Source organism: Paralichthys olivaceus, chromosome 24 (assembly GCF_024713975.1).
Source record: "Paralichthys olivaceus isolate ysfri-2021 chromosome 24, ASM2471397v2, whole genome shotgun sequence".
NCBI classification, from domain to species: domain Eukaryota; kingdom Metazoa; phylum Chordata; class Actinopteri; order Pleuronectiformes; family Paralichthyidae; genus Paralichthys; species Paralichthys olivaceus.
In genome coordinates this window covers 2,965,148-3,253,505 of record NC_091116.1, presented here as the reverse complement: position 1 = coordinate 3,253,505, position 288,358 = coordinate 2,965,148, and the positions used below count along the sequence as shown (strand labels likewise).

General features: G+C 43.1%; 6 protein-coding genes, 4 long non-coding RNA genes, 10 other non-coding genes and 13 pseudogenes across 29 annotated transcripts in view; 22 read left to right on the top strand and 11 right to left on the bottom strand.

The window, feature by feature from the left end:
* Positions 1–2,940: 2,940 nt before the first annotated feature.
* LOC138407125 (uncharacterized) lies at positions 2,941–17,920 on the bottom strand (annotated as a pseudogene).
* Positions 10,444–10,515, bottom strand: trnad-guc (transfer RNA aspartic acid (anticodon GUC)). The gene has a single exon. It is a non-coding gene; the product is annotated as a tRNA-Asp (tRNA).
* On the bottom strand, positions 12,771–12,890 carry LOC138407132 (5S ribosomal RNA). Its single transcript, XR_011240567.1, has one exon. It is a non-coding gene; the product is annotated as a 5S ribosomal RNA (ribosomal RNA).
* Positions 17,921–20,194: 2,274 nt separating the features above from the next.
* Positions 20,195–22,243, top strand: LOC138407029 (uncharacterized). Of its 2 annotated transcripts, XR_011240445.1 has the most exons (4): positions 20,195–20,336; positions 20,717–20,992; positions 21,463–21,530; positions 21,626–22,243. It is a non-coding gene; the product is annotated as an uncharacterized lncRNA (long non-coding RNA). The 2 variants fall into 2 exon arrangements; XR_011240444.1 differs by lacking the exons at positions 21,463–21,530; positions 21,626–22,243 and having other exon boundaries at positions 20,717–21,173.
* A 3,807-nt stretch (positions 22,244–26,050) lies between these two features.
* Positions 26,051–38,320, top strand: LOC138407080 (major histocompatibility complex class I-related gene protein-like; annotated as a pseudogene).
* A 45,424-nt stretch (positions 38,321–83,744) lies between these two features.
* On the top strand, positions 83,745–87,967 carry LOC138407061 (uncharacterized). 3 transcript variants are annotated; one of them, XM_069521408.1, is made up of 9 exons: positions 83,745–84,184; positions 85,548–86,265; positions 86,357–86,428; positions 86,529–86,793; positions 87,034–87,114; positions 87,219–87,305; positions 87,414–87,485; positions 87,576–87,635; positions 87,728–87,967. In XM_069521408.1, exons 2-5 carry the CDS (start codon positions 85,554–85,556, stop codon positions 87,086–87,088), a joined length of 1,104 nt encoding a protein of 367 aa, XP_069377509.1. In that variant the 5' UTR covers positions 83,745–84,184; positions 85,548–85,553; the 3' UTR covers positions 87,089–87,114; positions 87,219–87,305; positions 87,414–87,485; positions 87,576–87,635; positions 87,728–87,967. The 3 variants fall into 3 exon arrangements, with proteins under 3 accessions (XP_069377509.1, XP_069377510.1, XP_069377508.1); XM_069521409.1 differs by lacking the exon at positions 83,745–84,184 and having other exon boundaries at positions 84,686–86,265; positions 86,529–86,576; positions 86,771–86,793; XM_069521407.1 differs by lacking the exon at positions 83,745–84,184 and having other exon boundaries at positions 84,687–86,265.
* Positions 87,968–96,615: 8,648 nt separating this feature from the next.
* LOC138407124 (uncharacterized) lies at positions 96,616–99,380 on the bottom strand (annotated as a pseudogene).
* trnad-guc (transfer RNA aspartic acid (anticodon GUC)) lies at positions 98,885–98,956 on the bottom strand. Its single transcript has one exon. It is a non-coding gene; the product is annotated as a tRNA-Asp (tRNA).
* A 3,975-nt stretch (positions 99,381–103,355) lies between the features above and the next one.
* Positions 103,356–222,554, top strand: LOC138407078 (uncharacterized). Its single transcript, XM_069521422.1, has 7 exons — positions 103,356–103,498; positions 217,771–217,838; positions 217,931–218,020; positions 218,126–218,194; positions 218,357–219,464; positions 219,978–221,188; positions 221,287–222,554. The coding sequence occupies exons 5-7, from the start codon at positions 218,461–218,463 to the stop codon at positions 222,351–222,353; spliced, it is 3,282 nt and encodes a 1,093-aa protein (XP_069377523.1). The 5' UTR covers positions 103,356–103,498; positions 217,771–217,838; positions 217,931–218,020; positions 218,126–218,194; positions 218,357–218,460; the 3' UTR covers positions 222,354–222,554.
* Positions 107,088–108,570, top strand: LOC138407019 (uncharacterized). Its single transcript, XM_069521331.1, has 2 exons — positions 107,088–107,181; positions 107,280–108,570. The coding sequence occupies exons 1-2, from the start codon at positions 107,139–107,141 to the stop codon at positions 108,359–108,361; spliced, it is 1,125 nt and encodes a 374-aa protein (XP_069377432.1). The 5' UTR covers positions 107,088–107,138; the 3' UTR covers positions 108,362–108,570.
* Positions 112,008–113,229, bottom strand: LOC138407123 (uncharacterized; annotated as a pseudogene).
* On the top strand, positions 122,823–129,979 carry LOC138407122 (uncharacterized; annotated as a pseudogene).
* LOC138407082 (uncharacterized) lies at positions 142,034–146,434 on the bottom strand. Of its 6 annotated transcripts, XR_011240512.1 has the most exons (8): positions 145,354–145,971; positions 144,808–144,875; positions 144,644–144,712; positions 144,366–144,501; positions 143,696–143,765; positions 143,154–143,264; positions 142,702–142,769; positions 142,034–142,597 (listed from the first exon to the last, which is right to left on the bottom strand). XR_011240512.1 is itself a non-coding variant. In XM_069521431.1 (4 exons), the coding sequence occupies exons 2-4, from the start codon at positions 145,612–145,614 to the stop codon at positions 142,261–142,263; spliced, it is 666 nt and encodes a 221-aa protein (XP_069377532.1). In that variant the 5' UTR covers positions 145,615–145,616; positions 145,996–146,434; the 3' UTR covers positions 142,034–142,260. The 6 variants fall into 6 exon arrangements, 4 of the variants coding, with proteins under 4 accessions (XP_069377532.1, XP_069377533.1, XP_069377531.1 ...); XR_011240511.1 differs by lacking the exons at positions 142,034–142,597; positions 142,702–142,769 and having other exon boundaries at positions 142,778–143,264; XM_069521431.1 differs by lacking the exons at positions 143,154–143,264; positions 143,696–143,765; positions 144,366–144,501; positions 144,644–144,712; positions 144,808–144,875 and adding an exon at positions 145,996–146,434 and having other exon boundaries at positions 145,354–145,616.
* On the top strand, positions 147,561–150,414 carry LOC138407121 (uncharacterized; annotated as a pseudogene).
* On the top strand, positions 153,055–155,972 carry LOC138407120 (uncharacterized; annotated as a pseudogene).
* trnad-guc (transfer RNA aspartic acid (anticodon GUC)) lies at positions 153,616–153,687 on the top strand. Its single transcript has one exon. It is a non-coding gene; the product is annotated as a tRNA-Asp (tRNA).
* trnad-guc (transfer RNA aspartic acid (anticodon GUC)) lies at positions 161,990–162,061 on the top strand. Its single transcript has one exon. It is a non-coding gene; the product is annotated as a tRNA-Asp (tRNA).
* LOC138407119 (uncharacterized) lies at positions 162,561–163,725 on the top strand (annotated as a pseudogene).
* LOC138407118 (uncharacterized) lies at positions 167,676–173,298 on the top strand (annotated as a pseudogene).
* On the top strand, positions 170,942–171,013 carry trnad-guc (transfer RNA aspartic acid (anticodon GUC)). Its single transcript has one exon. It is a non-coding gene; the product is annotated as a tRNA-Asp (tRNA).
* trnad-guc (transfer RNA aspartic acid (anticodon GUC)) lies at positions 179,316–179,387 on the top strand. Its single transcript has one exon. It is a non-coding gene; the product is annotated as a tRNA-Asp (tRNA).
* On the top strand, positions 179,887–181,051 carry LOC138407117 (uncharacterized; annotated as a pseudogene).
* On the top strand, positions 181,071–185,199 carry LOC138407116 (uncharacterized; annotated as a pseudogene).
* On the top strand, positions 181,888–182,006 carry LOC138407139 (5S ribosomal RNA). Its single transcript, XR_011240573.1, has one exon. It is a non-coding gene; the product is annotated as a 5S ribosomal RNA (ribosomal RNA).
* Positions 182,696–182,767, top strand: trnad-guc (transfer RNA aspartic acid (anticodon GUC)). The gene has a single exon. It is a non-coding gene; the product is annotated as a tRNA-Asp (tRNA).
* Positions 189,127–189,969, top strand: LOC138407014 (uncharacterized). Its single transcript, XR_011240414.1, has 2 exons — positions 189,127–189,300; positions 189,385–189,969. It is a non-coding gene; the product is annotated as an uncharacterized lncRNA (long non-coding RNA).
* LOC138407115 (uncharacterized) lies at positions 196,975–200,873 on the top strand. Its single transcript, XM_069521553.1, has 4 exons — positions 196,975–197,008; positions 197,406–197,656; positions 198,161–198,515; positions 200,809–200,873. Exons 2-4 carry the CDS (start codon positions 197,408–197,410, stop codon positions 200,871–200,873), a joined length of 669 nt encoding a protein of 222 aa, XP_069377654.1. The 5' UTR covers positions 196,975–197,008; positions 197,406–197,407.
* On the bottom strand, positions 217,397–217,468 carry trnad-guc (transfer RNA aspartic acid (anticodon GUC)). Its single transcript has one exon. It is a non-coding gene; the product is annotated as a tRNA-Asp (tRNA).
* A 1,352-nt stretch (positions 222,555–223,906) lies between the features above and the next one.
* On the bottom strand, positions 223,907–224,760 carry LOC138407114 (uncharacterized; annotated as a pseudogene).
* Positions 224,761–237,517: 12,757 nt separating this feature from the next.
* Positions 237,518–240,098, top strand: LOC138407053 (uncharacterized; annotated as a pseudogene).
* Positions 240,099–252,950: 12,852 nt separating this feature from the next.
* Positions 252,951–253,735, bottom strand: LOC138407102 (uncharacterized). Its single transcript, XR_011240540.1, has 2 exons — positions 253,577–253,735; positions 252,951–253,164 (listed from the first exon to the last, which is right to left on the bottom strand). It is a non-coding gene; the product is annotated as an uncharacterized lncRNA (long non-coding RNA).
* Positions 253,736–254,037: 302 nt separating this feature from the next.
* On the top strand, positions 254,038–255,876 carry LOC138407023 (golgin subfamily A member 6-like protein 25). Of its 2 annotated transcripts, XM_069521332.1 has the most exons (4): positions 254,038–254,086; positions 254,165–254,440; positions 254,567–254,818; positions 255,062–255,876. In XM_069521332.1, the coding sequence occupies exons 1-4, from the start codon at positions 254,075–254,077 to the stop codon at positions 255,683–255,685; spliced, it is 1,164 nt and encodes a 387-aa protein (XP_069377433.1). In that variant the 5' UTR covers positions 254,038–254,074; the 3' UTR covers positions 255,686–255,876. The 2 variants fall into 2 exon arrangements, with proteins under 2 accessions (XP_069377433.1, XP_069377434.1); XM_069521333.1 differs by lacking the exon at positions 254,567–254,818.
* A 31,851-nt stretch (positions 255,877–287,727) lies between these two features.
* LOC138407064 (uncharacterized) overlaps positions 287,728–288,358 on the bottom strand; it is a 2,543-nt gene continuing 1,912 nt past the window's right edge. Inside the window, exon 4 of the long non-coding RNA XR_011240497.1 lies at positions 287,728–288,337. This is a non-coding gene — a long non-coding RNA (uncharacterized lncRNA). The remainder of the gene's footprint in view (positions 288,338–288,358) is intronic.

Here is a 288,358-nt window from a genome sequence, read left to right as displayed (position 1 = left end):
ATGCTACTCACGTTTCGGTCTCGGAGGTCGCCGCTCCAGTTCCTGCCCCACGGTCGGGGGTTCAAGCAGTCGTCTCGCCAGCTCCTGCCCCTTGTCTGGGGGTTACGGCGAGTGGCTCTCCACTTCCTGTTCCTGCCCCTCGGTTGCGGGTCCCGTCTGGCTCCACTCCGGTTCCAGTCCCTGCCCCACGGTCGGGGGTTCAAGCAGTCGTCTCGCCAGTTCCTGCCCCTCGGCTGAGGGTTACGGCGAGTGGATCTCCAGTTCCTGTTCCTGCCCCACGGTCGGGGGTTTTATATAATTCTCAGTTGATGTAGTGAAATACATCTACACTGCCACATACACACATGAAAGATATTGACTGTATTGGAACATTTATTTTTACTTGATTTCATCAGTCTGATATCTGTCATTAATATCTCCAGACACCTAAAGAAACATCTATGGAGGAGCAACAGGATGAAGTATCATCCATATCGGAGCCCTCTACAGGTACTCAAAAGGCATCAACAAGTCGGCGGCAAAAACTGCATCAACTGGTCAAGTTAGATTTTCATGCATTATAAACAGGTGAGGGAGGGGATCCCAGAGCTCCACGTCAGCTTTCCCCCTCTGTCTGCAGTGGATGGGCCAGCAAGGATATATACTGGATATATTTGACAGCACTTGCACATTAAACACATTGGCCCATGCGACAGACTGGCTACCTCCACTAGGTCCATCCCTCATCAGGACCCGAACCAGGACGGGCTCCGGAGAGCCGCACAGCATGGACCAAGGAGGGGAGGAGAAGACCCAAGGAATTAGAGATATGTAATAAGATATAACAAAATAAACCAGGCAGAGAGTGAAGAAGAGAGAGGAAGATAGAAAGGTGCTGGTGCCTGATGGATGATCCCCCAGCAGTGTAGACCTATAGCAGCATAGCTATGGATGACTATGGTTCAGGGTAGAGCTAAAAGCTTTATCAAAAAGGAAGGTTTTAAGTCTAGCCTTAAATGTAGGGACATTACCTAACCCTAACCCTAAACCCTAACCCTACCATACTAGGCCCAAACCCTACTTTTTCTAATACACTATATAAGTAACTGTGATCTTCTCTATCAAATGCTTTGTTTATATCTAAATTTAAGATTATCCCTCCTTTCATGTGTGCTATTGTGTCCCTTATGCTACTTATTGTGTCTGCTATGTCCCTTCCTGGTATGCTGTAAGCCTGTGTGTATTCCTGTGTATATTTCTTGGCTTAGACTAATAAACTCAACAAAAAAAAAGATTAAATCTATCCATGTGAATGTGTACAAATAAAGTATATTGTTGTATTAAGGCCTCAGCCCCCTCCACTGTCCCCAGCAAAGTGGGAGCACTGTCAAAGGTTTTATTTCACAATTTCTACACTGTGGCCCAAATGTGTTTTTCAGCATGTAAATGGAATACAAAGTAAATTGAGGAAGTAAATAGTATATGGGCCTAGGCTGATAATCAATAAATCAATTAATCGCACGATAAATTAAAATGAACTCAATAATTTTTCCGGCCTCGATATATTGCCATGTGCATGCATGTTTGTTTTCCTCTTCTCTCGCCTCCAAGCTGGCTGGATGACAAGAGGGTTCACTCCGTGCTCAGTCTCAGCACCTAAGCTCGTTTGTTCCATAGCGGAATGAACGGAGTGAACCCTCTTGTCAGTCATCCAGTCTCTTTGTCTCTGTGGGGGAGGCTGGACTGCTAGCATTGGCTACACACACAGAGTGCAGCAAGTCAGCCTCGTGCGGAGCAACGCGAGGCAAAAAGATGATTGCAAAGCCAAATGCCACAGCCCTGGTGTGGGAATATTTCGGCTTCAAACTATTTAGAGAAATGCTGCAAACGTTTGACAGACAGTATGAATTGCCTGCGTGAAAATACATGTCACAAACGGCAATTCCAGAACTTTACAAAAGAGTCTATTTTATTGTTTTTTGTTTGTTTTATTTATTTAGGATATTTAAATGTTCTTGAAATTACAATTACAATGGTAAAAAAAGAAGGATCCATTTATTACCTCTGTTTGTTTATTGGTTTATTTGTTTGCCAGATTACTAAAAAAAAGAATTAACCTTTTTCTACCAAACTTGATGGAGGGGAGGAACCCAGTTAATGTGGATGCATGTGTGGATTCAGGTTTTTTATTTTTTTCACTTTCACAGGAAATTCTCAACATTTTATGTAAAGAAATAGGTTCCCCGCCGTCAGGGAATCGAACCCTGGTCTCCCGCGCGGCAGCCGTTGATTGTTTAGCTAAACGGCCCTGAACACTTTCCCATTCATTGTCTATGGTAGTGCTAAACTACTATGGATGTAATGCTCCTCGTGGCCACTGAACATGTTGGGGCTGTTTTTAGCTTCATCTCCAGTTCTCTTCCTCGATTTCTCTTTTAACTTCAAGGACTGACTGAAGAAGAAGCATCAGGAGTATTGATCTCAACAACAACTTTGTGTGTCTGTTTTCACCAACAAAGGTAAGCGATTCCGCTGTCCTGACATTGTTCGGGAGTTTGTTCATCCACTGAGGTGCCAAAACAGAGAAGAGTCGCAACTTCGCTGAGCGGGCTTTGTTTGCTCTCAGCGATGGGGGTACCAGTCGGCCAGCTGATGAACGAAGTGCTCTCGCTGGGGCATGTGGTCTGACCAGTGTTTGGAGGTCGACGGGTGCAGTTCCATTGACGGCCTTGAAGGCCAGCACCATCATCTTGAATAGGATGCAGGCCCCAAAAGGAAGCCAGTGGAGGTCATGGAGGAGGGGGTCACATGGGAGAATTTGGGAGAGGCTGGGAGTCCAGCCAAGAGGGAGTTGCAATAGTCCAGGTGGGAGATGACCAGCACTTGGACCAGGAGTTGTGTTGTGTCTTTTATGAGGAAAGACCGGATCCTGCAGAAATTGTAGAGGGCAAACCTGCAGGATCAGGCCACATCAGTGATGTTGGGGGTGCAGGACAGTCCATCGTCGAGGATTACGCTGAGGTTCCTTGCCGTCGACGAAAGTGATACCGTGACATCCTCGACAGTGACTGACAGGTCCATATGAGGGCAGCCTTCCCCGGGATGAAGAGGAGTTCAGTTTTTACTAAGGTTGAGTTTGAGGTGATGCACAGCTGTCCAAGCGGAGATGTTTTAGAGAGGAATGAAAGAAGAGATACAGGTCTGTAGTTACGGATGTCAGCTGTGTCGTGAGAGATGTCTTGGAGAAGGGAGGAGGGAATCGGGTCAAGGGAACAGGTGGTGGCACGATTAGACGTCACTAGCGTGAGAACATCTTCAGAGGAGAGAGGGCTGAAGCAGGTAAGGCCATCAGAGGTGAGGTTTGGGGGAGGTGCTTTCTGGATGGGCATAGGAGTAAAGCCTAGTTTATGCTTCTGCGTCACGTCGACGCCGTACCTACGCCGTAGGTCGTTGAGCATTCGAAGTTCTGCGTCGAGGGAACGCGTTGCTCTGCAATTCACCGCCATGCCGCTAGGGGGTGTAGCGGTGTGGTTGTGTGGTTTTAGCCGAATCCTCGCTTTTTCTTCCGTAAAGTAAACAACAGTAAACAATGGCGACCGAGGTGGAGCAGCTGTTTTTGTTGTTGGAGCTCATCAATATTGAAGAACAAATGCTTATATTGCAAATGTTGAAGCGCAAGCTACAAAGAAAACGTTTGCGGAGCTGGTTTTTACGACGAGGAAGAAAGACCGGAAAAGCAACTGCCGGAACTTACGTTCTGAGCGGACCAATCACAGCGCTTACGGTCCCCGTCGACGTCCGCGTAGTTAGGATTTTTGGGAGGCGCACGTCAGGCTACGGCGTAGGGGTCTGGCGTAGCTACGGCGTCGACGTGACGCAGAAGCATAAACTAGGCTTAAATGAGGAGCTGATGTCTTTTACTTTCTTGGTAAAGTAAGTTGGAAAGTCATCAGCAGTGAGGAAGGAAGGAGGGGGAGGAGTAGGAGGGGTGAGAAGAGAAGAGAAGAGAAGAGAAGAGAATAAGGAAAATAGTTTCCTGGGGTTGGAGGCAGAGGAATTGATCGTTGACAGGTAGAAGGCAGATTTAGCTGCTGATACTGTTGAGGTGAAGTCAGAGAGGAGGTGGTGGTAATGGGCAAGGTCATCAGGATGATGTGATTTTCTCCATTTTCTCTCTGCTGCTCGTAGCACCGATCTATTGGTTCGCAGAGATTCAGACAGCCAGGGAGGGGGGAGATGATCCTGCTCTGCTATCATCCCTCTCGAGTAGAGAGGGATGATAGCAGAGTGGAGGAGGCTTCCTCAGTAGATATTAGTGAAAATTGGTCTGTAGATGGTAGTGAGGAAAGAACAGTAGAGGCGAGAGCAGAGGGAGAGAGGGATTTCAGATTGCAGCGGGTGTTGCCCATGTGAGGTCTGGGGGCGAGGGAGGTGGTGAATTTTAAGGGGAGAGAGAAAGTGACAGTGTGGTGGTCAGACACAGTGAGTGGGGTAACAGAGAGTGCCGAGGTACTACAGGACCTTGTGAAGACAAGATCGAGTTGATTCCTGGACCGGTGGGTCAATGAATTCAGAGGAGCGCAGCTTCTCTGGGGGGATGTTGAAGAGTGTCAAGAAGAATGCTTCTCCCCGTCGGGGAATCGAACCCCGGTCTCCCGCGCGGCCCTCGAGAAAAGTTTAGCTAAACCGACCTAAACGCTTTTTAACATGCATTTCAATGATAGTGCTGAACCACAGTGTGGATGTAATATTCTTTTGGCCACTCTTCCGGCTGTGGCGCTGTTCCGACTTTTTCTATAGACTCTCGGTCCTCCGATATTTGGCCACTCTTCCGGCTGTGGCGCTGTTCCGACTTTTTCTATAGACTCGCGCTCCTCTGATATTTCTTTTCTTACTTCAGGCAAACCTCTAACGGCAGACGGTCATAAAAGCGTGCATATTCACTGTCTATTGTTGATGTCATTACGTGTTCTTACAGGGGCTGTGCATCATTCAAACATTCAAGTCATTTTCATTCGTCAAAGGTAAGACACGTTGTTTTATTTTCATAAAAGTTAGCCTGCTTTCTGATAACATTAGTTCGCTGCTGCTGCTTATTCGCTTGGTTGATGCGATAGAACTGCCCGGAATTAAGTTTGGGGTAATTATGGACTAAATAATGAATGAACATCATGCTATTTGTTGAGATTGTGTGTGGTTTTTAGGTTGTTGCTTAATATTATATATTCGTCAGCGCGGTATTGACAGTAATGTCGTGTCAGCAGTTGCCTAGCACCACTCGCAGGGTAACGCAGAAGATTTGTGGTGAAATAACACGTCAAAGTATGAATGGATATGATCGTTTTATATAGCTATATGCATAGTTTTCATGACGTGGCGTTAAATAGTCTTGTCAGTCCGTTTATATCAATCTTTTGTTGATAAGTTAACTATAGCCTACCTCAGCATTGCTCACTTGCTAAGAGACTGACGCTACAAACGTGTGTTGAAATTACGTGATAACATGATTGTATTTCATATTTTTGTGTATCTGGTTTTGATGTCGTGATGTTAACTCATCTTAACACCATGGATCTGTTACTCCTAAGATGTCTGACTAGTTAGGCTACATATTGCATCAACTAAAACAGCTGTACTACTAAGGGATTGATACCATCTCTTTTTTTAAAATACAAATGTGATATTAATATGTTCAAATTCATTTGGCAGAACTAGTAGTGCCAGAGTAGACTTTCAGACAAGCAGTAGAGGTCTGCCTACTGTATTAATCAAGTGTAATAAGACTTTGATCTAGGCATTCACTTCTCCTACCCCCCCCTCTCTCTCACACACACATAACTGCTCTCCAACTCCTGCTGCAAAGACCGTCCCACCCCCCCTGTTGTTTTCGCGCCCACACACACACTGTGAGTAGATAAGGATCAGAGAGGTGTGATAAACTATTGTCTTGACCCTATGAACTATTTCACTGCAAGCCCCCACACACACACACTGTACTTCCTCCCAGACTCAGAGGTGTGAGAAACTATTGTCTTTACCCTCTGAACTATTTGACTGAAGTTCATAGAAGATAACCCAAACTTATGTTTTTACTTTATGGTAGGTCAAGATGCAGAGGGCGGTGTTCTTCCCAGGTAAACTCAGTGTTGTGTTCTGCAAGGGACCAGGTGGATTTCTCTTACAGGAACCCTCTGCAGAAGCCAGACGGATCAAGGATGACCCCACTCGTCAGGACAGGTCTGCCCTGAGAGAGGACCTCGTGCGGCAGAATGCCCTGGCTGCAGTTCGTCAGAGAGGGGGTGATGCCTCAGACAGGACGGAGGTGCTAGGAGACTACATCCTGCAGTTTGGCAAGTATAAAGGGAAGGCTTTCAGGTGGCTTTTGGAGAATGATGTTGGCTCTACATGTTACCTTGTCAAGGATATGCGTAAGGAGGAGGCTGCAGGTCGTTTCAGGCCCGAGGGGCATAGCAAGGATAGTCTACTGTCCTTTGTGAATTATGCTCTGAGTTTTGCAGAGATCCAGTCTCTCCTCGCCTACGAGGCCAGGGGAGAGGGTGTGGTGACAGCCACATCAGAGGACGACCAGCTGGTTGGCTTTGGCGACAGGGCCAAGAGCACCTGGAAGGAGGAAGAGACAAGACCCACAACCAGGCCCACAACCACAACCACACCCACAACCAACAGTCCGCCTCTGCAGATTCTGCCGCTTGGAACTGAAACAGGGACCAAACAGCCCTCACATTCACACGGGCTTCCCTGGAGTGGCAGGGAAATACATTTATTGCCCATCAAAGGTGTACTCTTTGTACAGAGATAAGGGCATGGCCAAGGAGATGAGCTGGCCCGAGTTTCAGCAGTCTCCTTTCTATGAGGCTGAGAGACAAAGAACTGTGGAAGAAAGGAAGAAATGATTTCCCTGTATACCCATTGTTTGTACCCATTTTATTTCAGTATTTTATTTCATTATTGTTTATTTAATTATTGTTCTTAATGTTTCTTATTTGACTTGTGTATATGTCTCTAGACGTACAGGTTCTTTGTCTGTGTATATGTAAATAGACTACAAATTAATAGTTGTAAAACAAAGTGTACATATATTGTTTTTCTTTTCTTTTTTTCTTTTATTTATGTGTGCATGAAAATGTACACACCAGAAACTAGTTTGGTTTGTTTGTTGTGTTCTTTTTTTTTTATTTATTTATTTATTTTACAAATGTCTGAATGTATGAATGTGTGAAAGGTATATATGCCAGTATGTAGAAACTTGATCTTTTGTGCATAGTTTGGACTGTTTTGTTGTACAGATGTACTTAGTGCTCTGTTGTTAACAATTGTTTGGATGTAAATAAGTCAATGCTTCCGTCTAGTCTTCTGTATGAAAGTAAATAGATTGTAAACATGAAAAGGTTCATATGTTATTAGGTTATTATGTTAATTGTTCTGCATGGTTATATGTCTATAGATCATAGGTTCTTTAGACTTCTGTTGAGCTGAATATAGCTGTATAGTTTTTTCTTTCTTTTTTTTTTCTTTTACTTAATTTTTTTACTTACTTTAACATTATTGCATGACCAGAAACACCAGTTTTCTACTTGTCATATTAACCAGCACTGTATCTATCACTATATACTCCCCCTCCCTATGTATGTACTGTGTCATTGTCATATCTAATTGTTGTCTTAAATTATCTATATTATTTCTAAAACTTTACTTACAGTCCAATTATTTCATTTGTCATATATACATTATTTCACATGTTCATAAATAAAACTGGAACTTTCTTGGAAATATTGCACACTGCCTTTTTGTCCTGCTTAAATAAAAACAATATAGTAGTCATAGTAGTCATGAGTCCTAAGAATTAATTGTTAATCTCCACGTATTTTCAATGCTTTTTACTCAGAAATATCACGTTCAATAACACCGCGATCGGGATGCGAACCCCGTCTTTTGGGGAATCGGAAATAAATAAATAAATGAACGGACCCAGAGAGAATGCTTCGATCCTATTGGCTTGCTGGACTGGTCCAGTATTCTCGACTGGCCCCCGCGCGGCAGCCGTGGTTAGTTTAGCTAAACGGCCCTGAACACTTTCCCATTCATTGTCTATGGTAGGACTAAACTACTATGGACGTAATGCTCCTCGTGGCCACTGAACATGTTGGGGCTGTTTTTAGCTTCATCTCCAGTTCTCTTCCTCGATTTCTCTTTTAACTTCAAGGACTGACTGAAGAAGAAGCATCAGGAGTATTGATCTCAACAACAACTTTGTGTGTCTGTTTTCACCAACAATGGTAAGCGATTCCGCTGTCCTGACATTGTTCGGGAGTTTGTTCATCCACTGAGGTGCCAAAACAGAGAAGAGTCGCAACTTCGCTGAGCGGGCTTTGTTTGCTCTCAGCGATGGGGGTACCAGTCGGCCAGCTGATGAACGAAGTGCTCTCGCTGGGGCATGTGGTCTGACCAGTGTTTGGAGGTAGATGGGTGCAGTTCCATTGACGGCCTTGAAGGCCAGCACCATCATCTTGAATCGGATGCAGGCCCCAACAGGAAGCCAGTGGAGGTCACGGAGGAGGGGGTCACATGGGAGAATTTGGGAGAGGCTGGGAGTACAGCCAAGAGGGAGTTGCAATAGTCCAGGTGGGAGATGACCAGCACTTGGACCAGGAGTTGTGTTGTGTCTTTTGTGAGGAAAGACTGGATCCTGCAGATATTGTAGAGGGCAAACCTGCAGGATCGGGCCACATCAGTGATGTTGGGGGTGCAGGACAGTCCATTGTCAAGGATTACGCCCAGGTTCCCTGCCGTCGACGAAAGTGATACCGTGACATCCTCGACAGTGACTGACAGGTCCATATGAGGGCAGTCTTTCCCCGGGATGAAGAGCAGTTCAGTTTTCTAAGGTTGAGTTTGAGGTGATGCGCAGCTGTCCAAGCGGAGATGTCTGCCAGACATTCCGAGATGCACGTCACAACGTGAGTGCTGGAGGAGTATGTGGGAAAAGAGAGGAACAGTTGGGTGTCGTCGGCATAACAGTGGTAAGAGAATCCATGCGATGTGATTGCAGAGCCTAGTGATCTAGTGTATAGTGAAAACAGAAGTGGTCCTAATACTGAGCTTTGAGGGACACCAGTTTCCAGAAGGCAGGGATTGGACAAGGTGCCGTTTCATGTGACCTGAAAGGTGCGATTTGTCAGGTATGATGTGAACCAGGTCAGAGCAGAGTCAGCAATGCCAAGTTCAGCCAGAGTGGAGAGGAGGATTTGGTGGTTGACTTTGTCAAACGCAGAGGATAAGCCGAGGAGAATGAGGACTGACGAGATGGACGAGGCTCTGGCGGCACAGAACGACTCAGTCGCCGTGAGGAGGGCCGTCTCAGTGGAGTGACCAGTCCTAAAGCCTGACTGATTAGGGTCAAGGAGGTCATTTTCTGTAAGATAGGAGGACAGTTGGTTGTAGACTGCACGTTCCAGTGTTTTAGAGAGGAATGAAAGAAGAGATACAGGTCTGTAGTTACGGATGTCAGCTGTGTCGTGAGAGATGTCTTGGAGAAGGGAGGAGGGAATCGGATCAAGGGAACAGGTGGTGGCACGGTTAGACGTCACTAGCGTGAGAACATCTTCAGAGGAGAGAGGGCTGAAGCAGGTAAGGCCATCAGAGGTGAGGTTTGGGGGAGGTGCTTTCTGGATGGGCATAGGAGTAAATGAGGAGCTGATGTCTTTTACTTTCTTGGTAAAGTAAGTTGGAAAGTCATCAGCAGTGAGGAAGGAAGGAGGGGGAGGAGTAGGAGGGGTGAGAAGAGAAGAGAAGAGAATAAGGAAAATAGTTTCCTGGGGTTGGAGGCAGAGGAATTGATCGTTGACAGGTAGAAGGCAGATTTAGCTGCTGATACTGTTGAGGTGAAGTCAGAGAGGAGGTGGTGGTAATGGGCAAGGTCATCAGGATGATGTGATTTTCTCCATTTTCTCTCTGCTGCTCGTAGCACCGATCTATTGGTTCGCAGAGATTCAGACAGCCAAGGAGGGGGGAGATGATCCTGCCGGTAGGGAGGTGAGAGGACAGAGAGCATCTAAAGAGGACACCTCTTTAGATGCTCTCTGTCCTCGCGAGGGATGATAGCAGAGTGGAGGAGGCTTCCTCAGTAGATATTAGTGAAAATTGGTCTGTAGATGGTAGTGAGGAAAGAACAGTAGAGGCGAGAGCAGAGGGAGAGAGGGATTTCAGATTGCGGCGGGTGTTGACCGTGTGAGCTCTGGGGGCGAGGGAGGTGGTGAATTTTAAGGGGAGAGAGAAAGTGACAGTGTGGTGGTCAGACACAGTGATTGGGGTAACAGAGAGTGCCGAGGTACTACAGGACCTTGTGAAGACAAGATCGAGTTGATTCCCGGACCGGTGGGTCAATGAATTCAGAGGAGCGCAGCTTCTCTGGGGGGATGTTGAAGAGTGTCAAGAAGAATGCTTCTCCCCGTCGGGGAATCGAACCCCGGTCTTCCGCGTGACAGGCGGAGATACTGTCCACTATACTAACGAGGATTGGTGCAATAACCACATCGACAGGACGGTGGCGCTGTTCTCTTAAGGATAAGTCATTGTGTGTTGTGGCCTTGTACAGTGATCTGGAATTTGAAAAGTAATTTCCACTGAGGCCTAACATTGATAAGTTTGTGTTCCCTGTATTTATCTTTTTAATTTCCAACAGCCCCATCAATGAACAACAACATGAGCCACATCTCAATGAGAGATCTGTAGAACACTCCTCCAGAGAAACCTTGTGTGGAGCCGGGCCTGGAGGAGCTGAGGAGGCTGCAGGTGGACAAACACTTCCATAGCAGCAACACGTCAGAGGAATGGCAGATGATGTAATTCGTATACGGCGTGATTCACATCAGGACGACAAGAAGAGAGTTTTAATCACTGTGGGTGTACCAGGAGCTCACACACTGGATTCTGAGACTAGCTACTGCTTGATTTACTGTGTCTGAGTGATAGAACAGGATTTTCTGTATTTTTATAAACTTTTTAGTAAGTTTGGACTAAAACTTTGGAGAAGAAAATGGAAAAGGTTTTTCAGTCCACCTCAGTGACTGTGTCCATGCTGTGTTTCACTTACATTATTACTATATGATCAACTCGCTGATTTATACAAACAGTGTGAGAACCAGTAAACAGAAACGTGTAAATCACTCTACCATCTCTCTCCAAATTTGCATGTCTTTGAGCCCTTTGTGTGTGTGGGGGATTGTGGGTTAAACTGCGTGTATAAACAAATGAAAATGAGTGTAAAAAGAATTCCCCCTTGAGAGATCCATAAAGTTTCAATTATTAATTATTAAATCTCTTTTTAAAAAGTCAAACAAAAACCTGAGCCGTGACTTGAACCTTGAAATAAACTTAAAGTTATTGTGTGTTTTGCTCATTAAATGAAATTAAGCATTTTCTCTTGTTTAAATTTCAAATCAAAATGTTTACTACAGCCTGTTTACACTAATTTATTAACTGGTTTGATGCTACTGTTGTTGATGATTATCATTAAAAACTAAATTGATCTATGTTGGATTATATCCACTGGATGGCATCATTGGTCAACTGGTGCGTGCATGAAGTAGAAAGTAATGCTGCCGGTATCCACCTCTCAAGGGTAGGCTTTGCTCCAGATTGGGAGCCTATAATAACTGTTGTCAACCATGAATGTTGTCAAAGTGGTTCCTCGATAACAACAATTTCCTCACACGCAGTTTTGAATCTCTCTTCTGAAATCTCAAAGGACTCCTAGTAGCAAATTCTTTGCAAATAGATTTGGCTCCTCTCAGAAAACGGCTTATGGGACTCTGGTTGGGTTGGTTATGGTGTATTTACCAGTGTCAGGCCCTGGGGATTCACTGTTCGTCAGTTTCTGTAGTGTAGTGGTTATCACCTTTGCTTAACACGTGAAAGGTCCTCAGCGTGAAACTGGAAAAATAAAATGAAACAAAAAAAGGTCTATTGCATTAGCCGGGAATCGAACCCGGGCGAGAATTCTACCACTGAACCACCAATGCATGACTTTTTATAAAGGGCACCCCTTTTTTTTTTTTTTTTTTCTGAAACTTTTCCAACTCAGATGGAAAGAAAGGTTGTTGCCATTCCTGTAATGTTCAACAGATACTGACACCCGCTTCTTGGCAGGTGTTTTATTGTGCTCTGGTGAGGTGCCAGGTAAGATAGGAGAAGGGTTTGTATTTCTTACTCAAGCCTGACATGGCAAGATTCATGCCTCTGCTTCAAAGCTACACCATAGCCCTGCGCCTTACGCATAGCCCTGCGCCTTACGCATAGCCCTGCGCCTTACGCATAGCCCTGCGCCTTACGCATAGCCCTGCGCCTTACGCATAGCCCTGCGCCTTACGCATAGCCCTGCGCCTTACGCATAGCCCTGCGTTCTGAAAAACAAGCTCAAGGTGCAACTTTGTTGTATCGTTGCAAGAAAAAAATCATTACAATTTTCAAAAATTTCCTTCAGCAATATTGTCAGTGTTTCGTATCCAGTTGCTTCCTTGATGCAGAGTAAACTCCCTGCTCTTTCATCTCTCTCTGCAAATATGACATTTTGAAAATGATGTGTTAATAAAATATGAATAAAGTAGTGTTTTGACTACATATGGTCTTTTGAATGCTCACTTTCTTCCTTCAGTGATGATGCGAGGGTTCCATATCCTTTTTTTCTTTGATGAATAGTCTTTCCTGCTCTTTCCAAGATGTGTCTCCTCTGAAGCAGCAGCAACAGCGCCCTCTGCTCTTTGCAATGTAAAGTCTAAAAAGCACCTGGTATTCCCAGGCGGTCTCCCATCCAAGTACTAACCAGGCCCAACCCTGCTTAGCTTCCGAGATCGGACGAGATCAGGCGTGTTCAGGGTGGTATGGCCGTAAGCGATAGACTCCAGCCACAATACCTCCTTTATACATGTGAATCATCACTCACTCGCAGTTTTGAATCTCTCTTCTGAAATCTCAAAGGACCCCTAGTAGCAAATTCTTTGCAAATAGATTTGGCTCCTCTCAGAAAATGGCTTATGGGACTCTGGTTGGTTATGGTGTATTTACCAGTGTCAGGCCCTGGGGATTCACTGTTCGTCAGTGTCTGTAGTGTAGTGGTTATCACCTTTTCTTAACACGTGAAAGGTCCTCAGCCTGAAACTGGGCAGAAACAACTTCTGTCTCAAAAAAATGTCTATTGCATTAGCCGGGAATCGAACCCGGGCCTCCCGCGCGGCCTTCGAGAAAAGTTTAGCTAAACCGACCTAAACGCCTTTTAACATGCATTTCAATGATAGTGCTGAACCACAGTGTGGATGTAATATTCTTTTGGCCACTCTTCCGGCTGTGGCGCTGTTCCGACTTTTTCTATAGACTCTCGGTCCTCCGATATTTGGCCACTCTTCCGGCTGTGGCGCTGTTCCGACTTTTTCTATAGACTCGCGCTCCTCTGATATTTCTTTTCTTACTTCAGGCAAACCTCTAACGGCAGACGGTCATAAAAGCGTGCATATTCACTGTCTATTGTTGATGTCATTACGTGTTCTTACAGGGGCTGTGCATCATTCAAACATTCAAGTCATTTTCATTCGTCAAAGGTAAGACACGTTGTTTTATTTTCATAAAAGTTAGCCTGCTTTCTGATAACATTAGTTCGCTGCTGCTGCTAATTCGCTTGGTTGATGTGATAGAACTGCCTGGAATTAAGTTTGGGGTAATTATGGACTAAATAATGAATGAACATCATGCTATTTGTTGAGATTGTGTGTGGTTTTTAGGTTGTTGCTTAATATCATATATTCGTCAGCGCGGTATTGACAGTAATGTCGTGTCAGCAGTTGCCTAGCACCACTCGCAGGGTAACGCAGAAGATTTGTGGTGAAATAACACGTCAAAGTATGAATGGACATGATCGTTTTATATAGTTATATGCATAGTTTTCATGACGTGACGTTAAATAGTCTTGTCAGTCCGTTTATATCAATCTTTTGTTGATAAGTTAACTATAGCCTACCTCAGCATTGCTCACTTGCTAAGAGACTGACGCTACAAACGTGTGTTGAAATTACGTGATAACATGATTGTATTTCATATTTTTGTGTATCTGGTTTTGATGTCGTGATGTTAACTCATCTTTACACCATGGATCTGTTACTCCTAAGATGTCTGACTAGTTAGGCTACATATTGCATCAACTAAAACAGCTGTACTACTAAGGGATTGATACCATCTCTTTTTTTAAAATACAAATGTGATATTAATATGTTCAAATTCATTTGGCAGAACTAGTAGTGCCAGAGTAGACTTTCAGACAAGCAGTAGAGGTCTGCCTACTGTATTAATCAAGTGTAATAAGACTTTGATCTAGGCATTCACTTCTCCTACCCCCCCCCCCCCCCCCCTCTCTCACACACACATAACTGCTCTCCAACTCCTGCTGCAAAGACCGTCCCACCCCCCTGTTGTTTTCGCGCCCACACACACACACACACACACACACACACACTGTGAGTAGATAAGGATCAGAGAGGTGTGATAAACTATTGTCTTGACCCTATGAACTATTTCACTGCAAGCCCCCACACTCACACACGCACACACTGTACTTCCTCCCAGACTCAGAGGTGTGAGAAACTATTGTCTTTACCCTCTGAACTATTTGACTGAAGTTCATAGAAGATAACCCAAACTTATGTTTTTACTTTATGGTAGGTCAAGATGCAGAGGGCGGTGTTCTTCCCAGGTAAGCTCAGTGTTGTGTTCCGCAAGGGACCAGGTGGATTTCTCTTACAGGAACCCTCTGCAGAAGCCAGACGGATCAAGGATGACCCCACTCGTCAGGACAGGTCTGCCCTGAGAGAGGACCTCGTGCGGCAGAATGCCCTGGCTGCGGTTCGTCAGAGAGGGGGTGATGCCTCAGACAGGACGGAGGTGCTAGGAGACTACATCCTGCAGTTTGGCAAGTATAAAGGGAAGGCTTTCAGGTGGCTTTTGGAGAATGATGTTGGCTCTACATGTTACCTTGTCAAGGATATGCGTAAGGAGGAGGCTGCAGGTCGTTTCAGGCCCGAGGGGCATAGCAAGGATAGTCTACTGTCCTTTGTGAATTATGCTCTGAGTTTTGCAGAGATCCAGTCTCTCCTCGCCTACGAGGCCAGGGGAGAGGGTGTGGTGACAGCCACATCAGAGGACGACCAGCTGGTTGGCTTTGGCGACAGGGCCAAGAGCACCTGGAAGGAGGAAGAGACAAGACCCACAACCAGACCCACAACCACACCCACAACCAACAGTCCGCCTCTGCAGATTCTGCCGCTTGGAACTGAAACAGGGACCAAACAGCCCTCACATTCACACGGGCTTCCCTGGAGTGGCAGGGAAATACATTCAAGGATATGTGTTCCTCCCAACCGCAATAAGACTCTACAACTCATCTCCCTCTGTCAGAGCCACCATCACAGAACTGCACTAACATACCTGTCACCTTTGCACCATGTACCCTGCACTACACTACGTGTGTTAATTTAAACCACTTTAATATTACAGACCTTTTTATAGAATAATATTGTCTTTTGCACATCCAGTCCATGTATTCTTACACTGCCAGTATATTGTATAGTCAAGTACTGATATTTATACCCTATTATATATTATATATCATATCATATTATATCATACTCTGCATATTCTCTGTATATTCTTCGGATTTACAAGTCTATATACACATATTTATACATGTGTACATGCTATTATTATATTATTATTATCACTACTACTACTACTATTATTATTATTATATATACTATTGCTGCCATTATTACTATATACTGCTATTATATTGGTATAATTACTGTCTATATAAATATATATTATGTTATATTGTATACTATATATATATATATATTAATATATACTGTACTAATATTCTTATATACTGTCTAACAATAACATTACCATCATATCATTATTACTATTATCATCATATTGCCACTGCACTACTTGTCTGCCTATTCATCTTGTGTTTCTGTTTTTGTTCTTTTTACCTAAATGTTTTGTTTTGTTTTGTTCTATTGCATTGTGTTTTGTTGTGTTCCGATACACAAGCTGCTATGACACCTTAATTTCCCTCCGGGGATGAATAAAGTACTCTATCTATCTATCTATCTATCTTATTGCCCATCAAAGGTGTACTCTTTGTACAGAGATAAGGGCATGGCCAAGGAGATGAGCTGGCCCGAGTTTCAGCAGTCTCCTTTCTATGAGGCTGAGAGACAAAGAACTGTGGAAGAAAGGAAGAAATGATTTCCCTGTATACCCATTGTTTAGACCCATTTTATTTGATTTTATTTCATTATTTTATTTCATTATTGTTTATTTAATTATTGTTCTTAATGTTTCTTATTTGACTTGTGTATATGTCTCTAGACGTACAGGTTCTTTGTCTGTGTATATGTAAATAGACTACAAATTAATAGTTGTAAAACAAAGTGTACATATATTGTTTTTCTTTTCTTTTTTTCTTTTATTTATGTGTGAATGCGTGAAAATGTACACACCAGAAACTAGTTTGGTTTGTTTGTTGTGTTCTTTTTTTTAAAATTTCTTTCTTTATTTTACAAATGTCTGAATGTATGAATGTGTGAAAGGTATATATGCCAGTATGTAGAAACTTGATCTTTTGTGCATAGTTTGGACTGTTTGTTGTACAGATGTACTTAGTGCTCTGTTGTTAACAATCGTTTGGATGTAAATAAGTCAATGCTTCTGTCTAGTCTTCTGTATGAAAGTAAATAGATTGTAAACATGAAAAGGTTCATATGTTATTAGGTTATTATGTTAATTGTTCTGCATGGTTATATGTCTATAGATCATAGGTTCTTTAGACTTCTGTTGAGCTGAATATAGCTGTATAGTTTTTTCTTTCTTTTTTTTTTCTTTTACTTAATTTTTTTACTTACTTTAACATTATTGCATGACCAGAAACACCAGTTTTCTACTTGTCATATTAACCAGCACTGTATCTATCACTGTATACTCCCCCTCCCTATGTATGTACTGTGTCATTGTCATATCTAATTGTTGTCTTAAATTATCTATATTATTTCTAAAACTTCACTTACAGTCCAATTATTTCATTTGTCATATATACATTATTTCACATGTTCATAAATAAAACTGGAACTTTCTTTGAAATATTGCACACTGCCTTTTTGTCCTGCTTAAATAAAAACAATATAGTGGTCATAGTAGTCATGAGTCATAAGAATTAATTGTTAATCTCCACGTATTTTCAATGCTTTTTACTCAGAAATATCACGTTCAATAACACCGCGATCGGGATGTGAACCCCGTCTTTTGGGGAATCGGAAATAAATAAATAAATGAACGGACCCAGAGAGAATGCTTCGATCCTATTGGCTTGCTGGACTGGTCCAGTATTCTCGACTGGCCCCCGTGCGGCAGCCATGGATAGTTTAGCTAAACGGCCCTCAACACTTTCCCATTCATTGTCTATGGTAGTACTAAACTACTATGGACGTAATGCTTCTCGTGGCCACTGAACATGTTGGGGCTGTTTTTAGCTTCATCTCCAGTTCTCTTCCTCGATTTCTCTTTTAACTTCAAGGACTGACTGAAGAAGAAGCATCAGGAGTATTGATCTCAACAACAACTTTGTGTGTCTGTTTTCACCAACAAAGGTAAGCGATTCCGCTGTCCTGACATTGTTCGGGAGTTTGTTCTACCACTGAGGTGCCAAAACAGAGAAGAGTCGCAACTTCGCTGAGCGGGCTTTGTTTGCTCTCAGCGATGGGGGTACCAGTCGGCCAGCTGATGAGCGAAGTGCTCTCGCTGGGGCATGTGGTCTGACCAGTGTTTGGAGGTAGACGGGTGCAGTTCCATTGACGGCCTTGAAGGCCAGCACCATCATCTTGAATCGGATTGAATTTCGATTTGGGAAGATTATAAACGAGGCACGCGGTTTAGCCGCAGAGGCTGGGAGTCCAGCCAAGAGGGAGTTGCAATAGTCCAGGTGGGAGATGACCAGCCCTTGGACCAGGAGTTGTGTTGTGTCTTTTGTGAGGAAAGACCGGATCCTGCAGATATTGTAGAGGGCAAACCTGCAGGATCAGGCCACATCACTGATGTTGGGGGTGCAGGACAGTCCATCGTCGAGGATTACACCGAGGTTCCTTGCCGTCGACGAAAGTGATACCGTGACATCCTCAACAGTGACTGACAGGTCCATATGAGGGCAGTCATATGAAGAGGAGTTGAGTTTTACTAAGGTTGAGTTTGAGGTGATGCACAGCTGTCCAAGCGGAGATGTCTGCCAGACATTCCGAGATGCACGTCACAACGTGAGTGCTGGACGAGGATGTAGGAAAAGAGAGGAACAGTTGGGTGTCATCAGCATAACAGTGGTAAGAGAATCCATGCGATGTGATTGCAGAGCCTAGTGATCTAGTGTATATTGAAAACAGAAGTGTCCCATTTCCAGATTTTGGCGTTAGAGTATGTTTATTTAATTTCAACTATGTAGCCTAAATGGTCTCCAGTTTTCTGAAGTTATTGTTGAGAATGTTTCTTGTCGTGGAGAATGTTATTGATGTTATGGTCTATTTATTTACATCTTTGTCATAGTTAATTAAAGGATTGCAGTTGTTAAACCCTTTCAATTCATCGTACTGTTGCTTTTTTCCGTGATGATTTCTTTTCTCTGCGGTGATGGCTGAGGTGAAGGCCCAGCTGTAGTGCTCACGGTTCGCCAATTGGGACATGATGTTGCAACTTATCCCCTAACTAATACTATTTCCAATAATGTGACGGACCATCCAGAAATGAATAAGCAGTTGGTCACACATAGCACATTATATTTTAATTTTGGCTGATGTGTTACTTTTTTAATCCATTTAAAACAACCGGTTTATAACCAGTTTTCATAGTCAATGTTCAAATGCTTACCTTATGAGTGAATAACCAACATGGACAACTCATGATGCCAGATACTACAGAGAAAGCCTCACTTATATGATACATCAGAAAAAGGGGTTTAGAATGGTTGGTTTATTCATCCATCCAATATCTATTTTGCTAAACCTTCAAGGTTGCCATTCCCAGTTGACATTAGAGGCAGGGTACATCCTGAACAGTTTGCCTGTAGGGTAACAAACAATAAGTGTCTCCAATTAACCTCTACTCTCCATGTCTCCCACACAGACATGAGGAGGACATGTTGCCTCCACACAGAATGGCCAAGGCCAAACTGGGATTAGAACTGGGAACCTTCGTGCTGTCACAGTGCTAACTGCTGCTTGACCGTGCTGCCCGCTGAGTTACATATGTAAAGACAAATATATTGCTGTTCTTCTGAATTTGATAAGAGATTGTAGAAATGCTCCGGTGCTCAGTCAAATGGAGAAGAGTCAAAATACACAACTGCCTCCAAATGTAATGTATTTGTTAAATAAAAATAAAAAATACCTGTGGATAAACTCATGTCCCGGTATTGTCTTGCTTCAAAAACAATTATTGAAACAAACTGATTTTTGAACAGTTTTTGTTTGCTTCCCAAAAGTCATAAAAGTGAAGAAAGACACAGATTGAAATTTTTATGTGTTTTATACGTGATGCAGCAGCAGTGCTTGAGCAAACAAAAAATGTTCCCATCATCATTTGTTTGGGTTGAAATCTCTCCAACAAAGAGGTCGTCTATGTGCTACCTATGGTCAGGTGATTGCAGTTATTGCAATTAGTCTCTATGATAAAACCATATGGATAAAATAACAAAACAATTATCCAACCAAACTCCGTGCAGATTATAAAAGTTATGTGGAGCAATCCAACATTTACACTGTAATAATATATAAGTAGTATTTAAAACTATCTTAAAGGACTTAAACAGAAAGAAAAAAAATATTGATTTTAGAGTCACCTGAAGTCAAATTCAAAGCTCAGAGAGAGGATTTAAAGGAGAATATGTTTAATATATTGAATGCTGCAAGAAAGCTTAAACATGAACAGTAAATACTCAGTGGTTTATGTTCAACAAATTTAATTGCAGAATATAACATATTCTATTGAGGGGCTTCAAGAATTATTTAAAAGAGGAGTTTTAACTCTCCTTTGTTGCAATGACAACAACAAAGGATTAAAGGAGTTTTAAACTTTAATGTAAGGATATATGATCAGAGCAATTTGTGACTTTGATCATTTCACTAGTGGACCACAGAGAGAGACGCCTGGAGAGAAAATCTACATTTTCAGTCTAAAATACTGACTTCCTTTAACGTCAGTTATTGATATTATTATTCATCAGCCAACTGATTAACCAGTGAACCCAACAGGTAATACTCACATCGACATTTTTTTTAAAACTAAGATGCAGTCATCTGTAAACACAAGCTTCTGTGGACTGATTGTTAATAAAACAAATATATATAATAATATATAATATAAATGATAATATTTGATCAATATTATGCATCTATCAGCATGTTATATGTATTTATCAGAATGTTATATGTATTTATCAGTATGTAAGCTATGTAAGTAGCATGCTGAGGTAAAAATAGTGATTATCATTTATCTTGTCGTGTAAATGTAGAGCATTGAAATGTAGAGGATTTCCCTCTGGATTGTAGTGAAGTAGTAGATATAGTTTACACTTGGTGTTTTTAGCTCTGATACTTTACCCTTTAAAAGTGTCTCAAACCCAATTTCTCAGCAATGTCACAGGAGAACAACAGTGAAAGAGACAGGTGCACAACTGCCAGGATGAGGAGCCAGTGGTCAGCATGTTGGGCGGAGAAAAGGGAGGTGCTGGAGCGGGATGCATTTCAGGACCTGTTTCAGCGCATCACCAACAATCCATCTCAGGAGCAGTATCCTGCTGAACCCCATGCTGAACTGAACGACCAGCAGCAAAATGTCCTGCAGTCAGGCCCAGAGTTCAGCCAGACAGGGCCTCACAACCAGACACAACCAGAGATACTTACTATAGGTTAGAGAGAGATTCAGAGGAACTTTATCAATACCTGTATCAAGAAATATACTTATTAATGGAGGAGTATTCATGAGTACTCAGAGAAGTGAACCTGACCGAGTATAGAGACGTTTACTTTGGTAGAAACCTCCCGTTTGGCATGAAGAAATTCTTCTTTCATTAAATTGTAAAAACTGCATGATTGATTTCTTCTGTGGTTGATTAAAGAATCAGTGGTGTCAGTGATAGTGCTGTGCTTTAGAGTTCTGGGAAACACCACAGAGCAGGTTAACAGGTTACAGATATTATTCATCTTTGGTTCATCATGTTCAGGAGGACAATATTAAGATCAGGACAGAGATTATACAAGGCTGGGTTAGGTATAAATATGTGTGGTGGTGGTTTTAACTCTCTGACACCAAGGGGACAGATGACACAGAGGATGCAGGTTGTCTTATCTCTTATTTTGTGTCGGTTCTTGTCTCCAGTTCAACAATGTGCCATCAGGGAAGCTGACCAAACACCTGGAGGTGAGGCTGGCTCCTGTTGGATTATTGTAAGTATCACAGACAGTAATGCAAACACACACAAACACACCTCTGCGCTACTGTTTCTATTTGTCTTCTTATGTGTCTGATTGTGTTTATGTAGCAAAGGAAAGGGTGTTTACGGGGCTCCAGGAGACAGAGTTCCTTCTCCCTGTCCAGACACAGGAGGCTCTGGAAGAGATGGCAGCTGCCGCTGCAGTTGAGACACAGGGGGCTCAGGAGAAGATGGCAATGGAATTGAATGCTGCAAGAAACAGCTCTCTGTCAGCTCTCCTGTTTTCTACCATGGATTATCCATTGCATCTAGTTGAGGTCAATTTTCTTCTCCAAAATTCAGTTAAAATTTAAAAAAAGGATTAAAATGGTACTTCGAGCTCCTGAAGTTTGTTACATTCTCCCATTTGTTTTAACCTGTAATAGAAATTTTACATTTGTGTATGTTTAATTGCATGAGCAGACATGTATGTGGAGGACTGACCAAATTGTTAATCTAAAAGGGTAACCTTAAGGTTTATGATGGTGGCTTAAGAGACTTGAGTTTTATGGCCTCGAGAAACCACAACTTTATGGTATCTTTTGGTATCTCTGATTGGGATCAAACACCTGGGGTCTCACAGGGGGGTCATCCACAGAACATGTAAACAAAAGGACAGGATATCTCCTCCACTGAGAGAAACTACAGGAGGGTAATAAAAACCTTTGCATGCTTGGTGGGAGGGGGCTGCGAGTTATAGGAACACTGATTCTCCTATGTTCTTTGCTCATTTGTGCATGTCATTCAGGTGATGTGTACTGATGAGTCCATCTGCAGATGCTGAATTAAACTTTCAGAAAGAAGTGTTTGACTTTGTGCTAGCTTCACAGAAATTGCCACCACAATATCCAACCAGATGTTTTTTCATTTATCCGACTGTGGGATTACTCGGCCCACCCCTGATAAACACGGGAGGAGAGAATGTTGTTTCAACAGTGTCCTTTTATTTATAATTGTCCGCCTCGTCAGGCCACCACAAACATATACACAGGCTTGTTGATCTACACACGTTCACACACAAAAATCTGGTTGGATATACAGCATGTGATTGGATAAATGAGAAACCTTGGTGAGACAAACAAGGGGTGTTGGGATAAATTTATGGATCATTCTGTGCTTGGTTTCTCCTCAGAAACAGATCTCTGTCTGCTCGACAAGCTTTAAAATGATGGAGTACATGACAGTGGTTGTCCAATGGTGTCGTGTGCCACAGCCTCACATCAATTTCCCCACATCAGGTCTTGGTGGTACATGAGCAGGTGGAACTGTACAGAAAATGAGACCCACACTTATTTGCGCTCACCTATCCAGCGCTGGTGTTTGGAGCTATATAGCCAAACTGTCCTCTACAATGAAGAAGCTACGGGCAGACCCGACGTTTAATCTATTGGGCTCTGGAGCTTTTGAGTTATTGTTGACAGACAACCATTGACTGAAATTGTCAACCAATCTAGTGTCACATACACTGAGATTCAGCCAGGAGTTAGCTTGTACGAACATGTCATGAAGACAGTAGCATTGGTGAAAGAGTGCAATTGGACCCTTAGAAAAGAGCTGACCATTGCGGACTATAGGATGATGTTTAAGCTATCCTGCAGACATGTAAGTACTGAGCACATCCTCTCTAAAAAAATTTTTTCTCAAAAAAAAAAAAAGAAGAAGTTTATATACTCCTTTTCCACAAATCGTTTGTTTGTTTCATGTCACCCTGACAGGAACCTCACAGCCTGGTAGTGTTGCCACCTGGGTCTGCCACCAACATAATCACAGTGCGATGCACTGAGCCCCGGACGATATACAACCTTATGCTGAAGCATGGCTTACATTGCTCCACTGTCTGAAATTCTGCAATGAGCCTGTCAGCGAGGTCTCCTTGCATAGCACTGAGAGACCACAAGATGAATACAGTTTTAGTGAACAGGATCACAGAGTCAGAGAGATCCTCCTTTGTTTCTACATCTCAGATCACCACTTTCTACCACAACATGAAACACATCAAAATACATGCTAAGCGAGAGGCGCTGAGATACAAGCCATACATAAGAGGACCTTTCCCCAGCTGTCCAACGACGCAGTCACTCAAAGGGGATGAATCGATGGAGGACCTAATACCAGTTGTCCTTTACTACCAGGATCCCATGATCAGACTGAGCGATGTGGTCAAGGCTGACGGTCGATTTGTTCCATCTTGTTTTGACACAGCAGAAAAAAGGAATTACAATAGATACGTCGTAGAGGTGGAACAGAGCAACGTCATCCTTCCAGGTAACTTGTATTGCAAACGGTAATGTCACAGACATCAGTGTAGAATTGTAAAAGTCATTTTGTTTTATAATGTTTTCTCATAAGTCCAACGCGTGACGAAGATTAGACGGACGATGAAACTGAGGAAGCTGTCCACCCCTTCGCCTGTTTCTGCTGCTACCAGATTTCTGACTGTTGCCTGTTGTGTGGACATTTGTGTTGTCTGTCTTGTGTGAACAGCCTGGAAGACCCAGGTTCAGTCATGTGCAGTGTTTGCAGAACCAAAAAGCTCAAGTGGTTTGACATCAAGGGGTCCCAAGAATTGAATCCTGAATGTCAGGCGTGCGGCAAGGTAAACGTTTGGCTCATCAAGTGTGGACATGTAACATGCACATGCAACAGCAGCAGATGTGTTGTCTGTGATCAGCCAATCACAGAACTTCGAAAGCTGTTTCCATCAACATCAGCATGAAGAGTCAGAGGTGAAATCCTTGAGGTTATGGAAGCGCTTTATTCTATTTCTTTGTACATTTTGTGAGAATAGCACATTCATTGTACATAACACAATGGTATAAATGACCAGAATAGATAAATAAACCGTTATAACAATGAGGCACTGTACATCTGTGAGAATGACACCATTCATTGTACATGACACAATAGTATAAATGACCTGTAATAAATAAACCATTATAACAATGAGACACGCGTGTTGGATTCTATGTCGTTGTATGTAATATGATGCGTTGGGGCCTGCTGAGTCATCCGTGGTCTGCAACTTCTCAAAAGAGCTCCCCTCAGGCACTTCTCAGCTTCTGTCTTGCTTTTGTGTAACAAAAACAATTGTATGGGAGATAAACTATCTTGGTTATTGGCAGAATGCCAGGTTTTCTTTTTGGTTGGATAAAGTGTGTGTGATTGGACAAAAGATGTGGTACTAAAGAAAAGGAAGGATGAATGAAAGAATCTGGTCAGACCAACGACTTCTGATCGGGTAAATGAGAAACCTGGTCGGAGCAATGACGTCCAGTTGGATAAACCCGGTTCTGATCCAGCGGTCCTTAACCATTACCGGCCCATCGCTAATCTCCCCTTCATCTCCAAACACTTGAAAGGGTGGTTGCCAAACAATTACAGTCCCACCTCGACACAAACAACCTCCATGAACCGTTCCAATCCGCCTTCCGTCCGAAACATAGAATTGAAACAGCCCTGGTCAGAATCACCAACGACTCCCTCTGTGCAGCTGACTCTGGACTACTCACCATTCTCATCCTCCTCGACCTCAGCGCAGCGTTCGATACCATCTCCCACCCTCTGCTCCTGGACCGCCTGGCTTGCATCGGGATCACTGGTGCTGCACTGTAGAAGCAGTAAAATATGTGAGTGTCTGTCACAGGAGAAGAGAAAAGCTGCACAACAACCTGCTCACTGATGAACATACTGATCATTAGATAGATATTGTTCGGTAATAATTACCTCTGTATGGTACACACCTTTTTTTAAATTGATGTATAGTATAGTTTTAATGTTGTATAATATAGTTTTATTGATGTATAGTATAGTTTTATTGATGTATAGTATAGTTTTCATTGATGTTTAGTATAGTTATAATTGATGTATAGTATAGTTTTAATGATGTATAGTATAGTTTTAATGATATATAGTATAGTTTTAATTGATGTAAAGTATAGTCTTATTGATGTTTAATTTATTATTTTGTTAAAATAATACATTGTTTTAAATAATTTATTATATAATAATAATGCTTTGGCAATATTGTAATACACAGTCATGCCAATAAAGCTTATTGAATTGAATTGAATTGAATTGAGAGAGAGAGAGAGAGAGAGAGAGAGAGAGAGAGAGAGAGAGAGAGAGAGACTGAACCACAGCGGGTAATAAATAATAAATACGACTGAGGGAAATGCAATATATATATATATATATATATATATATACTGTAAACAACCATCCGGTTACACATGGATTTAATTATTTTACTTGTGAAGCACTTTGTAACTTTGTTTAGATAAGTGCTATACAAATACAGTTTATTACAGTTTTATTATGTATTATCCAGGGTTGACTTGGGCTGGGTTAGGTTGACTGGGCTGACGACCAGATCTTTACTTTCACTTTCGTTCACAACCTAGTTTGGTGAGTTTCACCCGGATTTAAGTGACGTAGAGGCTGATCCTGAATTCTCATTGGCTCAGATGATGTCACCTCCTCTCTGTGTGTCCTCATCTCGTTGTTTTTGTCTCTGGAGCCACAGTCCGTCTCTCTGTGGACTAAAGACCTCATCTACCTTCAGTCCAGCAAAGAGAAATATACCACCGCTCACAATGCACACTTTACTTTTCCTGCTTCTACTGGCAGGAACACACAGCGCGACGGCAAGTGAGTTCTAGTTTCTACTTGATTTGACTTGATTTGGTGGATTTTAAATGAAAGACAAATGCTCCGTGTATTTAAAAGACATTTCAATGATTTGAAGGTCTGTTGTAATGTTTGATGTTTGGTTCCTTCAGATTTTAGAAGTTGAATAAAGTTTCAAAGACCTGATTTAAAAGTTCATGTTAGTAAATGTCGTGGATCTCATGTAAGAAGGAAAGCTTCTGTTCTCTTTCTGAAAGGTCAACTGAAAAGTGACTTTTCTTTTTCTTTCTTCTGATCCGGACCATTAGTTGATTTCGTCCTTTGATCAGAACCATTAAGGTTGACACAGTCCGAGCTGGTTCTGGACAAAATGACACAACGATTCTGCAGCGAAAAAGTCCAACAGACAAACAGAAAAACGAAGCAATATTTCAACTCAGCGATAAAACAAAGAGTTTCCTGTCTGTTCTAAACATTATGAACTTGATTATTTCACACTTAGTTCTTCATGACGTGTCTCGTGTTTCATGTTGAAGAAATAACAGGTTCAGTCTGTTGATATGAATTAAGACTGTTATTGATGGAAATACATATATTTGAACATCTTTTTAATGATTGATCGCCTCAAACACCTCAATTATTCATCTAAACTGTGTCAACTGACAAATAAGGCGATGACTCAGTTTTGGTTTTTATTGTAGTCAGTTGGTGGCGCTGTTTCCATAGATACAGAGAGTGCTGAGGACAAACAGCTTCCTGCTTTGTTGGTTCAATATTCAACCTCATTTAGGCTGATAAAGACCGTGAGTAACATGACTGACATGACATATTACTAATGAATGATCTGTTCTAACACACAACACAAATTCATCTAGAATGTAAATGATAAAAGTGAAAAGAAGCAGGGAGACAAAGACTCATCAAATCAAATCAAATCAAATTTTATTTGTATAGCCCAAATTCACAAAACACATTTTGCCTCAGAGGGCTTTACAATCTGTACAGGTAGTGACACCCTCTGTCCGTAGACACTCTGTTCGAGTGAGGTAAAACTTGCCCACAAAAACCCTTTTAACAGGGAAAAGAAGGTGGAAGAAACCTCAGGGAGAGCCACAGAGGAGGGATCCCTCTCCCAGGACGGACAGACGTGCAATGGATGTCACATGTACAGAACAAAGCAACAGAAACATATTGTACAATTACAATGAAAAACAATGATTACAGTAGCAGTGGTGGTAATGTGTAACAATGCTACAATAATAAACAAGTTAATATTAATGTCATGGAATTATGACTAATAGTAATAACAAGAGTGGATGTCAGGCAGGGCCATGGCAGTAGTGGGAACCACGATCCAATACAGGGAGCAGCCATGATCCATGAGAACCTCCTGGACGAGAGAGCACAGAAACTCCAGGGAAGAAGTTTAGTTAGTAACATGCATTAATGAGACATGTATGTTTAGAGATGGGGACGATAATAGAGAGAGAGAGAGGGGGGGGGGGGTCCCCCGGCAGTCTTATCCTATAGCAGCATAACTAAGCGCTGACCTGAGCCAGCCCTAACTATAAGCTCTATCAAAGAGGAAAGTCTTAAGTCTACTCTTAAAAGTGTTGACCGTGTCTGCCTCCCGAACCCAAAATGGTAGTTTGTTCCACAGAATATGAGCTCAAAGGTTATTAAAAAATGGTCAGACAGAAGAGGATTCTGTGGAAAGACTGTTAGGTGATCAATTTCAATGCCATATGAGATAACAAGATCAAGAGTGTGGTTCAGACAATGAGTCGGTTCCTTGACACTCTGACAGAAGCCAATTGAATCTATACTGAACAAAAATATAAATGCCCCATGTAAAATATTGTTGCCATGTGGGGTAACAACTGTAAATGAGCATTTGCTGACATTTTATTGTACAAAAGTGATATTTCTCTTGATTTGTGTATAATTTTTAATCCAATACGCTGTCAGTGAGCATTACTCAGTGAGTTGTTTTTTTACTCAGTGCATGGGTGGGGCGTGTCCAGTGAGTGATCAGACAAAATGAGCAACAGCTGGACAATCCTTTGACTGGGGACAATAAAAGGCCACCCCAAAATGTCAAATTTTGTCACAAGTCATAATGCCTCAGATGTCGCAAGTTATGCGGGAACGTGGCATTGGCATGTTGGATGCAGGGATGTCCACCAGAGTAGTAGCTGCGCGGCCCAATGTCCATTATCGGACCATAAGCCGTTTGAGAGTTCGTTTCTGACAGACATGTCCTCGATAGAGCATCTTTGGGATTCCACAGGCCACCATAGGCAATTTGATCAACTCCATCCGAAGAAGATGTGTTGCTCTGAGAGACGCAGCTCGTGGACACACAAGATATTGAACAATCAAATTCCTCAACCTGACCCCTATCATGTTCAAAGGACTGTCAATACATTACAAATGGCCATACCACGATGTTATCAACGCCGATATGAAGATTAGTAATTACTGAAAATAAATTTTGAATTTTTCTATATATTGCGTAACCCAAATGTTAATAACTCTTATATAACTCTTATATTCGACATGGGGCATTTATATTTTTGTTTAGTTGTAATAGAGGGATAAACGCAGCACTAAGACTATCATTGTGGTTGTCCACATGAATATTAAAATCACCTACAATAATGACTTTATCTGTTTTAAGGATCAAGCCTGATGCAAACTCTGCAAATGTGAGTAACCAGGAGCTCGATATACTATAACAAATAGAATTGGCTGTAATGTTTTCCAGGTTGGATGAGTAAGGCTAAGAACAAGACTTTCAAATGAATCATAATTTAGTTTAGGCTTAGGATTTATTAATAGACCTGAGTCAAATATGGCTCCAACTCCACCACCTCGACCAGTGCTTCGAGGAATATGAGTATTACAGTGACTGGGAGGAGTGAATTCATTTAAGCTAACATAGTCATCCTCCTGCAGCCAGGTATCATTAAGACTAAATAAATCAATATCATAATCAGATATTGATTCATTGACTAAAACAGCTTTGGAGGATAAGGACCTGATGATCAAGAGTCCACATTTAATTCTCTTATTTTGGACTGCTGGAGATGTTGATTTAATTTTTAAGTTGTTATGATGAACTCCTCTTCTGTTTATTTTATCTTTAAATCATGTAGGTGGACGGGGGACAGACACCGTCTCTTTACGAAAGGTTTGGGTGGGCAGCTGCTCTAATGGAGGCGCAGAGGAGCGTGTAAGACTGCAGTTCTGCTTCCTGGTCTCAACTCTGGGTTGTCATGGTTTTGGTCGACTAATAAACTTGGCCATATTTCTAGATATGAGAGCTGCTCCATCCAAAGTGGGATGGATGCCGTCTCTCCTAATCAGACTAGGTTTTCCCCAGAAAGGTGTCCAGTTATCTATGAAGCCCACGTCGTTTGCTGGACACCACCTCGACAGCCAGCGGTCAATGACTACATGCGGCTATACATGTCATCACATTGGGTTGGGCAGGGGTCCAGAGAAAACTATGGCCCCCGGTGTCGCTAACTTCACGTTTTGTAAAATGGAGCTGCCTATAACCAGAGTTGGCCTCTCAGCGGGTGTGTCGCTGAGCGGGGAAAATCTGTTAGAAACGTGGAGTGGTTGGTGGTGTACCGTGGGCTTCAGTTTGGGGCTATGCCTTTTTCGAACAGTCACCCAGCCTCCCAGCTGCTCGGAGGTTGCTGGGGGACAGCTAGCTGAAGCTACCTTCGGTGGTACCGCACCGGCTACAGGTGACTTGCTAACTATAGCAGCTACTGACTGTTCAGTGGTGCGATACCGTGCCTCAAAATCACTGAGCCTCGCCTCCAAGGCAACAAATAAACTACATTTATTACAAGTACCATTATCGCTAAAGGAGGACGAGGAGTAGCTAAACATGTGGCACAGTGGGCAGGAGAGAGCAGGAGAGGAGAGAGCAGGAGAGCAGAGAGAAGCCATTTCTATAGCTAGGCTAGCTAGTGTAACTAACACACTAGTAAAACTATCAGATTTAAAGTGTTGCTAAAGTTAAGAGACCTGTTAGTCCGCAAACAGAACAAGTCTAAGGATAGTCTAAAAATATGCAGATAATCGCTGATGTGAGAAATATACGAAAATCTGTTTAGGTGAGCAGCAGAGAGCACCGTGGCAGTGACACCGACAACCGGAAGTGGCAGAATACGCTTACCGTAAAGCAGCGAGTAGACGGGCACCTCATGATGATGAGGCTGCCTCCATAATGAAGAAATGACAGATGTCTGTTAATACTTTCTAATGTGATAACATCTGCACTAAAGCCTGACTGCTTGATATGAGTCTGTCACAGATATAAAGTTATCAGTGTTTGTGTTTGTCCATATGCACCAATTTTATTTGTGCACAATAAACAAAGAAGATGTGCATTTATCTTTACAATTTAAAACATGGATAAAAAACATACATGTTTATTTTCTTCATTCAAGTTCTGTTTGGTCATATTTGTGTTTTCTTTGTATTATTATTACAGTTCTAGTTATTTATAATTAATCTTATGGTTTAACTTTGGAATCAGTGCCAAACATACATATTAACGTCACACTTTGTTTTGTTAGCTGGGTTCAGTATAAATTTATATGTGTATATACGGAGGAATATATATATATATTTATATATAGACTGAGAGAAAGCACTAACAGCTCATATGTTGTGTTCAAAATGTTCATGATTTCACAATTTGAATTGTTAATATGATAATGAGGACTTTCAGAATCAATGTCTCATGTAGTAACTGGAAATTGAAGTTGTTTTCACTTTACATTAAATACTCTGCAGTAGAAAATATTATTTTCTAATATTAAATATTTGAGTCATTAGATTGAATAAATGTTTAAGACGTAGAATTCAAAGTAAAGAGTGTCTGGACTCTGGAGCAGACGTTTTATCTCTCAATGTATTTTTGTGTTTGTTTACCACACAACAGAGATGCTGAAGTTGTGTTGAATGTACTTCATGTCTTCTTGACTCTGAGTGCAGTGATTTATTAAACATTCTGAAACCAAAGTCACTTTAACTTTTTCTTGCAGGGACTCATTCTCTGAAGTATTTCCACACTGGGTCCTCTCAAGTCCCAAACTTTCCAGAGTTTGTGTCTGTTGGTTATGTTGATGAAGTTCAGATCGATCACTATGACAGCAACACAATGAAAGTAGAACCCAAACAGGACTGGATGTTGAAGACAACAGATTCACAGGAACACTAAATACTTTTTGAGTGAACAGCAGATCTTCAAGGTCAACATTGAAATCGCAAAGGAACGCTTCAACCAGACTGAAGGTTTGTTTATGTTTCACTCTCTAATAATAACAACACACACACACACAAAACATATCTACAAACATACACAATCACACTAACAGAAACACATACATACACTCTCACACACACAGACACAAACTCACATTTTCATTTATTTGATTTGATCTCAAATATTTACTAATTAATCAAACATGTGATCAATATATTTTAATTTTTTAATTTTTTTAACAAGTAAAAATCTCAAATGTTTTGTGAAGTTTCTTCAATATTAGAGTTTGTTGCTTCTCTTACTTTTTGATGAATTAAATACAGTGACAGACATTTTAACTACTTTCTTTATTTGCTTCAGTTTAAACAAGTGATTGATTCATTAACAAAATACAGTTGAGCTCATAGGACTTGATAGTACAATCCCTTGTTTAATCAGCAACTGGTGATGGGTGGGTTAGGGATAATGGTAATTGCTTCACTGGGGTCTTCAGGTGGGCACCCTGCTTCACTGGTGTTTCGTTGAAAGGCCCAACACACCTCCACAGGGATCAACGGCTACACCTGGCGTCCCAGAATTCGACAGGAAGCACCTGGGCACGCCAGCCACGTTGTTCTGCCTCTGCTGCTATGTCGGAGTACTTCAGGTGTTTGCGTTCATATCCTTCACTGAATGCAGCCTCCCATGGTATTGTCAGTTCCACAATGAAGAGCGATTTCTGCATGGTTGACCACAAGACCAGGTCCAGTCTGAGATTAGTTGTAATGATCTCCGGTGGAAAAACAAGCTTCTGGTCTAGATCCACCTGCATTTTACTCTAGCAGATGTTGTTGCTGGGAGTTGACCTGCTCTTATGAAAGGGGTGGTGTTTGGATGTCTGGAAGTCAGGGGAGGAAGGGCATTGTTGGTAGTCCTCCTTCCTTCCAGGGTGCTCGCCAATTGTTGTAGGACCTGGTTGTGTCTCCAGGTGTAGCGGCCTTGGGACAAACTGGTTTTACAGTTGGTGAGGATGTGCCTGAATGTTGCAGGGGTTTGGCAGAGAGGACATGATGGATCCTCTCCTAGCCACTGGTTTAGGTTCTTGGGTGATGGAAGAACATCATACGTGGCTCTGATGATGAAGCTGAGTCGGCTTCCTTCCATCTCCCAAAGATCCGTTCATGTGAGTTTACGATGCTCCATGTTTTCCCAGCTAGTCCATTGGCCCTGTTTGGACTGTGAGACTGCCTTTGTGCATTTTTTGCCTCTTCCTGCAGTCGAACCTCTGCAACCACTAGTTTTCTCCTCTGGGTTGATGTTGCCTTGTGCCATGTGGGTCGACTTGTTCCAAGTCCAAACCCACATCTTCCATGCTACACCTGTCCTACAATGTCTCCATGTCTGAGAGGAGATTTTGTTTGCTGTATGGCCTCAGATGGGGTCCATTTCCTCCCAGTTGCCAGTCTGGGAGCAGCCGCTCGGATCACCTCGTCCTGAGACTCGGTCAGGGTCATGTTCAGCCTCACTTTGGTGCATTTATACTCAGGCTAGAGACAGGCAGTTCCAGGGCCCCATGGCCAGACAGGCTGATATTGCTGAGGCAACGAGGAAGAACAAGCCACCTCTTGATGTAAGAGCTGACTGTTCTCTCCAGCTTCTCAACTTTGGTCATGGGGATCTCGTAGACATCAGGCGGGGGGAGTAATCCAAACTGCAGGCACCACAGTTTCAATTTACCTGGGAGCAAGGTCTTGTCTATGCTAGCAGGGCCATAACAAAATACAGAATCGACAACAAGCAGAATGATTAGTTTGAACCTTAAATATATCAAATCAACAGTAGAGCAACAGATTCATGTCACTGTGCTGACCACAGTGTGTGTGTGTGAGCGTGTGTGTCTGTGAGTGTGTGTGAGTGAGTGTGTGTGTGAGAGAGTGTGTGTGTGTGTGTGTGTGTGTGTTTGTGTTTGTGAGTGATGAAGATGTGATAATAACGGTTCAGATCTCTGTCTCTCTCTCAGGTGTCCACATTGTCCAGCGGATGTATGGTTGTGAATGGGACGATGAGACTGGAAAAGTTAAAGGTTATCGTCAGTTTGGTTATGATGGAGAAGACTTCATATCATTGGACCTGGAGACAGAGACGTGGATCGCTCCAACACCACAGGCTGTTATCACCAAACTGAAGTGGGATAATGATAAAGCTGATCTTGCATATCTTAAGAACTACTACACCCAGGAGTGTCCTTACTGGCTGAAAGAGTTCATAGAGCATGGGAAAAGCTCTCTGCAGAGAACAGGTGAAATCACATAACCTCCATGTACATGATGTTCCTCTTTCATTTCTTACTCTGTGGCATCAAAGTGAAGGAGAGCAGATACACAGACACCTGCTGTGACTCAGTTTGTTCACTTTCTATCATCATCGCTCTCGCTCCCTCTCCTTCTCTTTCCCTCCTTTCTCTCTCTCTCACTCTCTCTCTCTCTCCCTCTCCTTTCTCTCTCTCTCTCTGCTCTTTTTATGCCTCTGCTCTGGCGACACCTAGTGGCCGCTGGCATTATGTTCTGGGGTCGTCTGTCCGTCCCATCACTGTGAACATGATATCTCCAGAATGTCTTTAGAGAATTTCCTCACATTTGGTGCAAACATTCACTTTGACTCAAGGATTAACTCACTCGATTTTTGTAGCCAAAGGTCAAAGGTCAAGGTCACAGTGGACTAAACAAATATGTTTTTCTTGAACATGATATCTTAACATCAACTTGAGGGAACTTCTTCAGATTTAGTAAAAACATTCACTTTGAGTCAAAGATGAACTGATTAAATTTTTGTGGTCAAAGGTCAAAGGTCAAGGTCACTGTGGCCTCACAAAGTATGTTTATGTTTTTCTTGAACATGATGTCATCAGATCAACTTCAGATTTGGTACAAACTTTCACTTGGACTCAGAGATCGATTCGTTATTGATTAGATTTTGGAGCCTGGAGGTCAAAGGTCAAGGTCACAGTGACCTCATGTTACTGTGAATGTGTTAGATCGCCCCTGAATTGAGACACAGCTGGAGTGTCCTCCCTCCTCACCCCCCGACTGACCTGCGCTCACTTTGCACTTTAACAAAAAATACCAACATGAACCAGAAGTTATCAGACCTGTTCAGTTCATGAGATTTACTTTGTTTGTATAAAGAAAATAAATATCCTGATATAAAACTGTCACCTTTCAAAAAATACTGTGATATTACTCTGACGTTATATAGTCCCCCCCAGTGTCTTTGCATCACTTCAGCCTCTGTCTCGCTCACATCTCACAGTTCTTCACTTGTCTCGTATATTAACAGACATGACTAATGCTAAATCGATGGAATCAAACAGGAATGGTATTATTAGTATACAATACATTAGAATAACCCATAAACTGTCTTTCTTCTTTCTCCCCAGAGCTTCCCTCGATGTCTCTCCTCCAGAAGTCTCCCTCCTCTCCAGTCAGCTGCCACGCTACAGGTTTCTACCCCGACGCAGCCATGTTGTTCTGGAGGAAAGACGGAGAGGAGCTTCATGAGGACGTGTACGTCGGAGAGGTCCTCCCCAACCATGACTGGACCTTCCAGATGAGCACTGACCTGCAGGTTTCATCAATCCCACCTGAAGACTGGAGGAGGTACGACTGTGTGTTCCAGATCTCTGGTGTGAAGGAGGACATCGTCATAAGACTGGACAAAGACTCAGTGGAGTCCAACAGAGGTGAGACTTGAATCAGTGATGGTGTGGGAAACACACATTTCATTTCCACTAACAGTCCTGCAGGTCATGTATGCTGACGTGTAGCAGGAGAAGTTTACTCTCTGTTGGTTTTCGGTCATTTTCTTTCATCAGTCTTTATCAATAAATTTAGATCAGTGTTAAAAACAACAGCCGGACAAAGAAACAGGTTGATTGTCTGTGTGTGTTTGTTGTGTCTATTGTACAGGATTCTGGTTCAGGGAGATTATTGTCATCTAACCTGCTTCATCTGTTCAGGTTGTGATGCTTTGTTTTTTTATTCCACTCAACAGAGAAGCCCACTGACGTGACCACCATCATCATCATCGCTGCAGTGGTCGCTCTCGCTGTCGTCCTCGCTGTCATTGGATACATCGTGTACAGGAAGAAGTATGGTGAGAGACCAACACAGAAGCTTTGTCCAATATTTTTCTGGTGTTTTTATTTCAGACTTTTTTAACGAATGCTTTGTCCGATCAAACTTCAGTTCCTCACACACCAACATCTGTTTCAAGAGCTGCACACAAAGGGTTCACACAAAGTTTTCTAACTTCATTCTGCACCATAGACTGTTGTAGAGTGACTATCTAATTCACAACAGTATAGTCGCCAAGAGGCTAAGCAGGGGAAAAAGCTTTACCTGCCGGACGCGCTGTTTTTTTAACTGTAATAACTGAAATTATTTGTATTTTCTTTTTATTTCAGCCAAAAGTCCCCCATCTCGTAAGTAAAACTTCTATTTCTACTCTGTTTTCAGAGCAGCTGAAAGTACGAACATGTCCAGTTTAATAAAACACCACCAACTCCTATTTGCTCCACTTTTTATTGGTCCACACCGGCGCCAGTCAGGGAGGCGTTATTTTTTCAGGCCGTTCATCTGTTCGTCCCCATCTTGTGAACACGATATCTCAAGAATGCTTTGAGGGAATTTCTTCAAATTTGCCACAAATGTTCACTTAGGCCTTGTCCACACTACTGCCATTATTTATTTCAATGGATTTGAGGCTCCCCGTAGGAAACTGACCCAGTGCAGGACTCTAGAAAAAGCTCCGTAGATTAAATAGGCTTCATTTTTTGCTGAAGAGAGTTTTCAGGAATGTTCCCTGCAGTGTTGGTTGTTTGTAATAAAAGTGTCTGTTCAGAGGAGGATAGTCTCATGATGTGTTTCTGACCTCACAGCTGGAAATGATCCAAACGTCTTAAACCCTCTGAACCCAGATGGACAAGTTTCTAATCCTCCAAGTGAGACGTCCTCCTGAACACAGTGAGTTGCTCCATATGTTCAACAAAACTTAAAGTAAGTGCAAAGTAACACGTGTGATCATGTGTAAAACCTCTGTTTTAATTAGAAAGAAAACAATCATTTGAGATTTCACGTTAACAGATTCAATGTTGAAATTAAAACTCAAATATACGCAGTGACACAACAATTCAAATGTTGATAAAACAATTTTTTTTCTGAGTAAAATTTGGTTTCACTGTTAAATGAGGGAGTCGTGGAAATATTAGGTCTCAATACTGTAAATACATAAAATACGTGGCTTTGTGGAACTGAACATTTAATCTTTCATTTTCTTTTTTTTCACTTTAGGTTTATGGACGTTTGCACTGGAACAAGAAGCAGTGTCACCACATTCTCCCCCTTACACTGGGAGTTCCCTGATTATTCATCACTCAAATCAAAACTACTGACAAATATGAAATATAAATGGTGGCATTGGTTAAATATGATCTTTTAGTTAAAAATAAGAAATGTGATCCTTCCTCTGATGAAATATTTGTTAAAATATTGGTAAATCAAATGAGGATTGTTACTTTTTCTTGACCTGGAGTGAAGTAAAACACGTTTTAAAAAACAATGAAAGTATCACAACACTGTTCACATACAGTTCATTTAAAGATCATCTTCAACAAAATCCAAAATAGTTACAGTTTTATATTCCTGGTGTTGGGGCATCCTTGTAAAATCTTCTAAATAATACAAATCTAAATATACATATACAGACACCCACACATCCACATCTTAGGGTCTGGAAATACAACCTGTCTAATGATTCCAGAAATCTGTTTGTATGTGACTCACGCATCTGGAGAACCGTTCATTTGATCTGCTTCACACTCAACGTGCGTTGTTAAGGGCCCAAGGAAGTACAGTGTTGAATCTGGTGTTCATACAATTGAAAAACGTGCTGCAAACTTGCGGCCAGCGGGCCAATTGATATTTTGTGGCCCCCTACTTGACATCAAAGTTTAGTGCTAGTGCGGCCCACGCGTTTTTCTCAAACGCACCTTTTTGTCGTTGCGCGGGCCGTGCTTGCCCTGACAGCTTCCGGTGGCGTTTGTTGTCAAGTTAGCCAAAGCGAATTAGCAGCGTTAGTCACTTGATTGAAACTTGATTCCGGAGTGACACCAAGTGGAAGAAAAATATATCCTGTCACCACTGGTGTAGTCCAGGGTATACGGGGGTATACGCGCTTATTTTTCAATAAGCATTGCGTATACCCACTTCTAAATCCCCCCTGATGCGCACCATTCAGTAGTATCTGCAGCCAAATTACCCATTTTTTTCTGCCTCTAATGTGTTTTTTTAACTCGCTTACTATTGCACACGCGAGATACATATATAATCTATATGTCATTCATGCCCCAACCTCCTGACAACCGGCCAATGGGGACCCAGCCATGCCATCCCACCCCTACCATTGGTCCAAACGGCCGGGTGCCCACCTGTGACACGTTCAATGATGTGGGAAAACACAGAGCTTCAGCAATAACGACACTTAACAGCTGAACACAACAGTCACAGATAACAGTGACAGAGTATATCACTGTTAATGTGTTGTAAATGCATATTTTTCATTGTTAACTAAATATTGTTGTTTTGTTACATATTGTTTTGTTGAATAATTTGAATGATGATGTTCAATCATCATATTATATATATTTAATGATTTATGCTAAAATAGTGTTTACTTCAATTTTATGACAGTGAACTTTTGAGTATATCTGATTGGTTTTGATGTGTGGAAGAGAATGATTTGCATTTATTTTTATCTAAGGTGAAATAAAAACAAGTATTTTATTTAAATAAATGTTCAAAAAATAACTGAAACATCATGTTTGCCTCATCTTTATTTTACATTCATGCAGGCTGCCTGTGTGACCAGTAATACCTACAAACAGCTCCTGATCAAGTCATGTTAATTTTATAATAGTGGCACACTCTGGCCCACACTATCTGTTGCAAATGTCAGAAAGACCAAGGAGATTGTTGTCATCTTCCAGAGAGGCCACACCAAACACCTGCCACTGACCATCGATGGTGCTGCTGTGGAGAGAGTGAGCAGCACCAAATTCCTGGGGGTGCACATCAGTGAGGACCTCTCCTGGACCACCAACACCGCATCACTGGCGAAGAAAGCCCAGCGGCACCTCTACTTCCTGCGCAAACTGAAGCGAGCAAGTGCACCACAACCCATCATGTGCACATTCTACCGGGGCACCATTGAGAGCATCCTTTCCAGTTGCTTCACGGTGTGGGGCAGGAGCTGCACTGACTACAACAAAAAAAGCCCTGCAGCTCATAGTAAACACAGCTGGAAGGATCATTGGTGCCCCACTCTCCTCCCTACAAGACATATACACCACCCGCCTGACCCGCAAAGCGAACACAATTGTGAGCGATGCAAGCCACCCCACACACAACCTGTTCAGCCTCCTGCCCTCTGGGAGAAGGTATAGGAGCCTCCGTTCCCGCACCACCAGACTCACCAACAGCTTTATCCACCAGGCTGTCAGGAAGCTAACCCCCCCACAAACACACACACTCTGGACTCTGAAGCCTACGATCCACATACTGACTGTCTTTGCACTACTATGCCATTTGCTCACTTATATCACACAGAAACAATCTTCTGCTGCTACTACGGACTGTCTTTGCACAACTCATTGTAGATCACCATATTAAGTGTCCCCGTGTTGTTATTAAGTTGTTATTAATTATTTCATTCATTTGTTTATTACATTCGTTCTTTCATTCACATCCCATGGAAATAACATTAACTGTATAACCTTTCCGTAAAGTTTTTTCGTGGTGTTGCTAAGTTAAACTCACGCTACTTTATACTGTATATGCAGCAGGAACAGAAAAACACAGATATCGATGTTATTCTATATAAAATGCAAAGACTTTCCCTAAGACAACGTGACATACATATCTGTCAATTATGTTACTATGCCTCCCTGCAGACTCTCCACTTCCTGGCCCTTACTGAGACCTGGATCACTCCAGAAAACACTGCCACTCCAGCTGCCTTCTCATCTGCCTACTCCTTTTCACACCCCCTGAGACAAACCGATCGAGGAGGAGGAACTGGTTTCCTTTTCTCCCCCATGTAGTCCTACCAGGTCCTTCCCCTGGACCACCTTCCCAGATCTGCTGTCTCTGCCACGCTGTCTCTGTCACACTTCCCACTTTCAAACTGAACATTGTGGTGATCTATCGCCCTCCTTGTCCTCTCTGTGACTTCTTTGATGAGATGGATGCCCTCCTGAGATGCTCCCCTGACGATCTTGTCTTCACAAGGTCCTGTAGTACCTCGGCACTCTCTGTTACCCCACTCACTGTGTCTGACCACCACTCTGTCACTTTCAGGCAGGAACTGGCGAGACAACTGCTTGAACCCCCGACCGTGGGGCAGGAACAGGAACTGGATAGACGTCTGCCGAAACCCCCAGCCGAGGGGCAGGAACTTGTGAGACGACTGCTTGAACCCCCGACCGTGGGGCAGGGACTGGAACTGGAGCGGAGCCAGACGGGACCCGCAACCGAGGGGCAGGAACAGGAACTGGAGAGCCACTCGCCATAACCCCCAGACGAGGGGCAGGAGCTGGTGAGACGACTGCTTGAACCCCTGACCGTGGGGCAGGAACTGGAGCGGCGACCTCCGAGACCGAAACGTGAGTAGCATCTGCCGGGATCTCCGACGCTGGAACATGAGTGACGTCAGCCGGGACCCCCGACGTTGAAACGTGAGTAGCATCTGCCGGGATCCCTGACGACGGAACGTGAGTGACGTCAGCCTGGACACCCGACGCTGGAACGTGAGCAGCATCTGCCGGGATCCCTGACGCCGGAACGTGAGTGACGTCAGCCGGGACCTACGATACTGGAACTTGAGTAGCGTCTGCTGAGACCCCCGACGCCGGAACGTGAGTGACATCAGCCGGGACCCCGGCACTGGAACGTGGGGTGCTTCTGCGAGAATCCATGATATCCTGACTTGAGGTTGCCGCTTGTGAGCTGGTGGAGATGGATGGAAACAGAGTGAGGGGGCTCCCCTCCGGTGTCCGCCCCGCACCGTAGCGATTCTACACAGAATCCAAAAGCCAGGCGGGTGCCGAGGTAGTGATCAGCGGGGGGAGTTGGGGGTGAGAGGATGTCCTTGAGTCTCTTCTCTAAGGTCACCAGGTGCGGGACAAAGTGGCTGACCCAGGGTCTGTCCTCAAGCCAATCCCGCACAGGTGCCATCCTCTCCAGGAGCTTTGAACGCTGCTTTGTGCCTGCGGTGCTCAGCTCGTCAACTAAGGAGTCTAAATAAAAAACCTTGCTACAAAAAAGATAAAGCTCTGCTTGGTCCATATCTGGTTGGTACTGTCAAGGCTGGAGGGTGTGGGGAGGGAACGAACGTGGTAGGAAAAAGGGAAGGGAAGGACCAAAACGCAGAAACTAAATATTGTTTAACATAAAGTGTCTTTTATTTAAAAAAGGTAAAAGTAACGAAAGAAATCTTCAACAAACAAAAGTCGCACTCAAAAAAACAGGAGTGGAACAAGTAAGGACAGGAAACTACTTACGGGGAACGTGACGAGAGGTGACGGGACACATGAACATGACAAGAAAAGACGACGTACCAACAATCACATGGGGGAACACAAAGACTTAAATACACACTTGAACTAATGAGTAACGGGGGACAGGTGGCACAAGACAAACAGGTGAACCTGATGAGGGAAGGAAGTCAAAAGGTAAAAACACACAGGGAGCAAGGACTACAAAATAAAACAGGAAACACTGAACAAACTTAACAACGCGAACAAAATACAATAACCAAGACAGGGATGAACACGGGATAGGCACAGGGTGAAACACACACACACACACACAAAGTGTCCTTGGGCAAGATACTGAACCCCAAAACTGCCCAATAGAACATCAAAAAAAGTGCTAGCTATAGAAGCACTGTATGAATGTGTGTGTGAATGGGTGAATGGAAAACTGTAGTGTAAAGTGCTTTGAGTGGTCTTCAAGACTAGAAAAGCGCTATATAAATACAACCATTTACCATTTACAAGGAGGGGAACACAGGAGAGGGACACAGAGAAACACAGGAGAATCACAGGGTGGAGCACAGAGGAAGGCAGAAGGGAACATGAGAGGAACACAGGAGGGAGCATGAGAGGAAACGTGGCGAGGGACATTGAGGGGAACGCAGGAGAGGGACACAGAGAGGGACGCAAAATACATAACCGTGACAAAATACACCATAACGTGACAGAATACAATACCAGTGACAGAAAACACCATAACCATGACCAAATAAAACCATAACCGTGACAATAATGTGCATAACAAAGACATAAATATTACATAAACCAATCCTTTTAGCCCAGTATTAAGTGGAACATAGTAAATGAAATGAAATGGAAACAGTCAAACACATCTGTAGATGCACTGACAATTGTAGAGACCGTATTTGACCAACACTGTCGCACATGTCGGTGCCTGTGTTATCAACTCAGTGCATCGATAGCTCTCACAGACTAAAATCACATAGATCAACATGTAAATACACATCCCCTCAATTATTTCACATCACTTTTAGAATCCAGCCAGCATCAAGGTCCTCACACACACACACACAGACATTTTTTACAAACATGAATCCAAACTTGCTACACAAACACACTCTCAGTGACACACAATGCAACAATTAGTTTGCAAAAATGTACCCACTTCCTGCTGATGGTAAAGTAGTTGACTACAGTTGCTCTACAGTGTTTTCCATTTTCATGATTTTATTTTCATCCAACTACATTTATTTTATAGTGCTTGTGCTGTTAAGATTTCACACTATGTACTTACTGACACATAGACTTATATTTTGTTGATGCTTATGTACTTTTACTAATTTAAAGGCTCTACATACTTAATTCAACACTTCATAGCATATTTCATTAATTCCCTCAAGCATATCACATATCACTGTAGCTATCAGTGCAACATGTGTATAGTAGCTGCCTAGCTCAGGATTTGTGTATGCTCCGCAATGATGTGCATCATATAGAAGTCAACCTGATAAACCCCCAGGTTGTGCAGTTATAAAAAATCGCTATGGAAACGGTTGCTTCTTAAAATCTTCTTTGATGATTGATGTGGGGGCAACCATCAAAGGGATTGCTGGCCTGCAAATCCTTATCAAATCCAATCAAAGAACCAAAAACTCTAGACATTAAAGGATATTTCTTTGGTCCTCTGAATTACCAAACGTATAAATAACAAGTTCCCTTGCTTCAAGTTATTAGTTTGTGAAAATAACAGACTGTCAACTGAGAAGACCACAGTCCTCATTAGTGAAGACAACAATCCTGCCTACTGAGACAACCGCTGATTTGTTCAGTAAAAATTAATCAAGAAGACACTGCTCTCTTAACTACAAATCCCCCTTTACCAAAATGAACATTCTGGTAAGAATAATTTTTTTTTAGAAATGTATGTTCGGGTTGTGTTGAGTGGACTTTTAATAATGAATTCCATGTTTCTATTTTTCAGACATGTGGAACAATGCAGTCTGAGTTTAAGGCTCTGAAAGAGAAGCTCAAACAGAACGATGAGCTTCTGATGAGAATAACGCTCCAGGAAGAGCTGATGAAGCTCAGAGCTTCTTATCATGAGGTCTGTCAAAATCAGACTACCAACCAGGAGAAGTTCAACACTGAGCTCCAGGAGAAGAAGGTTCTCCAAGAAGAGCTGATGAAGCTCAAAGCTTCTTACAATGTGGTCTGCCACTGTCATGAAGCTGATGTTTCCAGTAGGGAGCTCAATGGAGAGAGTAAGGATGATGTCACTGAGAAGAAGTCTCTCTCCAGTGTTCTCCCTGAGAAACCAAAGAAGACTTCACTCTGGAAGAGAATCCGCCACGCTCTGGGGTTGAGAAAGCCACAGCGTTGGAAGTAGTCAGCAGCGCCCATCCAACAGCACCTGAGCTGACCTTACCCAGTGTTGTAATGTAACCAAGTACAAATACTTCTTTACATTTCTACTTGAGTAGAAATTTCACTTTACTTTGTTATTTTTTATTTCAGACAACTTTCACTTTTACTCCACTACATTTCCTAAATAAAATGTGTACTTTTACTCCGATACTACCACGGTTATGGTATTATTTTGTCATGGTTACGGAGTTTTTGTCACTGGTAGTGTATTCTGTCACGTTTTGGTGTTTTCTGTCACGGTATGGTGTTTTCTGTCACTGGTATTGTTTTCTGTCACGGGCTATCGTATTTTGTCCTCTTTTAGAAAGAGTGTTTTCAATTCTAGTTTAAATTGCATTATTGTTACATTTGGAATTCATGTTTGTTCTATGTCCCCTCTGTGTCCCTCGCTCATGTTCCCTTCTGCTCTCCTCTGTGCTCCATCCTGTGTTGTTCTCTGTGTCCCTCTCCTGTGTTCCTCTCCTTGTCCCTCGCTGTGTTCATCCTGTGTTCTCTCATGTTCCCTTCTGTGTTCCTGTATGTTTCACCCTGTGCTCCTCCTGTGTTCATCCCTGTCTTGTTATTGTATTTTGTTCTCGTTTATGAAGAGAGTTTTCAGTTCATGTCTCAACAGTGTTTTTGTTACGTTTTGTACTCATGTTTTAAGTTTGTTCAGTGTTCCTCTGTTTCCTGTTTTATTTTGTAGTCCCTGCTCCCGGTGTGTTTTCCCCCTTCGACTTCCTGCCCTCATCATGTTCACCTGTTTGTCTTGTGCCACCTGTCCCCCGTTACTCATTAGTTCAAGTGTGTATTTAAGTCTTTGTGTTCCCCCCATGTGATTGTTAGTACGTCGTCAATTCTTGTCATGTCCTGTTCGTCATCGGATACCTTAGTCGTGTTCATGTGTCCCGTCACCTCTCGCCACGGTTCCCTGTAAGTTGTTTCCTGTCCTTCCTTGTTCCACTCCTGTTTTTGAGTGCGACTTTTGTTAAGTGAAGATTTCTTTTGTTACTTTTACCTTTTTAAATAAGACATTTTATGTTAAACAATATTTAGTTTCTGCGTTTTGGTCCTTCCTTTCCCTTTTACCTACCACGTTCGTTCCCTCCTCTCACCTCCAAATTTGAGAGATACATTTCTCCTAACCATCTTCGTTACTCATTACTACAAATTAAAATCAGAAGAAATTTGAGTTGGTGACGTAATGCCGTAAACATTTGTTGTCATGTCAACCGCCAAGCACGAAGAAGAACAAGTCCCGCATGTCACATTATTGATGCCATCATGGAAGCACTTGCTGCCGGCTCTGCTGCTAACGTTAATGCTCCGGTAGCAGATGACGAGCATCTCGACTAAAGTGGCGAACTTGGTGAACTCCGTGGTGGTGATGAAGATAACGTTACACACACCGTGGCTGTATTTGCAAGAAATATTTTCGTACGTTGGAGTGAAAGATTCTTCCTACCGGATTAAGTGCCTGTTCTGCCTTCCGAGAGTGACTGAAATATTGGCATTCAAAAACTCCCCGTCCAACCTGAAGAAGCACATCGACGTAGGTTAAATTAATTTTCATTCAATGAAGCCATAATGTCAACGTTATTTAAGTGATCGCTGCTGATGACGGGCTCTCCATCTCCTCTTTAGTCACATCCATTTTTTTCGCCTAAATATGGATTTATCCTCACCCAAAAGGCAGAGCATATTCTCCAGTCCTTGAAAAGGCTTTCACGTGAACTGGTCCACGCACCCCTCCAGCCGGCCACATCAGATGAAGATTCAGAGAGACTGCATCGAGAGGACACTGTGATTGGAGAATCTCCAAGAGAGTAGTTTCACCACTGGGGCTGTGAGGTGGCCACCTTTTGTGTTTTCCTCCTGTGGACGACTGCTCTTCAGGGTAGGACAATGTCTCTTCCAGGAGTCTTTGGAGCTATTATATATGGATTGTTGGACAGAGCTGGAATTAGTGATACTGTGGCTTAATTGTTCATTTCTTCTTTGTTCCACAGGCACAGCAACAGTGCAGCATGGCTGATCTCCAATTGGGACATGATGTTGCAACTTATCACCTAACTAATACTATTTCCAATAATTTGACTATGCCACGGAAATAATTCAGAAAAGAAAGTACTACGCAGGAATTAAAAAAGTTTTAAAAGAGAGAGGAATCCGTTTCCAGACACTCATGGCCAGAATTACGAAACACTGGGACAGCGGCCCATGGCAACAGGTAGGAAACAAAGAGGACACCGCAACACAAGCAAAACATAAACTACAGAAATACCGAGGAATGGACAAATAAAGTATGTGAGTGCATCTAAATGAATAAGTAAGTGAAAGATAACACATGTTAGACAATGAAGACAAATAGTCTAAGAGTTTGTATATAGGTGGACCTGGGTGATTGGACTTAATAGTCTTCACTGTAGGACTGATCGGACGCTGTATGTGTGAGCTATAATGAGACAGATGTTCAAGAGAATCTGGTAACAAGAATGGACCTCACTAAGGAGGGGCACCCATATTTCATGGGAATACCCCCTCAACCCACGGGGGAAACGTGGGGGGCAAGTGCCTACTGTTGTATTCTTAGTTTGATATTTTTTTTATTGCTGAGTTGCTCAATGTTCTTTGGGCTGTTGTTTGTTCTCATGGCTGCAATAAGGGTCCGAAGGAAGAGTATAACGCCATTTTCCAAAGCTAGAAATGAACAGCATATTGTTAGTGTTAAATGTTAATGGGTTGAATAATCCAATGAAAAGGACTAAGATAATTTTGAAAATGAGAAAACTTAAGGCCCAAGTTATCTTCATGCAGGAAACACACCTTTCCCAGGAAGAGCATGAAAATTACAGTACTTGTAAACAAAGCAACAAAAGAGGTGTGGCAATACAAGAAATCAAAGATCCAGAAGGATGATATATTATAGTGAAGGGGAAACTAGAGGAAGAGATGGTTACATTAATTAATGTATATGCCCCTCCAGAGAGTACTAAACAATTCTTTAAATCATTATTCCCAGTCATGGCCTTAGAATCTGAAGGTATAGTGATATGTGCTGGTGATTTTAATACGATAATGGATCATAGGGTAGAAACAACACACAACACAGCCTCGCCTCCAAGGCAACAAATAAACTACATTTATTACAAGTACCATTATCGCTAAAGGAGGACGAGGAGTAGCTAAACATGTGGCACAGTGGGCAGGAGAGAGCAGGAGAGCAGAGAGAAGCCATTGCTATAGCTAGGCTAGCTAGTGTAACTAACAGAAACTGGTAAAACTATCAGATTTAAAGTGTTGCTAAAGTTAAGAGATCTGTTAGTGCACAAACAGAACAAGTCTAAGGATAGTCTAAAAATATGCAGATAATCGCTGATGTGAGAAATATACGAAAATCTGTTTAGGTGAGCAGCAGAGAGCACCGTGGCAGTGACACCGACAACCGGAAGTGACAGAATACGCTTACCGTAAAGCAGCGAGTAGGATATATGTCGTCCGGAAGGCCAACTTGCCGAGCACAGATGGATGTAGTTGGATCGTAGGAATATAAATCAATTCATCGATGTAGTCGATGAATCGATACACTCCTAATAAAAAGTCTGGGGGAAAAAAATTTAAAAACACAGACTGAGCTGGTGCCTTGCCGAAAATAAATGTCTTCATTTTCTTTCCGCATGTATTTATTTCTGTATTTCTGCGTCATATGCAAATGTGTAAGGGCGGTCCTAACCTCAGTCTTGAGCACGATTGGTCACAGGAGTGTGATGATCCAGTTCTACTACTTCTGCCTGTCAGTGCTGACTGTTGTGCAGTAGCTGCTGTTTGCGGTGTTGAGTCAGTTCACACTTAAAACAACGAGTTCATAGTTCATCTTTTATTGAAATGATTTAGTAACAAACTTAAGATCATGTGTTGAGTTATTAATCCATGGTGTCTGATCATGTCTGCGTGTCGCTTCGGTCATTTTATCACTGAGTCCTGACTGTGAGTGTCTCCTCTCATGTTGTACCGAGCACAACATGTTGATGAGTCATTTTTCACGATGTTTAAATGAGTTTAATAAACTCTGGAATCAAACAAACACTAAGTTACTTCATTTGCTGATCAGGTCCTGATAACTAGTGATGAGAGTTTATTAGTTACAGTGAGAGCAGCTCAAAGGAGGAGGAATCAGAATGAACTAGTGATGAGAGTTTATTAGTTACAGTGAGAGCAGCTCAGAGAGGAAGAGGAAACAGAATGAACTAGTGATGAGAGTTTATTAGTTACAGTGAGAGCAGCTCAGAGAGCAGGAGGAAACAGAAACTCCAGCTCGATACAATCCAACTGCAGCTTCAGCTCTGATCATGAAGCAGCTGATCACTGAGCAGCTTTGACGAGAGAAACTCTGTGTTTCACTGTTTCTACTGTTCTTCAACTTGTGTTTCACTGTTTCTACTGTTCTTCAACTAAGTCTCTGACCTGCTGCTTCATGAACGAGCCCTGATCTCACTGTGTGTCGCTGTGAGCGAGTGAGTGGGGGGGCACACACACACACACACACAGAAGATTCGCTAGGAACAGATTGCTTCTGTCTGGATTGCTCAATTAAATAAATGTGGAAATAAAATTAAGACATTTATTTATTTATTTCCACATTTATTTATTTCTTTCTACATTTATTTATTTATACTTAAGTCATTTCTCATCCACCATAAAAGAAAGAACATTCATAAGATTTTTATTAATCAAAACACTACTTCATTCATGTTTTATGAACCCCCGCCCACCCACACCTCAAGATTCCATGGTCGCAAAGCAACAGAACAATTGATGATGGTGATGATTCACATGTATAAAGGAGGTATTGTGGGTGGAGTCAATCGCTTACCGCCATACCACCCTGAACAGAGTGCATGCGTTACGTGTCAGGTGATTTTTTTCAAACTAAAAATCTGTTCAGCACCTTGGGCGACTCCCACACTCTTCTCTTTTTTTCTTTCAATCTGAGCTCTTATGAGAAGCCTTGACTTTATTTTTGTTTTGTTTCATCTCCCCCAACAGTGTTACACTGTCTGGGGGATTTCTTTCCCCTCTCTTCATCCGCCATTCGGGGCGCTTTTTGTTAAACATGACGGACCCACACGGAGAACAGATGCAGAAAGGAAACATGACTAAAGAAACAGCCAGCGGACTTAAAACAAACCAGACAACAGCGGTGATGGTGTGGCAGCGGAGAGGAGTGGCAGGGTACTGGCAGCGGAGGTGGAGATGGCGGGAGCATACAGAAAAAGCTCAATGGAAACGACCATTGTTCCAGGTTAACTGGAGATCATGGCTTCTGGTGATTTGTTGTCTTTATTCCAGATGTTGCTGGTCGGTTGCAGTCTCGGTCTCAGATTCGTCATTTTCCCCAGAGCGCCTGTGTGTGAAGTGCAGTGATACACTGAAGCTCTCGTTAAAATAAACATCAAAGAAAACCCCATTATGAGTTTGTGGCGGTGGGGTATGGTTAGGGCGCCAACTGCTGGACAACAGGGAGGAGTGGCTCAGCTGGTGATCCGACAGCTGGGCAGAATCAGGTAATCAGGGCAATCAATAAAAGCATGCTTGTAACCTGGTTCTGTCTCTTGTAGTAGGCTGGCGTCCTGAGACCTGGAGAGCGGCGGACGTGTGCGTGCGTGTGAGCGGGATTAAAGACCCACCCAGATAAAGAGAAATAGCGAGAGACAAATATATGTGTGTGTGTGGGTTGCCAAGGAAGGCAACCTAAATAAAAGACTTTACGCCAGCCATTCTCTCCTCCCGTCATTCCCCGGAGTGGGCCGAGTATTCCCACAAGTGGCACCTGAACAGGGACCTCACACAGCCAGAGACAGGGAGTGGGCCAAGACGATGGAGATCCTGAGGCAGACGCAGAGGCAGACGGAGGAGATCCTGAGGCAGACGGAGAGGATGAGGCTTGAGCGGCTCACCTGCGACCCCGAGCTGGAGAGGGCGGGGAGCGCTGGTCCCCGATCGGCGGTGAAGCCGATGGGTCCGGCTCCAGGGTCAGCGGGGAAGCTGACGCCTCCGGTTCCAGCGCTGAGGTCGGCGGGGAAGCCGAGACCTCCGGTTCCGGTGCCTAGGTTGGCGGGGAAGCCGACACCTCCGGGTCCTGCTCCTCTTCCTGCGCCCCGATCAGACACACTGGAGAAGAACACTCAAAGAAGCCAGAGGTCCAGCAGATAGTGCCAGCCGCCCCTTCTCCTACGCGCAGCAGCTCCTCAATGCGGCGGGGAGATGGCTCCAGCCAGGACACAACTCGGCGGAGGACGTCGTGGGGCAGGTGGCGCTGGAGCAATTAATCGCCGGCTTGCCCACCTCCACGGCCAACTGGGTCCAGTGCCACCGCCCCTCTGACATGCAACAGGCCATCATCCTGGCAGAGGACCACCTCTCCCTTCCCCGGAGGAGTCAGAAAGAGGAAGCCCGGCAGCAGGGCGTCCCGGCGGGGCGCCCCATACCGGCCCCAAGGAAACGAGTTCCCCCACCCCTACCCGGCGGGACGGCTCCGCCCGCGGGACCGGGGAATGCGAGAGCAGAGACTGCTCCTCGGGGCCCAGCCTACGCGCCGGGTCAACCGGCACCATGGGGGGCTCCTCAAACGCCGGGGCAGGAGTGCTGGCGGTGCGGCCAGTCGGGCCACTTCAGGCGGGAGTGCCCGCTGATGGAGGTGGGGCAGCTGGTCAGGGTGGCCGGGCCGCCAGCCTCTTCCCACGGCCCGGGAGAGACGTACCATATACCGGTATGTATACAGGGGGGTACACACCAAGCTCTGCTGGACACGGGCTGTAATCAGACGATGATCCACCAGCGCTTGGTTCGAACGGGGGCATTGATGGAGGCATCGTGGGTGAAGGTGAGGTGTGTGCATGGGGATATTCACGAATACCCAGTGGTGACTCTGCTAGTTTCATATAAGGGAAAAAAACATAGAGTCGAGGCAGGGGTTAGTCCCCGTCTCACGCACCCCCTGATTTTGGGCACAGATTGGCCGGGGTTCCGGGGACAGGCGAGAGCGGCGGTGGGGGTGCGTTCACGTGCGGTAGGGAAATGTGAGTTGTGTGCGGTGCTCACCGGGGAAACAGAGCCCGAGTCTGTCGGGGGGGCGGCGGGAGTAGCGGAGCCTCACCGGGAGGCTCCTCTAATCCAACCGGTGAGCCCCATGGACGATTTTCCACTCGAACAGTCTCGGGACGAGACCCTCCGCCACGCTTTCGATCAGGTGGTGAGTATTGACGGCTCCGCTGTTTCTCCGAACGCAGCACACACTCACCCACACTTTTCGGTCATTAGGGACAGGTTGTATCGTGTGAGCCGTGACACACAGACAGGAGAAGAGATCACCCAGTTGTTGGTGCAGAAAAGCCGTCGGGAAATGGTTTTCCAGGCGGCTCACTATAACCCCATGTCCGGGCACCTAGGGTATGAGAAGTCACTGAACCGGATAATGGCCCGCTTTTATTGGCCGGGCATTCGCGCGGACGTGAGTCAGTGGTGCGCGTCTTGTCGCGAATGTCAGCTGGTTAACCCGCCGTTGCGCCCTCTTCCATTGATTGAGGTACCTTTCGAGAGAATTGGCATGGACCTCATCGGGCCATTAGACCGGAGCGCACGGGGACATGCTTTGTGTTGGTTCTAGTGGATTACGCAACGCGATATCCCGAGGCAGTGCCGCTGCGGACCATCTCCGCGAAGAGCGTGGCGCAGGCACTGTTTCATGTCATCTCCCGTGTCGGGATTCCGAAAGAAATCCTGACGGATCAGGGCACCTCCTTTATGTCACGTACACTACGCGAGCTGTATGAATTGCTGGGCATCCATTCAATCCGGACTAGTGTTTACCACCCACAGACCGACGGGCTGGTGGAGCGGTTTAACAAGACACTAAAGAACATGATTCGTAAGTTCGTGCACGAGGATAGCCGTAATTGGGATAAATGGTTAGACCCTCTGTTATTTGCAGTGCGGGAGGTTCCCCAGTCCTCCACAGGATTTTCCCCATTTGAACTGTTGTTTGGCCGGAAACCTCGGGGCGTCTTGGACCTGGTAAAAGAAGACTGGGAGACGGGTCTGAGCGCTTCTAAAAACGAGATTCAGTACGTGCTGGACCTGCGAGCAAAACTCCATTCACTTGGGGTATTATCACGAGAGAATTTGCTCCAGGCCCAGCAACGTCAGCAGCGCCTGTATAACAGAGGGACGAAACTAAGAACATTTGATCCGGGAGATAAAGTCCTTGTATTGCTCCCCTCCTCTAGCTCCGAATTACTCGCCAAGTGGCAAGGGCCCTTCGGGTCGCACGACGAGTGGGGGAGGTAGACTATGAAGTAGTGCGGTCTGACAGGGGTGGGGCAACACAGATCTACCACCTCAACCTCCTTAAAAAGTGGAGAGAGGTGGCCTCTGTTTCTCTGGCGACCACGGTGATCGAGAGAGATGAGTTGGGACCGGAGGTATCAAAACCGGATTATTCTGCCCCGGTCTGTTACGACGACCATCTCTCGCCAAGCCAGAGAGCAGAGGTTGCGAGGGTGCAGCGGCGGTTTGCCGATGTGTTCTCCCCCTTGCCAGGACGCACTACGCTCATACACCACCACATAGAGACCCTCCCGGGCGTGACGGTGCGTTCACGGCCCTATCGTTTGCCGGAGCACAAGCGGAAAATTGTGCAGACGGAGCTTCAGGCCATGTTGGAGATGGGGGTAATAGAAGAATCCCACAGTGACTGGTGTTGCCCCGTGGTGCTTGCGCGCAAGACCGATGGGTCAATACGGTTCTGTGTGGATTATCGTAGGGTGAATGCGGTGTCCAAATTTGATGCCTATCCAATGCCCCGGGTCGACGAACTCCTGGACCGGCTAGGCACGGCTCGCTTTTTCACGACACTGGATTTGACCAAGGGCTACTGGCAGATCCCCTTGTCTCCAGAGTCCAGGGAAAAAACGGCCTTCTCCACTCCGTACGGTTTGTACCAGTTTGTCACACTTCCGTTCCGGTTGTTCGGGGCCCCAGCAACATTTCAACGCCTCATGGACCGGGTTCTGCGGCCACACTTCGCATATGCTGCGGCCTACTTAGATGATGTGATCATTTATAGTGAGACCTGGGAGCAGCATATGCGGCAGGTGGGGGCGGTGCTCGAGTCCCTGAGGCGGGCGGGGCTCACGGCCAACCCGAAGAAGTGTGCGGTGGGACGGAGGGAGGTACGGTATCTGGGGTACCACTTGGGGGGCGGACAGGTGCGGCCGCAGGTAGAGAAGACCGCAGCGGTTGCGGCCTGCCCGGCACCCAAGACGAAAAAAGAGGTCAGGAGGTTTTTGGGTCTGGCCGGTTACTACAGGCGCTTTATTCCAGCCTTTTCGGAGCTGACCAGCCCCCTGACCGACCTGACCCGAAAGGGTGCCTCAGATCCGGTCCAGTGGATGGAGCAGTGTCAGCTGGCGTTTGAGAGGGTTAAGCTAGCCCTCTGTGGTAAGCCACTGCTGTATACTCCTAACTTTTCTCTCCCTTTCGTCCTGCAGACGGACGCCTCGAACAGTGGGCTGGGGGCTGTTTTGTCCCAGGAGGTGGAGGGGACCGACCGCCCCGTACTGTATATAAGCAGGAAGCTGGTCCAGCGGGAGAAAAATTACAGTACGGTGGAAAAGGAGTGCCTCGCCATTCGGTGGGCGGTCGGGGCCCTCCGCTATTACCTCCTGGGGCACCCTTTCACCCTCAGCCTCGCTCCAGTGGCTCCACCGCATGAAGGATGCCAACGCGCGGATCACTCGCTGGTATCTGGCTTTGCAGCCATTCAACTTCAAGGTGATCCACAGGCCGGGTACCCGGATGGTCGTGGCCGACTTCCTCTCCCGCTCGGCGGAGGGGGGGGGTGGGCTTGCGGCCGGCGGGATCCCGGCCTGAGTCGGGCGGTGGGGGTATGTGGCGGTGGGGTATGGTTAGGGCGCCAACTGCTGGACAACAGGGAGGAGTGGCTCAGCTGGTGATCCTACAGCTGGGCAGAATCAGGTAATCAGGGCAATCAATAAAAGCATGCTTGTAACCTGGTTCTGTCTCTTGTAGTAGGCTGGCGTCCTGAGACCTGGAGAGCGGCGGACGTGTGCGTGCGTGTGAGCGGGATTAAAGACCCACCCAGATAAAGAGAAATAGCGAGAGACAAATATATGTGTGTGTGTGGGTTGCCAAGGAAGGCAACCTAAATAAAAGACTTTACGCCAGCCATTCTCTCCTCCCGTCATTCCCCGGAGTGGGCCGAGTATTCCCACAGAGTTAATACATGTCTGTCCGTGTCAACATCAGATTAAACAACAATATAAATCATATGGGTAAAAAAATAAAGATAGTCCAAAAATCTTGGACGAGATTCGAAATAACGAGCTGAAGCAGTTTGAGCTTCTGGCCTGATGACAATCTCATTACACCACGGAGCCGCTGAGATGGTCGGTGCGCTTCTCCTCAATCAAGCGCTTTTTTACTCTGTCAGCTGTATCAGACCAGATGTGGTTTGAGGAAACACCCATGTCATCTGGTGATAGTCAGAACACAGAATAAACGCTGCATACTTATTGACAGGCTTCACAAACTGATGACCATCGTTCATAGGAGACACATGGAGTTATGAAGAATACACACGCCTGGCCAGCTCCACGCAAAGTGCCTTTGTGTGACGCTGGTGATCATTACAATGCGCACACACCAAACACCTGTCACATGAAAACATGCCTCACATGGACAACAACGTGGAAGCTCGCGTGGTGTTTTTGTGAGTAAAGTTGATGATCGTGCTTTTGTTGGATGTGTTTAGCTTCATGTGTCCTCCGACTCTCGCGGCTGGTTAAAGTCAGCAGATGTGATCTTAAAAGATGTGCTCCATGTTCTCGACCATGAGGTTCAGTCCTTAGAGAATGCAACAACCCAAACGCTCATGAGAACACGGGTGTGTTTGTTTTTCGTAGTTTCTGCATTGCCAGTGTTGTTTATCTGTGTGTGATCCATCGATGATCTGTCTGAACTGAGTCGGGTGTGTTGTGAACGTGACACGTGTGACGAAGCAAATCTGGAAAACTAACTAAACGTCTTCATTGTCGAACAACGTGTTGTGTATTTCTTCTCTTCTGTCAGATGACTATGTGCTTTGTTGGAGCTGTGTCACTCGAAGGAGTAAATAAAGTACCCTGTGTAACTATGACAACTCTGGCAAATTATAATAAAAATAATAATAATTATTATTATTATTGGGGCTAAATATAAATGTGAGTAAAATCCCACCAAGGGAGTAGATACGCTGTGCTCCACATAAAAATGTCACACGTAAAGGTGGTGACGCTACCAACTATGCCACTGATCTGGCTGAGGAGCATTATCACCTTCACGTTCTGATGACTGTTCTGATGACTGTGGAGACTGCAAACCACTTACCATGTGTTACTGTTTCAGTGAATACGCCCAGGTTAACTTGTGACAGTCACAACTCAACTGTACACTCTGCTTTATCGTTCATACATCACACATTTGGACCCTGCTGCGCCGGTGTGTTTAACACAGTACGACATCATGAAAAATTGCTATACAGAAAAGCCACCAATATTATGAGTCTTTACTATTAGTGCACGTTTCATGTGCTTTTTGATACCTTGGTTGGTGTGAAACAAGAATACAAACACAAGTAGCGAGAGGCTTGTAACAGACATAACACCAATGCAGTCCTGCACACTCATCTTCATTAGCAGGATTGTGTTTGCCAATCACTTACTTGTCATCATATTTAAACCATTCACACCTGGCGGTGGCAAAACCTATATATATTCCTTGTTCTGCTCTCTTAATTTGTAGAGAGTAAGGAGATTGAAAGAGACAGAGAGAGACACAGAGAGATAGAGAGAGATAAAGAGATAGAGAGATAAATAGATATAAATAGTTATACATAGATATAAATAGATATACATAGTATATATTTAGATATAATTAAAATGGACCCTGAACTGGTCAGAGAAATTAAAGACTTCCTGAAGCATAATGTATTTCCCTTAGGTTTAACCTCCAAACAAAGATACGTCATAAAGAGGAGATGTGAAAATTATACCTTTAAGGGTAAGTAGAAGGCGTTCCACACAATAAGGCAATAATGTGGAGTTACTAATATCATCATGGCCCTAAGATGGGCAGCTTCATTACACATGCTGTTGAAGGAAGCAGGGTCACTACCAGGCCAAAGTAGTTACCTCCCCAGACGAGGCAAATGGCATTTTTGTGGCCTTCCATGCAAGTGAGCATGGAGGCCATTGTGGAATGGAAAAAACTGTGGATGCCATTTCCTTGAGGTACTACTGGCCTGGGATGGAAAAGGACATACGGAAATGGGTGAGCTTGATCTAATTTTGTTAGTAATCTCTGTACATGGTAGTTTAAGTTAAACACACTCTTTCATATTCAATTTGTTCATCTTCTCATTTACTGATTTCTGAAATTTGTTTAGGTATTGGAGTGTCCGCAGTGCCAGGCAAAACGGAATGTCCTCAAGATAAAGAAGGCTTACGTCCCAATTGAGGTGACTGCACTGAAATAACTCCCTAATCCAGAATACGATTTCATTTCCATAACATGCTTTCTTTCCTCAGGTAACGGAGCCACTTGAGCTTGTGGGGATGGATCTGGTAGGAAAATTGACGCCAACCAGACATGGGCACCATTACATTTGTGTGATGACTGATTATTTTACTAAATGGACTGAGGCCTATCCTCTAAAGACAAAGTGTGCTGCTGAGGTCACAGAGTGCATCCTCAACTTCTTTTATAAGTTTGGTGCTCCAAAAGGCTTCTCACAGACCAAGGAAGAGAGTTTGTTAATGAGGTAAGAACTCCTAATGCCATCTGAATCTTAAATTATATGGTGTCAATTTGAATGTTTCAACCTCTCTTACAGCTCAACTACAATGTCTGTGAGAAGCTGGGAATAAAAAGAAGTCTCTGCTCTCCCTACCACCCCCAGACCAATGGCTTAGTGGAAAAAATGAATGGGACTCTGCAAAGGTATTGTAAATGTCTATTTCCATCTTCATTAACACTGCAATGTTAAGGTCACAGTGTTGGGTGTATGATATTGCAGGACCTTGACTAAGTTGGGATGGGCACCTCCAAGCAACACTGTTTGCGCTTAGAACCAAGAAGCAGCTCACCACCAGATACTCCCCATATTTCCTCATGTTTGGCCGTGAGGCCAGGTACCCAACTGAGGTTCCAGAAGAGTATGTGGTATGTAGTAAAGTACACATGTAATGTGTGTATTGGGGTAAAAATGGAAATTATGATTCTTTACTTCACGGTTGCTATTACTGAACATTCTGAAGTGTTTCTTGACACAGGTGACCGATGTTGGTGTGGAGGCCCTCATTGCCCAGGAAACACAATATCTGGGTACACAGAACCTCCCAGCGCACTACACCATGGCACAAGCCAACATGGTGAAGAATAGGGAGAAGATCAAGAGAAAAAGAGAGGAGATGGGCCAAGATGATAGATTCGAAGTTGGAAACAAGGTGATGAGGGCAAATAAACGTCAGGAGCAAAGGAAGGGGGGGGGAATGGGGACCTCCATGCTCGGCCCCTTCACCATAATCAAATTAGAGGGGAAAAGTGCTGATCTAGTGACAGAGAAAAGCAAAATGATTCACAAGGTCAACATTGACCAACTCAATCGATATATTGAGCCCACCCCACATATCCCCCACAAATGGGTTACTGACTCACGATCAGCCATTTACGTCTCACCCTCATCTCCTGCCGTCTCACCCTCACCTCCTGCCGTCTCAACCTCATCTCCAACCGTCTCACCCTCACCTCCTACCATCTCAGTGTCATCTCCAGCCATCTCACCAGAGTTTGTCCCTGCAAAACTTGGCAAAAAAGTCAATTTAGACACTTTGGAAGCAGGTAATAGCAAATAATGAGTAACATTATTTTGATAATGTTTATTGCAAGTAATCTGTCAACTTTTGCATAGTAGTAGAGACAATCTGGGCCAGGCAAGAACCAGAGGTGTTGTGGAGCAAAATTGGTCCATATCGTCTATTCACACACAACCTCCGGGAACACCTTTCTCCAGGGACAATTCTGGAAAGTGAGGTAAGCAAAGGTTTCAGCATTTTATTTTGCATTTTGATTTCATTACAGATCATAAACACGTACCTCACACTTTGTCTGAGGCAATTCAGTGGGGGAGGCAAAGGCCAGGGTTTTTTAGTTGATTCTTTCCAGATGACTGACATTTGGAAAGGGAAAACCAAAGGACAGAGGAAGGTAAGTGATGAATGTGATTACACTGAAAATTAGGGAGGATTGTTTTATTCCTTCACTTGTAGGCCTATATGTTTGTATTCTTTGTTCTATGTTTATTTATTATACATCTCAATATTAGAGCAGATTGCTCATGTGAAAATTTTTTTCTGTGTACTATATTGCACAAATGCAGGTGGATCCCCTGGACTACGACGTTGTGTTTGAAGCTGTCTGCGAGAACCAACACTGGACACTAACAGTAAGGGGCTGTGGCTATAATCACAACATACAGCCCCTGTTGTTTGAATAATTCCTTATATGCCTTTTCTAATTTGTCCAGGTGATGTATCCAAAGGAGAGGTGCTCTGTTTATGTGGATTTGGGGCACAGAAAGAGGCATTAGCCAAATGCAGTGCAGTGACCAGGTAGAGGGGGGCAGTTTTATACATTTTTATTATGCTACACTGGGCTTTCATGAGGCCTCAACTGCTCCTGCTGGTCTTGTGAGACTATTACACACGCTCATCAAGAGGATGCCACATCATGTGGTGTTATTGTGTGTAAAGTAAGTGAATGTGCTTTGAATCAATCATTTCAAAAATAAATGTGTGGTGGTGGGGTATGGTTAGGGCGCCAACTGCTGGACAACAGGGAGGAGTGGCTCAGCTGGTGATCCGACAGCTGGGCAGAATCAGGTAATCAGGGCAATCAATAAAAGCATGCTTGTAACCTGGTTCTGTCTCTTGTAGTAGGCTGGCGTCCTGAGACCTGGAGAGTGGCGGACGTGTGCGTGCGTGTGAGCGGGATTAAAGACCCATCCAGATAAAGAGAGATAGCGAGAGACATATATATGTGTGTGTGTGGGTTGCCAAGGAAGGCACTTAAATAAAAGACTTTACGCAAGCCATTCTCTCCTCCCGTCATTCCCCGGAGTGGGCCGAGTATTCCCACAAAATGGTTGGACCGTTTCTGCATCTGTGTTTTCCACTTGTTTCTTGTTCCAGTTAGCAGACATGATTTTAAATGGAGACATGTTGGATGTCATTTTTAATAAGCCTACTATCCTGTATCAAAGAATGCAGATAGGTCAACGGCTGATCCAAGGAACAGGTTGGTGTTTTATTTGTTTTTATTAGTTATTGTAAAACAAGAGCTATTTATTTGAGAAAATAACATAACTATGTTTAATGAACAGATGATTTGTCTGGCCTTTGTTGAGTGTTTGGTGTGTATGACACAGATGTGCAGTGGGTAAGGCAGATTTTAAGCACTTTCAGTTGATGCATGTCTTACTTATGGTACTGTCATACGTGTTAATTTTTTTTCTCTACTTCCAGATTGCTTGTACACTGTGTGAGAGCTGGTTTCATTCAAGCTGTGTTGGGCAACCACCAGTGGATGGTGACCTTTATTGCTCACTGTGCATCTAATAAATTATGTATGTACTGCAACTCCCTCCTAGCTGGTCTACCTGCTAGTGTTATCCAACTACTGCAGCTCATCCAGAATTCAGCAGCTGGAGTGGTCTTTAATTTACCTAAATTCACTCACACCACTCTGCTCTTCATATTACATTGAATTCATATCATATCATATTCAGCTGGCTACGTACCACATGCTTTTCAGGTACCTTGATTGATTTATATAAATGTCAAAAAAATAATAGTTCCTTAATCCTCTTATAACTGTTTTGTGTAGTTATTCAGAGGTTGTGTATTCTGTGTATTGTGTGTGTGTGCGTGGGTGGAAGCATAGCTTTTGATATTTTTACACAAATAAATACCTTCACATTCAGACCAGGTTAGATCTTTGAAATGACATTGGAATCGAGAAAAACCATCATGGGGTCTATTAAGTTAAAGTTAAATGTAGTTGACATCTCACAAATTTAGGCAACTAACTATGCAGTTCAACAAACGCAAACACAATCCTGTTAGTGAAGATGCGTGCGCAGGTGTGCATTTGTGTTGTGTCTGTTACAAGCCTCTCACTACTTGTGTTTGTATTCTTGCATCACACCAACCAAGGTATCAACGAGCACACGAAACGCGCACTAATAGTAAACACGCACAATATTGGTGGCTTTTGCTTCTGTCTATAAACCGCAGTTTCCTGCCCATTCCTGTGTTGCGTCACTCCTTTTAAACAGTGATCCTGCTATATGTTACTCCCCTCTTCCCCTAGCCTTTCAGGGGACGTAACAACATGTATATTTTATATAAAATATGTGAGTTACTTGAAGATGAAAAGAGTGAACTAGTTTTGATGGCTATTGTCTTTATGTATGTGGGACTATATTTCTATTCAAGTCAAAGACAATACAAATGTCATAGCTGCGCCGGTTAAAACCAAATCACGTCATACTTTATACCAACGTAACTTGTAATCCTCATACAAATAGAATTGGACGACACCTGTCAAAAGGGTTCTTATATGGTTTTGTTAAAATAAATCAAAGTAAAACTGTTTTAAAAACTAGATTTTGACTGACCACCAGGGATCTCCTGGTGTTTGAGGAGAATTTGGGACCATTACACTGTATCTTACAATTAATACAATTAAAAAGGAAGAAAGTGTTGTAGTGTAATCTGTAGGACACCAATGAAGTGTGTAGTGAGTTTGGTGACACTACACTGTATCATAGTGAAGCTTTTGATTAATATTCCTATAAAAATTCCCAGAAATTAAGAAAAATGCCTTTCTTTGAAAACAAGTGTTGTAGTATAATCTGTAGGACACCAATGAAGTGTGTAGTGAGTTTGGTGACACTACACTGTATCATTGTGAGTTTATTGAATATTCTTTGTAACGTCTCTTTTCGGTGTTGCACTTTTTAGACGGTCCCTGCGCGCTGCTGTCACAGCCGGCTGCACGAAAACACTATTGAATTGGTGTGGCTCCGAGGATGGCTCGTTTTGATGAATATCAGGTTGTAGCTCGTTGTCTATCTTACTATGGTTGAAAATAATATAAAGGGACTTTTGTGCTCTTGAGCAAGGCCCCCTCCCCCCAACATCTGCTCACCGGGCGCTGACAACGGCAGCCCAACGCTCCAGTATGTGTGTGCATGGCATCTGTCTATGTGTGTTCCCATGCATGTGCGTGTTTCGACAGGTGCCAACTGGATGGGTTAAATGCGGAGAATGAATTTCATGTATGCATGTAACAGTGTGTAAAAAAAAACATGACAATAAAAGTTAATCTTCTTCTTCTTCTAAATGCAAATGGGCTGAGGACAAAAAACAGAAGACAGCAAACATTGAAAATATGTGACTCAGATATCATATGTATTCAAGAGACATATTGGGATGATGAGTGTGTGAGGGAAGCGGAGAGAGAATGGATGGGTGAGGTGTATGTGAACAATGGGGGAACAAATTCAAGAGCTGCAGCAATATTAGTTGAAAGAGGTGCAATAAAAAATGTTAAGAAAAGTGTAGATGATGGGGATGGGAGGGTGATAGGGATTACTTTTGAGCACATGGGTAGGGAATTTCAATTGTTAAATGTGTATGCACCAAATGTGGAGGAGGAGGGTTTTCTTTGAAAGCTTTATATACATTTAACATATTTTTATTTTTTACATATAACATTTCACAATTATAGTCTGGATTTTTTTTCACATTTTAAACTCTCTTTTTGTAGGAGAACATTTTTTTCTCTCTCTTCTTTCTTTTCCTCCTTTCATGCCTAGACTTGAAAGGGACTCAGATGCAGAGGAATGACAGTTACCTCAGACTTTTTCTTTATATTCTTCAACCCCTCAAACAGAGTAACCAAAATAAAAGCCTATTAAAAATTTGCTATCCAGTCCATGGAGAAATATCCAAAAATAAACAGGAAGATAATTCTTCCAATAACACAAACCCAGTCTGTGAGGGAGGGAAATAACACACAAAAAAGCCAAAGAGAAATGTATGAACAGAAAATCACTCCATTAGGAGGTATACAAAAGGGCTAAGAACTACAAACACAAAACACTCCCTAAGGAGGAAAACCAAACTCAGTAAAAAAAAAAGCCCAAATGAAAACACACTCCTAAAAATCAGGGGCTCCACTACACACTATAAAATTGTTAAATTAAAGAAATAATCACGTGCGACGAGCAAAGCTGAGATATAACAGGACTGTGGCGACTGGCTGGGGTGCATGGCAGAAACGATACACTCAGGCACAAGACAAAGAGAGACGCAGACTATAAAACAAATGAAGGTAATGAGGAACAGGTGGACACAATCAGACAATCAGAGCGGTGACACATGAGGAAGGGCAAGTGACCTGAAACGAGAGGAGAGTTCATTTTCAAAATAAAACAGGAAGTCACGAGACAAAAACCCAGAACAAGACAAATCTCACCGCGGTGTGACACCTCCCAGTGTTTGGTTTTGCTGTAATTAATACATGCTATTTAAATTCTATTTTTCACATCTTCCCAATATTCAAACACATCATCTACAAACATTAGGTCATTTTTAATGTTCTTTAGGAATTTTTCTATTTTCTTTTTAAATACTGTGTCATCTAAGAGGCTGGAGTTGAGGCACCAAACCCCTCCTCCTTTCTTATCGACTGAACCTCCGACACACAGGTGCATATATGCATGATCACTCCATGCGTTGAATTCATATTTGAAAAATGTTATTTCTTTGAAAGTGTTAGACGCGATTAGGCATAAGTCTACTCTGGATTGTTTTAACTTTCCTTCTACTGATTGTCTTTTTAAGAAAATGTTGATACCTTTGTTAAACACATTAGAAATTAAATTAGTTTAGGTCATGACATTTTTCAGAATCCTTCAGCTGACATAATTTCTGAACACATTATTTTTTGATATGTCTGTTTTGGTCAGTGCTACATTTAAATCACCCATCAGAACAGTTCTTTCAGTTCACATGGAAAGTCATAATGAGATATTTCCGGACACCACAAATAACCGCAACGTGGGTCCTGACCACCTCAGACAAATGTTGGACAAACTGTGGGCCACAGAGTGGAAACCACACTCACATTTTCTGGTCTTGTCCGAAGTTGAGTATTTTTTGGAAGGAAGTGTTAGACGCCCTGAGAGAAGTATTTCACCAAAATATCCCTAATGACCCGAGGGTAGTCCTCCTTGGTACAATCCCAGAAGGTTTTGAAAATCTATCTCTTACAAATACTATTGGGGGCTGCTATTAAGTGCATCACAATAAGATGGCTGAATCCGGAACCACCAACATATAATATATGGCTTAAAAAAGTATGGGAACTGTATGAGATGGAACAAATTACGTATGCAATAAGACTACAAAGACCCACATTTATAAAGAGATGTAGCCCTGTAATGAGTCTGTTATTGCAATAAGAATGGTGCACTTTTGTCTTATTTAGTATTACTTTTTTCATTTATTCTGTTTATTATTTTATTCATCTATGTATTTATCCCTTCTTTTCGTGTTTTTTTTTCTTTTGTTTTGGTTTTTTTACCTATTACATTTTGTCCCACTTATATGTGTAAGCATATATTGATATGGATACCAAAGCAGCTGTAAATGTGTAAAGTGTAAGTAAAAATGTAAAATTGTACTGTATGTATGGAATGGAAGATTTTGGTGAAAATAAAATATGAGTTCCAAAAAAAAAAAAAAGAACAGTTCTTTCATTGCACCATTTTTCAAGTTATTTAAAAATATCTTTCTTTCACATTCTGCATTTAAAACATACACATTTATTAATCTATACATCAACTACCTTCCACTTACACCTACTCACCATCCAAACTACCAAAAGCCGAAGACAGCGACTATGAGGACATCAGACGAGAGATGGAACTACTCATTGTAAGTCTTGCTATTATGCCTCAACTGTATAAGACATTCACCTGCAATTATATGCACATGACATACATCACTAACCTACCTAACTTTGTGTTTTTTCTATCCACAGTACAAAACTGATACACTCCTCTCACCCCCTTACAAAAAACCTCACAAGCCATGGCCTGTCTCTCCTACAGAGTCATGTCCACACTTAACACACTAACCCGACAAAATCGCACACAACAAAAAAGTCTCAACTATATGCGTAAAAAAAGCCACTGAACAAACCGCGTCGACGCGCAGAAAAACAAGCTGATTGCCAGTTTACACAAGGAGATAGACGACATACGTCAGAACTTCCAAAATAATGTTCACGACAACGCAGACGCTCTCGTGGCTTTTCAGAAAGACGGTAAGTCACACTACAACCTCATCACAGCTATTAACACTGCAAACATCCTTTACATTTATACTGCTTTTCCTGTCATTACAGAACTACAGAACAGCCCTGACGACACCTTGACCAATAGCGACTCCACTTGATCTAGCCTTTACACCTAACTTCCAGCACAGCCAACATCTGTACTACATTGCGCTGCTTTTAACTTTTTTTTGTACTTTTAATAAAAATTTAACTTGCTTTACTGACGTCACCTTTTTTATGTCACCACTTCAGACACCGCCGTCACGCGCACGACCACAGTTGGTACAACACAACTGCCTTCAACTACATGAGAAACACTCTGCTCATTCACCAAAAAACAAATAAGTTCCATGCATCAACAACGAGCATCTCAAAAAATAACACATATCAACATAAATGTATTGTGTACCCATTTTTCAATACAATACTGTGCCTGCTCACATTTTTGGTTCACATTCAGATAAAGCCTCTTGATGCTAATTCATAAGATACAATTACTAACCATTACATTATCTCTCACACAATGTTTGTCTCAGGTAAGGCTTCAGGCCTTGGTTATGCTTCCTGGTGAAAACAATGAAACAAAGTCTGAAGGTGTAGGCATAGCCAGGCAGCAAGTCGTGTGATGGCATTTGTGGTTTGAGGTAGTGAAACCCTCTGTCCTTAGACCCTCGGTTTGAGTGAGGAAAAACTTGCCCACAAAAAACCCTTTTAACAGGGAAAAGAACAACTCCGAAGTGACTGATGTCTGTCTGGTTCAGCAGTGCGCCGACACAAATGTGAAGAAAAAGTCACGACAACAGACCTGTTAGCAGAAAGCTAACGCAGATGTGAAGAAACAATCACGATAACAGACCTGTTACCAGTAAGCTGCAGCAAATGTGAAGAAACAATCATGACACCAGACCTTTTAACGGTACGCTGACGCAGATATGAAAAACCAATCACAACAACACACCTGTTAACTGAGCAATTATGCTCAAGCACACAGACTCAGCGACCAATCACAGCCATAGACTATATAAAGATGTACATAGTGTCCGTGACGTCACCCGTTGGTTTCTGAAGAGTGAAAATGAGACTCGCAGTGGACGTTTCACCAAGCGCCATTTTGCCGGTGCCTGACCTCCTAGTTCCTGGCTAATCCATAAAAGAGCAAAGAGCAGGACAGCGAGTGGATGTTAGATGAACTGAGTGAAGACTGACAACTGAGGCACGCCCACAGAGCTGATCGTTACCTGGTTAGCTCAGGCTACAGAGCTATGCTACATGCTACACGCTACTGCTAACCGGCTAGCGCTGCGGTGTTGTTGCTCCAAAATAGTCACAGTCGTAACAACGAACCAAACACAGGTAAGTTACCCTAAAACTATGGAACAACAAAACCTATTGATTTGTCTATTATCATAATCGTACTACATATACTTACATGCCTCAAGTGGTTTTTAATGTTATTGTGGTAATTTACCGTTTATTTAACATATATAATGAACAGTTTGAAGAAAGTTCACAATCAGAATCAGTAAAACTTAATTAATCCCTGTAGGGAAATTCAAACTTTGACTTTAACTTTAGTAAAGAGATCTGTTGTTATTTGTTTGTAATTTTAATAAGTTAATATTAATCAGCTGCATGTCTACATTGCATGTGATACAGACTTGTATAACCACCATTACAGCCACATTTTTTAGCCTGTTATGGAATTCACAGCGATTTACACTCAGTGCAGATGTGTAATTATATGACAGTTTAGATGTGATTATAATCTCCACACACCACTGTTGTAAACAGTACTCATATTTATTATATATTTATCTGTTTTAACACTGAGAGAAGTTGAGGGACTTGATGTGGACTGTTATCAACAGCACTGTGACAGATTATCACCTTGATGATAACAGATGTGGTAGAAAGACATTTTATACATTTGTACAATGTTAATTTCTGTTAGTACATCACTTTGGCTGAAATCTGTGGTGCTTCCACCTGCTGAACACAGAATAAACTGTGAGTACCAATCTTGGCTCTTTAACACAGCTGATATTACAAAAGTATTGTAATTATTGTATTGTACAGTATCTGTAAATAATCGTGCTTCTCCTATGTTCCTTAATATCTACATATGTGATAATTATTTCAGCATAAAATATCCTTTATTGTGACTTTTTCCATTTCATTTCATCAAGCAGTGCAACACCTCATGTCCTCAGAATCCACTGTGGCAGCAGCAACATATTGGAGATCAGCAGCTTCAGACTGGTCAACATGAGGACAACCTTTACAAGCTTCATCTGCACAACACTTCATGTGTTCCTCCCTCAACTATTGATAACCTGCAACTGCTTACAGTTGGCAGTCATTGCAAAGTGTCATGGATAATATTGAATATTGAGTCAATTTCTATATCCATTATGGTTGGTGAAATTAACACTGTTATCACAACAATATTCATCTTTTACTTTCTGATTTGATAAACTTTAGATAAAAACTGTGTTTTCATTTCTTTTTTGCCATAACAGACTCAGCACAGCTGTGTCCCTCAGGTTTGTCCGTCCCTAATAAAATGACTGGAAACATACAAGTATGGCATTATTGCAAATATAAATTACTTTCAAACAAAGTTTGTGTGCTTATATTCTGTGGATATTCTACTATGTATTTGAATATGGTTTGTGATTACACTGAAAACTACCAAGACAATGAATGTGCAATATGGAGTTCTTCCACATCGAAACTTTTGCATATATAATGTAATGCATTTTGTGCAATTCTTTGCTTTAATTGTTAGTAAGTTATGAAAACAAGTCTATACCTGGAATCAGTGCTGAAGTGATGAAAAATGCCCTGTTGTGAAGCTGACAATGACAGAAGGAGAAAGCTGGTACACAAGTTGCTGGCAATTTTCTGAACATTTTTTGGTGACTCCCCTTTTTCACTTTACAGTTTTGTGTAACCACATTTTTCTTCACTCCTATGTTTTCTATAAAACCTTTTTGGTCTAACCAAGTACACACTATTGGGCATAATAAATAGCACTGTACTCTTTAGTCAACTTTGTCATTATACACATTTTAAAATGTAGCTCTTCTGCTTGTTCAAATGCTAAGCCATACTTGTACATACACAGAAGTAGACTTCATTCCTGTAATATCCCCCCTTCTATTTACAGTTTTTTGTGAGCATCTTCTGTATCACTACAATGTCACTTCTCTGCTGTGCTTGTGTTGCACTGACCTGTTGCTGACAAATACAAAACTAACCACAACATGTGGCTGTATCTGCAAATATTTATCAATCATTTATCAGCGATCAACATGGCACACGAACACCAACAAACACAACTTCTTACCAAATTACACGCCTGCACTGCCCAACACATGCTGTAATTGTAACATTGCATTAGCCTTCTGCAGCGATGTGATGGTAAAACATACTTTCATTTCACTATAAAACTTGTCTGCACACTTTAACCCAAGTTTATCAACCACACATGTCATGGTTGTAATAGTGAACATGATAAAAAGCTAAGGTTAACCAAGAGCTTATGACTGAGTAGAATAATAATAATTAATGGCAAAATGTGTTTAAAAAGACTGTCATGATTATAATACCGGATAATAAAATGTTTCATGTGTTTAAAATAGGATAAAATGAATGAAAATAATAATAATTCATGTTCATGATTTTCATATGCTAAGATAGCAGTTCATTAGAAAGAGTGAGTTAAAAAAAGAATAATAATTAATTGTTTTCAAGTGTCTTGAGTTAAAAGAGGTAAAAATGATGATCGATCATCTATTCAGTGTTCAATTGCTTTTGCCTCGCAGGTATTGAAACAACAACAGAGACAGGACAGCACTTATAGATAAAATACTTTATTTTATATAATTTTTGTTTACAACTTTGTACTTACCTTTGATCAAATTTGACTTGCATAAGTATTTCTGTAACTGCAATTGTGTTTTTATTTTCTTTTATTAAGTCCGTGGCGAATGTGCTGCACGGCGATTGATTGTTGATGTCTGTTCCCGTGTTGAAGGAGAAGCAGTATGGCTGACTGACGAATACACACTGGCTGCTAACTCGTCGTGCTTGTGTAGTTTCTTTCCACCTTTTTTACTTTATATTTTCCCCGGCAACGGGGCGTAACATTTGGAGGCACCGCTGGGATTGTGTGCAGCGTGGTTAAACATCTATGAGAGGTGTCCCCAGCCGTCACACATCCCTTTTAAAAACAAAACAAAATAAAACGACCGGGACTAGCGGAGCATGTGAGGAGTCGGCCGCCGTGGAACCCCGACCGCGTCTTCGCCTGCAAGTTATCTGAGGTATTGCTACATACCAGGAGAGCTAATGCTAAGAAGATAAATCGGTACCACTCGCCGATAGCACCCACATTTTGCTAGAAGAATGGCGTCGACGGAGATAGAGAAACTACAACTTGGAGTTATAAGAGAACTGTGTTTGCTGCCGAAAGAAAGTTTATTGGAGCTGTGTGACTATCTAATCCAAGCCGGAGCGGAGCTCGAGCGTGTTAGCAGCAAAGGACGAGCGGCCCTCATCACGATAATCTCATGCTACATCCAGAGAGAAGAGCTAGAGGATCTTGAGGATCAAGGTATGGCTGAATTACTCCACCTGCAAGACAAAGTCACCGAGTTACTGGCCACGTGTGATGCTAGTGCAGCAAAACAAGCGGAGGAGCAGCAGAAAAAGAAAGATGAAGAGGAGGAAAAATTATCAACGGAAATCAAAGTTTTGCAGCTCCAGCTAGCAAGCAAACAGAACAGGAGAGACAACAAGGAAAAAAGAGACACCAAAAACAACGGTTACAACAGACAGGTAACAAAACGCAGCCCACAATTCTCCCCCTCATCACTGGCACAAAGACTTTAAAATTGCTGGACAAATCGGTGAGCCTGGCCAGAAAGATAAATTGACTTTTTCAAGTTTAGCACGCCAGATTGAACATGGTTTGAGCAAGGGGTTTCCAGAACTAGAGATTGTGGATGCAGTGATTAGAGCCATAGCGCCTGGCATGCAAAGTGAACTTAACCTTACCAACATTGAGACGAATCCTCCGTTCACACTATCAAGAGAAAAGTGCAACTGATCTCTACACACAGCTGACTTCTGAGGTGCAAGGATTAAAAGAAACCCCCCAGAACTTCCTCATCCGCACTCTCGACTTGAGACAGAAGATCTTGTTTGCCTCGCAGGAATCTGAGTCAGGTCTCCAATATGATCCTGGGCTGGTGCAAAGAATGTTTCTTCACACTGTGTTAACTGGACTTCAGAACGACAACATTAAGCGGGATCTTCAACCTTACTTGGAGCAAGCTGACATCTCAGATGAACTGTTGCTTGAGAGAATGAACACTGCATCCGCCTATGAGACAGAGAGACAGATGAAAAAGAAAATGGCAGGGCAACAAAGACCTGTTACTGTACACTCAGCACAGTCAAGTGATGTTCCTGTTGTAAAGTGAAGTTACAGGTTTGGAACAGCCCGGTACCAGCAAAGATTTGCCCCACAACGCAGTTTCCCTCCACCCAATCGCGGATGAATGAGGAGATGTTTTTGCTGTCAACAGAGTGGAACTGAAGATTATTGCACACACTGTTACAGGTGTGGCAGCAGCGAGCATTTCCTTGCTGGATGTCGAGCAAGAGGACAGAGACAATTTGGAGGTGAGCCTTTAAACGGAGGGGGGTCATTCGCACGGGACAGGGAGTGACCAATCATACAGCAAGGTCCCAGAAATGGGCACACTGTGGACAGAAAGGAGAAGGGGTAATGCTGAAACAGTGCACATCCTGTAAAAATGTACTTTATTGTTCCAGACCATGTCAAGTTGATAACTGGGCCGAACACAAAAGACATTGTAAACCTCTCTCATGTATGACTGCTAACGCCACCTCAAGAAGAGAAAGACAAGCTAAAAGAGCTCCATTAGTAGGAGAAAAACACATGGTTGACTGCTTCATTCAAGGCCAAAGGGTTCAAGCTTTGTGGGACTCAGGTTCCCAAGTGACAATAATTGACGAGTTATGGAACTTACCAGACACAAGACTAAGAGACATTTCTGACATTTTGGATGTGACACCGGCCCTAGACATAAAGGCAGCAATGGGGAGAGCATGCCATATACAGGGTGGGTTGAGATAGCTTTCAGGTTAGCTTCCGGGGCTGCAGCTAAGACAGAAGTCATTGTTCTCACACTTTTAATGAAGGGTGGTAAACTTGCTCAACCAATCATGGGCTCAAATGTAATCAAAATCATTATTGACAGTGAAATGAAACAATCAGATACTACTCACAGAGAACAACTAAGCCAAACAGTGAGGGCAGTATTCCCAGGCCACACAGACACTTTTGTAAGACAAGTAACTGCCGTTGTTGAGCAAGTCAGTGTCAGGCAAGCAAATGAGTATCTTGTCAAGACAAAAAGGGAGAGAGTCAACATACCCAAACACCTGTCAGTCCAAGTTGAATGCCACGTCCACATGGACTCCCCACAGGAGGATGCGACACTAATCTTCGAGCCGGATGTGAATCCACGCTGGACAGAGGGACTTGAACTGTGTGACATGCTTGTAGAGGTAAAGAGAGGCACAAAAAAACCCTCTATCACTGTAATTGTGCAAAATCCAACAGATCACGACATAGTGTTAGCAGGAGGAACTGTTATTGGCACTGTCCAGCACGTCCAGGCTTTCTACCCCGCCTCTATGCTAGAGAGATCCCGCCCTCCTCTGTCAGTCACAACAAATCACATCACGGCTGAAGAGGATCAAACTAACAGTAATGTTTGGGACCCACCTGTAAATCTGAGTCACCTCAGCGGGCCAGAGCAGGAAGTAGTCCGCCAGATGTTAAGAGATGAGTCCGCCTCCTTTTCGAAAACAGATGATGATATTGGCTGCATAGACAAATTACAACTTAGCATATCTTTAAAAGACACTGAGCCTGTAGCAAAAACATATCTCTCTGTGCCCAAGCCCCTGTATCAGGAAATGAAGGACTACCTGAGTGACCTCATTGCCCAGGGTTGGGTAGAGAAATCTAACTCCCCTTATGCTTCACCAGTCGTATGTGTCCGAAAAAAAGACGGCAGTCTACGGCTGTGCATTGACTACCGTGAAGTGAACAGGAAGACGCTCCCTGACCGTCAGCCTATCCCCAGGGTGCAAGATATAATGGATGGCCTAGGAGGCAACTCTTGGTTCTCTCTCCTCGACCAAGGAAAGGCGTACCATCAGGGATTTATGGCGAGGGAGAGCAGACCACTAACCGCTTTTGTGACACCATGGGGTCTCTATGAGTGGATCAGGATCCCCTTCGGTCTTATGAATGCTCCAGCTGCCTTTCAGCGCTGTATGGAGGATTGTTTGGAAGGGCTGAGAGATGACATCTGTATCCCTTATTTAGATGACACCTTGGTCTTCAGCAGAAGCTTCGAGGATCACGTCGAACATGTGAGGACAGTGCTACAGCGGCTACGTCAGCATGATATAAAGTTAAAACCTAGAAAATGTGAAGTGTTCAGACGTGAGGTCCGCTACTTGGGGCGCATCGTGTCTGCAGAAGGCAGTAAAATGGACCCGGCCGACACAGCAGCAGTGAGAGCTTTAAAGGAAAAGAGGCCACAGACTGTGGGAGAGTTGAGAGCAGTCATGGGGCTCCTGAGCTACTACCGGCAGTACATCAGAGACTTTTCCCGCATTGCCGGCCCTCTTTATGCTCTCACAGAATCAGACCCCAAATCGGACAACTACAAGGACAGAGACACGAGGACAAGAGAAGTGAAAGGAAAGTTTAAAGGGGCACCTTCACACAAGCCGATCACATGGACCGATGAACATCAACTGATATTGGAGAGACTGATTGATTGCCTGGTTGAGCCACCGATTCTTGGATTCCCAGACTTCAACAAGTCATTCATCTTACACACAGACGCGTCACACCAAGGTTTGGGTGCTGTATTATATCAAGAACAGGACGGTAAGCTACGTGTAATAGCCTATGCATCACGCACTTTGACTAAAGCAGAAAAGAACTATCATCTTCATTCAGGGAAACTTGAATTTTTAGCTTTAAAGTCGGCTGTTACTGAGCGTTTCCGAGACTATTTAATTGGCTCCTCCTGTACTGTATATACAGACAACAATCCACTTACCTATGTGTTGTCAACCGCCAAACTCAATGCAACGGAGCATAGGTGGGTTGCAGAATTAGCTGATTTTGACCTAATTATCAAGTATCGTCCAGGAAAAGAAAATTGTGATGCTGATGGACTTTCAAGAATGCCCTGTGAGATAGACACCATGATGGAGGAATGCACAGAAGAAATGTCCTCCCCTTCAGTGCAAGCTACAGTGCAAGCTGTTGAGAGTGATGTTTCACACACAGTGTGGTCCATGATGTCTTTTGAGTGTGCAGAAATGTGTGAAGACACGCCCACGTCATTTTCAAAGACTGAGATCTGTCGAGCTCAGAGAGACGATCAAACCATTGGTCCAGTCATTGCCTGTAAACAATCAAATGAAAAGCCTACAAGAGAGCAGTTGAAGTCATTAAGTGTACAGACAAAGTGTTTGCTTCGTGACTGGGAGAAACTTACCTTTGATGGAGATGGAATTCTTCAACGAAAGACTGCAACCAGAACTCAACTTGTTCTTTCTGAAAAATACAAATCAACAGTTTTGAGACAGCTCCACAACGAAATGGGACATCAAGGCGTGGAACGCACAACATCGCTCATTCGGGATCGCTTCTTTTGGCCACACATGCAGCGAGAAATAGAGCACTATGTCACACAAAGCTGTACATGCCTGAAACAGAAAAAGCCCTGCAGAGAATCCAGAGCTCCACTCGTACCGATTGTCATCACTCAGCCATTCGAGCTTGTATCCATTGACTTCCTGCATCTGGATAAGTGTCGAGGTGGATATGAATACATATTGTTAATAGTCGATCATTACACACGCTTTGCACAAGCCTACCCTACAACATCAAAATCTGCCAAGACTGTTGCTGATAAAATATTTAATGATTACGCACTGAAGTTTGGGTTCCCTCTAAGAATTCACCACGACCAGGGAGGTGAATTTGAGAATCAATTGTTTGTGCAGCTGAAGAAAAATTGTGGAGTGATGGGCTCTCGAACCACACCGTATCACCCGCAAGGCAACGGGCAAGTGGAACGGCTAAACAGAACACTGCTGCAAATGCTGAGAATGCTCACAGAGAAACAAAAGTCAGACTGGAGAGAGTCATTGCCAAAGCTCATCTATGCATATAACAGCACCAGAAGTGAAGTTACAGGTTTCTCACCTTTTTACCTCCTGTTCGGCAGATCTCCAAGATTACCTGTTGACTTGTTATTTGGTTTGACCCCAGAGACTGGAACTGCTGATCATCGAGAGTACATGAAGAAGTGGAAACACAGATGCAAGAGGCTTATGGCAAAAGCAAATACAAAGAAATGTGCTGAGAGGAGCAAGAGGAATCATGATAACAAAGTCAGGAGTTCTGTTTTGAATGAGGGCGACCGTGTTCTCATTAGGAATATGACACCTAGAGGAGGAACAGGAAAGCTCAGAAATCACTGGGAAGATTACGTCCACAAAGTCATCCGTCAAGTGGGAAAAGACATGCCCATATATGAAGCGATACCTGAGCAAGGCAAAGCAAGAGGACGTAGGATCCTGCACCGTAACCTCCTGTTGCCATGTGATCATTTGCCTCTAGACATTCAGTTGAAACCAGCTAAAGTGAAAAGACAAACCACAGCTCAGGCTCATCAAGACAAAGATCAAGAAGACCAAGAGACAAACAATGACGATAGTGATGATGATGATGACTATGGATACTATCCACTCAGACATCAGCCTGTGCCACAGTCCCAAGTCCACACAGAAAGAGAGGATGCTGAAGGTGTCACACAGCTCAGGCAGGACGTTGAGCCTGAGCATCAGGATATGCACCAGCTGGAGCGGGGCACAGGAGATCCACTGTTAGTAGAGGACGTGTCAGTTCAAGAGGAGACTGCACTGGAGGAGAGAATATCAGCACCACAGTCACCTGCTCAAAGTGAAGATCACAGCGAGAATGAACAACAGTATCAACGACCAGTGAGAGAGAGACGGCCCCCGAGAGTTTTCACATATGATCAGCTTGGCCATCCCAGTTGCTGTGGCACCGGTCTCCCAGGTAACATGATATACTACTATCCTCCAGCAAGTACATGGACAGGACAGTACTGGAATTATCAGCCTGCTGTTGCACCTGGCTATTGAAAGAAGAACTTACACACGCACATCATACACAAATCATACATTCATTGATGGACTCTTTCACAAACTGAGTGTTGATGAACACGTGCACATATTGTACACTCATTTATGGACTGTTTCACGAACTGAGTGCTGACATACTGACAGATACACATACTGTGCCTTATACAGTCATGAATGGACTAATCAACAAGCAGAGTATTGATACACATGTGCCACGCACATCTGGACTTTGAATAAGCTGAGTGATTGTGTACACTGTTGAATGAAGGGTTAATTTGATGACACTTATGTACAGTAGCTAAATGCTTTGAACATTACTTACCTACCTTCCTCACCTGTTGGTTGAGATGTCGGGGACGACATCTGTGTTGTAGGGGAGTGTGTCATGGTTGTAATAGTGAACACGATAAAAAGCTAAGGTTAACCAAGAGCTTATGACTGAGTAGAATAATAATAATTAATGGCAAAATGTGTTTAAAAAGACTGTCATGATTATAATACCGGATAATAAAATGTTTCATGTGTTTAAAATAGGATAAAATGAATGAAAATAATAATAATTCATGTTCATGATTTTCATATGCTAAGATAGCAGTTCATTAGAAAGAGTGAGTTAAAAAAAGAATAATAATTAATTGTTTTCAAGTGTCTTGAGTTAAAAGAGGTTAAAATGATGATCGATCATCTATTCAGTGTTCAATTGCTTTTGCCTCGCAGGTATTGAAACAACAACAGAGACAGGACAGCACTTATAGATAAAATACTTTATTTTATATCATTTTTGTTTACAACTTTGTACTTACCTTTGATCAAATTTGACTTGCATAAGTATTTCTGTAACTGCAATTGTGTTTTTATTTTCTTTTATTAAGTCCGTGGCGAATGTGCTGCACGGCGATTGATTGTTGATGTCTGTTCCCGTGTTGAAGGAGAAGCAGTATGGCTGACTGACGAATACACACTGGCTGCTAACTCGTCGTGCTTGTGTAGTTTCTTTCCACCTTTTTTACTTTATATTTTCCCCGGCAACGGGGCGTAACACACACACTGTGCTGACTCTACATCCTATGCATGTCGCACTCTTTCTGATAATGCGCTCACCTGCTGCTGCTGCCGAACTCCGGCGCTCTTGGCAACACGCCAAGAACACTTAAAATTTTCCTCCACATTTCCAATTTTGTTCTCACCTATTAAACAAACTTCCATGACTTTGCACGTCTCCATCTGAACTGCCGTACCACAACATACAGTCGTACTGCAACATGCACATAACACCTGAACTCCACTGTTATCCACAGCTATCCAATTATATCATGCCTTTACCTCACGCTACAATTATTAGCACTACTCAGAAAACCTACGTCTGTCAATGCAAACTCTAACTGCCCATTTCCCTTCTCCTCCCCAACAGCAACTACCTCCACTTCCACTTACCCTTTCTCCCCATCTAAAATACCCAAAGCCGAACACAGCGACAATGACGAAATCCGTCGTGAGATGGAGCTACTCACTGTAAGCACTGCAATTACGCCTCAGCTGCATAATACATTACGCCTGCAATTATATACACATGACATACATCACTAACCTACCTAACTTTGTGTTTTTTCTATCCACAGTACAAAAGTGCTGCACTCCTTTCACCCCCTCACGAAACCTCACAAGGCATGGCCCATGTCTCCTACAAAGTCATGTCATCACTGAATAAACAGACACAACAAATCCGCCAACTCCAGAAAACCATTAAATATCTACGCAAAAAATGCACATAACACGAACGCGCCACAGCAGTTGTAATATCATTTTTTTGTCACTATACTATGTCACATACGGTGTGGGCGTGGCATGCAGCAAAGGTCGTGTGATGGCGTTTGTGGTTTGAAAGCTTTATCATCATCACAAGATCCTGATCCTTGGCACACATGTCCACGCTGACGACCTGTTACGTATGTAAATGTTAACGTGTGTGGGCGGAGCAAAATGGCTCTGTAACGCCCCTACAATTCTTCAAAGCCCCCCTGCCATTGAGGTTAGTTTTGCGTAGGTGGACGAAATTCTATACACGCCTTCGTCATGCCCAGACACACAAAATAGCCTCTTGACATCATGCCACCAGGTCCACAGAAAGTCAGCCATTTTGATTGGAAAATGCATTTTGGCGCCATTTTTGCCTGTTTCCACACCTCGCATATGATCAAACTCCTTCTAGAGATTTAATGGTAAAGCCTTCAAACTTGGTCAGGTTACTCTTCAGCCATGGGGGATTAAAAGGTAGTATAATCTTTTCCAAAGTCTGAAGGGTGTGGCTGTGGTGACGCCTGAAAATTCAGGGATTTTCTGTGATTTGCTGTACAACACAAACTTGCTTATAACTTGTGCTTACATTGTCTGATCTTGACCAAACTTCTTAGGGGGGATGCTGGACTTGGCCTGAATGCGTACATATGCCCATAGTGACATCTATCACAGCGCCACCTGCTGGTGGTTGCAAATGTCTCTTTTATGGAGAGGTGCTAGTTCACCTCCTGGGCACTGCCGAGGTGCCCTTGAGCAAGCCACCAAACCCCCCAATTGCTCCCCGGGCACTTTCATGGCTCACCACTTCCTCAGGAAAGGCAGGATGCAACATGTCATTAAGGACTATCAGTACAATTATTAGTTTTGGCCAAAACGGCTGCCCATTTGCCAAACATTTCCTCTAGCCCCCCTTTCGAAATCCCCCCTTTCGGTAAAGGGGGATTTGTAGTTATGAGAGCAGTGTCTTCTTGATGAATTTTTACTGAACAAATCACCGGTTGTCTCAGTAGGCAGGATTGTTGTCTTCACTAATGAGGACTGTGGTCTTCTCAGTTGACAGTCTGTTATTTTCACAAGCTAATAACTTGAAGCAAGGGAACTTGTTATTTATACGTTTGGTAGTTCAGAGGACCAAAGAAATATCCTTTGATGTCTAGAGTTTTTGGTTCTTTGATTGGATTTGATAAGGATTTGGAGGCCAGCAATCCCTTTGATGGTTGTCCCCACATCAATCATCAAAGAAGATTTTTAAGAAGCAACCGTGGCGATTTTTATAACTGCACAACATGGCGGCCCCTCTGGGTTTATCAGGTTGACTTCTATATGATGCACATCATTGCGGAGCATACACAAATCCTGAGCTAGGCGGCTACTATACACATGTTGCACTGATAGCTAAGTGATCCCTGTCTGAGACTGAGGTTAGTCTCTTGACCAAATGAAGAAAATCAATCAAGGATTTCCGATACATTAGATAATGTGTGATATGCTTGAGGGAATTAATGAAATATGCTATGAAGTGTTGAATTAAGTATGTAGATCCTTTAAATTAGTAAAAGTACATAAGCATCAACAAAATATAAGTCTATGTGTCAGTAAGTACATAGTGTGAAATCTTAACAGCACAAGCATTATAAAATAAATGTAGTAGGATGAAAATAAAATAATGAAAATGGAAAACACTGTAGAGCAGCTGTAGTCAACTACTTTACCATCAGCAGGAAGTGGGAGCATTATGCAAACTAATTGTTGCATTGTGTGTCACTGAGAGCATGGGGAATTGTGTGTTTGTGCAGCAAGTTTGGATTCATGTTTGTAAAAAATGTCTGTGTGTGTGTGTGTGTGTGTGAGGACCTTGATGCTGGATGGTTTCTAAAAGTGATGTGAAATAATTGAGGGGATGTGTATTTACATGTTGATCTATGTGATTTTAGTCTGTGAGAGCTATCGATGCACTGAGTTGATAACACAGGCACCGACATTCTGTGATTAAGCATTGTATTGTTGTGTGTTGTTCATGTGTTCAATGTGATTTTACACTGCAAATAAAGGTTTCATATTTTAATTTCACTCACAGATTCATGGCTATTGAGCAGTGCTTTGTGAGTGTTGGTCAAATACGGTCTCTACAATTGTCAATGCTTCTACAGATGTGTTTGACTGTTTCCATTTCATTTCATTTAATATATTCCACTTAATACTGGGCTAAAAGGATTAGTTTATGTATGAATTATGAAGATTTCTTTCGTTACTTTTACTTTTTTAAATAAAAGACACTTTATGTTAAACAATATTTAGTTTCTGCGTTTTGGTCCTTCCCTTCCCTTTTTCCTACCACGTTCGTTCCCTCCCCACACCCTCCAGCCTTGACAGTACCAACCAGATATGGACCAAGCAGAGCTTTATCTTTTTTGTAGCAAGGTTTTTTATTTAGACTCCTTAGTTGACGAGCTGAGCACCGCAGGCACCAAGCAGCATGCAAAGCTCCTGGAGAGGATGGCACCGATGCGGGATTGGCTTGAGGACAGACCCTGGGTCAGCCACTTTGTCCCGCACCTGGTGACCGTAGAGAAGAGACTCAAGGACATCCTCTCATCCCCAACTCCCCCTGCTGATCACTACCTCGGCACCCGCCTGGCTTTTGGATTCTGTGTAGAATCGCTACGGTGCGGGGCGGACACCGGAGGGGAGCCCCCCACTCTGTTTCCATCCATCACCACCAGCTCACAAGCGGCAACCTCAAGTCAGGATATCATGGATTCTAGCAGAAGCCCCCCACATTCCAGCGCCGGCAGATGCTACTCACGTTTCAGTCTCGGAGGTCGCCGCTCCAGTTCCTGCCCCACGGTCGGGGGTTCAAGCAGTCGTCTCGCCAGCTCCTGCCCCTCGTCTGGGGGTTACGGCGAGTGGCTCTCCACTTCCTGTTCCTGCCCCTCGGTTGCGGGTCCCGTCTGGCTCCGCTCCGGTTCCAGTCCCTGCCCCACGGTCGGGGGTTCAAGCAGTCGTCTCGCCAGTTCCTGCCCCTCGGCTGAGGGTTACGGCGAGTGGATCTCCAGTTCCTGTTCCTGCCCCGCGGTCGGGGGTTCAAGCAGTCGTCTCGCCAGTTCCTGCCCCTCGGCTGGGGGTTACAGCGAGCGGCCCCCCAGTTCCTGTTCCTGCCCCACGGTCGGGGGTTTTACATAATTCTCAGTTGATGTAGTGAAATACATCTACACTGCCACATACACACATGAAAGATATTGACTGTATTGGAACATTTATTTTTACTTGATTTTATCAGTCTGATATCTGTCATTAATATCTCCAGACACCTAAAGAAACATCTATGGAGGGGCAACAGGATGAGGTATCATCCATATCGGAGCCCTCTACAGGTACTCAAAAGGCATCAACAAGTCGGCGGCAAAAAAAGGCATCTACAACTGCATCAACTGGTCAAGTTAGATTTTCATGCATTATAAACAGGAGAGGGAGGGGATCCCGGAGCTCCACGTCAGCTTTCCCCCTCTGTCTGCAGTGGATGGGCCAGCAAGGATATATACTGGATATATTTGACAGCACTTGCACATTAAACACATTGGCTCCTGCGACAGACTGGCTACCTCCACTAGGTCCAGCCCTCATCAGGACCCGAACCAGGACGGGCTCCGGAGAGCCGCACAGCATGGACCAGGGAGGGGAGGAGAAGACCCAAGGAATTAGAGATATGTAATAAGATATAACAAAATAAACCAGGCAGAGAGTGAAGAAGAGAGAGGAAGATAGAAAGGTGCTGGTGCCTGATGGATGATCCCCCAGCAGTGTAGACCTATAGCAGCATAGCTATGGATGACTATAGTTCAGGGTAGAGCTAAAAGCTTTATCAAAAAGGAAGGTTTTAAGTCTAGCCTTAAATGTAGAGACATTACCTAACCCTAACCCTAAACCCTAACCCCTAACCCTACCATACTAGGCCCAAACCCTACTTTTTCTAATACACTATATAAGTAACTGTGATCTTCTCTATCAAATGCTTTGTTTATATCTAAATTTAAGATTATCACTCCTTTCATGTGTGCTATTGTGTCCCTTATGCTACTTATTGTGTCTGCTATGTCCCTTCCTGGTATGCTGTAAGCCTGTGTGTATTCCTGTGTATATTTCTTGGCTTAGACTAATAAACTCAACAAAAAAAACATTAAATCTTTCCATGTGAATGTGTACAAATAAAGTTTATTTTTGTATTAAGGCCTCAGCCCCCTCCACTGTCCCCAGCAAAGTGGGAGCACTGTCAAAGGTTTTATTTCACAATTTCTACACTGTGGCCCAAATGTGTTTTTCAGCATGTAAATGGAATACAAAGTAAATTGAGGAAGTAAATAGTATATAGGCCTAGGCTGATAATCAATAAATCAATTAATCGCACAATAAATTAAAATGAACTCAATAATTTTTCCGGCCTCGATATATTGCCATGTGCATGCATGTTTGTTTTCCTCGTCTCTTGCCTCCAAGCTGGCTGGATGACAAGAGGGTTCACTCCGTGCTCAGTCTCAGCACCTAAGCGTGTTTGTTCCATAGCGGAATGAACGGAGTGAACCCTCTTGTCAGTCATCCAGTCTCTTTGTCTCTGTGGGGGAAGCTGGACTGCTAGCATTGGCTACACACACAGAGTGCAGCAAGTCAGCCTCGTGCGGAGCAACACAAGGCAAAAAGATGATTGCAAAGCCAAATGCCACAGCCCTGGTGTGGGAATATTTCGGCTTCAAACTATTGAGAGAAATGCTGCAAACGTTTGACAGACAGTACGAATTGCCTGCGTGAAAATACATGTCATAAACGGCAATTCCAGAACTTTACAACAGAGTCTATTTTATTGTTTTTTGTTTGTTTTATTTATTTAGGATATTTAAATGTTCTTGAAATTACAATTACAATGGTAAAAAAAGAAAGATCCATTTATTACCTCTGTTTGTTTATTGGTTTATTTGTTTGCCAGATTACTAAAAAAAAGAATTAACCTTTTTCTACCAAACTTGATGAAGGGGAGGAACCCAGTTAATGTGGATGCATGTGTGGATTCAGGTTTTTTATTTTTTTCACTTTCACAGGAAATTCTCAACATTTTATGTAAAGAAATAGGTTCCCCGCCATCAGGGAATCGAACCCTGGTCTCCCGCGCGGCAGCCGTTGATTGTTTAGCTAAACGGCCCTGAACACTTTCCCATTCATTGTCTATGGTAGTGCTAAACTACTATGGACGTAATGCTCCTCCTGGCCACTGAACATGTTGGCGCTGTTTTTAGCTTCATCTCCAGTTCTCTTCCTCGATTTTAGGAACTTCAAGGACTGACTGAAGAAGAAGTATCAGGAGTATTGATCTCAACAACAACTTTGTGTGTCTGTTTTCACCAACAAAGGTAAGCGATCCCGCTGTCCTGACATTGTTCGGGAGTTTGTTCATCCACTGAGGTGCCAAAAAAGAGAAGAGTCGCAACTTCGCTGAGCGGGCTTTGTTTGCTCTCAGCGATGGGGGTACCAGTCGGCCAGCTGATGAACGAAGTGCTCTCGCTGGGGCATGTGGTCTGACCAGTGTTTGGAGGTAGATGGGTGCAGTTCCATTGACGGCCTTGAAGGCAAGCACCATCATCTTGAATCGGATGCAGGCCCCAACAGGAAGCCAGTGGAGGTCACGGAGGAGGGGGTCACATGGGAGAATTTGGGAGAGGCTGGGAGTACAGCCAAGAGGGAGTTGCAATAGTCCAGGTGGGAGATGACCAGCACTTGGACCAGGAGTTGTGTTGTGTCTTTTGTGAGGGAAAGACCGGATCCTGCAGATATTGTAGAGGGCAAACCTGCAGGATCGGGCCACATCAGTGATGTTGGGGGATGCAGGACAGTCCATTGTCGAGGATTACGCCCAGGTTCCTTGCCGTCGACGAAAGTGATACCGTGACATCCTCGACAGTGACTGACAGGTCCATATGAGGGCAGTCTTTCCCCGGGATGAAGAGCAGTTCAGTTTTCTAAGGTTGAGTTTGAGGTGATGCGCAGCTGTCCAAGCGGAGATGTCTGCCAGACATTCCGAGATGCACGTCACAACGTGAGTGCTGGAGGAGTATGTGGGAAAAGAGAGGAACAGTTGGGTGTCGTCGGCATAACAGTGGTAAGAGAATCCATGCGATGTGATTGCAGAGCCTAGTGATCTAGTGTATAGTGAAAACAGAAGTGGTCCTAATACTGAGCTTTGAGGGACACCAGTTTCCAGAAGGCAGGGATTGGACAAGGTGCCGTTTCATGTGACCTGAAAGGTGCGATTTGTCAGGTATGATGTGAACCAGGTCAGAGCAGAGTCAGCAATGCCAAGTTCAGCCAGAGTGGAGAGGAGGATTTGGTGGTTGACTTTGTCAAACGCAGAGGATAAGCCGAGGAGAATGAGGACTGACGAGATGGACGAGGCTCTGGCGGCACAGAACGACTCAGTCGCCGTGAGAAGGGCCGTCTCAGTGGAGTGACCAGTCCTAAAGCCTGACTGATTAGGGTCAAGGAGGTCATTTTCTGTAAGATAGGAGGACAGTTGGTTGTAGACTGCACGTTCCAGTGTTTTAGAGAGGAATGAAAGAAGAGATACAGGTCTGTAGTGACGGATGTCAGCTGTGTCGTGAGAGATGTCTTGGAGAAGGGAGGAGGGAATCGGGTCAAGGGAACAGGTGGTGGCACGGTTAGACGTCACTAGCGTGAGAACATCTTCAGAGGAGAGAGGGCTGAAGCAGGTAAGGCCATCAGAGGTGAGGTTTGGGGGAGGTGCTTTCTGGATGGGCATAGGAGTAAATGAGGAGCTGATGTCTTTTACTTTCTTGGTAAAGTAAGTTGGAAAGTCATCAGCAGTGAGGAAGGAAGGAGGGGGAGGAGTAGGAGGGGTGAGAAGAGAAGAGAAGAGAATAAGGAAAATAGTTTCCTGGGGTTGGAGGCAGAGGAATTGATCGTTGACAGGTAGAAGGCAGATTTAGCTGCTGATACTGTTGAGGTGAAGTCAGAGAGGAGGTGGTGGTAATGGGCAAGGTCATCAGGGTGATGTGATTTTCTCCATTTTCTCTCTGCTGCTCGTAGCACCGATCTATTGGTTCGCAGAGATTCAGACAGCCAGGGAGGGGGGAGATGATCCTGCCGGTAGGGAGGTGAGAGGACAGAGAGCATCTAAAGAGGACACCTCTTTAGATGCTCTCTGTCCTCGAGAGGGAGGATAGCAGAGTGGAGGAGGCTTCCTCAGTAGATATTAGTGAAAATTGGTCTGTAGATGGTAGTGAGGAAAGAACAGTAGAGGCGAGAGCAGAGGGAGAGAGGGATTTCAGATTGCGGCGGGTGTTGACCGCGTGAGGTCTGGGGGCGAGGGAGGTGGTGAATTTTAAGGGGAGAGAGAAAGTGACAGTGTGGTGGTCAGACACAGTGAGTGGGGTAACAGAGAGTGCCGAGGTACTACAGGACCTTGTGAAGACAAGATCGAGTTGATTCCTGGACCGGTGGGTCAATGAATTCAGAGGAGCGCAGCTTCTCTGGGGGGATGTTGAAGAGTGTCAAGAAGAATGCTTCTCCCCGTCGGGGAATCGAACCCCGGTCTCCCGCGCCCGGGCCGCGTATAGTAAGCCTTAACTCTCTTAACTTTCCCCATTCATTCTCTATGGTAGTGCTTAACACTACGGATGTAATATATTTTTGGCCACTGAGTGTAATTTGGGGGCGCTGTTTCCCCGTTTTCGACAGCGGAACCGGAAATCCCTGCTCCTTAACTTTTCTCATTCATTCTCTATGGTAGTCTCTTAACGCTACGGATGTAATATATTTTTGGCCACTGAGTGTAATTTGGGGGCGCTGTTTCCCCGTTTCGACAGCGGAACCGGAAATCCCTGCTCCTTAACTTTTCTCATTCATTCTCTATGGTAGTCTCTTAACGCTACGGATGTAATATATTTTTGGCCACTTGTGAACCAAGTGTATTTTATTGGCGCTGTTTCCCCGTTTTCACATCTCTGTATTCAAAGAAGAGCATTGGCGGCAACAGTAAAGTACAGTATCAAGTTTTTTTTTAGACGTTATCATCAAGTTTGATCAACACAACTCAATTGTAAGTCAAGCTATTTTCTTCAAGTTGTCATTCCATGTTTCTCAGTGGTATTGGTGGAGGTGTCTTAGTACAGTGGTGTTACATACTGTATGTGGGTTTTTACATCCTGACCTCTTACAGTCTGTACATATCTGGAGGCCTTTTTAGTCTCTCACTGACACTTATCCAGAACCTTTCACTCTTTTCTCTAGATTCACAACTTTTCTTACTGTGTTTTACTGAAGCTGTTAATTGTTTATACCATCATTGCGTGAATTCTTTGCATGAAAGATTTAGGTGGAAATATTTCTGTTTCTTTTGGAAGTGATAGAATATAAGTTCTTAAACTGTAATGACTTATATTGCTGATAGATGGATGGATGTTTACCCAAGTATAAGAATTATTATTTAAAATACCTCAGAATGTATCCTTTAAATTTACATCAGGAGTCTCCTCTCTCGATGCCGGCTACATTTTACACGCACATGTTTTTACAGTAGCCCAAAATGGGAAAAAAAAATCATATTTTGAGTTTTTTAAAGCAAACATAGGTTCTTCTACATGTTTAGAAGAGGAGGCTGAGGTGATGGGTATCCAGCTGCACTTTCTGTGCATGAAAATATTTCTTTCAGATTATTCTCAGATTTCAGATTTTGTCATTACAAAAGTTCACTTTGTGACTCTGTTATGGAAAAATTTCCACTACTGACCTTTCTGAGACACTATCCTCTGTACTGCGGGAATTGTCTTCTCAAGTCTTTCACTCGTGTATCAGATTACTTTGATGCTTGATCAACTGTTCCTGTCTGTTAGAAGTTAAACCTATCTGGTCAGGTGAGAAAACAGCTAAGCATACAGTCTACTGAGGGGATGTAACACCAAATGTCCTTGGGGGGGTTTATTGCTTTTCCTGTTGCCTGTTGACCAGCAATCCTTAAGTGTAATCTTCAATGGGTTTTTCATTACTTTAACACCCTCAACTACTTCGGGAATACAGAGAGGGGGCTTCCTCTTCTGCATAATAAAGCACACTTTGATCTATTGTTTAGGAAAACTGTTTTAAGTGTCATATGTCTGTCCCCTCACTTGTCATGTGACCAAAGTCATCCCCTTTCCTCACTCCTCCCATCCTAAATGTATAAAACCTCAGTCACTCACTTTGTTTAGTCAGGGCAACATTGAGTCTTATACTTTCTGTATCTGTTAATTGTTTTCCTTCCTTGCGCAAAGACATCAAGCTACGGTCTGTGGTTCTTTTTTTACTCTCTCATTAAGATATTAGAACAAAATATTCACAACACTGTGTGGATGTGCAAATTGTGTAAATATTCCTATTATATATTTGTAAATATTACTCTAAAATCTGTATTGTACTTTGGACAGGTGATAATGAAGAAGACATTGAATATCTTCCCTGGACAACAGACAGTATCCTTCAGGAAGGGTCCATCTGGACATCTGCGACAGGATCCCAGTGATGAGGCCATGAGGATCAAAAACAATCCCTCCCTTCAGGACAAGTCTGCCCCTCAGAGTCACCAGCTCGTGAGGACCAACGCCCTCACTCTTGTCTTTCAGCGAGGAGGGGATGTATCAGACCGCGTGGAGGTGATGGGGGAGTATTTGCTCCAGTTTGGCAAATACAAGGGAAAATCCTTCAAGTGGCTCCTGGAGAATGACGTCGGCTACACCATCTTCCTGATGAAAAAGGTTGAAGAGGAGGAGAGAGAGGGGACCTTCAATCCCCAGGGACATGCCAAGGAGAGCCTCCTGTCATTTCTGGACTATGCAAGTAGCTTCCAGGACATCATGGACCTGCGGGCGTACCTGTCCTCCAGGAAGCCTTCCTCACCAGTGGCATCTGAGGGGGACAACATCGTGGGCTTTGGAGCCAGGGCCAGAGACACTTGGAGGAAGATCTGGGAGACAAGAGCTGACGGCTATGCTGCATTTATCCTGGGTGTAAAGTGCGTCAAGAACAATAAAATGTACAACTTGCAGCAGTACCTTCTGAGCCAACAAAGGGCTGAGACCTGTCCACCCCCTGCAGAAGTCCCCACAACATTAGCCTCCTCCACCTCGCTGGCATCTACCACACTTGGTGAATATGCACACTAGAAATGGATATATATTTTTTATGTCTGCATTAAATGTACCTAACAATTGATTAATGTGACCGTTCAATCTCCTAGTGATGGAAGAGGACGTTGAGCTGGAGAGAGAAATGCGACATCTATCACCATCTAAATATAACATTGAACCAAGTAGGTGGATCGAGTGTATTAAACAGTTTGACATTTAAAATGACTTGAATCAAAAGTTTATTTATTGATGATAACAGTCTCACATCCTTTGTGCTTTCAGGGCCTTCAGCAGTACTTCCCAAAGTCACAGATGAATCTCAAACAACAGGTTTTTCTCCCCCTGAGTGGAATAAGAGTGCTGTGTTGTCCGCACACTTGACCATCCATGAATTTCCCATTGGTCAACGCGTGTGTTGTTTCGGCCATGTTCTGGCCTGTTCTGATGTGTGCCTTTTTATCTCGTTCGTTGTTCTGGCCATGTTCCGGCCTGTTCTGATGCCTGTGTTCTCCCATGAATTTAAGGAACACATGTGTCAGCAACGGTGGTAAGTGTTTTTTGATTTCTGCATGCTTTTTTTTTGACTGTTATTCAAGCATTTGGCATGTGTGAAACAGTAGATTTGATATTCAATCTTAGATATAGCTTGGCATGCAACATCTTTGATAAACAGATGGTTTGTTTTCTATTATATTGTATTGTAGCTCAGTGTTGTAATGCCGCTCCCGCCGTGCATGTAAAGACAGATTGACGGTGTCAGAAAAATGACGCAAAGGTTTCTTTACAGCACCAAGAGCTATGGCAACAACTGCCACTGTGTCCAGATGTGGCGAGACGGTTGAACCCACTCGGATTGCTTCAGAAAAAGGTGATGGTATTTATTTACCTCTTACTTAAAAGAACCCTGAATGTGTACAAATTGTGAGATTGTTTTATTTTATTTTATTTTTTCATTTGATTCCATCGCCACAGCCAAAACCACCTTGCCAGTCCCTCCTCAGCTCCTTGCTATTGCTGCTCAACTTGGAATAGAACAAACACCTAATGTGCAGAGCCAAAGTAAGAAACAAATTAACATTGTCAGACCTAGTATTAATAGTGTCCTGTAATGTTATCTAATAATGACATCGGGTAACTGTTAAATTGAATTATCTTTTGATTTCAAAGCACATGGACAGCTTGTGCCGCAGGGATCATCTGTAGAGCTCGAGAATAAAGCGGATCCATCTCTGTCGGAAGGTAAATATTCAATTAATATTATGAAAGAGAAGAGCTCAATCGTGTGTTCATTTTTTTTATGTGTTCATTTTTTTGTATTCCTTGTCCTAGATGCGTCATCGCAGAATGTGGATCCTGTGGAGGCACAAGGGGACATCGTCCTTGATGAAGGTAGGATTTTGTTGTCACATTAATTGCATTACATTTAAAATTTGCTCTCCGTCTGTGTTTTTACTGTAGTTTTTTGTGCTTGTGTTTTTTAGCACCTCTGCAAACTCCTGCGCCCCAGCCCAGGCAGCCATCAGCCTCTGTCCCAGGCTACGATCAGGATGTTGCGCGGTGGAACTGCTCCCACCAGCAGAAAGTATGGATGAAGTGTGAGATGGAGGCGTTAGGTCTATGGCCAGGATCGCGTCCAGTACGTCACCTGATGAACATGCTGTCCCTGTGGCGTTATCCACCTCAGCCTGAGCTCATAGACACCATCTCTGAACTGCCCTCACCATATTTTCAGCGGGAACTTGATGCTGCCAAGAAGAGGGCTGCAGAGTGCAAAAGGGTCAGAGAGGAGAGGAAAAAAAGAAGCGCCACAGAGCCTCTGCCATCCGGTCGCCTGTGCAGGTTTTGTCACCAGCCTCTAAAGCAGGGCCCTAACAGCCCTCACGTCCACACCTGCTTCCCTGGAGTACAAGGGAAATATATCTACTGCCCCTGCAGAGTTTTCTCTTTCTTCAAGGCACAGGGCATGGTCAAGGAGATGACCTGGAGCGAGTTCCAAGCTTCCCAATGGTTTGAGGCTGAACGAAATAGATGGATGGTGCAAAAAAGATGACAATGACAGTTGTTTATGTTTATGTTTATTTTAATTGTCAATTCTGTATAAAGAATAAAAACTATAAAAGCCAGAACACATTTGACTTTGTGTTTTATTTCAATTTCATTCCAAACTGAGCAATTGATAACTGTTATGTTTAACATTACGCTGCCATTTATATATATTTAGTTTGTGTTTTATTTGTGTTATTATTTTTGTGAGCATGTTAGCCTTGCTTCAGAACTGTATTAAGTATTTAATGAATTAAAAACAAGTGTACCATAGAATGGAAATGAGCCCAACAAACAGATGAAATAGAATTAAATACCATTTTAATTGTATAAAGTTCAAAACATTTGATCAAATCAAGAAAACATAAACTATATTTGCTTCTAGTGGGAATAAAACCCACTCCCCTGTCTTACAAGGCTTCTGCAGCGCGTTCAGCAGCACCGGAGAGACGGGACACAGCATGCTGCAATCTGATTGGCTGTCAGTCCTCTACGGCTATACGCGACTGGCCCATGTGATACAGACTTGTATAACCACCATTACAGCCACATTTTTTAGCCTGTTATGGAATTCACAGCGATTTACACTCAGTGCAGATGTGTAATTATATGACAGTTTAGATGTGATTATAATCTCCACACACCACTGTTGTAAACAGTACTCATATTTATTATATATTTATCTGTTTTAACACTGAGAGAAGTTGAGGGACTTGATGTGGACTGTTATCAACAGCACTGTGACAGATTATCACCTTGATGATAACAGATGTGGTAGAAAGACATTTTATACATTTGTACAATGTTAATTTCTGTTAGTACATCACTTTGGCTGAAATCTGTGGTGCTTCCACCTGCTGAACACAGAATAAACTGTGAGTACCAATCTTGGCTCTTTAACACAGCTGATATTACAAAAGTATTGTAATTATTGTATTGTACAGTATCTGTAAATAATCGTGCTTTTCCTATGTTCCTTAATATCTACATATGTGATAATTATTTCAGCATAAAATATCCTTTATTGTGACTTTTTCCATTTCATTTCATCAAGCAGTGCAACACCTCATGTCCTCAGAATCCACTGTGGCAGCAGCAACATATTGGAGATCAGCAGCTTCAGACTGGTCAACATGAGGACAACCTTTACAAGCTTCATCTGCACAACACTTCATGTGTTCCTCCCTCAACTATTGATAACCTGCAACTGCTTACAGTTGGCAGTCATTGCAAAGTGTCATGGATAATATTGAATATTGAGTCAATTTCTATATCCATTATGGTTGGTGAAATTAACACTGTTATCACAACAATATTCATCTTTTACTTTCTGATTTGATAAACTTTAGATAAAAACTGTGTTTTCATTTCTTTTTTGCCATAACAGACTCAGCACAGCTGTGTCCCTCAGGTTTGTCCGTCCCTAATAAAATGACTGGAAACATACAAGTATGGCATTATTGCAAATATAAATTACTTTCAAACAAAGTTTGTGTGCTTATATTCTGTGGATATTCTACTATGTATTTGAATATGGTTTGTGATTACACTGAAAACTACCAAGACAATGAATGTGCAATATGGAGTTCTTCCACATCGAAACTTTTGCATATATAATGTAATGCATTTTGTGCAATTCTTTGCTTTAATTGTTAGTAAGTTATGAAAACAAGTCTATACCTGGAATCAGTGCTGAAGTGATGAAAAATGCCCTGTTGTGAAGCTGACAATGACAGAAGGAGAAAGCTGGTACACAAGTTGCTGGCAATTTTCTGAACATTTTTTGGTGACTTCCCTTTTTCACTTTACAGTTTTGTGTAACCACATTTTTCTTCACTCCTATGTTTTCTATAAAACCTTTTTGGTCTAACCAAGTACACACTATTGGGCATAATAAAAAGCACTGTACTCTTTAGTCAACTTTGTCATCATACACATTTTAAAATGTAGTTCTTCTGCTTGTTCAAATGCTAAGCCATACTTGTACATACACAGAAGTAGACTTCATTCCTGTAATATCCCCCCTTCTATTTACAGTTTTGTGTGAGCATCTTCTGTATCACTACAATGTCACTTCTCTGCTGTGCTTGTGTTGCACTGACCTGTTGCTGACAAATACAAAACTAACCACAACATGTGGCTGTATCTGCAAATATTTATCAATCATTTATCAGCGATCAACATGGCACACGAACACCAACAAACACAACTTCTTACCAAATTACACGCCTGCACTGCCCAACACATGCTGTACTTGTAACATTGCATTAGCCTTCTGCAGCGATGTGATGGTAAAACATACTTTCATTTCACTATAAAACTTGTCTGCACACTTTAACCCAAGTTTATCAACCACACACACTGTGCTGACTCTACATCCTATGCATGTCGCACTCTTTCTGATAATGCGCTCACCTGCTGCTGCTGCCGAACTCCGGCGCTCTTGGCAACACGCCAAGAACACTCTTAAAATTTTCCTCCACATTTCCAATTTTGTTTTCACCTATTAAACAAACTTCCATGACTTTGCACGTCTCCATCTGAACTGCCGTACTACAACATACAGTCATACTGCAACATGCACATAACACCTGAACTCCACTGTTATCCACAGCTATCCAATTATATCATGCCTTTACCTAACGCTACAATTATTAGCACTACTCAGAAAACCTACGTCTGTCAATGCAAACTCTAACTGCCCATTTCCCTTCTCCTCCCCAACAGCAACTACCTCCACTTCCACTTACCCTTTCTCCCCATCTAAAATACCCAAAGCCGAACACAGCGACAATGACGAAATCCGTCGTGAGATGGAGCTACTCACTGTAAGCACTGCAATTACGCCTCAGCTGCATAATACATTACGCCTGCAATTATATACACATGACATACATCACTAACCTACCTAACTTTGTGTTTTTTCTATCCACAGTACAAAAGTGCTGCACTCCTTTCACCCCCTCACGAAACCTCACAAGGCATGGCCCATGTCTCCTACAAAGTCATGTCATCACTGAATAAACAGACACAACAAATCCGCCAACTCCAGAAAACCATTAAATATCTACGCAAAAAATGCACATAACACGAACGCGCCACAGCAGTTGTAATATCATTTTTTTGTCACTATACTATGTCACATACGGTGTGGGCGTGGCATGCAGCAAAGGTCGTGTGATGGCGTTTGTGGTTTGAAAGCTTTATCATCATCACAAGATCCTGATCCTTGGCACACATGTCCACGCTGACGACCTGTTACGTATGTAAATGTTATCGTGTGTGGGCGGAGCAAAATGGCTCTGTAACGCCCCTACAAATCTTCAAAGCCCCCCTGCCATTGAGGTTAGTTTTGCGTAGGTGGACAAAATTCTATACACGCCTTCGTCATGCCCAGACACACAAAATAGCCTCTTGACATCATGCCACCAGGTCCACAGAAAGTCAGCCATTTTGATTGGAAAATACATTTTGGCGCCATTTTTGCCTGTTTCCACACCTCGCATATGATCAAACTCCTTCTAGAGATTTAATGGTAAAGCCTTCAAACTCGGTCAGGTTACTCTTCAGCCATGGGGGATTAAAAGGTAGTATAATCTTTTCCAAAGTCTGAAGGGTGTGGCTGTGGTGACACTGAAAATTCAGGGATTTTCTGTGATTTGCTGTACAACACAAACTTGCTTATAACTTGTGCTTACATTGTCTGATCTTGACCAAACTTCTTAGGGGGGATGCTGGACTTGGCCTGAATGCGTACATATGCCCATAGTGACATCTATCACAGCGCCACCTGCTGGTGGTTGCAAATGTCTCTTTTATGGAGAGGTGCTAGTTCACCTCCTGGGCACTGCCGAGGTGCCCTTGAGCAAGCCACCAAACCCCCCAAACCCCCCAATTGCTCCCCGGGCACTTTCATGGCTCACCACTTCCTCAGGAAAGGCAGGATGCAACATGTCATTAAGGACTATCAGTACAATTATTAGTTTTGGCCAAAACGGCTCCCCATTTGCCAAACATTTCCTCTAGCCCCCCTTTCGAAATCCCCCCTTTCGGTAAAGGGGGATTTGTAGTTATGAGAGCAGTGTCTTCTTGATGAATTTTTACTGAACAAATCACCGGTTGTCTCAGTAGGCAGGATTGTTGTCTTCACTAACGAGGACTGTGGTCTTCTCAGTTGACAGTCTGTTATTTTCACAAGCTAATAACTTGAAGCAAGGGAACTTGTTATTTATACGTTTGGTAATTCAGTGGACCAAAGAAATATCCTTTGATGTCTAGAGTTTTTGGTTCTTTGATTGGATTTGGTAAGGATTTGGAGGCCAGCCATCCCTTTGATGGTTGCCCCCACATCAATCATCAAAGAAGATTTTTAAGAAGCAACCGTGGCGATTTTTATAACTGCACAACATGGCGGCCCCTCAGGGTTTATCAGGTTTACTTCTATATGATGCACATCATTGCGGAGCATACACAAATCCTGAGCTAGGCGGCTACTATACACATGTTGCACTGATAGCTACAGTGATCCCTGTCGGAGACGGAGGTTAGTCTCTTGACCAAATGAAGAAAATGAATCAAGGATTTCCGATACATTAGATAATGTGTGATATGCTTGAGGGAATTAATGAAATATGCTATGAAGTGTTGAATTAAGTATGTAGATCCTTTAAATTAGTAAAAGTACATAAGCATCAACAAAATATAAGTCTATGTGTCAGTAAGTACATAGTGTGAAATCTTAACAGTACAAGCATTATAAAATAAATGTAGTAGGATGAAAATAAAATAATGAAAATGGAAAACACTGTAGAGCAGCTGTAGTCAACTACTTTACCATCAGCAGGAAGTGGGTGCATTATGCAAACTAATTGTTGCATTGTGTGTCACTGAGAGCATGGGGAATTGTGTGTTTGTGCAGCAAGTTTGGATTCATGTTTGTAAAAAATGTCTGTGTGTGTGTGTGTGTGAGTGTGAGGACCTTGATGCTGGCTGGTTTCTAAAAGTGATGTGAAATAATTGAGAGGATGTGTATTTACATGTTGATCTATGTGATTTTAGTCTGTGAGAGCTATCGATGCAGTTGATAACACAGGCACCGACATTCTGTGATTAAGCATTGTATTGTTGTGTGTTGTTCATGTGTTCAATGTGATTTTACACTGCAAATAGAGGTTTCATATTTTAATTTCACTCAAGGATTCATGGCTATTGAGCAGTGCTTTGTGAGAGTTGGTCAAATACGGTCTCTACAATTGTCAATGCTTCTACAGATGTGTTTGACTGTTTCCATTTCATTTCATTTAATATATTCCAGTTAATACTGGGCTAAAAGGATTAGTTTATGTATGAATTATGAAGATTTCTTTTGTTACTTTTACCTTTTTTAAATAAAAGACACTTTATGTTAAACAATATTTAGTTTCTGCGTTTTGGTCCTTCCCTTCCCTTTTTCCTACCACGTTCGTTCCCTCCCCACACCCTCCAGCCTTGACAGTACCAACCAGATATGGACCAAGCAGAGATTTATCTTTTTTGTAGCAAGGTTTTTTATTTAGACTCGTTAGTTGACGAGCTGAGCACCGCAGGCACCAAGCAGCGTGCAAAGCTCCTGGAGAGGATGGCACCTGTGCGGGATTGGCTTGAGGACAGACCCTGGGTCAGCCACTTTGTCCCGCACCTGGTGACCGTAGAGAAGAGACTCAAGGACATCCTCTCACCCCCAACTCCCCCTGCTGATCACTACCTCGGCACCCGCCTGGCTTTTGGATTCTGTGTAGAATCGCTACGGTGCAGGGCGGACACCGGAGGGGAGCCCCCCACTCTGTTTCCATCCATCTCCACCAGCTCACAAGTGGCAACCTCAAGTCAGGATATCATGGATTCTAGCAGAAGCCCCCCACGTTCCAGCGCCGGGGGTCCCGGCAGATGCTACTCACGTTTCAGTCTCGGAGGTCGCCGCTCCAGTTCCTGCCCCACGGTCGGGGGTTCAAGCAGTCGTCTCGCCAGCTCCTGCCCCTCGTCTGGGGGTTACGGCGAGTGGCTCTCCACTTCCTGTTCCTGCCCCTCGGTTGCGGGTCCCGTCTGGCTCCGCTCCGGTTCCAGTCCCTGCCCCACGGTCGGGGGTTCAAGCAGTCGTCTCGCCAGTTCCTGCCCCTCGGCTGAGGGGTTACAGCGAGAGGCCCCCCAGTTCCTGTTCCTGCCCCACGGTCGGGGGTTTTACATAATTCTCAGTTGATGTAGTGAAATACATCTACACTGCCACATACACACATGAAAGATATTGACTGTATTGGAACATTTATTTTTACTTGATTTTATCAGTCTGATATCTGTCATTAATATCTCCAGACACCTAAAGAAACATCTATGGAGGGGCAACAGGATGAAGTATCATCCATATCGGAGCCCTCTACAGGTACTCAAAAGGCATCAACAAGTCGGCGGCAAAAAAAGGCATCTACAACTGCATCAACTGGTCAAGTTAGATTTTCATGCATTATAAACAGGAGAGGGAGGGGATCCCGGAGCTCCACGTCAGCTTTCCCCCTCTGTCTGCAGTGGATGGGCCAGCAAGGATATATACTGGATATATTTGACAGCACTTGCACATTAAACACATTGGCCCCTGCGACAGACTGGCTACCTCCACTAGGTCCATCCCTCATCAGGACCCGAACCAGGACGGGCTCCGGAGAGCCGCACAGCATGGACCAGGGAGGGGAGGAGAAGACCCAAGGAATGAGAGATATGTAATAAGATATAACAAAATAAACCAGGCAGAGAGAGAAGAAGAGAGAGGAAGATAGAAAGGTGCTGGTGCCTGATGGATGATCCCCCAGCAGTGTAGACCTATAGCAGCATAGCTATGGATGACTATGGTTCAGGGTAGAGCTAAAAGCTTTATCAAAAAGGAAGGTTTTAAGTCTAGCCTTAAATGTAGAGACATTACCTAACCCTAACCCTAAACCCTAACCCCTAACCCTACCATACTAGGCCCAAACCCTACTTTTTCTAATACACTATATAAGTAACTGTGATCTTCTCTATCAAATGCTTTGTTTATATCTATATTTAAGATTATCCCTCCTTTCATGTGTGCTATTGTGTCCCTTATGCTACTTATTGTGTCTGCTATGTCCCTTCCTGGTATGCTGTAAGCCTGTGTGTATTCCTGTGTATATTTCTTGGCTTAGACTAATAAACTCAACAAAAAAAACACTAAATCTATCCATGTGAATGTGTACAAATAAAGTTTATTTTTGTATTAAGGCTTCAGCCCCCTCCACTGTCCCCAGCAAAGTGGGAGCACTGTCAAAGGTTTTATTTGACAATTTCTACACTGTGGCCCAAATGTGTTTTTCAGCATGTAAATGGAATACAAAGTAAATTGAGGAAGTAAATAGTATATAGGCCTAGGCTGATAATCAATAAATCAATTAATCGCACAATAAATTAAAATGAACTCAATAATTTTTCCGGCCTCGATATATTGCCATGTGCATGCATGTTTGTTTTCCTCGTCTCTTGCCTCCAAGCTGGCTGGATGACAAGAGGGTTCACTCCGTGCTCAGTCTCAGCACCTAAGCTCGTTTGTTCCATAGCAGAATGAACGGAGTGAACCCTCTTGTCAGTCATCCAGTCTCTTTGTCTCTGTGGGGGAGGCTGGACTGCTAGCATTGGCTACACACACAGAGTGCAGCAAGTCAGCCTCGTGCGGAGCAACGCGAGGCAAAAAGATGATTGCAAAGCCAAATGCCACAGCCCTGGTGTGGGAATATTTCGGCTTCAAACTATTTAGAGAATTGCTGCAAACGTTTGACAGACAGTACGAATTGCCTGCGTGAAAATACATGTCACAAACGGCAATTCCAGAACTTTACAACAGAGTCTATTTTATTGTTTTTTGTTTGTTTTATTTATTTAGGATATTTAAATGTTCTTGAAATTACAATTACAATGGTAAAAAAGAAAGATCCATTTATTACCTCTGTTTGTTTATTGGTTTATTTGTTTGCCAGATTACAAAAAAAAAGAATTAACCTTTTTCTACCAAACTTGATGAAGGGGAGGAACCCAGTTAATGTGGATGCATGTGTGGATTCAGGTTTTTTTTTTTTTCACTTTCACAGGAAATTCTCGACATTTTATGTAAAGAAATAGGTTCCCCCCCGTCGGGGAATCAAACCCTGGTCTCCCGCGCAGCAGCCGTTGATTGTTTAGCTAAACGGCCCTGAACACTTTCCCATTCATTGTCTATGGTAGTACTAAACTACTATGGACGTAATGCTCCTCATGGCCACTGAACATGTTGGGGCTGTTTTTAGCTTCATCTCCAGTTCTCTTCCTCGATTTCTCTTTTAACTTCAAGGACTGACTGAAGAAGAAGCATCAGGAGTATTGATCTCAACAACAACTTTGTGTGTCTGTTTTCACCAACAAAGGTAAGCGATTCCGCTGTCCTGACATTGTTCGGGAGTTTGTTCATCCACTGAGGTGCCAAAACAGAGAAGAGTCGCAACTTCGCTGAGCGGGCTTTGTTTGCTCTCAGCGATGGGGGTACCAGTCGGCCAGCTGATGAACGAAGTACTCTTGCTGGGGCATGTGGTCTGACCAGTGTTTGGAGGTCGACAGGTGCAGTTCCATTGACGGCCTTGAAGGCCAGCACCATCATCTTGAATAGGATGCAGGCCCCAACAGGAAGCCAGTGGAGGTCATGGAGGAGGGGGTCACATGGGAGAATTTGGGAGAGGCTGGGAGTACAGCCAAGAGGGAGTTGCAATAGTCCAGGTGGGAGATGACCAGCACTTGGACCAGGAGTTGTGTTGTGTCTTTTGTGAGGAAAGACCGGATCCTGCAGAAATTGTAGAGGGCAAACCTGCAGGATCAGGCCACATCAGTGATGTTGGGGGTGCAGGACAGTCCATCGTCGAGGATTACGCCGAGGTTCCTTGCCGTCGACGAAAGTGATACCGTGACATCCTCGACAGTGACTGACAGGTCCATATGAGGGCAGTCTTTCCCCAGGATGAAGAGGAGTTCAGTTTTTACTAAGGTTGAGTTTGAGGTGATGCACAGCTGTCCAAGCGGAGATGTCTGCCAGACATTCCGAGATGCACGTCACAATGTGAGTGCTGGAGGAGTATGTGGGAAAAGAGAGGAACAGTTGGGTGTCGTCAGCATAACAGTGGTAAGAGAATCCATGCGATGTGATTGCACAGCCTAGTGATCTAGTGTATAGTGAAAACAGAAGTGGTCCTAATACTGAGCTTTGAGGGACACCAGTTTCCAGAAGGCAGGGATTGGACAAGGTGCTGTTTCATGTGACCTGAAAGGTGCGATTTGTCAGGTATGATGTGAACCAGGTCAGAGCAGAGTCAGCAATGCCAAGTTCAGCCAGAGTGGAGAGGAGGATTTGGTGGTTGACTTTGTCAAACGCAGAGGATAAGTCAAGGAGAATGAGGACTGACGAGATGGACGAGGCTCTGGCGGCACAGAACGACTCAGTCGCCGTGAGGAGGGCCGTCTCAGTGGAGTGACCAGTCCTAAAGCCTGACTGATTAGGGTCAAGGAGGTCATTTTCTGAAAGATAGGAGGACAGTGGGTTGTAGACTGTACGTTCCAGTGTTTTAGAGAGGAATGAAAGAAGAGATACAGGTCTGGAGTTTTGGATGTCAGCTGTGTCGTGAGAGATGTCTTGGAGAAGGGAGGAGGGAATCGGGTCAAGGGAACAGGTAGTGGCACGGTTAGACGTCACTAGCGTGAGAACATCTTCAGAGGAGAGAGGGCTGAAGCAGGTATGGCCATCAGAGGTGAGGTTTGGGGGAGGTGCTTTCTGGATGGGCATAGGAGTAAATGAGGAGCTGATGTCTTTTACTTTCTTGGTAAAGTAAGTTGGAAAGTCATCAGCAGTGAGGAAGGAAGGAGGGGGAGGAGTTGGAGGGGTGAGAAGAGAAGAGAAGAGAATAAGGAAAATAGTTTCCTGGGGTTGGAGGCAGAGGAATTGATCGTTGACAGGTAGAAGGCAGATTTAGCTGCTGATACTGTTGAGGTGAAGTCAGAGAGGAGGTGGTGGTAATGGGCAAGGTCATCAGGATGATGTGATTTTCTCCATTTTCTCTCTGCTGCTCGTAGCACCGATCTATTGGTTCGCAGAGATTCAGACAGCCAGGGAGGGGGGAGATGATCCTGCCGGTAGGTAGGTGAGAGGACAGAGAGCATCTAAAGAGGTGTCCTCTTTAGATGCTCGAGAGGGAGGATAGCAGAGTGGAGGAGGCTTCCTCAGTAGATATTAGTGAAAATTGGTCTGTAGATGGTAGCGAGGAAAGAACAGTAGAGGCGAGAGCAGAGAGGGATTTCAGATTGCGGCGGGTGTTGACCGTGTGAGGTCTGGGGGCGAGGGAGGTGGTGAATTTTAAGGGGAGAGAGAAAGTGACAGTGTGGTGGTCAGACACAGTGATTGGGGTAACAGAGAGTGCCGAGGTACTACAGGACCTTGTGAAGACAAGATCGAGTTGATTCCCGGACCGGTGGGTCAATGAATTCAGAGGAGCGCAGCTTCTCTGGGGGGATGTTGAAGAGTGTCAAGAAGAATGCTTCTCCCCGTCGGGGAATCGAACCCCGGTCTTCCGCGTGACAGGCGGAGATACTGTCCACTATACTAACGAGGATTGGTGCAATAACCTCATCGACAGGACGGTGGTGCTGCTCTCTTAAGGATAAGTCATTGTGTGTTGTGGCCTTGTACAGTGATCTGGAATTTGAAAAGTAATTTCCACTGAGGCCTAACATTGATAAGTTTGTGTTCCCTGTATTTACAAAGACTGATCTGTAGGATATCTGGGATTCCAACCACATCTTTCAAGTTTCCTGGTAATCCATCCAGCGGTATTTTGCATAATCCTGCAAAATAACAGGTAAACAAATGAGACAAATAAATCTACTTTTATCTTTTTAATTTCCAACAGCCCCATCAATGAACAACAACATGAGCCACATCTCAATGAGAGATCTTTAGAACACTCCTCCAGAGAAACCTTGTGTGGAGCCGGGCCTGGAGGAGCTGAGGAGGCTGAGCAGAGACCTCATGGCCATCCGTCTGCAGGTGGACAAACACTTCCAGAGCAGCAACACGTCAGAGGAATGGCAGATGATGTCATTCGTATACGGCGTGATTCACATCAGGACGACAAGAAGAGAGTTTTAATCACTGTGGGTGTACCAGGAGCTCACACACTGGATTCTGAGACTAGCTACTGCTTGATTTACTGTGTCTGAGTGATAGAACAGGATTTTCTGTATTTTTATAAACTTTTTAGTAAGTTTGGACTAAAACTTTGGAGAAGAAAATGGAAAAGGTTTTTCAGTCCACCTCAGTGACTGTGTCCATGCTGTGTTTCACTTACATCATTATTATATGATCAACTCGCTGATTTATACAAACAGTGTGAGAACCAGTAAACAGAAACGTGTAAATCACTCTACCATCTCTCTCCAAATTTGCATGTCTTTGAGCCCTTTGTGTGTGTGGGGGATTGTGGGTTAAACTGCGTGTATAAACAAATGAAAATGAGTGTAAAAAGAATTCCCCCTTGAGGGATCCATAAAGTTTCAATTATTAATTATTAAATCTCTTTTTAAAAAGTCAAACAAAAACCTGAGCCGTGACTTGAACCTTGAAATAAACTTAAAGTTATTGTGTGTTTTGCTCTTTAAATGAAATTAAGCATTTTCTCTTGTTTAAATTTCAAATCAAAATGTTTACTACAGCCTGTTTACACTAATTTATTAACTGGCTTGATGCTACTGTTGTTGATGATTATCATTAAAAACTAAATTGATCTATGTTGGATTATATCCACTGGATGGCATCATTGGTCAACTGGTGCGTGCATGAAGTAGAAAGTAATGCTGCCGGTATCCACCTCTCAAGGGTAGGCTTTGCTCCAGATTGGGAGCCTATAATAACTGTTGTCAACCATGAATGTTGTCAAAGTGGTTCCTCGATAACAACAATTTCCTCACACGCAGTTTTGAATCTCTCTTCTGAAATCTCAAAGGACTCCTAGTAGCAAATTCTTTGCAAATAGATTTGGCTCCTCTCAGAAAACGGCTTATGGGACTCTGGTTGGGTTGGTTATGGTGTATTTACCAGTGTCAGGCCCTGGGGATTCACTGTTCATCAGTTTCTGTAGTGTAGTGGTTATCACCTTTGCTTAACACGTGAAAGGTCCTCAGCGTGAAACTGGAAAAATAAAATGAAACAAAAATAGGTCTATTGCATTAGCCGGGAATCGAACCCGGGCCTCCCGCGCGGCCCTCGAGAAAAGTTTAGCTAAACCGACCTAAACGCTTTTTAACATGCATTTCAATGATAGTGCTGAACCACAGTGTGGATGTAATATTCTTTTGGCCACTCTTCCGGCTGTGGCGCTGTTCCGACTTTTTCTATAGACTCGCGCTCCTCCGATATTTCTTTTCTTACTTCAGGCAAACCTCTAACGGCAGACGGTCATAAAAGCGTGCATATTCACTGTCTATTGTTGATGTCATTACGTGTTCTTACAGGGGCTGTGCATCATTCAAACATTCAAGTCATTTTCATTCGTCAAAGGTAAGACACGTTGTTTTATTTTCATAAAAGTTAGCCTGCTTTCTGATAACATTAGTTCGCTGCTGCTGCTAATTCGCTTGGTTGATGCGATAGAACTGCCCGGAATTAAGTTTGGGGTAATTATGGACTAAATAATGAATGAACATCATGCTATTTGTTGAGATTGTGTGTGGTTTTTAGGTTGTTGCTTAATATTATATATTCGTCAGCGCGGTATTGACAGTAATGTCGTGTCAGCAGTTGCCTAGCACCACTCGCAGGGTAACGCAGAAGGTTTGTGGTGAAATAACACGTCAAAGTATGAATGGACATGATCGTTTTATATAGTTATATGCATAGTTTTCATGACGTGACGTTAAATAGTCTTGTCAGTCCATTTATATCAATCTTTTGTTGATAAGTTAACTATAGCCTACCTCAGCATTGCTCACTTGCTAAGAGACTGACGCTACAAACGTGTGTTGAAATTACGTGATAACATGATTGTATTTCATATTTTTGTGTATCTGGTTTTGATGTTGTGATGTTAACTCATCTTAACACCATGGATCTGTTACTCCTAAGATGTCTGACTAGTTAGGCTACATATTGCATCAACTAAAACAGCTGTACTACTAAGGGATTGATACCATCTCTTTTTTTAAAATACAAATGTGATATTAATATGTTCAAATTCATTTGGCAGAACTAGTAGTGCCAGAGTAGACTTTCAGACAAGCAGTAGAGGTCTGCCTACTGTATTTATCAAGTGTAATAAGACTTTGATCTAGGCATTCACTTCTCCTACCCCCCCCTCTCTCTCACACACACATAACTGCTCTCCAACTCCTGCTGCAAAGACCGTCCCACCCCCCTGTTGTTTTCGCGCCCACACACGCACACACACTGTGAGTAGATAAGGATCAGAGAGGTGTGATAAACTATTGTCTTGACCCTATGAACTATTTGACTGCAAGCCCCCCCCCACACACACACACACACTGTGAGTAGATAAGGATCAGAGAGGTGTGATAAACTATTGTCTTGACCCTATGAACTATTTGACTGCAAGCCCCCCCACACACACACGCACACACTGTACTTCCTCCCAGACTCAGAGGTGTGAGAAACTATTGTCTTTACCCTCTGAACTATTTGACTGAAGTTCATAGAAGATAACCCAAACTTATGTTTTTACTTTATGGTAGGTCAAGATGCAGAGGTCGGTGTTCTTCCCAGGTAAGCTCAGTGTTGTGTTCCGCAAGGGACCAGGTGGATTTCTCTTACAGGAACCCTCTGCAGAAGCCAGACGGATCAAGGATGACCCCACTCGTCAGGACAGGTCTGCCCTGAGAGAGGACCTCGTGCGGCAGAATGCCCTGGCTGCGGTTCGTCAGAGAGGGGGTGATGCCTCAGACAGGACGGAGGTGCTAGGAGACTACATCCTGCAGTTTGGCAAGTATAAAGGGAAGGCTTTCAGGTGGCTTTTGGAGAATGATGTTGGCTATACATGTTACCTTGTCAAGGATCTGCGTAAGGAGGAGGCTGCAGGTCGTTTCAGGCCCGAGGGGCATAGCAAGGATAGTCTACTGTCCTTTGTGAATTATGCTCTGAGTTTTGCAGAGATCCAGTCTCTCCTCGCCTACGAGGCCAGGGGAGAGGGTGTGGTGACAGCCACATCAGAGGACGACCAGCTGGTTGGCTTTGGCGACAGGGCCAAGAGCACCTGGAAGGAGATCTGGGACAGCAGAGCTGATGGCTACGCAGGATTCATCATCCGGAAGAAGGGCTGCCTCCCAGGGACACGGATGGACAAGCTGCAGCAGTACCTACGGAAGAGGCAGAAATCCACACCTGCTGAGCCTGCCTCAAGAGCCCCTACCAACCCCCTGAGTAAGTCACTTTTTGACAATGACATTTGACAAATGTTGTTGATTCCAGTTCATTTTAGTCCTACAGACAAATTGATTGATGTTTTCATTCACTCTTTTCCTTGTCTGTGCCACCAGCGATGGATGAGGATGAAGAGCTGGAGAAGGCGATGCTGAGCCTCACACCATCTAAGCTACAACTGCAGAGCTGTAAGTACACTATTATTACACGTCTCAAATGTCAGAACTAATGATAGCAGTCAATTTTGTATCTTATGTTTTCCCATTGTATTTCTCTGTGTCTGTGTGTAACCAGTTGCGGTGCCAGCAGCAGCAGCAGCAGCTGCCATACCAGGAGTGTCTCCAAGAGCAAAGACAGGTTTTTACATAAAAGGTTTCAGGGCTGGAGTCTTTTACATGATGAATTGCCCTCCAAAACTGAACCTTCATTTAAATTCTTACCATGTTTGTGTTCTGGCCATGTTCCGGCCATGTTTCTTTATGTTCCTCCACTGTGTCTGTGCGTGTGTGTGTATGTGTGTGTGAGACAGAAAGAGAAAGGTGTGTGTGTGTGAAGGGACATGAATCCCTGCCATGATGAATTGATAACCGCCGTAAGGGACATGAATCCCTGCCATGATGAATTGATAACCGCCGTAAGGGACATGAATCCCTGCCATGATGAATTGATAACCGCCGTAAGGGACATGAATCCCTGCTATGATGAATTGATTCCATCCACGATGAGGGTAAGTAGTCATTTTTGTTCTCCTTGCATGTGTTAGTTAAAAAAAAAAAAAAAATTAAACAGTGTTGGATACTACTAAGACTTGAATGCATGCTTGTTCATTGAGTCATATTACTTCTCCTGCTTAGACTACTGAGTAGCAATTAGGAAAATTGGAGTGTGGGAATTAGACATTTTACATTTGTGAAGCTATGAGAAGCAGGAGAAGTATACGTATGGCTGTTTTAGTTCCTACTAACACTGAAACTTTTGTACATTGTGAATTCTCAAATGACAAATTATGTTCTCTGTTGTAGTCCCATTGGAGACGCTGTCCAAACCCCCCCCTGATACAACTGGTCAACCGCGGGCATCACCAGTTGATGGTAAAAACACTCTTATCCTGTTTGTGTTATCAAATGTTGTGTTCATTTAGAAAATATTAATTGTTTCATTTTGACTGTATACTTTCCCACAGCTCCAGCCTCTCAGAGTGTGAAGAAGAGGACACCCGTTGCCCTTCCACCACAGCTGGCATTCCTGGTGCAGGAGACAGAGTCAACTCAAGGTATGCTTTCTGCTTAATGCATGGCTGATTTAACTCAGTGTCATTTTCTTTTTCATGCTTATAGCCTGTACAAATGCATAACAGAAAGACTTCACTCTTTTTTAGGTCCCAGCACAAGCGCTGCTCACACCGCTGCACGCAGAGTGCTTACTTTCGAGGACAGTGCTGAAGATGGTAAGAGCATGCAGACAAACTCTATTTTACGAACTCCTGACACTAAGATGTTGTCTTAACACTGTTTTATTATCTATCTAATATCTAACTATTAAATCAATAATGAATAACAGGGCAGTAATAACCTTTTTGTTCTATCTGTTTTCCTTCTAAAAATCTTAGTTCCCTCAGCTCAGGCGCCTGTTCCTGTCCCTCGACCTGTTCGTGTGCCTCTGCTGAGGCAGGACCAAGATGTCCTCCACTGGAACTGTTCACACCAGCAGAAGATGTGGATGAAGACAGAGCTAAAGGATCTCGGGCTGTGGCCTGGGTCTCGGCCAGTGCGTAACCCCGGCAACACAATTTCCCTGTGGCGTCTACCCCCACAACCTGAGCTAATTGAGACGACGGCTGAGCTCCCATCCCCCAACTTCTTTCGGCTCCATCCTTTCTTCATTTGGAAGCCTGAGGCTGACATCATGGCCAGGATGAGAAACTGTTACGTCCTGCCATGTCATCACGGCTGTCCTCATCCGCAGGTGGTCTCAGCTGGTGTGGGCAGGCCTCGTGTGATTGTTGGCACCAGTGGTCAATACTACATGTTGTCTTCGCGACTCTCCTGCAAGGCTTGTGGCAAGTACTGGTATGCTGACAGTCCGCCATGGCTTGAGATGTTGCCCAAGCGCTTCTTGAACCTTCTGCCCGCGCTTGTGACTTACAAGAAGGCCATCTGCAAGTCAGTGATGCACGAGCTGAGGCGCACTGGGAAGTCGCCGAACGACATGGCAAACCAAGTGAACGAGCTCCTGCATCTCAGGTATGAGCGAGCTCACCTGGCCTACCTACAAGCCATAGAGGGTGTCTGGGATGCTGAGGCTGGCGTGCACGGACAGAGGACCATCGGGCAGTTCCTGAGGAGGGAAAACCAGCCTCGTGCTTTCGGATCATACGACGATCCTGATGGCTGGTGTGGAGTCTCTGTGTCTGGTTTTTACCTGACTGACTGCCTTCTGAACGAGTACAGACGTCAGGAGCCGGCCATTTCCAAACTCCTCCAGGGCACCTTCGGGCAGACCTTTAGGTCTGATCACACCAGGAAGGTTGCGCGCAAAGTGACGTTGGCATGTGGAGTCATGTCCAGTTATGCAGCAATGACGAGAACTGGCTGATTGTTTCCTGGGTGATGGTTCAGGCTGAGACTGAGAGGTCCTTGGAGCCGATGTACCGAGGAATGGCCAAGAGGTACAGTGACGCGGGAGTGGAAAAGGCAGGCTACCACTGGATGGACAGGTGAGAACAGCAATATTCTTTTTTCACTGTCACTCAAATTGCCAATGCCATGTCTAATTAACAAAATAACTTTGTTGAAAAAAGAATAGCCAGGGTTTTCTTCTGTGCAGTACCCAAAATGCACATTTAATCAAACTTAAGACTTACAAAAAAGGACAGGACTATGAAACCAACCGCGATAGTAACATATAACATGAAACACACGAAACAATGACCAACAGAGACTGAGGGGAAGACAAGGGTTTACATGCACAAGGGCAAACTAGATAACAAGACACAGGTGAACTAAACAAGGGAATTGACAAGACTACTAATTGGGAACAGGTGAGGGGTGGAGACACAGGAACACATGACAAGGGTAAACAGAGGCACACATGGCAGGAATAAGGAAGTACAAAAGACAGGAAGTAAACAATGGGAAACAGGAAGAGATATAAGGGTACAGAGGGACTACACAAATAAAAGGTCAAGACAGTCCTGACAGTAATGCTTATGTATCTTTGTTATCTTTGTGCCTTGCAGGGACTGCTGTGCTCCGTTCAAAATCCCAGACTGCCTTCCTGATGAGCATTTGCACTGGGAAGCGTGGAAGACGACCCCTTCCATTATTGCTGAAGCCACCGCTGGACCGCTGGCAAACACCTGTGCCTCACGCTCTCATTTCAATGGCAGCATTGTTGTAAAACTGGACCTGTTCCATTGTATGAGGCGTTTTGCACGCGAGTGCGTCTCCGAACACCACAGCCTGTATAGCACGTTCTGCCAGCTCCTCTCTGCTGCCTTCTCTGTGGTGGATCAGGAGGACTTGAAGCGACTCCGAGACGCCTACGAGTTCTGCCGGATCCGTCCGGCCAATCCCACGAAGCAACACACTAGAGAGCACGGCAGAACCAGAATCCCACACCCCGCAGAGCTGCTGGACAGAGTCGAGAAAGTGATGAAACACTTTCACCTCGCCACGGACCCCAACAGCGTCCGACTCTTTAAGCGGTCCATGCTTAAGAGATGGCGCATCCAGAGAGTCCACATTCTCCGTGGTTGCCTCAGCGACCCTGAACTCACAGAGGGCATTATGTACAGGTACGGAGGAACGCCAAAGTTCCGATATGGATCCCTGTCAGAGGTACGTCGCAGCAGGAGGGGTACCACTTCCACCAGGCCCAGTGGGTCACGGGGACTCATGTCTCCACCAAACTGTTCCAGGCCCAGGGCATGACCGGAGTGGCGCGGTGGAACTTTCAACGGCTGGTGGACCTGAAGCAGCCAGGCGTCATCCTCCCTGCTGTCTTCGATCCAGCTTTGACAGCGGAGTTGAACTCTGCCTCAAGGAGAGTGACTGGAGAAGAGAAGTATCCTGCACTCCACCTCTCTGACAGGGACACCGGCGAGAAGTTTGGCTTGGAGTACCATGAGCCAGGCTGCCGTCCAGTCCCTCTGGATTGGGCCAAACACAGAGCACAAAAGACTGCCGAACCTGCTGCTCTTGTGCCTCCGTCACCCAGTCCTGCCCAAGCACCAGAGGTGACACCCGCCACCAGCTGGACGCCGCACACGACCTCCCGGACCAGCACCCTCCTCCAGCTGGACACAGCACCCTGACGCACCATCCCCTGGACCAGCACCATTTGTTGGCCATCGTCTAAAGCGCGAGATGCCGATGACAGACGAAAGCCAGGAACCTCCCGCAGCAATGGGTAAGTTAACATAGAGTTTGGGGCATACATATTTGTATTACATTGTAATGATTTTAAATGATTAACTAAGGAACTAATTTTTCTTTATTGTGTTTCAGAACTTTCATATGCCCTGCCACAGCGGTCCTCGCCGAGGAGTGCCCGCACTGGACCCGTCAAGACAGGTGGACGGGTTTATGTGTTTGACCACACAAGGTGGACGGCACCCATGAGAGCCACCATCGACGGCTTGCTGCAGAGGTACCACGGGGAGAAGGACATGCTTAATCTTGTGGATCAAGATTATGCAAGCATGGTCCATCAAGCCGCAACAGATCCGAACAGCCTGCTTCATCCCACAACCAAGCTACACATCTCCCGCTATGTGAAGCACCTGGCCAAACTGCTGAACATCAGTTCATCTTTGAACACGGGCCAGGAATCACTTGAGGAGACTCAACATCTGTGGCACTCTTTGACAAAGGGGAGTGAGACAACCACCGTTCCTGTGGTCACCATGGAGCCCGCCTCCATGAATCCACCTGCACCACCCACACATCTGTCACAAGAGTCGATAGACAAAATAGTGGAGGATGTTTTGAAGAAGCAGCAGCAGTACCAGCAGCAACAGCAACAACAACAGCAACAGCAGAAGAGAAGACAGACAAAAACCTGTCTTGCCTGTGGACAGCCCAAGTCTGAATTTGAAACTGATGGATCCACTGTCCACCACTTTTACCAGCAAGGGGCTGTGCGCTATTTCTTTTGCTCTAGAAAGGTGCATCAGACTTATGCTGCTGAGGGACTCTCAGACCCCAAAATGTCCTTTGAGGAGTTTGCGCGGACAGAGTTCTTTCAGAGGGAGCTGGAGGCGACCAGAAAACGGGTGGATGATAAGAGGGAGAAAAAGAGGAAGAGACAAGACCCACAACCAGACCCACAACCACAACCACAACCACACCCACAACCAACAGTCCGCCTCTGCAGGTTCTGCCGCTTGGAACTGAAACAGGGACCAAACAGCCCTCACATTCACACGGGCTTCCCTGGAGTGGCAGGGAAATACATTTATTGCCCATCAAAGGTGTACTCTTTGTACAGAGATAAGGGCATGGCCAAGGAGATGAGCTGGCCCGAGTTTCAGCAGTCTCCTTTCTATGAGGCTGAGAGACAAAGAACTGTGGAAGAAAGGAAGAAATGATTTCCCTGTATACCCATTGTTTGTACCCATTTTATTTGATTTTATTTCATTATTTTATTTCATTATTGTTTATTTCATTATTGTTCTTAATGTTTCTTATTTGACTTGTGTATATGTCTCTAGACGTACAGGTTCTTTGTCTGTGTATATGTAAATAGACTACAAATTAATAGTTGTAAAACAAAGTGTACATATATTGTTTTTCTTTCCTTTTTTTCTTTTATTTATGTGTGAATGCATGAAAATGGACACACCAGAAACTAGTTTGGTTTGTTTGTTGTGTTCTTTTTTTTTTATTTCTTTATTTGTTTTACAAATGTCTGAATGTATGAATGTGTGAAAGGTATATATGCCAGTATGTAGAAACTTGATCTTTTGTGCATAGTTTGGACTGTTTTGTTGTACAGATGTACTTAGTGCTCTGTTGTTAACAATCGTTTGGATGTAAATAAGTCAATGCTTCCGTCTAGTCTTCTGTATGAAAGTAAATAGATTGTAAACATGAAAAGGTTAATATGTTATTGGGTTATTATGTTAATGTTCTGCATGGTTATATGTCTATAGATCAAAGGTTCTTTAGACTTCTGTTGAGCTGAATATAGCTGTATAGTTTTTTCTTTCTTTTTTTTTTTCTTTTACTTAATTTTTTTACTTACTTTAACATTATTGCATGACCAGAAACACCAGTTTTCTACTTGTCATATTAACCAGCACTGTATCTATCACTATATACTCCCCCTCCCTATGTATGTACTGTGTCATTGTCATATCTAATTGTTGTCTTAAATTATCTATATTATTTCAAAAACTTTACTTACAGTCCAATTATTTCATTTGTCATATATACATTATTTCACATGTTCATAAATAAAACTGGAACTTTCTTTGAAATATTGCACACTGCCTTTTTGTCCTGCTTAAATAAAAACAATATAGTAGTCATAGTAGTCATGAGTCATAAGAATGGAGGATTTTAATGATAATTAAACACACTGTTACAATCACGTGAAGACATAAAAAAACATTATAAGATCTCCACAAAGACACTGGAAATAGGTTGAAGTAGTATTTCACCATTTTCAATGTAGTAGCATTTACATTCTACTACTGAAAGAGGTCCGTCTACTACTGAAGGCACGAGACACCGCTTTCAGGTCAGGTGATGCTCAGGCCTACAGTTCATCCAGGGCTGACCTGAAGAGGGGCATCAAGCAGGCCAAGCACTGCCACAAGCTTAGGATCGAGGAGCACTTCAAGAACAACTCTGACCCCCGACGCATGTGGCAAGGCATCCAGGCCATAACAGACTATAAACCCACTAGCACCACCCCCCAAAACAGTGCTGCCTCCTTTCCTGACGAGCTAAACAGCTTTTATGCACGCTTCGACAGGGACAACCAGGAGGCTGCCATCAAGGCTGTGGTCACTTCAGACCACCAACCCCTAACACTCTCCTCCACCGACGTGTGTGCTGCACTGAGCAGGATAAATGCACGCAAGGCCGCTGGCCCTGATGGCATCCCACGACGCGTGCTCAGGGCCTGTGCTGGGCAGCTAGCTGAGGTCTTTACTGACATTTTCAACCTGTCTTTGGCCCAAGCTACTGTCCCCGCCTGCTTTAAAAATACCTCCATCGTGCCGGTGCCAAAACACTCCACTGCAGTGAGCCTCAATGACTTCTGCCCTGTTGCACTGACCCCCACCATCATGAAGTGCTTCGAGAGGATGGTCATGGCTCACCTCAAACGCTGCTTACCACCCACACTGGACCCCTTCCAATTCGCCTACCGTAAGAATAGGAGCACGGAGGATGCCATCTCCACGGCATTACACTCCGCCCTTTCTCACCTGGACAATAAAAACAGCTATGTGAGGATGCTGTTCATTGACTTCAGTTCAGCCTTCAACACTGTCATCCCCTCCAAACTGATCATGAAACTCAGTCACCTGGGTATCAACCCTTCCCTCTGTAACTGGCTACTGGACTTTCTAACCAACAGACCCCAGACCGTTAGGTTAGAGAACCACACCTCTTCAACCCTCACCCTGAACACAGGTGTGCCACAGGGCTGCGTGCTAAGTCCTCTTCTCTATTCCCTCTTCACCCACGACTGCATACCTGTACACGGTTCCAACACGATTGTCAAGTTTGCAGACGATACAACGGTGATTGGCCTCATCAGCGACAACGATGAGTCGGCCTACAGAGAAGAGGTCCAGCATCTGGCGCTGTGGTGCGCTGACAACAACCTGGCCCTCAACACCATGAAGACCAAAGAGCTTATTGTGGACTTCAGGAAGAAAGATGACGAACACACCCCCATCCATATCAACGGGATGGAGGTGGAGCGTGTTGCCAGCTTCAAGTTCCTGGGTGTCCACATCTCTGAGGATCTCTCTTGGACCCTTAACACCTCATCAATAGTCAAGAAGGCACACCAGCGTCTCTTTTTCCTGAGGAGACTGAAGAAGGCCCATCTGTCTCCTCAGATTCTGGAGAATTTCTACCGCTGTACCATTGAGAGCATTCTCACCAACTGCATCTCAACATGGTATAGCAGCTGCTCTGTCGCCGACCGCAAAAGACTGCAGAGGGTGGTGAAAACTGCCCAACGCATCACCGGTTCCACTCTTCCCACCATTGAGGCTGTCCAGAGCAAGAGATGTCTGCGGAGGGCACGCAGCATCACCAAGGACAGCTCACACCCCAGCCACAGACTGTTTGCTCTCCTCCCATCTGGGAGGCGCTACAGGGTCCTCCGTTCCCGTACCAGCAGGCTCAAGAACAGCTTCATCCCTGTGGCTGTCACCCTACTGAACTCTGCCCCACGGAGATAGCCCCCCCCCCACCCCTGAGACTATATCTCCCACTCCCCCCCTTGCTGACTGCCGCACACCTCTCCAGCCACTAATTATTTGCACTGTACCCCCCCCACCCTCACCCCCACACAAGTGACAACCACTGAACATTTGCACATTGCACATTTGCACAAAAATGTCTTTTTTTACCTGTACTTAAAATACTATTTTGCTGTTTACTGTTTTACTGTATTAACCGTACTTACCTACCTCAATTGCTGCTAGTCCCAATTATGTTCTTTTTTTTCACACCCAACTCTTACTGTATATATCTTATTTATTCAATTATTCCACTTTACATATGCACAGACTCTGCACTTTTATTGCTATTTTGCACTCTGGTTAGATGCTAAACTGCATTTCGTTGTCTCAGTACCTGTACTCTGTACAATGACAATAAAGTTGAATCTAATCTAATCTAAAATTCTATAAACTGCAAAAATATATATTTTTACTTACAAAAACGTAATTAATTGTTAATCTCCACGTATTTTCAATGCTTTTTACTCAGAAATATCACATTCAATAACACCTCGATCGGGATGCGAACCCCGTCTTTTGGGGAATCGGAAATAAATAAATAAATGAACGGACCCAGAGAGAATGCTTCGATCCTATTGGCTTGCTGGACTGGTCCAGTATTCTCGACTGGCCCCCGCGCGGCAGCCGTGGTTAGTTTAGCTAAACGGCCCTGAACACTTTCCCATTCATTGTCTATGGTAGGACTAAACTACTATGGACGTAATGCTCCTCGTGGCCACTGAACATGTTGGGGCTGTTTTTAGCTTCATCTCCAGTTCTCTTCCTCGATTTCTCTTTTAACTTCAAGGACTGACTGAAGAAGAAGCATCAGGAGTATTGATCTCAACAACAACTTTGTGTGTCTGTTTTCACCAACAAAGGTAAGCGATCCCGCTGTCCTGACATTGTTCGGGAGTTTGTTCATCCACTGAGGTGCCAAAACAGAGAAGAGTCGCAACTTCGCTGAGCGGGCTTTGTTTGCTCTCAGCGATGGGGGTACCAGTCGGCCAGCTGATGAACGAAGTGCTCTGCTGGGGCATGTGGTCTGACCAGTGTTTGGAGGTAGATGGGTGCAGTTCCATTGACGGCCTTGAAGGCCAGCACCATCATCTTGAATCGGATGCAGGCCCCAACAGGAAGCCAGTGGAGGTCACGGAGGAGGGGGTCACATGGGAGAATTTGGGAGAGGCTGGGAGTACAGCCAAGAGGGAGTTGCAATAGTCCAGGTGGGAGATGACCAGCACTTGGACCAGGAGTTGTGTTGTGTCTTTTGTGAGGAAAGACCGGATCCTGCAGATATTGTAGAGGGCAGACCTGCAGGATCGGGCCACATCAGTGATGTTGGGGGTGCAGGACAGTCCATTGTCGAGGATTACGCCAAGGTTCCTTGCCGTCGACGAAAGTGATACCGTGACATCCTCGACAGTGACTGACAGGTCCATATGAGGGCAGTCTTTCCCCGGGATGAAGAGGAGTTGAGTTTTACTAAGGTTGAGTTTGAGGTGATGCACAGCTGTCCAAGCGGAGATGTCTGCCAGACATTCCGAGATGCACGTCACAACGTGAGTGCTGGACGAGGATGTAGGAAAAGAGAGGAACAGTTGGGTGTCGTCAGCATAACAGTGGTAAGAGAATCCATGCGATGTGATTGCAGAGCCTAGTGATCTAGTGTATAGTGAAAACAGAAGTGTCCCATTTCCAGATTTTGGCGTTAGAGTATGTTTATTTAATTTCAACTATGTAGCCTAAATGGTCTCCAGTTTTCTGAAGTTAATGTTGAGAATGTTTCTTGTCGTGGAGAGTGTTATTGATGTTATGGTCTATTTATTTACATCTTTGTCATAGTTAATTAAAGGATTGCAGTTGTTAAACCCTTTCAATTCATCGTACTGTTGCTTTTTTCCGTGATGATTTCTTTTCTCTGCGGTGATGGCTGAGGTTAAGGCCCAGCTGTAGTGCTCACGGTTCGCAACTGCCAATTGGGACATGATGTTGCAACTTATCACCTAACTAATACTATTTCCAATAATGTGACGGACCATCCAGAAATGAATAAGCAGTTGGTCACACATAGCACATTATATTTTAATTTTGGCTGATGTGTTACTTTTTTAATCCATTTAAAACAACCGGTTTATAACCAGTTTTCATAGTCAATGTTCAAATGCTTACCTTATGAGTGAATAACCAACATGGACAACTCATGATGCCAGATACTACAGAGAAAGCCTCACTTATATGATACATCAGAAAAAGGGGTTTAGAATGGTTGGTTTATTTATCCATCCAATATCTATTTTGCTAAACCTTCAAGGTTGCCATTCCCAGTTGACATTAGAGGCAGGGTACATCCTGAACGGTTTGCCAGCAGGGTAACAAACAATAAGTGTCTCCAATTAACCTCTACTCTCCATGTCTCCCACACAGACATGAGGAGGACATGTTGCCTCCACACAGAATGGCCAAGGCCAAACTGGGATTAGAACTGGGAACCTTCGTGCTGTCACAGTGCTAACTGCTGCTTGACCATGCTGCCCGCTGAGTTACATATGTAAAGACAAATATATTGCTGTTCTTCTGAATTTGATAAGAGATTGTAGAAATGCTCCGGTGCTCAGTCAAATGGAGAAGAGTCAAAATACACAACTGTCTCCAAATGTAATGTATTTGTTAAATAAAAATAAAAATACCTGTGGATAAACTCATGTCCCGGTATTGTCTTGCTTCAAAAACAATTATTGAAACAAACTGATTTTTGAACAGTTTTTGTTTGCTTCCCAAAAGTCATAAAAGTGAAGAAAGACACAGATTGAAGTTTTTATGTGTTTTATACGTGATGCAGCAGCAGTGCTTGAGCAAACACAAAATGTTCCCATCATCATTTGTTTGGGTTGAAATCTCTCCAACAAAGAGGTCGTCTATGTGCTACCTATGGTCAGGTGATTGCAGTGATTGCAATTAGTCTCTATGATAAAACCATATGGATAAAATAACAAAACAATTATCCAACCAAACTCCGTGCAGATTATAAAAGTTATGTGGAGCAATCCAACATTTACACTGTAATAATATATAAGTAGTATTTAAAACTATCTTAAAGGACTTAAACAGAAAGAAGAAAAATATTGATTTTAGAGTCACCTGAAGTCAAATTCAAAGCTCAGAGAGAGGATTTAAAGGAGAATATGTTTAATATATTGAATGCTGCAAGAAAGCTTAAACATGAACAGTAAATACTTAGTGGTTTATGTTCAACAAATTTAATTGCAGAATATAACATATTCTATTGAGGGGCTTCAAGAATTATTTAAAAGAGGAGTTTTAACTCTCCTTTGTTGCAATGACAACAACAAAGGATTAAAGGAGTTTTAAACTTTAATGTAAGGATATATGATCAGAGCAATTTGTGACTTTGATCATTTCACCTGTGGACCACAGAGAGAGACGCCTGGAGAGAAAATCTACATTTTCAGTCTAAAATACTGACTTTCTTTAACGTCAGTTATTGATATTATTATTCATCAGCCAACTGATTAACCAGTGAACCCAACAGGTAATACTCACATCGACATTTTTTTTAAAACTAAGATGCAGTTATCTGTAAACACAAGCTTCTGTGGACTGATTGTTAATAAAACAAATATATATAATAATATATAATATAAATGATAATATTTGATCAATAATATGCATCTATCAGCATGTTATATGTATTTATCAGAATGTTATATGTATTTATCAGTATGTAAGCTATGTAAGTAGCATGCTGAGGTAAAAATAGTGATTATCATTTATCTTGTCGTGTAAATGTAGAGCATTGAAATGTAGAGGATTTCCCTCTGGATTGTAGTGAAGTAGTAGATATAGTTTACACTTGGTGTTTTTATCTCTGATACTTTACCCTTTAAAAGTGTCTCAAACCCAGTTTCTCAGCAATGTCACAGGAGAACAACAGTGAAAGAGACAGGTGCACAACTGCCAGGATGAGGAGCCAGTGGTCAGCATGTTGGGCGGAGAAAAGGGAGGTGCTGGAGCGGGATGCATTTCGGGACCTGTTTGAGCGCATCACCAACAATCCATCCCAGGAGCAGTATCCTGCTGAACCCCATGCTGAACTGAACGACCAGCAGCAAAATGTCCTGCAGTCAGGCCCAGAGTTCAGCCAGACAGGGCCTCACAACCAGACACAACCAGAGGTACTTACTATTGGTTAGAGAGAGATTCAGAGGAACTTTATCAATACCTCTATCAAGAAATATACTTATTAATGGAGGAGTATTCATGAGTACTCAGAGAAGTTAACCTGACTGAGTATAGAGACGTTTACTTTGTTAGAAACCTCTCGTTTGGCACGAAGAAATTTATTAAATTGTAAAAACTGTGCATGATTGATTTCTTCTGTGGTTGATTAAAGAATCAGTGGTGTCAGTGATAGTGCTGTGCTTTAGAGTTCTGGGAAACACCACAGAGCAGGTTAACAGGTTACAGATATTATTCATCTTTGGTTCATCATGTTCAGGAGGACAATATTAAGATCAGGACAGAGATTATACAAGGCTGGGTTAGGTATAAATGTGTGTGGGGGTGGCTCTAACTCTCTGACACCAAGGGGACAGATGACACAGAGGATGCAGGTTGTCTTATCTCTTATTTTGTGTCTGTTCTTGTCTCCAGTTCAACAATGTGCCATCAGGGAAGCTGACCAAACACCTGGAGGTGAGGCTGGCTCCTGTTGGATTATTGTAAGTATCGCACACATTAATGCAAACACACACAAACACACCTCTGAGCTACTGTTTCTATTTGTCTTCTTATGTGTCTGATTGTGTTTATGTAGCAAAGGAAAGGGGGTTTACGGGGCTCCAGGAGACAGACTTCCTTCTCCCGTGAACAACCGCCACTCACAGTAAGTCTGCCTGACTAGTTCACAGTCACCTTGTCTGTCATGAATTTATATTTCTTTGATTGAGATGCTTTCATGTTCTTTTCTTTCCTCACAGTTTTAAACATTGGTAATTCATGCTTTCTGTGTTTTTTCTGTTTTTCCACAGAAAGAGAAAATGTGAGAGCTAGCAGGATGATGACATGCCGTATGTCAAGCTTTCGAAGACGGAATAGACACTAAACGCTGTTGCTGAGCTCGAAACTCCTGACTGTGCAGTCGTTGAGCCCAACGTTGAAAAGAGAGTATGTGTCTTTGCTTTGTAGGTTTGAGACTCTGTGTCACACAAACCTCATCCAGCTGTGTCTATGACCACACTTCTAAAACTGTTCTCTAACTATAATTCTTGACATCATGACACATCTATATACCCAGATTTAACTTGTGCAAAACAAGAAAGACACCAGTTCATTGTTGATATGCATTATGATATATACCAAATAGATATTAGAAATATAATAAAACAAATGATCTACAAAATAAAATTAAAATCGCATTTATAAAAATACTATATATATATATATATATATATATATGCAGATATACATGCATTTATACTTCTGACCAAATGTATTTATGCAAATATTTTAATGACCTATTTTTCTTATAGTAGAGCAGGTTTTAATAATGTGACTTTACTTTTACTTTTGTTAATATAAAGTATTCTGTTACATTTCATTACTGGATGAATAAGAAGTATTTAAGTGGGCAGAGAAGAGACAGGGACTTTGATACTGATTATAAAGGCTCAGTATAGTGTATGACTTGCTTATGGATGAGGCACTGATACAATCCTGGATGAAAACTATTATAACTAACAGGTTGTGGTTTTAACTCTCTGACACCAAGGGGACAGATGACACAGAGGATGCAGGTTGTCTTATCTCTTATTTTGTGTCTGTTCTTGTCTCCAGTTCAACAATGTGCCAGCAGTGAAGCTGACCAAACACCTGGAGGTGAGGCTGGCTCCACACACACCTAGCTCTGAGCCTCCGTTTGTATCTGTCTTCTAATGTGTCTGATTGTGTTCATGTAGCAAAGGAAAGGTGATTTGCGGGGCTTCAGGAGACAGAGTTCCTTCTCCCTGTCCAGACACAGGAGGCTCTGGAAGAGATGGCAGCTGACACTGTCGCTGTTGTCCAGACACAGGAGGCTCTGGAAGAGATGGCAGCTGACACTGTCGCTGCTGTCCAGACACAGGAGGCTCTGGAAGAGATGGCAGCTGCCGTTGCTGTCGAGGCACAGGGGGCTCAGGAGAAGATGGCAATGGAATTGAATGCTGCAAGAAAAAGCTCTCTGTCAGCTCTCCTGTTTTCTACTATGGATTATCCAATGCATCTAGTTGAGGACAATCTTCTTCTCCAAAATTCAGTTAAAATTAAAAAAAAAAGATTACAATGGTACTTCAAGCTCCTGAAGTTTGTTACATTCTCCTATTTGTTTTAACCTGTAATGGAAATTACATTTAATTGCATGAGCGGACAATGGTTGACGAAATTGTTAATCTAAAAAGGGTAACCTTAAGGTTTATGATGGTGGCTTAAGAGACACAGAAATTGCCACCACAATATCCAACCAGATATTTTGTCATTTATCTGACCACCTCTCGTTTATCCAACCGGACATTGTTGCTCCGACCAGGTTTCTCATTTATCCAATCACATGTTGTATATCCAACCAGATATTTTGTAATTTATCCAACCACCTTTCGTTTAAAAAAATGAGAAACCTTGGTGAGACAAACAAGGGGTGTTTGGATAAATTTATGAAGTGGGATGATTCAGATCCGTACGGACATTTTAAGGTCCTCATCAGTGCATAAAAGCAGAAGAGATCATTCTGTGCTTGGTTTCTCCTCAGAAACAGATCTCTGTCTGCTCGACAAGCTTTAAAATGATGGAGTACATGACAGTGGTTGTCCGATGGTGCCGTGTGCCACAGCCTCACATCAATTAACCCACATTAGGTCTTGGTGGTACATGAGCAGGTGGAACTGTACAGAAAATGAGACCCAGCATTTGAGAGTTATTTGCGCTCACCTATCCAGCGCTGGTGTTTGGAGCTATATAGCCAAACTGTTCTCTACAATGAAGAAGCTATGGTCAGACCCGACGTTTAATCTATTGGGCTCTGGAGCTTTTGAGTCATTGTTGACAGATAAACAACCATTGACTGAAATTGTCAACCAATCTAGTGTCACATACACTGAGATTCAGCCAGGAGTTAGCTTCTACGAAAATGTCATGAAGACAGTAGCATTGGTGAAAGCGTGCAGTCGGACCCTAAGAAAAGAGCTGACCATTGCAGACCATAGGATGATGTTTAAGCTATCCTGCAGACATGTAAGTACTGAGCACATCCTCTCTTAAACTTTTTTTTTCTCAAAAAAACCCCGAAAAGTTTATATACTCCTTTTCCACAAATCGTTTGTTTGTTTGTTTCATGTCACCCTGACAGGAACCCCACAGCCTGGTAGTGTTGCCACCTGGGTCTGCCACCAACATGATCACAGTGCGATGCACTAAGCCCCAGACGATATATGACCTTATGCCGAAGCATGGCTTACATTGCTCCTGTAATGGAAATTTTTACATTTGTGTATGTTTAATTGCATGATGTATGTATGTGAATGACTGACCAAAGAGTTGACCAAATTGTTAATCTAAAAGGGTAACCTTAAGGCTTATGATGGTGGCTTAAGAGACTTGAGCTTTATGGCCTCGAGAAACCACAACTTTATGGTCTCTCTTGGTATCTCTGATTGGGATCTCACACTGAACACTGATTCTCCTATGTTCTTTGCTCATTTCTGCATGTCATTCAGGTGATGTGTACTGATGAGTCCATCTGCAGATGCTGAATTAAACTTTCAGAAAGAAGTGTTTGACTTTGTGCTTGTTTCACAGAAATTGCCACCACAATTTTGGTGTTGTCGGCAGGATCACTCTTGTGAGAAGACACTCTGGATCTCAGGGCTGAAAGGTAAAACTGCGCAGGGAGTCTGGGACTCTGACCTCAACCTCCCTGAGAAAAGAAGGTAGAGACGTGAGGGCCTGATGCCTGAAAACCAAAGAGTGCTCTCACTGCTGTGATCCAGCGGACCACTTAGCACAAAGACACTGTCTTTCTGGGAAGACAAATTCAGAAGGGAAACGGTTCTCTCACAGGGTGAGTGACAGACGTGTTGGCATGGCAAGGTTTGGAACCGATGTAGAATCAAGGAAGCTTCAGGTGGTCTTGGAGACCACAGAGTTAATATAGAATAAGCCTGTTGGTGATCTTAGAGAAGGTCACATAGTTAATTGGGAACTAATGAGTATGGTATTGGAATAAGCAGGTTGGTGATCCGAGAGGAGGTCACAGAGTTAAGGAGTATTGATATATACAAGATATAATAATAGGAATATACGGAGTGTTTGTTGATTTTAATACACTTGTTATATTGTGTTCTGACGTCGAGTTCATGATTTAACAAACTATGATATAATATAGTAAATAGAGTTTTGCACTGGAGATGTGACTGGGACTGAAGGACTGAGACCTGAGCCAGGATCATCTCGACACTGCCATGAATCTGCTTTAAGAGAAGTTCTCAACCCCCAAAGGTAAGTACATTTAAGTAAACTTAAGTATATTATGGGTCTAATTGGCTTTTTGAGGTTATTAAGAAAGACTTAAATCCTAAAATTAAAATCCTAACAACAAATTTTTAACAAAAGTAAATTAAAAAGAACGGATTAAAATAAATTAGGGAATTTCTAAATGTCTTTTCCCATATCAGCATAACTTTGGTCCTCCAAATTTTGTATTTTGTTGAAAAATGGGGAGTTTAAATTGATAAATAAGAGTTATGTTAAAACTGCTGAGACAACCTATTAAAGAAATGGGTTTAAACATTGGTAAAGGAAAGAAAGATGAGGATAATGCTAATCCACTTTCTTTTCTTAATGTTCAGTATATGTTAATAAGTGATGGTAAGCGTAGAGTTAGAGAGGAACGAGTTAGTGAGGACAAATTAGAAGGGAAAAAGAAATGTAGGGATATTTGTACTGGAGCGTGTGAATTTTGGTTAACTGAAGTGAATATCAGGGACAGTTTACAGAAGGTAGGGATTGAACTAATCTCCAAGTCTCAGTGTGTCCGACTTGACCCTGATCTGGACTCAGCTCCACCGAGAGGACAACTACAGCCAGCAGCGGTGCAGTGTCCCTAACCTCCATCCAGACCTCGACCTTGTTGCAGCAGAGGAGGTGGATAGGCCTCCATCATGCACCACTCACATACTCCACGGCGAACCGGGAAGGAAGCAATTTATGATTTGAATGCAACCCTGCAAGCACCGATGGTGGAGGTGGCTGCAGGAGATGGAAACACTCAGCTGATCTCCAGACCATGGACATTCACCAATATGAAAGAACCTACCATTTCATCTCTCCCACAAGTGTTAAGTGGGGGAGCGGTATGCAGTGCAACTGGAACCAGCACTGAACAGCAGAGACTGCTGATGACTGAGATGGGGACTCAGTATTCGAAAGTGGCAAGATCCGTCTCTGCACAGGAGCGGTGAATGGTGAATCTAGCATGGGGTCATGCTGATCATGCAGAAAAATTCTTGAACAGCAAGACAAAGAAAAAGGACAGCTGGCAGCATATCAAAACCAAGTCTGCGGGCACAAGAAAGGTCATGGACGGAGAGGAAGGGGACGTGGAAGAACTGACGCTTGTTTAAAATGTGGCAAAATTGGACTTTAGATCAGGGATTGTCCTGAGAACCAATACACAGAGTAGCGGTGGAGCTGGGGACAGTGAAGGATTCATCTGGTGCAGACGCGGAGACAGAGAGAAAGTTTCAGCCTACTCACCAAATTCGTAAGAGCACTGTAACACGCAAACCATGTGAATTACTGTTAGAACTGATGCACATATGCAAAAACACACGATCACAGTAAACGGTAAAGACATCACATTTTTGGTAGATTCAGGTGAAACAGAATCAGTCATTTAATGTGAAGAGTTTAATATAACTCCAAAAATGAATGTTAGAGATGTTTTAAAACAATTGAAGCAACAGGTACGACAGTGATAGAGAGATACACTGTACCATTGTTTTGTTAAAATGAGGTTAAGGAAATTTTAAACACTAATTTTTGTTGTCACCACGCTGGCTGATAGATTTTATTGGTAGAGATTTGGTGTGTTCATTGAGTAATATGCTAATTTTAACATCACAAGGCGTAGATGTAACTAGAGGATTTGATATATGCATATCAATGGAAGATTCTGAACTCTTCCCTCACCTCTGTAAGTAACACTTTCTTGTGTGTTCAATCACTGTGTTGTCTCAGTAGCTTAGATTGACTCACTGGAAAGGTATCAAATTCTCATCTCCATGTTCTATTAGGCAAAGGAGAACAAAAACAATTAGTATTGAAAGTTTTGGAACTTTGGACCAAAAGGGGTTATGGGAAGGGAAAAAACATCTGATCCCAATAATAATAATAATTTGATCAGTGGTTTAGAGGTAAATCACAAAAGATTTCTGCAGTGATAAATGCAATTATCTTAAAACAGTTCTTAAAACAGATCAGATCATTATAGCAGGTGATTTCAATATTCATGTAGATGTTGCCAATGACAGCCTTAGTTCAGCATTTAAATCAATAATAGACTCGATTGGTTTCACTCAACATGTGAATCAACCGACCCAGTGCCTGAATCACACTCTTGATCTTGTCCTGACATATGGCATTGACATAGAAAATATAACTATTCCAACAGAACGCTCTTCTGTCTGACCATTTTTTACTTACATTTGAATTCAGAATTGTTAATTACGTCAATTCTGGACGGAAATTCTATTATAGTCAATGTCTATCCGACAAAACTGTTCACAAATTTAAAGAACTGCTCCCCTCTTCCCTTCCCTCTCAGCCATGTGTCAGTACAATACAAGAAGATTATCAAAACCTTACTCCCACTGTCACAGTTTTGTATTTTCAGTGTTCCTCTCCTGAGTTCCCCTCCTTATCCCTCTGTGCTCCACCCTGTGATTCTCCTGTGTTGTTCTCTGTGTCCCTCTCCTGTGTTCCCCTCGTCCCTCGCTATGTTCCACCCGGTGATTCTCCTGTGTTGCTCTGTGTCCCTCTCCTGTGTTCATCCCTGTCTTGGTTATTGTATTTTGTTCTCGTTGACAAGTTTGTTCAGTGCTTCCTGTTTTATTTTGTAGTCCTTGCTCCCTGTGTGTTTTCACCTGTTTACTTCCTGCCCTCATCAGGTTCACCTGTTTGTCTTGTGCCACCTGTCCCCAGTTACTCATTAGTTCCAGTCTGTATATAAGTCTTTGTGTTTCCCCCATGTGGTTGTTGGTTCGTCATCGTCATTTCTGGTCTGGTCCTGTCCGTCATCGTCGTCATGGTTCTGTCTGTTCATGTGTCTCGTCAGCTCTCGTCACGTTACCCAGTAAGTTTGTATCCTGCCCTGTTCTGTGTTCCACTCTTCTTTTTGAGTGCGACTTTTGTTTTCCTGTAGACTTCCTGTTTAATAAATACACTTTTTGTTAAACTTTAATTAGTTTCTGCGTTTTGGTCCTCCTCATCTCACGTCCCCCACCCTAACCCTGACAGTACGAACCAACCAGTAATGGACCAAGCAGAGCTTTATGTTTTTTATAGGAAGGTTTTTTATTTTGACTCACTGGTGGAGGAGCTGAGCACCGCAGGCACCAAGGAGCGTGAAGAGCTCCTGGAGAAAATGGCATCGGTGCGGGATTGGCTTAAGGACAGACCCTGGGTCAGCCACTTTGTCCCGCACCTGGTGACCGTAGAGAGGAGACTACAGGACATCCTCTCATCCCCAACTCCCCCTGCAGATCCCTACCTCGGCACCCGCCTGGCTTTTGGTGGCCCCCGTAGTCTGCGTAGAAACGCTACGGCGCGGGGCGGGCGCCGGAGGGGAGCCCCCTCACTCAGTTTCCATCCATCTCCACCAGTTAACAGGCGGCAACCTCAATTCGGAATATCGTGGATTCTGGCAGAAGCAACCCACGTTCCAGCGTCGGGGGTCCCGGCTGACGTTACTCATGTTCCGGCGTCGGGGATCCCGGCAGATGCTACCCACGTTCCAGCGTCGGGGGTCCCGGCTGACGTCACTCATGTTCCGGCGTCGGGGATCCCGGCAGATGCTACCCACGTTCCAGCGTCGGGGGTCCCGGCTGACGTCACTCATGTTCCGGCGTCGGGGATCCCGGCAGATGCTACCCACGTTCCAGCGTCGGGGGTCCCGGCTGACGTCACTCATGTTCCGGCGTCGGGGATCCCGGCAGATGCTACCCACGTTCCAGCGTCGGGGGTCCCGGCTGACGTCACTCATGTTCCGGCGTCGGGGATCCCGGCAGATGCTACCCACGTTCCGGTTTCGGAGGTCGCCGTTCCTGTTCCTGCCCCACGGTCGGGGGTTCAAGCAGTCGTCTCGCCAGTTCCTGTCCCTCGGCTGAGGGTTACGGCGAGCGGCTCTCCAGTTCCTGTTCCTGCCCCACGGTGGGGGGTTCAAGCAGTCGTCTCGCCAGTTCCTGTCCCTCGGCTGAAGGTTACGGCGAGCGGCTCTCCTGTTCCTGTTCCACGGTTGCGGGTCTCGCCGGGCTCCGCTTCAGTTCCTGTTCCTGTTCCACGGTTGCAGGTCTCGCCTGGCTCCGCTTCAGTTCCTGTTCCTGCCCCACGGTCGGGGGTTCAAGCAGTCGTCTCGCCAGTTCCTGTCCCTCGGCTGAGGGTTGCGGCTGTCCAGTTCCTGTTCCTGCCCCACGGTCGGGGGTTCAAGCAGTCGTCTCGCCAGTTCCTGCCCCTCGGCTGAGGGTTACGGCGAGCGGCTCTCCAGTTCCTGTTCCTGCCCCACGGTCGGGGGTTCAAGCAGTCGTCTCGCCAGTTCCTGTCCCTCGGCTGAGGGTTACGGCGAGCGGCTCTCCAGTTCCTGTTCCTGCCCCACGTTTGGGGGTTCAAGCAGTCGTCTCGCCAGTTCCTGTCCCTCGGCTGAGGGTTGCGGCGAGCAGCTCTCCAGTTCCTGTTCCTGTCCCTCGGCTAAGGGTTACGGCGAGCGGCTCTCCAGTTCCTGCCCCACGGTCGGGGGTTCAAGCAGTCGTCTCGCCAGTTCCTGTCCCTCGGCTGAGGGTTACGGCGAGCGGCTCTCCTGTTCCTGTCCCACGGATGCGGGTCTCGCCTGGCTCCGCTTCAGTTCCTGTTCCTGTTCCTGTCCCACGGATGCGGGTCTCGCCTGGCTCCGCTTCAGTTCCTGTTCCTGTTCCACGGTTGCGGGTCTCGCCGGGCTCCGCTTCAGTTCCTGTTCCTGTTCCACGGATGCGGGTCTCGCCTGGCTCCGCTTCAGTTCCGGTTCCGGTCCCACGGATGCGGGTCTCGCCTGGCTCCGCTTCAGTTCCTGTTCCTGTTCCTGTCCCACGGATGCGGGTCTCGCCTGGCTCCGCTTCAGTTCCTGTTCCTGTTCCACGGTTGCGGGTCTCGCCGGGCTCCGTTTCAGTTCCTGTTCCTGTCCCACGGTCGAGCGTTAGGCTGGCGCCGGCACAGCTGGGGCGGCGGTCGCTGTCGTCTCCTCCGGTGCAGCGACGGCAGCTGTCGTCTTCTCCGGGACAGCGACAGCAGCGTCATCAGTCATCTCCTCCTGAGTGTCGACCTCAGCGTCAGCTGCTATCTTCTCCCGAGCCTCCTGTGTCACAGCAGCAGCCTCAGCTGCTATCTTCTCCCGAGCCTCCTGTGTCACAGCAGCAGCCTCAGCTGCTATCTTCTCCCGAGCCTCCTGTGTCACAGCAGCAGCCTCAGCTGCTATCTTCTCCAGAACCTCCTGTGTCACAGCAGCAGCCTCAGCTGCTATCTTCTCCAGAGCCTCCTGTGTCACAGCAGCAGCCTCAGCTGCTATCTTCTCCAGTGCCTCCTGTGTCACAGCAGCAGCCTCAGCTGCTATCTTCTCCAGAGCCTTCTGTGTCACAGCAGCAGCCCCAGCTGCTATCTTCCCCAGAACTTCCTTTGACTGGACTGCAGAAGCAGCTGATTTTCCCTGAGCCCCTGGGCTCTGTTTCTGATCGGCCTCCGGGCCGCCCGCCCGAGCCCCCGGGCTCAGTTTCTGACCGGCCTCCGGGCCGCCCGCCCGAGCCCCCGGGGTCAGTTTCTGACCGGCCTCCGGGTCGCCCGCCCGAGCCCCGTGCTCTGACTTTGACTGGCCTCCGGGTCGAGCCCCGTGCTCTGTTCCAGATTCCCACCCCTCTCAGTTTCATGTTTAGTCCTCGTTTAAATTCAGTTTTGGACCGTCTGGAATCCGGTCCTTCAGGGGGAGGTTCTGTCACAGTTTTGTATTTTCAGTGTTCCTCTCCTGAGTTCCCCTCCTTATCCCTCTGTGCTCCACCCTGTGATTCTCCTGTGTTGTTCTCTGTGTCCCTCTCCTGTGTTCCCCTCGTCCCTCGCTATGTTCCACCCGGTGATTCTCCTGTGTTGCTCTGTGTCCCTCTCCTGTGTTCATCCCTGTCTTGGTTATTGTATTTTGTTCTCGTTGACAAGTTTGTTCAGTGCTTCCTGTTTTATTTTGTAGTCCTTGCTCCCTGTGTGTTTTCACCTGTTTACTTCCTGCCCTCATCAGGTTCACCTGTTTGTCTTGTGCCACCTGTCCCCAGTTACTCATTAGTTCCAGTCTGTATATAAGTCTTTGTGTTTCCCCCATGTGGTTGTTGGTTCGTCATCGTCATTTCTGGTCTGGTCCTGTCCGTCATCGTCGTCATGGTTCTGTCTGTTCATGTGTCTCGTCAGCTCTCGTCACGTTACCCAGTAAGTTTGTATCCTGCCCTGTTCTGTGTTCCACTCTTCTTTTTGAGTGCGAATTTTGTTTTCCTGTAGACTTCCTGTTCAATAAATACACTTTTTGTTAAACTTTAATTAGTTTCTGCATTTTGGTCCTCCTCATCTCACGTCCCCCACCCTAACCCTGACACCCACACTAGTTGATAACTTTGTAAATAGTACTGCAGCCTCACTAAAAACAGCACTTGAAGCTGTCGCCCCATTAAAAAAGAGGAAACTAAGTCAGAGGAGATTAGCTCCATGGTATAATTCCCAAACGTGCGTTCTAAAACAGACATCGCGGAAGCTAGAAAGTAAGTGGCGTTCCACCAATCGCCAAGACTTCCACCTAGCCTGGAAGAATAGCCTTATAAATTACAAAAAAGCACTTAGAAATGCCCGAACCTCTTAATATTCATTACTAATAGAAGAAAATAGGAACAACCCCAGGTTCCTCTTCAGCACTTAACTTTGTTAACGTTAACAATGACTCCTCCATGCACATCCATACAAGGTTCTGTCCTTGGACCAATACTCTTCAACCTTATATATGCTCCCCTTAGGCAACATTATTAGACAGCACCACAGCAGACAGCTGGGGGAACTCTCATCATGCACTGAGCACTTCATCACTTCCCTCTGTCTCTCTGCCCCCCCACACCTGTTTATTTATTTATTTATTTATTTTAACATGTCATCATGTCAAAGTGTCACTTTGTCCTCCCATAGTCCCTCTGGCTCTTCTCTCTCGTTTCAGATAACTCTGGCTGCAGGACAAAAACGACTACCATCACCATTGTTATCATTAATTACAATAACTCAGTGATTCATTAATATATATAATCCTGTTGTAGATCACTACATTGTTATTGTTATAGTCAGCCTTGATACTGATGGTGCCCAATTGTTCCCGGTCTCTCTCTCTCCACCTCATTTCTCTCTTGGCTCCCCCGCTTTCCACCCATCTCTCCTTTCCTCCCCCTTCCTTTTCTTTCCTCACCCCAACCGGTCGAGGCAGATGACCGCCCACATTGAGCCTAGTTCTGCCAGAGGTTTCTCCCTGTTAATGAGGGAGTTTTTCCTCTCCACAGTCGCCTGTGCTTGCTCATTGTGGGAACTGTTGGGTTTCTCTACGTTAATATTGTTTTAAGGCCTTGACCTTTAAATGTAAAGTGCCTTGAGATAATGTAAATTATGAATTGGCGCTATATAAATAAAATTGAATTGAATTGAATTGAATTCATGTCCCACGGAAAGAACATTAACTTTATAACCTTACAGTAAAGTTTTTTCGCGGTGTTGCTAAGTTAAGCTCACTCTACTTTATACTGTATATGCAGTAGGAACAGAAAAGCACAGATATCAATGTTATTCTATATAAAATGCAAAGACTTTCCCTAAGACAACGTGACATACATATTTGTCAATTATGTTACTATGCTTCCCTGCAGACTCTTCACTTCCTGGCCCTTACCGAGACCTGGATCACTCCAGAAAACACTGCCACTCCAGCTGCCCTCTAATCTGCCTACTCCTTTTCACACTCCCCGAGACAAACAGGTCGAGAAGGAGGAACTGGTCTCCTCCTCTCCCCCATGTGGTCCTGCCAGGTCCTTCCCCTGGACCACCTTCTTGCTTTTGAATTCCAGGCTGTCTCTGTCACACTTCCTTTCAAACTCAACATTGTGGTGATCTATCGCCCTCCTGGTCCTTTCCGTGACTTCTTTGATGAGATGGATGCCCTCCTGAGCTGCTCCCCTGACGATGGCACACCGCTCGTTGTCCTGCGCTCCTCTGAATTCATTGACTTGTTCTCCACATTTGACCTCACCCTCTTCCCCTCTCCACCGACCCACCGGGCTGGGAACCAACTCGATCTTGTCTTCACAAGATCCTGTAGTACCTCGGCACCCTCTGTTACCCCACTCACTGTGTCTGACCAACACGCTGTCACTTTCTCTCTCCCCTTAAAATTCACCACCTCCCTCGCCCCCAGGCCTCACACGGTCACCACCCGCTGCAATCTGAAATCCCTCTCTCCCTCTGCTCTCTCCTCTACTGTTCTTTCCTCACTACCATCTACAGACAAATTTTCACTAATGTCTACTGAGGAAGCCTCCTCCACTCTGCTATCCTTCTCTTGTCCTCTTTAGATGCTCTATATCCTCTCACCTACCTACCGGCACGATCAGCCCCCCCCCCCTTCCCTGGCTGTCTGAATCTCTGCGAACCAATAGATCGGTGCTACGAGCAGCAGAGAGAAAATGGAGAAAATCACATCATCCTGATGACCTTGCCCATTAGCACCACATCCTCTCTGACTTCACCTCAACAGTATCAGCAGCTAAATCTGCCTTCTACCTGTCAAAGATCAACTCCTCTGCCTCCAACCCCAGGAAACTATTCTCCTTATTCTCTTCTCTCCTCACCCCTCCTACTCCTCCCCCTCCTTCCTCCCTCACTGCTGATGACTTTCCAACTTACTTTACCAAGAAAGTAAAAGACATCAGCTCCTCATTTACTCCTATGCCCATCCAGAAGGCACCTCCCCCAAACCTCACCTCTGATGGCCTTACCTGCTTCAGCCCTCTCTCCTCTGAAGATGTTCTCACGCTAGTGACGTCTAACTGTGCCACCACCTGTTCCCTTGACCCGATTCCCTCCTCCCTTATCCAAGACATCTCTCATGACATCCTGCCATTCCTCACCACTCCGATCAACTCCTCCCTCACTTCAGGCATTATTCCAGCTCCTTTCAAGACAGCCATGGTAAAGCCACTCCTAAAGAAACCCACCCTAGACTCAGCTGACATCTGAAACTACAGACCTGTATCTCTTCTTTCATTCCTCTCTAAAACACTGGAACGTGCAGTCTAAGACCAACTGTCCTCCTATCTTTCAGAAAATGACTTCCTTTACCCTAATCAGTCAGGCTTCAGGACTGGTCACTCCACTAAGACGGCCCGCCTCACAGTGACTGAGTTTCTCGGTGCCGCCAGAGCCTCGTCCGGCTCGTCAGTCCTCATTCTCCTTGACTTATCTTTTGTGTTTGACTCAGTCAACTACCAAATCCTCCTCTCCACTCTGGCTGAACTTGGCATTGCTGACTCTGCTCTGACCTGGTTCACATCATACCTGACAAATCGCACCTTTCAGGTCACATGGAATGGCTCCTTGTCCAATCCCTGCCTTCTGGAAACTGGTGTCCCTCAAAGCTCAGTATTAGGACCACTTCTGTTTTCACTATACACTAGATCGCTAGGCTCTGCAATCACATCGCATGGATTCTCTTACCACTGTTATGCTGACGACACCCAACTGTTCCTCTCTCTTCCCACATCCTCCTCCAGCACCCACGTTGTGACGTGCATCTTGGAATGTCTGGCAGACATCTCCGCTTGGACAGCTACGCATCACCTCAAACTCAACCTTAGAAAACTGAACTGCTCTTCATCGCGGGGAAATACTGCCCTCATATGGACCTGTAAGTCACTGTCGAGGATGTCACGGTACCATCTTCGTCGACGGCAAGGAACCTGGGCGTAATCCTAGACGATGGACTGTCCTGCGCCCCCCAACATCACTGCTGTGGCCCGATCCTGCAGGTCTGCCCTCTACAATATCCACAGGATCCGGTCTTTCTTCACAAAAGACGCAACGCAACTCCTGGTCCAAGCGCTGGTCATCTCCCGCCTGGACTACTGCAACTCCCTGTTGGCTGGACTCCCAGCCTCTGCAGCTAAACCGTTGCAGCGTATCCAGAACGCTGCAGCGCGCCTCGTTTACAATCTTCCCAAATTGTCCCATGTGACCCCCCTCCTCCGTGACCTCCACTGGCTTCCTGTTGGGGCCAGCATCCGATTCAAGATGATGGTGCTGGCCTTTAAGGCCGTCAATGGAACTGCACCTGTCTACCTCCAAACACTAGTCAGACCACATGCCCCAGCGAGAGCACTTTGCTCATCTACATCAGCTGGCTGACTGGTACCCCCATCACTGAGAGCAAGCAAAGCCCGCTCAGCGAAGTCAGAATCAGAATCAGAATCAGAATTCTTTTATTTGCCAAGTATGTTTGCACATACAGGAAATTGCCTTGGTGTCGTTGGTGCACTACTTATGTACATAAAACAACAATATAAAAAACAACAATATGTAAGAAATTGAATAAAATAAAATAGAATAAAATAAAATAAAATAAAATAAAATAAAGAATATACATATATACATTAACAGATTAACATGGTTATGGGCACGTGCTGTGCGAAGGTGCAGAGATTGGTGATAGTGCCAGTAGTATATAAGTAATAAAATATAAATTATGTGCAGGGGGTGGGGTGTGGTGGGGTAGAGTCAGTGCGGTGCAGAGTCAGTGTGATGCAGGGGGCTTGTTTGTGAGCCCCACTGCCACGGGGAAAAAACTGTTCAGATGGCGAGAGGTTTTAGTCCTGATGGCCCGGAACCTTTTTCCGGAGGGAAGTCTCTGGAACAGGTGGTGACCGGGATGTGAAGGATCAGCAATGATCTTGCCTGCTCTCCTACTGGTCCTGGAGTGGAACAGGTCTAGGAGGGCCGGCAGGTCACAGCCGATGACCTTCTCAGCTGACCTTATGATCCGCTGCAGTCTGCCCTTGTCCTTGGCAGTGGAGGCAGCGAACCAGACGGTGATTGATGAGGTGAGGATGGACTCAATGATGGCTGTGTAGAATTCAACCATCACTTTCTGGGGCATGTTGAATTTCCTCAGTTGCCGAAGGAAGAACATCCTCTGCTGGGCCTTCTTGGTGATGGAGGTGATGTTCTCCGCCCACCTCAAGTCCTGTGCAATGATGGTCCCCAGGAATCTGAAGGACTCCACTGTTTTAACTGGGGAGTTGCACAGGCTGAGGGGGGCAGTTTGGGCTGGGCTCCTCCTGAAGTCTGCCACCATCTCTACAGTTTTCAAAGCGTTCAGCTCCAGGTGGTTCTGGCTGCACCAGGAAGCCAGGCTGTTAACTTCCTCTCTGTAGGCGGCTTCGTCCCCATTGGTGATTAATCCGATGAGGGTCGTGTCGTCTGCAAACTTCAGGAGTTTGACAGAGGGATGGCTGGAGGTGCAGTTGTTGGTGTAGAGGGGAGAGCACACAACCTTGTGGGGCTCCAGTGCTGATGGTCCGGGACTCAGAGACAAGCTTGCCCAGCCTCACGCGCTGCTTCCTGTCAGTCAGGAAGTTAGAGATCCACCTACAGGTGGGCTCAGGCACGCTCAGCTGTGTCAGCTTGTCACGGAGAAGAGCTGGGGCGATGGTGTTGAATGCGGAGGTGAAGTCCACAAACAGGATCCTGGCGTAGGTGCTGGGGGAGTCGAGGTGCTGGAGGATGAAGTGGAGTCCCATGTTGACTGCGTCGTCTACGGACCTGTTGGCTCTGTAGGCAAACTGCAGTGGGTCGAGGAGGTGGTTGGTTATTGTCTTGAGGTGGGTCAGCACGAGGCGCTCAAAGGTCTTCATTACTACAGAGGTCAGGGCGACAGGTCTGTAGTCATTAAGGCCTGTGATCCTCTGCTTCTTGGGAACGGGGATGATGGTGGATGTTTTGAGACAGGCGGGTACAACACATTCAGCCAGTGAGGTGTTAAAGATGTTCGTGAACACTGGAGAAAGCTGGTCTGCACAGTGCCTCAGTGTGGAGGGGGAGACAGCGTCGGGTCCAGGTGCCTTGCGGGGGTTCAACTTCTTCAGGAGCTTGTTTACATCTCTCTCCTGAATAGAGAGAGGTGTGATGGGGGGGAGGGGGGTTGAGTCTTTGTCCAGGCTGGGGTGAAGAGGTGTAATAGCTGTGTGGGGGGGCTGGGAGTCTGGGTTAGAACTGGTCCATTGTCTTTCAAATCTACAGTAAAAGTCATTCAGTTCATTTGCAAGTTTCAGGTCTTCCACAGAGTGGGGGGATTTGGTTTTGCAGCCGGTGATCACTCGCAGCCCCTTCCAGACTGACGAGGAGTCGTTGGCTGCAAACTGTTGTTCCAGCTTCTTTGAGTACTGTCGTTTGGCCTCCTTAATCTCCTTGCCAAACGAGTATTTTGCCAGTCTGAAACTATCCATGTCCCCACTCTTGAAGGCCGCCTCCTTCTCCAAACGAAGCTGTTTGAGTTTTGCAGTGAACCAGGGCTTGTCATTGTTATAGCTCACCCTGGTGCGTGTTGGGATACATCTGTCTTCACAGAAGCTGATGTATGACGTCACTGCATCTGTGTATTCATCAAGGCTGTTGGAAGCAGTTCTAAAAATGTCCCAGTCAGTGTTATCCAGGCAATCACGCAGCTCCTCCACAGCTTCTCTGTTGCTCCAATTCTTGGATCTCAGCACAGCAGGTTTAGAAAGTTTGAGTTTCTGCCTGTAAGCTGGGATCAGGTGAATAAGAGCGTGGTCGGACAGGCCCAGAGCAGCGCGGGTAACTGCATGATACGCCTTGGTGATGGTGCTGTAGCAGTGATCAAGAGTGTTCTCCCCCCTGGTCGGGCATTTGATCAACTGTTTGTATTTCGGGAGTTCCTGAGATAAGTTCCCCTTATTAAAGTCCCCGAGAACAATAACAGGGGAATAAGTGTTCTCTCTCCTCCTCTCCACCCCCAGTACCTGCTCGGCGAGTTGTCGTTGTGCTTCGCACACGTCAGCTTGCGGGGGGATGTACACGCCGGCCAGGGTGAAAGAGGTGAACTCACGGGGAGAGTAGAACGGTCGGCAGGTAATGAAAAAAGTTTCCAGGTCCGGAGAACAGGACTGTAAAATGACTTTCACGTCAGCCCGTCAAAGACAGCTGAGCTCTGATGTCACAGCGACACAGATGAACTCTGATGTCACAGCGTCACAGGCAGCTGAGCTCTGATGTCACAGAGACACAAAGAGCTGAGCTTTGATGTCACAGCGACACAAAGAGCTGAGCTTTGATGTCACAGCGACACAGAAATCTGAGCTCTGATGTCACAGCAATACAGCTGAGCTGTAATGTATTATTACTCTGTACTGGAGATCCAGTATTATGCAACTATTAAATTATAACTATTAGAGACAAAATTCATCACCTCTTGCCCTCAACAGGCACTGATCTGCATTCGTACACAGCAAGTTTGAAAACAGCTGTAAAACCCGATATATATTGAGACTGTTTTTATCCTATCGACCTTCATCAAATAACTTCATGAATTTCTTCATCTAAACCGTCAACCTGTCTCTTAGACCCCTTCCCAACTAGGCTGCTCAAGGATGTTCTACCTCTAGTTAGTCATTCTTTATTGGATATGATTAATCTGTCTCTATTATCAGGATTTGTACAACAGTCCTTTAAAGTAGCTGTAACTCAACCTCTTCTAAAAAAGCTCAGTCTAGATCCAAAGGTTTTAGCTCTGATGTCACAGCAATAGAACTGACCTCTGATGTCACATCGACACAGACAGCTGAGCTCTGATGTCACAGCAAAACAGACAACTGAGCTCCGATGTCACAGCAACACAGACAGCTGAGCTTTGATGTCACAGCAATACAGATGAGCTCTGATGTCACAGTATCACAGACAGCTGAACTCTGATGTCACAGCAACACAGACAGCTGAGCTCTGATGTCACAGCTTCACAGACAGTTGAGCTCTGATGTCACAGCGACACAGATGAACTCTGATGTCACAGCAACACAGACAGCTGAGCTCTGATGTCACAGCATCGCAGACTACTGAGCTCTGATGTCACAGCGTCGCAGACAGCTGAGCTCTGATGTCACAGCAAAACAGACAGCTGAGCTCTGATGTCACAGCGACACAAAGAGCTAAGCTTTGATGTCACAGCAACACAGACAGCTGAGCTCTTAAGTCACAGCAATACAGCTGAGCTCTGATGTCACAGCGACACAGACAGCTGAGCTCTGATGTCACAGCAATACAGATGAGCTCTGACGTCACAGCAATACAGATGAGCTCTGATGTCACAGCAACACAGACAGCTGAACTCTGATGTGAGCACAGCAACACAGAAAACTGAGCTCTGATGTCACATTAACACAGACAGCTGAACTTTGATGTCACAGCGACACAGACAGCTGAGCTCTGATGTCACAGCGTCGCAGGCAGCTGAGCTCTGATGTCACAGCGTCGCAGGCAGCTGAGCTCTGATTGTAGAGGCAGATAATGTATTATTACTCTGTATTGGAGATCCAGTATTATGCAACTATTAAAATTATAATATTAAAGACAAAATTCATCACCTCAAGCTGTAGCCAATCAGCTGCGTGACTTTCTCAATAAGAACAGTTTATTTGAGGATTTTCAGTCAGGATTTAGAGTGCATCATAGCACAGAGACTGCACTAGTCAAAGTTACAAATGACCTCCTAATGACATCAGACAAAGGAATAATCTCTGTACTTGTCTTGTGAGATCTCAGTGCTGCTTTCGACACCAATGACCATCAAATTCTTTTACAGAGACTGGAACATCAAATTGGCATCAAAGGAACTGCCTTAAGCTGATTTAAGTCCTATTTTTTAGATCGATCTCAGTTTGTTCATATCAATGATGAATCCTCCGTACATACCAAAGTTTGTCACGGAGTCCCACAAGGTTCTGTGCTAGGACCACTTCTATTCAGTTTATATATGATTCCTTTAGGGAACATTATTAGGAATCACTCCATTAATTTTCATTTTTATGCCGATGACACCCAATTATACTTATCGATCAAGCCTGATGAAACCAATCAGTTAATTAAACTTCAAGAATGTCGTAAGGATATAAAAATTTGGATGACCTACAATTTTCTGATGTTAAATTCAGACAAAACTGAAGTTCTTGTAATTGGACCCAAAAACCTCAGAAACTCACTTTCTAGAGACTTAGTTACTTTAGACGGGATCCCCCTGGCCTCCAGTTCCACTGTTAAGAATCTCGGAGTTATTTTGGATCAGGATCCGTCCTTTAATGTCCACATAAAAGACATTTCAAAGACTGCTTTCTTCCACCTACGTAACATCGCCCAAAATTGGACACATTGTTTCTCAAGCACATGCAGAAAAACTAGCCCATGCATTTGTTACTTCTAGGCTGGACTATTGTAACTCTTTGTTATCAGGTTGCTCCAATGAGTCTCTTAGGACTTTGCAGCTAATTCAGAATGCTGCTGCACGTGTTCTAACAGGAACTAAGATCAGAGATCACATCTCTCCCATTTTGGCTTCTTTACATTGGCTACCGGTTAAATCCAGAATAGAATTTAAAATTATCCTCCTTACATACAAAGCTCTTCATGGGCAAGCACCATCATATCTTAAAGCGCTCATAGTACCCTACTACCCCTCCAGAACACTATGCTCTCAGAATGCTGGGTTCCTTGTGGTTCCCATAGTCTCCAAAAGTAGATTGGGAGCCAGAGCTTTCAGTTATCAAGCTCCTCTTCTGTGGAACAAACTACCATTTTGGGTTCGGGAGGCAGACACGGTCAACACTTTTAAGAGTAGACTCAAGACTTTGCTCTTTGATAGAGCTTATAGTTAGGGCTGGCTCAGGTCAGCCCTTAGTTGTGCTGCTATAGGATAAGACTGCCGGGGGACCCCCCCTCTCTCTCTATTATCGTCCCCATCTCTAAACATACATGTCTCATTAATGCATGTTACTAACTAAACTTCTTCCCTGGAGTTTCTGTGCTCTCTCGTCCAGCAGGTTTTCATGGATCATGGCTGCTCCCTGTATTGGATCGTGGTTCCCACTACTGCCATGGCCCTGCCTGACATCCACTCTTGTTATTACTATTAGTCATAATTCCATGACATTAATATTAACTTGTTTATTATTGTAGCATTGTTACATATTACCACCACTGCTACTGTAATCATTGTTTTTCATTGTAATTGTACAATATGTTTCTGTTGCTTTGTTCTGTACATGTGACATCCATTGCACGTCTGTCCGTCCTGGGAGAGGGATCCCTCCTCTGTGGCTCTCCCTGCGGTTTCTTCCACCTTCTTTTCCCTGTTAAAAGGGTTTTTGTGGGCAAGTTTTACCTCACTCGAACAGAGTGTCTACGGACAGAGGGTGTCACTACCTGTACAGATTGTAAAGCCCTCTGAGGCAAAATGTGTTTTGTGAATTTGGGCTATACAAATAAAATTTGATTTGATTTGATTTGATTTGATGAGTCTTTGTCTCCCTGCTTCTTTTCACTTTTATCATTTACATTCTAGATGAATTTGTGTTGTGTGTTAGTAATAATTTGTGTTGATTGTATTGGAGTAGGAGGTCAAATCGATAACAGATCATTCATTAGTAATATGTCATGTCAGTCATGTTACTCACGGTCTTTATCAGCCTAAATGAGGTTGAATATTGAACCAACAAAGCAGGAAGCTGTTTGTCCTCAGCACTCTCTGTATCTATAGAAACAGCGCCACCAACTGACTACAATAAAAACCAAAACTGAGTCATCGCCTTATTTGTCAGTTGACACAGTTTAGATGAATAATTGAGGTGTTTGAGGCGATGGGAAATGAATCATCAATCATTAAAAAGATGTTCAAATATATGTATTTCCATCAATAACAGTCTTGATTCATATCAACAGACTGAAACTGTTATTTCTTCAACATGAAACACGAGACACGTCATGAAGAACTAAGTGTGAAATAATCAAGTTCATAATGTTTAGAACAGACAAGAAACTCTTTGTTTTATCGCTGAGTTGAAATGTTGCTTCATTTTTCTGTTTGTCTGTTGGACTTTTTCGCTGCAGAATCGTTGTGTCATTTTGTCCAGAACCAGCTCGGGCTGTGTCAACCTTAATGGTTCTGATCAAGGGACGAAATCAACTAATGGTCCGGATCAGAAGAAAGAAAAAGAAAAGTCACTTTTCAGTTGACCTTTCAGAAAGAGAACAGAAGCTTTCCTTCTTACATGAGATCCACGACATTTACTAACATGAACTTTTAAATCAGGTCTTTGAAACTTTATTCAACTTCTAAAATCTGAAGGAACCAAACATCAAACATTACAACAGACCTTCAAATCATTGAAGTGTCTTTTAAATACACGGAGCATTTGTCTTTCATTTAAAATCCACCAAATCAAGTCAAATCAAGTAGAAACTAGAACTCACTTGCCGTCGCGCTGTGTGTTCCTGCCAGTAGAAGCAGGAAAAGTAAAGTGTGCATTGTGAGCGGTGGTATATAAATCCATGTGTAACCGGATGGTTGTTTACAGTATATATATATATATATATATTGCATTTCCCTCAGTCTTATTTATTATTTATTACCCGCTGTGGTTCAGTCTCTCTCTCTCTCTCTCTCTCTCTCAATTCAATTCAATTCAATAAGCTTTATTGGCATGACTGTGTATTACAATATTGCCAAAGCGTTATTATATAATAATAAAATAATTTAAAACAATGTATTATTTTAACAAAATAATAAATTAAACATCAATAAGACTATACTTTACATCAATTAAAACTATACTATACATCATTAAAACTATACTATACATCATTAAAACTATACTATACATCAATAAAACTATACTATACATCAATAAAACTATATTATACAACATTAAAACTATACTATACATCAATAAAACTATACTATACTGTACATCAATTTTAAAAAAGGTGTGTACCATACAGAGGTAATTATTACAGAACAATATCTATCTAATGATCAGTATGTTCATCAGTGAGCAGGTTGTTGTGCAGCTTTTCTCTTCTCCTGTGACAGACACTCACATATTTTACTGCTTCTACAGCAGTGTCACTTTTCTCTCCCAGTCGTTTTTCTTGGTCTGAGAGTTTGTCAAAACTGTGTTATGTGTGGGGGGAGGGAGTTCCAGAGCCTGGGTGCTGAGCAGCTGAAGGCTCGGGCACCCATGGTACTGAGGCGTGACGTGGGGATGGTTAGCAGTCCAGCAGAGGTTGAGAGGAGGGTGTGGGAGGGAGTGTATTCATGAAGGAGGTCGCAGAGGTGAGTGGGGGCTAGGTTGTTGAGAGCTTTGTAGGTGAGGAGAAGGTTTTTGTTGTTGATGCGGTATTGTACATGGGCCAGTGGAGTTGGATGAGAACAGGGGTGATGTGGTCCGATGATTTGGTACCGGTGATGATCCAGGTAGCTGAGTTCTGAATGATTTGCAGTCGGTTGATGAGTTTGGTGGGGAGTCCGGTGAGGAGGGTATTGCAGTAATCGATGCGGGATGTGACAAATGAGTGAACCAGGATTTTGGTGTTCGATTGGGTCAGTGATGGGCGGAGTCTGAAAATGTTGCAGAGGTGGAAGAATGCAGTCCGAGTGATATTTTGAATATAGGGTGCAAATGAAAGGGTGCTGTCCAACCAAGGCTCTTAACTTGGGGGAAGAAGGGTACAGGGAATCTGTCGACATTTATGGGTGGAGGTGGGATGTGTTGTGATTTGGTGAGGATGGATTTGGAGCCGATGAGCAGGGCCTCGGTTTTATTGCCGTTTAGTTTCACAAAGTTTCTGGTCATCCAGCTCCGGATGTCATCAAGGCAAGTGATGAGGGAGGTGGGAGGGATAGCAGCAGTGGGTTTGGAGGAGATGTATGGACCCTATGGTGACGGAGGAGTGTGCCCAGGGGGAGGAGGTAGATGGTGAAAAGAAGTTGACCCAAGACTGACCCTTGGGGGACACCCAGTGAAACACCTGAACACCCAGACTCGTGGTTCCTTTCTTGCACGAATTGTTGGCGGTCACTAAGGTATGATGTGAACCAGGAGAGTGCAGCACCAGTGATCCCGATGCAAGCCAGGCGGTCCAGGAGCAGAGGGTGGGAGATGGTATCGAACGCTGCGCTGAGGTCGAGGAGGATGAGAATGGTGAGTAGTCCAGAGTCAGCTGCACAGAGGGGGTCGTTGGTGATTCTGACCAGGGCTGTTTCAATTCTATGTTTGGGACGGAAGCCGGATTGGAACGGTTCATGGAGGTTGTTTGTGTCGAGGTGGGACTGTAATTGTTCGGGAACCACCCTTTCAAGTGTTTGGAGATGAAGGGGAGATTGGAGATGGGCCGGTAATGGTTAAGGACAGCTGGGTCAGCACCGGGTTTATCCAACTGGACGTCATTGCTCCGACCAGGTTTCTCATTTACCCGATCAGAAGTCGTTGATCTGACCAGATTCTTTCATTCATCCTTCCTTTTCTTTAGTACCACATCTTTTGTCCAATCACACACACTTTATCCAACCAAAAAGAAAACCTGGCATTCTGCCAATAACCAAGATAGTTTATCTCCCATACAATTTTTTTTGTTACACAAAAACAAGACAGAAGCTGAGAAGTGCCTGAGGGGAGCTCTTTTGAAAAGTTGCAGACCACGGATGACTCAGCAGGCCCCAACGCATCATATTACATACAACGACATAGAATCCAACACTCGTGTCTCATTGTTATAATGGTTTATTTATTACAGGTCATTTATACTATTGTGTTATGTACAATGAATGGTGTCATTCTCACAGATGTACAGTGCCTCGTTGTTATAACGGTTTATTTATCTATTCTGGTCATTTATACCATTGTGTTATGTACAATGAATGTGCTATTCTCACAAAATGTACAAAGAAATACAATAAAGCGCTTCCATAACCTCAAGGATTTCACCTCTGACTCTTCATGCTGATGTTGATGGAAACAGCTTTCGAAGTTCTGTGATTGGCTGATCACAGACAACACATCTGCTGCTGTTGCATGTGCATGTTACATGTCCACACTTGATGAGCCAAACGTTTACCTTGCCGCACGCCTGACATTCAGGATTCAATTCTTGGGACCCCTTGATGTCAAACCACTTGAGCTTTTTGGTTCTGCAAACACTGCACATGACTGAACCTGGGTCTTCCAGGCTGTTCACACAAGACAGACAACACAAATGTCCACACGACAGGCAACAGTCAGAAATCTGGTAGCAGCAGAAACAGGCGAAGGGGTGGACAGCTTCCTCAGTTTCATCGTCCGTCTAATCTTCATCACGCGTTGGACTTATGAGAAAACATTATAAAACAAAATGACTTTTACAATTCTACACTGATGTCTGTGACATTACCGTTTGCAATTCAAGTACGCAGAATCACATTACCTGGAAGGATGATGTTGCTCTGTTCCACCTCTATGACGTATCTATTGTAATTCCTTTTTTCTGCAAAACAAGATGGAACAAATCGACCGTCAGCCTTGACCACATCGCTCAGTCTGATCATGGGATCCTGGTAGTAAAGGGCAACTGGTATTAGGTCCTCCGTCGATTCATCCCCTTTGAGCGACTGCGTCGTTGGACAGCTGGGGAAAGGTCCTCTTATGTATGGCTTGTATCTCAGCGCCTCTCGCTTAGCATGTATTTTGATGTGTTTCATGTTGTGGTAGAAAGTGGTGATCTGAGATGTAGAAACAAAGGAGGATCTCTCTGACTCTGATCCTGTTCACTAAAACTGTATTCATCTTGTGGTCTCTCAGTGCTATGCAAGGAGACCTCGCTGACAGGCTCATTGCAGAATTTCAGACAGTGGAGCAAAGTAAGCCATGCTTCAGCATAAGGTCGTATATCGTCCGGGGCTCAGTGCATCGCACTGTGATTATGTTGGTGGCAGACCCAGGTGGCAACACTACCAGGCTGTGAGGTTCCTGTCAGGGTGACATGAAACAAACAAACGATTTGTGGAAAAGGAGTATATAAACTTTTTTTTTTTTTTTTTGAGAAAAAAAAGTTTAAGAGAGGATGTGCTGAGTACTTACATGTCTGCAGGACAGCTTAAACATCATCCTATAGTCCGCAACGGTCAGCTCTTTTCTAAGGGTCCAATTGCACTCTTTCACCAATGCTACTGTCTTCATGACATGTTCGTAGAAGCTAACTCCTGGCTGAATCTCAGTGTATGTGACACTATATTGGTTGACAATTTCAGTCAATGGTTGTTTATCTGTCAACAATAACTCAAAAGCTCCAGAGCCCACTAGATTAAACGTCGGGTCTGCCCGTAGCTTCTTCATTGTAGAGAACAGTTTGGCTATATAGCTCCAAACATCAGCGCTGGATAGGTGAGCGCAAATAAGTGTGGGTCTCATTTTCTGTACAGTTCCACCTGCTCATGTACCACCAAGACCTGATGTGGGGAAATTGATGTGAGGCTGTGGCACACGGCACCATCGGACAACCATTGTCATGTACTCCATCATTTTAAAGCTTGTCGAGCAGACAGAGATCTGTTTCTGAGGAGAAACCAAGCACAGAATGATCCATAAATGTATCCCAACACCCCTTGTTTGTCTCACCAAGGTTTCTCATTTATCCAATCACATGCTGTATATCCAACCAGAATTTTGTGTGTGAACATGTGTAGATCAACAAGCCTGTGTATATGTTTGTGGTGGCCTGACGAGGCGGACAATTATAAATAAAAGGACACTGTTGAAACAACATTCTCTCCTCCCGTGTTTATCAGGGGTGGGCCGAGTAATCGAACAGTCGGATAAATGAAAAAAACTCTGGTTGCATAAACAACATGTGATTGGATAAATGAGAAACCCGGTCTGAGCAACGACGTCCGGTCGGATAAACGAGAGGTGGTCGGATAAATGAAAAAACATCTGGTTGGATATTGTGGTGGCAATTTCTGTGAAGCTAGCACAAAGTCAAACACTTCTTTCTGAAAGTTTAATTCAGCATCTGCAGATGGACTCATCAGTACACATCACCTGAATGACATGCACAAATGAGCAAAGAACATAGGAGAATCAGTGTTCCTATAACTCGCAGCCCCCTCCCACTAAGCATGCAAAGGTTTTTATTACCCTCCTGTAGTTTCTCTCAGTGGAGGAGACATCCTGTCCTTTTGTTTACATGTTCTGTGGATGAGCCCCCTGTGAGACCCCAGGTGTTTGATCCCAATCAGAGATACCAAGAGATACCATAAAGTTGTTGTTTCTCGAGGCCATACAACTCAAGTCTCTTAAGCCACCATCATAAACCTTAAGGTTACCCTTTTAGATTACAATTTGATCAGTCCTCCACATACATGTCTGCTCATGCAATTAAACATACACAAATGTAAAATTTCTATTACAGGTTAAAACAAATAGGAGAATGTAACAAACTTCAGGAGCTTGAAGTACCATTTTAATCCTTTTTTTTAATTTTAACTGAATTTTGGAGAAGAAAATTGACCTCAACTAGATGCATTGGATAATCCATGGTAGAAAACAGGAGAGCTGACAGAGAGCTGTTTCTTGCAGCATTCAATTCCATTGCCATCTTCTCCTGAGCCCCCTGTGTCTCAACTGCAGCGGCAGCTGCCATCTCTTCCAGAGCCTCCTGTGTCTGGACAGCAGCGACAGCGTCAGCTGCCATCTCTTCCAGAGCCTCCTGTGTCTGGACAGCAGCGACAGTGTCAGCTGCCATCTCTTCCAGAGCCTCCTGTGTCTGGACAGCAGCGACAGCGTCAGCTGCCATCTCTTCCAGAGCCTCCTGTGTCTGGACAGCAGCGACAGCATCAGCTGCCATCTCTTCCAGAGCCTCCTGTGTCTGGACAGGGAGAAGGAACTCTGTCTCCTGAAGCCCCGTAAATCACCTTTCCTTTGCTACATAAACAAAATCAGACACATAAGAAGACAGATACAAACGGAGGCTCAGAGGTGTGTGTGTGTGTGTGTGTTTGCATTAATGTGTGTGATACTTACAATAATCCAACAGGAGCCAGCCTCACCTCCAGGTGTTTGGTCAGCTTCACTGCTGGCACATTGTTAAACTGGAGACAAGAACAGACACAAAATAAGAGATAAGACAACCTGCATCCTCTGTGTCATCTGTCCCCTTGGTGTCAGAGAGTTAAAACCACAACCTGTTAGTTATAATAGTTTTCATCCAGGATTGTATCAGTGCCTCATCCATAAGCAAGACATACACTATCCTGAGCCTTTATAATCAGTATCAAAGTCCCCGTCTCTTCTCTGCCCTCTAAAATACTTCTTATTCACCCAGTAATGAAATGTAACAGAGTACTTTATATTAACTAAATTAAAAGTAAAGTCACATAATTAAAATCTACTCTACTATAAGTAAAGTAGGACATTAAAATATTTGAAGAAATATATTTGGTCAGAAGTATAAATGCATGTATATCTGTATGTACATATGTGACAGGTCACAGCTATCTGTGAGATGCAGCTCCACACTACTGTTGCTTCTACAGACCACAGACGACGACCAGGTGGATTATGGGGTGTTTTATTACAGCTCTTCCCTGCAACACAGCATACAGCAGCACAGTGGTGAGGGAAAGTTCAAGCATCACAGTCTCGGGATAATAACACCACAGTGGAGTCCTCTTTTCTCTGTGCAGCATTTAACAGTTAAATAAAATACCGAAACCTGTTCATATAAAATAAAAAATAAAAATTACATCCTAGTGTGATCGTATAGTGTATATTGTTATTCCATAAATAATAAATGAAAAATCCCCACATAACCATTATGTGACATGAAATGTCTTTTAAGAACACATTCAACATTTACCTTGAGGTAAGTATAAAAATCACAAGTAGCTCATTAACATTAAATTCAGAGATAGATAACAAATGTGAGCCATTTATCTGAACAATGAAAAAGGCTGTTCACAGACTGGTATACAAAAAAACATATGAAAAGTTACATAAGAAGTGCACAACATATTACCTGCAACACAGCATACAGCAGCACAGTGGTGAGGGAAAGTTCCACCATCACAGTCTCGGGATAATAACACCTGACACGAGGGAAAATATTTAAGCTAGCTTAGCAACATTAACAAGTCTCTAACATAATTTTACGGTTTAATAAGTCACAGTTATTGCTCAAAACTGTTAGCATAGGTCACAGTGAGTACTTGACACGGTAAAATATAAAGTATAAACATCTGGAACATTAAAGGAAATAATTAATTATCCCGGACCATGCGAGAGGACGTCTTACCACAGTGGAGTCCTCTTTTCTCTCTGCAGTACCCTCACCAACCACTGCGCCAGTAAAAGGCGGTGTTGCACCTTTTTCTGCCATAATTTAACAGGCATAGATCTACTCCGTTACACATATATATTTAGTATTTTTATAAATGCAATTTTAATTTTATTTCAGTAAATTATTTGTTTTTAAATATTTCTAATATCTATTTGATATATATCATAATGCATATATCAATTATGAACCGGTGTCTTTCTTTTTTTGCACAAGGTAAATCTAGATATATAGGTGTGTCATGATGTCAAGAATTATAGTTAGAGAAAGGTTTTAGAAGTGTGGTAGTAGACACAGCTGGATGAGGTTTGTGTGACACAGAGTCTCTAACCTACACAGCAAAGACACATACCCTCTTTTCAAAGCTGGGGTCATTGGTTGCAACGTCAGGAGTTTCGAGCTCAGCAACAGCGTTTAGTGTCTGTTCCGTCTTCGAAAGCTTGACATACAGCATGTCATCATCCTGCTGGCTCTCACGTTTTCTCTTTCTGTGGAAAAACAGAAAAAACACAGAAAGCATGAATTACCAATGTGTAAAACTGTGAGGAAAGAAAAGAACATGAAAGCATCTCAATCAAAGAAATATAAATTCATGACAGAGGTGACTGTGAACTAGTCAGGCAGACTTACTGTGAGTGGCGGTTGTTCACGGGAGAAGGAACTCTGTCTCCTGGAGCCCCCTAAATCACCTTTCCTTTGCTACATAAACACAATCAGACACATAAGAAGACAAATAGAAACAGTAGCTCAGAGGTGTGTTTGTGTGTGTTTGCATTAATGTGTGCGATACTTACAATAATCCAACAGGAGCCAGCCTCACCTCCAGGTGTTTGGTCAGCTTCCCTGATGGCACATTGTTGAACTGGAGACAAGAACAGAAACAAAATAAGAGATAAGACAACCTGCATCCTCTGTGTCATTTGTCCCCTTGGTGTCAGAGAGTTAAAACCACCACCACACATATTTATACCTAACCCAGCCTTGTATAATCTCTGTCCTTATCTTAATATTGTCCTCCTGAACATGATGAACCAAAGATGAATAATATCTGTAACCTGTTAACCTGCTCTGTGGTGTTTCCCAGAACTCTAAAGCACAGCACTATCACTGACACCACTGATTCTTTAATCAACCACAGAAGAAATCAATCATGCACAGTTTTTACAATTTAATAAATTTCTTCGTGCCAAACGAAAGGTTTCTACCAAAGTAAACGTCTCTATACTTAGTCAGGTTCACTTCTCTGAGTACTCATGAATACTCCTCCATTAATAAGTATATTTCTTGATACAGGTATTGATAAAGTTCCTCTGAATCTCTCTCTAACCTATAGTAAGTACCTCTGGTTGTGTCTGGTTGTGAGGCCCTGTCTGGCCGAACTCTGGGCCTGACTGCAGGACATTTTGCTGCTGGTCGTTCAGTTCAGCATGGGGTTCAGCAGGATGCTGCTCCTGGGATGGATTGTTGGTGATGCGCTCAAACAGGTCCTGAAATGCATCCCGCTCCAGCACCTCCCTTTTCTCCGCCCAACATGCTGACCACTGGCTCCTCATCCTGGCAGTTGTGCACCTGTCTCTTTCACTGTTGTTCTCCTGTGACATTGCTGAGAAACTGGGTTTGAGACACTTTTAAAGGGTAAAGTATCAGAGATAAAAACACCAAGTGTAAACTATATCTACTACTTCACTACAATCCAGAGGGAAATCCTCTACATTTCAATGCTCTACATTTACACGACAAGATAAATGATAATCACTATTTTTACCTCAGCATGCTACTTACATAGTTTACATACTGATAAATACATATAACATTCTGATAAATACATATAACATGCTGATAGATGCATATTATTGATCAAATATTATCATTTATATTATATATTATTATATATATTTGTTTTATTAACAATCAGTCCACAGAAGCTTGTGTTTACAGATAACTGCATCTTAGTTTTAAAAAAATGGTGATGTGAGTATTACCTGTTGGTTTCACTGGTTAATCAGTTGGCTGATGAATAATAATATCAATAACTGACGTTAAAGAAAGTCAGTATTTTAGACTGAAAATGTCGATTTTCTCTCCAGGCGTCTCTCTCTGTGGTCCACTAGTGAAATGATCAAAGTCACAAATTGCTCTGATCATATATCCTTACATTAAAGTTTAAAACTCCTTTAATCCTTTGTTGTTGTCATTGCAACAAAGGAGAGTTAAAACTCCTCTTTTAAATAATTCTTGAAGCCCCTTAATAGAATATGTTATATTCTGCAATTAAATTTGTTGAACATAAATCACTGAGTATTTACTGTTCATGTTTAAGCTTTCTTGCAGCATTCAATATATTAAACATATTCTCCTTTAAATCCTCTCTCTGAGCTTTGAATTTGACTTCAGGTGACTCTAAAATCAATATTTTTTTTCTTTCTGTTTAAGTCCTTTAAGATAGTTTTAAATACTACTTGTATATTATTACAGTGTAAATGTTGGATTGCTCCACATAACGTTTATAATCTGCACGGAGTTTGGTTGGATAATTGTTTTGTTATTTTATCCATATGGTTTTATCATAGAGACTAATTGCAATAACTGCAATCACCTGACCATAGGTAGCACATAGACGACCTGTTTGTTGGAGAGATTTCAACCCAAACAAATGATGATGGGAACATTTTGTGGTTGCTCAAGCACTGCTGCTGCATCACGTATAAAACACATAAAAACTTCAATCTGTGTCTTTCTTCACTTTTATGACTTTTGGGAAGCAAACAAAAACTGTTCAAAAATCAGTTTGTTTCAATAATTGTTTTTGAAGCAAGACAATACCGGGACATGCGTTTATCCACAGGTATTTTTATTTTTATTTAACAAATACATTACATTTGGAGGCAGTTGTGTATTTTGACTCTTCTCCATTTGACTGAGCACCGGAGCATTTCTACAATCTCTTATCAAATTCAGAAGAACAGCAATATATTTGTCTTTACATATGTAACTCAGCGGGCAGCACGGTCAAGCAGCAGTTAGCACTGTGACAGCACGAAGGTTCCCAGTTCTAATCCCAGTTTGGCCTTGGCCAGTCTGTGTGGAGGCAACATGTCCTCCTCATGTCTGTGTGGGAGACATGGAGAGTAGAGGTTAATTGGAGACACTTATTGTTTGTTACCCTGCTGGAAAACTGTTCAGGATGTACCCTGCCTCTAATGTCAACTGGGAATGGCAACCTTGAAGGTTTAGCAAAATAGATATTGAATGGATAAATAAACCAACCATTCTAAACCCCTTTTTCTGATGTATCATATAAGTGAGGCTTTCTCTGTAGTATCTGGCATCATGAGTTGTCCATGTTGCTTATTCACTCATAAGGTAAGCATTTGAACATTGACTATGAAAACTGGTTATAAACCGGTTGTTTTAAATGGATTAAAAAAGTAACACATCAGCCAAAATTAAAATATAATGTGCTATGTGTGACCAACTGCTTATTCATTTCTGGATGGTCCGTCACATTATTGGAAATAATATTAGTTAGGTGATAAGTTGCAGCATCATGTCCCAATTGGCAGTGGCGAACCGTGAGCACTACAGCTGGGCCTTCACCTCAGCCATCACCTCAGAGAAAAGAAATCATCATGGAAAAAAGCAACAGTACGATGAATTGAAAGGGTTTAACAACTGTAATCCTTTAATTAACTATGACAAAGATGTAAATAAATAGACCATAACATCAATAACATTCTCAACATTAACTTCAGAAAACTGGAGACCATTTAGGCTACATAGTTGAAATTAAATAAACATACTCTAACGCCAAAATCTGGAAATGGGACACTTCTGTTTTCACTATACACTAGATCACTAGGCTCTGCAATCACATCGCATGGATTCTCTTACCACTGTTATGCTGACGACACCCAACTGTTCCTCTCTTTTCCTACATCCTCGTCCAGCACTCACGTTGTGACGTGCATCTCGGAATGTCTGGCAGACATCTCCGCTTGGACAGCTGTGCATCACCTCAAACTCAACCTTAGTAAAACTCAACTCCTCTTCATCCCGGGGAAAGACTGCCCTCATATGGACCTGTCAGTCACTGTCGAGGATGTCACGGTATCACTTTCGTCGACGGCAAGGAACCTGGGCGTAATCCCCGACAATGGACTGTCCTACACCCCCAACATCACTGATGTGGCCTGATCCTGCAGGTTTGCCCTCTACAATATCTGCAGGATCCGGTCTTTCCTCACAAAAGACACAACACAACTCCTGGTCCAAGTGCTGGTCATCTCCCACCTGGACTATTGCAACTCCCTCTTGGCTGTACTCCCAGCCTCTCCCAAATTCTCCCATGTGACCCCCTCCTCCGTGACCTCCACTGGCTTCCTGTTGGGGCCTGCATCCGATTCAAGATGATGGTGCTGGCCTTCAAGGCCGTCAATGGAACTGCACCCATCTACCTCCAAACACTGGTCAGACCACATGCCCCAGCGAGAGCACTTCGTTCATCAGCTGGCCGACTGGTACCCCCATCACTGAGAGCAAACAAAGCCCGCTCAGCGAAGTTGCGACTCTTCTCTGTTTTGGCACCTCAGTGGATGAACAAACTCCCGAACAATGTCAGGACAGCGGAATCGCTTACCTTTGTTGGTGAAAACAGACACACAAAGTTGTTGTTGAGATCAATACTCCTGATGCTTCTTCTTCAGTCAGTCCTTGAAGTTAAAAGAGAAATCGAGGAAGAGAACTGGAGATGAAGCTAAAAACAGCCCCAACATGTTCAGTGGCCACGAGGAGCATTACGTCCTTAGTAGTTTAGTACTACCATAGACAATGAATGGGAAAGTGTTCAGGGCCGTTTAGCTAAACTAACCACGGCTGCCGCGCGGGGGCCAGTCGAGAATACTGGACCAGTCCAGCAAGCCAATAGGATCGAAGCATTCTCTCTGGGTCCGTTCATTTATTTATTTATTTCCGATTCCCCAAAAGACGGGGTTCGCATCCCGATCGCGGTGTTATTGAACGTGATATTTCTGAGTAAAAAGCATTGAAAATACGTGGAGATTAACAATTAATTCTTATGACTCATGACTACTATGACTACTATATTGTTTTTATTTAAGCAGGACAAAAAGGCAGTGTGCAATATTTCAAAGAAAGTTCCAGTTTTATTTATGAACATGTGAAATAATGTATATATGACAAATGAAATAATTGGACTGTAAGTAAAGTTTTAGAAATAATATAGATAATTTAAGACAACAATTAGATATGACAATGACACAGTACATACATAGGGAGGGGGAGTATACAGTGATAGATACAGTGCTGGTTAATATGACAAGTAGAAAACTGGTGTTTCTGGTCATGCAATAATGTTAAAGTAAGTAAAAAAATTAAGTAAAAGAAAAAAAAAAGAAAGAAAAAACTATACAGCTATATTCAGCTCAACAGAAGTCTAAAGAATCTATGATCTATAGACATATAACCATGCAGGACAATTAACATAATAACCCAATAACATATGAACCTTTTCATGTTTACAATCTATTTACTTTCATACAGAAGACTAGACGGAAGCATTGACTTATTTACATCCAAACGATTGTTAACAACAGAGCACTAAGTACATCTGTACAACAAAACAGTCCAAACTATGCACAAAAGATCAAGTGTCTACATACTGGCATATATACCTTTCACACATTCATACATTCAGACATTTGTAAAATAAATAAATTAAATAAAAAAAAAAGAACACAACAAACAAACCAAACTAGTTTCTGGTGTGTACATTTTCATGCATTCACACATAAATAAAAGAAAAAAAGAAAAGAAAAACAATATATGTACACTTTGTTTTACAACTATTAATTTGTAGTCTATTTACATATACACAGACAAAGAACCTGTACGTCTAGAGACATATACACAAGTCAAATAAGAAACATTAAGAACAATAATTAAATAAACAATAATGAAATAAAATACTGAAATAAAATGGGTACAAACAATGGGTATACAGGGAAATCATTTCTTCCTTTCTTCCACAGTTCTTTGTCTCTCAGCCTCATAGAAAGGAGACTGCTGAAACTCGGGCCAGCTCATCTCCTTGGCCATGCCCTTATCTCTGTACAAAGAGTACACCTTTGATGGGCAATAAATGTATTTCCCTGCCACTCCAGGGAAGCCCGTGTGAATGTGAGGGCTGTTTGGTCCCTGTTTCAGTTCCAAGCGGCAGAATCTGCAGAGGCGGACTGTTGGTTGTGGGTGTGGTTGTGGTTGTGGGCCTGGTTGTGGGTCTTGTCTCTTCCTCCTTCCAGGTGCTCTTGGCCCTGTCGCCAAAGCCAACCAGCTGGTCGTCCTCTGATGTGGCTGTCACCACACCCTCTCCCCTGGCCTCGTAGGCAAGGAGAGACTGGATCTCTGCAAAACTCAGAGCATAATTCACAAAGGACAGTAGACTATCCTTGCTATGCCCCTCGGGCCTGAAACAACCTGCAGCCTCCTCCTTACGCATATCCTTGACAAGGTAACATGTATAGCCAACATCATTCTCCAAAAGCCACCTGAAAGCCTTCCCTTTATACATGCCAAACTGCAGGATGTAGTCTCCTAGCACCTCCGTCCTGTCTGAGGCATCACCCCCTCTCTGACGAACTGCAGCCAGGGCATTCTGCCGCACGAGGTCCTCTCTCAGGGCAGACCTGTCCTGACGAGTGGGGTCATCCTTGATCCGTCTGGCTTCTGCAGAGGGTTCCTGTAAGAGAAATCCACCTGGTCCCTTGCGGAACACAACACTGAGCTTACCTGGGAAGAACACCGCCCTCTGCATCTTGACCTACCATAAAGTAAAAACATAAGTTTGGGTTATCTTCTATGAACTTCAGTCAAATAGTTCAGAGGGTAAAGACAATAGTTTCTCACACCTCTGAGTCTGGGAGGAAGTACAGTGTGTGCGTGTGTGTGTGTGGGGGCTTGCAGTGAAATAGTTCATAGGGTCAAGACAATAGTTTATCACACCTCTCTGATCCTTATCTACTCACAGTGTGTGTGTGTGTGTGTGGGCGCGAAAACAACAGGGGGGGTGGGACGGTCTTTGCAGCAGGAGTTGGAGAGCAGTTATGTGTGTGTGAGAGAGAGGGGGGGGTAGGAGAAGTGAATGCCTAGATCAAAGTCTTATTACACTTGATTAATACAGTAGGCAGACCTCTACTGCTTGTCTGAAAGTCTACTCTGGCACTACTAGTTCTGCCAAATGAATTTGAACATATTAATATCACATTTGTATTTTAAAAAAAGAGATGGTATCAATCCCTTAGTAGTACAGCTGTTTTAGTTGATGCAATATGTAGCCTAACTAGTCAGACATCTTAGGAGTAACAGATCCATGGTGTAAAGATGAGTTAACATCACGACATCAAAACCAGATACACAAAAATATGAAATACAATCATGTTATCACGTAATTTCAACACACGTTTGTAGCGTCAGTCTCTTAGCAAGTGAGCAATGCTGAGGTAGGCTATAGTTAACTTATCAACAAAAGATTGATATAAACGGACTGACAAGACTATTTAACGTCACGTCATGAAAATTATGCATATAACTATATAAAACGATCATGTCCATTCATACTTTGACGTGTTATTTCACCACAAATCTTCTGCGTTACCCTGCGAGTGGTGCTAGGCAACTGCTGACACGACATTACTGTCAATACCGCGCTGACGAATATATAATATTAAGCAACAACCTAAAAGCCACACACAATCTCAACAAATAGCATGATGTTCATTCATTATTTAGTCCATAATTACCCCAAACTTAATTCCGGGCAGTTCTATCGCATCAACCAAGCGAATTAGCAGCAGCAGCGAACTAATGTTATCAGAAAGCAGGCTAACTTTTATGAAAATAAAACAACGTGTCTTACCTTTGACGAATGAAAATGACTTGAATGTTTGAATGATCCACAGCCCCTGTAAGAACACGTAATGACATCAACAATAGACAGTGAATATGCACGCTTTTATGACCGTCTGCCGTTAGAGGTTTGCCTGAAGGAAAAAAAAAAAAAATCGGAGGACCGAGAGTCTATAGAAAAAGTCGGAACAGCGCCACAGCCGGAAGAGTGGCCAAAAGAATATTACATCCACACTGTGGTTCAGCACTATCATTGAAATGCATGTTAAAAGGCGTTTAGGTCGGTTTAGCTAAACTTTTCTCGAAGGCCGCGCGGCTACAGAAACTGACGAACAGTGAATCCCCAGGGCCTGACACTGGTAAATACACCATAACCAACCCAACCAGAGTCCCATAAGCCGTTTTCTGAGAGGAGCCAAATCTATTTGCAAAGAATTTGCTACTAGGAGTCCTTTGAAATTTCAGAAGAGAGATTCAAAACTGCGTGTGAGGAAATTGTTGTTATCGAGGAACCACTTTGACAACATTCATGGTTGACAACAGTTATTATAGGCTCCCAATCTGGAGCAAAGCCTACCCTTGAGAGGTGGATACCGGCAGCATTACTTTCTACTTCATGCACGCACCAGTTGACCAATGATGCCATCCAGTGGATATAATCCAACATAGATCAATTTAGTTTTTAATGATAATCATCAACAACAGTAGCATCAAGCCAGTTAATAAATTAGTGTAAACAGGCTGTAGTAAACATTTTGATTTGAAATTTAAACAAGAGAAAATGCTTAATTTCATTTAAAGAGCAAAACACACAATAACTTTAAGTTTATTTCAAGGTTCAAGTCACGGCTCAGGTTTTTGTTTGACTTTTTAAAAAGAGATTTAATAATTAATAATTGAAACTTTATGGATCCCTCAAGGGGGAATTCTTTTTACACTCATTTTCATTTGTTTATACACGCAGTTTAACCCACAATCCCCCACACACACAAAGGGCTCAAAGACATGCAAATTTGGAGAGAGATGGTAGAGTGATTTACACGTTTCTGTTTACTGGTTCTCACACTGTTTGTATAAATCAGCGAGTTGATCATATAATAATAATGTAAGTGAAACACAGCATGGACACAGTCACTGAGGTGGACTGAAAAACCTTTTCCATTTTCTTCTCCAAAGTTTTAGTCCACACTTACTAAAAAGTTTATAAAAATACAGAAAATCCTGTTCTATCACTCAGACACAGTAAATCAAGCAGTAGCTAGTCTCAGAATCCAGTGTGTGAGCTCATGGTACACCCACAGTGATTAAAACTCTCTTCTTGTCGTCCTGATGTGAATCACGCCGTATACGAATTACATCATCTGCCATTCCTCTGACGTGTTGCTGCTCTGGAAGTGTTTGTCCACCTGCAGCCTCCTCAGCTCCTCCAGGCCCGGCTCCACACAAGGTTTCTCTGGAGGAGTGTTCTAAAGATCTCTCATTGAGATGTGGCTCATGTTGTTGTTCATTGATGGGGCTGTTGGAAATTAAAAAGATAAATACAGGGAACACAAACTTATCAATGTTAGGCCTCAGTGGAAATTACTTTTCAAATTCCAGATCACTGTACAAGGCCACAACACACAATGACTTATGCTTAAGAGAACAGCGCCACCGTCCTGTTGATGTGGTTATTGCACCAATCCTCGTTAGTATAGTGGACAGTATCTCCGCCTGTCACGCGGAAGACCGGGGTTCGATTCCCCGACGGGGAGAAGCAATCTTCTTGACACTCTTCAACATCCCCCCAGAGAAGCTGCGCTCCTCTGAATTCATTGACCCACCGGTCTGGGAATCAACTCGATCTTGTCTTCACAAGGTCCTGTAGTACCTCGGCACTCTCTGTTACCCCAATCACTGTGTCTGACCACCACACTGTCACTTTCTCTCTCCCCTTAAAATTCACCACCTCCCTCGCCCCCAGACCTCACACGGTCAACACCCGCCGCAATCTGAAATCCCTCTCTCCCTCTGCTCTCGCCTCTACTGTTCTTTCCTAACTACCATCTACAGACCAATTTTCACTAATATCTACTGAGGAATCCTCCTCCACTCTGCTATCCTCCCTCCTCTCGAGGACAGAGAGCATCTAAAGAGGTGTCCTCTTTAGATGCTCTCTGTCCTCTCACCTCCCTACCGGCAGGATCATCTCCCCCCTCCCTGGCTGTCTGAATCTCTGCGAACCAATAGATCGGTGCTACGAGCAGCAGAAAGAAAATGGAGAAAATCACATCATCCTGATGACCTTGCCCATTACCACCACCTCCTCTCTGACTTCACCTCAACAGTATCAGCAGCTAAATCTGCCTTCTACCTGTCAACAATCAATTCCTCTGCCTCCAACCCCAGGAAACTATTTTCCTTATTCTCTTCTCTTCTCTTCTCACCCCTCCTACTCCTCCCCCTCCTTCCTTCCTCACTGCTGATGACTTTCCAACTTACTTTACCAAGAAAGTAAAAGACATCAGCTCCTCATTTACTCCTATGCCCATCCAGAAAGCACCTCCCCCAAACCTCACCTCTGATGGCCTTACCTGCTTCAGCCCTCTCTCCTCTGAAGATGTTCTCACGCTAGTGACGTCTAACCGTGCCACTACCTGTTCCCTTGACCCGATTCCCTCCTCCCTTCTCCAAGACATCTCTCACGACACAGCTGACATCCAAAACTCCAGACCTGTATCTCTTCTTTCATTCCTCTCTAAAACACTGGAACGTACAGTCTACAACCAACTGTCCTCCTATCTTTCAGAAAATGACCTCCTTGACCCTAATCAGTCAGGCTTTAGGACTGGTCACTCCACTGAGACGGCCCTCCTCACGGCGACTGAGTCGTTCTGTGCCGCCAGAGCCTCGTCCATCTCGTCAGTCCTCATTCTCCTCGGCTTATCCTCTGCGTTTGACAAAGTCAACTACCAAATCCTCCTCTCCACTCTGGCTGAACTTGGCATTGCTGACTCTGCTCTGACCTGGTTCACATCATACCTGACAAATCGCACCTTTCAGGTCACATGAAACGGCACCTTGTCCAATCCCTGCCTTCTGGAAACTGGTGTCCCTCAAAGCTCAGTATTAGGACCACTTCTGTTTTCACTATACACTAGATCACTAGGCTCTGCAATCACATCGCATGGATTCTCTTACCACTGTTATGCCGACGACACCCAACTGTTCCTCTCTTTTCCCACATACTCCTCCAGCACTCACGTTGTGACGTGCATCTCGGAATGTCTGGCAGACATCTCCGCTTGGACAGCTGCGCATCACCTCAAACTCAACCTTAGAAAACTGAACTGCTCTTCATCCCGGGGAAAGACTGCCCTCATATGGACCTGTCAGTCACTGTCGAGGATGTCACGGTATCACTTTCGTCGACGGCAAGGAACCTGGGCGTAATCCTCGACAATGGACTGTCCTGCACCCCCAACATCACTGATGTGGCCCGATCCTGCAGGTTTGCCCTCTACAATATCTGCAGGATCCGGTCTTTCCTCACAAAAGACACAACACAACTCCTGGTCCAAGTGCTGGTCATCTCCCACCTGGACTATTGCAACTCCCTCTTGGCTGTGCTCCCAGCCTCTCCCAAACTCTCCCATGTGACCCCCTCCTCCGTGACCTCCACTGGCTTCCTGTTGGGGCTTGCATCTGATTCAAGATGATGGTGCTGGCCTTCAAGGCGGTCAATGGAACTGCACCCATCTACCTCCAAACACTGGTCAGACCACATGCCCCAGCGAGAGCACTTCGTTCATCAGCTGGCCGACTGGTACCCCCATCGCTGAGAGCAAACAAAGCCCGCTCAGCGAAGTTGCGACTCTTCTCTGTTTTGGCACCTCAGTGGATGAACAAACTCCCGAACAATGTCAGGACAGCGGAATCGCTTACCTTTGTTGGTGAAAACAGACACACAAAGTTGTTGTTGAGATCAATACTCCTGATGCTTCTTCTTCAGTCAGTCCTTGAAGTTAAAAGAGAAATCGAGGAAGAGAACTGGAGATGAAGCTAAAAACAGCCCCAACATGTTCAGTGGCCACGAGGAGCATTACGTCCATAGTAGTTTAGTCCTACCATAGACAATGAATGGGAAAGTGTTCAGGGCCGTTTAGCTAAACAATCAACGGCTGCCGCGCGGGGGCCAGTCGAGAATACTGGACCAGTCCAGCAAGCCAATAGGATCGAAGCATTCTCTCTGGGTCCGTTCATTTATTTATTTATTTCCGATTCCCCAAAAGACGGGGTTCGCATCCCGATCGCGCTGTTATTGAACGTGATATTTCTGAGTAAAAAGCATTGAAAATACGTGGAGATTAACAATTAATTCTTATGACTCATGACTACTATGACCACTATATTGTTTTTATTTAAGCAGGACAAAAAGGCAGTGTGCAATATTTCAAAGAAAGTTCCAGTTTTATTTATGAACATGTGAAATAATGTATATATGACAAATGAAATAATTGGGCTGTAAGTAAAGTTTTAGAAATAATATAGATAATTTAAGACAACAATTAGATATGACAATGACACAGTACATACATAGGGAGGGGGAGTATACAGTGATAGATACAGTGCTGGTTAATATGACAAGTAGAAAACTGGTGTTTCTGGTCATGCAATAATGTTAAAGTAAGTAAAAAAATTAAGTAAAAGAAAAAAAAAAGAAAGAAAAAACTATACAGCTATATTCAGCTCAACAGAAGTCTAAAGAACCTATGATCTATAGACATATAACCATGCAGAACAATTAACATAATAACCCAATAACATATGAACCTTTTCATGTTTACAATCTATTTACTTTCATACAGAAGACTAGACGGAAGCATTGACTTATTTACATCCAAACGATTTTTAACAACAGAGCACTAAGTACATCTGTGCAACAAAACAGTCCAAACTATGCACAAAAGATCAAGTGTCTACATACACAGTGCTGGTTAATATGACAAGTAGAAAACTGGTGTTTCTGGTCATGCAATAATGTTAAAGTAAGTAAAAAATATAAGTAAAAGAAAAAACTATACAGCTATATTCAGCTCAACAGAAGTCTAAAGAACCTATGATCTATAGACATATAACCATGCAGAACAATTAACATAATAACCTAATAACATATGAACCTTTTCATGTTTACAATCTATTTACTTTCATACAGAAGACTAGACGGAAGCATTGACTTACAAAAGATCAAGTTTCTACATACTGGCATATATACCTTTCACACATTCATACATTCAGACATTTGTAAAATAAAGAAAGAAATTTTAAAAAAAAGAACACAACAAACAAACCAAACTAGTTTCTGGTGTGTACATTTTCACGCATTCACACATAAATAAAAGAAAAAAAGAAAAGAAAAACAATATATGTACACTTTGTTTTACAACTATTAATTTGTAGTCTATTTACATATACACAGACAAAGAACCTGTACGTCTAGAGACATATACACAAGTCAAATAAGAAACATTAAGAACAATAATTAAATAAACAATAATGAAATAAAATAATGAAATAAAATCAAATAAAATGGGTCTAAACAATGGGTATACAGGGAAATCATTTCTTCCTTTCTTCCACAGTTCTTTGTCTCTCAGCCTCATAGAAAGGAGACTGCTGAAACTCGGGCCAGCTCATCTCCTTGGCCATGCCCTTATCTCTGTACAAAGAGTACACCTTTGATGGGCAATAAGATAGATAGATAGATAGATAGAGTACTTTATTCATCCCCGGAGGGAAATTAAGGTGTCATAGCAGCTTGTGTATTGGAACACAACAAAACACAATGCAATAGAACAAAACAAAACAAAACATTTAGGTAAAAAGAACAAAAACAGAAACACAAGATGAATAGGCAGACAAGTAGTGCAGTGGCAATATGATGATAATAGTAATAATGATATGATGGTAATGTTATTGTTAGACAGTATATAAGAATATTAGTACAGTATATATTAATATATATATATATATAGTATACAATATAACATAATATATATTTATATAGACAGTAATTATACCAATATAATAGCAGTATATAGTAATAATGGCAGCAATAGTATATATAATAATAATAATAGTAGTAGTAGTAGTGATAATAATAATATAATAATAGCATGTACACATGTATAAATATGTGTATATAGACTTGTAAATCCGAAGAATATACAGAGAATATGCAGAGTATGATATAATATGATATGATATATAATATATAATAGGGTATAAATATCAGTACTTGACTATACAATATACTGGCAGTGTAAGAATACGTGGACTGGATGTGCAAAAGACAATATTATTCTATAAAAAGGTCTGTAATATTAAAGTGGTTTAAATTAACACACGTAGTGTAGTGCAGGGTACATGGTGCAAAGGTGACAGGTATGTTAGTGCAGTTCTGTGATGGTGGCTCTGACAGAGGGAGATGAGTTGTAGAGTCTTATTGCGGTTGGGAGGAACACATATCCTTGAATGTATTTCCCTGCCACTCCAGGGAAGCCCGTGTGAATGTGAGGGCTGTTTGGTCCCTGTTTCAGTTCCAAGCGGCAGAATCTGCAGAGGCGGACTGTTGGTTGTGGGTGTGGTTGTGGGTCTGGTTGTGGGTCTTGTCTCTTCCTCCTTCCAGGTGCTCTTGGCCCTGTCGCCAAAGCCAACCAGCTGGTCGTCCTCTGATGTGGCTGTCACCACACCCTCTCCCCTGGCCTCGTAGGCGAGGAGAGACTGGATCTCTGCAAAACTCAGAGCATAATTCACAAAGGACAGTAGACTATCCTTGCTATGCCCCTCGGGCCTGAAACGACCTGCAGCCTCCTCCTTACGCATATCCTTGACAAGGTAACATGTAGAGCCAACATCATTCTCCAAAAGCCACCTGAAAGCCTTCCCTTTATACTTGTCAAAATGCAGGATGTAGTCTCCTAGCACCTCCGTCCTGTCTGAGGCATCACCCCCTCTCTGACGAACCGCAGCCAGGGCATTCTGCCGCACGAGGTCCTCTCTCAGGGCAGACCTGTCCTGACGAGTGGGGTCATCCTTGATCCGTCTGGCTTCTGCAGAGGGTTCCTGTAAGAGAAATCCACCTGGTCCCTTGCGGAACACAACACTGAGCTTACCTGGGAAGAACACCGCCCTCTGCATCTTGACCTACCATAAAGTAAAAACATAAGTTTGGGTTATCTTCTATGAACTTCAGTCAAATAGTTCAGAGGGTAAAGGCAATAGTTTCTCACACCTCTGAGTCTGGGAGGAAGTACAGTGTGTGCGTGTGTGTGTGGGGGGGCTTGCAGTGAAATAGTTCATAGGGTCAAGACAATAGTTTATCACACCTCTCTGATCCTTATCTACTCACAGTGTGTGTGTGTGTGGGCGCGAAAACAACAGGGGGGTGGGACGGTCTTTGCAGCAGGAGTTGGAGAGCAGTTATGTGTGTGTGAGAGAGAGGGGGGGTAGGAGAAGTGAATGCCTAGATCAAAGTCTTATTACACTTGATTAATACAGTAGGCAGACCTCTACTGCTTGTCTGAAAGTCTACTCTGGCACTACTAGTTCTGCCAAATGAATTTGAACATATTAATATCACATTTGTATTTTAAAAAAAGAGATGGTATCAATCCCTTAGTAGTACAGCTGTTTTAGTTGATGCAATATGTAGCCTAACTAGTCAGACATCTTAGGAGTAACAGATCCATGGTGTAAAGATGAGTTAACATCACGACATCAAAACCAGATACACAAAAATATGAAATACAATCATGTTATCATGTAATTTCAACAGACGTTTGTAGCGTCAGTCTCTTAGCAAGTGAGCAATGCTGAGGTAGGCTATAGTTAACTTATCAACAAAAGATTGATATAAACGGACTGACAAGACTATTTAACGTCACGTCATGAAAACTATGCATATAACTATATAAAACGATCATGTCCATTCATACTTTGACGTGTTATTTCACCACAAATCTTCTGCGTTACCCTGCGAGTGGTGCTAAGCAACTGCTGACACGACATTACTGTCAATACCGCGCTGACGAATATATAATATTAAGCAACAACCTAAAAGCCACACACAATCTCAACAAATAGCATGATGTTCATTCATTATTTAGTCCATAATTACCCCAAACTTAATTCCGGGCAGTTCTATCGCATCAACCAAGCGAATTAGCAGCAGCAGCGAACTAATGTTATCAGAAAGCAGGCTAACTTTTATGAAAATAAAACAACGTGTCTTACCTTTGACGAATGAAAATGACTTGAATGTTTGAATGATGCACAGCCCCTGTAAGAACACGTAATGACATCAACAATAGACAGTGAATATGCACGCTTTTATGACCGTCTGCCGTTAGAGGTTTGCCTGAAGGAAAAAAAAAAAATATCGGAGGACCGAGAGTCTATAGAAAAAGTCGGAACAGCGCCACAGCCGGAAGAGTGGCCAAAAGAATATTACATCCACACTGTGGTTCAGCACTATCATTGAAATGCATGTTAAAAGGCGTTTAGGTCGGTTTAGCTAAACTTTTCTCGAAGGCCGGCGGGCCCGGGTTCGATTCCCGGCTAATGCAATAGACCTTTTTTTGTTTCATTTTATTTTTCCAGTTTCACGCTGAGGACCTTTCACGTGTTAAGCAAAGGTGATAACCACTACACTACAGAAACTGACGAACAGTGAATCCCCAGGGCCTGACACTGGTAAATACACCATAACCAACCCAACCAGAGTCCCATAAGCCGTTTTCTGAGAGGAGCCAAATCTATTTGCAAAGAATTTGCTACTAGGAGTCCTTTGAGATTTCAGAAGAGAGATTCAAAACTGCGTGTGAGGAAATTGTTGTTATCGAGGAACCACTTTGACAACATTCATGGTTGACAACAGTTATTATAGGCTCCCAATCTGGAGCAAAGCCTACCCTTGAGAGGTGGATACCGGCAGCATTACTTTCTACTTCATGCACGCACCAGTTGACCAATGATGCCATCCAGTGGATATAATCCAACATAGATCAATTTAGTTTTTAATGATAATCATCAACAACAGTAGCATCAAGCCAGTTAATAAATTAGTGTAAACAGGCTGTAGTAAACATTTTGATTTGAAATTTAAACAAGAGAAAATGCTTAATTTCATTTAAAGAGCAAAACACACAATAACTTTAAGTTTATTTCAAGGTTCAAGTCACGGCTCAGGTTTTTGTTTGACTTTTTAAAAAGAGATTTAATAATTAATAATTGAAACTTTATGGATCCCTCAAGGGGGAATTCTTTTTACACTCATTTTCATTTGTTTATACACGCAGTTTAACCCACAATCCCCCACACACACAAAGGGCTCAAAGACATGCAAATTTGGAGAGAGATGGTAGAGTGATTTACACGTTTCTGTTTACTGGTTCTCACACTGTTTGTATAAATCAGCGAGTTGATCATATAATAATAATGTAAGTGAAACACAGCATGGACACAGTCACTGAGGTGGACTGAAAAACCTTTTCCATTTTCTTCTCCAAAGTTTTAGTCCAAACTTACTAAAAAGTTTATAAAAATACAGAAAATCCTGTTCTATCACTCAGACACAGTAAATCAAGCAGTAGCTAGTCTCAGAATCCAGTGTGTGAGCTCCTGGTACACCCACAGTGATTAAAACTCTCTTCTTGTCGTCCTGATGTGAATCACGCCGTATACGAATTACATCATCTGCCATTCCTCTGACGTGTTGCTGCTCTGGAAGTGTTTGTCCACCTGCAGCCTCCTCAGCTCCTCCAGGCCCGGCTCCACACAAGGTTTCTCTGGAGGAGTGTTCTAAAGATCTCTCATTGAGATGTGGCTCATGTTGTTGTTCATTGATGGGGCTGTTGGAAATTAAAAAGATAAATACAGGGAACACAAACTTATCAATGTTAGGCCTCAGTGGAAATTACTTTTCAAATTCCAGATCACTGTACAAGGCCACAACACACAATGACTTATCCTTAAGAGAACAGCGCCACCGTCCTGTTGATGTGGTTATTGCACCAATCCTCGTTAGTATAGTGGACAGTATCTCCGCCTGTCACGCGGAAGACCGGGGTTCGATTCCCCGACGGGGAGAAGCATTCTTCTTGACACTCTTCAACATCCCCCCAGAGAAGCTGCGCTCCTCTGAATTCATTGACCCACCGGTCCGGGAATCAACTCGATCTTGTCTTCACAAGGTCCTGTAGTACCTCAGCACTCTCTGTTACCCCACTCACTGTGTCTGACCACCACACTGTCACTTTCTCTCTCCCCTTAAAATTCACCACCTCCCTCGCCCCCAGACCTCACACGGTCAACACCCGCCGCAATCTGAAATCCCTCTCTCCCTCTGCTCTCCCCTCTACTGTTCTTTCCTAACTACCATCTACAGACCAATTTTCACTAATATCTACTGAGGAACCCTCCTCCACTCTGCTATCCTCCCTCTCGAGGACAGAGAGCATCTAAAGAGGTGTCCTCTTTAGATGCTCTCTGTCCTCTCACCTCCCTACCGGCAGGATCATCTCCCCCCTCCCTGGCTGTCTGAATCTCTGCGAACCAATAGATCGGTGCTACGAGCAGCAGAGAGAAAATGGAGAAAAGAGCCTCGTCCATCTCGTCAGTCCTCATTCTCCTCGGCTTATCCTCTGCGTTTGACAAAGTCAACCACCAAATCCTCCTCTCCACTCTGGCTGAACTTGGCATTGCTGACTCTGCTCTGACCTGGTTCACATCATACCTGACAAATCGCACCTTTCAGGTCACATGAAACAGCACCTTGTTCAATCCCTGCCTTCTGGAAACTGGTGTCCCTCAAAGCTCAGTATTAGGACCACTTCTGTTTTCACTATACACTAGATCACTAGGCTCTGCAATCACATCGCATGGATTCTCTTACCACTGTTATGCTGACGACACCCAACTGTTCCTCTCTTTTCCCACATACTCCTCCAGCACTCACGTTGTGACGTGCATCTCGGAATGTCTGGCAGACATCTCCGCTTGGACAGCTGTGCATCACCTCAAACTCAACCTTAGAGAACTGAACTGCTCTTCATCCCGGGGAAAGACTGCCCTCATATGGACCTGTCAGTCACTGTCGAGGATGTCACGGTATCACTTTCGTCGACGGCAAGGAACCTGGGTGTAATCCTCGACAATGGACTGTCCTGCACCCCCAACATAGCTGATGTGGCCCGATCCTGCAGGTTTGCCCTCTAAAATATCTGCAGGATCCGGTCTTTCCTCACAAAAGACACAACACAACTCCTGGTCCAAGTGCTGGTCATCTCCCACCTGGACTATTGCAACTCCCTCTTGGCTGTACTCCCAGCCTCTCCCAAATTCTCCCATGTGACCCCCTCCTCCGTGACCTCCACTGGCTTCCTGTTGGGGCCTGCATCTGATTCAAGATGATGGTGCTGGCCTTCAAGGCCGTCAATGGAACTGCACCCATCTACCTCCAAACACTGGTCAGACAACATGCCCCAGCGAGAGCACTTCGTTCATCAGCTGGCCGACTGGTACCCCCATCGCTGAGAGCAAACAAAGCCCGCTCAGCGAAGTTGCGACTCTTCTCTGTTTTGGCACCTCAGTGGATGAACAAACTCCCGAACAATGTCAGGACAGCGGAATCGCTTACCTTTGTTGGTGAAAACAGACACATAAAGTTGTTGTTCAGATCAATACTCCTGATGCTTCTTCTTCAGTCAGTCCTTGAAGTTAAAAGAGAAATCGAGGAAGAGAACTGGAGATGAAGCTAAAAACAGCCCCAACATGTTCAGTGGCCACGAGGAGCATTACGTCCATAGTAGTTTAGTCCTACCATAGACAATGAATGGGAAAGTTTTCAGGGCTGTTTAGCTAAACTAACCACGGCTGCCGCGCGGGAGACCAGGGTTCAATTCCCCTTCATCAAGTTTGGTAGAAAAAGGATAATTCATTTTTTTAGTAATCTGGCAAACAAATAAACCAATAAACAAACAGAGGTAATAAATGGATCTTTCTTATTTTACCATTGTAATTGTAATTTCAAGAACGTTTAAATATCCTAAATAAATAAAACAAACAAAAAACAATAAAATAGACTCTGTTGTAAAGTTCTGGAATTGCCGTTTATGACATGTATTTTCACGCAGACTTTTGACAGTCCTCCCACTTTGCTGGGAAAGAGCAGGAAAGACTGTTCATCAAAGAAAAAAAGGATACGGAACCCTCGCATCATCACTGAAGGAAGAGAGTGAGCATTCAAAAGACCATATGTAGTGAAAACACTACTTTATTCATATTTTATTAACATATCATTTTCAAAATGTCATATTTGCAGAGAGAGATGAAAGAGCAGGGAGTTTACTCTGCATCAAGGAAACAACTGGATATGAAACACTGACAATATTGCTGAAGGAAATTTTTGAAAATTGTAATGATATTTTTCTTGCAACGATACGACAAAATTGCACCTTGAGCTTGTTTTTCAGAACAATTTAACCCCCGCCCCCCCACACCTCAAGATTCCATGGTCGCAAAGCAACAGAACAATTGAGGATGGTGATGATTCACATGTATAAAGGAGCTATTGTGGCTGGAGTCTATCGCTTATGGCCATACCACCCTGAACACAACTGATCACATCTGATTGAGTTCAGGTGTGCAACCAGGCAGTGAAGGAGCAGAGAGAGCAGGTGGAGAGAGCAGGAGGAATTCTTTTGTTTTTTGTTTTTGGGCTAGATTGAAAGTGAGTGAGAGTGTTTTTTACTTTTTGTGTTTGATTTTATTCCCCCAGCAGCTTGCTGTTCGGGGGAACATCTCTTTTTTTGAGGGAGTGTGTGTTTTGAATGAGTGTCGTCAAAGAGAGGAGAGAGCGAGTAGAGAGGAGTAGGACAGATCTCATGGCAGCTGACAGCGGACCGGCAAGCACAACGACAAAGAATATGGAAAACGGCATGGAGCAGAGATCGCCTAAGAATACTGACCAGGGAAAGACCACGACCACCTGCAGGATCATTGACAACGGCAAGATGCAGCAACCGACAAAGAATGCCGACATTGGAAAGGAAACGACCACGAGAAGGATCACGGACAGCAGTAAAAGTACCTCGGAGCCTCTTCCAAGCACAGAAAAGAAATTTGAGAGGGCGCTTACCTTGGCGGTAGAGATCATTGGAGATGAGATGGTGACTATGATGGAACTCTTGAGTGAAGTTAAAAAAACGTGCGGGGTGGTGAATGGATGCCGTTTTACCACGCCCAAGAAATATGAAATAACAATGGACAATGTTGAAGGGAAGGATAAACTGTTAGATGGGATTAGGATAAAGAAGAGCACGATTATTGCAAAAGAAATTAGAAATGACGAACTAGTGGTATCATTTCTAAACTTGCCGACGTACATTGTGGATCGTGTCATTCTTTTAAAACTTGCAGAATGGGGAGTTAAGGCAATCTCGCCAATCAAAAGAAGAATGTGGCCAGGAACGGACGTAGCCGATGGAACCAGGTTCTTGAAGGTCCGGTTCACTGAAACAGTGAAATCGTTACCCTACTCAACCAAGTTTGAAACACTAGTGGGGGGAGAATATTTTCGCGTGATCCATGACAGACAGGCGAAAGTATGCAGACTATGTATACAACCGGGTCACATCTTCAGAGAATGCCCAGAATTCAGATGTCACAGATGTAAAGAACAGGGACACTATGCAAGGGAGTGTGTGCCAAAAGCAGCGGAGAGAGAAGATGTCGATGTGGAGGAGGAGGGCAACAGCACTGACAGCGAGAAGGAGGAGACAGAGGAAAGCGACGATGACGACATGCAGACGGAGGGAGACCCAGGGGGCGTCCCAGAGAGCGGGCCGGAGTCCAAGGTGCAGAACCAAGAACGGCAAACCCGGAGGGACGTCGCAGCAGGAGACGTGGTGGAAACTACAGGGCAGGAGGAGAGCCGGTCCGGAGAGGAATCGAGTGGAGAGAAGGCTCCCCGTGAAAAGACTCCAGCAGACGGAACCGGCGGCATTGGAGTAAAGCAGCATGGAGAAGGAAATCGAGACGAGAGGGAAACTGCGATGGACTTCATGGTTATCGAGGATATTTCAGAGGAAGAGAGTGTAACCAGACCGCAGAAGGAACGAAAGGCGGAGGGGACCACAAAGAAAAGGAAAGCTGTGCTCCGAGCTGAGGAGAAAAGGAGGAAGAAGGAGGAAAGAAGGACAAAATGAAGGTTGGGAATGAAACCATAATTATATGTTTAATGTTAAGCTTGATTTCATTCAACACAAATGGGCTAAGAAATCAAAGCAAATTTGAAAAACTATTAAATAAATGTAGAAATAATGACATATTATGTCTGCAAGAAACGAACTGGACAGACCAGATCATGGAAGATATAAAAACAAAATGGAAAGACATTATGTATACAAACCATGGTACGGATAAATCATGTGGGGTAGCAATCCTGATAAGAAATAATGCTGTAGAAAACCTCAAAGAAATCTACAAAGGAAAAGAAGGAAGAGCCATAATCATAGAATTTAAATACAAAAAGATAGAGTACCGAATAATTAATATATATGCACCAAATATAGAAGCAGACAGGAAGGTTTTTTTCTTGGATTTAGGAAAATGGTGTGTGGGAAACTGTATAATAGTGGGAGATTTTAATTTAAAAAGTACAAGGTTGGATGTGGCAAGAGGGAAGCAATTAAAAAATGATACTTCAAGAAAGATTTTTCTGAAAACATTGGAGGAAAAACAATTAATTGATGTATGGAGGAACGAAAACCCAAACAGGAGAGAATACTCAAGAAGGCAAATAGTAATGGGGGAACTAAAACAAAGCAGGATAGACTTATGTATAGCACATCAGACAATGGTTAAATTTATAAAAAATATGGTGTATGAATTCACATCATTCAGTGACCATGCAATCCTGTCAATAGAGGTTGGTACTGGGATAGAGAGAAGGGGAGGAGGAGTGTGGTGCCTAAACAATACTCTCCTAGAGGAAGAGGGATATAGAAGGAAAATAGTGGCCTGCATAGAGAATGGAAAAAATAACATAGACATATGTAGAAGCAAGGGATTATGGTGGGAAAGACTGAAGCAAAAGATAAGGACAATAAGTATTAGATATGCAAAGGTCCGGGCTTTTAAAGAAAGAGAGAAAATAAAATGGTTGAAGGATGAGCTGGCAGAAGAGGCAGAAAGAATTGATAAGGATCCAAAACATAGCATAGAACAATACATAAAGGTGAAATCCAAACTGGAAGTTTATGAACAGAATAAATGTATGGGGGCAATAACAAGGAGTAGGGAGAAATATGCGATGAAGGGGGAGAGATGCACAGGATATTTTTTGGGATTAGAAAAAAGGAAACAGGAGAGGGTATATATTGAAGAGTTAGAAAATGAAAATGGAGAGATAGTAAATGATTTTGTAGACATTATTGGAAATGTTGGGACATTTTATAAAAATCTATACAAAAAAGGAATTGCAAAGGAGGAAGATAGAATTACAGTATTAGGTAATATTAAGAAAACGATAACAAATGATGAGAAAAGTATGTGTGATGACAACATCAAAGTCATAGAAATAAAAGAATCAATAATGTCATTAAATACCAATAAAAGTCCGGGAACAGATGGCCTTACAAGTGAATTTTATAAAACATTTATCGACGAGCTGCTCCCAATTTTAAGCATAATTTATGCAGAGATGGAGAAGGAGCAGGAGGTACCAGAGTCGCTGGCAACAGGACTAATAACGATCATATATAAAAATAAGGGAAGCAAAAGAAAACTGGAAAACTATAGGCCGCTAACTGTACTAAACACAGATTACAAGATTTTAGCAAAAGTATTAGTAAACAGAATAAAAACAGCAGCACCAACAATCATAGCACCAACACAGGCGTACGGGATACCAGGGAGGGACATATCGGACATTATTTGCACAATAAGGGACACAATTGAATGCATGGGGAAGGATGGTGGAATTATTTTAAGTATGGACCTTGATAAAGCTTTCGATAGGGTTGAGCATAGTTTTTTATTTTGCACATTAGAAAAATTTGGTTTTGGGCAAAGAATAATCAACTGGATTAAATTATTGTACAAAAATGCAAAGAGTAGGATAAAAATAAATGGAGCTATAACGGATCCTTTTCCATTGGAGAGATCTGTGAGGCAAGGGTGCCCGCTATCGGCAGTACTTTACAGCTTAACTGCAGAAAGTCTCGCGGAAATGATAAAGAAGGATAAGAAAATAGAGGGGATAAAATTGCCAAATGGAGGTGAAAGCAAAATACAGCAATATGCTGATGACACCACTTGTATGGTAAAAAATATGAATAGCGTGAAAAGGATAATGGGAAAAATGGAAGTATATGGGAGAGCAGCAGGGGCTAAAGTAAATATAGACAAAACTGAAATAATGTACGTCGGAAATATAAGCCAAAGTGATTGTAACATACCTTTTAGAATTTCAAAGGATTATATGAAAATATTGGGGATAAATATGGGAGGGAAAGAAAAGGAGGCGAGAGATGAGACATGGAATGGGGTAATAAATAAAGTGAAAAACACATTAAATGCGTGGAAGCCGAGGAGATTAAAATTAAAGGGGAAGGTTTTAGTGGTAAATGCATTAATACTATCCAAGATTGTCTATGCCTTGACGGTGATAGACATGCCAGAGTGGGTGCATAAAGAGCTAAACAGCACAATTACAAATTACATTTGGGATGGGAAACTGGCAAGAATAGCACAAAAGACACTGATAGGGAAATATGAAGAAGGAGGATTGAAACTGGTGGATTTGAATATTAAGAAAAAAGCAATACGAATAAAAACTGTTAAAAAGTATCTGTACGATAGGATTGATTATGGATGGAAAAATGTTTTTAGGGAATATTTATATAAAAATGGAAGATGTGAAGAAAACGGTCTAATAATGATAATGAAAAGCTCCATATATGAGAAAGTGCCTAGATATTATAAAGAGGTGTTTGAGGCATGGGGGAAATACAGAATAAACATTAAATATGACTGCACAAAATACAGTCAGGTAATAAATCAACCAATATGGTGTAACCCATTGATAAAAATGAACAATAACATGCTATGGGATAAAAAATTATTTTATTCCGGACTAACGCAAATAAAAGATTGCCTATATGAATTCATACCTGGGTTTCTAAGGGACCAGGCTATAATAGACGCAGTTAAGGAGTATGACGATGAAATGAATGAAACAACTACTGTAAATATGTATGACAAAATAAAAGGAAGCATACCAATAGATTGGGTGAGGCAAATAGAAAATAACGTGGTTATAGAAAGGAAAATAACGTTCCCCGAGTTATATATGGAAAATAATGGTGAGAAAAGGCCACTAAGTGATTCAAAGGTAAAAGACTACTACAAAGCGCTGATCCAAAATGAATTTAAGGAACCTGCATCGGAAAAGGTTTGGGAAAAGGTGTTCCCAGGTATGGAAGGAAATCAAATATGGAAGCAGTGGAATGTAAGCAAGAATAGTATAGAATGTCAGGATCATGACTTTAAATTACGACACAACAGACTGTACACAAATGTGGTGATACACCAAATAAATAAGAATGTAAGAAGGGAATGCGATATATGCAAAACTGTTCCGGAGACATTAATGCATTTGTATTATGAGTGTGACAAGCTGAAGATCTTTTTCACGAAGTTAAAGGATTTCTTGCAAAAGAACTGGGGGAAGCAGTACTTTGAGGGAAAGGACTGGAAAAAAATTGTTTTCTTTGGAGTATGGGAAAAGAAAGAGAAAATAAACATAAATATGATAAACCATGTACTAAGTCACGCTAGATATGCTATATGGCTAAGAAGGAATCTAGCACATTTTGAACAAAGAATAATATCTGTCTGGGCCTACTTTGTATCGGGGTTGAAAAAAGACATAAGTTTAATTTTTAAGTATGATAAGGAAGAATTTCAACACTTTGTTAAGGGATGCAGTTTCATTTCTGTCAATCACAAAGGAAAACTGATGTATAGTTTTGCATAATACTTGGCAGGAGGGCCGAATTGGTAAAAGCTGATGGTGATTGTTTGCATTTGATTTTATTTATTTTTTGTGATGTTACATTGGAATTCAAGTTTTCTTGTACATAAAAACTGATTTATTTTATAATAAAAGAGAAAAAAAAAACACGCCCGATCTCGTCCGATCTCGGAAGCTAAGCAGGGTCGGGCCTGGTTAGTACTTGGATGGGAGACCGCCTGGGAATACCAGGTGCTGTAAGCTTTTTAGACTTTTCTTTGCAGAGGGCGCTGTTGCTGCTGCTTCAGAGGAGACAAAATTACACCTTCAGTTTATTTTCCCTGCACAATAAAACAGTTGAAGGAACTCCAGAGTGTCAATGGTCACAAAGTAGCAAAACTGTGGATTAGGGTGATGATTCTCTTTGCCGCCAGCAGATGGTGCAGTTGCTGCTGCTTCAGAGGAGACACATCTTGGAAAGAGCAGGAAAGACTGTTCATCAAAGAAAAAAAGGATACGGAACCCTCGCATCATCACTGAAGGAAGAGAGTGAGCATTCAAAAGACCATATGTAGTCAAAACACTACTTTATTCATATTTTATTAACACATCATTTTCAAAATGTCATATTTGCAGAGAGAGATGAAAGAGCAGGGAGTTTACTCTGCATCAAGGAAGCAACTGGATACGAAACACTGACAATATTGCTGAAGGAAATTTTTGAAAATTGTAATGATTTTTTTCTTGCAACGATACAACAAAGTTGCGTTGTTGTTCATTGATGGGGCTGTTGGAAATTAAAAAGATAAATACAGGGAACACAAACTTATCAATGTTAGGCCTCAGTGGAAATTACTTTTCAAATTCCAGATCACTGTACAAGGCCACAACACACAATGACTTATCCTTAAGAGAACAGCGCCACCGTCCTGTCGATGTGGTTATTGCACCAATCCTCGTTAGTATAGTGGACAGTATCTCCGCCTGTCACGCGGAAGACCGGGGTTCGATTCCCCGACGGGGAGAAGCAATCTTCTTGACACTCTTCAACATCCCCCCAGAGAAGCTGCGCTCCTCTGAATTCATTGACCCACCGGTCTGGGAATCAACTCGATCTTGTCTTCACAAGGTCCTGTAGTACCTCGGCACTCTCTGTTACCCCAATCACTGTGTCTGACCACCACACTGTCACTTTCTCTCTCCCCTTAAAATTCACCACCTCCCTCGCCCCCAGACCTCACACGGTCAACACCCGCCGCAATCTGAAATCCCTCTCTCCCTCTGCTCTCGCCTCTACTGTTCTTTCCTAACTACCATCTACAGACCAATTTTCACTAATATCTACTGAGGAATCCTCCTCCACTCTGCTATCCTCCCTCCTCTCGAGGACAGAGAGCATCTAAAGAGGTGTCCTCTTTAGATGCTCTCTGTCCTCTCACCTCCCTACCGGCAGGATCATCTCCCCCCTCCCTGGCTGTCTGAATCTCTGCGAACCAATAGATCGGTGCTACGAGCAGCAGAAAGAAAATGGAGAAAATCACATCATCCTGATGACCTTGCCCATTACCACCACCTCCTCTCTGACTTCACCTCAACAGTATCAGCAGCTAAATCTGCCTTCTACCTGTCAACAATCAATTCCTCTGCCTCCAACCCCAGGAAACTATTTTCCTTATTCTCTTCTCTTCTCTTCTCACCCCTCCTACTCCTCCCCCTCCTTCCTTCCTCACTGCTGATGACTTTCCAACTTACTTTACCAAGAAAGTAAAAGACATCAGCTCCTCATTTACTCCTATGCCCATCCAGAAAGCACCTCCCCCAAACCTCACCTCTGATGGCCTTACCTGCTTCAGCCCTCTCTCCTCTGAAGATGTTCTCACGCTAGTGACGTCTAACCGTGCCACTACCTGTTCCCTTGACCCGATTCCCTCCTCCCTTCTCCAAGACATCTCTCACGACACAGCTGACATCCAAAACTCCAGACCTGTATCTCTTCTTTCATTCCTCTCTAAAACACTGGAACGTACAGTCTACAACCAACTGTCCTCCTATCTTTCAGAAAATGACCTCCTTGACCCTAATCAGTCAGGCTTTAGGACTGGTCACTCCACTGAGACGGCCCTCCTCACGGCGACTGAGTCGTTCTGTGCCGCCAGAGCCTCGTCCATCTCGTCAGTCCTCATTCTCCTCGGCTTATCCTCTGCGTTTGACAAAGTCAACTACCAAATCCTCCTCTCCACTCTGGCTGAACTTGGCATTGCTGACTCTGCTCTGACCTGGTTCACATCATACCTGACAAATCGCACCTTTCAGGTCACATGAAACGGCACCTTGTCCAATCCCTGCCTTCTGGAAACTGGTGTCCCTCAAAGCTCAGTATTAGGACCACTTCTGTTTTCACTATACACTAGATCACTAGGCTCTGCAATCACATCGCATGGATTCTCTTACCACTGTTATGCCGACGACACCCAACTGTTCCTCTCTTTTCCCACATACTCCTCCAGCACTCACGTTGTGACGTGCATCTCGGAATGTCTGGCAGACATCTCCGCTTGGACAGCTGCGCATCACCTCAAACTCAACCTTAGAAAACTGAACTGCTCTTCATCCCGGGGAAAGACTGCCCTCATATGGACCTGTCAGTCACTGTCGAGGATGTCACGGTATCACTTTCGTCGACGGCAAGGAACCTGGGCGTAATCCTCGACAATGGACTGTCCTGCACCCCCAACATCACTGATGTGGCCCGATCCTGCAGGTTTGCCCTCTACAATATCTGCAGGATCCGGTCTTTCCTCACAAAAGACACAACACAACTCCTGGTCCAAGTGCTGGTCATCTCCCACCTGGACTATTGCAACTCCCTCTTGGCTGTGCTCCCAGCCTCTCCCAAACTCTCCCATGTGACCCCCTCCTCCGTGACCTCCACTGGCTTCCTGTTGGGGCTTGCATCTGATTCAAGATGATGGTGCTGGCCTTCAAGGCGGTCAATGGAACTGCACCCATCTACCTCCAAACACTGGTCAGACCACATGCCCCAGCGAGAGCACTTCGTTCATCAGCTGGCCGACTGGTACCCCCATCGCTGAGAGCAAACAAAGCCCGCTCAGCGAAGTTGCGACTCTTCTCTGTTTTGGCACCTCAGTGGATGAACAAACTCCCGAACAATGTCAGGACAGCGGAATCGCTTACCTTTGTTGGTGAAAACAGACACACAAAGTTGTTGTTGAGATCAATACTCCTGATGCTTCTTCTTCAGTCAGTCCTTGAAGTTAAAAGAGAAATCGAGGAAGAGAACTGGAGATGAAGCTAAAAACAGCCCCAACATGTTCAGTGGCCACGAGGAGCATTACGTCCATAGTAGTTTAGTCCTACCATAGACAATGAATGGGAAAGTGTTCAGGGCCGTTTAGCTAAACAATCAACGGCTGCCGCGCGGGGGCCAGTCGAGAATACTGGACCAGTCCAGCAAGCCAATAGGATCGAAGCATTCTCTCTGGGTCCGTTCATTTATTTATTTATTTCCGATTCCCCAAAAGACGGGGTTCGCATCCCGATCGCGCTGTTATTGAACGTGATATTTCTGAGTAAAAAGCATTGAAAATACGTGGAGATTAACAATTAATTCTTATGACTCATGACTACTATGACCACTATATTGTTTTTATTTAAGCAGGACAAAAAGGCAGTGTGCAATATTTCAAAGAAAGTTCCAGTTTTATTTATGAACATGTGAAATAATGTATATATGACAAATGAAATAATTGGGCTGTAAGTAAAGTTTTAGAAATAATATAGATAATTTAAGACAACAATTAGATATGACAATGACACAGTACATACATAGGGAGGGGGAGTATACAGTGATAGATACAGTGCTGGTTAATATGACAAGTAGAAAACTGGTGTTTCTGGTCATGCAATAATGTTAAAGTAAGTAAAAAAATTAAGTAAAAGAAAAAAAAAAGAAAGAAAAAACTATACAGCTATATTCAGCTCAACAGAAGTCTAAAGAACCTATGATCTATAGACATATAACCATGCAGAACAATTAACATAATAACCCAATAACATATGAACCTTTTCATGTTTACAATCTATTTACTTTCATACAGAAGACTAGACGGAAGCATTGACTTATTTACATCCAAACGATTTTTAACAACAGAGCACTAAGTACATCTGTGCAACAAAACAGTCCAAACTATGCACAAAAGATCAAGTGTCTACATACACAGTGCTGGTTAATATGACAAGTAGAAAACTGGTGTTTCTGGTCATGCAATAATGTTAAAGTAAGTAAAAAATATAAGTAAAAGAAAAAACTATACAGCTATATTCAGCTCAACAGAAGTCTAAAGAACCTATGATCTATAGACATATAACCATGCAGAACAATTAACATAATAACCTAATAACATATGAACCTTTTCATGTTTACAATCTATTTACTTTCATACAGAAGACTAGACGGAAGCATTGACTTACAAAAGATCAAGTTTCTACATACTGGCATATATACCTTTCACACATTCATACATTCAGACATTTGTAAAATAAAGAAAGAAATTTTAAAAAAAAGAACACAACAAACAAACCAAACTAGTTTCTGGTGTGTACATTTTCACGCATTCACACATAAATAAAAGAAAAAAAGAAAAGAAAAACAATATATGTACACTTTGTTTTACAACTATTAATTTGTAGTCTATTTACATATACACAGACAAAGAACCTGTACGTCTAGAGACATATACACAAGTCAAATAAGAAACATTAAGAACAATAATTAAATAAACAATAATGAAATAAAATAATGAAATAAAATCAAATAAAATGGGTCTAAACAATGGGTATACAGGGAAATCATTTCTTCCTTTCTTCCACAGTTCTTTGTCTCTCAGCCTCATAGAAAGGAGACTGCTGAAACTCGGGCCAGCTCATCTCCTTGGCCATGCCCTTATCTCTGTACAAAGAGTACACCTTTGATGGGCAATAAGATAGATAGATAGATAGATAGAGTACTTTATTCATCCCCGGAGGGAAATTAAGGTGTCATAGCAGCTTGTGTATTGGAACACAACAAAACACAATGCAATAGAACAAAACAAAACAAAACATTTAGGTAAAAAGAACAAAAACAGAAACACAAGATGAATAGGCAGACAAGTAGTGCAGTGGCAATATGATGATAATAGTAATAATGATATGATGGTAATGTTATTGTTAGACAGTATATAAGAATATTAGTACAGTATATATTAATATATATATATATATAGTATACAATATAACATAATATATATTTATATAGACAGTAATTATACCAATATAATAGCAGTATATAGTAATAATGGCAGCAATAGTATATATAATAATAATAATAGTAGTAGTAGTAGTGATAATAATAATATAATAATAGCATGTACACATGTATAAATATGTGTATATAGACTTGTAAATCCGAAGAATATACAGAGAATATGCAGAGTATGATATAATATGATATGATATATAATATATAATAGGGTATAAATATCAGTACTTGACTATACAATATACTGGCAGTGTAAGAATACGTGGACTGGATGTGCAAAAGACAATATTATTCTATAAAAAGGTCTGTAATATTAAAGTGGTTTAAATTAACACACGTAGTGTAGTGCAGGGTACATGGTGCAAAGGTGACAGGTATGTTAGTGCAGTTCTGTGATGGTGGCTCTGACAGAGGGAGATGAGTTGTAGAGTCTTATTGCGGTTGGGAGGAACACATATCCTTGAATGTATTTCCCTGCCACTCCAGGGAAGCCCGTGTGAATGTGAGGGCTGTTTGGTCCCTGTTTCAGTTCCAAGCGGCAGAATCTGCAGAGGCGGACTGTTGGTTGTGGGTGTGGTTGTGGGTCTGGTTGTGGGTCTTGTCTCTTCCTCCTTCCAGGTGCTCTTGGCCCTGTCGCCAAAGCCAACCAGCTGGTCGTCCTCTGATGTGGCTGTCACCACACCCTCTCCCCTGGCCTCGTAGGCGAGGAGAGACTGGATCTCTGCAAAACTCAGAGCATAATTCACAAAGGACAGTAGACTATCCTTGCTATGCCCCTCGGGCCTGAAACGACCTGCAGCCTCCTCCTTACGCATATCCTTGACAAGGTAACATGTAGAGCCAACATCATTCTCCAAAAGCCACCTGAAAGCCTTCCCTTTATACTTGTCAAAATGCAGGATGTAGTCTCCTAGCACCTCCGTCCTGTCTGAGGCATCACCCCCTCTCTGACGAACCGCAGCCAGGGCATTCTGCCGCACGAGGTCCTCTCTCAGGGCAGACCTGTCCTGACGAGTGGGGTCATCCTTGATCCGTCTGGCTTCTGCAGAGGGTTCCTGTAAGAGAAATCCACCTGGTCCCTTGCGGAACACAACACTGAGCTTACCTGGGAAGAACACCGCCCTCTGCATCTTGACCTACCATAAAGTAAAAACATAAGTTTGGGTTATCTTCTATGAACTTCAGTCAAATAGTTCAGAGGGTAAAGGCAATAGTTTCTCACACCTCTGAGTCTGGGAGGAAGTACAGTGTGTGCGTGTGTGTGTGGGGGGGCTTGCAGTGAAATAGTTCATAGGGTCAAGACAATAGTTTATCACACCTCTCTGATCCTTATCTACTCACAGTGTGTGTGTGTGTGGGCGCGAAAACAACAGGGGGGTGGGACGGTCTTTGCAGCAGGAGTTGGAGAGCAGTTATGTGTGTGTGAGAGAGAGGGGGGGTAGGAGAAGTGAATGCCTAGATCAAAGTCTTATTACACTTGATTAATACAGTAGGCAGACCTCTACTGCTTGTCTGAAAGTCTACTCTGGCACTACTAGTTCTGCCAAATGAATTTGAACATATTAATATCACATTTGTATTTTAAAAAAAGAGATGGTATCAATCCCTTAGTAGTACAGCTGTTTTAGTTGATGCAATATGTAGCCTAACTAGTCAGACATCTTAGGAGTAACAGATCCATGGTGTAAAGATGAGTTAACATCACGACATCAAAACCAGATACACAAAAATATGAAATACAATCATGTTATCATGTAATTTCAACAGACGTTTGTAGCGTCAGTCTCTTAGCAAGTGAGCAATGCTGAGGTAGGCTATAGTTAACTTATCAACAAAAGATTGATATAAACGGACTGACAAGACTATTTAACGTCACGTCATGAAAACTATGCATATAACTATATAAAACGATCATGTCCATTCATACTTTGACGTGTTATTTCACCACAAATCTTCTGCGTTACCCTGCGAGTGGTGCTAAGCAACTGCTGACACGACATTACTGTCAATACCGCGCTGACGAATATATAATATTAAGCAACAACCTAAAAGCCACACACAATCTCAACAAATAGCATGATGTTCATTCATTATTTAGTCCATAATTACCCCAAACTTAATTCCGGGCAGTTCTATCGCATCAACCAAGCGAATTAGCAGCAGCAGCGAACTAATGTTATCAGAAAGCAGGCTAACTTTTATGAAAATAAAACAACGTGTCTTACCTTTGACGAATGAAAATGACTTGAATGTTTGAATGATGCACAGCCCCTGTAAGAACACGTAATGACATCAACAATAGACAGTGAATATGCACGCTTTTATGACCGTCTGCCGTTAGAGGTTTGCCTGAAGGAAAAAAAAAAAATATCGGAGGACCGAGAGTCTATAGAAAAAGTCGGAACAGCGCCACAGCCGGAAGAGTGGCCAAAAGAATATTACATCCACACTGTGGTTCAGCACTATCATTGAAATGCATGTTAAAAGGCGTTTAGGTCGGTTTAGCTAAACTTTTCTCGAAGGCCGGCGGGCCCGGGTTCGATTCCCGGCTAATGCAATAGACCTTTTTTTGTTTCATTTTATTTTTCCAGTTTCACGCTGAGGACCTTTCACGTGTTAAGCAAAGGTGATAACCACTACACTACAGAAACTGACGAACAGTGAATCCCCAGGGCCTGACACTGGTAAATACACCATAACCAACCCAACCAGAGTCCCATAAGCCGTTTTCTGAGAGGAGCCAAATCTATTTGCAAAGAATTTGCTACTAGGAGTCCTTTGAGATTTCAGAAGAGAGATTCAAAACTGCGTGTGAGGAAATTGTTGTTATCGAGGAACCACTTTGACAACATTCATGGTTGACAACAGTTATTATAGGCTCCCAATCTGGAGCAAAGCCTACCCTTGAGAGGTGGATACCGGCAGCATTACTTTCTACTTCATGCACGCACCAGTTGACCAATGATGCCATCCAGTGGATATAATCCAACATAGATCAATTTAGTTTTTAATGATAATCATCAACAACAGTAGCATCAAGCCAGTTAATAAATTAGTGTAAACAGGCTGTAGTAAACATTTTGATTTGAAATTTAAACAAGAGAAAATGCTTAATTTCATTTAAAGAGCAAAACACACAATAACTTTAAGTTTATTTCAAGGTTCAAGTCACGGCTCAGGTTTTTGTTTGACTTTTTAAAAAGAGATTTAATAATTAATAATTGAAACTTTATGGATCCCTCAAGGGGGAATTCTTTTTACACTCATTTTCATTTGTTTATACACGCAGTTTAACCCACAATCCCCCACACACACAAAGGGCTCAAAGACATGCAAATTTGGAGAGAGATGGTAGAGTGATTTACACGTTTCTGTTTACTGGTTCTCACACTGTTTGTATAAATCAGCGAGTTGATCATATAATAATAATGTAAGTGAAACACAGCATGGACACAGTCACTGAGGTGGACTGAAAAACCTTTTCCATTTTCTTCTCCAAAGTTTTAGTCCAAACTTACTAAAAAGTTTATAAAAATACAGAAAATCCTGTTCTATCACTCAGACACAGTAAATCAAGCAGTAGCTAGTCTCAGAATCCAGTGTGTGAGCTCCTGGTACACCCACAGTGATTAAAACTCTCTTCTTGTCGTCCTGATGTGAATCACGCCGTATACGAATTACATCATCTGCCATTCCTCTGACGTGTTGCTGCTCTGGAAGTGTTTGTCCACCTGCAGCCTCCTCAGCTCCTCCAGGCCCGGCTCCACACAAGGTTTCTCTGGAGGAGTGTTCTAAAGATCTCTCATTGAGATGTGGCTCATGTTGTTGTTCATTGATGGGGCTGTTGGAAATTAAAAAGATAAATACAGGGAACACAAACTTATCAATGTTAGGCCTCAGTGGAAATTACTTTTCAAATTCCAGATCACTGTACAAGGCCACAACACACAATGACTTATCCTTAAGAGAACAGCGCCACCGTCCTGTTGATGTGGTTATTGCACCAATCCTCGTTAGTATAGTGGACAGTATCTCCGCCTGTCACGCGGAAGACCGGGGTTCGATTCCCCGACGGGGAGAAGCATTCTTCTTGACACTCTTCAACATCCCCCCAGAGAAGCTGCGCTCCTCTGAATTCATTGACCCACCGGTCCGGGAATCAACTCGATCTTGTCTTCACAAGGTCCTGTAGTACCTCAGCACTCTCTGTTACCCCACTCACTGTGTCTGACCACCACACTGTCACTTTCTCTCTCCCCTTAAAATTCACCACCTCCCTCGCCCCCAGACCTCACACGGTCAACACCCGCCGCAATCTGAAATCCCTCTCTCCCTCTGCTCTCCCCTCTACTGTTCTTTCCTAACTACCATCTACAGACCAATTTTCACTAATATCTACTGAGGAACCCTCCTCCACTCTGCTATCCTCCCTCTCGAGGACAGAGAGCATCTAAAGAGGTGTCCTCTTTAGATGCTCTCTGTCCTCTCACCTCCCTACCGGCAGGATCATCTCCCCCCTCCCTGGCTGTCTGAATCTCTGCGAACCAATAGATCGGTGCTACGAGCAGCAGAGAGAAAATGGAGAAAAGAGCCTCGTCCATCTCGTCAGTCCTCATTCTCCTCGGCTTATCCTCTGCGTTTGACAAAGTCAACCACCAAATCCTCCTCTCCACTCTGGCTGAACTTGGCATTGCTGACTCTGCTCTGACCTGGTTCACATCATACCTGACAAATCGCACCTTTCAGGTCACATGAAACAGCACCTTGTTCAATCCCTGCCTTCTGGAAACTGGTGTCCCTCAAAGCTCAGTATTAGGACCACTTCTGTTTTCACTATACACTAGATCACTAGGCTCTGCAATCACATCGCATGGATTCTCTTACCACTGTTATGCTGACGACACCCAACTGTTCCTCTCTTTTCCCACATACTCCTCCAGCACTCACGTTGTGACGTGCATCTCGGAATGTCTGGCAGACATCTCCGCTTGGACAGCTGTGCATCACCTCAAACTCAACCTTAGAGAACTGAACTGCTCTTCATCCCGGGGAAAGACTGCCCTCATATGGACCTGTCAGTCACTGTCGAGGATGTCACGGTATCACTTTCGTCGACGGCAAGGAACCTGGGTGTAATCCTCGACAATGGACTGTCCTGCACCCCCAACATAGCTGATGTGGCCCGATCCTGCAGGTTTGCCCTCTAAAATATCTGCAGGATCCGGTCTTTCCTCACAAAAGACACAACACAACTCCTGGTCCAAGTGCTGGTCATCTCCCACCTGGACTATTGCAACTCCCTCTTGGCTGTACTCCCAGCCTCTCCCAAATTCTCCCATGTGACCCCCTCCTCCGTGACCTCCACTGGCTTCCTGTTGGGGCCTGCATCTGATTCAAGATGATGGTGCTGGCCTTCAAGGCCGTCAATGGAACTGCACCCATCTACCTCCAAACACTGGTCAGACAACATGCCCCAGCGAGAGCACTTCGTTCATCAGCTGGCCGACTGGTACCCCCATCGCTGAGAGCAAACAAAGCCCGCTCAGCGAAGTTGCGACTCTTCTCTGTTTTGGCACCTCAGTGGATGAACAAACTCCCGAACAATGTCAGGACAGCGGAATCGCTTACCTTTGTTGGTGAAAACAGACACATAAAGTTGTTGTTCAGATCAATACTCCTGATGCTTCTTCTTCAGTCAGTCCTTGAAGTTAAAAGAGAAATCGAGGAAGAGAACTGGAGATGAAGCTAAAAACAGCCCCAACATGTTCAGTGGCCACGAGGAGCATTACGTCCATAGTAGTTTAGTCCTACCATAGACAATGAATGGGAAAGTTTTCAGGGCTGTTTAGCTAAACTAACCACGGCTGCCGCGCGGGAGACCAGGGTTCAATTCCCCTTCATCAAGTTTGGTAGAAAAAGGATAATTCATTTTTTTAGTAATCTGGCAAACAAATAAACCAATAAACAAACAGAGGTAATAAATGGATCTTTCTTATTTTACCATTGTAATTGTAATTTCAAGAACGTTTAAATATCCTAAATAAATAAAACAAACAAAAAACAATAAAATAGACTCTGTTGTAAAGTTCTGGAATTGCCGTTTATGACATGTATTTTCACGCAGACTTTTGACAGTCCTCCCACTTTGCTGGGAAAGAGCAGGAAAGACTGTTCATCAAAGAAAAAAAGGATACGGAACCCTCGCATCATCACTGAAGGAAGAGAGTGAGCATTCAAAAGACCATATGTAGTGAAAACACTACTTTATTCATATTTTATTAACATATCATTTTCAAAATGTCATATTTGCAGAGAGAGATGAAAGAGCAGGGAGTTTACTCTGCATCAAGGAAACAACTGGATATGAAACACTGACAATATTGCTGAAGGAAATTTTTGAAAATTGTAATGATTTTTTTCTTGCAACGATACGACAAAATTGCACCTTGAGCTTGTTTTTCAGAACAATTTAACCCCCGCCCCCCCACACCTCAAGATTCCATGGTCGCAAAGCAACAGAACAATTGAGGATGGTGATGATTCACATGTATAAAGGAGCTATTGTGGCTGGAGTCTATCGCTTATGGCCATACCACCCTGAACACGCCCGATCTCGTCCGATCTCGGAAGCTAAGCAGGGTCGGGCCTGGTTAGTACTTGGATGGGAGACCGCCTGGGAATACCAGGTGCTGTAAGCTTTTTAGACTTTTCTTTGCAGAGGGCGCTGTTGCTGCTGCTTCAGAGGAGACAAAATTACACCTTCAGTTTATTTTCCCTGCACAATAAAACAGTTGAAGGAACTCCAGAGTGTCAATGGTCACAAAGTAGCAAAACTGTGGATTAGGGTGATGATTCTCTTTGCCGCCAGCAGATGGTGCAGTTGCTGCTGCTTCAGAGGAGACACATCTTGGAAAGAGCAGGAAAGACTGTTCATCAAAGAAAAAAAGGATACGGAACCCTCGCATCATCACTGAAGGAAGAGAGTGAGCATTCAAAAGACCATATGTAGTCAAAACACTACTTTATTCATATTTTATTAACACATCATTTTCAAAATGTCATATTTGCAGAGAGAGATGAAAGAGCAGGGAGTTTACTCTGCATCAAGGAAGCAACTGGATACGAAACACTGACAATATTGCTGAAGGAAATTTTTGAAAATTGTAATGATTTTTTTCTTGCAACGATACAACAAAGTTGCGTTGTTGTTCATTGATGGGGCTGTTGGAAATTAAAAAGATAAATACAGGGAACACAAACTTATCAATGTTAGGCCTCAGTGGAAATTACTTTTCAAATTCCAGATCACTGTACAAGGCCACAACACACAATGACTTATCCTTAAGAGAACAGCGCCACCGTCCTGTCGATGTGGTTATTGCACCAATCCTCGTTAGTATAGTGGACAGTATCTCCGCCTGTCACGCGGAAGACCGGGGTTCGATTCCCCGACGGGGAGAAGCATTCTTCTTGACACTCTTCAACATCCCCCCAGAGAAGCTGCGCTCCTCTGAATTCATTGACCCACCGGTCTGGGAATCAACTCGATCTTGTCTTCACAAGGTCCTGTAGTACCTCGGCACTCTCTGTTACCCCAATCACTGTGTCTGACCACCACACTGTCACTTTCTCTCTCCCCTTAAAATTCACCACCTCCCTCGCCCCCAGACCTCACACGGTCAACACCCGCCGCAATCTGAAATCCCTCTCTCCCTCTGCTCTCGCCTCTACTGTTCTTTCCTAACTACCATCTACAGACCAATTTTCACTAATATCTACTGAGGAATCCTCCTCCACTCTGCTATCCTCCCTCCTCTCGAGGACAGAGAGCATCTAAAGAGGTGTCCTCTTTAGATGCTCTCTGTCCTCTCACCTCCCTACCGGCAGGATCATCTCCCCCCTCCCTGGCTGTCTGAATCTCTGCGAACCAATAGATCGGTGCTACGAGCAGCAGAAAGAAAATGGAGAAAATCACATCATCCTGATGACCTTGCCCATTACCACCACCTCCTCTCTGACTTCACCTCAACAGTATCAGCAGCTAAATCTGCCTTCTACCTGTCAACGATCAATTCCTCTGCCTCCAACCCCAGGAAACTATTTTCCTTATTCTCTTCTCTTCTCTTCTCACCCCTCCTACTCCTCCCCCTCCTTCCTTCCTCACTGCTGATGACTTTCCAACTTACTTTACCAAGAAAGTAAAAGACATCAGCTCCTCATTTACTCCTATGCCCATCCAGAAAGCACCTCCCCCAAACCTCACCTCTGATAGCCTTACCTGCTTCAGCCCTCTCTCCTCTGAAGATGTTCTCACGCTAGTGACGTCTAACCGTGCCACCACCTGTTCCCTTGACCCGATTCCCTCCTCCCTTCTCCAAGACATCTCTCACGACACAGCTGACATCAGTAACTACAGACCTGTATCTCTTCTTTCATTCCTCTCTAAAACACTGGAACGTGCAGTCTACAACCAACTGTCCTCCTATCTTACAGAAAATGACCTCCTTGACCCTAATCAGTCAGGCTTTAGGACTGGTCACTCCACTGAGACGGCCCTCCTCACGGCGACTGAGTCGTTCTGTGCCGCCAGAGCCTCGTCCGACTCGTCAGTCCTCATTCTCCTTGACTTATCCTCTGCGTTTGACAAAGTCAACCACCAAATCCTCCTCTCCACTCTGGCTGAACTTGGCATTGCTGACTCTGCTCTGACCTGGTTCACATCATACCTGACAAATCGCACCTTTCAGGTCACATGAAACGGCACCTAGTCCAATCCCTGCCTTCTGGAAACTGGTGTCCCTCAAAGCTCAGTATTAGGACCACTTCTGTTTTCACTATACACTAGATCACTAGGCTCTGCAATCACATCGCATGGATTCTCTTACCACTGTTATGCCGACGACACCCAACTGTTCCTCTCTTTTCCCACATACTCCTCCAGCATTCACGTTGTGACGTGCATCTCGGAATGTCTGGCAGACATCTCCGCTTGGACAGCTGCGCATCACCTCAAACTCAACCTTAGAAAACTGAACTGCTCTTCATCCCGGGGAAAGACTGCCCTCATATGGACCTGTCAGTCACTGTCGAGGATATAATGGTATCACTTTCGTCGACGGCAAGGAACCTGGGCGTAATCCTCGACAATGGACTGTCCTGCACCCCCAACATCACTGATGTGGCCCGATCCTGCAGGTTTGCCCTCTACAATATCTGCAGGATCCGGTCTTTCCTCACAAAAGACACAACACAACTCCTGGTCCAAGTGCTGGTCATCTCCCAACTGGACTATTGCAACTCCCTCTTGGCTGTACTCCCAGCCTCTCCCAAATTCTCCCATGTGACCCCCTCCTCCGTGACCTCCACTGGCTTCCTGTTGGGGCCTGCATCCGATTCAAGATGATGGTGCTGGCCTTCAAGGCCGTCAATGGAACTGCACCCATCTACCTCCAAACACTGGTCAGACCACATGCCCCAGCGAGAGCACTTCGTTCATCAGCTGGCCGACTGGTACCCCCATCGCTGAGAGCAAACAAAGCCCGCTCAGCGAAGTTGCGACTCTTCTCTGTTTTGGCACCTCAGTGGATGAACAAACTCCCGAACAATGTCAGGACAGCGGAATCGCTTACCTTTGTTGGTGAAAACAGACACACAAAGTTGTTGTTGAGATCAATACTCCTGATGCTTCTTCTTCAGTCAGTCCTTGAAGTTAAAAGAGAAATCGAGGAAGAGAACTGGAGATGAAGCTAAAAACAGCCCCAACATGTTCAGTGGCCACGAGGAGCATTACGTCCATAGTAGTTTAGTCCTACCATAGACAATGAATGGGAAAGTGTTGAGGGCCGTTTAGCTAAACTAACCACGGCTGCCGCGCGGGAGACCAGGGTTCAATTCCCCTTCATCAAGTTTGGTAGAAAAAGGATAATTCATTTTTTTAGTAATCTGGCAAACAAATAAACCAATAAACAAACAGAGGTAATAAATGGATCTTTCTTATTTTACCATTGTAATTGTAATTTCAAGAACATTCAAATATCCTAAATAAATAAAACAAACAAAAAACAATAAAATAGACTCTGTTGTAAAGTTCTGGAATTGCCGTTTGTGACATGTATTTTCACGCAGGCAATTCGTACTGTCTGTCAAACGTTTGCAGCATTTCTCTAAATAGTTTGAAGCCGAAATATTCCCACGCCAGGGCTGTGGCATTTGGCTTTGCAATCATCTTTTTGCCTCGCGTTGCTCCGCACGAGGCTGACTTGCTGCACTCTGTGTGTGTAGCCAATGCTAGCAGTCCAGCCTCCCCCACAGAGACAAAGAGACTGGATGACTGACAAGAGGGTTCACTCCGTTCATTCCGCTATGGAACAAACGAGCTTAGGTGCTGAGACTGAGCACGGAGTGAACCCTCTTGTCATCCAGCCAGCTTGGAGGCAAGAGACGAGGAAAACAAACATGCATGCACATGGCAATATATCGAGGCCGGAAAAATTATTGAGTTCATTTTAATTTATCGTGCGATTAATTGATTTATTGATTATCAGCCTAGGCCCATATATACTATTTACTTCCTCAATTTACTTTGTATTCCATTTACATGCTGAAAAACACATTTGGGCCACAGTGTAGAAATTGTGAAATAAAACCTTTGACTGGGGACAGTGGAGGGGGCTGAGGCCTTAATACAACAATATACTTTATTTGTACACATTCACATGGATAGATTTAATCTTTTTTTTTGTTGAGTTTATTAGTCTAAGCCAAGAAATATACACAGGAATACACACAGGCTTACAGCATACCAGGAAGGGACATAGCAGACACAATAGGTAGCATAAGGGACACAATAGCACACATGAAAGGAGGGATAATCTTAAATTTAGATATAAACAAAGCATTTGATAGAGAAGATCAGTTACTTATATAGTGTATTAGAAAAAGTAGGGTTTGGGCCTAGTATGGTAGGGTTAGGGTTTAGGGTTAGGGTTAGGTAATGTCTCTACATTTAAGGCTAGACTTAAAACCTTCCTTTTTGATAAAGCTTTTAGCTCTACCCTGAACCATAGTCATCCATAGCTATGCTGCTATAGGTCTACACTGCTGGGGGATCATCCATCAGGCACCAGCACCTTTCTATCTTCCTCTCTCTTCTTCACTCTCTGCCTGGTTTATTTTGTTATATCTTATTACATATCTCTAATTCCTTGGGTCTTCTCCTCCCCTCCTTGGTCCATGCTGTGCGGCTCTCCGGAGCCCGTCCTGGTTCGGGTCCTGATGAGGGATGGACCTAGTGGAGGTAGCCAGTCTGTCGCAGGGGCCAATGTGTTTAATGTGCAAGTGCTGTCAAATATATCCAGTATATATCCTTGCTGGCCCATCCACTGCAGACAGAGGGGGAAAGCTGACGTGGAGCTCCGGGATCCCCTCCCTCTCCTGTTTATAATGCATGAAAATCTAACTTGACCAGTTGATGCAGTTTTTGCCGCCGACTTGTTGATGCCTTTTGAGTACCTGTAGAGGGCTCCGATATGGATGATACTTCATCCTGTTGCTCCTCCATAGATGTTTCTTTAGGTGTCTGGAGATATTAATGACAGATATCAGACTGATAAAATCAAGTAAAAATAAATGTTCCAATACAGTCAATATCTTTCATGTGTGTATGTGGCAGTGTAGATGTATTTCACTACATCAACTGAGAATTATGTAAAACCCCCGACCGTGGGGCAGGAACAGGAACTGGGGGGCCGCTCGCTGTAACCCCCAGCCGAGGGGCAGGAACTGGCGAGACGACTGCTTGAACCCCCGACCGCGGGGCAGGAACAGGAACTGGAGATCCACTCGCCGTAACCCTCAGCCGAGGGGCAGGAACTGGCGAGACGACTGCTTGAACCCCCGACCGTGGGGCAGGGACTGGAACCGGAGCGGAGCCAGACGGGACCCGCAACCGAGGGGCAGGAACAGGAAGTGGAGAGCCACTCGCCGTAACCCCCGGACGAGGGGCAGGAGCTGGCGAGACGACTGCTTGAACCCCCGACCGTGGGGCAGGAACTGGAGCGGCGACCTCCGAGACTGAAACGTGAGTAGCATCTGCCGGGACCCCCGGCGCTGGAACATGGGGGGCTTCTGCTAGAATCCATGATATCCTGACTTGAGGTTGCCGCTTGTGAACTGGTGGAGATGGATGGAAACAGAGTGGGGGGCTCCCCTCCGGTGTCCGCCCCGCACCGTAGCGATTCTACACAGAATCCAAAAGCCAGGCGGGTGCCGAGGTAGTGATCAGCAGGGGGAGTTGGGGATGAGAGGATGTCCTTGAGTCTCTTCTCTATGGTCACCAGGTGCGGGACAAAGTGGCTGACCCAGGGTCTGTCCTCAAGCCAATCCCGCATCGGTGCCATTCTCTCCAGGAGCTTTGCACGCTGCTTGGTGCCTGCGGTGCTCAGCTCGTCAACTAAGGAGTCTAAATAAAAAACCTTGCTACAAAAAAGATAAAGCTCTGCTTGGTCCATATCTGGTTGGTACTGTCAAGGCTGGAGGGTGTGGGGAGGGAACGAACGTGGTAGGAAAAAGGGAAGTACCAAAACGCAGAAACTAAATATTGTTTAACATAAAGTGTCTTTTATTTAAAAAAGGTAAAAGTAACAAAAGAAATCTTCATAATTCATACATAAACTAATCCTTTTAGCCCAGTATTAAGTGGAATATATTAAATGAAATGAAATGGAAACAGTCAAACACATCTGCAGAAGCATTGACAATTGTAGAGACCGTATTTAACCAACACTCACAAAGCACTGCTCAATAGCCATGAATCTGTGAGTGAAATTAAAATATGAAACCTTTATTTGCAGTGTAAAATCACATTGGACACATGAACAACACACAACAATACAATGCTTAATCACAGAATGTCGGTGCCTGTGTTATCAACTCAGTGCATCGATAGCTCTCACAGACTAAAATCACATAGATCAACATGTAAATACACATCCCCTCAATTATTTCACATCACTTTTAGAAACCAGCCAGCATCAAGGTCCTCACACTCACACACACACACACACACACACACAGACATTTTTTACAAACATGAATCCAAACTTGCTGCACAAACACACAATTCCCCATGCTCTCAGTGACACACAATGCAACAATTAGTTTGCATAATGCACCCACTTCCTGCTGATGGTAAAGTAGTTGACTACAGTTGCTCTACAGTGTTTTCCATTTTCATTATTTTATTTTCATCCTACTAAATTTATTTTATAATGCTTGTGCTGTTAAGATTTCACACTATGTACTTACTGACACATAGACTTATATTTTGTTGATGCTTATGTACTTTTACTAATTTAAAGGATATACATACTTAATTCAACACTTCATAGCATATTTCATTAATTCCCTCAAGCATATCACACATTATCTAATGTATCTGAAATCCTTGATTGATTTTCTTCATTTGATCAAGAGACTAACCTCAGTCTCAGACAGGCATCACTGTAGCTATCAGTGCAACATGTGTATAGTAGCCGCTTAGCTCAGGATTTGTGTATGCTCCGCAATGATGTGCATCATATAGAAGTCAACCTGATAAACCCCCAGGGGCCGCCATGTTGTGCAGTTATAAAAATCGCCAAGGAAACGGTTGCTTCTTAAAAATCTTCTTTGATGATTGATGTGGAGGCAACCATCAAAGGGATTGCTGGCCTCCAAATCCTTATCAAATCCAATCAAAGAACCAAAAACTCTAGACATTAAAGGATATTTCTTTGGTCCTCTGAACTACGAAACGTATAAATAACAAGTTCCCTTGCTTCAAGTTATTAGCTTATGAAAATAACAGACTGTCAACTGAGAAGACCACAGTCCTCGTTAGTGAAGACAACAATCCTGCCTACTGAGATTACCAGTGATTTGTTCAGTAAAAATTCATTAAGAAGTCACTGCTCTCATAACTACAAATCCCCCTTTACCGAAATGAACATTCTGGTAAGAATTATTATTTTTAGAAATGTATGTTCAGGTTGTGTTGAGTGGACTTTTAATAATGAATTCCATGTTTCTATTTTTCAGGCATGTGGAACAATGCAGTCTGAGTTTAAGGCTCTGAAAGAGAAGCTCAAACAGAACGATGAGCTTCTGATGAGAATAACGCTCCAGGAAGAGCTGATGAAGCTCAGAGCTTCTTATCATGAGGTCTATCAAAATCAGACTACCAACCAGGAGAAGTTCAACACTGAGCTCCAGGAGAAGAAGGTTCTCCAAGAAGAGCTGATGAAGCTCAAAGCTTCTTACAATGTGGTCTGCCACTGTCATGAAGCTGATGTTTCCAGTAGGGAGCTCAATGGAGAGAGTAAGGATGATGTCACTGAGAAGAAGTCTCTCTCCAGTGTTCTCCCTGAGAAACCAAAGAAGACTTCACTCTGGAAGAGAATCCGCCACGCTCTGGGGTTGAGAAAGCCACAGCGTTGGAAGTAGTCAGCAGCGCCCATCCAACAGCACCTGAGCTGACCTTACCCAGTGTTGTAATGTAACCAAGTACAAATACTTCTTTACATTTCTACTTGAGTAGAAATTTCACTTTACTTTGTTATTTTTTATTTCAGACAACTTTCACTTTTACTCCACTACATTTCCTAAATAAAATGTGTACTTTTACTCTGATACTACCACGGTTATGGTATTATTTTGTCATGGTTACAGAGTTTTTGTCACTGGTAGTGTATTCTGTCACGTTTTGGTGTTTTCTGTCACTGATATTGTATTCTGTCACGGTATGGTGTTTTCTGTCACTGGTATTGTTTTCTGTCAGGGGCTATCGTATTTTGTCCTCTTTTAGAAAGAGTGTTTTCAATTCTAGTTTAAATTGCATTATTGTTACGTTTGGAATTCATGTTTGTTCTATGTCCCCTCTGTGTCCCTCGCTCATGTTCCCTTCTGCTCTCCTCTGTGCTCCATCCTGTGTTGTTCTCTGTGTCCCTCTCCTGTGTTCCTCTCCTTGTCCCTCGCTATGTTCATCCTGTGTTCTCTCATGTTCCCTTCTGTGTTCCTGTATGTTTCACCCTGTGCTCCTCCTGTGTTCATCCCTGTCTTGTTATTGTATTTTGTTCTCGTTTATGAAGAGAGTTTTCAGTTCATGTCTCAACAGTGTTTTTGTTACATTTTGTACTCATGTTTTAAGTTTGTTCAGTGTTCCTCTGTTTCCTGTTTTATTTTGTAGTCCCTGCTCCCTTTGACTTCCTGCCCTCATCATGTTCACCTGTTTGTCTTGTGCCACCTGTCCCCAGTTACTCATTAGTTCAAGTGTGTATTTAAGTCTTTGTGTTCCCCCCATGTGATTGTTAGTACGTCGTCAATTCTTGTCATGTCCTGTTTGTCATTGGATACCTTAGTCGTGTTCATGTGTCCCGTCACCTCTCGCCACGTTTCCTTGTAAGTTGTTTCTTGTCCTTCCTTGTTCCACTCCTGTTTTTGAGTGTGACTTTTGTTAAGTGAAGATTTCTTTTGTTACTTTTACCTTTTTAAATAAAAGACACTTTATGTTAAACAATATTTAGTTTCTGCGTTTTGGTCCTTCCTTTCCCTTTTACCTACCACGTTCGTTCCCTCCCCTCACCTCTAAACCTGACAGATACTTTTCTCCTAACCATCTTCATTACTCATTCCTACAAATTAAAATCAGAAGAAATTTGAGTTGGTGACGTAATGCCATAAACATTTGTTGTCATGTCAACCGCCAAGCATGAAGAAGAACAAGTCCCGCTTGTCCGGGCATGTTACATTATTGATGCCATCATGGAAGCACTTGCTGCCGGCTCTGCTGCTAACGTTACCGCTCCGGTAGCAGATGACGAGCATCTCGACTAAAGTGGCAAACTTGGTGAACTCCGTGGTGGTGATGAAGATAACGTTACACACACCGTGGCCGTATTTGCAAGAAATATTTTCGTACGTTGGAGTGAAAGATTCTTCCTACCGGATTAAGTGCCTATTCTGCCTTCCGAGAGTGACTGAAATATTGGCATTCAAAAACTCCCCGTCCAACCTGAAGAAGCACATCGAGGTAGGTTAAATTAATTTTCATTCAATGAAGCCATAATGTCAACTTTATTTAAGTGATCGCTGCCGATGACGGGCTCTCCATCTCCTCTTTAGTCGCATCCATTTTTTTCGCCTAAATATGGATTTATCCTCACCCAAAAGGCAGAGCATATTCTCCAGTCCCTGCAAAGGCTTTGTTCTCACATGTGAACTGGTCCACGCACCCCTCCCGCCAGCCACGTCAGATGAAGATTCAGAGAGACTGCATGGAGAGGACACTGTGATGGGAGAATCTCCAAGAGAGTAGTCACACCACTGGGGCTGTGAGGTGGCCACCATTTGTGTTTTCCTCATGTGGACGACTGCTCTTCAGGGTAGGACAATGTCTCTTCCAGGAGTCTTTGGAGCTATTATATATGGATTGTTGGACAGAGCTGGAATTAGTGATACTGTGTTCATTTCTTCTTTGTTCCACAGGCGCAGCAGCAGTGCAGCACGGCTGATCTCCAATTGGGACATGTTGCGACTTATCAACTAACTAATACTATTTCCAATAATGTGACTATGCCAGAGAAATAATTCAGAAAAGAAAGTAGTACGCAGGAATTAAAAAAGTTTTAAAAGAGAGAGGAATCCTTTTCCAGACACTCATGGCCAGAATTACGAAACACTGGGACAGCGGCCCGTGGCCATGGCAACAGGTAGGAAACAAAGAGGACACCGCAACACAAGCAAAACATAAACTACAGAAATACAGAGGAATGGACAAATAAAGTATGTGAGTGCATCTAAATGAATAAGTATGTGAAAGATAACACATGTAAGACACTGAAGACAAATAGTCTAAGAGTTTGTATATAGGTGGACCTGGGTGATTGGACTTAATAGTCTTCACTGTAGGACTGATCGGACGCTGTATGTGTGAGCTATAATGAGACAGATGTTCAAGAGAATCTGGATAACAAGAATGGACCTCACTAAGGAGGGGCACCCATATTTCATGGGAATACCCCCTCAACCCACGGGGGAAACGTGGGGGGCAAGTGCCTACTGTTGTATTCTTCTTGATTTTTTTTTTTTTATTGCTGAGTTGCTCAATGTTCTTTGGGATGTTGTTTGTTCTCATGACTGCAATAAGGGTCCGAAGGAAGAGTATAACGCCATTTTCCAAAGCTATAAATGAACAGCATATCGTTAGTGTAGTTAAATGTTAATGGGTTAAATAATCCAATTAAAAGGACTAAGATAATTTTGAAAATGAGAAAACTTAAGGCTCAAGTTATCTTCATGCAGGAAACACACCTTTCCCAGGAAGAGCATGAAAATTACAGTACTTGTAAACAAAGCAACAAAAGAGATGTGGCAATACTTATACAAAACTCAACTAAATTTGAATGTCTAAAAGAAATCAAGGATCCAGAAGGATGATATATTATAGTGAAAGGGAAACTACAGGAAGAGATGGTTACGTTAATTGATGTATATGCTCCTCCAGAGAGTACTAAACAATTCTTTAAATCATTATTCTCAGTCATGGCATTAGAATCTGAAGGTATAGTGATATGTGCTCGTGATTTTAACATGATAATGGATCATAGGGTAGACACAACATTTATAAAAAAAAATAAGACACATATATCTAAATTTGTAAACATGTCGTTGAAGGAACATGGACTGGTTGATGTATGGCGTGAACTGCATCCGAAGGAAAAAGACTATACACATTACTCTACTTTATATAACACACACTCTAGAATTGACTATATTTTTATGAACAATTGGGATTAACACAAAGTACAAGACTGTAGAATTGGTGTGGCTGACATCTCAGACCACAGTGCAGTCCACTTAAATGTACTTTTGAATAAAAGGCAGAAAAATACTACTTGGAGACTGAATGTAAGCATACTAAACAGCAAGACAACAATAGAACAAATTAATAATGAAATAAAGAAAAGTATTGTGGAAAATGACACAGAAGAAATCAGGATCTTGAGGTACAACACCAAACCACTTGCACAGCCCAACTCCAACAAGGAATAAAAGATATTAAAGGGGAAATAGATAATATACTACGGAGCGAAATAGACAAAAAACTTAGATTTCTGAAACAAGATTATTATGAAGCAGGCCCTAAAGCCACAAGGCTTCTGGCAAGGAGAATTAGGAAACAACAAGTGATAAACACGATATATAAGACCAGAGACTCTTCCACAGACCATCTAAGACATGATGAAGTAGAAATAGAGAACACATTCAGAGAATACTACGAAAAACTATACTCTCAGCCACACTCATTGGACGAAGATGCAAAGAGACAGTTCCTTAGTTCTCTTGATCTGCCATCTATTGGAGAAAAGCAAAACAATGCTCTTACAGCACCTCTAACTCCTGAAGAAATAACTAAGGCAATATCCAGGCTTAAGACAAATAAATCACCAGGAAGTGACGGATTTCCATTAGAGTGGTACCGAACTTTTAGAGAAGAACTAACCCCTCTCCTTGTTTCATCCTGTAACTGTACCCTTAAGGAAGGTAGATTGCCACCCTCATGGAATGAAGCAATCATATCTGTAATCCCCAAAAACGGTAAAGACGCAGAATATTCACAGACCCATTTCTATGCTCAATGTAGATTACAAGATATACACATCCATTATAGCAAGGAGATATCAGAATTTCATGACAGAATTAATTGTCGAGGACCAAACTGGATTTATTACAGGACGAAAAACACAACATAATAATAAGTCTGTTTGCAGACGATGTAATAATATATTTAGAAAGACCTGATACAAACCTAACACATTTGATGAAACTTATAAGTATATACGGAGACCACTCAGGATATAAAACAAATGTGAATAAAACACAGATTCTGGCTTTTAATTATACCCCTTCCCAAGAAATTACAAATGCTTATAAATGGAAATGGAACTCAGAAAGCATAAAATATCTTGGGGTAACCCTAACAAAACAGATAAGCCATCTTCAGAAGATAAATCCAGCCATGTTTTCATGGAATCAGATTCATCTACAAATTAAGAGGATATGGTCGGACCAGTGGACTTCAGTTCAAAGATTGACATTATTAAAATGAACATTTTCCTGAGGCTGTTGTATTTCTTCCAATCCATTCCTGTCAAGATACCATTAGAAAGATTTCAAACCTGGGACAAAATGATATCGAGGTTCATTTGGAGTGGTAAAAAATCCAAGAATAAAATATAGCACGCTACAACTGGCTAAGAATCGGGGGGGTATGGCACTCCCAAATTTAAAGGATTATTATGAGGCAGCACAACTTGGTCAAGTGGTGTGACAAGCATTATAACTCCAAATGGAAAGAGATTGAGATGAGGGTGGCTAACAAACCAGTGCAATCCCTTTTGGGCAACATTACATTGATAAAAACTACTAAAAGGTTCAATAGATCCAATAACCTCCCACACACTGACTATCTGGGCTGATTTCAATAAAAGGCATAGATTGGAAAAGAAAGTGAGATTGTTGAGCTGGATTGCATATGATGAAAGATCCAAGCCAAACTTGAGTGACCTGACATACAGGAACTGGGAGAGGAAGGGAATCACTGCCATGTGTACAATACTAAAGAATGGAAACATAATGTCTTTTCAGGACCTTAGAGAAATGTATGGATTAAAAAATTTGGATTCTTTTTAGATACCTACAGCTATCTAATAAGGGAAATAGGGAGCGCAAAAATATTAAACGGAGTGATAGATGTACTAATATAATGGGTCAAAAATCAAGGTGGTATCTGTGTTATATCAAAACCTCAGAGACTTTACGGGTGCTTCAACTGATTACATTAGGGCTAGATGGGAGAGGGAGCTGGGCATTGGCATCACCCCTGAGGAGTGGCTTGATATGTGTGAAACACCACACACTACCACAAACTCATGAATGTGGAGGGAATTTGGGTGGAAAAATCTGACCCCTTTCTTCATCACACCTAAAATAAAAAGTAGACAAAATGCTACAGAACAACCATGCTGGTGGGCATGTGGGAGCAAAGAAGCTAACCATGCACATATTTTCTGGATGTGCCCCAAGCTGCGCTCCTTTAGGGATGATGTCGTTGCCATAATTAAAGACATACTGGGATATGAAATACCAAATGAAAACAAAACTATGTACCTTGGAAATGAAACTGAAAGTGTAACTGGGAGTGATAGATATATAGTCAAGATATTGTTGAATGCAACTAAGACAATAACAAGGAACTGTTACAAGACTGAATCTCTTACCATAGAACAATGGTTAGGGATTGTAGGAGAAATATACTGTATGGAGAAAATGACTTACCAACTTCAACTGAAGGAAGATGTTTCTAATACAAAGTGGAAAAAGTGGGTGCTGTATGATATAACAAAAGACATGTAAACTGTGTAAATCTGATTTTGTAGAATATGGATACCTGCAGCCATGACTGTTGACACTGTTTGTTTATGTCTATTGCTTTATGTGGCGGTGGGGTATGGTTAGGGCGCCAACTGCTGGACAACAGGGAGGAGTGGCTCAGCTGGTGATCCAACAGCTGGGCAGAATCAGGTAATCAGGGCAATCAATAAAAGCATGCTTGTAACCTGGTTCTGTCTCTTGTAGTAGGCTGGCGTCCTGAGACCTGGAGAGCAGCGGACGTGTGCGTGCGTGTGAGCGGGATTAAAGACCCACCCAGATAAAGAGAGATAGCGAGAGACATATATATGTGTGTGGGTTGCCAAGGAAGGCAACCTAAATAAAAGACTTTACGCAAGCCGATCTCTCCTCCCGTCATTCCCCGGAGTGGGCCGAGTATTCCCACACTTTATTTATTTATTTTTGTTGTTTTTGTATACGTCTCTTGTGAAAATGGAAAAAAACCTAATAAACGTTACAGTTTAAAAAAGTGAAGAAAGACACAAATTGAAGTTTTTATGTGTTTTATACGTGATGCAGCAGCAGTGCTTGAGCGAACACAAAATGTTCCCATCATCATTTGTTTGGGTTGATAATCTCTCCAACAAAGAGGGTGTCTATGTGCTACCTATGTGATTGCAGTTATTGCAATTAGTCTCTACAACCATATGGATAAGATAACAAAACAATTATCCAACCAAACTCTGTGCAGATTATAAAAATTATGTGGAGCAATCCAACATTTACACTATAATAATATATAATACATAGTATTTAAAATTATCTTAAAGGACTTAACCAGAAAAAAAACAAATATTAGATTTTAGAGTCTCCTGAAGTCAAATTCAAAGCTCAGAGAGAGGATTTAAAGGAGAATATGTTTAATATATTGAATGCTGCAAGGAAGCTTAAACATACTCAGTGGTTTATGTTCAACAAATTTAATTGCAGAATATAACATATTCTATTGAGGGGCTTCAAGAATTATTTAAAAAAGGAGTTTTAACTCTCCTTTGTTGCAATGACAACAACAAAGGATTAAAGGAGTTTTAAACTTTAGTGTAAGGATATATGATCAGAGCAATTTGTGACTTTGATCATTTCACCTGTGGACCACAGAGAGAGACGCCTGGAGAGAAAATCTACATTTTCAGTCTAAAATACTGACTTTCTTTAACGTCAATTATTGATATTATTAGTCATTAGCCAACTGATTCACCAGTGAACCCAACAGGTAATACTCACATCGACCTTTTTTTAAAACTAAGATGCAGTTATCTGTAAACAAAGGCTTCTGTGGACTGATTGTTAATAAAACAAATAAATATTATATATATATATATATATATAATATATAAATATCTCAATAAATGATCATATTTGATCAATAATATTTGATCAATAATATGCATCTATCAGCATGTTTTATGTATTTATCAGCATGTAAGTTAGTTGCATGCTGAGGTAAAAATAGATATATTCTTATTATTTATCTTGTCGTGTAAATGTAGAGCATTGAAATGTAGGGGATTTCCCTCTGGATTGTAGTGAAGTAGTAGATATAGTTTACACTTGGTGTTTTTATCTCTGAAGCTTTACCCTTTAAAAGTGTCTCAAACCCAGTTTCTCAGCAATGTCACAGGAGAACAACATTGAAAGAGGCACAAATGCAAGGATGATGAGCCAGTGGTCAGCATGTTGGGCGGAGAAAAGACTGGTGCTGGAGAAGGCTGCATTTCAGGACCTTCTTGACCGCATGACCAACAATCCATCCCAGGAACAGTATCCTACTGAACCCCATGCTGAACTGAATAACCAGCAGCAAAATGTCCTGCAGTCAGGCCCAGAGTTCAGCCAGACAGGGCCTCACAACCAGACACAGGTAAGGTACTAACTATAGGTTAGAGAGAGATTCAGAGGAACTTTATCAATACCTGTATCAAGAAAGATACTTATTAATGGAGGAGGGGGTAATTCATGATTACTCAGAGTAGTGAACCTGACTGAGTATAGAGACTTATTATAATGGCCCAGTAAAGTATATGAGTTGCTTATGGACGAGGCAGTTATGTGATCCTGTAAGATAACTATAGAATAGATTTTTTTATTTGTATCTGAAAGAACATACTTACAAAGAAATCATGTTGACAGGGGATGTAAAGCATAGTAAGTGTCCATATCTCCATTTAGCTCATTGGCTGATGGTTAATACAGAAGCAAAACCACAGTGAAAAAATATCACAACAAAACAGCTTCTAAATAAAAGTATTAGATTCTTGTATAGTTTTATTTCATAATACATGATAATATTGGATCATTGATTTGTATTTATCATCATGTAAGCTTGTTACAGTGGCTCAAACCCAGTTTCTTATCAATGTCACAGGAGAACAACAGTGGAATAGACGGCTACACACCTCAGCATATTCTGAACCTGAGGGCAGAATTTGACCTTACTGAGGAGGAGCAGGATGACAAAGAGTTGTTGGACATAGTCCGGGCAGTGGTCAACAAACTGTCAGAGGACACAAACATCCATCCACCATCTCAAGATGTCCCTGCTCAGGAATGGCATGAAATGTTTGACTGGACTGGTTCTGATGAGGACACCCCCCCTATAGCATCACCTCTCAGCTTGGTGCAGCATTTTACTGAACCCCATGGTGAACTGGCTGCTGCCATATACCACCAGCAGCAAAGTTTCCTGCAGTCAGGCCTCGTGTTCAGCCACGCAGGGCAAGGTACTAACTATAGGTTAGAGAGCGATTCAGAGGAACTTTATCAATACCTGTATCACGAAAGATACTTATTAATGGAGGAGGGGGTAATTCATGAGTACTCAGAGTAGTGAACCTGACTGAATATAGAGACGTTTACTTTGGTAGAATCACACACATTAATGCACACACACACACACACACACACACCTCTGAGCCTCCGTTTGTATCTGTCTTCTAATGCGTCTGATTGTGTTTATGTAGCAAAGGAAAGGTGATTTACGGGGCTCCAGGAGACAGAATTCCTTCTCCCTGTCCAGACACAGGAGGCTCTGGAAGAGATGGCAGCTGACACTGTCGCTGCTGTCCAGACACAGGAGGCTCTGGAAGAGATGGCAGCTGACACTGTCGCTGCTGTGCAGACACAAGAGGCTGTCAATGGAATTGATTGCTGCAAGAAACAGCTCCTGTTTTCTATAATAGATTATCCAATGCATCTAGCTGAGGACAATTTTCTTCTCCAAAATTCAGTTAAAATAAAAAAAAAAGATTAAAATGTTACTTCAAGCTCCTGAAGTTTGTTACATTCTCCTATTTGTTTTAACCATAATTTGATTCCGTCTCAATATGATCAGGCCTTTATTTACTGGAAGGACAGGGGACTGACTACTATTGCAGATGTAATAGGATAGAAAAGCTATGCATTGAGTTTTAATTGTAAACAGACACCGCCCTAATTTTTTGAAAGCAACTGAGCTATTCCAACAGTTTTAATAGTAAAGTCTTACTCCACATCAGTAGGTGGTGCTGTTGGTACTATACTGTGGATTCACACGGGAGACCTGATCACAGGCTTGGCGCATGCGCAGCTCATAATAAATGAGTTCAGTCTGAGCAGAATGCTAACATCTGGTCTTCTCCCTTCTTCAAATCTACAGGTAATGTAGAACTCAGTTCTACAATTTCATCTTTGTTCCGAATTTAGTAAAGTTACGTTGGATGTTTTGTGAGTGTCGATGATTTTGAAAAGTATGAAAAAGTATATTTTAGTGACTCGCCATCCTGACGCACTTCGTCATGGCGAGTGCATGCGCAGTTCACGCTGTGGTTTCAGCCACCGGTGTAATGGGTCCGTGTGAGTGATATTATGGGTCTGTGACCTAACCAAACTGTTTTTAAAGTGGTTAAAATTATTAATAGCCAGCATTTGGCGAATACTCACATGTTAATTCATATTTATCTTTACCATCCCAGTCACAGCCTGGTCACGTGATGATTATTAAATGCTGCTGATGTGTTTCAGTGTGTGTACAAGAGTGTCAAATGTTTGTGTAATGTGAGGAAGTGTTAAGAGTAAGGGGGCTGGTTTGTGTGATGTGCTATGTGTGTGTCAAATTAATGTAATTAATTGTAAGTGTAGTGTTTGAGTCAGTGTAGGAATGTATGTTAAGGGACTGTGTGTTTCAGTTTTATTTGATAGTATTTCTGTATTTGTCATGTCATTGTTGTAATATTTTGAATATAATTTGAACAGCAAGCACTTTAATATGAGAGTGAAACTCAATAGGAAAATGACTGATGTGTATTTGTCCAAATGATAATAAATGATTTCAGTCTGAGCAAGATGCTAACATCTGGTCTTCTCCCTTCTTCAAACCTACAGAAAGTGTGTATTTACCGGTTACGTAGTGCTCCCTAGCCTGTGTAACCCTTGCTGCCGGTCCAGATTTACCCTAGGTCTGGCGCCGGTAACACAGACTTGTACATAAATAATAATTTTGCATCCGATATAGAGCTAAAAGACAACTTTTCCCTACTTCATGCTCACTTTTTCCGTGACTTACAAGTAAGAAATTTTGTTTAAATAATCTATATAATATATGGTCTGGCTATGTCCATATATTACGCCAAGTCTTGTTGTATATTGGGGTAGCGATGATGTGAAGAGGATGAAGGAATCTCCGCTGACACCGTCTTGATTGTATAAAAGGTTTATTACAAAAAGTTCAGCATCAATACAAGCACTGCAGTCTGGTTGGAGTGAGATCCAGGGCCAATGTGAATCTCTTCTGCCTGGAGAGAGATTCGGGGCAAATGTGAATCTCTTCTGCCTAACAGATTCAACTCCCTGTTTATATATGAGAGTTGTCGTCGTAAACCTAAAGAAAACACATCTGGCTTTCCTCCAGACCTCCTCATCTGCCTGGTAACAGGAAGGGAAAGGCGTCAGCTAAAATTTAGAGTGACCGTTAGAGCCCTAACGTATACATTCAGTTTTCCTCTGAGAGCCTAAACTTATGGGCCTCCGGATCTTCAGGGCCTATGGGCTTCAAACCCATAGATCAACTTCCTTCAAAAAGAACACAATACGACTTCCGGTGATGGCGGCGAGGCGGGCAGCAGAGAAGTTTGTGAGCTCCCAGACTGGTCCACGAATTTCCCCATTTTTAGAGAATTATTCCGGCTTATTTTATTACAAATTTAATGGGGAAATATAAACTAAGGAAGGCTAGGAACATTATTATCAAAACAGATCGGAACACGAGGAAATGGCGAGTGGAGAAGCTGATGTAGAGGTCGACACGGTCGAAGCTAACGAGCGCGTGGACATGAACACTCTGCAAGCTAGCATCAAGGCAATCCACGCTGACATAAAGGCAGGACATGCCGACTTGAAGAGGGAACTGAATGGTTTCTGCGAGACAGTTAAGCGAGACATGAAGGAAGAGCTGGGGAACTTTAAAGAAGAAGTGAACCAGAAGCTGAGTGAGATCGGTGTGGAGCTGAATAATGCACAGGTCAGACTGGACGAAGTAGAGACACGAGTGGCCGAGGTGGAAGAATGGGACGCTAACGCAAAGAGCGTGCTGCTTGAAACTTTGCAGCAACAAGAGCACATTCTATCCAAATTAGTGGACCTAGAAGCACGCTCCCGCAGAAATAATCTCCGCATTTTTGGAATCCCCGAGGGAGAGGAGCACGACAATCCCTGTGCATTCTTAGAGGAGTTTATCAAATCAGAGTTGTCGCTCCCCGACGTTGACCTTAAAATACAACGCTGCCACCGATCTCTCGGCCCGAAGCCACCTCCCCACGCCGCCCCGAGATCCATGATCGCCTATTTTCTCGCCTACAGCACCAAAGAACTGGTGCTGAGCACTGCTTGGAGAAAGAAGGAGGTTCATCTTAATGGAAAGAGAGTTTTTTTCGACCACGATTACCCGGTGGAAACCATGAAGAAAAGAAAGGAATATGCCCCGCTGAGGAAAGTATTAAAGGCAAAAGGGCTGAGGTTCCAGACACCCGCACCTGCAAAAGGCTCCGAGTCTTTTATGAGGAGGGACCGACGACGTACACTAATGCAAAAGAGGCAGCGGAGGACATGCTGAAGAGGGGGATTCTGTCGCCTGGTGAAGAGACCGCTGCACCTGTGGCTGTCGGCAACCAACGGAGCGGCGCAGACACGGCGCCCCGGAGGAGACTGACAGACGCAGGCTGGGAGCTCCGCGAGCCCACCAAACGCCGAAACCACACCGCAGGCATCGATCGAGCCCGAGAGAAGCTACGGAGATTTCAACACTCTCAAAGGCTTTAGGAGAACTGTATCTGAGATGCACTCGTGAGTAACTAGAGATAATAGCCTACGTCAGAGTTTACGCACACAGATATATATATATGTAGCCTATAAGATGTTTGAACAGTGTTCGTGGCTGATTAAAGTTTGAATATCAGTCCTGTTACTTTACCTGTTTATATAAATTGCTATGGTATTGAGTATACTTAGCCAAAACATTAGTCACTCTCTGGACCAGTAATCTGGGGGGGATTTATCTGCACTCAAGCCGCTGGATGTGTGCTCTGATGACACTGATGACATCAATGCGCACCTGGAGGGGCCCTCCTCCTGGAGGCCTCCCCTCCCTGTTCAGAAGTTACATTTGTACTTCACTTTTGGAGGTCACTACTTTTATGTTTTACTGTGTAGCACATACTTTTTTTTGTTTACATGTTCAGGTCATTGGAGGAGCATTATGTGTTTATTGGTCTAATGGGATAGGATGATAAACCAGGAGTACAAAGTTATCACTTTGAATGTTAATGGTTTGCTTAACCCCATCAAAAGGAACAAGCTACTAACTAAAATGAAGAGAGAGAAACAGCAAATGGTTTTCTGGCAAGAGACTCACCTCTGTGATGAGGAACACGAAAAATTAAAACGCTTTGGCTTTAAAAATACTTATTACTCATCTTTTTGTGGTGATTTCTGTTTGGTGTTTTGTTGTGGTGTCTCTCCCCCTCCCCTTTTCTGTTTTCTCAGTGCAGGTTGTGTGTGTGGCAAGGGGGCGTGGCTGGTTCCTGGCTGCAGCGACGAGGCGCACCTGATCTCTATCACCTCATCATCCCCACTATAAACGCCTGGTCCTGACTCCACTCCTGTGCCAGATTATTCCGTCCCGTCCGGTATTTTCATGTGCTATCGATGTCCCCGACTCCCGTGTTCGTTTCATGGATATTACTAACCCTCGTATCTCCTTCCTTCTACCCAGTCTTTCCGTGCGCCTCGCTGCTCCTCCATTCATCCTCGTCTCACCCTGGATCATCGAGCCAGCCTGCACCCTGCCACCCCAGCCTGCTCCTGTTTTGTGTTCGTATAAATAAACTCTGTTAAACCGCAAACCTCCAGTCCGCGTCTGCTTTGGGGTCCAACTCAAGAACTAAGCCTAACAGAATAATCTGGCCAAAAATGGACCCCGCGGATGCGGAAAAATTCAGACTGGCTCTCTCGTCCCAAGGAACTCGTGTTGGGCAGCACGAGAGAGCCCTGAACGAGGTAATGGAGACTCTACAGAACCTTACCTCCAACGTGGCACTGATCGGTGGCCGCATGGAACAGCTCACTACTCACTTCTCCACGCTGACGACTCCGGCGCTCGCTCCCGCTCCAGCTCCAGTTCCAGCATCTCCACCAGCAGCTTCTCCGGTCGCTCTTCCCACACAGCCCCGGGAACCATTCATCCCCACACCCGCCAGGTTTGCAGGGCAGTTAGGCTCAGGTAGACAATTCCTCCATCAGTGCAGCCTCGTATTCGATCAGCAGCCGTTAACATACTCCACAGACAAGTCGCGGATTGCCTTCGTCATGAGTTTATTGTCGGAGAGAGCCGCGGCTTGGGCTGTTGCCATTTCCCGCAGTAATTCGCAGATTGGTTTTTCTTTTTCCTCTTTCACCGAGGAATTCCTAAAAGTTTTTGACCACCCTCTGCGTAGTAAGGAGGCCAGTAGCCGGCTCCTTTCTCTTTGTCAGGGAGAGAAATCCGTGGCTGACCACTCGATCGACTTCCGCATTCTAGCGATCGATAGCGGCTGGGATGAGCGAGCGCTTCAAGGGGTTTTTCTCCGGGGATTAAGGGACGAGCTGAGGGATGAGTTGGCCGCTCGTGACGAGACGACCTCTCTAGACGATTTGATCTCGCTAGCTATACGTCTAGATAATCGTCTCCGCGAGCGGCGCAGGGAGAGATCAGGTAGGGTGAGCCATACCCCTCCCGTGATGCGGACAAGGAGCCCTCACCATCGGGGGCTTGCGCCCTCTCCGCTGCCGCCGTCCTCCTCCGACAGGATTCCTCCGGGATCTACACCTGCTCTCCTCGACATCGAGGAACCAATGCACCTGGGGAGGATGAAACTCACACCTACGGAGCGTCAACGTCGCCATCTCCGTGGACTCTGCCTTTACTGTGGCCTGGACGGTCATCGGATTACACTCTGCCCATCTCGGCCAAAAGGGGGGGCTCACCAGCCACAAGAGGAGCACTGGTGAGCCATTCTGCTGTTGTTTCGTCTCCTCCTCGCCTGACTCTGAAAGGTACTGTGTCTTGGGATCAGACCTCCCTTCCGTTGTCTATTTTAGTTGATTCTGGGGCAGATGACAATTTCATTGACTCTGAACTGGTTACCCAGTCTAAAATTCCCTCTCAGCTCCTGCCGCAGCCTAAGAGGGTGTTCGCCCTGGATGGTAGACTCCTAGCTAAGGTTACTCATCGCACTATTCCCATTTCCCTTCAGCTCTCCGGAAATCATCACGAAGCAATATCTTTTTACGTTATCCCATCTCCTGTTTCCCCAGTAGTTTTAGGTCTCCCTTGGTTAAAACTTCACAATCCTCACATTGACTGGTCCTCCTCCTCCATCACTAATTGGAGTTTATTTTGTCATTCCCACTGTCTACACTCCGCCGTTCCTTCCACTTTGACTACCGCACCTTCTCCACCCACGCCGGTGGATCTCAGTTTGGTTCCGGCAGAATATCATCACCTCCAGGAAGTGTTTAATAAGGAGTTAGCAGTAGCTCTTCCTCCCCATAGACCTTATGACTGCGGTATTGATTTGTTACCTGGCGCCCCCTTTCCATCCAGTAAGCTATATAATTTATCTAGACCGGAGAGAGAGGCCATGGAGACCTATATCACAGACTCATTGGCTACGGGACTTATTCGTCCTTCTTCTTCACCATTGGGGGCAGGGTTTTTTTTTGTGGAGAAGAAGGATAAATCACTTCGCCCGTGCATTGATTTTAGGGGCCTCAATGATATCACGGTCAAGAACAAGTATCCCCTCCCACTCATTGACTCAGCCTTCGGTCCCCTGCACAAGGCTACTATATTCTCCAAGTTGGACCTTCGCAACGCTTACCACTTAGTGAGAATTAGAGAGGGGGACGAGTGGAAGACGGGGTTTAACACTCCCCTGGGACACTTTGAGTATTTGGTCATGCCTTTCGGCCTCACTAATGCCCCTGCCGTGTTTCAGACGCTCATTAACGATGTGTTAAGAGATATGCTCAACAGTTTTGTTTTTGTTTACCTTGATGACATTCTGATTTTCTCACGTTCTACCCAGGAGCATATTCAACATGTGAACATTGTACTGAAAAGACTCCTGGAAAACAGACTATATGTCAAAGCGGAGAAATGTATTTTTCATGTATCCTCGGTGAGCTTTTTGGGTTTTATTGTGGAGAAGGGGCAAATCAAGACCGACCCTGCCAAGGTTAAGGCAGTGGCCGAATGGCCCACTCCTACATCAAGAAAGCAACTACAGAGATTTCTCGGGTTTGCCAATTTTTACCGTAGGTTTATCCGAGACTACAGCAGAGTTGCTACACCCCTCACCAAGCTCACATCAGTGAAGGTTCCTTTTGTTTGGTCACAGGCAGCCGAGGGGGCGTTCTCCAGACTCAAAACATTATTTTCCTCTGCTCCTGTATTAATTCACCCAGATCCTGCTCTGCAGTTTATTGTGGAGGTGGATGCTTCTGACTCCGGGGTGGGGGCCGTGCTGTGCTCTCTCAGCGCACTACCACGGACCTGAAGCAGCACCCTTGTGCCTTTTTCTCCCGCCAGCTTTCCCCGGCGGAAAAAAACTATGATGTGGGTAACCGGGAGCTGTTGGCGGTAGTCCTGGCCCTGCAGGAATGGAGGCACTGGCTTGAGGGTTCTACTCACCCGTTTATTGTTTGGTCCGACCACAAGAACCTGACTTACCTGCGCACTGCCCGCAGGCTCAACTCGCGCCAGGCTCGGTGGGCGTTGTTCCTCGGGCGGTTCGACTTCACCCTTACCTACCGTCCGGGGTCGAGGAACATAAAGCCCGATGCACTGTCACGTCAGTTTTCCCCGCTGGTGGAGGACACATCTGGGAGCACCATACTACCATCTTCCTGTGTGGTGGGAGCAGCAGGATGGGAGATTGAAGGTGTGGTCCAGGGGGCCCAGAGAGATCAGCCTGTCCCAGAAGGATGTCCACCAAACAGGTTGTTTGTTCCCCCGTCTGTCAGATCTCCAGTCCTTCAGTGGGGACATTCGTCCCGGATCTCCTGTCATCCTGGATGTCGCCGTACCCTGAACCTGCTGCAGCAACGCTTCTGGTGGCCCTCCATGGCGGCGGATACCAAGGCGTTTGTCGCCGCCTGTTCTGTCTGCGCCCGGAGTAAGGCGTCTCATCAGGCTCCTGCGGGATTGCTGCGCCCCCTGCCCATCCCTCACCACCCTTGGTCGCATATAGCGGTGGACTTTATCACGGGTCTACCCCCCTCTGAAGGGAACACTGTTATCCTGACCGTAGTGGACCGCTTTTCTAAATCAGCTCACTTCATTCCGCTCGCTAAGTTACCATCCGCCCTCGAGACCGCCAACCTACTAGTCGATCACGTGTTCCGGATACATGGCATCCCCGTGGACATCGTGTCGGACAGGGGGCCACAGTTCTCAGCCAGGACCTGGAAGGCGTTTTGCCAGGCTTTGGGGGCGTCGGCTAGCCTATCGTCGGGTTACCATCCACAGACCAACGGCCAGACAGAACGGGCCAATCAGGATCTGGGGGCGGCCCTGCGCTGCGTGACAGCACAACACCCGGCTTCCTGGGCCATCCACCTTCCCTGGGTCGAATATGCCCACAACTCCCTGGTCTGCTCTGCCACAGGGATGTCTCCCTTCATGGCCGCCAATGGCTTCCAGCCTCCACTCTTCCCAGCCCAGGAGACTGACGTGGCGGTTCCATCCGTCTAGGCGCACCTCCGACGTGCTCGTCGGGTCTGGCGCGAGGCTCGGGCAGCACTCATCCGCACCACCGCCCGCAATCAGCGATTGGCCGATCGACATCGCACCCCTGCTCCTGTGTACCTGCCAGGTCAAAAGGTCTGGTTGTCGTCGCGGGATCTACCCCTCCAGACGGAGTCCCGGAAGTTGACCCCCAGGTACATTGGACCGTATGAGGTCGATCGGGTCATTAACCCATGTGTGGTGAGACTCAAGCTTCCCCCTTCATTTAGGATCCACCCTGCTTTCCACGTCTCTCTCCTCAAGCCAGTGTCCTCTAGCCCTCTAAGCCCTCCGGCCGAGCCCCCTCCACCCACCCTGTTCATAGATAACCATCCGGCTTACACAGTAAGGGAAATCTTGGATGTACGTCGGCGAGGGCGGGGCTACCAATATCTGGTGGATTGGGTGGGGTATGGGCCGGAGGAACGTCAATGGGTTTCCCGTGCTTTTATTCTTGACCCCACTATCCTCACTGACTTTTATACTCGTTTCCCGGACAAGCCAGGTAGACCGCCAAGAGGCGGTTCTTGAGGGGGGGGTACTGTGGTGATTTCTGTTTGGTGTTTTGTTGTGGTGTCTCTCCCCCTCCCCTTTTCTGTTTTCTCAGTGCAGGTTGTGTGTGTGGCAAGGGTGCGTGGCTGGTTCCTGGCTGCAGCGACGAGGCGCACCTGATCTCTATCACCTCATCATCCCCACTATAAACGCCTGGTCCTGACTCCACTCCTGTGCCAGATTATTCCGTCCCGTCCGGTATTTTCATGTGCTATCGATGTCCCCGACTCCCGTGTTCGTTTCATGGATATTACTAACCCTCGTATCTCCTTCCTTCTACCCAGTCTTTCCGTGCGCCTCGCTGCTCCTCCATTCATCCTCGTCTCACCCTGGATCATCGAGCCAGCCTGCACCCTGCCACCCCAGCCTGCTCCTGTTTTGTGTTCGTATAAATAAACTCTGTTAAACCGCAAACCTCCAGTCCGCGTCTGCTTTGGGGTCCAACTCAAGAACTAAGCCTAACACTTTTGGACGTAAGCAAACAAGAGGGGTAGCAATACTGATTTCAAATAAGGTAACATTCCAATTTTCAAAGCAATTAACGGATACAGAGGGGCGTTACATCTTAGTAAAGGGACATATAGACCAGAAACCTGTGACACTGCTAAACGTTTATAGACCCCCAGGCAACGATAAGATATTTATTAAAAAAATATTTGACATAATTGCTGAGGAGACCTCAGGTGTGCTCATTTGTGGTGGGGACTGGAATGTACAGCTACAACCCTCCCTTGAACTCCTCTAACTTAACGAAAAGAACGAACCCTGAGACAGTTACAGTCAAAACACTTCTTCATGAAGCAGGTTTGATGGATATCTGGAGGCAAACTCACCCGACAGAAGGACAATTTACTTTTTTTTCCCACCCTCACAGCGTACATTCACGAATTGACTATTTTTTCATGTTCAACTTTGACAGGCATAGAATCACACAATGTGATATAGGTGCTAAAGACGTATTGGACCACGCAGGGGTATATCTATCTCTACATCTGGATACCGAAGTTAAAAACACAACTTGGAGGCTTAACACTAGCCTATTAAATGACCCATCGTGCAAAAAATATATTGAAAAAGAATTTAAAGAGTATTTAGAACACAATGACAATGATGAAGTATCTCCAAGTAACATATGGGATGCTTCCAAAGCTGTAATCAGGGGGAAACTCATAATGTTGTCTTCTACTAAAAAAAAAGAAAGGCAGAAACAACTGAATGACTTACTTATACAACTAAAACACTTAGAAATCAAACATATGGAACTTAATGACCCCCAAGTATTAGATCAGATAAAAGTGACTAAACAAAATTTAAATAGGATATATGACAGTCAAGAAGAGATTAAACTTAAATTCACTAAACAAAGATACTATGACAATGGGCCAAGAGCCAAAAGATTATTAGCCTGAAGGATAAAAAAACAACAGGATGAAAGGTCCATCCATAAAATTAAAGATACACAATCTGGCAAAGTGTGTCATAAGTTGAAAGAAATACAACAATGCTTTGAAAATTACTATAAGGGTCTGTACACACAACTGGATAGTGCAGAATCCCCAAGCATTGTTAATTTTTTGAACTCATTGGACCTGCCGTCCATTGGAACGGAACAGAATAGTATAATGACATGTGAGATAACAAAACAAGTACTAGACAGTGCCATTTCGAGACTTAAAACAAATAAAATGTCTGGTGCGGACGGATATCCAGCGGAATGGTACAAAACATTTAGAGAGATTTTAGCACCGGTACTATTGAAATGCTTTAATTTTACGCTGAAGGGGGGAGAAATACCAATATCATGGAGACAGGCAATTATTTCTGTCATCCCAAAGACGGGTAAGGACAAGTCTGAATGTAGCTCGTATAGACCCATCTCAATTCTAAACATAGACTACAAACTATATGCCTCAATAATTGCAAAAAGATTAGAAAATATAATTCCAGATATAATAGATGATGATCAAACAGGTTTCCTAAAAAACAGACAGACACAAGACAACATAAGAAGGGCCTTACATCTAATGGAGCATATGAGTAAAAATGAAGATAAATCCATTGTTCTCAGCCTAGATGCAGAAAAGGCGTTTGACTCGGTCAGCTGGGAATACTTATACTTAACCCTGCAGAGATTTGGTTTTAATAGCTCAGTTATTCTATCTTTAAAAAACCTATACCACTCCCCTACAGCCAGAATAAAAATAAATGGTAGTCTATCAAACCCTGTTCAGCTTGAAAGAGGATGTAGACAAGGATGCCCCTTAAGCCCGGCCTTGTTTGCTTTATTCATAGAGCCACTAGCGCAAGCAATTAGAGAAGATCATGAAATAAGAGGAATTTGGATTAAAGGGACTGAATATAAGACCTGCCTTTACGCGGATGATGTATTGGTTACTCTTTCCCAGCCCGAATTGAGCTTGCCTAAATTATTTTCCTGTTTGAAAACGTTTGGTCACTACTCAGGTTACAAATTGAACATAAACAAAACACAAATATTGCCATACAATTATACACCCGCAGCACAACTACTTAATCCGTTTATCTTTAATTTGGACAATGATGTTGTAAAATATCTCGGGATCAGCATCCCAAAAGATTTATCCAATATATACGCTATAAACTACTTACCACTTAACAAAGAAATAAAGGCAGATTTGAATAGGTGGACCTTATTACCTCTGGACTTGCATAATCGAATAGACATAATCAAAATGAACATCTTACCACGATTACTTTTTTTCGCCAATGTGGGCTTTAGAGCGAGCTGTCATTTTCTCCTGCTCGCTTAAAAGGAGCTCATCGTTCTGTTTGAGCTTCTCTTTCAGAGCCTTAATCTCAAACTGCATTGTTCCACATGTCTGAAAAATAGAAACATGGAATTCATTATTAAAAGTCCACTCAACACAACCTGAACATACATTTCTAAAAAAAAAATTTCTTACCAGAATGTTCATTTCGGTAAATGGGGATTTGTAGTTATGAGAGCAGTGTCTTCTTGATGATTTTTTTACTGAACAAATCACCGGTTGTCTCAGTAGGCAGGATTGTTGTCTTCACTAACGAGGACTGTGGTCTTCTCAGTTGACAGTCTGTTATTTTCACAAGCTAATAACTTGAAGCAAGGGAACTTGTTATTTATACGTTTGGTAATTCAGAGGACCAAAGAAATATCCTTTAATGTCTAGAGTTTTTGGTTCTTTGATTGGATTTGATAAGGATTTGGAGGCCAGCAATCCCTTTGATGGTTGCCCCCACATCAATCATCAAAGAAGATTTTTAAGAAGCAACCGTTTCCATGGCAATTTTTATAACTGCACAACAAGGCGGCCCCTCTGGGTTTATCAGGTTGACTTCTATATGATGCACATCATTGCGGAGCATACACAAATCCTGAGCTAGGCAGCTACTATACAAATGTTGCACTGATAGCTACAGTGATCCCTGTCGGAGACTGAGGTTAGTCTCTTGACCAAATGAAGAAAATCAATCAAGGATTTCAGATCCATTAGATAATGTGTGATATGCTTGAGGGAATTAATGAAATATGCTATGAAGTGTTGAATTAAGTATGTAGATCCTTTAAATTAGTAAAAGTACATGTGTCAGTAAGTACATAGTGTGAAATCTTAACAGCACAAGCATTATAAAATAAATGTAGCTGGATGAAAATAAAATCATGAAAATGGAAAACACTGTAAAGCAACTGTAGTCAACTACTTTACCATCAGCAGGAAGTGGGTACATTTTTGCAAACTAATTGTTGCATTGTGTGTCACTGAGAGCATGGGGAATTGTGTGTTTGTGCAGCAAGTTTGGATTCATGTTTGTAAAAAAATGTCTGTGTGTGTGTGTGTGTGTGTGTGAGTGTGAGGACCTTGATGCTGGATGGTTTCTAAAAGTGATGTGAAATAATTGAGAGGATGTGTATTTACATGTTGATCTATGTGATTTTAGTCTGTGAGAGCTATCGATGCACTGAGTTGATAACACAGGCACCGACATTCTGTGATTAAGCATTGTATTGTTGTGTGTTGTTCATGTGTTCAATGGGATTTTACACTGCAAATAAAGGTTTCATATTTTAATTTCACTCACAGATTCATGGCTATTGAGCAGTGCTTTGTGAGAGTTGGTCAAATACGGTCTCTACAATTGTCAATGCTTCTACAGATGTGTTTGACTGTTTCCATTTCATTTAATATATTCCACTTAATACTGGGCTAAAAGGATTGGTTTATGTATGAATTATGAAGATTTATTTCGTTACTTTTACCTTTTTTAAATAAAAGACACTTTATGTTAAAGAATATTTAGTTTCTGCGTTTTGGTCCTTCCCTTCCCTTTTTCCTACCACGTTTGTTCCCTCCCCACACCCTCCAGCCTTGACAGTACCAACCAGATATGGACCAAGCAGAGCTTTATCTTTTTTGTAGCAAGGTTTTTTATTTAGACTCCTTAGTTGACGAGCTAAGCACCGCAGGCACCAAGCAGCGTGCAAAGCTCCTGGAGAGGATGGCACCTGTGCGGGATTGGCTTGAGGACAGACCCTGGGTCAGCCACTTTGTCCCGCACCTGGTGACCTTAGAGAAGAGACTCAAGGACATCCTCTCACCCCCAACTCCCCCTGCTGATCACTACCTCGGCACCCGCCTGGCTTTTGGATTCTGTGTAGAATCGCTGCGGTGCGGGGTGGACACCGGAGGGGAGCCCCCTCACTCTGTTTCCATCCATCTCCACCAGCTCACAAGCGGCAACCTCAAGTCAGGATATCATGGATTCTAGCAGAAGCCCCCCACGTTCCAGCGCCGGGGGTCCCGGCTGATGTCACTCACGTTCCGGCGTTGGGGGTCTCAGCAGACGCTACTCAAGTTCCAGCATCGGAGGTTCCGGCTGACGTCACTCACGTTCCGGCGTCTGGGATCCCGGCAGATGCTGCTCACGTTCCAGCGTCGGGGGTCCCGGCTGACGTCACTCATGTTCCGGCGTCGGAGATCCCGGCAGATGCTACTCACGTTTCGGTCTCGGAGGTCGCCGCTCCAGTTCCTGCCCCACGGTCGGGGGTTCAAGCAGTCGTCTCGCCAGCTCCTGCCCCTTGTCTGGGGGTTACGGCGAGTGGCTCTCCACTTCCTGTTCCTGCCCCTCGGTTGCGGGTCCCGTCTGGCTCCACTCCGGTTCCAGTCCCTGCCCCACGGTCGGGGGTTCAAGCAGTCGTCTCGCCAGTTCCTGCCCCTCGGCTGAGGGTTACGGCGAGTGGATCTCCAGTTCCTGTTCCTGCCCCGCGGTCGGGGGTTCAAGCAGTCGTCTCGCCAGTTCCTGCCCCTCGGCTGGGGGTTACAGCGAGCGGCCCCCCAGTTCCTGTTCCTGCCCCACGGTCGGGGGTTTTATATAATTCTCAGTTGATGTAGTGAAATACATCTACACTGCCACATACACACATGAAAGATATTGACTGTATTGGAACATTTATTTTTACTTGATTTCATCAGTCTGATATCTGTCATTAATATCTCCAGACACCTAAAGAAACATCTATGGAGGAGCAACAGGATGAAGTATCATCCATATCGGAGCCCTCTACAGGTACTCAAAAGGCATCAACAAGTCGGCGGCAAAAACTGCATCAACTGGTCAAGTTAGATTTTCATGCATTATAAACAGGAGAGGGAGGGGATCCCGGAGCTCCACGTCAGCTTTCCCCCTCTGTCTGCAGTGGATGGGCCAGCAAGGATATATACTGGATATATTTGACAGCACTTGCACATTAAACACATTGGCCCATGCGACAGACTGGCTACCTCCACTAGGTCCATCCCTCATCAGGACCCGAACCAGGACGGGCTCCGGAGAGCCGCACAGCATGGACCAAGGAGGGGAGGAGAAGACCCAAGGAATTAGAGATATGTAATAAGATATAACAAAATAAACCAGGCAGAGAGTGAAGAAGAGAGAGGAAGATAGAAAGGTGCTGGTGCCTGATGGATGATCCCCCAGCAGTGTAGACCTATAGCAGCATAGCTATGGATGACTATGGTTCAGGGTAGAGCTAAAAGCTTTATCAAAAAGGAAGGTTTTAAGTCTAGCCTTAAATGTAGGGACATTACCTAACCCTAACCCTAAACCCTAACCCTACCATACTAGGCCCAAACCCTACTTTTTCTAATACACTATATAAGTAACTGTGATCTTCTCTATCAAATGCTTTGTTTATATCTAAATTTAAGATTATCCCTCCTTTCATGTGTGCTATTGTGTCCCTTATGCTACTTATTGTGTCTGCTATGTCCCTTCCTGGTATGCTGTAAGCCTGTGTGTATTCCTGTGTATATTTCTTGGCTTAGACTAATAAACTCAACAAAAAAAAAGATTAAATCTATCCATGTGAATGTGTACAAATAAAGTATATTGTTGTATTAAGGCCTCAGCCCCCTCCACTGTCCCCAGCAAAGTGGGAGCACTGTCAAAGGTTTTATTTCACAATTTCTACACTGTGGCCCAAATGTGTTTTTCAGCATGTAAATGGAATACAAAGTAAATTGAGGAAGTAAATAGTATATATGGGCCTAGGCTGATAATCAATAAATCAATTAATCGCACGATAAATTAAAATGAACTCAATAATTTTTCCGGCCTCGATATATTGCCATGTGCATGCATGTTTGTTTTCCTCGTCTCTTGCCTCCAAGCTGGCTGGATGACAAGAGGGTTCACTCCGTGCTCAGTCTCAGCACCTAAGCTCGTTTGTTCCATAGCGGAATGAACGGAGTGAACCCTCTTGTCAGTCATCCAGTCTCTTTGTCTCTGTGGGGGAGGCTGGACTGCTAGCATTGGCTACACACACAGAGTGCAGCAAGTCAGCCTCGTGCGGAGCAACGCGAGGCAAAAAGATGATTGCAAAGCCAAATGCCACAGCCCTGGTGTGGGAATATTTCGGCTTCAAACTATTTAGAGAAATGCTGCAAACGTTTGACAGACAGTATGAATTGCCTGCGTGAAAATACATGTCACAAACGGCAATTCCAGAACTTTACAAAAGAGTCTATTTTATTGTTTTTTGTTTGTTTTATTTATTTAGGATATTTAAATGTTCTTGAAATTACAATTACAATGGTAAAAAAAGAAGGATCCATTTATTACCTCTGTTTGTTTATTGGTTTATTTGTTTGCCAGATTACTAAAAAAAAGAATTAACCTTTTTCTACCAAACTTGATGGAGGGGAGGAACCCAGTTAATGTGGATGCATGTGTGGATTCAGGTTTTTTATTTTTTTCACTTTCACAGGAAATTCTCAACATTTTATGTAAAGAAATAGGTTCCCCGCCATCAGGGAATCGAACCCTGGTCTCCCGCGCGGCAGCCGTTGATTGTTTAGCTAAACGGCCCTGAACACTTTCCCATTCATTGTCTATGGTAGTGCTAAACTACTATGGATGTAATGCTCCTCGTGGCCACTGAACATGTTGGGGCTGTTTTTAGCTTCATCTCCAGTTCTCTTCCTCGATTTCTCTTTTAACTTCAAGGACTGACTGAAGAAGAAGCATCAGGAGTATTGATCTCAACAACAACTTTGTGTGTCTGTTTTCACCAACAAAGGTAAGCGATTCCGCTGTCCTGACATTGTTCGGGAGTTTGTTCATCCACTGAGGTGCCAAAACAGAGAAGAGTCGCAACTTCGCTGAGCGGGCTTTGTTTGCTCTCAGCGATGGGGGTACCAGTCGGCCAGCTGATGAACGAAGTGCTCTCGCTGGGGCATGTGGTCTGACCAGTGTTTGGAGGTCGACGGGTGCAGTTCCATTGACGGCCTTGAAGGCCAGCACCTTCATCTTGAATAGGATGCAGGCCCCAAAAGGAAGCCAGTGGAGGTCATGGAGGAGGGGGTCACATGGGAGAATTTGGGAGAGGCTGGGAGTCCAGCCAAGAGGGAGTTGCAATAGTCCAGGTGGGAGATGACCAGCACTTGGACCAGGAGTTGTGTTGTGTCTTTTGTGAGGAAAGACCGGATCCTGCAGAAATTGTAGAGGGCAAACCTGCAGGATCAGGCCACATCAGTGATGTTGGGGGTGCAGGACAGTCCATCGTCGAGGATTACGCTGAGGTTCCTTGCCGTCGACGAAAGTGATACCGTGACATCCTCGACAGTGACTGACAGGTCCATATGAGGGCAGCCTTCCCCGGGATGAAGAGGAGTTCAGTTTTTACTAAGGTTGAGTTTGAGGTGATGCACAGCTGTCCAAGCGGAGATGTTTTAGAGAGGAATGAAAGAAGAGATACAGGTCTGTAGTTACGGATGTCAGCTGTGTCGTGAGAGATGTCTTGGAGAAGGGAGGAGGGAATCGGGTCAAGGGAACAGGTGGTGGCACGATTAGACGTCACTAGCGTGAGAACATCTTCAGAGGAGAGAGGGCTGAAGCAGGTAAGGCCATCAGAGGTGAGGTTTGGGGGAGGTGCTTTCTGGATGGGCATAGGAGTAAAGCCTAGTTTATGCTTCTGCGTCACGTCGACGCCGTACCTACGCCGTAGGTCGTTGAGCATTCGAAGTTCTGCGTCGAGGGAACGCGTTGCTCTGCAATTCACCGCCATGCCGCTAGGGGGTGTAGCGGTGTGGTTGTGTGGTTTTAGCCGAATCCTCGCTTTTTCTTCCGTAAAGTAAACAACAGTAAACAATGGCGACCGAGGTGGAGCAGCTGTTTTTGTTGTTGGAGCTCATCAATATTGAAGAACAAATGCTTATATTGCAAATGTTGAAGCGCAAGCTACAAAGAAAACGTTTGCGGAGCTGGTTTTTACGACGAGGAAGAAAGACCGGAAAAGCAACTGCCGGAACTTACGTTCTGAGCGGACCAATCACAGCGCTTACGGTCCCCGTCGACGTCCGCGTAGTTAGGATTTTTGGGAGGCGCACGTCAGGCTACGGCGTAGGGGTCTGCGTCTACGCCGTAGCTACGCCGTAGCTACGGCGTCGACGTGACGCAGAAGCATAAACTAGGCTTAAATGAGGAGCTGATGTCTTTTACTTTCTTGGTAAAGTAAGTTGGAAAGTCATCAGCAGTGAGGAAGGAAGGAGGGGGAGGAGTAGGAGGGGTGAGAAGAGAAGAGAAGAGAAGAGAATAAGGAAAATAGTTTCCTGGGGTTGGAGGCAGAGGAATTGATCTTTGACAGGTAGAAGGCAGATTTAGCTGCTGATACTGTTGAGGTGAAGTCAGAGAGGAGGTGGTGGTAATGGGCAAGGTCATCAGGATGATGTGATTTTCTCCATTTTCTCTCTGCTGCTCGTAGCACCGATCTATTGGTTCGCAGAGATTCAGACAGCCAGGGAGGGGGGAGATGATCCTGCCGGTAGGGAGGTGAGAGGACAGAGAGCATCTAAAGAGGACACCTCTTTAGATGCTCTCTGTCCTCGAGAGGGATGATAGCAGAGTGGAGGAGGCTTCCTCAGTAGATATTAGTGAAAATTGGTCTGTAGATGGTAGTGAGGAAAGAACAGTAGAGGCGAGAGCAGAGGGAGAGAGGGATTTCAGATTGCAGCGGGTGTTGCCCGTGTGAGGTCTGGGGGCGAGGGAGGTGGTGAATTTTAAGGGGAGAGAGAAAGTGACAGTGTGGTGGTCAGACACAGTGATTGGGGTAACAGAGAGTGCCGAGGTACTACAGGACCTTGTGAAGACAAGATCGAGTTGATTCCTGGACCGGTGGGTCAATGAATTCAGAGGAGCGCAGCTTCTCTGGGGGGATGTTGAAGAGTGTCAAGAAGAATGCTTCTCCCCGTCGGGGAATCGAACCCCGGTCTTCCGCGTGACAGGCGGAGATACTGTCCACTATACTAACGAGGATTGGTGCAATATCCACATCGACAGGACGGTGGCGCTGTTCTCTTAAGGATAAGTCATTGTGTGTTGTGGCCTTGTACAGTGATCTGGAATTTGAAAAGTAATTTCCACTGAGGCCTAACATTGATAAGTTTGTGTTCCCTGTATTTACAAAGACTGATCTGTAGTGTGGGAATTAGACATTTTACATTTGTGAAGCTATGAGAAGCAGGAGAAGTATACGTATGGCTGTTTTAGTTCCTACTAACACTGAAACTTTTGTACATTGTGAATTCTCAAATGACAAATTATGTTCTCTGTTGTAGTCCCATCGGAGACGCTGTCCAAACCCCCCCTGATACAACTGGTCAACCGCGGGCATCACCAGTTGATGGTAAAAACACTCTTATCCTGTTTGTGTTATCAAATGTTGTGTTCATTTAGAAAATATTAATTGTTTCATTTTGACTGTATACTTTCCCACAGCTCCAGCCTCTCAGAGTGTGAAGAAGAGGACACCCGTTGCCCTTCCACCACAGCTGGCATTCCTGGTGCAGGAGACAGAGTCAACTCAAGGTATGCTTTCTGCTTAATGCATGGCTTATTTAACTCAGTGTCATTTTCTTTTTCATGCTTATAGCCTGTACAAATGCATAACAGAAAGACTTCACTCTTTTTTAGGTCCCAGCACAAGCGCTGCTCACACCGCTGCACGCAAAGTGCTTACTTTCGAGGACAGTGCTGAAGATGGTAAGAGCATGCAGACAAACTCTATTTTACGAACTCCTGACACTAAGATGTTGTCTTAACACTGCTTTATTATCTATCTAATATCTAACTATTAAATCAATAATGAATAACAGGGCAGTAATAACCATTTTGTTCTATCTGTTTTCCTTCTAAAAATCTTAGTTCCCTCAGCTCAGGCGCCTGTTCCTGTCCCTCAACCTGTTCGTGTGCCTCTGCTGAGGCAGGACCAAGATGTCCTCCACTGGAACTGTTCACACCAGCAGAAGATGTGGATGAAGACAGAGCTAAAGGATCTCGGGCTGTGGCCTGGGTCTCGGCCAGTGCGTAACCCCGGCAACACAATTTCCCTGTGGCGTCTACCCCCACAACCTGAGCTAATTGAGACGACGGCTGAGCTCCCATCCCCCAACTTCTTTCGGCTCCATCCTTTCTTCATTTGGAAGCCTGAGGCTGACATCATGGCCAGGATGAGAAACTGTTACGTCCTGCCATGTCATCATGGCTGTCCTCATCCGCAGGTGGTCTCAGCTGGTGTGGGCAGGCCTCGTGTGATTGTTTGCACCAGTGGTCAATACTACATGTTGTCTTCGCGACTCTCCTGCAAGGCTTGTGGCAAGTACTGGTATGCTGACAGTCCGCCATGGCTTGAGATGTTGCCCAAGCGCTTCTTGAACCTTCTGCCCGCGCTTGTGACTTACAAGAAGGCCATCTGCAAGTCAGTGATGCACGAGCTGAGGCGCACTGGGAAGTCGCCGAACGACATGGCAAACCAAGTGAACGAGCTCCTGCATCTCAGGTATGAGCGAGCTCACCTGGCCTACCTACAAGCCATAGAGGGTGTCTGGGATGCTGAGGCTGGCGTGCACGGACAGAGGACCATCGGGCAGTTCCTGAGGAGGGAAAACCAGCCTCGTGCTTTCGGATCATACGACGATCCTGATGGCTGGTGTGGAGTCTCTGTGTCTGGTTTTTACCTGACTGACTGCCTTCTGAACGAGTACAGACGTCAGGAGCCGGCCATTTCCAAACTCCTCCAGGGCACCTTCGGGCAGACCTTTAGGTCTGATCACACCAGGAAGGTTGCGCGCAAAGTGACGTTGGCATCTGGAGTCATGTCCAGTTATGCAGTAATGAACGAGAACTGGCTGATTGTTTCCTGGGTGATGGTTCAGGCTGAGACTGAGAGGTCCTTGGAGCCGATGTACCGAGGAATGGCCAAGAGGTACAGTGACGCGGGAGTGGAAAAGGCAGGCTACCACTGGATGGACAGGTGAGAACAGCAATATTCTTTTTTCACTGTCACTCAAATTGCCGATGCCATGTCTAATTAACAAAATAACTTTGTTGAAAAAAGAATAGCCAGGGTTTTCTTCTGTGCAGTACCCAAAATGCACATTTAATCAAACTTAAGACTTACAAAAAAGGACAGGACTATGAAACCAACCGCGATAGTAACATATAACATGAAACACACGAAACGATGACCAGCAGAGACTGAGGGGAAGACAAGGGTTTACATGCACAAGGGCAAACTAGATAACAAGACACAGATGAACTAAACAAGGGAATTGACAAGACTACTAATTGGGAACAGGTGAGGGGTGGAGACACAGGAACACATGACAAGGGTAAACAGAGGCACACATGGCAGGAATAAGGAAGTACAAAAGACAGGAAGTAAACAATGGGAAACAGGAAGAGACATAAGGGTACAGAGGGACTACACAAATAAAAGTGCAAGACAGTCCTGACAGTAATGCTTATGTATCTTTGTGCCTTGCAGGGACTGCTGTGCTCCGTTCAAAATCCCAGACTGCCTTCCTGATGAGCATTTGCACTGGGAAGCGTGGAAGACGACCCCTTCCATTATTGCTGAAGCCACCGCTGGACCGCTGGCAAACACCTGTGCCTCACCCTCTCATTTCAATGGCAGCATTGTTGTAAAACTGGACCTGTTCCATTGTATGAGGCGTTTTGCACGCGAGTGCGTCTCCGAACACCACAGCCTGTATAGCACGTTCTGCCAGCTCCTCTCTGCTGCCTTCTCTGTGGTGGATCAGGAGGACTTGAAGCGACTCCGGGACGCCTACGAGTTCTGCCGGATCCGTCCGGCCAATCCCACGAAGCAACACACTAGAGAGCACTGCAGAACCAGAATCCCACACCCCGCAGAGCTGCTGGACAGAGTCGAGAAAGTGATGAAACACTTTCACCTCGCCACGGACCCCAACGGCGTCCGACTCTTTAAGCGGTCCATGCTTAAGAGATGGCGCATCCAGAGAGTCCACATTCTCCGTGGTTGCCTCAGCGACCCTGAACTCACAGAGGGCATTATGTACAGGTACGGAGGAACTCTCCAGCTAAACCACGTAGCTGGAGAAGGCGCCAAAGTTCCGATATGGATCCCTGTCAGAGGTACGTCGCAGCAGGAGGGGTACCACTTCCACCAGGCCCAGTGGGTCACGGGGACTCATGTCTCCACCGAACTGTTCCAGGCCCAGGGCATGACCGGAGTGGCGCGGTGGAACTTTCAACGGCTGGTGGACCTGAAGCAGCCAGGCGTCATCCTCCCTGCTGTCTTCGATCCAGCTTTGACAGCGGAGTTGAACTCTGCCTCAAGGAGAGTGACTGGAGAAGAGAAGTATCCTGCACTCCACCTCTCTGACAGGGACACCGGCGAGAAGTTTGGCTTGGAGTACCATGAGCCAGGCTGCCGTCCAGTCCCTCTGGATTGGGCCAAACACAGAGCACAAAAGACTGCTGAACCTGCTGCTCTTGTGCCTCCGTCACCCGGTCCTGCCCAAGCACCAGAGGTGACACCCGCCACCAGCTGGACACCGCGCTCTGGCACACGACCTCCCGGACCAGCACCCTCCTCCAGCTGGACACAGCACCCTGACGCACCATCCCCTGGACCAGCACCATTTGTTGGCCATCGTCTAAAGCACGAGATGCCGACGACAGACGAAAGCCAGGAACCTCCCGCAGCAATGGGTAAGTTAACATAGAGTTTGGGGCATACATATTTGTATTACATTGTAATGATTTTAAATGATTAACTAAGGAACTAATTTTTCTTTATTGTGTTTCAGAACTTTCATATGCCCTGCCACAGCGGTCCTCGCCGAGGAGTGCCCGCACTGGACCCGTCAAGACAGGTGGACGGGTTTATGTGTTTGACCACACAAGGTGGACGGCACCCATGAGAGCCACCATCGACAGCTTGCTGCAGAGGTACCACGGGGAGAAGGACATGCTTAATCTTGTGGATCAAGATTATGCAAGCATGGTCCATCAAGCCGCAACAGATCCGAACAGCCTGCTTCATCCCACAACCAAGCTACACATCTCCCGCTATGTGAAGCACCTGGCCAAACTGCTGAACATCAGTTCATCTTTGAACACGGGCCAGGAATCACTTGAGGAGACTCAACATCTGTGGCACTCTTTGACAAAGGGGAGTGAGACAACCACCGTTCCTGTGGTCACCATGGAGCCCGCCACCGTGAATCCACCTGCACCACCCACACATCTGTCACAAGAGTCGATAGACAAAATAGTGGAGGATGTTTTGAAGAAGCAGCAGTACCAGCAGCAACAGCAACAACAACAGCAACAGCAGAAGAGAAGACAGACAAAAACCTGTCTTGCCTGTGGACAGCCCAAGTCTGAATTTCAAACTGATGGATCCACTGTCCACCACTTTTACCAGCAAGGGTCTGTGTGCTATTTCTTTTGCTCTAGAAAGGTGCATCAGACTTATGCTGCTGAGGGACTCTCAGACCCCAAAATGTCCTTTGAGGAGTTTGCGCGGACAGAGTTCTTTCAGAGGGAGCTGGAGGCGACCAGAAAACGGGTGGATGATAAGAGGGAGAAAAAGAGGAAGAGACAAGACCCACAACCAGACCCACAACCACACCCACAACCAACAGTCCGCCTCTGCAGATTCTGCCGCTTGGAACTGAAACAGGGACCAAACAGCCCTCACATTCACACGGGCTTCCCTGGAGTGGCAGGGAAATACATTTATTGCCCATCAAAGGTGTACTCTTTGTACAGAGATAAGGGCATGGCCAAGGAGATGAGCTGGCCCGAGTTTCGGCAGTCTCCTTTCTATGAGGCTGAGAGACAAAGAACTGTGGAAGAAAGGAAGAAATGATTTCCCTGTATACCCATTGTTTGTACCCATTTTATTTGATTTTATTTCATTATTTTATTTCATTATTGTTTATTTCATTATTGTTCTTAATGTTTCTTATTTGACTTGTGTATATGTCTCTAGACGTACAGGTTCTTTGTCTGTGTATATGTAAATAGACTACACATTAATAGTTGTAAAACAAAGTGTACATATATTGTTTTTCTTTTCTTTTGTTCTTTTATTTATGTGTGAATGCATGAAAATGTACACACCAGAAACTAGTTTGGTTTGTTTGTTGTGTTCTTTTTTTTAAATTTCTTTCTTTATTTTACAAATGTCTGAATGTATGAATGTGTGAAAGGTATATATGCCAGTATGTAGAAACTTGATCTTTTGTGCATAGTTTGGACTGTTTTGTTGTACAGATGTACTTAGTGCTCTGTTGTTAACAATCGTTTGGATGTAAATAAGTCAATGCTTCCGTCTAGTCTTCTGTATGAAAGTAAATAGATTGTAAACATGAAAAGGTTCATATGTTATTGGGTTATTATGTTAATTGTTCTGCATGGTTATATGTCTATAGATCATAGGTTCTTTAGACTTCTGTTGAGCTGAATATAGCTGTATAGTTTTTTCTTTCTTTTACTTAATTTTTTTACTTACTTTAACATTATTGCATGACCAGAAACACCAGTTTTCTACTTGTCATATTAACCAGCACTGTATCTATCACTGTATACTCCCCCTCCCTATGTATGTACTGTGTCATTGTCATATCTAATTGTTGTCTTAAATTATCTATATTATTTCTAAAACTTTACTTACAGTCCAATTATTTCATTTGTCATATATACATTATTTCACATAATAAATAAAACTGGAACTTTCTTTGAAATATTGCACACTGCCTTTTTGTCCTGCTTAAATAAAAACAATATAGTAGTCATAGTAGTCATGAGTCATAAGAAAGGAGGATTTTAATGATAATTAAGCACACTGTTACAAACAAGTGAAGAACTAAAAAAAAACATTAAAAGATTTCCACAAAGACAAAAAGTTCTGAGTCATAAGAATGGAGGATTTTAATGATAATTAAACACACTGTTAAAATCATGTGAAGACATAAAAAAACATTATAAGATCTCCACAAAGACACTGGAAATAGGTTGAAGTAGTATTTCACCATTTTCAATGTAGTAGCATTTACATTCTATAAACTGCAAAAATATATATTTTTACTTACAAAAACGTAATTAATTGTTAATCGCCACGTATTTTCAATGCTTTTTGCTCAGAAATATCACATTCAATAACAGCGCGGTCGGGATGTGAACCCTGTCTTTTGGGGAATCGGAAATAAATAAATAAATGAACGGACCCAGAGAGAATGCTTCGATCCTATTGGCTTGCTGGACTGGTCCAGTATTCTCGACTGGCCCCCACGCTGCAGCCGTGGTTAGTTTAGCTAAACGGCCCTGAACACTTTCCCATTCATTGTCTATGGTAGTACTAAACTACTATGGACGTAATGCTTCTCGTGGCCACTGAACATGTTGGGGCTGTTTTTAGCTTCATCTCCAGTTCTCTTCCTCGATTTCTCTTTTAACTTCAAGGACTGACTGAAGAAGAAGCATCAGGAGTATTGATCTCAACAACAACTTTGTGTGTCTGTTTTCACCAACAAAGGTAAGCGATTCCGCTGTCCTGACATTGTTCGGGAGTTTGTTCATCCACTGAGGTGCCAAAAGAGAGAAGAGTCGCAACTTCGCTGAGCGGGCTTTGTTTGCTCTCAGCGATGGGGGTACCAGTCGGCCAGCTGATGAACGAAGTGCTCTCGCTGGGGCATGTGGTCTGACCAGTGTTTGGAGGTAGATGGGTGCAGTTCCATTGACGGCCTTGAAGGCCAGCACCATCATCTTGAATCGGATGCAGGCCCCAACAGGAAGCCAGTGGAGGTCACGGAGGAGGGGGTCACATGGGAGAATTTGGGAGAGGCTGGGAGTACAGCCAAGAGGGAGTTGCAATAGTCCAGGTGGGAGATGACCAGCACTTGGACCAGGAGTTGTTTTGTGTCTTTTGTGAGGAAAGACCGGATCCTGCAGATATTGTAGAGGGCAAACCTGCAGGATCAGGCCACATCAGTGATGTTGGGGGTGCAGGACAGTCCATTGTCGGGGATTACGCCCAGGTTCCTTGCCGTCGACGAAAGTGATACCGTGACATCCTCGACAGTGACTGACAGGTCCATATGAGGGCAGTCTTTCCCCGGGATGAAGAGGAGTTGAGTTTTACTAAGGTTGAGTTTGAGGTGATGCACAGCTGTCCAAGCGGAGATGTCTGCCAGCCATTCCGAGATGCACGTCACAACGTGAGTGCTGGACGAGGATGTAGGAAAAGAGAGGAACAGTTGGGTGTCGTCAGCATAACAGTGTTAAGAGAATCCATGCGATGTGATGCAGAGCCTAGTGATCTAGTGTATAGTGAAAACAGAAGTGTCCCATTTTCAGATTTTGGCGTTAGAGTATGTTTATTTAATTTCAACTATGTAGCCTAAATGGTCTCCAGTTTTCTGAAGTTAATGTTGAGAATGTTTCTTGTCGTGGAGAATGTTAATGATGTTATGGTCTATTTATTTACATCTTTGTCATAGTTAATTAAAGGATTGCAGTTGTTAAACCCTTTCAATTCATCGTACTGTTGCTTTTTTCCATGATGATTTCTTTTCTCTGCGGTGATGGCTGAGGTGAAGGCCCAGCTGTAGTGCTCACGGTTCGCCACTGCCAATTGGGACATGATGCTGCAACTTATCACCTAACTAATATTATTTCCAATAATGTGACGGACCATCCAGAAATGAATAAGCAGTTGGTCACACATAGCACATTATATTTTAATTTTGGCTGATGTGTTACTTTTTTAATCCATTTAAAACAACCGGTTTATAACCAGTTTTCATAGTCAATGTTCAAATGCTTACCTTATGAGTGAATAAGCAACATGGACAACTCATGATGCCAGATACTACAGAGAAAGCCTCACTTATATGATACATCAGAAAAAGGGGTTTAGAATGGTTGGTTTATTTATCCATCCAATATCTATTTTGCTAAACCTTCAAGGTTGCCATTCCCAGTTGACATTAGAGGCAGGGTACATCCTGAACAGTTTTCCAGCAGGGTAACAAACAATAAGTGTCTCCAATTAACCTCTACTCTCCATGTCTCCCACACAGACATGAGGAGGACATGTTGCCTCCACACAGAATGGCCAAGGCCAAACTGGGATTAGAACTGGGAACCTTCGTGCTGTCACAGTGCTAACTGCTGCTTGACCGTGCTGCCCGCTGAGTTACATATGTAAAGACAAATATATTGCTGTTCTTCTGAATTTGATAAGAGATTGTAGAAATGCTCCGGTGCTCAGTCAAATGGAGAAGAGTCAAAATACACAACTGCCTCCAAATGTATTGTATTTGTTAAATAAAAATAAAAATACCTGTGGATAAACTCATGTCCCGGTATTGTCTTGCTTCAAAAACAATTATTGAAACAAACTGATTTTTGAACAGTTTTTGATTGCTTCCCAAAAGTCATAAAAGTGAAGAAAGACACAGATTGAAGTTTTTATGTGTTTTATACGTGATGCAGCAGCAGTGCTTGAGCAAACACAAAATGTTCCCATCATCATTTGTTTGGGTTGAAATCTCTCCAACAAACAGGTCGTCTATGTGCTACCTATGGTCAGGTGATTGCAGTTATTGCAATTAGTCTCTATGATAAAACCATATGGATAAAATAACAAAACAATTATCCAGCCAAACTCCGTGCAGATTATAAAAGTTATGTGGAGCAATCCAACATTTACACTGTTATAATATATAAGTAGTATTTAAAACTATCTTAAAGGACTTAAACAGAAAGAAAAAAAATATTGATTTTAGAGTCACCTGAAGTCAAATTCAAAGCTCAGAGAGAGGATTTAAAGGAGAATATGTTTAATATATTGAATGCTGCAAGAAAGCTTAAACATGAACAGTAAATACTCAGTGGTTTATGTTCAACAAATTTAATTGCAGAATATAACATATTCTATTGAGGGGCTTCAAGAATTATTTAAAAGAGGAGTTTTAACTCTCCTTTGTTGCAATGACAACAACAAAGGATTAAAGGAGTTTTAAACTTTAATGTAAGGATATATGATCAGAGCAATTTGTGACTTTGATCATTTCACTAGTGGACCGCAGAGAGAGACGCCTGGAGAGAAAATCTACATTTTCAGTCTAAAATACTGACTTTCTTTAACATCAGTTATTGATATTATTATTCATCAGCCAACTGATTAACCAGTGAACCCAACAGGTAATACTCACATCGACATTTTTTTTAAAACTAAGATGCAGTTATCTGTAAACACAAGCTTCTGTGGACTGATTGTTAATAAAACAAATATATATAATAATATATAATATAAATAATATTTGATCAATAATATGCATCTATCAGCATGTTATATGTATTTATCAGAATGTTATATGTATTTATCAGTATGTAAGCTATGTAAGTAGCATGCTGAGGTAAAAATAGTGATTATCATTTATCTTGTCGTGTAAATGTAGAGCATTGAAATGTAGGGGATTTCCCTCTGGATTGTACTGAAGTAGTAGATATAGTTTACACTTGGTGTTTTTATCTCTGATACTTTACCCTTTAAAAGTGTCTCAAACCTAGTTTCTCAGCAATGTCACAGGAGAACAACAGTGAAAGAGACAGGTGCACAACTGCCAGGATGAGGAGCCAGTGGTCAGCATGTTGGGCGGAGAAAAGGGAGGTGCTGGAGCGGGATGCATTTCGGGACCTGTTTGAGCGCATCACCAACAATCCATCCCAGGAGCAGTATCCTGCTGAACCCCATGCTGAACTGAACGACCAGCAGCAAAATGTCCTGCAGTCAGGCCCAGAGTTCAGCCAGACAGGGCCTCACAACCAGACACAACCAGAGGTACTTACTATTGGTTAGAGAGAGATTCAGAGGAACTTTATCAATACCTCTATCAAGAAATATACTTATTAATGGAGGAGTATTCATGAGTACTCAGAGAAGTTAACCTGACTGAGTATAGAGACGTTTACTTTGTTAGAAACCTCTCGTTTGGCACGAAGAAATGTATTAAATTGTAAAAACTGCATGATTGATTTCTTCTGTGGTTGATTAAAGAATCAGTGGTGTCAGTGATAGTGCTGTGCTTTAGAGTTCTGGGAAACACCACAGAGCAGGTTAACAGGTTACAGATATTATTCATCTTTGGTTCATCATGTTCAGGAGGACAATATTAAGATCAGGACAGAGATTATACAAGGCTGGGTTAGGTATAAATATGTGTGGTGGTGGTTTTAACTCTCTGACACCAAGGGGACAGATGACACAGAGGATGCAGGTTGTCTTATCTCTTATTTTGTTTCTGTTCTTGTCTCCAGTTCAACAATGTGCCATCAGGGAAGCTGACCAAACACCTGGAGGTGAGGCTGGCTCCTGTTGGATTATTGTAAGTATCACACACATTAATGCAAACACACACAAACACACCTCTAAGCTACTGTTTCTATTTGTCTTCTTATGTGTCTGATTGTGTTTATGTAGCAAAGGAAAGGGGGTTTACGGGGCTCCAGGAGACAGACTTCCTTCTCCCGTGAACAACCGCCACTCACAGTAAGTCTGCCTGACTAGTTCACAGTCACCTTGTCTGTCATGAATTTATATGTTCTTTTCTTTCCTCACAGTTTTACACATTGGTAATTCATGCTTTCTGTGTTTTTTCTGTTTTTCCACAGAAAGAGAAAACGTGAGAGCTAGCAGGATGATGACATGCTGTATGTCAAGCTTTCGAAGACGGAACAGACACTAAACGCTGTTGCTGAGCTCGAAACTCCTGACTGTGCAGTCGTTGACCCCAACGTTGAAAAGAGAGTATGTGTCTTTGCTTTGTAGGTTTGAGACTCTGTGTCACACAAACCTCATCCAGCTGTGTCTATGACCACACTTCTAAAACTGTTCTCTAACTATAATTCTTGACATCATGACACATCTATATATCCAGATTTAACTTGTGCAAAACAAGAAAGACACCAGTTCATTGTTGATATGCATTATGATACATACCAAATAGATATTAGAAATATAATAAAACAAATGATTTACCAAAATAAAATTAAAATCGCATTTATAAAAATACTATATATATATATATATATATATATATATATATATATATATATACATACATATACATACATACAGATATACATGCAGATATACATGCATTTATACTTCTGACCAAATGTATTTATGCAAATATTTTAATGACCTATTTTTCTTATAGTAGAGTAGGTTTTAATAATGTGACTTTACTTTTACTTTTGTTAATATAAAGTATTCTGTTACATTTCATTACTGGATGAATAAGAAGTATTTAAGTGGGCAGAGAAGAGACGGGGACTTTGATACTGATTATAAAGGCTCAGTATAGTGTATGACTTGCTTATGGATGAGGCACTGATACAATCCTGGATGAAAACTATTATAACTAACAGGTTGTGGTTTTAACTCTCTGACACCAAGGGGACAGATGACACAGATGATGCAGGTTGTCTTATCTCTTATTTTGTGTCTGTTCTTGTCTCCAGTTCAACAATGTGCCAGCAGTGAAGCTGACCAAACACCTGGAGGTGAGGCTGGCTCCTGTTGGATTATTGTAAGTATCACACACATTAATGCAAACACACACACACACACACACACACACCTCTGAGCCTCCGTTTGTATCTGTCTTCTAATGTGTCTGATTGTGTTCATGTAGCAAAGGAAAGGTGATTTACGGGGCTCCAGGTGACAGAGTTCCTTCTCCCTGTCCAGACACAGGAGGCTCTGGAAGAGATGGCAGCTGACGCTGTCGCTGCTGTCCAGACACAGGAGGCTCTGGAAGAGATGGCAGCTGACACTGTCGCTGCTGTCCAGACACAGGAGGCTCTGGAAGAGATGGCAGCTGCCGTTGCTGTCGAGGCACAGGGGGCTCAGGAGAAGATGGCAATGGAATTGAATGCTGCAAGAAAAAGCTCTCTGTCAGCTCTCCTGTTTTCTACTATGGATTATCCAATGCATCTAGTTGAGGACAATCTTCTTCTCCAAAATTCAGTTAAAATAAAAAAAAAAGATTACAATGGTACTTCAAGCTCCTGAAGTTTGTTACATTCTCCTATTTGTTTTAACCTGTAATGGAAATTACATTTAATTGCATGAGCGGACAATGGTTGACCAAATTGTTAATCTAAAAAGGGTAACCTTAAGGTTTATGATGGTGGCTTAAGAGACACAGAAATTGCCACCACAATATCCAACCAGATGTTTTTTCATTTATCCGACCACCTCTCGTTTATTCGACCGGACGTCGTTGCTCCGGTCAGGTTTCTCATTTATCCAATCACATGTTGTATATCCAACCAGATATTTTGTAATTTATCCAACCACCTTTCGTTTAAAAAAAATGAGAAACCTTGGTGAGACAAACAAGGGGTGTTTGGATAAATTTATGAAGTGGGATGATTCAGATCTGTACGGACATTTTAAGGTCCTCATCAGTGCATAAAAGCAGAAAAGATCGTTCTGTGCTTGGTTTCTCCTCAGAAACAGATCTCTGTCTGCTCAACAAGCTTTAAGATGATGGAGTACATGACAGTGGTTGTCCGATGGTGCCGTGTGCCACAGCCTCACATCAATTAACCCACATCAGGTCTTGGTGGTACATGAGCAGGTGGAACTGTACAGAAAATGAGACCCAGCATTTGAGAGTTATTTGCGCTCACCTATCCAGCGCTGGTGTTTGGAGTTATATAGCCAAACTGTTCTCTACAATGAAGAGGCTATGGGCAGACCCGACGTTTAATCTATTGGGCTCTGGAGCTTTTGAGTTATTGTTGACAGATAAACAACCATTGACTGAAATTGTCAACCAATATAGTGTCACATACACTGAGATTCAGCCAGGAGTTAGCTTCTACGAAAATGTCATGAAGACAGTAGCATTGGTGAAAGCGTGCAGTCGGACCCTAAGAAAAGAGCTGACCGTTGCAGACCATAGGATGATGTTTAAGCTATCCTGCAGACATGTAAGTACTGAGCACATCCTCTCTTAAACTTTTTTTTTCTCAAAAAAAAAAAAGAAAAGTTTATATACTCCTTTTCCACAAATCGTTTGTTTGTTTCATGTCACCCTGACAGGAACCCCACAGCCTGGTAGTGTTGCCACCTGGGTCTGCCACCAACATGATCACAGTGCGATGCACTGAGCCCCAGATGATATATGACCTTATGCTGAAGCATGGCTTACATTGCTCCTGCAATGGAAATTTTTACATTTGTGTATGTTTAATTGCATGATGTATGTATGTGAATGACTGACCAAAGAGTTGACCAAATTGTAATCTAAAAGGGTAACCTTAAGGTTTATGATGGTGGCTTAAGAGACTTGAGTTTTATGGCCTCGAGAAACCACAACTTTATGGTATCTCTTGGTATCTCTGATTGGGATCTCACACCTGGGGTCTCACAGGGGGGTCATCCACAGAACATGTAAACAAATGGACAGGATATCTCCTCCACTGAGAGAAACTACAGGAGGGTAATAAATACCTTTGCATGCTTAGTGGGAGGGGGCTGCGAGTTATAGGAACACTGATTCTCCTATGTTCTTTGCTCATTTGTGCATGCCATTCAGGTGATGTGTACTGATGAGTCCATCTGCAGATGCTGAATTTAACTTTCAGAAAGAAGTGTTTGACTTTGTGCTTGTTTCACAGAAATTGCCACCACAATTTTGGTGTTGTCGGCAGGATCACTCTTGTGAGAAGACACTCTGGATCTCAGGGCTGAAAGGTAAAACTGCGCAGGGAGTCTGGGACCTCAACCTCCTTGACAAAAGAAGGTAGAGACGTGAGGGCCTGATGCCTGAGAACCAAAGAGTGCTCTCACTGCTGTGATCCAGCGGACCAATTAGCACAAAGACACTGTCTTTCTGGGAAGACAAATTCAGAAGGGAAACGGTTCTCTCACAGGGTGAGTGACAGACGTGTCGGCATGGCAAGGTTTGGAACCGATGTAGAATCAAGGAAGCTTTGGGTGATCTTGGAGATCACGGGTGGTCTTGGAGACCACAGAGTTAATATAGAATAAGCCTCTTAGTGATCTTAGAGAAGGTCACATAGTTAATTGGGAACTAATGAGTATGGTATTAGAATAAGCAGGTTGGTGATCTGAGAGGAGGTCACAGAGTTAAGGAGTATGGATATATACAAGATATAATAATAGGAATATACGGAGTGTTTGTTGATTTTAATACACTTGTTATATTGGGTTCTGACGTCGAGTTCATGATTTAACAAACTATGATATAATATAGTAAATAGAGTTTTGCACTGGAGATGTGACTGGGACTGAAGGACTGAGACCTGAGCCAGGATCATCTCGACACTGCCATGAATCTGCTTTAAGAGAAGTTCTCAACCCCCAAAGGTAAGTACATTTAAGTAAACTTAAGTATATTAGGGGTATAATTGGCTTTTTGAGGTTATTAAGAAAGACTTAAATCCTAAAATTAAAATCCTAACAACACATTTTTAACAAAAGTAAATTAAAAAGAACGGATTAAAATAAATTAGGGAATTTGTAAATGTCTTTTCCCATATCAGCATAACTTTGGTCCTCCAAATTTTGTATTTTGTTGAACAAATGGGGAGTTTAAATTGATAAATAAGAGTTATGTTAAAACTGCTGAGACAACCTATTAGAGAAATCGGTTTAAACATTGGCAAAGGAAAGAAAGATAAGGATAATGCTAATCCACTTTCTTTTCTTAATGTTCAGTATATGTTAATAAGTGATAGTAAGTGTAGAGTTAGAGAGGAACGAGTTAGTGAGGAACTATTAGAAGGAAAAAAGAAATGTAGGGATATTTGTACTGGAGCGTGTGAATTTTGGTTAACTGAAGTGAATATCAGGGACAGTTTACAGAAGGTAGGCATTGAACTAATCTCCAAGTCTCAGTGTGTCCGACTAGACCCTGATCTGGACTCAGCTCCACCGAGAGGACAACTACAGCCAGCAGCGGTGCAGTGCGATGACCAGCAGGACACTCAGCTGCTACCGGTGCAGAGGGCGCAGGCGGCAGCTCCAGCTGTCCCTAACCTCCATCCAGACCTCGACCTTGTTGCAGCAGAGGAGGTGGATAGGCCTCCATCATGCACCACTCACATACTCCACGGCGAACCGGGAAGGAGGCAATTTATGATTTGAATGCAACCCTGCAAGCACCGATGGTGGAGGTGGCTGCAGGAGATGGAAACACTCAGCTGATCTCCAGACCATGGACATTCACCAATATGAAAGAACCTACCATTTGATCTCTCCCACAAGTGTTAAGTGGGGGAGCGGTATGCAGTGCAACTGGAACCAGCACTGAACAGCAGAGACTGCTGATGACTGAGATGGGGACTCAGTATTCGAAAGTGGCAAGATCCGTCTCTGCACAGGAGTGGAGAATGGTGAATCCACCACGGGGTCATGCTGATCATGCAGGAAAACTCTTGAACAGCAAGAAAAAGAAAAAGGACAACTGGCAGCATATCAAAACCAAGTCTGCGGGCACAAGAAAAGTCATGGACGGAGAGGAAGGGGACGTGGAAGAACTGACGCTTGTTTCAAATGTGGCAAAATTGGACATTAGATCAGGGATTGTCCTGAGAACCAATACACATAGTGCGATTGAGTAGCGGTGGAGCTGGGGACAGTATATAGAGAGATAATCTGTACCATTGTTTTGTTAAAATGAGGTTAAGGAAATTTTAAACATTAATTTTTGTTGTCACCACGCTGGCTGATAGATTTTATTGGTAGAGATTTGATGTGTTCATTGAGTAATATGCTAATTTTAACATCACAAGGCGTAGATGTAACTAGAGGATTTGATATATGCATATCAATGGAAGATTCTTAACTCTTCCCTCACCTCTGTAAGTAACACTTTCTTGTGTGTTCAATCATTGTGTTGTCTCAGTAGCTTAGATTGACTGACTGGAAAGGTATCAAATTCTGATCTCCATGTTATATTAGGCAAAGGAGAACAAAAACAATTGGTATTGAAAGTTTTAGAACTTTGGACCAAAAGGGGTTATGGGAACGGAAAAAACATCTGATCCCAATAATAATAATAATTTGATCAGAGGTTTAGAGGTAAATCACAAAAGATTTCTGCAGTGATAAATGCAATTATCTTAAAACAGTTCTTAAAACAGATCAGATCATTATAGCAGGTGATTTCAATATTCATGTAGATGTTGCCAATGACAGCCTTAGTTCAGCATTTAAATCAATAATAGACTCGATTGGTTTCACTCAACATGTGAATCAACCGACCCACTGCCTGAATCACACTCTTGATCTTGTCCTGACATATGGCATTGACATAGAAAATATAACTATTCCAACAGAACCCTCTTCTGTCTGACCATTTTTTACTTACATTTGAATTCAGAATTGTTAATTACGTCAATTCTGGACGGAAATTCTATTATAGTCGATGTCTATCCGACAAAACTGTTCACAAATTTAAAGAACTGCTCCCCTCTTCCCTTCCCTCTCAGCCATGTGTCAGTACAATACAAGAAGATTATCAAAACCTTACTCCCACACTAGTTGATAACTTTGTAAATAGTACTGCAGCCTCACTAAAAACAGCACTTGAAGCTGTCGCCCCATTAAAAAAGAAGAAAGTAAGTCAGAGGAGATTAGCTCCATGGTATAATTCCCAAACGCACGTTCTAAAACGGACATCGCGGAAGCCAGAAAGGAAGTGGCGTTCCACCACTCGCCAAGACTTCCACCTAGCCTGGAAGAATAGCCTTATAAATTACAAAAAAGCACTTAGAAATGCCCGAACCTCTTAATATTCATTACTAATAGATGAAAATAGGAACAACCCCAGGTTCCTCTTCAGCACTGTAGCCAGGCTGACAGAAAGTCACACCTCTACTGACCCATCTATTCCTCTAGATCTGAGAAGCAATGACTTCATGAGCTTCTTCACTGATAAAATTACAACCATCAGGGATAAAATCCACCACCTCCTCTCAGTGAATAACACTAATACATTGTTTGGTCCTGAAACCATAGCACCAGATTTATGTCTAAACAAATTTTACTCTATTGATCTTCCTGAACTGACCTCGTTAGTTTCATCATCTAAACCAACTACTTGTCAGCTGTTCCAACTAGACTTTTTAAAGAAGTCCTCCCCCTAATTGACCGTTCCATTTTAAATCAGATTAATATGTCTTTGCTAACCTGCTACGTACCACAGGCTTTTAAGGTAGCCGTTATTAAACCTCTGCTTAAAAAGCCTACGCTTGATCCAGAGGTTTTAGCTAACTCTAGACCCATATCCAACCTGCCCTTCATTTCCAAAATCCTAGAAAAAGCCGTTTCTAACCAGCTGTGTGGTTACTTAGATAGTAACGGTTTATTGGAAAAATTTCAGTCAGGATTTAGAACCCATCACAGCACAGAAACAGCACTATTGAAAGTCACCAATGACCTTCTTATGGCATCAGATGATGGACTTGTCTCTGTCCTCGTCTTGTTGGACCTTAGTGCAGCATTTGACACAATAGATCATAAGATTCTGCTACAGAGATTAGAACAACATATAGGAATTAAAGGAACAGCACTACACTGGTTCAAATCATATTTATCAGATAGATTCCAATTTGTTAACGTTAACAATGACTCCTCCATGCACATGAAAGTTAATCATGGAGTTCCACAAGGTTCTGTCCTTGGACCAATACTCTTCACCTTATATATGCTCCCCTTAGGCAACATTATTAGACAGCACCAAAGCAGACTGCTGGGGGAACTCCCATCATGCACTGAGCACTTCATCACTTCCCTCTGTCTCTCTGCCCCCCCACACCTGTTTATTTATTTATTTATTTATTTTAACATGTCATCATGTCAAAGTGTCACTTTGTCCTCCCATAGTCCCTCTGGCTCTTCTCTCTCTCTCGTTTCAGATAACTCTGGCTGCAGGACAAAAACGACTACCATCACCATTGTTATCATTAATTACAATAACTCAGTAATTCATTAATATATATAATCCTGTTGTAGATCACTACATTGTTATTGTTATAATCAGCCCTGATACTGATGGTGCCCAATTGTTCCCGGTCTCTCTCTCTCCACCTCATCTCTCTATTCTCTCCCCCGCTTTCCACCCATCTCTCCTTTCCTCCCCCTTCCTTTTCTTTCCTCACCCCAACCGGTCGAGGCAGATGACTGCCCACATTGAGCCTGGTTCTGCCAGAGGTTTCTCCCTGTTAATGAGGGAGTGTTTCCTCTCCACAGTCGCCTGTGCTTGCTCATTGTGGGAACTGTTGGGTTTCTCTACGTTAATATTGTTTTAAGGCCTTGACCTTTAAATGTAAAGTGCCTTGAGATAATGTAAATTATGAATTGGCGCTATATAAATAAAATTGAATTGAATTGAATTCATGTCCCACGGAAATAACATTAACTTTATAACCTTACAGTAAAGTTTTGTTGTGGTGTTGCTAAGTTAAGCTCACGCTACTTACTACTACTGTATATGCAGTAGGAACAGAAAAGCACACATATCGATGTTATTATATATAAAATGCAAAGACTTTCCCTAAGACAACGTGACATACATATCTGTCAATTATGTTACTATGCTTCCCTGCAGACTCTTCACTTCCTGGCCCTTACCGAGACCTGGATCACTCCAGAAAACACTGCCTGAGCTGCTCCCCTGACGATGGCACACCGCTCGTTGTCCTGGGTGATTTCAACATCCCCCAGAGAAGCTGCGCTCCTCTGAATTCATTGACTTCTTCTCCACATTTGACCTCACCCTCTTCCCCTCTCCACCAACCCACCGGGCTGGGAACCAACTCGATCTTGTCTTCACAAGATCCTGTAGTACCTCACCACCCTCTGTTACCCCACTCACTGTGTCTGACCACCACGCTGTCACTTTCTCTCTCCCCTTAAAATTCACCACCTCCCTCGCCCCCAGGCCTCACACAGTCATTACCCGCTGCAATCTGAAATCCCTCTCTCCCTCTGCTCTCTCCTCTACTGTTCTTTCCTCACTACCATCTACAGACCAATTTTCACTAATGTCCACTGAGGAAGCCTCCTCCACTCTGCTATCCTCCCTCTTGTCCTCTTTAGATGCTCTATATCCTCTCACCTACCTACCGGCACGATCACCCACCCCCCTTCCCTGGCTGTCTGAATCTCTGCGAACCAATAGATCGGTGCTACGAGCAGCAGAGAGAAAATGGAGAAAATCACATCATCCTGATGACCTTGCCCATTAGCACCACATCCTCTCTGACTTCACCTCAACAGTATCAGCAGCTAAATCTGCCTTCTACCTGTCAAAGATCAACTCCTCTGCCTCCAACCCCAGGAAACTATTCTGCTTATTCTCTTCTCTCCTCACCCCTCCTTCTCCTCACCCTCCTTCCTCCCTCACTGCTGATGACTTTCCAACTTACTTTACCAAGAAAGTAAAAGACATCAGCTCCTCATTTACTCCTATGCCCATCCAGAAAGCACCTCCCCCAAACCTCACCTCTGATGGCCTTACCTGCTTCAGCCCTCTCTCCTCTGAAGATGTTCTCACGCTAGTGACGTCTAACCGTGCCACCACCTGTTCCCTTGACCCGATTCCCTCCTCCCTTCGCCAAGACATCTCTCATGACATCCTGCCATTCCTCACCACTCCGATCAACTCCTCCCTCACTTCAGGCATTATTCCAGCTCCTTTCAAGACAGCCATGGTAAAGCCACTCCTAAAGAAACCCACCCTAGACTCAGCTGACATCTGAAACTACAGACCTGTATCTCTTCTTTCATTCCTCTCTATAACACTGGAACATGCAGTCTAAGACCAACTGTCCTCCTATCTTTCAGAAAATGACTTCCTTTACCCTAATCAGTCAGGCTACAGGACTGGTCACTCCACTGAGACGGCCCTCCTCACAGTGACTGAGTTTCTCGGTGCCGCCAGAGCCTCGTCCGACTCGTCAGTCCTCATTCTCCTTGACTTATCCTCTGCGTTTGACTCAGTCAACTACCAAATCCTCCTCTCCACTCTGGCTGAACTTGGCATTGCTGACTCTGCTCTGACCTGGTTCACATCATACCTGACAAATCGCACCTTTCAGGTCACATGGAATGGCTCCTTGTCCAATCCCTGCCTTCTGGAAACTGGTGTCCCTCAAAGCTCAGTATTAGGACCACTTCTGTTTTCACTATACACTCGATCGCTAGGCTCTGCAATCACATCGCATGGATTCTCTTACCACTGTTATGCTGACGACACCCAACTGTTCCTCTCTCTTCCCACATCCTCCTCCAGCACCCACGTTGTGACGTGCATCTCGGAATGTCTGGCAGACATCTCCGCTTGGACAGCTACGCATCACCTCAAATTCAACCTTCGACAACTGAACTGCTCTTCATCGCGGGGAAATACTGCCCTCTTATGGACCTGTAAGTCACTGTCGAGGATGTCACGGTACCATCTTCGTCGACGGCAAGGAACCTGGGCGTAATCCTAGACGATGGACTGTCCTGCGCCCCCCAACATCACTGCTGTGGCCCGATCCTGCAGGTCTGCCCTCTACAAATGTTGCCTAATGTTAGGCAACATTATCAGACAGCACCACATACAATTCCACTGCTATGCAGACGACACCCAATTGTATATTTCCATGAAGCATGATGAATCTAATCGCCTAGTTCAACTTCAGGAATGTCTCAAAGATATCAAGGCCTGGATGACCCAAAATTTTCTACTTTTAAACTCAGACAAAACTGAGGTTGTTGTAATTGGCCCTAAACATCTCAAAGAAACACTGTCTGGCTTCCAGCTCCACTGTGAGGAACCTTGGAGTGTTGTTCGACCAAGACATGTCATTTGACCCCCATATTAAACTAGTGTCTAGGACGGCTTTCTTCCATCTACGCAATATTACCAAAATTAGAAACATCCTGTCTAAGCAGGATGCTGAAAAACTAGTCCACGCGTTTGTAACCTCTAGATTAGATTACTGCAACTCTCTATTAGTAGGATGCTCCATGAAGACTGTTAAAAGTCTCCAGTTGGTCCAAAATGCTGCAGAACGAGTGCTGACAGGAACTAGAAGGAGAGATCATATCACTCCTGTCTTAGCTTCCTTACATTGGCTCCCGGTAAAATTTAGAATAGAATTCAAGATCCTGCTCCTCACTTTTAAAGCCCTCAACAATCACGCCCCCTCATATATCAAAGAGCTGATAACACCTTATTATCCAAGTAGCTCACTTCGTTCCCAAAACACAGGGTCTCTAGTGGTTCCAAGAGTCTGTAAGAGTAGAGCAGGAGGTAGAACATTAAGCTATCAGGCTCCTCTCCTATGGAACCAGCTCCCACTCTGGGTTCGGGAGGCAGACACTGTCCCAGCATTTAAAGTAAAACTAAAAACCTTCCTCTTTGACAAAGCCTATAGTAAGGGCTGGATCAGGTGAGTCCTGAACCATCCCTTAGTTGTGCTGCTATAGGTTTAGACTGCTGGGGGAACTCCCATTATGCACTGAGCACTTCTTCACTTCCCTCTGTCTCTCTGCCCCCCCACACCTGTTTATTTATTTATTTATTAGTTTTAACATGTCATCATGTCAAAGTGTCACTTTGTCCTCCCATAGTCCCTCTGGCTCTTCTCTCTATATTGTTTCAGATAACTCTGAACTCTAACGACTACCATCACCATTGTCATCATTTATTACAATAACTCAGTAATTGATTAATATATATAATCCTGTTGTAGATCACTACATTGTTATTTTTATAGTCAGCCTTGATACTGATGGTGCCAAATTGTTCCCGGTCTCTCTCTCTCCACCTCATCTCTCTCTTCTCTCCCCCGCTTTCCACCCATCTCTCCTTTCCTCCCCCCTTACTTTTCTTTCGTCACCCCAACCGGTCGAGGCAGATGACCGCCCACATTGAGCCTGGTTCTGCCAGAGGTTTCTCCCTGTTAATGAGGGAGTTTTTCCTCTCCACAGTCGCCTGTGCTTGCTCATTGTGGGAACTGTTGGGTTTCTCTATGTTAATATTGTTTTAAGGTCTTGACCTTTAAATGTAAAGTGCCTTGAGATAATGTAAATTATGAATTGGCGCTATATAAATAAAATTGAATTGAACTGAACTCCCTCTTGGCTGGACTCCCAGCCTCTGCAGCTAAACCGTTGCAGCGTATCCAGAACGCTGCAGCGTGCCTCGTTTACAATCTTCCCAAATTGTCCCATGTGACCCCCCTCCTCCGTGACCTCCACTGGCTTCCTGTTGGGGCCAGCATCCGATTCAAGATGATGGTGCTGGCCTTCAAGGCCGTCAATGCAACTGCACCTGTCTACCTTCAAACACTAGTCAGACCACATGCCCCAGCGAGAACACTTTGCTCATCTACATCAGCTGGCCGACTGGTACCCCCATCACTGAGAGCAAACAAAGCCCACTCAGCGAAGTTGCGACTCTTCTCTGTTTTAGCACATCAGTGGTGGAACAAACTCCCGACCAATGTCAGGACAGCGGAATCGCATTCCATCTTCCGCAAAAGACTCAAGACTCATTTGTTCAGACTTCCCCTCGACCCTGACTCCCGAGAACTGGAGATGAAGCTGAAACAGCGCCAAAATTTTCAGTGACATTACGGGAGGAGCATTACGTCTATAGTGGTTTAGCACTACCATAGACAATGAATGGGAATGTGTTTAGGGCCGTTTAGCTAAACAATCCACGGCTGCTGCGCGGGAGACCGGGGTCGATTCCCTGATGGAGAGGAACATATTTTTTACATAAAATGTCGAGAATTTCCTGTGAAAGTGAAAAAAATTTAAAAAACTGAATCCACACCTGCATCCACATTAAATGGGTTCCTCCCCTTCCATTCATCAAGTTTGCACAGGATCTAGAAAAGAGGGATTGTAGAGGAGGAAAATATGTTCTCCATCTCATACATTATTATCTATTTGCTCAGGGTACTTTGTAAAAGACAAATAGAAGAAATATCATCTGAAAGAGGACAACAGTTTTGCTCTACTTCCACTGAATGTTGCTTGGTCAGAACCACTTATTCCAACTGTCTGATTAAAGTTTTCATGACTTGTTCAGCATAATTTATATAAATAATATATAGATATAGATATATAAATTGTATAGATAATATCAATATACCTCTAGTAGCTGGGTTAAAGAAGACTGTGACTGTGTTGCTCCTCTTCATTGGAGGGATGATGCACTGAGCAGTGGAACTACTTTCTACCAAGAAATGTTCCCTTTCCAGCATCACAGGGGTCGGACACTCACTGATGAGAGGCGTCCCCCTGGTGATGGGCAGCAGGTTGTTCATGATGAGCAGGATGAGGGTCATCTTGAAGGAGGAGCGGATTGGGGCCCAATAATACTCAAGATTAGCCGTATGATACATCTTACTGTGTGGTTGTTCAGGTATATGAGGGGCAGAGGAGATCTCAGCATGTAGATTCCTGAAAAGATCAATGGTTCAGTTACAACCAGTATAGTACTGTTTACTTCCTCTATTTACTTTGTATTCTATTTACATGCTGAAAAACACATATGGGTCACAGTGTGGAAATTGTTAAATAAAACTTTTGAGTGTCCTTTCACTTTGCTGGGGACAGTGGAGGGGGCTGAGGCCTTAAGACAACAAGACAACAATAGACTTTATTTGTACACATTCACATTGATAGATATAATCTTTTTTTTTCTTTTAGTTTATTAGTCTAAGCCAAGAAATATATCCAATATATCATCAAAAATCATGTACAAATACAGTAACAGAAAATCACAGAGATGGATGTAATTTAATATAAAAAACAAAGAGACACTGTGACACATACATTTGCCCATCATTTATCTGGTCTTTAGTCAAACAGTCTCTTACCTTTGCTGAATAAAACACATCACATGCGTAAAGTAGTTGTAGAGCAACATCTGCTGTAGTTTGTTGTTCTTCAGTCACGGAAGTTGAAGGAAAAGTCGAGGAAGAGAGACAGAGATGAAGCTGAAACAGCGCCATAATGTTCAGTCGCCGGGAGGGGCATTACGTGCATAGTGATTTAACACTACCATAGAGAATGAATGGGAACGTGTAAGGGACGTTTAGCGCAGAAGGCCTGTGTTCGATACCCGGCAATAGACTATTTTTAGCCAATTTTTTGTATTTCGAAAGTTGAGCAGATGTAATGTCAACATGTACTTCTGGAATTGGTTTATTTGTGTAACAGACAATGAAAACCATTTGAAACTTTTTTCTTGAAATATCACTTTTGTAATAATAAGATAGTAAAGTGGGCCTTTTCATGTTTTGAAAAATTTGTGGCAATGACATTGACTTGAAATTGAGAGCAGGCACTGCAAGTCAGAACTGTTCATCAATAGGAAACACAAGCATAGCATTCTGTTTAGAAGCTCATAGAATCAAGACTGTTCCCTTCAAGTCTAAATCAATTTTGTATTGGGTCTGTTGTTTGCATTAGGGGCCAGCTAGACTTTTAGCCCCACCCTGCCCGAGGTGTGAGTTGTTGGGCCATGAAGAGGTATATTGTTATCGTGGTAAAAGGCTCAAAGTTAACTAGAAAGTGATTCTGAGATTTACACACTTCCAGCACTACCAGTAATTCTTTCAAAATGACTTTACAAGCGTGGATATGTCATGAGCCATAGTCATCCATAGTTATTCTGCTATAGACCTAGACGGCTGGGGGATCACCCATCAGGCACCAGAAACCAGCACCTTCTCTCTTCTCTCTCTGCCTTGTTTATTTTATTGTATCTTATTACATGTCTCTAATTCCTTGGGTCTTCTCCTCCCCTCCTTGGTCCATGCTGTGCGGCTCTCTGGAACCCATCCTGGCTCGGGTCCTGATGAGGGATGGACCTAGTGAGGTCACCGGTTTGTCGCAGGGCTAACGTGGAGGGTCATGCAACCACCAGCACTCTCACCTGAGGACCTCTTACCTTGGAGCCATGTTCACTACTACTACTGCACATGTTGGACCATGAGGGAGGTAGGAGTGCCCGGAGGGACCAACGCGCCCTTGGAAGACCATGCCAACATCCAGGTGGTGATTCCCGGGCTGGATTCAAGCCAATGACCAGAGACTGTGACTCCACCCCCCCTTTATTTCCTTTTGTTCCCCTATATATATTTTTTCTCCACTCACCCCAACCAGTCCTGGCAGAGGCCGTTGATAGATACATGTAGGGAAAGTAGATTTAGTTCTCATGGCCAATGTGTTTGATGTGCAAGTGCTGCCAAATATATACAGAATACATCCTTGCTGGCCCATCCACTGCGGACAGAGAGGGGGATCCCCTCCGTCTCCTGTTTATAATGCATGAAAATCCAACTTAACTGATTAAAGCTTTTGACAAGACCAGTTGATGCAGTCGTATTTTTTATTATATATAAAAATATATTTTTATTTCTCGCCGGAGTAGTCCTGGTTTGGGGAGATTATTACAGCTGGAGGTGCAGCGTGCAGGGAGAAGAGGCATGATAACCTGTGTTATGTTATTGCTCATAGTTGTTTTAGCTTTATGGTGTATTGAGTGTTAGTCGTTCAGTTTTGATTGCTTTTTTGTCATAGGGTTAAATATTAAAAACCTATGTTGGAGCTAGTGAAATAGGAAGTATATTCTGGGGATGTATAGTACGAGACCTGAAGAGGTCTTTCTGAGCTTGCTCCACAGAGCGCTGTGTGAGCTTGGGGTTCAGGGGTTTTTTTTTTTTTTTTTTTTGTCATCAAGAAATTAAAGCATTTCTTGATGATTTTAGCCTTTCTGATCCCTGGCGGTTCTTGTATCCTACAGGAAAAGAATACTCCTTCTTTTCCCATGTCCACCACACTTACACTCGAATTGATTATTTTTTTATAGATAATAAATTCATCTCAAACCTTAAGTCATGTAAATACGAAAGTATTGTTATTTCTGATCACGCTCCCCTGGTTCTGGTACTAGCTTTTCCAGATGCTGACTATACAAGGAGACACTGGAGACTAAATCCATTGTTACTCTCCGACGAGAGCTTTCTCTCACACATCTCTACACATATTAAAACTTTTTTAAGCATCAATAGAACACCTGATGTGTCTAATAAAACAATTTGGGAAGCTATGAAAGCGTACTTAGGAGGAGAAATTATATCATTCTCAGCATATAAAAACAAGTGCTCAAAGCAGAAACAGACTGACATTGCTAATCAGATTTTAAACATAGATAAACAACATGTAAATTCACCTTCACCTGATCTGTACAAGGAGCGCTTGAAACTTCAGGCCGAATTTAACGTTCTTTCCTCTCATGAAGTCGAAAGTCTCTTACTTCGGAGTAAAAGTAACTATTATGAGCACGGTGGAAAAACTGGCAAACTCCTGGCTACTCAGCTGCGTGGGTTGAGAATGAACCAACTTATTGCTGGAGTACAGACTGATAATGGATGTATAACATCTGACCAGAAAGAGATTAATGACAAGTTTAGAACTTTCTACTCAAATTTATACTCTTCAGATTGTACAGCAGACTTTAATATTATGGAAAACTTCTTTAATAACCTTGACTCACCGTCCCTTTCTCAAGACCTGAGAAATAACCTGGATGCGCCCATCACCCAGGAGGAAATTTCAGCAGCTATATCTTCTATGCAATCAGGTTAATCCCCTGGCCCAGATGGGCTTCCATCAAATTTCTTTTAAAAAAATTCTGCTGATCTAGCCCCCGTCCTGTGCTCAGTGTTCTCTGATTCCTTAAACTCAGGTGCACTCCCTCCCTCGTTCAATCAGGCCTGTATCTCCTTGTTGCTGAAAAAAGGCAAAGACCCACTAGATTGTGCTTCATACAGACCGATTTCATTGCTAAACACGGATGTAAAGATCCTCGCCAAAGTTTTGGCCCACAGACTGGAGGATATCCTTCCTTCTGTAATATCGCCAGATCAAACTGGTTTTATTAAAGGACGCCATTCGTTTTACAATATTCGTCGGCTATTTAATATTCTGTACTCCCCCAAACATGTGGATTCAGAGTGCCTTGCCTCTATGGATGCTGAGAAGGCATTTGATATAGTAGAGTGGAACTATCTTTTTTTTTACACTTGGAAAATTTGGTTTTGGTTCTGTCTTTTTGTCCTGGATCAAAACATTGTATAAATGTCCTTCAGCCACTGTTTTGACCAATAGTCATTACTCTGAATACTTTGATTTACACCGTGGGACCCGGCAGGGTCGCCCACTAAGCCCACTCCTTTTCGCAATTGCCATTGAGCCTCTTGCAATTGCCTTACGTAGCAATGGGCGGGTACAGGGAATATGGAGGGGAGGAGTCGAACATAAAGTCTTGCTGTATGCAGGCGACCTACTTCTGTTTGTTTCAAAACCAACCACTTCTCTACCAGAAGCCCTCACGATCTTAGATAATTTCAGTCAATTTAAATAAAAGCAAACTATTCCCAATTAATAAAGAAGCTCTTAAACTTAACTATACCCATCTCCCATTAAGGTGGTGAAAGATCAATTTAATTACCTCGGAATTTGTGTCACCAGAGAATTCAAAAACTTGTTTAAATCAAATTTTCTCACTTTATTTGATCAGGCAAAACAGATTTTGTCTCTGTCCCTTATTGGAAGAATAAACTCGATTAAAATGACATTGCTTCCAAAGTTCCTCTACTTGTTTCAATGTCTTCCCGTTCTCATCCCCAAATAGTTTTTTAGAGCCCTTGACTCATTATTGATATTTTACATTTGGAATGGTAAACACCCTCGGCTGCGGAAAGCATTTCTCCAAAGATCCAAGCAGGCAGGGGGAATGGCTCTGCCTAATTTCCAGTACTACTACTGGGCAGTGAATATTGGGTGTTTGTTATTTTGGAGACATTTCCATCTCGAACCCACTTCCCCGGCCTGGGTTACAATGGAGGTCTGTGCCAGTAACCCTGTTTCCTTACCTGCCCTCTTAGGTGCCGCACTTCCACTTGCTTCGGATATTCCCAAGAGCAACCCAGTAGTTAAACACTCCCTGTTAATCTGGGGCCAATTTAGGAAAAGTTTTGGACTACAGCTTTTTTCACTTAAAAGCCCAATTGCTGCTAACCATCTATTTGCTCCTTCAATGGCTGATGGCGCATTCAATATTTGGCACAGAAAAGGTTTGAGATGCTTTGAAGATCTATACATTGATAATTGTTTTGCGAGCTTTTCTCAACTAACAGAAACTTTTTGGCATTGCCAAAACCCACTTTTTTAGATTTTTACAAATTAGGACTTTTATACAGCGCTTAACGACCCAATTTCCTTATAAACCCCCAGTTACCCCTGTTGATATTCAATTCAATTCAATTTTATTTATATAGCGCCAAATCATAATTTACATTATCTCAAGGCACTTTACATTTAAAGGTCAAGACCTTAAAACAATATTAACATAGAGAAACCCAACAGTTCCCACAATGAGCAAGCACAGGCGACTGTGGAGAGGAAAAACTCCCTCATTAACAGGGAGAAACCTCTGGCAGAACCAGGCTCAATGTGGGCGGTCATCTGCCTCGACCGGTTGGGGTGAGGAAAGAAAAGTAAGGGGGGAGGAAAGGAGAGATGGGTGGAGAGCGGGGGAGAGAAGAGAGAGATGAGGTGGAGAGAGAGAGACCGGTAACAATTTGGCACCATCAAAATCAAGGCTAACCATAACAATAACAATGTATAGATCTACAACATGACTAGATATATAAATAAATTGCTAAGTTCTTGTAATAAATTAAGACAATGGTGATGGTGGTCGTTTTTGTCCTGTAGTCCCGGTGCCGAAGTTATCTGAAACGAGATAGAGAGAAGAGCCAGAGGGACAATGGGAGGACAAAGTGACACTTTGACATGATGACATGTTAAAACTAACAAATAAATAAATAAACAGGTGTGGGGGGGCAGAGAGACAGAGGGAAGTGAAGAAGTGCTCAGTGCATGATGGGAGTTCCCCCAGCAGTCTAAACCTATAGCAGCACAACTAAGGGATGGTTCAGGACTCACCTGATCCAGCCCTAACTATAGGCTTTGTCAAAGAGGAAGGTTTTTAGTTTTACTTTAAATGCTGAGACAGTGTCTGCCTCCCGAACCCAGAGTGGGAGCTGGTTCCACAGGAGAGGAGCCTGATAGCTAAATGTTCTACCTCCTGCTCTACTCTTACAGACTCTTGGAACCACTAGAGAGCCTGTGTTTTGGGAACGAAGTGATCTACTCGGATAATAAGGTGTTATCAGCTCTTTGATATATGAGGGGGCGTGATTGTTGAGGGCTTTAAAAGTGAGGAGCAGGATCTTGAATTCTATTCTAAATTTTACCGGTAGCCAATGTAAGGAAGCTAAGACAGGAGTGATATGATCTCTCCTTCTAGTTCCTGTCAGCACTCGTGCTGCAGCATTTTGGACCAACTGGAGACTTTTAACAGTCTTCATGGAGCATCCTGCTAATAGAGAGTTGCAGTAATCTAATCTAGAGGTTACAAACGCGTGGACTAGTTTTTCAGCATCCTGCTTAGACAGGATGTTTCTAATTTTGTTAATATTGCGCAGATGGAAGAAAGCCGTCCTAGACACTAGTTTAATATGGGGGTCAAATGACATGTCTTGGTCGAACAACACTCCAAGGTTCCTCACAGTGGAGCTGGAAGCCAGACTGACACCATCCAAAGTGACTATCTGGTCAGACAGTGTTTCTCTGAGATGTTTAGGGCCAATTACAACAACCTCAGTTTTGTCTGAGTTTAAAAGTAGAAAATTTTGGGTCATCCAGGCCTTGATATCTTTGAGACATTCCTGAAGTTGAACTAGGCGATTAGATTCATCATGCTTCATGGAAATGAACAATTAGGTGTCGTCTGCATAGCAGTGGAATTGTATGTGGTGCTGTCTGATAATGTTGCCTAAGGGGAGCATATATAGGGTGAAGAGTATTGGTCCAAGGACAGAACCTTGTGGAACTCCATGATTAACTTGCATGTGCATGGAGGAGTCATTGTTAACATTTACAAATTGGAATCTATCTGATAAATATGATTTAAACCAGTGTAGTGCTGTTCCTTTAATTCCTATATGTTGTTCTAATCTCTGTAGCAGAATCTTATGATCTATTGTGTCGAAGGCTGCACTAAGGTCCAACAAGACGAGGACAGAGACAAGTCCATCATCTGATGCCATAAGAAGGTCATTAGTGACTTTCAATAGTGCTGTTTCTGTGCTGTGATAGGTTCTAAATCCTGACTGAAATTTTTCCAATAAACCGTTACTATCTAAGTAATAACACAACTGGTTAGCAACACCTTTTTCTAGGATTTTGGAAATGAAGGGCAGGTTGGATATGGGTCTATAGTTAGCTAAAACCTCTGGATCAAGCGTAGGCTTTTTAAGCAGAGGTTTAATAACGGCTACCTTAAAAGCCTGTGGTACGTAGCCGGTTAGCAAAGACATATTAATCTGATCTAAAATGGAACTGTCAATTAGGGGGAGGACTTCTTTAAAAAGTCTAGTTGGAACAGAGTCCAGCTGACAAGTAGTTGGTTTAGATGATGAAACTAACGAGGTCAGTTCAGGAAGATCAATAGAGTAAAATTTGTTTAGACATAAATCTGGTGCTATGGTTTCAGGACCAGACAATGAATCAGTGTTATTCACTGGGAGGAGGTGGTGGATTTTATCCCTGATGGTTGTAATTTTATTAGTGAAGAAGCTCATGAAGTCATTGCTTCTCAGATCTAGAGGAATAGATGGGTCAGTAGAGGTGTGACTTTCTGTCAGCCTGGCTACAGTGCTGAAGAGGAACCTGGGGTTGTTCCTATTTTCTTCTATTAGTAATGAATAATACGAGGTTTGGGCATTTCTAAGTGCTTTTTTGTAATTTATAAGGCTATTCTTCCAGGCTAGGTGGAAGTCTTGGCGATTGGTGGAGCGCCACTTCCTTTCTAGCTTCCGCGATGTCTGTTTTAGAACGCGCGTTTGGGAATTATACCAGGGGAGCAGTTCTTTAAATTTGTGAACAGTTTTGTCAGATAAACATCGACTGTAATAGACTTTCCGTCCAGAATTGACATAATTAACAATTCTGAATTCAAATGTAAGTAAAAAATGGTCAGACAGAAGCGGGTTCTGTTGGAATATTGTTATATTTTCTATGTCAATGCCATATGTCAGGACAAGATCAAGAGTGTGATTCAGGCAGTGGGTCGGTTGATTCACATGTTGAGTGAAACCAATGGAGTCTATTATTGATTTAAATGCTGAACTAAAGCTGTCATTGGCAACATCTACATGAATATTGAAATCACCGGCTATAATGATTTGATCTGTTTTAAGGACTAGTTCTGATAAAAATTCAGAGAATTCAGATAGGAATTCAGAGTAAGGGGCGGGTGGACGATAAATGATGACTATATTAATTGGTTTATGTGACGTCAGGCTTGGGTGGACGAGGCTGGTTCTAAGATTTTCGAAAGAGTTATAACTCTCTTTTGGTCGGGGGTTGATAGATAGATCAGATTTAAAGATTGCTGCAATCCCTCCACCTCTGCCTGTGTTCCGAGGAATGTGAGTATTAGAGTGGGTTGGGGGCGTCGCTTCATTTAAACCTACATATTCTCCGTCTTGTAGCCAAGTTTCGGTTAAGCATAATAAATCTATTTGATGATCAGTAATGAGATCATTTATGAGTAAAGATTTTGAATTTAGTGACCTGATATTTAATAAAGCGCATTTTATAGTTATGTTTTTAGCTGATGGTTTGGCTGTGTTAATTTTGACTAAGTTTGAGTGTATCACCCCTCTCCTGTGTACTTTTGATTTAAAGAAATTAGGTGGTCGGGTTCGCAGACACAGTTTCTATAGGACATTGTGATGGTGACTGTTTGAATAGAGGCGCAGAGAAGCGTGTAAGACTGCGACTCTGCCTCCTGGTCTCAACTCTGGATTGTCACGGTGTGGACATTCTAACAAATGTCGTCATGTTTCTAGATATGAGAGCTGCTCCATCCCAAGTGGGATGAATACAGTCTCTCCTAATCAGACCAGGTTTCCCCCAAAAAGTTTTCCAATTGTTAACGAAGCCCACGTTGTTATCTGGACACCACCTCGACAGCCAGCGGTGAAAGGATGACGTGCGGCTAAACGTGTCATCGCTGGAAACATTAGGCAGGGGTCCAGAGAAAATTACGGAGTCCGACATTGTCTTTGCATATGTACACACCGAATCAATATTGATTTTTGTGATCTCCGACTGACGTAGTCGGAGGTCATTACTGCCGACGTGAATAATAATCTTACTGTATTTACGCTTACCCTTAGCCAGCAGTTTTAAATAGGACTCTACGTCGCCCGCTCTGGCCCCGTATACATACATACCACAGTTAAATACATTTAACTGTGGTCGCTGGTGTCGCTAACTTCACGTTCCTTAGAATAGAGTCGCCAATAACCAGAGTTTGTTTCTCAGCGGGTGTGTCGCTGAGTGGGGAAAATTTATTTGACACGTGAACGGGTTGGTGGTGAACCTGGGGCTTCGGTTTAGGGCTACGCTTCTTGTTTCGCACAGTCACCCAACCCACCTGTCTTCCCGGCTGCTCGGGAACTGCTGGGGGGGCTGGAGAAGCTACAGCTATGTGGCTCGCACCGGCTACTGGGGACTGTCTAACTACATCGCTACACGATCTACTCTCCATGGTACTCTAAAAGGCTCATCCTCGCCTCCATCCTGGCAAATAAGCTACATTTAACACATGTATCGTTATCGCTAAAGGAGGCAGAAGGGTGACTGATAATCAAACACACTGAGCAGGAGAGAGCAGGGGAGTGAGAGGGAGAAGCCATCGTTAGCTGCTAATGCTAAATTGCTTTAGCTAACGGGTAGTGTGTAGCTCACAGTGGTTTTATCAACGAGTCGCTGAGACAAGGGGGTGTACGAGCGACAAGTCAAGATAGCACAACTATGAAAGCAACTCAGAATTAGTGTAAATGATTAGGATGTGAAAGGGTACAGTGAGAGACGAAGAGGAGAAGAGACCGATACAACACACAGTAGCTAACACCGGAAGTGACACAATACGCTCACCGCAATACGTCAGCACGTCAGCCATTTCTTTCTGTTAACCCCACCTCTAAAGGTATCTTGTCCAATCTATATAACCTTATTTCCAAACTGCACTGCTCTTCAGTGGCAACTATAAGAACTGCTTGGGAGCAAGACCTAAATTACACCTTTACAGAGGACACATGGGACTCGGTGCTTGATCGGATACACTCCTCTTCTATGTGTTCTTGACATGCACTTTTACAATTTAAAGTAGTGCATCGAATCCACATATCAAAAACCAAATTAGCGCGAATGTATCCTGATGTCGACCCTACATGTGATAAATGTAAAGGCGCACCTGCCTCACTCTACCACATGTATTGGACATGTCCCTCTTTAGGTAACTTTTGGACATTGGTTTTCCGTTATCAGATATCCTCCATCATCGAATTGAGCCCAATCCCTTGACTGGTATTTTTGGCATTGCTCCAGATTTGAACTTACATAAAGCTATGCTCAACTTTCTTGCTTTTGCCTCTTTACTAGCCCGACGAGCTATTTCACTTAAGTGGAAGGACCCAGCTCCTCCTTGCTGTTCACATTGGCTCAGAGACATGATATCCTGCATGAATCTAGAGAAGATTAGATACACTATTCGGGGATCAGAAAACAAATTCTACAGAGTATGGCGCCCCTTCTTGGTATTTTATGAAAAACCTTCAACAATAATTTTTGAGTAGCCCCCCCCCCTTTTATTTTTTTTATTTTTAAATTTTTTAAATGTTTATTATCTATTTTATTTATGTATCTATTTTTCATGTATTTCACCTTTTTTTGGTGGTGTCTGTGCTGTGCTTTTTTCAGTTATTAAATTTATTAATCTTTTATCTTTCCAAGCGTGGTTGTAATTTTTTTATTTTTTATTATTATTATTATTATTCTGTCTATTTACATTTTTTTGTCAGTAGATGTTTAAGTATGTCCATGTCCGGATGTTTTGACAAGGGATTGTTTTGTGTTATGGATGTTGTACGAAAAATCTAAAAAACTTTTTTCCTGTGCATTGATTGTCTTATATGTATTTTATCATTAATAAAAAGACCATTGATAGAAAAGTAGTTTGTAAAGAATTGTTTTGCTGTATTGAGAGACCTGCCTGAGATTAACAGATAATTTACTCAAGCTGAAAAGTGCACCACCAGTGATGATGATTCTCAGACTGAGTGAGGTTGTGACGATATGTAATTACTTGCCATAAAGTCCTTTTTTATGAAGTTACAACTAATTAAACACATTCCTGCACATGCCTAAACATGTTTAAACACATTAGCAGCAGTGTTCAAACATTGTAAGTGAAAGAAGTTTGACTTCTGCCCCAGCTCCGAAAGCTGCCTGAAATGGACCACACTAAATGTCTGATTACTAGCAGCCAGTTTGTGCTAGGGTGGAAAGCTGATATTGTTGGGAAGAGGAGAGTCTAATCTTTAATTTGGTGTATAAAGGCAAAATTAAGCAAAATTTTTCTACTTGTCAGCGCCAGTGTACCAGGCGATGTATGAGTTCTTACCCCTTTTGCAAAATAACTTCCGCAAAATCCCACCCCCCCAACCAAACTCCACTCCCCGCCCGCTCTCCGCTTCCCCAACGGGCGCTGACCTTCGGGGACGTGTGCATTTATCAGACCCGTGGTGCCCCGGCTGCTTTGGTGACACTAGATGACCTCGAACTGATCGCTGGCCCTCGTGGTGGCGACGTCTCATTCGAATGTCTGCCCTATCAACTTTCAATGGTACTTTTTGTGCCTACAATGACCACAGGTAACAGGGATTCAGGGTTCGATTCCGGAGAGGGAGTCTGAGATAAATTATTATTAAATTATTGATGACAATATACGACAAAGAATGACTTAATGTGCCACACTCACGGCTGATGAAGGGCTGGATGCTGAGGGTCAATGAATTGTGTGAGATGTGTCAAATCTGTTGGTTATTATTTTTGTTCATTATCATATGTAAACAAATGGAGGCAAGATTTTTAAAATATATTTTGCATTGAAGAAATAATTGTCTGCATTCAGATTGAGCTCTATATCATCAAATCAGTAATGATTGGATGACTAATGTGAATAACAAAGACATAAATATTACATAAAAAAATCCTTTTAGCCCAGTATTAAGTGGAACATAGTAAATTAAGTTAAATGGAAACAGTCAAACACATATGCAGAAGCATTGACAATTGTATTGATTTAATATACACACATACAAATATTAATAATATGCATTTTCATTAATATTTTATGCCAGTGACAGTATTCGACCAACACTCACAAAGCACTGCTCAATAGCCATGAATCTATGAATGAAATTAAAATATGAAACCTTTATTTGCAGTGTCAAATCACATTGAACACATGAACAACACACAACAATACAATGCTTAATCACAGAATGTCAGTGCCTGTGTTGTGCATCGATAGCTCTCACACACTAAAATCACATAGATCAACATGTAAATATACATCCTCTCAATTATTTCGCATCAGTTTTAGAAACCAGCCAGCATCAAGGTCCACACTTTCCTGACACACAAACACACACACACATTTTTTACAAACACGAATCCAAACATGCTGCAGAAATGCACAATTCCCCATGCTCTCAGTGACACACAATGCAAAAATTAGTTTGCAAAAATGTACCCACTTTCCGGTGATGGTAAAGTAGTTGACTACAGCTGCTCTACAGTGTTTTCCATTTTCATTATTTTATTTTCATCCTACTACATTTATTTTATAATGCTTGTGCTGTTAAGATTTCACACTATGTGCTTACTGACACATAGACTTATATTTTGTTGATGCTTATGTACATATCTACATACTTAATTTAACACTTCATAGCATATTTCATTTATTCCCTCAAGATTATCACACATTATCTAATGGATGTGAAATCCTTGATTGATTTTCTTCATTTGGTCTAGAGACTAACCTCAGTCTCAGACAGGGATCACTGTAGCTATCAGTGCAACATGTGTATAGTAGCCGCCTAGCTCAGGATTTGTGTATGCTCCGCAGTGATGTGCATCATATAGAAGTCAACCTGATAAACCCCCAGGGGCCGCCATGTTGTGCAGTTATAAAAATTGCCATGGAAACGGTTGCTTCTTAAAATCTTCTTTGATGATTGATGAGGGGCCATCCATCAAAGGGATTGCTGGCCTGCAAATCCTTATCAAATCCAATCAAAGAACCAAAAACTCTAGACATTAAAGGATATTTCTTTGGTCCTCTGAACTACCAAACATAAATAACAAGTTCCCTTGCTTCAAGTTATTAGCTTGTGAAAATAACAGACCGTCAACTGAGAAGACCACAGTCCTCATTAGTGAAGACAACAATCCTGCCTACGGAGACAACCGCTGATTTGTTCAGTAAAAGTTCATCAAAAAGACACTGCTCTCATAACTACAAATCCCCCTTTACCAAAATGGACATCCTGGTAAGAATTTTTTTTTTTTAGAAATGTATGTTCAGGTTCAGGTCTTTTAATAATGAATTCCATGTTTCCATTTTTCAGACATGTGGAACAATGCAGTCTGAGATTAAGGCTCTGAAAGAGAAGCTCAAACTGAATGATGAGCTTCTGATAAGGGAGCAGGAGAAAATGACAGCTCGCTCTAAAGCCCACATTGGTGTCCTGGCTGAACTGGCTGTACAGAGCAACAAGGTGAAGGCTCTGGAAGAGAAGCTCAAAGAGAACGATGAGCTTCTGATGAGGGAGAAGGAGAAAATGACAGCTCACTCTAAAGCCCACAATGGCAAACTGGCTGAACTGGCTGTACAGAGCAACAAGGTGAAGGCTCTGGAAGAGAAGCTCAAACAGAACGATGAGATTCTGATGAGGGAGCAGGAGAAAATGACAGCTCACTCTAAAGCCTACACTGGCAAACTGGCTGAATTGGCTGTACAGAGCAACAAGGTGAAGGCTCTGGAAGAGAAGCTCAAACAGAACGATGAGCTTCTGATGAGGGAGAAGGAGAAAATGACAGCTCACTCTAAAGCCCACAATGGTAAACTGGCTGAACTGGCTGTACAGAGCAACAAGGTGAAGGCTCTGGAAGAGAAGCTCAAACAGAAGGATGAGCTTCTGATTAGGGAGAAGGAGAAAATGACAGCTCACTCTAAAGCCCACAATGGTAAACTGGCTGAACTTGCTGTACAGAGCAACAAGGTGAAGGCTCTGGAAGAGAAGCTCAAACAGAACGATGAGCTTCTGATTCGGGAGAAGGAGAAAATGACAGCTCACTCTAAAGCCCACAATGGTAAACTGGCTGAACTTGCTGTACAGAGCAACAAGCTGAAGGCTCTGGAAGAGAAGCTCAAACAGAACGATGAGCTTCTGATTCGGGAGAAGGAGAAAATGACAGCTCACTCTAAAGCCCACAATGGCAAACTGGCTGTACAAAGCAACAAGGTGAAGGCTCTGGAAGAGGACAATGTGGCTCTGAAGGAGAAGGTGGCCCTTTTGAAAAGGGATTTGAGCAGGGTTGAGCTTGTGGTGACAGAGATGGAGGAAAGGCAAGCTCACAGCCAAAAGATTGACTCCATGGACAAGGAGACTCAAACCAGCGATCTGCTTCAGGATGAGAATAATGCGCTTCAAGAAGAGCTGATGAAGCTCAGAGCTTCTTATCATGAGGTCTGTCTGAATCAGACTACCAACCAGGAGAAGTTCTACACTGAGCTCCAGGAGGAGAAGCAGGAAAAGAACGTTCTCCAAGCAGAGCTGATGAAGCTCAGAGATTCTTATCATGAGGTCTGTCAAAATCAGACTACCAACCAGGAGAAGTTCAACACTGAGCTCCAGGAGAAGAAGGTTCTCCAAGAAGAGCTGATGAAGCTCAAAGCTTCTTACAATGTGGTCTGCCACTGTCATGAAGCTGATGTTTCCAGTCGGGAGCTCAATGGAGAGAGTAAGGATGATGTCACTGAGGAGAAGTCTCTCTCCAGTGTTCTCCCTGAGAAACCAAAGAAGACTTCACTCTGGAAGAGAATCCGCCACGCTCTGGGGTTGAGAAAACCACAGTGTTGGAAGTAGTCAGCAGCGCCCATCCAACAGCACCTGAGCTGACCTTACCCAGTGTTGTAATGTAACGAAGTACAAATACTTCTTTACATTTCTACTTAAGTAGAAATTTCACATATCTGTCCTTTACTTTGTTATTTTTATTTCTGACAACTTTCACTTTTACTCCACTATATTTCCTAAGTAAAATGTGTGCTTTTACTCCAAGACATTTCTCCTAACCATCTTCGTTACTCATTACTACAAATTAAAATCAGAAGAAATTTGAGTTGGTGACGTAATGCCGTAAACTTTTCGTAGTATATACGTGTGCCTGCAATATATATTATGCCAGTGGGTGGCAGTGTCACTCGATGTACCCCATGAAGAAGAGAGTGACTGTGACTGGTACCTGAATAAGAAAGAGTGAAGTTTGTTCCTCTGAATTAGCTTGCCTGTTAGCGTCTTTTTTCATATACACTACACAACACATTCGTTGGTGGTGTCCAAAAGTCCAAAAATTCAGTCAAATAAAAAAGCAGTAGAAGTCAACTTAAAAGCAGCAGAGTTTTATTGTCGACAACAAAACCTGAGAGCATTCAGTAGCGAGCCGGAGCTGCACCAGAAGAACTCTGGCTAACAGTGGTGTTGCTCCGCTTTATCTATCCTTAAGGGCCACACCTGTTACGACCTTCCCCCTGGAAAGTCTCCAAGCACCGGGGTTACTTGCGTACGTTGGACTTGAATTTACCCCTGGAAAGCCTCCAAACACCTGGGTTGCTTTGGCCTTGGAGCTGGGACTTTCCCTCTGGAGAGCCCCTACCGTACCATGATGAGTCTCTTTTTCTTTTACACAGTTTTTCTTACTCTTGACACCATTATATCTGTCCAAACCATTTACTATTTTTTTAAAAGATATTTGTCACCATTATATTTCATTCTTGTCAGACTGCCTTTAAAAAAAAAAAAGATTATCATTTCTTCACATAAGTTATACATACACTACATACTGATTGTTACACATAGAGTATATTGTTTGATTCGTTTGATGATTCGTAATATCTGTCTTAAACTTATTGTAATCATTAGCAATTTATGTTATAATCACTCCTCAGTTTGCAGTGCAGATTAAAGGTACATAGTGACATTCATATGTGACACAGTGTAATGAACAGAAATTTTACTACACGGGCATGTCACATTATTGATGCCATCATGGAAGCACTTGCTGCCGGCTCTGCTGCTTACGTTCATGCTCCAGTAGCAGATGACGAGCATCTCGACTAAAGTGACGAACTTGGTGAACTCCGTGGTGGTGATGAAGATAACGTTACACGTTACCGTATTTTCAAGAAATATTTTCGTACGTTGGAGTGAAAGATTCTTCCTACCAGATTAAGTGCCTGTTATGCCTACAGAGAGTGACTGAAATATTGGCATTCAAAAACTCCCCGTCCAACCTGAAGAAGCACATCGAGATAAGTTAAATACATTTTCATTCAATGAAGCCATAATGTCATGTTGGGACCTGGTATCTGTGAACCATAGTTGGGCCTACATGTGTAGTCAAAAGCCTGACCGCATGTCTCCTTTGCTCTGGAGACAAAGGAGAGCTTCCAGAACTCAGTCTCCCAGGGTTCTTCATCTTCACATATAGGTGGTAAAACTGCTCCTGAAGACAACTCTCAACCACTATTGGTCACTGTGTGCCCCATGACCCATGAGGTCACAAGGCCAATATAAGCCAAGTTTCCTAGCTCTCTTCTCTGTTCTGCCTCTTCCCCTGCTGACCGCTCCTGGTGGAGTAGGTTCTGGCCCTGCTCTCCCAGCCAGGGAGACTTCCTCCCTACACAAGCTCCTCAACTTCCAGCAGGCCTGCCTGGAGCAGACTGCTAAAACCTTCCAAAGGCAGTGACGCGAGAGCCTGCCTAAGAACTTCAGCACAATTGGCCACGACACAAGGTCTGACCACCAGATGCACAACAGGAGCCACAAACCAACAAGACCACTTCACTCGACTTCAAACAGCACATCCAAAAAGGAACTTTCCCTCTTTTTCATGGACGGGTAACACAACTGGGTTCTATTATTACGCTAGGCTAAGCAAAGGACTGTTTAGTCCTATTTCTATTTCATGTGATGTTTATAAGTTTGAATTGTGTTGTTGTGATATTTGGTAATATGTCATTCGAAAGTTAATGTTAGTTCTGTTATACTGATCAGTTTCTTTGCATGCATCTAACTACTTTCTTTAACCTGGCACCAACACCTCACAAACTCATTTCCACAAACTTAACACATACATGTGATCTCAGCCACATGGTCTCACAACTCCATCTTCATTAATGTTGCGTAAGTGTGAATTTTGCCAACCTCTACACTGTCAAGAACTCCATATCCTTCAACTTTGCTAGCTATTGATGTGGTAATTTTGGTTATAGTTATTTATTTAATTATTAATCAGAGTTCCAAATTTGTAGTCAGTAAGACTTATTTCTTAAATTGGCTATCTTTTCCCTTCCTTTGAAGGGTGGTGCCCCGATTTATCCTTTATCAGTTTAATATTAATATTTTTAATATTAATATTTAATATTTCTCTGATAGCTACATTTATTGAATGCCCAAAAGCACACCATTTAATGGTGCCCCGCATGAAGGAAAGTACATAATCGTACCCCGCGCAAGGGAAAGTACATAATCACAACATTTTTGGTGCTCTGTGTGAGGCAAAGTCATGAATAATAACATTATTTTGACTCCTCGTGGAGCACAGCACAACAGTCAACGTTATTTAAGTGATCGCTACTGATGACGGGCTCTCCATCTTCCTCTTTAGTCGCATCCATTTTTTCACTAAATATTGATTTATCCTCACCCAAAAGGCAGAGTATATTCTCCAGTCCCTGCAAAGGCTTTGTTCTCACATGTGAACTGGTCAACGCACCCCTCCAGCCAGCCACGTCAGATGAAGATTCAGAGAGACTGCATGGAGAGGACACTGTGATGGGAGAATCTCCAAGAGTAGTCACACCACTGGGGCTGTGAGGTGGCCACTTTTCCTCCTGTGGATGACTGCTCTTCAGGGTAGGACAATTTCTCTTCCAGGAGTCTTTGGAGCTATTATATATGGATTGTTGGACAGAGCTGGAATTAGTGATACTGTGGCTTAATTGTTCATTTCTTCTTTGTTCCACAGGCACAGCAGCAGTGCAGCACGGCTAATCTCCAATTGGGACATGATGTTGCAACTTATCACCTAACTAATACTATTTCCAATAATGTGACTATTCCACGGAAATAATTCAGAAAAGAAAGGAGTACGCGGGAATTAAGAAAGTTTTAAAAGAGAGAGGAATCCGTTTCTAGACACCTATGGCCAGAATGAGGATACACTGGGACATGGCCATGGCAACAGGTAGGAAACAAAGAGGACACCGCAACACGAGCAAAACATAAACTACAGAAATACAGAGGAATGGACAAATAAAGTATGTAAGTGCATCTAAATGAATAAGTAAGTGAAAGATAACACATGTTAGACACTGAAGACAAATAGTCTAAGAGATTGTATATAGGTCTTCAGTCTTCACTGTTAGGACTGATCGGACGCTGTATGTGTGAGCTGTAATGATCACTTCATTCCCAAAACACAGGCTCTCTAGTGGTTCCAAGAGTCTGTAAGAGTAGAGCAGGAGGTAGAACTTTTAGCTATCAGGCTCCTCTCCTATGGAACCAGCTCCCAATCTGGGTTCGGGAGGCAGACACTGTCCCAGCATTTAAAGTAAAACTAAAAACCTTCCTCTTTGACAAAGCCTATAGTTAGGGCTGGATCAGGTGAGTCCTGAACCATCCCTTAGTTGTGCTGCTATAGGTTTAGACTGCTGGGGGAACTCCCATTATGCACTGAGCACTTCATCACTTCCCTCTGTCTCTCTGTCTCTCTGCCCCCCCACACCTGTTTATTTATTTATTTATTTATTTTAACATGTCATCATGTCAAAGTGTCACTTTTTCCTCCCATAGTCCCTCTGGCTCTTCTCTCTCTCTCGTTTCAGATAACTCTGGCACCGGGACTGCAGGACAACAACAACTACCATCACCATTTTTATCATTAATTACAATAACTCAGTAATTCATTAATATATATAATCCTGTTGTAGATCACTACATTGTTATTGTTATCTCTCTCTTCTCTCCCCCGCTTTCCACCCATCTCTCCTTTCCTCCCCCCTTACTTTTCTTTCCTCACCCCAACCGGTCGAGGCAGATGACCGCCCACATTGAGCCTGGTTCTGCCAGAGGTTTCTCCCTGTTAATGAGGGAGTTTTTCCTCCCCACAGTGCTTGCTCATTGTGGGAACTGTTGGGTTTCTCTACGTTAATATTGTTTTAAGGTCTTGACTTTTAAATGTAAAGTGCCTTGAGATAATGTAAATTATGAATTGGCACTATATAAAAAAAATTGAATTGAATTGAATTAATGAGACAGATGCTCAAGAGAATCTGGATAACAAGAATGGACCTCACTAAGGAGGGGCCCCCATATTTCATCTGAATTTCCCCTCAACCCACGGGGGAAACGTGGGGGGCAAGTGCCTACTGTTGTATTCTTAGTTCGATTTTTTTTTTATTGCTGAGTTGCTCAATGTTCTTTGGGCTATTGTTTGTTCTCATGGTATATAATATATATATATATATATATATATATATATATCATGGAGTATAATGCCATTTTCCAAAGCTATAAATGAACAGCATATCGTTAGTGTCGTTAAATGTTAATGGGTTAAATAATCCAATTAAAAGGACTAAGATAATTTTGAAAATGAGAAAACTTAAGGCTCAAGTTATCTTCATGCAGGAAACACACCTTTCCCAGGAAGAGCATGAAAAGCTGAAGAAATTTGGTTTTAGAAACACCTATTACAGTACTTGTAAACAAAGGAACAAAAGAGGTGTGGCAATACTTATACAAAACTCAACTAAATTTGAATGTCTAAAAGAAATCAAGGATACAGAAGGATGATATATTATAGTGAAGGGGAAACTAGAGGAAGAGATAGTTACGTTAATTAATGTATATGCCCCTCCAGAGAGTACTAAACAATTCTTTAAATCATTATTCCCAGTCATGGCCTTAAAATCTGAAGGTATAGTGATATGTGCTGGTGATTTTAATATGATAATGGATCATAGGGTAGACACAACAAGTATAAAAAGAAATAAGACACATATATCTATATTTGTAAACATGTCGTTGAAGGAACATAAACTGTTTGATGTATGGCGTGAACTGCATCCGAAGGAAAAAGACTATACACATTACTCTACTTTATATAACACCCCTCGCCCGGGGAGTAACTCAATGTAGAACCGCCACTGCCCTTAAGGAAGGTAGATTGCCACCCTCATGTAATGAAGCAATCATATCTGGAGGGTAAAGACGCAGAATATTGTAACAATTACAGACCCATTTCTATGCTCAATGTAGATTACAACATATACACATCAATTATAGCAAGGAGATATCAGAATTTCATGACAGAATTAATTGACGAGGACCAAACTGGATTTACTACAGGACGACAAACATTAGATAACATAAGAAGGACCCTGCAAATAGTAAACTCGATACAAATGAAGGAAACTAAGGCTATATTGCTGAGTCTTGATGGCGAAAAGGCTTTTGATGGCGTAAATTGGATATTGGTATATTTAACATTAGAATGTTTTGGATTTAACAAAGAAGCCATTAAATGCATCAATACAATATACCAGAATGCTATAGCTAGAATAAAAATGAATGGTAGTCTAACAAAAAGCATAAAGCTACAGAGGGGAACACGCCAAGGATGTTGCCTGTCCCCTCTCCTCTTTGACTTATACATTGAACCTCTGGCGCAGGCTATAAGACAGTGTGAGGAAATAAAGGGAATACATATTAAAAAACCAAAACATGTAATAAGTCTGTTTGCAGACGATGTAATAATATATTTAGAAAGACCTGATACAAGCCTAACACATTTAAGTATATAAGGATATACAGAGACCACTCATGATATAAAACAAATGTGAATAAAACACAGATTCTGGCTTTTAATTATACCCCTTCCCAAGAAATTACAAATGCTTATAAATGGAAATGGAAGTCAGAAAGCATAAAATATCTTGGGGTAACCCTAACAAAACAGATAAGCCATCTTCAGAAGATAATTCCAGCCATGTTTTCATTGTGATCAGATTCATATACAAATTAAGAGGATATTGAGAAATGGTCGACCATATCACTGGAGTTCAGTTCAAAGATTGACATTATTAAAATGAACATTTTCCTGAGGCTGTTGTATTTCTTCCAGTCCCTTACTGTCAAGATACCGTTAGAAAGATTTAAAACAAATTGATATCGAGGTTCATTTGGAGTGGTAAAAAACCAAGAATAAAATATAGCACGCTACAACTGGCTAAGAATCGGGGGGGTATGGCACTCCCAAATTTAAAGGATTATTATGAGGCAGCACAACTTGGTCAAGTGGTGTGACAAGCATTATAACTCCAAATGGAAAGAGATTGAGATGAGGGTGGCTAACAAACCAGTGCAATCCCTTTTGGGCAACATTACATTGATAAAAACACTAAAGGGTTCAATAGATCCAATAACCTCCCACACACTGACTATCTGGGCTGATTTCAATAAAAGGCATAGATTGGAAAAGAAAGTGAGATTGTTGAGCTGGATTGCATATGATGAAAGATTCAAGCCAAACTTGAGTGACCTGACATACAGAAACTGGGAGAGGAAGGGAATCACTGCCATGTGTACAATACTAAAGAATGGAAACAACATGTCTTTTCAGGACCTTAGAGAAATGTATGGATTAAAAATTTAGGATATTTTTTTAGATAACTACAGCTAAGGCATTATATTATAAGGGAAATAGGGAGTGCAAAAATATTAAACGGAGTGATAGATGTACTAATGCGAGTATATAATGGGTCAAAAATCAAGGTGGTATCTGTGTTATATGAAAACCTCAGAGACTGTACGAGTGCTTCAACTGATTACATTAGGGCTAGATGGGAGACAGAGCTGGTCCTGCAGTCAGGCCCCGTGTTCAGCCAGGCAGGGCCTCACAACCAGACACAGGTAAGGTACTAACTATAGGTTAGAGAGCGATTCAGAGGAACTTTATCAATACCTGTATCAAGAAAGATACTTATTAATGGAGGAGGTCGTAATTCATGATTACTCAGAGTAGTGAACCTGACTGAGTATAGAGACTTATTATAATGGCCCAGTAAAGTATATGAGTTGCTTATGGACGAGGCAGTTATGTGATCCTGTAAGATAACTATAGAATAGATTTTTTTATTCGTATCTGAAAGAACATAGTTCCAAAGAAATCAGGTGTAATCATGACAGTGGATGTATAGTATATAGTATATAGAAGCATAGGAAGTGTCCATATCTCCATTTAGCTCAAAATCACAGTGAAAAAATATCACAACAAAACAGCTTCTAAATAAAAGTATTAGATTCTTGTGTAACCCAGGTTAAAAATCTGTATTAAAAACAATAAATTAGTTGATTGAATGAAGACAAGTGAAATTCATGGTGGAAAAATCAATTCATTAATACTACGTTTTGGTTAATAATAAAAAACAGATGTTTATCTAAAAGGAGAGATACAGTAGAACCATAATAAAATAATTTATAGAGAGTTTTAGTTTGAAGGAGACGGGTTGGAGACGGTCTGTCACCCAATCAGAAAAGAAGCCCCGCCCATTGAGCTGATCGGAGCAGGTTCACTTCCTCTGAAGTTGCCGGGAAGAGAGAGAGCAAGGCGCATTAAACAGACACTCACCATAGGAAGATAAAACAAGAAAAGTGGATCAGACTCGGAAAAGCTGCCGAAGAAATCTCCCGGGACGACCAGGACCTGTGTGAGCACAGTCGGAGGAACCTCTCGGGAAGAGAAACGCATCGGTGAGCGGCCGTCTTGATGTGCTAGGCTAATAGCTAATGCAATGAGTTAAACCGTTAGCATAGGAGCTAACATCAGAGCACTAACTCCGGTGCTGATTGGCGCGAGAGAGACACACTACGACACACCACACATTAATGCTGAAGCCCTGATCCGACATTTTAAAGGTGCATTGTGAGACATTTGTTTGCTCCTTTGTTGCACATAGAGCTGTATTATGTGTGTGTTTAGCACCTTATTTGTGCATTCTAAGCTCATCCAGCCATATTTTATTAGCTGTGCACATTACATATTTTTCTTTCTAGATGATTGATATTGTTTTATGTGCTAATTACGATGTAAAGAGCACAGGATATTTTGATACTGTTGATTTGGAGTGAGGAAGATTAGTTCAATAACATAATGTGATATTTTGAGTATTGCTTATTTTATTACTGAACATTGTGATAGCATGTTGCAACAGTAATTGAGTAAAATTGTTATTCTCTATTAGTCGTGGGACGATAACAAATTTTGCTGGACGATATATTGTCCCACAAATTATTGCCGATAAATGATATTATTGTCAACATGATAATATATCATAATAATGCACACCCTTTCAAATACAATAAACTTTTATTTTTCAGTGATTTTTACCATCGTAATTGTAATTTCAGGAACATTGAAATATCCTAAATAAATAATAAATAAAATGGCTTATCAAGTCTCGATTAACAAAACAGCACTTCAATAAATATTGAACATTTAGGCCGTTTGTGACATGTATTTTCTCTCAGGCAATTCGTTCTGTCTGTCAAACGTTTGCAGCATCTCTCTCAATGCTGGCTTTTCAACTGTACTAAAGGGCAGCATTTCTTTTGCGATGCAGCGAACTACCATTTTTGCTCCATTTATATTAACTTTGTCGACCAAACGCCTCAGTGAGTGTTGACTTTCGGGACGAAGGCTCTGCATCTTGAGGTGCACTTTTTTTTCCCCAGCTGGGAACACTGGGTCAGGTGGTTGTGCTTTAGGTGGGCATGCGAGTTTGTTGTGTTGCTTTTTTTTGTTGCCACCACTTTTGAACTGGCTCGTCCGTGTTGATGGGCTCACCTTGCTCATTCGGTTATTACAGATGTGGTAGAAAGTAGGGCTGGGGCGACGCGTCGACGTCATCGATTACGTCGACGCAAAAAATACGTCGACGCAAAAACTGTACGTCGATGCGTCGTCCGACCAAAACAAAAAATGGCGGCAGCGAGTAGCGGCAGCAGCAACGCCAGTGAGTCAGCTGAAGCTGAACTCAGCAAAAAAAGAACACGTATTTCGAAGGTAGGGACTATTTTACAGTGAAAGGGAGCGACTCTGTTGTTTGTCGTCTTTGTAAAATGGAAATGGCCTATCATAAAAGCACGACGGCTATGCACCAGCACCTCAAAAGGCGGCATCCAGGAGCAGCTTGTGCAGATGAAAAAACACAGTAAGTTTTAAGTAACTTTTTTTTCTTTTCTTGTTTGTTTTGTTGTACATATTATATTACGCAATGAGTCGTCACATTTTAATACCGTATTATAACATTAAACATCATAACGTACCCTGTCATTCATCCAAACACCCCCACGTACACATGCACGCACACCCACTCACTCACATACACACCCTCCTCAAACTCAAAACTGATATAAGCTGCTCTTTGTTTTGTTGGTTTTTATTTCTGAATTTTGTTTTTGTTTTTTGTTTTTTTTGTCTGCCTGCTTTGTTTTGCACTTAAGTCCTGTACTACATACATTGTTGTTTTGTAATTTCTTTTTTGTAATTTTCATTTTGTAATTGGTCACTGTCATGCCGTGACAGCTCAACTACACACATAGGATTTGATTACTTGCTGATTTAAACGATGGTAATAGACAGTATGATTAGGATATATTAAAATCCTACTATTATTATTATTATTTGTATTATTTATATATAATTAATATTTTTTTAAATTATTTTTATTAATCTGTGCGCTGTGTGTGTGATTTACAGTGGTATGAAAAGGTTTGGGCACCCCTGATCATTTTCAAGATTTTCCTTTATGTATCATTGGTTGTTCGGAACAGCAATTTCAATTAAATATATCATATAGCAGACAAACATAGTGATATTTTAGAAGTGAAATGAAGTTTATAGGATTTACAGAAAGTGTGCAATAATTACTTAAACAAAAGTAGGCAGGTGCATAAATTTGGGCACCCCAACAGAAAAATTACATCAATATTTAGTAGATCCTCCTTGTGCAGAAATAACAGCCTCTAAACGCTTCCTATAGCTTCCAATGAGGGTCTGGATTCTGGTTGAAGGTATTTTTGACCATTCTTCTTTACAAAACATCTCCAGTTCAGTCAGGTTTGATGGTTTCCGAGCATGGACAGCCTGCTTTAAAACAGACCACAGATTTTCAATGATATTCAGGTCTGGGGACTGAGATGACCATTCCAGAACGTTGTACTTGTTCCTCTGCATGAATGCTTTGGTAGAATTTGAGCAGTATTTAGGGTCGTTGTCTTGTTGAAGTATCCAGCCCCGGCGCAACTTCAACTTTGTCACTGATTCTTGAACATTGTTCGCAAGAATTTGCTGATACTGACTGGAATCCATGCGACCTTCAACTTTAACAAGATTGCCAGTACCTGCACTGGCCACACAGCCCCACAGCATGATGGAACCACCACCAAATTTAACTGTGGGTAGCAAGTGTTTGTCTTGGAATGCTGTGTTCTTCTTCCGCCATGCATACCGCCCCTTGTTATGTCCAAATAACTCAATTTAGGTTTCATCAGTCCACAGCACCTTATTCCAAAATGAAGCTGGCTTGTCCAAATGTGCTTTAGCATACCTCAAGCGACTCTTTTTGTGGCATGGGCGCAGAAAAGGCTTCTGCCGCATTACTCTCCCATACAGCATCTCCTTGTGCAAAGTGCTCTGAATAGTTGAACGATGCACAGTGACACCATCTGCAGCAAGATCATGTTGTAGGTCTTTGGAGCTGGTCTGTGGGTTGAGTTTGACTGTTCTCAACATCCTTCGCCTCTGCTTATCTGAGATTTTTCTTGGCCTGCCACTACGGGCCTTAACTAGAACTGTGCCTGTGGTCTTCCATTTCCTCACTATGTTCCTCACAGTGGAAACTGACAGCTGAAATCTCTGAGCTAGCTTTTTGTATCCTTCCCCTAAACCATGATGTTGAACAATCTTTGTTTTCAGGTCATTTGACAGTTGTTTTGAGGCTCCCATGTTGCCAGTCTTCAGAGAAGATGCAAAGGGGAGAACAACTTGCAACTGGCCACCTTAAATTCCCTTTCTCATGATTGGCTTCACCTGTGTATGTAGGTCAAGGGTCAATGAGCTTACCAAACACATTTAGTGTTCCAATAATTAGTGCTAAAGGTATTCAAATCAATAAAACAACAAGGGTGCCCAAATTTATGCACCTGCCAACTTTTGTTTAAGTAATTATTGCACACTTTCTGTAAATCCTATAAACTTCATTTCACTTCTTAAATATCACTGTGTTTGTCTGCTATATGATATATTTAATTGAAATTGCTGTCCAACGATACATAAAGGAAAATCTTGAAAATGATCAGGGGTGCCCAAACTTTTTCATACCTCTGTATGTTTTCAGGAATAAGCAGAAAAGTGTGGAGGACTACTTTCAGAAGAAAAAAACAACCCCCTGCACCCCCCAGGAGGCTGCTGTACTGACTGAGAGCGTCCTATCTATGATTGTGAAAGACATGAGGCCACTTGCTATGGTGGTATCAGATTGCACTACTGTATTCATTACTTGAATTTTATTTTGGAATTTGTAATTAAGAGCAATAAAAATGTATTGGAATGAATAAATTTGTGTTTTTTCATTGAGATACATAAATTAGCATATGTAAATTGCTATATAGGTCAAATTATGGGAAAATAATCGCTAATCGAATCGAATCGAAATTGAATCGAATTTAAAAATTAATCATTAGATTAATCGATGCATCGAAAAAATATTTGCTAGATTAATCGATTAGAAAAATAATTGTTTTGCCCAGCCCTAGTAGAAAGACATTTTTTTGTACAATGTTTACTTTTTTTAGTACATCAGTTTGGCTGAAATCTGTGGTGCTTCCACCTGCTGAACACAGAATAAACTATAAGTACCAGTCTTGGCTGCTTAACACAGCTCATATTACATGTGTAAAAATTATTGTAGGCTATTGTCTTGTACAGTATCTGTAAATAATCGTGTTTCTCCTCTGTTCCTTAATATCTACAGATATGACAATGATTTCAGCATAAAACATCCTTTAACGTGACTTTTTTCATTTCATTACATGAAGCACTGCAACACCTGATGTCCTCTGAATCCACTGTGGCAGCAGCAACAAGGTGGAGATCGGCAGCTTCAGGCTGGTCAACATGTTAATAATATTGAGTCAATTTCTATATCCATTATGGTTGGTAAAATTAACACTGTTATCACAACAATGTTCATCTTTTACTTTCTGATTTGATAAACTTTAGATAAAAAGTCTTTTCTTTTTTGCCATAAGAGACAGAACACGGTCAGCACAGCTGTGTCCCTCAGGTTCGTCCGTCCCTAATAAAATGACAGGAAACATAAAAGTATGGCATTATTGCCGAGATAAGTGTTACTTTCAAACAAAGTCTATGTCCTTATATTCTGTGGATATTCAACTATGTATTTGAATATGGTTTGGGATTAAACAGTGTACTACAATGAATGTGCAGTATGGAGTTCTTTCACATTAAAAGTATTGCATTTATAATGTAATGCATCATGTGCAATCATTTGCTTTAATTGTTAGTAAGTTATGAAAACAGGTCTATACCTGGTAGGTAAACTGTTCATTCACAAATAAAGTCCAGCTCAACAAGTTTCACACTGCAGCAGCTGCACTAACGTTATTTCTGAACCAATAATCTAATAAAACATTATTACTGAAGTTACCCACAGTAACGTTGTCAAGCCAAATAGGTTGGGGAGCTGAACAACTTTACATAACGTTAAATATCTAACTTGGTGGAGCTCATTCACTAAACACACAGTCGCCTTCAGTTTAAAAGATTTATCACCATAAACTCTAACGCTCCTCTCTCAGCTGTGTGAACCGCTTCATGTCATGCCGCTCCAGTTAGCATTGCCATTACTGCTGGTATGTTGCCTGGAGGTTAGCGGAGCTAAGCTAACCAGCCAGGTACAGAGACAATGATACCTGCTCATCACTACTGACACGTAAATAAAAGGCAGTACTTTACACACCACAGACACTTCTCCGTCAGGACAATCAGCCGAACAACAAACAATAATATTCACATGTGAGTGAAAACTCCTCCCCAGACCCGGTCGCGTTCGGTGACAGGGATTAGCCTGTTAGCTCAGGTGAAGCCGAGCAGACCACAGGCTAACCGCCAGAGTGACGAGCTAACAGTGAAGTCACGTGTCAATCAAGTGATAATTATTCACAATTTCAAACCTCTGTATTATCTAAACACGGGAGTAAGAAAAAAATCGCGCATGCACATGGCAATAAATCGAAGCCGGAAAAATTATCGAGTTCATTTTAATTTATCGTGCGATTAATTGATTTATTGATTATCGGACCAGGCCTATTCTCTATTGATAAAGAGTTTATGTAGATTTAACATGATTAATGTACTATAATTCATTTTTTGAGATTTGAGAAAATTAAGATGAATGCTCTGATCCAACTTATCGTAGGTCAGGTTTTTTGATGGACCCATTTTTGACCTACCTGGATGTTGGAGCCAGTCAAAGTTTGATGGCGAGCCAGACCCTGGAGGATACTTAGAGATACTACGCCGTGGAACCTGAATCCTTTTACACTTTACATACACACACACACACACACACCATCCACGCAACAGTGCGGTGGGACTGATTTTCCACCTTCACGGTGTTGACTGAACAGTGACTGAAAACAGGTGAACTGAACTTTAGAAAAAATGCAGCTGCAAAACTTTATTTTATTTTTTATTTTCTATACTTACCCAGGTAAGAGTTGTGATAATTTGTGTGATTGATGTTTTTATTCATCCTTCCCATCCTGTAATAAATAGGGAAGCGTATACTCCTGCGTCATCGTTTGATCAATCCTGGGCTCCATAGTCGATCTTAGAACTTCTGATTTCACTGGTTATTGAACCTAGTTACTATTTTTCAGTACTATTCTCTTTTCCTCTCAGAAGGGTTACACTTGTTTAGTTTTATTTCATAATACATGATAATATTGGATCATTCATTTGTATTTATCAGCATGTAAGCTTGTTGCTTACTTTGGAGGAGATGGACGACAAAGAGTTGTTGGACATGGTCTGGGCAGTGGTCAACAAATTGTCAGAGGGCACAAATAACCATCCACTTCCTCAAGATGTCCCTGCTCAGGAATGGCATGACTTGTTCAACTGGACTGGTTCTGATGAGGACCCCCCCCCCCCCCCAATAGCATCACCTCTCAGCTTGGAGCAGCATCCTCCTGAAACCCAATGGTGAACTGGCTGCTGCCATAAACTACCAGCAAGTGTCCTGCAGTCAGGCCCCGTGTTCAGCCAGGCAGGGCCTCACATCCAGACACAGGTAAGGTACTAACTATAGGTTAGAGAGCGATTCAGAGGAACTTTATCAATACCTGTATCAAGAAAGATACTTATTAATGGAGGATGGGGTAATTCATGAGTACTCAGAGTAGTGAACCTGACCAAGTATAGAAACGTTTACATTGGTAGAAACCTCCCGTTTGGCACAAAGAAATTCTTCTTTCATTAAATTGTAAAAACTGCATGATTGATTTCTTCTGTGGTTGATTAAAGAATCAGTGGTGTCAGTGATAGTGCTGTGCTTTAGAGTTCTGGGAAACACCACAGAGCAACTACAGGTTACAGATATTATTCATCTTTGGTTCATCATGTTCAGGAGGACAATATTAAGATCAGGACAGAGATTATACAAGGCTGGGTTAGGTATAAATGTGTGTGGTGGTGGTTTTAACTCTCTGACACCAAGGGGACAGATGACACAGAGGATGCAGGTTGTCTTATCTCTTATTTTGTGTCTGTTCTTGTCTCCAGTTCAACAATGTGCCATCAGGGAAGCTGACCAAACACCTGGAGGTGAGGCTGGCTCCTGTTGGATTATTGTAAGTATCACACACATTAATGCAAACACACACAAACACACCTCTGAGCTACTGTTTCTATTTGTCTTCTTATGTGTCTGATTGTGTTTATGTAGCAAAGGAAAGGGGGTTTACGGGGCTCCAGGAGACAGACTTCCTTTTCCCGTGAACAACCGCCACTCACAGTAAGTCTGCCTGACTAGTTCACAGTCACCTTTTCTGTCATGAATTTATATTTCTTTGATTGAGATGCTTTCATGTTCTTTTCTTTCCTCACAGTTTTAAACATTGGTAATTCATGCTTTCTGTGTTTTTTCTGTTTTTCCACAGAAAGAGAAAATGTGAGAGCTAGCAGGATGATGACATGCCGTATGTCAAGCTTTCGAAGACGGAACAGACACTAAACGCTGTTGCTGAGCTCGAAACTCCTGACTGTGCAGTCGTTGACCCCAACGTTGAAAAGAGAGTATGTGTCTTTGCTTTGTAGGTTTGAGACTCTGTGTCACACAAACCTCATCCAGCTGTGTCTATGACCACTCTTCTAAAACTGTTCTCTAACTATAATTCTTGACATCATGACACATCTATATATCCAGATTTAACTTGTGCAAAACAAGAAAGACACCAGTTCATTGTTGATATGCATTATGATACATACCAAATAGATATTAGAAATATAATAAAACAAATGATTTACCAAAATAAAATTAAAATCGCATTTATAAAAATACTATATATATATATATATACACATACATATACATACATACAGATATACATGCAGATATACATGCATTTATACTTCTGACCAAATGTATTTATGCAAATATTTTAATGACCTATTTTTCTTATAGTAGAGTAGGTTTTAATAATGTGGCTTTACTTTTACTTTTGTTAATATAAAGTATTCTGTTACATTTCATTACTGGATGAATAAGAAGTATTTAAGTGGGCAGAGAAGAGACGGGGACTTTGATACTGATTATAAAGGCTCAGTATAGTGTATGACTTGCTTATGGATGAGGCACTGATACAATCCTGGATGAAAACTATTATAACTAACAGGTTGTGGTTTTAACTCTCTGACACCAAGGGGACAGATGACACAGAGGATGCAGGTTGTCTTATCTCTTATTTTGTGTCTGTTCTTGTCTCCAGTTCAACAATGTGCCAGCAGTGAAGCTGACCAAACACCTGGAGGTGAGGCTGGCTCCTGTTGGATTATTGTAAGTATCACACACATTAATGCAAACACACACACACACACACACACACACCTCTGAGCCTCCGTTTGTATCTGTCTTCTAATGTGTCTGATTGTGTTCATGTAGCAAAGGAAAGGTGATTTACGGGGCTCCAGGTGACAGAGTTCCTTCTCCCTGTCCAGACACAGGAGGCTCTGGAAGAGATGGCAGCTGACGCTGTCGCTGCTGTCCAGACACAGGAGGCTCTGGAAGAGATGGCAGCTGACACTGTCGCTGCTGTCCAGACACAGGAGGCTCTGGAAGAGATGGCAGCTGCCGTTGCTGTCGAGGCACAGGGGGCTCAGGAGAAGATGGCAATGGAATTGAATGCTGCAAGAAAAAGCTCTCTGTCAGCTCTCCTGTTTTCTACTATGGATTATCCAATGCATCTAGTTTAGGACAATCTTCTTCTCCAAAATTCAGTTAAAATAAAAAAAAAAAGATTACAATGGTACTTCAAGCTCCTGAAGTTTGTTACATTCTCCTATTTGTTTTAACCTGTAATGGAAATTACATTTAATTGCATGAGCGGACAATGGTTGACCAAATTGTTAATCTAAAAAGGGTAACCTTAAGGTTTATGATGGTGGCTTAAGAGACACAGAAATTGCCACCACAATATCCAACCAGATGTTTTTTCATTTATCCGACCACCTCTCGTTTATTCGACCGGACGTCGTTGCTCCGGTCAGGTTTCTCATTTATCCAATCACATGTTGTATATCCAACCAGATATTTTGTAATTTATCCAACCACCTTTCGTTTAAAAAAAATGAGAAACCTTGGTGAGACAAACAAGGGGTGTTTGGATAAATTTATGAAGTGGGATGATTCAGATCTGTACGGACATTTTAAGGTCCTCATCAGTGCATAAAAGCAGAAAAGATCGCTCTGTGCTTGGTTTCTCCTCAGAAACAGATCTCTGTCTGCTCAACAAGCTTTAAGATGATGGAGTACATGACAGTGGTTGTCCGATGGTGCCGTGTGCCACAGCCTCACATCAATTAACCCACATCAGGTCTTGGTGGTACATGAGCAGGTGGAACTGTACAGAAAATGAGACCCAGCATTTGAGAGTTATTTGCGCTCACCTATCCAGCGCTGGTGTTTGGAGTTATATAGCCAAACTGTTCTCTACAATGAAGAGGCTATGGGCAGACCCGACGTTTAATCTATTGGGCTCTGGAGCTTTTGAGTTATTGTTGACAGATAAACAACCATTGACTGAAATTGTCAACCAATATAGTGTCACATACACTGAGATTCAGCCAGGAGTTAGCTTCTACGAAAATGTCATGAAGACAGTAGCATTGGTGAAAGCGTGCAGTCGGACCCTAAGAAAAGAGCTGACCGTTGCAGACCATAGGATGATGTTTAAGCTATCCTGCAGACATGTAAGTACTGAGCACCTCCTCTCTTAAACTTTTTTTTTCTCAAAAAAAAAAAAGAAAAGTTTATATACTCCTTTTCCACAAATCGTTTGTTTGTTTCATGTCACCCTGACAGGAACCCCACAGCCTGGTAGTGTTGCCACCTGGGTCTGCCACCAACATGATCACAGTGCGATGCACTGAGCCCCAGATGATATATGACCTTATGCTGAAGCATGGCTTACATTGCTCCTGCAATGGAAATTTTTACATTTGTGTATGTTTAATTGCATGATGTATGTATGTGAATGACTGACCAAAGAGTTGACCAAATTGTAATCTAAAAGGGTAACCTTAAGGTTTATGATGGTGGCTTAAGAGACTTGAGTTTTATGGCCTCGAGAAACCACAACTTTATGGTATCTCTTGGTATCTCTGATTGGGATCTCACACCTGGGGTCTCACAGGGGGGTCATCCACAGAACATGTAAACAAATGGACAGGATATCTCCTCCACTGAGAGAAACTACAGGAGGGTAATAAATACCTTTGCATGCTTAGTGGGAGGGGGCTGCGAGTTATAGGAACACTGATTCTCCTATGTTCTTTGCTCATTTGTGCATGCCATTCAGGTGATGTGTACTGATGAGTCCATCTGCAGATGCTGAATTTAACTTTCAGAAAGAAGTGTTTGACTTTGTGCTTGTTTCACAGAAATTGCCACCACAATTTTGGTGTTGTCGGCAGGATCACTCTTGTGAGAAGACACTCTGGATCTCAGGGCTGAAAGGTAAAACTGCGCAGGGAGTCTGGGACCTCAACCTCCTTGACAAAAGAAGGTAGAGACGTGAGGGCCTGATGCCTGAGAACCAAAGAGTGCTCTCACTGCTGTGATCCAGCGGACCAATTAGCACAAAGACACTGTCTTTCTGGGAAGACAAATTCAGAAGGGAAACGGTTCTCTCACAGGGTGAGTGACAGACGTGTCGGCATGGCAAGGTTTGGAACCGATGTAGAATCAAGGAAGCTTTGGGTGATCTTGGAGATCACGGGTGGTCTTGGAGACCACAGAGTTAATATAGAATAAGCCTCTTAGTGATCTTAGAGAAGGTCACATAGTTAATTGGGAACTAATGAGTATGGTATTAGAATAAGCAGGTTGGTGATCTGAGAGGAGGTCACAGAGTTAAGGAGTATGGATATATACAAGATATAATAATAGGAATATACGGAGTGTTTGTTGATTTTAATACACTTGTTATATTGGGTTCTGACGTCGAGTTCATGATTTAACAAACTATGATATAATATAGTAAATAGAGTTTTGCACTGGAGATGTGACTGGGACTGAAGGACTGAGACCTGAGCCAGGATCATCTCGACACTGCCATGAATCTGCTTTAAGAGAAGTTCTCAACCCCCAAAGGTAAGTACATTTAAGTAAACTTAAGTATATTAGGGGTATAATTGGCTTTTTGAGGTTATTAAGAAAGACTTAAATCCTAAAATTAAAATCCTAACAACACATTTTTAACAAAAGTAAATTAAAAAGAACGGATTAAAATAAATTAGGGAATTTGTAAATGTCTTTTCCCATATCAGCATAACTTTGGTCCTCCAAATTTTGTATTTTGTTGAACAAATGGGGAGTTTAAATTGATAAATAAGAGTTATGTTAAAACTGCTGAGACAACCTATTAGAGAAATGGGTTTAAACATTGGTAAAGGAAAGAAAGATAAGGATAATGCTAATCCACTTTCTTTTCTTAATGTTCAGTATATGTTAAGTGATAGTAAGTGTAGAGTTAGAGAGGAACGAGTTAGTGAGGACAAATTAGAAGGAAAAAAGAAATGTAGGGATATTTGTACTGGAGCGTGTGAATTTTGGTTAACTGAAGTGAATATCAGGGACAGTTTACAGAAGGTAGGGATTGAACTAATCTCCAAGTCTCAGTGTGTCCGACTAGACCCTGATCTGGACTCAGCTCCACCGAGAGGACAACTACAGCCAGCAGCGGTGCAGTGTGATGACCAGCAGGACACTCAGCTGCTGCTGAATCCAGCATGGGGTCATGCTGATCATGCAGAAAAACTCTTGAACAGCAAGAAAAAGAAAAAGGACAACTGGCAGCATATCAAAACCAAGTCTGCGGGCACAAGAAAGGTCATGGACGGAGAGGAAGGGGACGTGGAAGAACTGACGCTTGTTTCAAATGTGGCAAAATTGGACATTAGATCAGGGATTGTCCTGAGAACCAATACACATAGTGCGATTGAGTAGCGGTGGAGCTGGGGACAGTATATAGAGAGATAATCTGTACCATTGTTTTGTTAAAATGAGGTTAAGGAAATTTTAAACATTAATTTTTGTTGTCACCACGCTGGCTGATAGATTTTATTGGTAGAGATTTGATGTGTTCATTGAGTAATATGCTAATTTTAACATCACAAGGCGTAGATGTAACTAGAGGATTTGATATATGCATATCAATGGAAGATTCTTAACTCTTCCCTCATCTCTGTAAGTAACACTTTCTTGTGTGTTCAATCATTGTGTTGTCTCAGTAGCTTAGATTGACTGACTGGAAAGGTATCAAATTCTGATCTCCATGTTATATTAGGCAAAGGAGAACAAAAACAATTGGTATTGAAAGTTTTAGAACTTTGGACCAAAAGGGGTTATGGGAAGGGAAAAAACATCTGATCCCAATAATAATAATAATTTAATCAGAGGTTTAGAGGTTTCAAGATGGCGGCGTAGAGGACGGACGCAGTGAAACCAGCTCCTGTACATATTCCTACTTTTCGCTCCAGACCCGTGCTAATTTGCCATAGAAACGACCACCGTTTCGTTCTATAACTAAACTAACAACTAGAAATGCCGCCGAAAAAAGCTGATGTGGGGGCGAGGGAAGATAAAGCTGGAAAGTCCACTTTATCAGCAACACCTGTTGCTAACGCAGTTACTAGCGTTAGCTCCACCAACGTCAACGCCGAAGGACCGCCGACATGGTTTCATGAAGAAATGGCAAAAGGTTTCGACAAAATTCAAGTCCTGCTGGACCAAAAGCTAAACCCTTTAGCCGCCTCAGTGGAAACACTCATCAGCGAAAACCGTGCTCTAGGTCTACGTGTCAAAGAGATTGAAGGCAAGCAGGCCGACTACACTAAAAGTCTCGACTTCCTACACAACGACCTCGGAGATCATAAAAAGAAGACGGAGGAAGAAATTAGCGATCTCAAAGATAAACTCGACGACCTGGAAAATAGAGCCAGAAGGCAGAACCTGCGACTGGTTGGCTTCCCAGAGGGAGTAGAGGGGAGCAACGCCACCACTTTCTTACAAGAATGGCTCCCGAAAATACTGGGGCTGGAGCCCGGGGCTCGAGATCGATAGGGACCCCGGGCTCACCGTACACTCCAGCGCCGGCCTGATGAGGGCGGCCGCCCCCGGGCCATGGTTATTAGGCTGCTCCGCTTCACGGACGTGACGAGGATCCTTGACGCGGCACGGAAGAAAAGTTCGCTCCTGTATGGTAACTCCAACATAATGATATTCAGGGACATGTCCACAACTCTCTACAGAAAGAGGAAAGCCTTCGCACCGCTGAAGAAGAAGCTACACGACCGCAAAATATCCTTCAGGCTCCTCCATCCTACTAACTTGGTGATGGATCTCCCGGAAGGCAGACGCGCTTTCACCTCCCCGGTGTCAGCTGAGAACTACCTGGGAAAGCATCACCCCGACGTGCTGACTTGAGCCCCTGAACGCATCCAGCTGAGGTAACGAAAACAACCGAGGCTTCATGCACGAAATAAGACGGCATGGAAATCCAAGTAAGACGGACTCTCCTTTTTTCTTTTTTTTTTTTTTTTTTTTTACTGTTGTTATTTGCTTTGCTCTCTCCTTACTCGCCCCTTTTAATTTTACTTACCTCATAAAGACTATCTACTGAACAGACAAACTGGCTGTGCCACAGTGCCGGATTGAACATGTGGGCAACAGGGGCGCTTGCCTGAGGGGCCCATGGCAATAAGAGTACAGGCTGAAAATCTGTATTCCTCTGATTTTACATGAACATACCCTCTGTAACGGCAGTAGAATACCGTCTCTTATTTTCATTAACCAAATTTTATTCAACATTCCTTTTTATTCCTTAAATTTATTTTTTTATTCTGACTTTTTGTTGTATTATTATTACTATCAATATCATTTGTAATCCTAATCCTCTATTTTATTTTGTCCTGCAACCTCTGATCTCTCGATGTCCAGTGCGTTGGGATACTTAAGGTCCGTCCGTTGGTTGGATTTCACTACTAAATCTGTTACCTACACCCATTACCTCTAACATGGTCTATGATAATTAGCCTCCTCAGATGTTAACTATAGAACTTTTTGAACCCTTTACTGTTCTGAATTTTTTAGTAATATGTTCTTTAGTTCCTCGCCCGTTAGCCCACTATCTGGGCTGTTTTGGTGGCATCTCACAATGGGGTTGTTTCTATCTGTAACCTTGGCACTTTACTTTAGATTAGGTAGTCTGGTTTCACCTGGCAGGTGAGTATGTTACTACGCTTGTCGACAGGGAGAAATATATGCCAACTCTCTTTTTTGTGTGGGGGGGAGGGTTTTGAGGGTTTTTTTTTGTTTGTTTGTTTGTTTGTTTGTTTTTTTTTCTTCTCAATGGCACAGGATATTATATTGGTTCTTACATTACATATCTGTGCTTATCCCCTACCAGTTTAACTAACATGGCAAGATATGATGTATAGATTTCTAAGCTGGAATACCAATGGCATTAATCAACCTACCAAACGCCGAAAAGTCCTTAACTTCATCAGAAAGCACAATGTTGACATTGCATTCCTGCAGGAATCTCATTTAAATGATGCAGAACATTGTAAGCTAGGCAAACAATGGCAAGGCCAAATTTACTACTCCTCATTTACTTCTCAAGCACGGGGAGTAGCTATTCTGTTTAGAAAAGGGGTACCCTTCCAACTGGAATACTTAGAGAGGGATAAGAGGGGTCGATATGTCTTAGTTAGAGGCTTTTTGGCCAATAAACCAGTCACCATGCTCAACGTTTATGGACCAAATCAAGATGAAGCTGATTTCTTTGTGAATCTTTTTTTCAAAATAAATTGCTCCCCCGCCGAACTTATCATTGGGGGCGACTTTAATTTGGTAATGGACCCGAACATGGATAGATCCTCACTACCTCCTAAGCCCTTATCCTCAGCAGCCAAGGCCCTTAAAAAAGAGTTGACAGATCTCAATCTGATCGATGTGTGGAGGGCGAAGCACACACACCTTCGCGAATACTCTTTTTACTCACACGTACACAACAGCTATTCCCGAATTGATATCTTTTTCATCCATGCAGGGACGGAGCACCTCGTCACATCCTGTGAATATTTAGCTAAGACGCACTCAGATCACGCCCCTCTCCTACTTGACCTGAACAAACAGGACCAAAACAACAGTCCTAAACGCTGGAGGTTCCCTACCCATTTGGTCAATGACGAGAATTTTGTCAAACTAATTAACGCGCAAATAGATTTTTTTCTCACTGTGAATAAAGGCTCGGCCTCTCCATCCATAATCTGGGGGTCCATGATGGCTTACATCAGGGGCTCCACAATTAGCTATTCCTCGTGGAAAAAGAAACAATATCGAGCCCAAATTATATCTCTGGAGACTGATATTAAAGCCCTTGAAAATGAACACTCTCACTCTCAGACACAGTCAATCCTAGACAAACTAATCGCCAAAAGAACGGAATATGATGCGCTTACAACACGTGAGGTAGAAAATGCAATGGCTAGGCTGAAACAGCGCTATTATGAACAAGGCGACAAATCAGGGAAGTTGCTGGCCTGGCAGATTAGAAAAGAGGAGGCCGCCAGATATATTTCGGCTATTAAATCACCAAATGGAGGTGATGTGGTCCGCAACCCCCAACACATTAATCAGGCTTTCACAGAATTCTACAAAACCTTGTACTCTTCTCAGGGTGAGAAGAATCGTGACATGCACAGCTTTTTGGACTGCTTAGTTATTCCAAAGGTACCAGAAGGAGCTCAGATTAACCTTGAAGATAAAATATCTAAACAAGAGGTGCTAGACGCTCTGACTAGATTGCCAGGGGGCAAGGCCCCTGGCCCTGACGGCTTTACAATTGACTTTTTTAAAACATTTGTAGAAAAACTACTTGAGAAAAAATCTCTTAGAGATGTTTAACCACGCAATTGAAAACAACCAATTACCTCAAACACTGGGACGAGCCCTCATCATTGTTCTAATAAAACCGGGTAAAGACCCTAAACTGTGCGGATCATACAGACCGATCTCCCTTTTGTCAACTGAATACAAATTGCTTACTAAAATTATAGCCACTCAACTTGAGAAGATAGTTCCCCATCTGGTTGATACGGACCAGACTGGATTCATTCAAAACCGGTCTTCAAAAGACAATGTCAGGAGGTTCCTTAACATAGTGCATTGTGCTAAGTCCCTGAATGATCCAGTTCTGGCAGTCTCACTTGACGCGGAGAAGGCCTTCGACCGTGTTGAATGGCATTTTCTCTTTGCGGTCCTACATAAAATGAACTTTGGCCCAAATATGCTAAGTATGATTCAATTGCTATACCTTAACCCCACAGCCATGATACAAACAAATTCAGATACATCACCTCCATTCCCTCTCTCAAGAGGTACCCGACAGGGATGCCCACTATCACCCCTGCTTTTCGCGCTAGCAGTGGAGCCCTTAGCTATTGCAATAAGGAGCCACCCCTCGATCTCAGGGGTCAGGGTCGGGGATGCAAATCACGTTATTTCTTTATATGCGGATGATATAATCCTATTTCTGACAAATCTGCCCACCACCCTGCCGGCCCTTATAGAGTTGCTCAATACATATAGTGAAATATCCGGATATAAAGTGAATATGCAAAAAAGTTGCCTTACCCCTTAACCTGACAGCTGAACAATTCCCACAGGGAAATGTCCCTTTTCATTGGAATGCTCAGAGTGTCACGTATCTGGGCTTAGAGATTCCTACCCAGCTAGATAAGACTTTCTCACTTAACTATGACACACTGTTAAGGAAGGTGGAGAAGGACCTGGACAGATGGATGCAACTACCCATCTCTCTGATAGGGCGCGTGAATTGTATAAAAATGAACCTGCTGCCGCGATTTCTCTACCTGTTTCAAACTCTCCCCATATCAATCCCAACTAAATTTTTCAAGAAACTAGAAGGTGTCATATCCAGGTTTATATGGAGGGGGAAAGTACCCAGAATTAAAATTAAAACGCTGTATAACACCCCCCACCATGGTGGGCTGAAACTCCCCAATTTCGAACTTTTTTACTGGGCTGCTCAGCTAAGAACTATCTGGTTCTGGCAGACAGAGAAGCCCAATCCTCCAGCCTGGAAGCAAATAGAGCAATTTCATGCATCTGAAGTGCCACTGGCTGGTATCCCCTTTATTAAATCCTATCATACTTTGACGGATGGCACAGATAATCCATTTATCAATCATACGTCCAAATTATGGTCAGTGATACAACTACGTACCTGTAGTGTGAAACTATTACATAGTAGCACTCCCCTAATAACCCTGCACTACCATCTGTACTAAGAGATGGTCTTACTAAGAGTTGGCACAGCATGGGGATCAAAACATTTGGCGACCTCTATGAAAATAACATACTCAAATCCTTTGAACAGTTAAAAGATACCTTCAATCTTCCTGCTGCACATTTCTTTAAATACCTGCAGGTCAGGCACTTTATTTGCTCTCAACAAGGTGGGCACCCAACCCCCCTAGAATCTCCTGTAACTGATACTATTCTGAAGGGCATTCAACGCCCTAAGGGCATGGTGTCCATAATATACAGCAGAATACTGGACCTCCTGGCAAATAAAACTCTGAAATCTAGGGCTAAATGGGAACAAGATCTCGGCTTCACTTTTAAAGACTGTGATTGGGAAGCGCTGTGTAGTGCAGCTCAAAATTTCTCGCATAATAGTCGTCATAGGCTTCTGCAGGTTAATCTCATTCATAGAGTCTATTTTACACCGGAGAGACTTCATAAAATGTACAGCACTATTTCTGAAACAATTTTGGGGCCATATTCTGGATGCACTCAAGGGCATCACAGGGACCGAGATCCCTCACTCACCAAGATTGATTTTGCTAGGGGATTTATCTGTTTTACCCACTGACAGGATAAGGAAAACACGTTTTATTAGGTTATCTCTAATTGCTGGAAATAAATGCATTGCTATATTGTGGAAAAGTGAAAAACCACCTACTGTTTCAATGTGGTTTAAAGAAGTTGCATCATACATGGCCTCTGAAAAAATTATGTTCAGTATGAAAAAGAAACCCCATCTTTTTGACAAATGCTGGAGTGACTTTAAAATGTATCTGGATAACCTCTCACACTTACCTAATTGAGTACTGCCAATGATGTGGCGGTGGTTGTTGGTTGTAGCACGCCTGTAGGAGTAGCTGTGCTTCTCCATTACCAATGTCATGACCTTTGCTGCATGTACTTTGCTGTGCTTTGTATTTTCATTCTCTTTTTATGGTTTTAATTTATTTTTAGTTAATGTTATTATTATTATTATTATTATTTATTTATTTTTTTTCCCTTTTAGGGATGAAGGCAAGAGTTGGCCTATGGGGTCTGTTCTGGGAGGGGGGTGGGTTTGGGTGAAACCTGAAGTTCTACTGCTGTTATTGACGCTGTGAACTGTATATGAAAAATGCAAATAAATAAACTGTTTAAAAAAAAAAAAATCAGAGGTTTAGAGGTAAATCACAAAAGATTTCTGCAGTGATAAATGCAATTATCTTAAAACAGTTCTTAAAACAGATCAGATCATTATAGCAGGTGATTTCAATATTCATGTAGATGTTGCCAATGACAGCCTTAGTTCAGCATTTAAATCAATAATAGACTCGATTGGTTTCACTCAACATGTGAATCAACCGACCCACTGCCTGAATCACACTCTTGATCTTGCCCTGACATATGGCATTGACATAGAAAATATAACTATTCCAACAGAACCCTCTTCTGTCTGACCATTTTTTACTTACATTTGAATTCAGAATTGTTAATTACGTCAATTCTGGACGGAAATTCTATTATAGTCGATGTCTATCCGACAAAACTGTTCACAAATTTAAAGAACTGCTCCCCTCTTCCCTTCCCTCTCAGCCATGTGTCAGTACAATACAAGAAGATTATCAAAACCTTACTCCCACACTAGTTGATAACTTTGTAAATAGTACTGCAGCCTCACTAAAAACAGCACTTGAAGCTGTCGCCCCATTAAAAAAGAAGAAAGTAAGTCAGAGGAGATTAGCTCCATGGTATAATTCCCAAACGCACGTTCTAAAACGGACATCGCGGAAGCCAGAAAGGAAGTGGCATTCCACCACTCGCCAAGACTTCCACCTAGCCTGGAAGAATAGCCTTATAAATTACAAAAAAGCACTTAGAAATGCCCGAACCTCTTAATATTCATTACTAATAGATGAAAATAGGAACAACGCCAGGTTCCTCTTCAGCACTGTAGCCAGGCTGACAGAAAGTCACACCTCTACTGACCCATCTATTCCTCTAGATCTGAGAAGCAATGACTTCATGAGCTTCTTCACTGATAAAATTACAACCATCAGGGATAAAATCCACCACCTCCTCTCAGTGAATAACACTGATACATTGTTTGGTCCTGAAACCATAGCACCAGATTTATGTCTAAACAAATTTTACTCTATTGATCTTCCTGAACTGACCTCGTTAGTTTCATCATCTAAACCAACTACTTGTCAGCTGTTCCAACTAGACTTTTTAAAGAAGTCCTCCCCCTAATTGACCGTTCCATTTTAAATCAGATTAATATGTCTTTGCTAACCTGCTACGTACCACAGGCTTTTAAGGTAGCCGTTATTAAACCTCTGCTTAAAAAGCCTACGCTTGATTCAGAGGTTTTAGCTAACTCTAGACCCATATCCAACCTGCCCTTCATTTCCAAAATCCTAGAAAAAGCCGTTGCTAACCAGCTGTGTGGTTACTTAGATAGTAACGGTTTATTGGAAAAATTTCAGTCAGGATTTAGAACCCATCACAGCACAGAAACAGCACTATTGAGAGTCACCAATGACTGTGGCCCGATCCTGCAGGTCTGCCCTCTACAATATCCGCAGGATCCGGTCTTTCTTCACAAAAGACGCAACGCAACTCCTGGTCCAAGCGCTGGTCATCTCCCGCCTGGACTACTGCAACTCCCTCTTGGCTGGACTCCCAGCCTCTGCAGCTAAACCGTTGCAGCGTATCCAGAACGCTGCAGTGCGCCTCGTTTACAATCTTCCCAAATTGTCCCATGTGACCCCCCTCCTCCGTGACCTCCACTGGCTTCCTGTTGGGGCCAGCATCCGATTCAAGATGATGGTGCTGGCCTTCAAGGCCGTCAATGGAACTGCACCTGTCTACCTCCAAACACTAGTCAGACCACATGCCCCAGCGAGAGCACTTTGCTCATCTACATCAGCTGGCCGACTAGTACCCCCATCACTGAGAGCAAGCAAAGCCCGCTCAGCGAAGTTGTGACTCTTCTCTGTTTTAGCACATCAGTGGTGGAACAAACTCCCGACCAATGTCAGGACAGCGGAATCGCACTCCATCTTCCGCAAAAGACTCAAGACTCATTTGTTCAGACTTCACCTCGACCTTGCATAGCATGACTCCCGAGAACCGGAGATGAAGCTGAAACAGCGCCAAAATTTTCAGTGGCCGGGAGGGGCATTACGTCTATAGTAGTTTAGCACTACCATAGACAATGAATGGGAATGTGTTTAGGGCCGTTTAGCTAAACAATCCACGGCTGCTGCGTGGGAGACCGGGGTCAATTCCCAGATGGAGAGGAACATATTTTTTACATAAAATGTCGAGAATTTCCTGTGAAAGTGAAAAAAATAAAAAAAACTGAATCCACACCTGCATCCACATTAAATGGGTTCCTCCCCTTCCATTCATCAAGTTTGGTAGAAAAAGGTTAATTAATTTTTTTAGTAATCTGGCAAACAAATAAACCAATAAACAAACAGAGGTAATAAATGGATCTTTCCAGTTATCTTCATCTGGTGAAACACCTTTTGTCACCACCAGTTCAACCAGCGAAACACAGTTTAAGACTGGTCGATGTTTTCAGCAGAGGATCTAGAAAAGAGGGATTGTAGAGGAGGAAAAGATGTTTTCCATCTCATACATTATTATCTATTTTCTCAGGGTACTTTGTAAAAGACGAATAGAAGAAATATCATCTGAAAGAGGACAACAGTTTTGCTCTACTTCCACTGAATGTTGCTTGGACAGAACCACTTCTTCCAACTGTCTGATCAAAGTTTTCATGACTTGTTCAGAATATTTTATATAAATAATATATTGATATAGATATATAAATTGTATAGATAATATCAATATACCTCTAGTAGCTGGGTTGAAGAAGACTGTGACTGTGTTGCTCCTCTTCATTGGAGGGATGAACACAAGAACAGCGAGATACTGTAGTGTGTTGGAAATGATGTTTACAATAAAACTCGAGGAACCTGTTGTTCACAATAAATTAAACAAATTAATAATTTCTTTTAAAGTCACACTGTCCCGTTGACCAAATAATTGACACACTTTTCAGTGGAACTACTTTCTACCAAGAAATGTTCTCTTTCCAGCATCACAGGGGTCGGACACTCACTGATGAGAGGCGTCCACCTGGTGATGGGCAGCAGGTTGTTCATGATGAGCAGGATGAGGGTCATCTTGAAGGAGGAGCGGTTTGGGGCCCAATAATACTCAAGATTAGCCGTATGAAACATCTTACTGTGTGGTTGTTCAGGTATATGAGGGGCAGAGGAGATCTCAGCATGTAGATTCCTGAAAAGATCAATGGTTCAGTTACAACCAGTATACTACTGTTTACTTCCTCTATTTACTTTGTATTCCATTTACATGCTGAAAAACACATATGGGTCACAGTGTAGAAATTGTTAAATAAAACTTTTGACTGTCCTTTCACTTTGCTGGGGACAGTGGAGGGGGCTGAGGCCTTAAGACAACAAGACAACAAAAGACTTTATTTGTACACATTCACATGGATAGATATAATCTTTTTTTTTTTTTTAGAGTTTATTAGTCTAAGCCAAGAAATATATCCTATATATCATCAAAAATCATGTACAAATACAGTAACAGAAAATCACAGAGATGGATGTAATTTAATATAAAAAACAAAGAGACACTGTGACACATACATCTGCCCGTTATTTATCTGGTCTTTAGTCAAACAGTCTCTTACCTTTGCTGTATAAAACACCTCACATGTGTAAAGTAGTTGTAGAGCAACATCTGCTGTAGTTTGTTGTTCTTCAGTCACTGAAGTTAAAGGAAAAGTCAAGTAAGAAAGACAGATGAAGCTGAAACAGCGCCATAATGTTCAGTCGCCGGGACGGGCATTACCTCCATAGTGATTTAACACTACCATAGAGAATGAATGGGAAGGTGTTAGGGACGTTTAGCGCAGAAGGCCTGTGTTCGATTCCCAGCAATAGACTATTTTTAGCCAATTTTTTGTATTTCGAAAGTTGAGCAGATGTAATGTCAACATGTACTTCTGGAATTGGTTTATTTGTGTAACAGACAATGAAAACCATTTAAAACTTTTTTCTTGAAATATCACTTTTGTAATAACAAGATAGTAAAGTGGGCCTTTTCATGTTTTGAAAAATTTGTGGCAATGACATTGACTTGAAATTGAGAGCAGGCACTGCAAGTCAGAACTGTTCATCAATAGGCAACACAAGCACAGCATTCTGTTTACACGGTATATTTTAGAAGCTCATAGAATCAAGACTGTTCCCTTCAAGTCTAAATCACATGCTTTTAGCCCCACCCTGCCCGAGGTGTGAGTTGTTGGGCCATGAAGAGGTATATTGTTATCGTGGTAAAAGGCTCAAAGTTAACTAGGAAGTGATTCTGAGATTTACACACTTCCAGCATTACCAATAATTCTTTCAAAATGACTTTACAAGCGTGGATACGTCATGAGCCATAGTCATCCATAGTTATGCTGCTATAGGCTTAGACGGCTGGGGGATCACCCATCAGGCACCAGAAACCAGCACCTTCTCTCTTCTCTCTCTGCCTTGTTTATTTTATTGTATCTTATTACATGTCTCTAATTCCTTGGGTCTTCTCCTCCCCTCCTTCCATGCTGTGCGGCTCTCTGGAGCCCATCCTGGCTCGGGTCCTGATGAGGGATGGACCTAGTGAGGTCACCGGTTTGTCGCAGGGCTAACATGGAGGGTCATGCAACCACCAGCACTCTCACCTGAGGACCTCTCACCTTTGGAGCCATGTTCACTACTACTACTGGGCATGTTGGACCATGAGGGAGGTAGGGGTGCCCGGAGGGACCAACACGCCCTTGGAAGACCATGCCAACATCCACGTGGAGATTCCCGGGCTGGATTCAAGCCCATGACCAGAGACTGTGACTCCACCCCCCCTTTATTTCCTTTTGTTCCCCTATATATATTTTTTTTCTCCACTCACCCCAACCAGTACTGGCAGAGGCTGTTGATAGATACATGTAGGGAAAGTAGATTTAGTTCTCATGGCCAATGTGTTTGATGTGCAAGTGCTGTCAAATATATACAGAATATATCCTTGCTGGCCCATCCACTGCAGACAGAGAGGGGAAAGCTGACATGGAGCTCCGGGATCCCCTCCGTCTCCTGTTTATAATGCATGAAAATCTAACTTAACTGATTAAAGCTTTTGACAAGACCAGTTGATGCAGTCCTAGATGCCGGTTTTTTGCCGCCGACTTGTTGATGCCTTTTGAGTACACTGTAACAAAATTTCCTGTTAAATTACAGTAAAGTACTGGCAGCTACAGTTGCCAGCTTGAAACTGTTATTCTACAGTGTACCTACTGTGATCTACAACAACAGTTTAGTACTGTAAAAATATTACAGTACTGTGCTGTATGGAAAATAAACATTACAGTATTATACTGTCAGCTCTTTGGTTGCAATTATACTGTTATTTTACAGTTCCTACAGTATTCTCCATTAACAACTTATTACTGTTAATTTGTACAATGTGATCTTCACAATGATATGAACAAATGATTTAAAAGTTGTACATTTAAAAATGAAAACCCCTGAAATAATAATAATAATAATAATAAATTAAAATAGCTACCACAGAAATGGCTCAGACAAGAGATGGCCTTACAACATTAAGCATTTATTAAAGCTGAACATTTTCAGTATCTACAAAATCCATAAAAACACCATTACTACTTGGTTGTCAGAATTTTTCTTGAACTATGACAAGTGATGGCTAACATTACATTCATTAAACTTTGTACTTTCCTCCCCGGGTCAAAATTGACCAGGTCTGGTTTGACTGTTTGCAAAGCATATGAGTACAAATTATCAGCCAATTCAACTTCATTTAACCTTACTGCTAGTTTTTTTCCTTCCTCCTTCACCCAAAGACAACAGTTGGGTTAAAGTCACTGCATCAAATGCATAGCAGCTAGGAAAACTAAGTAAAATCTAACTTAATTTCACACATTCCGTTAACAATAACATATCAAACAGGCTCTCAACAATGGTAAGCCCAAAAGTGAACCTGGACATCTGAGACAGAGGGACTGAACTATACTGGCTTAATAAAGCCCCACTCAAAGTCCATCAAATTTTTTAGTAGAGTGGCCACATGGGGATTCACCGTTGTTGCCTTTTTGTGGACCAGCTTCCCCGTCTTCTTTGATACCACCTTCTTCTGGCTGGTCTTTCTTCCCCTCTCAGGATTAATCCCAATGAGGCGCCTAAAATGTAATAATAGAAAA

Bases quoted from the DNA above. Each gene is read 5' to 3' on its own strand.
- LOC138407023 (XM_069521332.1), top strand. The intron at 254,441-254,566 runs GTGAAGGCTCTG...CAGAGCAACAAG, and splicing joins TGGCTGTACAGAGCAACAAG to GTGAAGGCTCTGGAAGAGAA. The intron at 254,819-255,061 runs GTGAAGGCTCTG...CAAAGCAACAAG, and splicing joins TTGCTGTACAGAGCAACAAG to GTGAAGGCTCTGGAAGAGGA.
- LOC138407115 (XM_069521553.1), top strand. From the start codon at position 197,408: ATGTCACAGGAGAACAACATTGAAAGAGGCACAAATGCAAGGATGATG. The intron at 197,657-198,160 runs GTAAGGTACTAA...TCAATGTCACAG, and splicing joins GGCCTCACAACCAGACACAG to GAGAACAACAGTGGAATAGA. The intron at 198,516-200,808 runs GTACTAACTATA...CCGGATCTTCAG, and splicing joins GTTCAGCCACGCAGGGCAAG to GGCCTATGGGCTTCAAACCC.
- LOC138407061 (XM_069521407.1), top strand. From the start codon at position 85,473: ATGTGCAAATTGTGTAAATATTCCTATTATATATTTGTAAATATTACT. The intron at 86,266-86,356 runs GTGAATATGCAC...TCAATCTCCTAG, and splicing joins GCTGGCATCTACCACACTTG to TGATGGAAGAGGACGTTGAG. The intron at 86,794-87,033 runs GTAAGTGTTTTT...GTTTCTTTACAG, and splicing joins CACATGTGTCAGCAACGGTG to CACCAAGAGCTATGGCAACA.
- LOC138407078 (XM_069521422.1), top strand. From the start codon at position 218,461: ATGTGGATGAAGACAGAGCTAAAGGATCTCGGGCTGTGGCCTGGGTCT. The intron at 219,465-219,977 runs GTGAGAACAGCA...TGTGCCTTGCAG, and splicing joins GGCTACCACTGGATGGACAG to GGACTGCTGTGCTCCGTTCA. The intron at 221,189-221,286 runs GTAAGTTAACAT...ATTGTGTTTCAG, and splicing joins GGAACCTCCCGCAGCAATGG to AACTTTCATATGCCCTGCCA.
- LOC138407019 (XM_069521331.1), top strand. From the start codon at position 107,139: ATGCCGATGACAGACGAAAGCCAGGAACCTCCCGCAGCAATGG. The intron at 107,182-107,279 runs GTAAGTTAACAT...ATTGTGTTTCAG, and splicing joins GGAACCTCCCGCAGCAATGG to AACTTTCATATGCCCTGCCA.
- LOC138407082 (XM_069521431.1), bottom strand. From the start codon at position 145,614: ATGTCACAGGAGAACAACAGTGAAAGAGACAGGTGCACAACTGCCAGG. The intron at 142,770-145,353 runs GTACTTACTATA...TCTTGTCTCCAG, and splicing joins ACAACCAGACACAACCAGAG to TTTAACAATGTGCCAGCAGT. The intron at 142,598-142,701 runs GTAAGTATCACA...TATGTAGCAAAG, and splicing joins CTGGCTCCTGTTGGATTATT to GAAAGGTGATTTACGGGGCT.